We start from the raw sequence: 283,446 nt of genomic DNA, 5'->3' as shown, positions 1-283,446 counted from the left end.
TTTGACCGAATGGTCAAAGCGCCAAGTCAAAGTTGTCCCACTTTGCTTTTATCTCTGGGGACAATCTTGAGCCATTTCTAATCATTTATTTAGCCATTGGCAAGTGTAGCTATTTTCATTGTCTTCGTGAGATTTAATCACTTTTGTCCTGGTTCAGTGAAAATAGTAAAAAGCTTGTTTGAAAATGTTCAACTGAAATTAACCAGAAAGTGTGAAACTTGAAAAAAAAAAAAAAAAAGTTTGCAAATACATAAAGTCCACTTGCTTCAGGAGAGATTCTAGTGAACAATGGAAAAACTGGTTTAACTGCAGCCTCTGAGGTTCCGTTTGAGTGCTGAGCATCAAACTGGGTGTTACTCATCCGATCTGTCAACAAATTACATTACATGTGGAGAGGGGGGTTATGGGTTGTCTCCAGTTCTTCACCTGATCAACAAGGTACCATGGACTTTTTATTAGTTCAAATGAGAATTTCTTCAACCTGCTCTTTGCTTCCTTCTCCCACCTGCAGGGGATTTAATTTGGCCTTTTTAACTTTGATCCGCAAACGATGATTCTTTAAGGTTAAAGAGAAAACAGATCTCATTAAAGTGATCAAAATTATAAACAATAGAAAATACATGTCCTCATAAGTATTCAACCATTTGAACACTGCTAAGTCATGGTGCAGCCGGCTGGTTATAGAAATCCCAATTATCTGAATGGAGACCAGCTGTGTGAAGTCAAGGGGTTTCAGTTGGTTGTAGTGTAAAGGCATATGTATCTCGCAAGTCCAACTATTGAGGAGACATCATCATGGCAAAACCAGTCCCAACAACCAAGACAAAAGGTGACTGAAAAGCACAGTTGAGTGACAGAGCAAGACACCAAGAGCACTACAACGAGTCTGAGGCAGCTTCAAGCTTCAGAGGCTCAGCTTGGAAAGACATACAACGACAGTTGGCCAGATGCATAGCCCTTCACCAGCGTTACGAGGGAGTGGCAAAAAGAAGGAACTATCCGCCATCCTTGGAAGTTTTCACGTTTCATCTTACTGTCACTGTCAACAGTGAATCATGTCCATTTAATGTGGCTTTTTGACAGAACCTTTCATGTCAAAGTGAAAACAAAGTCATCTAAATTAATTAAAGGTATAAAATACAAAATACTTGTTTATAAGTATCTCCCCCTGGAGACCTATTCAGTCTGTGTGGATAGGCCTCTGTCAAGTCTGCGCATCTGGAAATTGCTAATGTTTCCCCATTTTTCTCTGCAAAATTGTTCAAGCCCTGTCAGGTGCAGGGTTGATCATGAGTGACATCTGGACTCTGACCGTGTAGCTTTGGTTTTAGGATTGGGCTAACTGATGGCGGTGTCTGGCAGATTGCAACATATTTCTCTATTTTTAACTGCATTCATTTCACCCTCTAACCTCACAAGCCTCCCAGGGCCTGGTGCACACAAGCATCCCCCACAGCAGCATGCTTTACTAGAGGCGGTATGTTTGTGTAGAGATGCACTAACCGCCAAACATGGAGGTTGGTCTGGTGTTCTCCCACGTGCCTTCTGGCAAACTGCAGCTGAGATGGCAGATTGAGTTTTTGAGAGTAGGCAGTGTGCAGCTGTTTTCCAGTCTTACCTATCTTTTCATACACAATTTTAATCCCTTTTCCTCCACTTTTTTGCTAAAGGGTCTTAGAAAATGGTTAGACTGTAGACCCTTTGACACATTTTCTATAAATTTACAATAATCTATATAATATTATGTGCTGTGCATTATGGCACAGTTTCATGAACTGTTTTGTCTCTTAGGGATAAGCAGAAATGTGTGCTTTTGTCTTCGTCTCCTGTAAAGGGCCACATTACATTACATTACATTCATTTGCATTTGTTCATTTGTGAGCATTTAATCTCCATGGAAACTAGGAACATTCAAAGCCCAGTAACAGCCGGCCCAGCACAGTAACAACCGTTCAAATTTATTGAAGTCATTATCGATTAATATTAGTATTTTCTCAATTAGTGCTTTAAGTTTTCGATTGATTAGAATGTCAAAACAGTGAAGAAGGCTCATCACAAGACATCTTCGGTTTGCTTGTTTGGTCCAACTTTCTGACCAAAATCCGGTGATATTCAGTTTACTGCCCCATATGATTAAGAACAGCAGGAAATCCTCCCAACTGAAAATCTGGGACTGGCAAACGCTTGGCATTTTTTGCTCGAAAAACAACTTAAACGATTAATTAGTTTTGAATGAATACTCTGTTTATTGACGAGTCTATTCAGTTCAGCACTAAAAGAGTTATATTCATATGTTCTGTGCAAAAATACATTTTTAAATTCAGCTGAAGTTAATATGAGGCTTCAGCAGCCTGAGTTAGAAAAATCAAGTGGGTGTGCAGGGACCCACAAACAGGGAGTTTTCTAGTGAAAAGACTGTGAACTCTGCCACTGTATAAATCAGATGCTGAAGCCTCATTTTAGCTTTGGCTGAACTTTGGAACAGAGTGAAGATACTAGATTTACTCCTCCATCGCTTACAAACAGGGATAAATACAAGCAACAACAACTCTTTCAATGCACATATGGGAATGTAAGTACTGTTTTAAGATAAACTTATAAAAATGTGACCCTGTCTTTTAAGAAACAATAGCTGTGGTTTTGCAGATGCATGTTTTTTTGCATTATTACTGACCACTGTATGGTATTCCCACAGAATACGATTCCCACAGAATACCATACATTTTCATATCAATGTCCTGTTATATAGAGCCACTGGTTTAAGTTCATCCCAGTTCAGATGACAGTCAACCTACAGAGACATAAAATGTACTAGAGATACAGTAGGTGATCCATCTGGTAATATTTCTTCTCAAGGATTCTCTCCCCAAATCCAACATCCAATATTTGTGAGTTGTCTGGCTAAACACACTGCATTTGCATCAATATTGTCAAAAAATCAAACCTAAGGCAAACAATGAGTGATCAGGTATGATGTAAAAGGATAATCTGAATCTGATTGTTGCATTTAAAAAGTTGTGGTTCAAATCCAGGGTGTTGGACCATGATTAAAATGCACCAGAACAGGGGCTTTCAAAAGATTCCCTGCTCTTTACTGCGTTTCCACGGTAGGATGATATCACAGTGGAATTTCTGAAAGGATAATAAATAAAGATAAGGATGTTTGCCTCAAGCGTGTTTCAGGTCTACACAAGTTGAATTTCATACCAAATTGACGTGAATGAAACTAATCGCTGCCAAAAAGCTAAGAAATAAAACTCCATGTTATTCTTCAGAACCGGTTTACTTGTTGTTACAGCACTGGTCTTTGCCTGTGTGTGAACCGCATATTGTAGTATAGGCCTAGTGTTGCTATAAGCCTTTGTAATGGTTTATGGTGTCCTATAACAAAGTCATATGGTGTTCTAAATTTATAGATAATACTAAAATAATACTTTAGCAAATCAGGTATTAGAATGGGTCATTATTATTCTGCCCATGTTCAATGACATCTTAAAAAGTCGCATTAATATGACATTCATAATGGCTGGAGAATGTAGTTTGTTTGAACAGCGCACAGCTCATTTTCTGCATCATGGGAAATTATTTTGTTGATATATTGACAGTGTAACCACTACATCCTACTAGAATAAATGCACGTATAAACTGTGGAGCTCCACTGAATACGACTTATATCCAATAAAGTCAGCAGCAAATATAGAGGGAGGAAGGATGGTTTCTTTTTTTAAGTGGTTTGTGCAAAAGCAGGTGCAATAAGAAACATCTACAACTATACACCGTAAAATCCTTGATATTAGGATAAACACAAACATAAGAACTCATTTCCAACATTATTTAGTAAACGTGGGAAATTCAGGATACTAGCCGACCACCGATATGACAGAAAAACTACAAAGCCTTATAGCAATAAGAGGTTATTATACTGTGAGATGTAAAAGGTTGTGACTAGCAGTTGACCTATGAATTTATAAGCCTGTGACTAACAAATGACAGGGATATGATTACTCATTATTTATCAGGAAACGTAACATATCGTAAAACTCCTGAGAAACAAGTGTTTGTTTTACGTGTGTGTTGGGTCAAATCTGTCATTGTAATTCACAGCTGCAGTCATCTGTGTGTGTGTGTGTGTGTGTGTGTGTGTGTGTGTGTGTGTGTGTGTGTGTGTGTGTGTGTGTGTGTATCCCATCGCACAAACCAGTCCAACTTCTTCCCACCAATTTGGCGGCAACTAGCGAGGCGCCACACATCAGCAACAATAGAGCAGCTGCTCTCCAGCATCAATGGGTTCCGGCTGACCTGTGGCTTTCATGCGTTTGCGCGCCTTTTTTTAATTCCCCTTCATATTTCTGAGAGTCCCCTCTTTAAGACGTCCGGGTTTAATACATTTTATACGTTGAGATCCTGGTTCCGGCACAAAATATAAAGATCACGCAACAGAGCCATCTTTGACGAGTGAACGTTTATTCAAAATCTTTTGTCAACTACAAGACATTTGTTTCACAAAACATGTTTTTACTCTTACATGCCAACAATGGATAATATATAATCCTATTTAACACATAGTGTTTACAGACTCTTCTGTTGCACAGACGAAAATACTTTTAAGTCCATCGTGCAAACCTCAAGCAAAATAACCCTTGGGGTTTTACAAAAGTGTTGTCTACAACCCATATCTTTGACACCCCAAAGAGGATTGCGTTTTAAAAGTTCATAGACTTTACAGTTTCTTTGAGATCTGTGCTCGTGTGCCCTCTGGCATTAAACGCAAAATGAGCCAAATGCTGAATTAAATTATTATACAGCAACTCCAACAATTCTCCTTCACAATTTGCCAAGACTACAGTTATAGGAATACAGCTAGCAAAATTAACATCACAAAATAAATAACACACATGAAATAAATGTCCATCTAATCTACCAAGGTCTCCACATGGCAGCGCTGACGGCCTGTGGGCCTGGCTGTGCTCGGATGGGAGCCACTGCGCTGCTGCTGCTGCTGCTGCTGCTGCTGCTGCTGCTGGGACTGGCTCTCCGGTCTGGAGCCGAAGCTGGATTTCAGGCTCAGGAGTCTCTGCTGAATCTGAGGGAAAGTCCTGGAGCTCTGGGCGCAGCAGTTCAGGCAGGTTGGGGTGATGGCGGCGGACATGGACTGCTGCACGAAGTCGTTCACCCGCTGGCACGCGTCTTGATCCAGGCTCGTTTTGGGAAGCAGAGCGGAGACGCGCTGGAGGCAGGCTTTGTAGCCTTCTCTGTAACTGTCCGCGGAATCTGGCCGAAGCAAAGGAGAGAACTGATCAATAACTGGAATTTCTAGGCTGAGCATATCTGAAGTAAGAGATTTTGTGCAATTCATAATGTAGTTCGAGAGATGATGCTCACCTTTGACTGGAGCGGATGGAAGGTCTCTTAGGAACCGGACGGTCATTTCCAGAATATCAGCTTTCTCCAGCTTGGAGTAGCGAGCGTTGTCTTTGCCAACAAGGGGCAGAATCAGGCCCTTCAAATGACTGAGACTGTCATTGATGCGAGCACGTCTTCTCTTCTCCAGCAAGGGTTTCAGAGTCTAGAAGAAATGACGGAAAACCGTTATTCCGCTGCACTTTTAAAGGAGTCAGAATCAGAAAAGATTTCCACTGAAATAAACAGCTGTGTAAGTTCCTCCATTTTCCTTACCTTTCTCAGTTCGTTGGCTTGTTTTCTCTGGGCCACGGTGGACCTGGCAGGGAGAGGCTGGTTGGCCTCAGCAGTGATGCTGGGACTCATTTCGTTTGCTGCTTCTTGTTGTGCTTTGTGATGGGAGATACTTGCTCTTGGAGCGGCTGAGCTGAAGTGTCGGGCAGAGCTGGAGGGCCTCCTATTTATGCGGGTCCGGCGCGTCAGAGCGGAGGGAACGCAAGCCATTGTGCTAGGCCTTTGACATCCAAGGGGGTGGGGTGATGCCTTTGGGAGATGAGTAGAGCTCCTGTCTGGACCATCTGGTCCCGTTGGGCCCCTGCGTCTACCGCTGGTATGCGGAGTTTCGTGACGGTGTTGCTCTTTATTGCTTTTAAATGTTTAAGTTTCACGTTCACCCAAGATCCAATTACGCGTAAAAGCCATTTGACCGTGTTGTTTTTCCTTAACGCAGAGTCTATAGCAAATAGCTGCTCTTTTACTTTTCTACATTAAGGACTCCTTTTTTTCCCCGCCTGACTCTGTTATTAAATTGATTTTCTCTCTTTTTATTCTTCTGTTGATTTGTGCATCGAGAAGTCCCCACAATTCAATGACCAAAGCAAAGATCTTTTTGTGTGATGGCACATCTGAAAGTTCTATTGCTATAAATGAACAATTAAGGTCAAAATAATTCAAAAGAAAAATAGGCCACATAATTCACTTTGTTTATTAATGCTTATAAGCTCGATTTTTGCTTAGCCACCATAACAAAAGAGACACAAAACCAGAGAAGTAACTCTGAGTTGACAGGAGTAATCTATTCCTAAAATTAATAAACCAGATACCCAAGCCACGCTATGCATGGATTAGCGACTGCTTATTAACATGCAGCGGCTTGTTTCCGATATCAACAACACGGTGTTTACCTGTAGCAGTGGGGGGAGGAGATGGAGTGATAGCCTGCAACAGACGCAGAGAGGTGCGTGCATCTGCAGAGTGTGAACGTATACGTGTGTATACACGGAGCCATGCAATGCACATGTCTGCTGGAACACTGCATGGATAACACGGTGAGGAATAGGCCTATGAGTCAGTAAAAGACTGGGCCTTTTTGGGAGTGACACTCTCCTTTGTTTCTATAAACAAATGCAGTATAACACTGTGTATATTTCAAACTTAAATTAAACAGCTTTTATTCCAACGTCTTTGAAGGGTTTCAGTCAACATGCTGTTGACCATTAAACCAAACAGTGCCGTGAGCTGCCAGTAGGATTCACGCGTTCGGCACGCGCCACAGCCGCGCAACAGATTGGACCCTCCCCCACCCATTCTCTTCCCTCCCTCGGCCTTTACGCCCCCACCCCCCATCTCCTAGTGCTGCACCACTCCACCGCTGCTCCCATCAGCACCCCGGCTCCTGCTCCTGTTCTCGCGCCCCCTCAACATCAATGCACTCAACAAGGTTTGTTGTCCTTTTGGGGGGGAAGGAAGGCTGGGTCACGGCGCATAAACACAATGGCACAGTTATAAAGCAATACTATGCTAATTCAAATCCGACCAAGTAAAAACAGCGCAGCACCATAACATACTACATGGAAGTCCCACAACGTTCACAGGGGGAAAAAAAGACATCAAATAAAAACCAAATCAATTTTAAAATTTTGTTTTTATTTAAAATGATGATATACCCAATGTCATATAACAGCTCTTTTAAACCATGTTCAGTTAAAGATCGTTTTGTGCTGAATATCACTGAACAACACATTTCAAATATGCCAAACACCGACTTTACGCACCAAAATTACGCACGGGATTGAAGCATTCCCAACCTTGATGCTGCAGGGAATAATAAAGAGCAGGAACATGTTTATCTCACTGAAATATCAACTTAATTTAAGATAATTTATTTACATTTGGAGACAGATATGAAGCTCAAGAAGCTCGTATCGTTTTTGGTAAAACTGACGCTGCTCTTCGGCTGCAAGCTGTCCTGCTGTAGCTTGAGGGTTTTCAACCCTCTTATTTTTTTCAGGCATTATAGATGCGCGGTGTTGCACGCGTCCTGCCCCAAGGGGCCCCGCATAACTGCCATCAAGTCCAGTCTAGGAACGGGCCCTTCGAAATAAGAGAGAAAAAATAGTTCAAGAGAGGCTTCGGTTAGGACCCTTTTTGTCCTGGTTTCAGCGTGGGTATCCATCTGTGCAAGCTGAGAGCACAGCGATCCTTTGTTGAGGGACGTACAGAAAAATGAAATCAAGTAGGGTTTTCAGCAACTGTAGATATGATTACGTTCTTTTTTTTCAGGTTAAACTGCAGTCAATTGACTTCAGTCTCTGACTATGTAAGATTTACGTCAGATAAAGGAAACATGTAAAGTTCTTCATTACATATTATTATTATTAATATTACTTATTAAGAGCTATTGTTAGTATAACAACATCAACACTATCCGTTCTGGGCAGTTCAGAGTATAATCTGGATCAAAATGTGAAAAGGTAAAATGCATCTTAACACCATAAATTTGTAGAAAATAAGGGAGAATTTGGGCGTATAAACGGCATGAGACTGACACGAGCCAAAATGGCCAGACAGACGGGAGACTGCGCGGGTTTATCGAGGCGTGAAACCAAAAGCGTCGACGGTCCCCGCTAGCTGGAGGTGATCGTCGCCATCACGGCTCCACGGAGGCTTCCAGGCTTCCAGGTTTTTTCCAGCCTCCAAATCGTGACTGCGGCTCAAAGGACGTCTGGCATCCCAAGCCAAAATCTACGCCAACGTCATCGTCATGGTGCTGAAGCATCTGTAGAGGACTGCAGGCTGGTGTTTGTCTCAAAGCCGTGGTTCAGACCGATCATGTCACGGTTGAATGACCTGAATTGAATTTCCTGTTGTTCCCAGTTTGTGATTAAACGGACTTAAAATAAATTTGTTTTAAAAAATGTTCTTTTCTTTGGATCTATCGTGTTAACTTACCATTGAACCAGGTTTTTACATTACAAAACATACAAACAAACAAAAAAATCTACTCTTTGAAATAAATGTAATAATTGAAAGAAATTTGATAAGTGTGCATCACTTACTCTTTGCGGAACTGTTCATTCATTTACTCACTCATCAAATTCATTAATACAGATCTATGAGAAGGGGGACATATTTAAAGATCTGAAATGTATTATAAATGTATATTTCACAGGTTCAAACATTATGATAGGCCTTGCAAGACCATGAATTACACTGAATGCTATTACTGGATCTATGGGTCAATATATCAGACCTTGTACTTTTGTATTAGAGAGTGTCTAATGGGAAATGGTGAGAAAAGTAATTGTAAAGCTTGTGAATGATCTGATTTTTTTTTTTTTTTAGTAGAAAAAAGCTGCAACACACAGTTAAAGTATTTGATTATGACTAAAAGTCAAAATCCTAAATGATTGGTACTAATGAATGATTCAGAAATGAGAGCAAAGTGGTATTTTCTAGAAATATCCATACTGAGATTGCCATTTGAAAGCAAGTTTTACATTATAAGGTAAAAATTATGTTCGGCATTATTACAAACATTTTGTAGAAATGTTGAGCTACTGAATGAATCATGCGGCTTTGACTGCAAGAGGTCTCAAAACCATCAAGTCTCAAGCCTGCAAACACACCACCAGTCTCTCATGGTAAACCCTGGGTTAAAGACATACATAATAGTGATGCGTAGGCCTAGCAGGTAGTGAAAAGGTCAGAGTTTTTAGCTGTAGCCATAAGTCTTAAATTGGTCAGATAATATAAATAGTAATAGAATTATAGTTTGAAATCTTGATAATGGAAAAGAAGACAATCCAGCCAAACTATTGCAACACTGAGAACAAATAGATATCAGTTACCAACATGTTTGGGGTGCTGGTCTTCATCAGAGTTTCTGGATATACTGTACACCAAGTAGAGAAAAGATTCAGTCTTTTCTCGGACTTTTCCATGTACTTGCAGCCTTTATAGCACAAACAGTCTAATGCTTCGATCTTGACACCAATTTAACGTTTCAACACATTTTTTGCTCTTAAGTTAGCTCTGTTTTCAGAGCTTTGTCCTTTGTCCTCTGTGAAGTACCTGATTCAGCTGCACCCCCTCTTCACCTAATAACACTCACTGTCGATGTGATGCTGGGCTGATCTCTGGACTGTTAGCAGGACCTATAGTTTTCTGAAAGGCTATGGCACCAATGAATTCATCACCAATTCACTTGTTAGCTCGTAAATATTTTTCCTAACTGCACCAGTCTACAGAAATATTTAACAGCTAAATTCAGACTGTTGATATAATGTTTTTCTCATGATCATTCCTTTTGATATATGTGGCTTAAAAACCCTACAGTTCTCTTTCTTTATGAATCTCTCTCCACTCTCAGTGTGTTGATCTGACAGCGGGATAAATGGCTACAGTCCTATTCAAGCTGCCTGGACCGTGAATCTTTAAGTAGATGGATTGCTTTCTACCAGAAAACCGAGTTTAACTGACTGTTTCAGCTACAATATCAATAACTTACCCCTTTACAGTAACTCCTCAGCAACGTGGAGCTAGCCAGACTCAACTGTGCAATTGTGACAAAAGCCTTCTCTTGGCCTATTGGGCACATTTCTCTACTTTTGTATACCTGGGCCTTCATGTGCTTCCAGCTCAAAGTCCAGTGTAAAGCTACCTTAAAACCAGTTCCAGTATGGTTGAGTAGCAGTTATGTTGGTTTTTGACCCAAGCAACAGCGGAGACAATGGTGAAAAACAACCATTTCATTCCTTTCCATTTCGAATCTCTACCCAACTTTCACGTTTGACTGATTATTGAAGGGCTTGAACTTTCCGATGAGTCAGTGCGCTACAAGATGTATATCATGTATTCATGACATCCTGGGTTTGGATTCAGCCTAGGAGGTTGGTTTTTTTGCAATACAGCCCCGCCCTGCTTAAATTGTGGTCACTCTCCACTTACGATTTTAAAAAAAGGACTTCTAGCTATGGTTTCTTCTCTCGCTTTGTACAGTATCTTAGTCTTTATCAACAGATTGAGTTTGCTCAGTATTATTAATGCCATTACATTAGGTTTAAAGCTAAAAAAAAAAAGCTAGTACGTGGACCTTTAGTAAAGATTTTTATTTTTTTCTATCAAAAACAACATATAATGCTTGGGTTTTAATTATTCTAACAAACTGGATTGCTGGTCTATATTCAGACCAACAAGTAACGTGACAGGTCAGAAAACAAGACTCACTGTAATGTTATCAAATTATTTTTTAAGGGATGTCATCTTGAAGGTTAAGAGGAGGTCCCAGAACTGAAAAGGCTCCCTCGGAGGGCCATAAGCAAAGGAAGCTTTGATTGAGAGATCTTTGAGATATTAGTGTAAGTGTATGCACTCCTTTCTCTGGCTGGTTCTGCGACTTCCAATAATGAGGTCTCGTATGGCTTTTCATCTCGGATCAAGAGGAGTCAGGTGTGGGTGACTGGTTAACACTTTTGATCGACGTGGTCGTGCTTTGTAAAGTGACCTCTGTCCATAGTGCTGAAGAGTGAGACGGTGTTTCGACAGGTGAAAGCTGTCTGTTGATGCTACTCTACGTTCTGGCTCTGAAGTCACCCATTCAGTCGTGACAGCACATGTTATGTTGGTCTGTGTGTGGCGATTGTTCTCTACCACAGGAAGAAGCTCAGGATTACAAAGACAGCGAGGAACTGGTGCTGGACTTGTCTCTTATTTTGTTTAGATGCCAAATGTTACATCTTACTTAACCAAAACTCTGCATGAGATGCGTATTAATGAAATGGAGAAGGGATTTCTATGATTTGACTTCCGCATAACAGGAACTTACGAATGCCCTGCTAGAAAGAATGAATCCTCCAACACAGAAGCTTTTTTAATCAGTCTCCATTAAGGAGAATTTCATTGGTCCATGTTCCAAACAAAAAGACCCACCTTCATAAAGCCTTACTTTGGTCATATAGCTGATTATCTAATCCCGAGTTACATGCAACAAGCACAACAAAGAAGCTCAAACTCTGGAGGGCTAATAACCATTTTGTTAAAAAGCAAAAGACCCTGGGAAATTGTCTCATATACTCAGTTTATTATTAGGTACACCTAGCTAAAAGTAATGCAGTGTGATCAAACAGTCCTGCAATAAATCCTACCTTCATGAAGGTTATAATGTTCAGTTTTTGGTGAAACTTTAACAAGGTGATGATTCAACTCTATAGTCATTTTCGAGGATAAAGTTTCCAGTGCTGTTGAACTGTTTTGCATCATATTGACAAGTGTTTCTGTTATTCTGTCCACCACAGGCATTTCAATGAGGGTAGGATAATAACCCAAACACCTCTCTGTATAGTGCAAAACAGTTCAGCAGCACCACAAGCTACATCCTCCAAAAATGATCAGCTGAATCAACGCCTCTCTAAAACGGTTTCAATTTAACCGAACATTATAACCTCCGGGAAGGCAGGATTTATTGCACTACTGTTGTATTAGATTGTATTGGTTTTAGCCAGTTTTACCAAATAAAGGGGTGACTGAGTGTATACTCCTGTTTCCCTTTGTTAATCAGTCCACTGTATTGATGTTAACACTGTTATGTAAAGGATGGCTCAGGTTTAACTAAGAATGTTAACCTTTTTTTTAATATATCAAAATATCCTTATCCTCAGCTGTTTTTGTGTCAAAAGTAAAGACGCTATTTGTGCATGTTCACATAGGGATTGAGGGCGAGGGAGGTGTGTATAAAATGTTAAAACTTTACCTTATACACCAAGAAGGAGTCAAATATTCGTTTCTAAACGTTTCTATATTGCGGTTTTTGTACTCTTTGTTCATGTTGCCTAAGCTCTGATGTGACGCTGTATCACGTCCCCCTCTAAGGATGCAAAAAGAAGACCTATCAAACTTTGCCATGCAGCTTCCCACGCCTAAACCAACGCCATTTTCACGAAGCGTCCTGCCGCACCGGTGACGAAAAACCAGACCTTTTTTTTTTTTTTTTTCTCCCGCACGAGGTCCATTTGAGGTCATTGATCCTGTCCCGAAGTCTGCCTCAGCATCCACACAGGTGACGTGCCGAATGGGACGGTAACAACGGGAAACTGATCAATCATAGTGATCTGCGAATAAAACATCACTTATCAAGCAGCTGCAATGACGCAGAGAGTATACCTCCTTATCAATTCGGTACGTGGGCTTTTAAGTTACTTAAAATCTTGAATACAAGCTAAATCCAAGAGCCTGGCAAGATGTTACAGTGATGTCAGATTGTTTCAGCTGCCACATGTCCGCTGAACAATGCGATGCTTTCCTCAAATGTCGGGCTCTCTTCGGCTCATTTGCACCTGGACATACGAAAACACCATCGAAGCCAGAGCTGAAACTGTGCGCTGTGCGTGCCATTACGCACGGTGGAAACTGAGCATCGTGCACTGCTTCACACAGGAAGATATCCCAGAATATGCCGTAAAACACAAACTAAACACACACACACAAATATAAATGTTGAAAGAAAGATCACAGATTATAGTTCGAAAACCGCGTATGACAGTCATACAGACTGGAGAATTTTAGGAAATGTCGTGCAACCACTGTCATAAATTTGTGCTTTAATAAGTTTGCAGACGCTTTACCATTAATCACATCCACTGTCGTTTTTCCACTCTGAAAATGAAGTCTATTACCGTGCAACGCGTCAAGCCTGGCGTCGTTTTCAGAGGCGGAGAAATATCTTTGCGCATACGTACATTTGGCTACACAACTCAGAGGGATGGCTCAGACAGGATTTGAATATCCAAATTAGGCCTAACCAAGCCACAAGCCAAGCTGTAAGGCAGAGCACACATCTGGTGGCGCACATTTGTTTTGCTCGTCGAAGTTGACAAAGGTAAACTTGCTGCGTCGCGCAGGCTTCTCCACCAATAGCCGTCCTTTTCCTGCTCTGACAGACTCCTCATTCATGCACCTCGATGTGCGCTCCACAAAGAGCCAGCAGTCTAACACTCTAATAATGCTCAGACATCTCATACAGACACACACACACACACACACACGCACACACACACACACACAGCCTTAAACTTCAAAATAAACTGCCGTTTATTTCATCGTCTTTTCGAAAATTCTGCAGCATATTAGGGAACGGAGCGGCCCCGGCCACAGGCGATGGCATTGGACACGCCGGACAGGCGGCTTGTTGGCGGGTTTTTTGAATATTGGATTTCTGATCGAGGCGAATCCATTGTGCTGGCATATCAGGGGCACGAGAACAGCACGAGCCAGGCGAACAAAGGCAGCAGATGGCTTCCCTGCTCCGATGAATTATTTTGAAGTTACAGAGACGCAGGGACCATTAAGACCCGTCCGGGGGGAAATTAAGGAGCGAAGGGTTAATCACGAAAATACATTTATATTAAGCTATTCCAAATTTGCCACAATGTCCAATATGTCAGAGTGGTCTAATGACCATGAAGATTTCTTTTATGTTTGAAAAATTAATAACTTAATCGCTGTAACTGTAGAATGTTACTCTAGAATAGAGTAAGAATAAATTTGGCCAAACAAAAAAGCTTGTGCCAGTACTCAAGATGTATTCCTTGTTGCTGACAACATCATGGATGTATCTCTACCATTCTGGATTTCTTTGGAACATTTACCCAAGAAAGGTATGCTTTTTATTACATTTTGAATTGAAAAGGAACCCGGTAACAACGAATAAGAAATTAAACGATTCTTCTTCGGTTTAACTACTTTTGCAGGGGGACTCAAGCTGGCAAATGCAGTCTTTAATCAGCCCTTTTTTTTTTTTTTCTCGCAGAGTCCTTCAAGGGCGCAGCAGAGCCGAGCCATGAGAGGGGCGTGGCACGGACAAGGTGTCCGCCCACAAAGACGACGCGTCTCTGTCGTTGAGGCCCAAACCTCGTGTTGTAAAAGGGCGCTCAATACAACTGCAGCCTTCCACCCGCAACGACCCGCAAGCGCTGCTGCACTGGCTTTAAAGGACGAGCAGAGGAGCAACCGAGTCACGTCCTGGTATGCTTTTTGGCTTTTTTCCTATTATATTTATACCCGTTTGTGTTCTGAACATGTCGCTTATGTGTCGTGTGTAGGACTTCATTTCATCCCAAAACAACCCCACTTACATGAAATCTCAATTTCCTATCGTGATATTATAAATGTTGATGGCTGTAGAATTGAAATATTAGTGTCACTATATTATGTAATTGTTGTATGAGCTTGAATAATGGGATTTGTCCAACAAGTTGAAAATGACATCTATAACCAAATGTGTCTTAACTGTAACATGGGGCTGTAAATGTTTGGATTAGATGTTATAATATTGAGAAGTGCATTTAATGTGGTACTTTATATCTTTAGATTTCTTGTGTGGGGTAGAGGTATTGTGACTCCATTGTTTGATGTACAGTTATTTGGTGTAGCCACAGTGAAACTACTGAACCTGACGTTATTTGTTATAAGAGAAAGAACTTAAAGTCCACTCTACTACATTTCCAAGAAATTATATCACACCATAGTGGTCTCAGGCTTTTTTGACTTCTCACTGTAGACACTGCATTGTTAAATGGCCTGTCTTGTCTAATTAGTTGTCCTGTTTCTGTTTGCTGCTAATGAGTCTTAGCGTGAGAAAGTCTGACCAGAGAAATTCTCACTGCAGCTCACGGATGACTGGGTCGCTGTGGGAGAGACATGGTGCCTGCATGGTGAGTTCAGAGGGACAGAAGATGTCTCACCGACGTCTTAAAGCTGCGAGAAAGACAGAAGAAACAAGACAAACTTTAGGATCAGATGACAGAACTTATGATATTAATCGCCTGTTGTTTCAGAAACCAAGAATGCTTATTCCTGCTGTTGTTATTGTGCCGTTTGAATTTCTTTAAAATTCTGGGTGCACTTAAGTTTCACATATTGTCATATGGGATGATATGGGATAATATAAATTACCGTATTTAGGCTATGTAACTAGAAACTATTAAGAAAATGTGATCTCTCTTAAGCTCTCCATCAGTCTGGAGCCTGTTTAGTTTACTGACAGTATGGCATCTGTATGAAAAAGATCCATGTCCATCTAAAAACTAACACAAACAGTTTTCGTTTTCCACATCTATGCTCAGCTGCAGTTGTTAAAAGGTATTTATTAAATATAACATGTCAGTAGCATGACAGAGACATATTTGAAACCTCACATACTGGACTTGTTTATTGCCAGAAATCTTCTGTCTTAAACATAAAAGTGGAGCTTGTATACTTAAAATGTCAGTTAAGATTAAGCAATCTGTGATCTTTAAGGTTCAGAGTGAAGAAGGGAAATCCAAATCAATCCAAAATTCAACAAATTGAGGAAAAGCATTGTACATCAAAATAAAGAGAGAAATCAATTACACTATAGACAACCAATTTCTATGCAACAGAACCTCCCAAATGTGTTTGTGCTTTATTCAATAACCTAAATGTCAAAGTAGTCTCGTAGTACTAGCTACAGTCCAAAGCCAGATTTTTTGAAGAAATATACCTGCAGCATTTATTTACTAAATGTAACTACCATTCTTGAAAGTTTGACCTAAAATAATCCCCTTTTCATGTGTTCACGTCTAAGGCAACTTTGGCAAAATGTATAAAATTTGAAAGGACCAAACTTAAATAACAGATTTAATCTATTTATAATTACACTGACAAGTATATGGGTATATTATCAATTTGTCAATCCCTCCTGTAGTGAATGCTTCACAAGAGACTGCTTTAAGGTTTTTTTCCTGGCATTTTAAATGTGATTAAAAATGTATTTCTGCTCCAGCAAGAATGCCAATCACAAAGACAAATAGACAGTGAAAGAAAAAAAAGAAAGAACGAAAAAGAAAAGTTGGGGGATAGTAGGCTACCAAAGGATAAATAAAGTCATTTCCTCTCTTTGTGTGTGTTGGTCTTCCTTCAGCTACTTATTAAAGTTTACTTTGCCTGGTGTCTTTTTTTTTATAAACGGTACATATGCTCATTATTGTCAATAATGGTGAACAACAGTGGTGTGTTTTTCATCCTTTGTTATATAACGTAAAAGGGCAGAACCTGCGCCATTAGCAGTATTAGTACTGTAGAGCACACATCCAGGTACAGACACGCTTCTCTCTGTGGTTCAGAGACTGGAGGCCTCTTCCCTGCACGCGCCCAGGTTCACTCAAGCCTGAGCAATTACTCGACGGCACGCGCCAACCAGCTGAGCCGTTGCAGATGGGCGCGAGGAGCTGCTCTATGTAAGATCACCGTTTTAGAGTTGGTTTTAAAATTGGGCCGCCTGACATGGTACTGGAGAATTGAAGAAAAAATATTATTAGTAGTATTAGTATTATACTTTATGGGTCAAATTGGTATAGCAAATGTTAGTCATCATGGAGAGCTGCCTTCTCATAAAGATGGTTCTGGGTCGGCCAGAAGTTTTACATGAACAACGATCTGTGATAAGCAGCCATGGGACTTTTCTCTTGATAGCCCATCGGTGTTTAAGGCGCGTTCGGGCCATTTATCCTTGCAAACCGACAAGCAGCGTGAACTTGAGCAGAAAATGTCCTAATTTGAATGTTCCCGCGCGGCAGCAGATGTGCCCATACAATAGATGGGGCCCACGCGCACAATAATGGGAGTCCAATTTGAATAACTGTCGCACGTCTGACGCGTGCACGAAGTATCCCAGGCCTCGTAGGAAAACCGTTGGCGGCCCCCTTCCAGTTCAATAGGGCTTTAGCTTCTGTGGGGGCCTCTTTAAAGAACCCTGGGAAAAGACTCCAGCTCTCACCAACACATGATTAAACCCTGTGTTAGATCCTTCATTATACAGAGCTGATAGGCTGCAGCTGCACCCAAGGCGTCTTGTGAGCTCTATGTCTGGCCCTCATTTACCAAGCAGGCAAAGAGGCCAAATAAACATCACGTCAGAAGACAGAATGGTCTAGCTGGCCGTTAAGTAATCGATACCCTGTTAGACTATCCAAATGTCCAATTTTGTGCATAGTCAATTTGTGGCATTGCCTTATCTTACTCTGGGCCGGTATTAAACAATGATAAATTTACCATATTAATAATATACTCAGTCGTATCTTTGCTTTGCAGCGAGTTCTGCCATACACTTATTGAGAACATTGGGTACATATAATGAAAACAAAATACTGCCAGCCTATATGAAAACCAATTAATATCCTATCTTCAACCAACCAGAATGCCTAATATTATATTTTGAAATACCTACAGGAGGTAATTTGTAACTGCCTTACGATCTTATTATGCATATATTTTATCTGCAAGTAAACCTATCGCTATCATTTCCTGTAATGCAAGATATGTATGCGAGATATATTCTAGGCTAGAATGGCATCGATGTAGTGTCCCCTTACATCTTGTTAGAGGTTTTATTGTCCATGTCCTTTAGGGAATTGTACCACGGGTCGAAATGCTCGTGGGAATTTCACCTCCCCTCCCCCACGTTGGCGCACAGTGTCTATGACTGTTGGACCCTGTGCAACAGATGGGCCGAGGAGGCACGCGCCGAGCACGAGACTCACCCATAACCCCCATACTCCGCCGCGCACACACCCACTTCCTGCTGAGGCCGCTCGAGCGGAAAAATCTATCAACCTCATCTGACAGTGACAGTGAGGCAGAAAGTGTTGGACCGGGTGTGCGGCTGCAGGGTTTGTTTTTTGTTTTATTGTTTTTATAATGTCAGCTCCCAAATTATCCCATGAAAACATAGAAGCGTCAAAAGGATATTGACCTATAAACAAGACTGAACACGAGCACAGTGGCTCGAATTTAAGCAGTCCTTCTATTGTCAGAGTTTAAATATAAGACTTCAGGGAAAACGGTCCATTGTTTTGACAAAGGGTACATTTCAGTTTGTTTTTTTTCCATCATTAGTCGTTATTGGGATGTGTTTAGTGTCTTGAAGTGTGTGAGAAAGCTTGCAGTGATTCAGAGCAGCCAGTACAAAACGATAACTTGACACCTGGACACCTCCGCAGGTAGAGCTGTACCACACCGAATATGAAGCTTTCCTGCCACCGTTTGGTGGGTTAAACGTATGACAGCTCACCACGACGCCATGTTCATAATATTGGACGTGTGTGCTCCACGCACGTCGCCTCTCTGCTATTTTTAAAACAGATCACGATGCGCGTGGTTAAATTTAACAGCATGCACTGGGGCAACTGCTGCAAGCGAAAGTAAAAGCAGCGAACGGAAATATCTGACTGAGCAGACCTGTGGGCTTCAGTTGGACTGCTCTGAAAGGTGTTATTGAGTTATTTGATTGCTGTGAGTGTTCAGGCGTGGGCCTTCCCCCAACTTACACAGACACGCAGTGGCGGAGGACCCCTGAAGTAAACCAACAATACCGCAGTGCAAATATACCATGCTACAAGTCCGGCATTCAAAACATTACAGAAGTGAAAGTACACAGGTGTTTTCCCTCAAAACGTAACTAAAGTACCAGAAGTACTCCTCTCGCTGATTGGTCCCATTCAGAGTGGGATACTATCACGGGATGGCGCATGGCACGCCACTTTTCAGGGCAGTTCGCGTGGCATTTGACTCCGTATTGTTTAGAGTTAGGAGCCGGGCGATGGATAAAATGACCTGGCGTGAGGTGAGTGGTGCGTAGGGATAACACGCGGACTGACTTAAGCAACTGGCGTCTTATTCGCAGGCCATTCGCTGAGACCAGACTGGCCAGTTACACCAGGATGCTGTTTAACGATCGCAGACGCCTTAACTTTCAGCGGCGTTTTGCTGTGGCCAACTTGAGGTACTTTATATGCTGTTCGGCACCCTAATCACCCTATTTTAAAAGCCAAATGATTGTTGTACATAACATCTTAATCCGTATAGTTACTAATACTATAATTGTCATAAATGCAATGGATTAAATAGTGCTACCATTTTTCCCTCTTAAATATACTGAAGTGTAAATATTGAGTTGCATAAAAATGTGAAATACTCAAGTACTTCAGAAGTGCACTTAATAACAGTACGTGTGCTTAGTTCCACCTTTGCGCGCTGCGCACAACACGATAAAACATTGTACTATTAAGTGTTATCACTACCCCCCAGTGATTAGTCAGAAGTAACTCGTTTAACTCCTGGTAGGCTTTAGCGACGCACCAGGTATGCCGTATAGCCTGTTATCCAGTCTTCACACAGTTATAAAGTAAGGAGGTTCTCCACAGCAACAATCTATTGTGACATACTGGCTCAGTATCATCAGGAAACAGTAATTGTTTTAAACTACTACTGTCACAATGAACATTTGGTGGGAGGTTCGTTATGTTTAGCAAAGCGCCCATTTACCGGCTATAGTTCGAAAAGGGGTCTGCTGTACCCTCCTGTGTTCTCTGATTATTTTTATTTTTTTTGCAATTCCTTACTAAATAGGGAAATAGCACACGCAAGACTTGATATTCTTTAGGGTTACAGTTTTGCAAAAGACCACCAGATGGACCTCTACTGTGTACAAACTGTGGGTATCCAGTGATGCTGATTTCACGGCCACATGCAGACTGAATAGCAGGGAGCCTGTATGCAAATAAGACTGGGCAGCTGTTGAAAAGGGTTCCCCGCTGAATTGGTACTTACCCCGTTGGGGCCTATACTTGACTGACACCCACCGCACCACAGTTGAGCAACTTTCTCTGTCGGGCTTTACTCAGACTTTTAAGTGGCCCGTTCGCACTGCCCCTTTAACTTCTGAGCCGATTTCCAGACGGCAACAACCTGTAACTGGCTCAGCGATCCTCCCTCTGATGGATTATTTATCAGGCACCGAGTCCCATGTCGCCCTCGGCTCCTGGAAGAAAAACACTGCGGGATATTCTCAGGGGCACGTGATGCACGTTAGTTACCCGACGGAAAACGGACCCGACAAACTAATGAAATAAAACATTGGGGACTGGAACTCAAAAATCGCAACTCGTGCAACAGGTGTTCTGCATCCTGCGGGCGTCAGACAGATAAGAGGCGGACTACCGGCCCACGTCGTCGAGCAAAACACAGAAAGCAGGTTAGATTATTGCTCAGATAGAAAATAGTGGACGTAGTTTTATTTCGACATGTAAAACTTGTCTCTCTCTAAAAAAATGTGCAGCTTATGAACGGAAGCGGATCCTGCTTTGACCGTTTGGCTCTGGAAAGATGGGGAGCGACAATTGAGCGTTCCAACAAAATCAACCGACTGAAAATATCTGAAACTCTGGAAGTACAATGCTGAGCCCATCCACACGGTGAACTGATCGGGCTCAACCCAGACAAGCGAAGGAAGGAGCCGTCCGATCTGCAGCGGTCATGGTGGTAGAGGGGGACAGGACGCTGCTCGCCGCAAGGCAAGGGGACGTGCAGAGTCTGAAAATGCAATTAGCGGCAAAAACGCTCACCAGCGACGTCAAGGACGTGCTGGGGGCTTCGCCTGTCCACCACGCAGCCCGGGCCGGAAAACTGGCGTGCCTGCGCTTCCTGGTGGAGGAGGCAGGGCTGCCGGGCAACTGCCTGGCGAACAACGGGGCGAGCCCGGCGCACGACGCAGCAGCCACCGGCAACCTGGCCTGCTTACAGTGGCTGCTGACCCAAGGTGGATGTCGGCCAGAGGTGAGTGACCTGACATCTAGTTGGACTATGTGAAGTGGGGCAGACAGTTGCCTCATGTTCTGTTTCCTCTGATCTGGCCGCCATTTCTCAGCTGTGTAGCCTACCTGCCAAACCCCCGAACCCCAGCCCTTTCTCCAACACCCAGTCCCCTTTTCACCTGAACCCTCCAACTCGGCTCCAGTGGATCTGGGGTATATTCTGACCAATGTCATTGTGTTTTCATGCCGAAAACGTATGCCTTTACCATTTCCTAACAGAGTATGCACTCGGAAGTGAAAAAGCTTCTAAAAACAACATTTAAACCATCACCTAGCACTGAGCTCCTCAAGGCAGATTGACCCATCTGCCTCTTTTCATAGAGGAGACCCAGAGATACGGTACAGTCTCACTCAAATTGAGAGTTACATTAGGTGGCTAAATAACATGTTTCACCACAAGGCCAATAAGTATGGTCTACACCTAATCATGACACTACGAATTCACCTCTAGTCCCCAAGTTCCTGAAACCGCACAACCAGAATCCTTATATCTTTAGTGGTGACCAGTTATCAGTCTGGTGGTAGCAGTTAACGTCATCCAAGATGGCAACTGCCTGCAGAAATGCACCAACAACAGATTTAGCATCAAGATCTTACCACAAATCAGAACACAGTGTGTGTATAGTAGTCTGGCTGAAAAACACACACTGCTCCCTTTCAAAAAGAAGAGATCCTCAGACATTGACGAGAGCCTTCATGCTGTTTTGTTACCATTTTAATAAGACATATTGAAAGGCAGAATATGCTTACGCTCTTATATGAATAAAGAAATCTAATTAAACACATGAGACTGCAATACATGTAAATTACCTTCAACTGTGGGTCATTGGAAATGCACTGAAAATTTTACGGGTCGTCTTTGTTAATTTGTGACTTTTGTGTTGGTTCTAGTTTAAAACCCACTATGCTGCGCTACCTCATGTTCCCATGGTAATGAAGTATGCAAAAGTGGATTTGCAAATATTATATTCTTTATACAGCATATACCGTGACACAGGGCGCGCACAAATAGAAATAAATAATGACAGTGTAGTTTGATACGATAGTGGTGAAAATGTTCGGCCACCAGTAGTATGGTCAAACCTTCACATGATGGATTAAACCTAATGAGCTCTTATGACTCATTTACCTCATTTCCATGTCCCTGCTGGTAGTAAGATTCAAAGCATTCACACCAGGGAAGGAATGCAGCAGGCACTTCGAAGGGGTCTTAGTATAAACTGAAGTACAGTTGTACTTGACTGTACTCCAGAGTATACCCTCATGTACCACTAAGTTTATATGTTTACAAGCACTTACATAGCCGTTATAGTCTGGAGTGGTCTAATTCTAGGATTTTTTTACAATATGTTTTTTCTCTTTAGAAACACAATCCAGCCATCCATTTTCAATATCTGTGTAGACTATGCAGATCATGCTGCTGGATATCCTAGCTTGACTTAGGTTAGAGGCAGTGTACTGTCTGGACAAGTCCCCAGTGTATCACACATAGACAGAACATTCCCATTTAGTGGCAATTTAAGATTTTCCAGTTCACCTTTGTGACTGTAGAAGGACACCCATGCAGACACGTGGATACCATACAAATTCCACAAAGAAAGGACCCAGCCAGCTAGGTCAGATTCATCCCCGAGACCGTCTTGGTCTGAGGCGACAGCGCTAAGCCACTGTGTTGACCCAGATTATGTCTTCTCTTACTCAAAAATGACTTAGGCTAACACAACAGAAACAGAACTACAACACCCGAGTCAATCAGGCACTCGAGCTGACCTGGAGCAATCTGTGATTCTAAATTTGAAACACAGAGTAATAAGGGCTCTATTGTCTACTTACTGTCCCCATTACTTTTGGGGACTGGCTGGCAGAGCGCAGAAGAGCGACAAAGAGCACCCCACGCCAAAGTACTAACTGATGAGATACTCGGCTGACATTTGGTAAAACCTATCAATTACCAGTTTTAGTGCAATTTACTTGATGGGTGGTCAATACTAGCTTTCACTTTTCACTATTGTGTCTTTTCAATACTGTGGCTTCATGTTACTACACTCTGTTTCCGATTTTATCTAATAAGACTTGAGTATTCATACACCTGTATGCAAAGATCGTGCAAATTCAATTTTTTTATGTTTTTTATTTTCTGTGTTGATCCATTTTGTGATATAAAGAAAACTTTAAAAAGGGACATGGAAGCTGTAATCTCATGTCTTTTTTCAGTCAGGGCTGTCAGAGTTGAAAAAGCTGGATCTGTGATTTTTTTGATAAATTACCACTTTATACATGACAGGTATATGGCTCTAATGTCTGAGTTGTTACTGGTTATACTTCAAGTTTGAGTGCAAGTGTTAGGGTATGCTACTTAGAAATGCAGCAAGTTAGAAGCTCAAGGATATACTAAGTTTCTCATGAAGAATGTGGTGTTTGTGTGGACAATTTTCACAAACAAGATATGCTACTAAACACAAGCTAAGCAAGGACTTATGTCACTTTGCTCAAATATGCCTGCTATTCTTAAAAATTGTGAAGGTTTCTTACACATTTCAGAAAAAAAGAACATAATGAGCTTTAAGGATTTAACATATTTAACATCGGAATCATTCAACCTACTGCATAACCTGAACAGTACATGAAACATCAACCTTTATGAAAAAGGTATATGAACCATTCATCTCACACGCTGCAGGGTTCTGTGATTAATTACCTATCCCTTAATTTCAACAGTAAATGCTAAAATATAGCAGACAAAATAATAGACAAAAAAATATTTTAATCATCCCTAAAATGAAAACACAATATCCAACTGCAAAACTGTGGCGCAGTGGAACTAGCCACTGATAGTTTTTTTCCCCAGATACTATGACTTTGCTCTGGTCTCTGAGAGCCAACAATGTGCAAGTTTGAAGGCAGTAAAATTTGCATGATAATGAATAAGTCTTTAATTTGTTGGAATTTGATTGGTAGGTACTGCTTTTTCAAAATCCATTGATTTCATAATGTGAAATCAGACTGTTGGCTTCAACAGGAAAAGCATATTGTATAGCTGATTCACAGTCTAATGCGTTAACTCTTGGTGTTGCTAGCGTACACCCTCAAAGTACTTTGGTTATTAAGTTTTTCATGGGAAAATTAATAGGAACTTTAATCTCAGAACCCCATATTTCTGCTCTGTTCCTCTTTGGTTTGATTTATAGGACAGGGACAGTTCCGGTGCCACCGTTCTCCATCTTGCATGCCGCTTCAGTCACCATGAGATCACTGATTGGCTTCTTAAGAGTGGCGAAGTGGACCCTGGGGCCTCCACTGATACAGGAGCCCTACCTGTTCACTATGCTGCTGCCAAGGGAGACCTGCCATCTCTCCGACTGTTGCTGGGGCACAGCCCAAGGTAAGAGCAACATGGTTTTGTTTCTGTAAGCTTCCTTTCACCATGTTTAGAATCTGAACTAACTGTAATTTATAAGTTGTTGGTTTCTTCTTGTTGTTGACTAATAGTGATTTGATTTTGGTAACTTATGAATTTCAGTCGATGTTTTGTGCAGGGAATGCAAAATACCTTTGTTTGGAACACAATCTCTGAAAGCAGACAGGGTGTCGTTGATTGTGTGCAGGAAAACAAACAGTATTCAGCACAAATTCCTTTATCTAAATATCTTTTTCAAATGATGTGTGAAATTTAGTAAATACACAGGACACAATGGTTTTGTCACTTCATGATGGTGAGCATCTCTATAACTGATCAGTGCAAAAAACTGTCCCTGGAAGTTATTTTTTTATATCACTTTTTTGTTATTCCCATCTCATGTGTTACGGAAATTATGACTTCCAAAATTGAAATGAAAATCTGTACAGCGACAGTCATGTTAACTGTTTAACAGACATGACAGAATTACGACAAATAGCCCAATTAATATGAAAGTACATTATCAGAGTTATTTACTGTATATTACATATACAGTATGACTTAAAGCTTCAACGTTCACACCTAATCCATCACCCTCATCCACTATTGTTTCTCTCTCTTTGACCTAGTGCCCTTCAACTCTGCCTTCAGCCATGAGGCTAGCAGTGCAAATTTTATTTCAAAGCACCTTTAGGCTATGACAGCTTTAATTTTTGTAGTCAACTAGTCATTTTTTTCCTGCTGTTTGCAACTGAAACAGGTTGCAGTGGATCCACAGTTCAGATTCAGATTCCACACTGTTGACACTTAAGAGTTGACTTAGCAGACTGTCAGACTGTTAATTTCATTTGAGATGCTTACCACTGAATACCAGAACACCCCACAAGACCTGCCATTATGGAGATGCTCTGACCCACTCATCTAGCCATCACAATTTAACCCTTGTCTAAGTCACTCAGATCCTTACGCTTGCCCATTTTTCCTGCTTCAAACGCATCAACTTCGAGAACTGACTGTTCACTTGCTGCCTAATATATCCCACCCATTGACAGGTGCCATTGCAGCGGGATAATAAGCGTTATACACTTCACATCAGTGGTTTTAGAGTTGCGGCTGATCGGTGTAAGTGCAGATTTGGCAGCCTAAACGCCACATTAGTAAACGATTGTTAACGCAACTTTGACCACATGCCTGAAAGTTAGTATAACTGTACTGTTGTATTGCATTGTTGAGTAGAGAGAGAAAAGTATCACCGAAAAAGCTCCGTGGTCAGATCTGTTAGACACCAGCCTCACTGAGCCAACAGCTGCATCGCTAAAGTGAACCACAGTTTTGATACATATAGTGTATTATCAGATCACTGTGAATACATTTATTTTTTTAAATACTCAAGGATTTATGTTTGGCATTGCCATGTAGGTCAGTGAACTAACTATTTGTTAATTGGCCAGATATTTTTTGATTTACATCCATCTCAGCACCATATGTATATTCTGTAGTCAGTGTAAAAGTATTTAAACTGCAAGAGTGAAGCTGACAGTTACAGACACCAGAGTAAACACTGTGAGAGAAGGTGTTAGCTGCTGTTCTTTCAAAGAAACTGTTCTTCATATTCCATGAAAAGCTCCATGTCATAACACTTAGTCTTCATGTTATTGTCAGATACTGTTTTGTTTTATATTTTTTATGGCTGCATTGCAGCACTACATACAAATAAATGCGTTTAACTGACAAGTACTGCAAATTAACAGGTAGGGTTCAATGTCTTGCTGAGGGGTATCTGAGTGGCATGGCTGTTGATTGATGCTTTCCTACAGAGAGTAGTTAATGATGCCTTTTTAACTTGCTCTTTCTATTCTAGTAATATTAATCTTGAATTTAGTACATGAACAGATCCCACCGGGTAAAGTTATATAGGCGATACCATTGGCCTTGTTCAGTTTGTTTTTCGGTTTAACATAATTGGTAGGAACACCTGTCTGGTTATAAAAGTATAAAAAAGGAAAATATAATAAGAGATAACTGTTCAAACTGATCGATATTCTCTGTGCCGGTGTCTACTTCAGCCACCAACAGTAATCAATGACAGCTGCCATAAATAGAAATGTAGTTATTTTACGACCTACTCTTTAAGCCAAGCAGCCTTGTCTGTTGAATTGTTTTGACTTTGCTGACCTTTGAAGAATGAGCAGCTCGTCCAGGCACTAACTCAGCGCTCTGCACCTCCAATATTGTCTGGGTGCACCCCAGACAGGTGCATAGCTGCTGAAAATTTAATGAGTCTCAGGGACACGGTAGCTCCCTGATAGCTGGGTCCCATTCACTCTTCACCACCCCTCCCTCTGTTGCTGTTTACCACCATCTCCACGGCGACACACACTAGCGCCAACCGGCGATAAGATAATGAGGAAAACAAATCCATTTGAATAGACGGACTGCTTTCTAGTCACTAGCCTCGGGGCATTGTTTAGAATGGAACTTTGCAGCAGCGAGATAGCATTCTTGTTTCAGGGTTTATTACAAGCCACAAATTTGTATCAGCGAGTTTTAAGAGGTAATTTGTAATTTGAGTTTGTTCTACTCGAGAAATCGGTAGGACAACATGACCCCGTTACATCATCACTTTAGTAACTGGCAGCCTATTGATGGTACAACATAAAGAGTGTTGCTACACAGAGGTAACAGTACATCAATAAGTTAGTAAACAGTAAACAAAAAACACCCACAACATTTCATGTTCTCTGTTGCATTTTCCGTCTCCAGTATTACAGTAAAGTAAGTTCTGTTTCACACTGTTAACCCTAACACAGCCTCAAGGGACTGAAAAACCTCTACACAAGACCTCTGACTCCACCTACGCGTTGACCAATATAGACTTTTGAAGGCTCGTAGGCTGGTTTGAGGGTTAAGGCTAGATACAAATTATAATTGATACCCATTTTTTAAATCAAACGTGAGACACAAAAAATACGTTCTCTTTCAAATGACATGCAGACAAAAGTCCTGTGTGAACTGAAGACAAGCACTCAGGGGAGATGTCTTATCATAAAACTGCTTCAGTATTTAACTGCCTGCAATTTTCTACTCATTATGCAATCCCTGTCTTTTTGTTTTTAGAATGGAGGAACACAGATGCAGCTTTGTTTCCCGATATTTTAGTGTTTGTAAGATTTATAAGCCACATCTGAATCAGTAGGTTGTTCAAACGTTCATCCCAGTCAACCAAAACCAACAGGCTCATGTGCTGTGCCTCTGCTGATAGCCTCAGCACACAAAAGACTGAATGAAAGAGAGAGAAAGAGAAAAACGAGGGGGGGAGAGAGAAAGAGCGCGAGAGAGAGAGAGAGACTACAGACAGGTTATGCAATCAATTAGGGCAGATTAAGATCTTTGGCCAAGCCATAATTCCAACATGCAGTTGAGAATGGTCGACCTCTGCATTAGGATATTCTAGAAAGTTAGCTGTCTAGACATACAAGGTGGATTCACCGGAGAAATCACCCGTTTTCTGACTGCTTATTTTCGTGTACTTCCTCACTTCTCTTGTTTACAGAACAGTTTCTAAAACAGGGATGTGTGTACCTCAAATAGTTCAGTCCAGCATAAAATGATATAAATAAAATATACATCTCCTCACCCTCAAAAAAGATCTTGTTTCAAAATGAGGCAGGAGTTCACCCTGCATCCAAGTATCTGAGGTAGTAGCGATGCAAAGATCCAGTGCTAGCACAGATAAAACAGAAGAGTAATGACGGCATGAATGTTTATAAAGATGACAAATTAAAGTTATTAAGATGGCTGTTAAACACTAGGAGTATTTCCTCAGGATATGAGTCCTCTCTCTACCTCATCTCTGAAGGTCATTCATGTTATTATGATTAGAAGAAAATTTAAAGTGCATCTAAAGTTTATCGTGTGGCAGCTCACAAAGAGGCTCAATCTGAGTTTTTTTTTTGGCTGTGAGTTGCTGAAATTACTTCTTAATTTGAAGGTGTGCAGTGGTGTACATTAAGTTAGATACAGAGAGTAAGGGGTAAATGGGAAAGAAGAGGTTTTTTTTTCAGCCATTGGCTGAGTTGCTGGGTTGTACTTATTTTCTTCATCTTTAATCTGCTTAATACCTACTTGGGTACAAGTTGGACAAAAACTCCTTTCTGTTCTCTTTAAAAAAAAAAAAACAGGAGGTTTAAACTGAGGAAATGCAAAGTAATATGCCATTTTCAGATGCTTTTGGGCAAAGGGCCCTTAGTATTACAACTGAAGACATCATAAGAGCATTGTTATCAAGTTAAATCCTCAGATGTGTAATTCTTAAAGTGAAGGATAATATGCCCCTCTACAGGTTTCAAAACTCACTAGATGAACTGGCAGTATGCATGGGCATCAAGGTGAACACAAGGCTGTTTTATCTAGTTCAGTGTAGCTACAGTGGGAAATCTAACCTAAACCCTTGATTGTTCTTCTCAAGTAGGACCACATAAAATGTCCCTATTTTGTTGTCCTCTTGTTTTGGAGCTCTATTGAGTTGTAAGCATGATGCAATCAATAAATTTTCATGTTGGGATGTGTAAAAACCTCTAAAATGTCATACCCAAGACACTGAGGTCACATAACTAAATAAAGCAAATACATTTTCCAGCAACAGTTTTCATTATTTAGACAGGACCAGCCATTGAAAAGGTAACAAGCCTTTATCAGGCGAGAGGACCATTACTGTGACATCAATTACTTCACTAGTAATGAAGATAACCTTGGTCTTTGTTACCGTGTACATGGGGGAGAAGGGAGGGGACAGTGTACAGACAATTACTGAGTTAAATTACTCATCAGAGCTGAACTGGAAATATATCAAATGTCTGCTACTTCAGAGTGTGTTCTTTTCCTTTAAGTGACAAAGTGGCGGACCAGGTGGCACCCCTTGTGCCACTTGCTAACTGTGTCGTCACACAAGGCTAACCTCTTTCTAAGCTCTTTGAAATCTACACCTGTTCTCCAAAAGCACTTCTTTAGTGGAGAGAGTGTTCAAGCCTCTTCACTTTGGAAAGTTGAGACAAAGGGAGTGTGCATTTTGTTCGAATCGTGTCAGTCTTACCTGGAATAAACTCAACATAGTCAGTCCCACAAAGTTTGTGGTTAGGATAAATGACAAATATAAGCTTCTCTCCTACACAGACCCCAGTGCACAGATGGAATTCTGCCCACTTTGGTTACAGTAATGAATAATTAACCTGTCTGCCCACTTCCTGATGACAGAACCGCACATTACTGCCCCTTATTTTGAAATATTTACGATGTGCTTGTTTTTACTTGGAACTTTTCCCTCGATCACCCAAACATGCCCTTTTTTAATTACTTTTTCTCAAATACAAACCTAAGCCGTATGTTTATCTTACTCAGTTTATTTTTTAGATACATTTCCTATCTATTGTTCGGTTCAGACATAAAACCTCATTGATCACAAGCAGGTGCAGCTTTGTATGTTAGATTTGGCCCAGAACAAATTATTCACATGTAGTTTTAATGTGGGGTCTTTAGTCAGTAGACAGTTGGCCTTGAGCCACTTCCTTCTGAGAGAAAGCTCGGCAGGGTCATGTGTGTCTACAGGAGCCACCCATCCACTTAAGCCCTGCCTCTCATTTCCCTCACCTTATCTTCTACTCCTCTTCACCTACTCAGTCCGTCTTGGCCACTGGCAAAACCTTTGTTAAGCACATGGCAAGTCGGGCAAAGCCAGTGGAGTGGTAATCCTCTTAGGAAACTCATTGCTCATTTGTCAGTGTCCAAATAAAGCACAACCTTATGGGATTTAGTGGGCAAGCGCTCATTCACTCCCTCACCTCCCACTGTGACTGAAAAGATCTGGGACAAGGAGAAAAAAACGCATTGAATGACCTTTTGCATCGGAGGTGGGGCTAAAGGTCTTTGGAAATAAAGGTGAGCAGGATTTGGATTAGCATCACCGCTGTCTGCTCTTAAAATAATCACATGTTGACACTGTTTTCCCGTCACAGTTACCTGTTGCCTTCTGACTACATCTGCACTTTCAGATAAGTTTGAAAACACTGGTTGCGTGTAAAAAAATAAAATAATTAAAATAAAAACACTTGTGTCCACAATATAGTTTAAGTCATTTTCACAAAGTGCTCCATCCAGGGTGAAATGTGCCAACAACAGAAAATGGTATAATTTCTTTATTTAACTACTCTTTTGGATGACAAACGACAAAATGTGCATTGTAGCCATCATCTGGTAAGGAGTGGCACAGAAACAGCCACTGTTTTACTTATGATCTCACTCTCAATTATCACATTCATATTGTGTCAAAACAGTTAGACAGACAGTTTAGCTGTGCAACAGAGTATAGCACAGTAGATTTCTGTTTTTACTGTTAAACAACTGAAAGAGTATAAACTATAATAATTTGATGGCAAATTGTATATTGGCTGATTATGATTATGATATGTTAAGTCTTGCCTCAACCAGTCAGTCTTGCCAAGTTAAAATATTTTTCAGTTAGGGTCTCAACAATGTTTTCCTGTCAAGAACTGAAGCATTAAAATTTTGGATTTTCCATTTAAGAATAAAAGGGTCAGTTTTTATTGCAAGCACAAACTTTAATTATAAAAAACATTGTCATTTTAAAACCCAGGTTCTCCTCAGTTTATTAGGCCTGAAAAAATAAGAATGCTGTGAGCAATCCATGCTGTCACTGTTTTTTTTATATATACATACATACACACACAGATGCACACACAGATACACACACATATACACACACACACACACACACACACACACACACACACACACAGTTAACTATAGACTTTCACTGCTTAATTTGCTTCATTGTTAAAAGCCTTTTTAGACACTCTACAAAAAAGATATTTGAGACAAGGTAATAGGAGGACGAGTTTTATGTTCTACTGCAACTGTAGGCCTGAACATAAAAGTAGTGACACCATCAGCAGTCAGTCCTCTTTTTTGCCAAGATACTGCAAAGCAGAATCCAGCACACAATTTAAAATCCAGCGAGCTGAGTGTAGATCCACAATTGTAACTATCCATTTACAGATGACAGTAGATATCACCAATCTGGTTTGTTTGATGCAGACTTGTATGCACAGGTAACGTTATTTTTGTTTGTGCCCAATCATATACTGCAGGTTTAAGTGACAAAGAGAAGATAGCGACAAACAACCTCCATCATAAAAATCTGTTTTCCATGAGTCTTTTGTTGACCATTTCATTTCCTTACAGCGTTGTCAACTCCCAAACTAAGAATGGTGCCACACCGCTCTATCTGGCCTGCCAGGAAGGTCATCTTGAGACTGTGCAATACCTGGTCAAGGATTGTGGAGCGAATCCGAGCATCAGAGCCAATGACGGCATGACACCACTGCATGCTGCTGCACAGATGGGCCACAACACCGTCATCGTGTGGCTGGTAAATTGGAATGTCGTGACACTACAGATCAAATCTTGTAAATAAATACAGCGGGATTTGATTTAGTCCTAGATCCACACCCAATACTTAATGTGTTATATTTTTAAATGACATTGGAATTGATGTTATGTAATGTTAAGTTATCAATGCTCTGAGTTCTTGTCTTGAGTCTAGTACGTATTCCGTATCCAAAAGGACTCTTCAATATCACTAGAAGAACTTTCATTATGATTTATCTTGATTAACTAAAATCTACCATTTTATTAAGAACTGCATACATGTAAAATTAAACATACTACTTTTACTGCTTCATCATCTGTTTAAAAAATGTGCAGAATCCCTACTGCTGTTGAACATGACTGTAACTTGTGTCATTATTCTCCCTTCTTTAGATGAGTTTCACAGAGATCAGCCTGACAGACAAGGATGGTGACGGGGCCACAGCCATGCACTTTGCAGCCAGTCGTGGGCATGCAAAGGTGCTCAGCTGGCTGCTGCTGCACGGCGGAGAGATCGTCACTGACAGCTGGGGAGGGTCCCCGCTTCACGATGCAGCAGAGAATGGTGAACTGGAGGTGTGTGTTTGCATCTTACTTTTTTACTTATGTAGTGCTCAGTGTAAGACTGGCATTAACAGTGACATAGAATACAGGTAAATAAAACAGTTCCTTTTGGCATTGTATTAGTAGAGAAAGTGAAATAAAGTCACCAGAGAAAGAGGTGCTGCATGATTTTCATATAGTGACTAAATGGTGCCAGATTCTTCATTGGTAATAGTTAATATTAAAACACACAATGTTTTAGTACAACCGGTCTTTAAATCACATACAGAGCTTGTCCCTTCAGTTATGCCATTAGTTTACCAATTATTTCTCAAAACTCAAATCATACAGTAGACATTTAATAAAGCAATGTTTGGTGTCTGAGAGGTAAATTTATAAATTGGGTGGTGGAGTGACTTTGTCTATTTTAAAATTTTAAGAGTACGACATTTATATAAGTGATGTATGATAATTATGATTCTTGGTGCGCACATATCCATACTGGGTTTCACACTTAACCATCTGTTTTGAATGAAAGGCCTCTATTTTATGGTTTTGCTACCACTCCGACCTAATACTTTGACTAATGTTTTGTTGTATGCGAGTTTGGTCAGTAAGCCGTTTCAGAAAAAGCTCAATGTATCAAATGTAGAAGAAACTACATTTTTGTCTTACATATGCATTGCCTAAGAAGCGTTTGAAATTGAACTCAAAGGCAATTCAAGCAAACCTTGACTTACAAGGTGTTTGCCCTAGTTTTGGACTGGAGAGAACGTTTTTGAGAAGCTAATTGAAACAAGTCAATGTGGCAACACAAAGGTTGCTCAATCTGAGAACAACAGGCTTAGTCTGGCTTCCATCTGGCACTGGACAGGGGGGTTTCAAAACCAATGCTTTAAATTATTATTATTATTAAAAGTTTCTTCGAAATACCAAATTGCTATGTTTTGTGTTACAAAAGATGAAATTTCCATCCATCATTTAAATGTAATGGAAGTAAAGTGTAACAATCGTTTGCTTAATCTTCTTGTAGGAAGGATTATGTAGTTACCTGTTACCTACTACAGTCTATGAATTAGATGGTCAGTGAAGAATCAGGTGACAGGGTGTGATGACTAATTCAAATGTAGTAAGGAACATCAGGGTTGCCCAGTTACCTCGTGGTTAATGTGCATACTTAACATCCCTGGTCATGGTTATTTAGCAAGGAATCTCCCTCTCCCTACACACTTTTATACTGTACTAAAGTCATAGTACTGATATTTTTCAGCTGTATTCCTCTACAGTTAATTATCTCAAGTTGGATGCATTGTCTTTACCGTACAAGTCATGATTATTGTGGAATACAGACAATGTGCAGAGTTGATATTTGCTTGAATTTCTGGCAACAAAAAAAATTGGTCTATATTAAGTTATTTAGTTGATGCTTTCAACTTTTTACAAAGTTTCTGCAGAGCTAATTATCTGTTGGCCTTTTGTGTAGATTAAATTTCTTTTTAACCGATTGAAGCTGATTTAAAGCATAGCAGTCACCTTCATGTCAATCTAATTTTTTCCACCTTTTTCCTGTCTTCTATCACTTTCGCTGTCTGTTCCTCTGTCACATCACCTTTCAGTGCTGTCAGATCCTTGTTGTCAATGGTGTGGACCTGGGCATCAGGGACCAGGACGGCTTCACGGGAGCAGACCTGGCTGAATACAACAGCCACTCCCAGTGTGCCAAGTATCTGCGCACTGTGGAGAACATGGTAAGAGAGACAACGATGCTCATCATATGATACTGCACACTGCGTCTTGACCTCCTACCTCTTTGTGGACAGGAACAAGAGGGGGATTTATTAGTGAGGATCACAGCATTTTATCTACACAAATGTCTAAAGTAGAGAAAAAAACAAGTCATTGGTTGAACTGTTCATAATTCACACTAAGGCTATAATCTATGATGTGGGAGGCATAAGTAGTCTTTGCTTAATTTTAAAAGGGATCACAAGCTAAGAAGGCTGGGATCCACTTCTCTAGGTACCACAATTTTTGTCGAGTAATCGGACACCCATGGGAGCTCAACGCTTACACGTCAAAACAAGAGAACATACAATATTTGTTCTACACAGAACATTCATGAAGTACGGCATGTGAAATGTTGCCTTGTTTGTTCTATCGATAGCACACATACCCAGCCTTCACTTCACCCTACTCTGCATGAAATTACGAGTTATCATATCAGCTATAGTGACACTATGTTTCATGTCCAAACTGTAGTCAATATTCTGCATAATTTTAGTCAAAAATTTTATTTAAATATTCTAATTATTCACAATTCTAACTTGGTTTTGTACGCCAGGACAAAAATACAACTTTGAGAAACAAGACTATGCACACGGCAGCAACAAAATAGTTGTCGCTGAGCCAACATGTCCCTTGACTAACATCAGTTTCTCTCAGCTAATTACTAGAGCTATTAACACTTGACATACAGTGGCCTTCGTAGCCTCAACCCACTGAGATCCCCAAGTGGCAAGAGGAATAATAACTCCTCCACATTGAACTCTTTCTGGTGTGCAGGAAACATATATATCCATAAGGGACATTCAGCCAACTGAGTCCTGCACTGTGGGAAAAGCAGAGGGCCCCAGAGCCTTTCTGATCAGCTGTGAGATGTTTCATTAGTGTGCAGTAATTAAACTCATAATACTGTTCTCTTCATGTGACTCTTCAGGGAGTGAGAAGTATTGGGATGGGAAATTATGAATGAAAAGCTACTTCATATTAATAAAAAGTCATTTATCCATCTTTAATAATGACAATGTATCCTTGTGCATCTAAATGAAAAAACAAAACAAACAAAAAAAAACCAAACAGACGTTTTAATAACTAGCAATTGTTGTTCATTATTGTTCTTTACTACTGTGGAAAAAATTTCTACACATTGGGCAGTTAATGGTGCTTGTATTCATGAGCTGCATCCTCTAACAGAGTGTTGAGCACCGTGTTTTGTCCCGGGACCCCTCAACGGACCTAGAGTACAAGCAGCCAGACTCGGGCCTCTCGTCCCCGAACACCACCATGCCCCCTGCCAGCCAGGTGGCACACTTTGACATCAGTTCACCATCCAGCTCCATGTCCAACTACGACTCAGCCAACTCCAGCCAGTCCAGCACTGGGGAGAAGAGGAGCAGCTTAACAATGTCTCGCGGCACATCTGCTCAGCTGAACACAGTTGTGCACACAGGTCTGAATTTTTTTCACACTTTATACTGCAACTTTGTTTTCTAAGGTGAACCACCAAAGAAACTAGAAATTTACTGTGTACGATGGTTTTCATTTCAATTAATTCCAAATGCTGTCCCATTCTGTTTCTAAATTTTAATATCAGAGGCTGACGAGCTCCAGTCAATTAGATTTTTTTTTCAGCTCATAATCAGAATATTAGGTGAAACAAGATTTGCCATCCTCAGTCATTTAGCCCTAAATCCTCAACTGATGTTTCTTCTACATGCCAAATGTAGCATCTCAGCAATGGTGGAAACTTCAGCTATTTACTGTAGTACAGTTAACATGCAGCAGTATACTTCCTGTTGATCCAGGTTACAGGTGCTGGTATACTGGTGCTGCACCCTAGTGGTTTGTGTGCAGAAATTCTGCTATGGATTGAGAGGTGGACCTACAGAGTAACTCATGTTTCCCCATTCATGTTTGAGTGGTGTATTAAGAGAATGGAATGGAGTAAATGTTTAAAGTTTTACTTAATGCTTTGTTTTGTTAATTTAAATCAGCAGTTCACCATGTTTGGATTCTTGTAAGAAACTCAGTAAGTCAGGTCTACATTAATACATGGACCGCGTCTTTGTCACAGGTGCATCCGAGTCTGCCATTTCAGACATGCAGGCATACATGGACATGCTAAACCCAGACATCGGCTCGGACATTCCCAAGAAGAATGACATGCCAGCTGATGCCACCTCCAAGCCCCCGCCACCACCAACCTTTCCACCCCCACCTCCCCCACAGGCTCCTCCAGTGCCCCCTCCGCCCCCAAGCTACCCGGCACCACAGCCCCCTCAGGAGCCGTCATCAGCTGAGTTCCTGAATGTGAAAAGCAACTTGCGGCACGTGGAGAGCAACACTGGCAAGAAAGAGGTAAGGACAGTGGTGGTGAGCTCCTACATGAGCTCAAAAGAGCTGTGCAAAGATTTCTTCAAATTGAGGGAAATCTCTTAAGAATTCCCACAATTTTTTATTGTGATCACTGATGGTGCTTGTTCATTAAACAGTTGCACTGTGCAGAAATAGTAAGTAGGGTCTCACCCTCTGACCTATTTGTGATATAAAGACAGTGTAGTAAATCAAAGTCTTTATATTGGATGATGCATGGCACATGGCTGGTATGTTATATGCAGTATGTTATATGTTATATGCAGTAGGTTTAGGTAACTGTCGCTCAATATGCACACATTAGTTTATTAAAACTAGATATCTGAAGTTTTGACTTGATGAATGATATGGAACACTCCGAAACAAGTAGAAGGACCAGGGTGTTTGGGATAAATTGGCCAATAACTGCCATTTTCCCTTGTGTCTAATCAGCTTGGCTGTTGCTCTTGTGTAACAGCATGCATTGTCTGGGTGCCCACAATGATGTTATTGTGTTAGCATGGCTAACGAGGCAAACGAAGATGCTCATTAAAGTGACAGGTCTCTGGGTTGACACACACAATGGTTGTTGTGATGAGTTTGATCTTAATTCCAGTAATTAATCTGGCCACAGATCACTCAAAATTGAGTTTAAAGAGCTGACAAGGAGGAGCAATTAAAATTGACAACAATAGTCTCAGTGCTGCTTCTGGTGGTTCAGTGCTGCTCTACATTATAAGTGGTTGTGAAGTTGTAATTCTAATTGAATTGTGGAGTTTTTATGGGAGCATTGTAATTATGACAAAGATAACCAATCTGAGGGATCACTTTCACATCATGAAGAATTCATTCCTGCTTGCTATCACGTCTTTCAGTAAGATGATGACAAGACATGCGTGTGTCTAGTTATGTAAATAAAGTTGCTTTAGCTTCAACTAAACAACACAAGAGATACAAATGTAATGAGATAGAGATGTGAGAGATATATTTGTTTTAAATCATTATTGGTTTACTCTTTATTTTATTAATTTCTGCAACTATAACAGAATAAAAAAATGTTTGAAATATTTTTATCTTCCATAGTAATAGTCAAATGGCACACCTCTAAATCAGCCTACTTAAAAGGTTGTCAGTGCTGTATGATTTCATCTAAAAGCAGAATTACAGTATAGAGTTAGGGTGCTGCAGAATCAGCTGATTTGCAGGAAATATCAAATGTTCAGACAGAAAGACCGCGGGTGTATGTATAGATCTGCTATACAAAGTCAATTGCTGTTATAAAGTCCACAAGTAGCAACAGTGTCCTGTCTCCAGGGTGAGCTCTATGCCTTTGTGTGTACATGCATGCGCCATCGGCTGTGTGGGGGTGAGTTTTTAATTAGGGGCTGCCCCCTCTCATCTCTGTACCCAGGTGACCAGCCCGGGGCGCGCACTTATTAACAACAAATGCGTGCACACACAAAGACGCACTATTAAAATCAGTGTGTACCATATACATTGGGAAAAACAATCTACCTTGGGTGTCACAGCAACAAGGAACAGTAACCTCATCCAGGGACACAGCAGATCAGATGGACCAGGCTCACAACCTGTAGACACATTACAGGTTGGCATGGAGAAAATTTACTAATAAACTCTTGTTGACTCACTTAAAAACAATGTAGGAAATCTGTTGAATGCAGTTTAAAAGGAAAAAAGTTTCAGGTGTTTTTTTTTTTTTTTGTTTGTTCATGATTATCTAGGTTCTCTCTGCTGCTGCATCTCTCACCTCATTTGCTTTGAAGTCAAACGTTTCATGTGAAGCAGCCAAACAAATTAGTACTTTGCCGCATATTTTTTTTGCATTCTTTAGATCTACTGGAGTCCCTCCACATCAGTATATTTTCTACCATTTTTTGCTGCCAATTTGGGGCACTGAACGTTAGAATATTCTAATAATCCTAAAGTCTGAGAGATTTGTGTGTAGCCGGCCATGTTTAAGGAAGAACCGGGCACTTTGTGTTTTGCATAAGAGGCACTGGGCAGGGTTGGGGAGTGGTTGGTCTGTGGGCTCGTAGTGACATCATTGATACCGTTGTGGACAGCCCAATAGGTTATTGATGAGGCCTGTGGGTAAAGTGAGAGGGCAGGTAGAGTGACAAGTGTAGCGCTGGGTGGAGAGGTGGTGACGCTCTGGATCTGGTGACAGCTACTCTCTGTGCTTTGCTGAGCTTTGTGGCTAAGGGTCGGTCCGGACCGGAGGAGAGCTGCAGTAGAGGATTTTTCACGCTAAGGTAAGGTGTTAAGAGGAATAAGAATGCCTTGTTTTTACCACTGGCAAAAGTAATGTCATGTAGAAAACTGGGCTGCAGATGCAACATATTACAAAAGTTGCTTTGCATATTTTTGCTAATCTCCTGGTTCTAGAGCAGTTTGAGCCAATATATGGTCAGACAATGAATGTGTAGCATCTGTTGTCATGTTTTAATTGTGTACCTTCCTTTGCCTCTCTATTTTAATTGGTTATTGTAGAGTATGTATCTAACTTTTTACTAATTTTAAAATTACACAAACACACCAGCCCACCTGTGTATGACCTTTTATAATCTGCGGCTTTTGGGGCAACCAGGCTACACAACCTTATATAACAATGACTTTATGGTGACAGACACATTCATATAATAGGAAGAAAGACTGTCTGTGTTTGTGTATGTCTGTGTGGAGGATGGGAGGGGTGCAGCTAAAATGCTTTGTACATTTGCTATTGTTGGCCCACCTCCCTGGAGGATGACAATAAAACCATCTGTAGCACTCCCCTGCTCACATTACCCTCCCACCTGATGAGTGCTCAGGGACCATTCTTTGACAGCAGACATGAGTCAACAAAACTAAACAGGCTTATAAGAACTCAGAACACGACACCACAAAGGGGGAGAGGTCAGGGGTCAGCTGTCAATTATTTCCGCTTATTTTAACATCAGACATCTGTTTGACGTCTGAGGCTCTGGATATTGTGAGAAGTCGTGCCATCCGTAGGCATTAAAATGTAAATGAACTCAAGTCAGATTTGAAGGGCAAAGTAGCTTTACATTTTACTATGAGGACTAAGGCATGTTTGTAGTTTACAGCTTTGAAGTTTAATTTTTGAAAATATACTGTTGAAGGGGGCTTACTTTTTTCACATTTCAAGACCTTTTTGCATTGTTGGAAAAAAGTAATTCCTAGGAAAAGATTTATTATAAGTCTACTTAGCAGAGGACTAAATGCAAATGCAAGGCTTTTTCCTTTAAGAAAATGTATCCACAGATTGACTAGAAGAAGCGTTTAGTCATAATGGCTACTCAAAATGCAAGGTGAGCTTAGTCCATGCTAATGTCTGGTTACTCTGAAATATGTACAGTCTGACCCACATATATTCCAACAGCAGCATACAGTGAAGACTCTCAGATTGACCGGAGTTTGATATTATGCCCTTACAGCTCCAGGTTGAGACAATTGTCTGAGCCGAAAGTGAGAGGGCTCAGCTAAAAGGGTTAAGTTAGTGACCCCAAAGTTGCATGTGAACTCTTACATTCTGTGGCCCTGTAGTCTTTACCTGAAACATTAATGCTAATGTTTACTTGAAATGAATTAAAGCCTTGTTCCGTTATTCAAATAAAGCTGCTTTGGTCACATGACAGAGCTAATCTTGCAACAAAACCTCTTAAGTATATTTTACAGTGTGTTTGTGCCATAAATGACAAGTTCACTCCAAAAGTACAATATGTCCATATAAATCCATTTCCCACTGAGTATTTATAAAACATAATGATTTTTATTTTGTCGGCCAAATATGTGTGATAGCAACTATCATTTTAGAATCCTAATTTATAAATTTCACTTTCTTTGACTCCTTTATCTTTCTTTGGAAATGAATACAAGATGAATTATATTTCACTATACAAAATGTAGCTAATTCATGTTTTGCAGTGAACTCTCCAAATATCCTATTTTACTTCCCATTTCCTGTAATGAAAAGATATTTCTTGATTGTTTTCCTTATAAAATACCAGAAAACAGTGAGAGCTCAAGGTGATGTCTACAAATTGCTTGTCCAACCAACAGTCCAAAACCCAAAAATATTCAGGTTACTATCACATTGGACAAATAATTGCATGAAATCACATTGATTACTTGATTGATTAATAATTTCAGCACTAAACTAAACCATTCAAAGGTGCTAAAAACAGAAATGTATGTTTCTTTCACAAATCTGTTTCCTGTCTGAATGGGTTGAAGTTCAATTTAAAATTTTCAGGGAAACTGATTAAAAAAAATTGAAAAAACTAAAGTTTGAAAAAAACGATTAAAACTAATGAGAAGGTTAAACCAAAGCCTTTTAAAGCTATTTATATTTCTCACTGACTTTAAAAAAAAAAAAAAAATCCTTATTATTATTATTATTATTATTCTCTCTTAAGGAGCTCACTACTGGAGAAAACCAGGAGAAATTGCGGCGTGTGGATTCGAACAGGAAGTCAAGGAGCTTCAGCAAGCAGCCCAGCACTGGGGACTACTATAAAACCCTGGGCAGCGACACGGCCGATCCCCGTGGGAGTAAAGGCATGGCACCCAATGAGGAGGTATAACAGAACTCAGCTGTTTATTGCAACATTAATGTGTTAAATGTTGCGGCACCATCACACATAATCTCAGAACAGCAGTTGATTTCAGACAAGGATTGATATTATAATCCTTTTTTTTGGGAGGGGGGGTTATTTACTAAATTTTAAGATCAATTATAACATCTTGCTATATAGCATAGCATGCAGTGCAAAGTGTCACATTGCGAAATAATAGTATATGGGCTGTAATTCTAATGGATACTGGTATAGGGTTTGTAAAGGGTTTACATACTGTGGCCTTATACTGTTGAGGATTGTGTGGTCTACTCAGCTCCTTACAAGTTCCTTTTCAGGATATGGTTTGGCTGGGTTATGGCATTAGGTTACCGCACTGACTGCACTATTTGCCTGTGCATTATGCCACTCAGCATGTTATATAATCTTGTGTCCTCCTGAGCTTTTGTTCGCACCTGATGCAAACTGCTCCCTCATTTCCATTGCCTTCTGAGTCTCCCCCCTGTTGTGTAAACTATCCAAGAACCTACAGTGGAACAAACGCAGGAACATCCCAGACAACAGAGCACTTAACAGGAAGTCACCAATGACCAGATGTCCTATTAAAAAAAAAAAAAAAAACCCTAAATCTCATTTTTCTATGGCGAAAAAGCAAGTTTATATAAAATGCTAGATTACAAATCAAAATATTTTATGTTTGCTTTTGCATGTTCCCTAAAAATACTCAAGGAAAATTTCTTCCTGTGACTCCATGTATTCCCCAGGATTATTTGTTAAAACACGTTTGCTGCCACATGCCTGCACAGGCAGCTGAATGAAGAGTCTGTTAGATTCTCATCAGTGTCTCAGGAGATTATAATCTCATGGGTATCAGGGGTGGGGATGTTCAGGGTGATACGGGGTATAATCCACATTTAGCCAATTAAGGCCTCAGTGGGGCCCCTACTGGTCTCAGAGGCACCCTAACAGATGGACCGGCTAATCAACAGAAGAAACAGCACGTGCTGCCAAGATCCATCTGGACATGGCTCTCCCCCCAACTCTCTGGGGGGTTTGGAAAGTAAAGGGGGCAACAATGACGAGCACGCGTCTCAAGAATAAAGGATGGGTGGGGTCGGGTTAAATGTCACGGCCCATTAACTTACATCCAGCAGAAATATGGCACACTCTCAGAGCGTGTCAGACGCGTGCCTGGTGGGGGGAGTGCAGGGCATGGGGGTTAAAGCACTATCACTTGCAGTGACAGATGGCTTCTTCCCACTGTTTTCCCTCAGAGGTTCCCCCAAGAGATTAGGTCATATTAGTGCTGTTATTAGCATTAGGGTATTATGTCTTTATGAGTTGATTAAAGATGGCAGGAAGCAGAGGGAAGCCACTTCTATTTTGGCTGCATACATCTGTCACTGTTGACAGCCTGTGTGCAAGAATTTAATGCCTGCTCAGCACAGCAGTTTAAACTGGCATGCCAATGTAAGTAGGGAAAACAAATTCACTGGCATTGTTGATTGATTTATTGTTTTCAATTAATAAATAAAAACTTTTTTATTTTTTTTATTTTACATGTTTTAGGATGCAAAAATTACACTAATTACAGAGGCAAAAAAAAGCCTTGGGATTTTAATTATCAATGTTCAAGTGGCGTGAAGTGGACAAAATCACTACATGGGCCACCTGTCTCATCCCTGTTATCAGTGACCAAATATTGGCTAACAAAGTAATACAACAAAGATAGTTGCTAGGAGAAACCCTACAGGGGTGACTACAACAAGTTAATGGATACAGAATAAGACTGACTAATTCTGCCCTGTCCCTCCCCTTCTTCTCTGACCAGGGCTGCGTGTTATTGGAGGAGCCTTCCGACAGCCCTGACCACAGCTCTGAGAATGGGACCACAGAGGAATCAATCCCGCCCCCACCTCCACCACCACCACCCCCTCTTCCCCCAAGCAACCCAAAGCCAACACCCCCTCCACCTCCTCCATTGCCCCCTGAGACGCCAACCACCCAGAATAATGCCAGTACCACCTCCATCAACCAGCGACGCCTATCTTCCTCATCAGGAAGTGAGTGTTTCTTAAGTTTTCCCCTTCTTTCTCCATCCTTTAATTTTTTTGTCTCTCTTCATTTCCTACTTTTTTCTGGCACTAAAAGTCTGATCAGTTTTTTTTTTTTTTTAAAAAGGAGAGTTAAAACATTTATGCACATTTTTTTTCAGATTAGTTGTTTGCTTATACAACATTATTGTGTAATCATTCCTATAAAGCAGAGTCCCTGGTAATACGGGCACAATGTAATCTCACTGGTTGCAGATTAGTTGAGTTTGACCCTAGCATCCTAAATAATAGATTATAAATTAATGATGATGGGCTACAATTACCCTGAGAACTGGTTTAGTGTTCAGCCATTTCCTTAAGTGCCCCATTGCCCTGGATACTGTTGTCTGACAGTGTACATGTTCTAGTTACAGGGAAATTTTAACCGTGTAAATTTAAGTGGTAAAAATGAACTGTCCAAGGTTCCCATGAATCTTGAAAATGCATCAAGGATTTAGAATTCATGGCAAAAAATTGTAGGGTAAGATGTGGCAGATGCAATGTTGCAATGTCTTTCTAATAAATACACATATTAAGTCCTAGAATTTCACCCAACAAGCTTTAAGAATTGAAAAGTTATTTAAATTTGATTACAACTAATAAAATGTGTGATCTCTGCTCAAGTTCTACAAGTATTATTTAGTTTCACCATTCCTTACAGACATACCTCTAATGACTTTACAGAAAAACAGCCTGCCCCAATCTTACCAATAAGTAATCCACCACAAGACAAAATAAAATAATAAATTATATAACAAATAACACACTTGGAAGCAAATCAAGCACAGCACACTACCATATGAAAAAAAACATAAACCACAACGTTTGAAACTCAGTAGATAAGGAAAACATCCCAAAGTAATCATTATTTGTCAAAAAAACTGGAAGAAACTTTGGGTCGGTCGGGTTAAAGAGTGGTCCAAGACGACTGGGTATGCATCTGGTGCTCAGACATCAAATAACAGTAACATGAAGAGTGACAAGAGCTAAAACATTTGTCTTTAGGAATAATAATTATACTGATGTTCTCCTTTTTTTGTGTTAAACCAACATCACCTGCTAGTATTGTGTAATCATTTATTCCCATTAACCCCTTAATATACATTTCTGTTTACATGTTCCTTCTTTCACCTGCTCCATTTCCACCTGTGTGTCTCTGTTTTGGTTTGTTTTGTTTTTTTAAACTATTCTTTTTGCCTGACATGGTCCGTCCTCACTGCTGCTCCATCAAGGTGGGGATATCTCTGCCTCTCAAGCAGAGGGAGGGGCACTAAGACAGATGAAGAGTAAGTACAGACTGCAAACCAATCTTTCAACTAAGTCAGTTCACTCCGTTACACATCCCATTTAGGGTTCACAATAGGCCTTCACACTTTCCTAATAAGATTTTAAAATCATAACCTAGCGTTTTTCATAGAAATATTTAACCACTCTCTACTTCTGACTTCTATCAAACAACCAGTGTCCAAGAATTTCAAAATCACATCTATTTCACAGTAAGTGGTGTGTTTTCATTTTCAAGAGGAGAAAAAGCCCTTTGTTCAAAATAAATAGAGGTTTGTAGATAACCTGATATCCACCATGGCTAGGCAGACAAAAGAGCTACACCTACAGAAGGCAGCTGTATAACCCTAAGTTGACAAGTGAACTCTAGTAAGTTCCCTGCAAGTTAAAACACCTCCACAATTACCTGTAACAAGGTCAGAGTCAGTAAGATATCAACAACCCATCTGATTCCTCGAAACTTTGAATTCAATTTTTTTTGTAACAAGCCATACAGGCTGTTTATTTTGTTACTTTTTTTTTTTACAGTATTGAAAAAATTACCATCACAATAGATAGTCTTTCCAATGGATCATAGACTACAATAAATACTTAATCTTTTTTATTTTCCCAAAAAACAATTTGTTGGTTGTTGATTATTTGGAATATTTTTTATTGATAATGTCAGTAGGCTGAGGCATTTCATCTCAATACAGTGAACGCCAATCGAGAAAAAAAATACTGTTCTCCTGTATTCTGGTTTAAGAATATACTCTAAAATCCATTTTTAAAAAAAAGAGGTATATTCACTATACCAAACAATTGGTCAAAATTATATAAATCAGTAAAACGGCCACATAGGGTGCAGGTAATAAAAGGGAAATGTTAGTTCAGAGCAGAATTTCTGGTGAGAAGCATATTTCTCAAGGACAAAGCATGTGAGTCAGCTCATTATCTTGAGCAAAAGTTTAATTGAAGGAAGGATTTCAGTATAATATGGCTTCAGGCCTGGGTCATAGCTGAGTCACAAACAGCAACATCAGTTAAGCTAAAACTATTAAATCCTTAATTTTGGTACCTTTTTACTATCTATGTATTTTATCTTTAAGTTTTGTTCACCAAATATCCAATTGTCTCTTTTATTTATGCTCCACCTGCTGCCTAATGGCAGGATAGCAATAAAACATTTAAAGAGTAGTGTATGTTCACTAATGGCATGATTTGTGCCACAGCATTAATCAGGCAACAAACAGTTAGTTGGGTGGTCATAAAATTAAAAGCCACCAACACATCTGAGAGCTGTTTTCTATTGATAAGAGGGAAGAGGATTGTACTTTTTATATTGTACAAGACACATCTTTATCTTAGTGCTAAAGAGCAGTGTGTGCTCTCTAATGATATGATTTGTTCTATAGCATTAACTAGGTAATAAACAGGCAGTTAGGTGGTCATAAAATTAAAACCCACGAACACATCTGAGAGCTCAAGATGAGTTTAAAGCTCAGATAATTATTGAGACGATGGCAACACACCGGGTGGCTGATTTTAAAATGCTGCAGCAACATTGTAAATGTTTAGAAGTTCCCGATTGTTTTGCATTGATTAACAGGATAAAGACGATCCTACTTTTATATTACAAGACATATACAGGACACACCTCTATCTGATGTGCTTTGCGACAGCACAGGTATTAACAGATGCAGCAGCTTTACTGCTCTTAAAGTTCTAACCCAGAGTAGAAAACCATGTGCTGCAATGTCCATCATAAGAGGCTATTTGTCAAATGTTCTCTACCTGTCACAGCTCCACCCTCCTTTTTGTTCACATTGGCAGATTTATTGGTCCACACCCCTAGCCAAAACAGAATTTAACTAACATGATTACATAACCTTTGACTCCAAAAAAAACACACATACAAATGTGTATTCAAACTGATGTAATTGCACCAACTTCAGTCCAATAAAATTTTGCAGCGTTAAACACATCTGACTGTGGCTAATCAACTGTTCAGGGGCTGAGGGGATTTTCAGGGGTAAACAGGTGAGGGCAGGCTGTTTAATTTGCCAAAATTTCAAATTGTACTTTTTTTGTGACTGACCCGTTTTAAGTAAGGATATTTTTTCAAGTATTTGATTTTTAGTAGTGCTCACTGCGTCTGGCAATGAAGATTTACTGAACAATATATTCTGTTAACCAAATATTTAAAGAGCTGTCACATGTAGTCTTTAAAGTGTGTCAGGTTTCAATAGCTCTGTCCTTTCATCCACAAACCCTTTACAGGCAACAGTTAGAGTGCGTACAAGTGCACATTGTATAAGGCTTGTATATGGATGTCAGTCACCTCTCTCGCTCCTCTCTCTGTAATCCAGTAACTGTGAGGTGAGACTGCAGGCTCGTCATGAATGCGTGTATGAATGAATTGAGTGTCAGATTTGTTATTGGTCCGGTAGGGTAGACTAACGAGCTGGGGACTGAAGGGTGAGACTCTGCGTGTGTGCACACACCTGACCGCATCCGTCCATGTGTGCGTGTGCGCATGTGTGTGTTAATTCCTGGCCAGCTTGCCAATGGCTCGCTGTCACTTCCAGTTACTGGTGATTCCTTTAGATTTCCCCCAACTGTGATGATGGGTCTTTAATAGAAAGCTGCTCCCTCCTCCCCAAGAGAGAGAGCCAGAGAAAGGGAGAGCAAGGGAGAGTGAGGAGGGGTGGCAGGCTAGCGAAGCTCTGTTTCCACCTATACCCCGTTGTGGTCACCTCAACAGGGAACATTTTTACAGGAGGACTCTTTTTTTCCGTTCCCCAAGTAGAAAATGAGTGATCAATGAGGGACTGATTCAATTCATTGGAGATTTACATTTACTACAACAGGTGAGATAGCTGTTGGCTCTTGATGTATTTGGGCTGCAATGTGAAATTTAAGTAAAATAAATGTGTTGCTGCTATAATAGTTGTACATTAACATTTCTATGTTTGACTTGAACATTTTACAGTAATCTTAAAAGTTTGTTGTATAGATAATCCTAATAGCTACATTGTTATTGTTCCATATTTTGGTTCTTTCCCATTGACTCTGGAGTTTGCCGTTTGAATATACTTATAAGGTTCATCATTTATTACTGTCACCATTTTGAAATGTTGATGTTTTGAAAAACTATGTATAAATCAGCAAGTGAACTGTATAAAAATGTGGCCTCCCATGTAAGCACCACTTTGCCTGATTGACATTTCAAACTACTTTAATTTTGTCTGTCCTGTGAAAACAAAGTTCCTTTGTAGCAGCATTACCAATAGGAGGTCAGAGTTCAAATCTGTCTGAATTTGCTGCATTGTTCACTATAAGAAGATTAGGGTCCATGGAAGCTGAATGTATACATTTTATTATCGGCCAACTTTTTAAAAAGATTAAAGTTCAGCTGTGGCTTTAGCTGTGTGTTAACACGAGTGACACTCTGAAACAGACACTCTGTGTGCCTCCTCTCTTTGGGTTCACTGTAGTGAAATAATTTTGAATTGTTCCTCCCCATCTAATCCTGGCTCCCTGCAATTTTGGGCTGATGCAACAGTTGCCTAATGTGCCAAATTCTCACTGGATTATTTGCAGTGACTTCGAAATGTATTCAGAGGTGTTTGATAGCCGGGAGACTTGATTTGATTAATCCAAATACAGTCATACCATGTCAGGGAGACATGTCTTAAGCAAACCCTGAACCCCAGGAGGTATAAAGGCAAATCCAATCCAAGTATACAAATCTAAAAAGAAACTTGTTAAGATTATCCATGAGAGACAGTGGCTCAGCACACCATAATGACCTCCCATCACTGTCCAGCCCGCTCCAGGTCAGCACTGTTACCTGCCTGATTGTATGAAATATTTAACACTGAAATGCCACCCAACCCCTCTCTCACTCCCTCTTCATCAGTGAATCTCTCTCACTCTGTTTCTCTTTCCCTCTATTCCGTCTTTCTTTCTACCTGGTTTCACTTTTCTGCTCCATCCTTTTGTCTGCAGGCACAAAATCTTTCAACATGATGTCCCCCACTGGCGACAACTCTGAACTGCTGGCAGAGATCAAAGCAGGAAAGAGCCTCAAGCCCACACCTCACAGTAAAGGCTACACCACTGTCTTTTCCAACAGTGGACCCACGGGCAACAATGTATGTTCACAGCCTTCCTCCGCTACTGATGATACATTTATGTAACAGTCACTGAGAAATACAGAATTGCTCATTTTAGGAATTTAGCCACAGCTTTTGCCATTACTTGTGGATTTGAAGTCACACTGTCGCCATTTTTAAAGCAAGTACCAGTAATTGCAAACAAATGCTGACTTAATGAATTTGCCAAAGAGGTAGAAATGATGGAAAATTATCCCAAACCATCAAAGGAGTATTTTGACAATGACACAATTTCAGTAATTGTCTCTGTACATCACCAAATTGGATTTGAAACGACTCCGTCAAGATGTGATTTAAGTGTAGACTGTCAGCTTTTAATTAAAAGGGGATTTAACAAATATATTGTATTAACTGTATAGGAATTACATGACAATTGTTAATTTCATGACAAATTAAGCAGATTAAAAAGGTCTGTAGTTAATATGTGGTCCAAAAAGGTGTTGATGCAAATGAAGGAGGCCATCATTCGGCTGAAAAAACAAAAACCTATCAGACAGATAGCAGAAACTTTAGGAGTGGCCAAATCAACACTTTGGTTCATATTTAAAAAGGAGGAATGTACTGGCAAGCTCAGCAACACCAAAACGCCTGGAAGACCATGTAAGACAACTAAAGTGGATGATCGCAGAACTCTTTCATTGGTGCAGAGAAACCCTTCACAACATATAGCTTGGTCAAGAACACTCACAGAGTCAGGTGTATCAGTGTCAAGTCTACAATCAATTCATCATGAATGTAAATACAGAGGGTTTACCACAAGGTGCTCAAGAACACTCAAGAACTTAAAATCCAGATTAGACTCTGCCAGGAACATCTACATAAGTCTGCCCATGTCTGGAACAAGATTCTCTGGACAGATGAAACCAATATAAACTTGTACCAAAATAATCGGAAGAGAAAAGTATGGAGGAGGAAAGGAACGGTTCATGATCCAAAGCATAGTACATCATGTCAAACATGATGGAGGCAGTGTCATGGCATGGGCATGTATGGCTGGCAACAGAACTGGGTCATTGGTGTTTATTGATGATGTGACTGCTGGTAGAAGTAACAGGATGAATTCAGAAGTGTATAGGGCTCTACTAGCTGCTCAGACTCAGCCAAAAATTGCAAACACTGATAGGACAGTGCTTTACAGTACAGATGGATAATGACCCAAAACATACTGCAAAAGCAACCCAAGAGCTTCTGAAGGTAAAGAAATGGAATATTCTACAATGGCCAAGTCAGTCACCTGACCTAAACCCTTTTCATTTAATGAAAATAATTATGTCAGTTTGTCCAATTACTTTTGAGCCGCTGAAAATGAGGGACTATGTATAAAAATGGCTGCACTTCCTAAACGATTAATGTGATATTTTTGTTAAACCCCCTTGAGTTAAAGTTGAAAGTCTACACTTCAAATCACATCTTGATCGCATGAAGTCGCTTCTTGCATTGCTCCTATTGCATTGCTCCTTCAAAATGGTGTTTATCCGAATAAGGTTGTCATTAGTCCATTTAGCCAAATAGTAATTGCCAATCCATGAACTCAATAGCTTAAACACACATTAAAATGTCATAATTTATACTGAGTCAGAGTCAACGTGGTCCACTCCATATGAGTTACGCTTAAGCTCAGTAAAAGATGACCAAAAGAAAGATCACATCTAATCAGGAAACTAGTTGATGTGTCATAATTTCGAAGAAACCTCTTAATCATGTGACATTAAATTTCCACAAGAATGCTTAATAATGTCTTCTAGCTATATTCGTCAAAAGATGTAGTTAGGAGAGTGGTTACTGGTTTAAAAAAAAAAAAAATCCACCAGTTATCAGTTTTGTTGTGTCTCATGTTCTCTTGTGCATCTGTCTTTATTTTCCTCCAGGGAAACACCACATCTCCACCAGAGACCCGCACATCTAGCCCACCAGCCAAGCCATCATCCCCTCCACCATCCAATACGTCTGTCACCTCCCCACCAGCCACCCCAAGTCCCAGCCCCAGTCCCACTGGCTCTGGATCTGCCAGGACCATGTCGCCCTCTGCGAGCTACGAGCAACTGCCCTCCAACTCTGTAATCAATGGGAACAGTAGTGGTGGCACGGCGGGAGCAGAGTCGGGACGGAAGACTAGCCTCGCAGATGTGGAGGCGCTAGTGCCCACTCATGATGAACAAGGAAAAGCAATACCTGAATGGAAGAGACAGGTGATGGTGCGAAAGCTTCAGGTCAAGATACAAGAGGAGGAGGAGCACAAGCGCAAGGTAGGCTTGATGTTGCAAGGCTGTACAAAGGTCCAGAAGTTTTGTCGTGTCTTAGCTATCCCCATGTGTGGTTCTGTAAATTCAAAATGCTCTGTAAACCTGATATGGCTTCAGTTTAAAATAATTAACACCACAAAAGGGGATAGCTGTTGCTTGGATTTGAGTGTGGATTTTTGTGATTTTGAACAACCTGGCTGTATGAAAGTGTTTTTAGTATTCGTGCATGACATAATTTTGCTCTCTCTTTTTGACATGTCAGTCAAACAGTTAGTTGAGGATGAAGTCAAGACAAGTTCATTTGGCATCTATGCATGACATAACAGCTGAAGGAGAATGATTCTGTGTTGTCAAATGAGTTGCATTTAGGGACTTAAACACTTTAAGCACTTTTGCAGTTTGCCATCACCTGCCTTACTCTCATGCTCAGAACAAATGCCATGGCCAAAGTTATTCACAAGGGTTTCTGTCAGCATACTGAACTTTCTAAATTTGATTATTCGGCATTTACCGCCATTTTTCTCTTGATGAATAGTCACTGCAGTGTGTGGTAATGCGTATTTAGACATGGTATAAATTAGTAATTCATACCGTAGCAATCTGAACATTTGTTAGTCCTGAGTAATACAAGGACTCTATGCGATTGATTAAATGTGAATAATTAATAATTTATGCTATCAGGGATTCCAATCTTAAGTGATCCAGCAGGTAGAAATCTCTCTTCAGTGTCCTACAAAACACTATATGCCAGTAAGCTAGCATTTAGTGTTTTTGTTTATTTGTTGAGATGCACTATTATTAGTGTCTAATCGGCCATTTGGCCTAAAAGTATCAAGCTAAGCTGAACATAAAGTATTTTAGTGATATATTTCCCCCTGTTAATAACACATCAAAAGTTATTACTAATTGCATGAAATGGCATTGGACCTAGCTAGTTCTAAATGTAGACATACGTGTGCTCACTATTTTTTTTTTTCTTTAGGCGTATCTATGCATGTTTTTAATATTGATAGTCTTTGTTGATAGCAAAAAACTTTTTGGAGTGCAGTGAACTGAATACTTGGCTACAGTGCCCATCACAGCATTAACACACTTGACTAACAGATTCACAGTGTGGGCTGGTGTTTGATGGAGTTTTGCGGCTTCAAGTTGTTACATGCTGATTCAGTGGTGTGATGCTGGGCCAATTCACACTACAGGTCAACCAGTAATAATAACAGAAATACTAAATACTACTAACACTACTAATAATAATAATAGTAATAATAATAATAATACTAATAATAACAACAACTGCTTTTGTATAGTTCTTTACTCTTAAAGTTGAAAAATACAGCAAATAAAATGTTTTTGCAGTGAAAATAAACAGTATGCCATCTCTTTCAATTTTATTTATTTTATATTTTTTTTGGCAAGCAGATCATGACAATCTTAAAGAGTAATTCCACAAGTCCCTTACTCAGAAAAACCTTTGTTACACTGACCTCTCTGGGTTGACAGTTTCAACTCTGTTGCACCTTTAACCACACCCAGTGTGGTTTCCTATCACTGTTGGATGTGGACTGTCTGCTGCACTGGTGCCATTACCAACTGCAAAGTAACACTGTAGTGTTACAATATATTTGTGTTGCAGACAGAACATGCAGCAAGATGCAAAGTTCAACTACTGGATGTCAGTAAAAGCAGAATCTCAGTGTTTGTGTAGTCATTCTTTAAACTAAGAGAAAACATCAAAAACTGCCTAAAAAAGAGAGAAACACTGTAAAGAGGGATTAAGCAAATATGGATATAAAAGGTCTTGTCAGAGTCAATTGCCTAACAGATACAAATTTTGACATGTAAGCTTTTAACACTTTGATCACAATTCTATATATCAATATTGGTACAAATAATATTTGCCAATTATTTGCAAAGGATACAGTTTTCTCTGTTTGACTCAAAATTAAATTAGGAAGTTTTGTGCTTTTAATGAGGCAGTGCCATTGCACCACTAAATCCATGTAAAATCTGTGTGTCAGGATGGAATTGCATTGAAGAGTGTATTCGCACCAGGAACTTCAAGCTGAAGGAATCCTTCCCCCCTTCCCTTTTTTCCTTGTCTTATGGTCGCCTTTGACCTCTGATTTAGTTTGCTGCAAGTGGGCACTACCAGCCTCAGGAATGGCACTACTCCCATGTCCACAATGCTATTTTGGGCCCATTTGGGGAACTGATGACAGAGGATGACCTAAACCGTATTGAGAAGCAAATTGAGAACTTGCAGGTCATGCACAAGGTCTCAGAAGTCGAGAAAGAGCTGGAAGAACTAGAGTGTGAGCTTCACCAGCTCCTACCAGTTTCTGCTGCCATCAATCAAGGGCACTTCTCAGTCAATCCAAAGCAGGTACACGGCCAAGCGGAAGATCTTCCAGCCTGGTGCAGCAAGATTTCTACCCTACTTAAGAGTATGGCCATTCTTCTTGCCACCCTGGGGGGGAAAGAGATAGACATCTTGGATCTTATAATTCCTCTATACTCTGAGGAAGATGCAAGGAACATGAGCACAATTCAGTGTCAAACAGCAGGTTCGGCTGGCACTGGATTTATTGGACGTTCTCAGTCCTTCTCAACAAGAGAGGATGTGGAGAAGGAGATAAAGCAGTGTGGAGTTTCAGTGAAGAACCTCAAGGCCAATTATGAAATTCAGAATCAGTCACAGTCTGCAGTCAACAAAGCAAATAGGATATACAAACGTAAGAGGTCACTCCCTGTGGTAAGTGAGTGTAGTTACTCTCCAGAGACAATTCAGGAAGGTGTCCCTTGTTCCTCTACTACAGTCCTTGAGTCCAGTACCAATGGAGATTTACCTACAGTGGAGGAAACAGTCTTACCGATTGTTGAAGAACCAGTTATCGCATCTCATGCTCCTCAGACATATGCGCCCCCTGAGATAATGGCTCCTACTAATATTGAACAGTTCAATCAGGTTCTTTCGGCAGACCCTATTTTAAATAATGATCAACTAACAAGAAGTTTGGAGGTGCAGACAGATCTAAGCTATGTCCAGGAATGCATTGAAATGAGAAAAGAGAGAATTGTTTTCCTTTTCCTTGAACACTGGCGGAAGTACACTATCTCTGAATCTTATCGGACTAAATATACAGGCAGGAGAGGAAATCATTTAGATGTGGCCTGGGAGGACTACAACCAGTATAGTTCACAAATCGGTGGGGAGATACAAACTGAAGACGACAAACTCCTCCTTTTCATGAAGTCAAAGCAGGTAGTAGGAAATCTGATTGGCCACTGGAGGACAATCATGAGTCAAGTGCCCACACGGCAGATCCGCAGGCTGAGTCGTGCCCAGATGATATACTGGCCGGAGCACTTTTTGCCACACATCAACGGGTCACCAGTGAGCTACGAAAGCCTAACCCTTGACCTTTTCATGCTTGGATACTTCCAGTTGCTAGAAATGAACATGTCTCGCAGTGAGCGCAAATTCCGCCACCTCTTGTGCTATGAGATGTTCGACCGTCTTGGTAGCCATAAATGGGAGGTCATAAGGCAGTTTCACAAGGAAGTCATGGAGGAAATTGAGAGAGGGAAGCGAGACTGGGCGGATGGTTTTGAAGACATAAAGCTTAAGTATTTTGGAGACTCTGATGAGGGGGGTGGTGTAATGACGGCTTCTCTACGCTCCATGTCTCCCGATGTCTCCATTATGCCAATGCAAGAATCACTCCCTCGCCCACCTTCACATCCTCCACCTCCTCCACCACTTACCCATCCTGCACCCTCATCTCCAAATGCACGGTCTACTCTACCTGCACCATCACCACAACCTTCCCCACCAGCCTCACAATCAGTTGTATCTTCATCATCATCAACTTCTGCAACCCAGGATGGTGTATCTGACAATGGCCAGTGTTTGGAGCAGAGAACTCTGAAGAACTCACTGGCAGACAACTCTCCAGGGGATATAAAAGCCAGTGAGCAGATGTCAAATGAGACTGTGGTGTCTAATGGGAATAGTTCAGAGCAGGACCAAATGCAGAGCTTGGCAACTGAAACTGTACAGCACACTGATGCAACAGCAAAAGCTGAGAGTACACAGGGAACAAAAGAAAGCTCAGGACCAGATCCAGTGAAAGATGTTCCACCTGTTACTGTTAAAATCATAGAGGAACCTCATGTTGATAAACCTCCACCGAGAGAAGAACCGGATGAAGACTCAATTAAAGTGATCTATGAACTAAAAGAGTTTAGCAATGAGGAAATCATCAGATACATTGACCGAAGCTTTGCTTTTTGGAAAGAAAAGGAAGCTGAGCTCTTTGAAATCTAGCAACTATGGATTAAAGGTTCACTAAAAGCCCAGTTCACCTGTACAACCAAAGAGGAAACAGCAGGATCAGGGAAACTGACCTGCACAGTGGAGTGTGCTGAGAGACGAAACTAATCTGGTGTGTCAACGTTTAGACCACATAAGGGACTTAACTGGAGCAAAGTAAAGAGCATCCACTTAGATGTACTGACTTTACCATTTGCATTTGCTTAAGTGGATGAAAAGATAACGTGTGATGTAAAAAGACACATGAATTTGCTGAAACCATTTCTTTTTGAATTGTGTTGAACCAAGAGTTTTTTCACTCTAGTATGACTGATTACCATGGTACACTGCTTTGTAGGAAAACAAGTTTTTAGAGGAAAAGATATGCCATAAACGTTGTGATGTATTGTGTTTTAGACCATCTTTTTAACGAAGGACATAACTGGTAAAACTCTGCACACTTGTTTTATATTCAATAATTCAGATTGCATTTCATGTTGAGATGGTCTCTCTGATTTAGTATCTCGGAAAGACAAGGGATTCACTTCACAATGGAACTCAGTACCGGGTTAGACAGTTGCTAGAAATAAAAAGGTGACAGTGTAAGAAAACAACCTTTCATTCTTTCAAAATGGTATTATTTTAAGTGCTCTTTGTTGCTTGACTCAAAGGTAATGAAACTAGGTCTTCAGCCAGTTTGTGAGAGTTTAAGGTTACTTAGTTTTTCACAAATGGTCCTCGTTTTTAAGTCTGTGATTTTGTTTATACAATGTGTGCCTTTCAGTATACATTACAAAGATTAGCAGTGTGGTAAATGCAAGGCCTTTTGTTACTTTTATCAATAGTAATTCAGATTCAAATTTCTGTCAGCAAATGGAAGCATTCACCTGACAAAGCTATTATCTAAGTGATAAATCAAATGAAGAGTTTGTAGTTGTTCCACGAAGTATGTTCCATCCTTTTGTTACTCTATAATTGGAGTGATTGAGAGATTTGCTCTAATTTTGCATAATTCTCTTTGCTTTCCTTTATTTTTGATTTCTACATTGCTGTTGGAAATAAAGTGTGTTGATATTTTTGTGATTATAGGTTTTCAGTAAGCTGTTAGAGACTTACTCTATTGATAAATATTTCAATTTTCTGATTGCCCATAAGTCCAAATTCATCTATTTTACAAGACATTTTTGTGTCTATCACAATGAGAACCTAAATATTCACCTCGATATATATACACCAAAAAAAAAGGCCATTGTCAAACACCAAAGTCTTGAATTTGTAATCCTGCACTGTAGCACATGTAGCTATCAAGAAACACTATTCTCATAGTGCGTCTTCTGCAGCATCAAGATTAGCTTCAAATAACCCTCTTAGCAACACCTGCTGTCATGCTATCTGTGGCTTACAGGAGCCATAATGAGGTTACAGTGAATCTTTATCAACTCACAGCCCAAAAAGGAAGGTAGTCAGCCGGTAAACTTAAAGGCATATATATAGATCTGTATTTATGTACAGTATTTGTGTCAGATTTGATGAATGTAATCAGCACACTATAGTGTGAGGTGACATTGTTAATAGTGACAATGAAGGTGCAGTCAACATATCAAGTCCAAGTAATGAAGAGCATTAGCAAATAACACAAATTGTCAAATTCAAACTTTCCATTAATTAAATAGATATTGTAATTCTCCGCCCACTTCAACAGAAGGTGCCCAGACTCTAAAGAGGAACCGTATATGTACTGCATGTGTTTATGCAGTTAACGATGCATTACAAAATTGTAATAGCCTACTGTTTATAGTTGATTCAACAGGTCTCCTCAGGCATGAAATAGATACCCCAATCTGGCCCGCACCCACATCTTTCAGATTCAACCTGACTGGCAAATTCACATATTTAGGGGCAATATCACTAATTACCACAAACTACCAGCACAGGACAACTTATAAGATCATAGTAATAAAGCATCAGTCCTACCTGTTAGTAGATATCAATGTCAACTTGCCTTTTACTTACGTTGGCCAGATAAATGTGGCTGATAAACATGAATCCAGAACTTCTTACTCAAATGAGCCCAACAATTCATAATCCAGAACAGTGTACAGGCACAATCACAGGTCAACAAGTTTTTCCTGATTTGTTGGAAAATTCCAGAAGCTTCCCTGTTATTTTTTATTGCCTTTATTATTGATTGTAATGGATGCTTGCCAGGCTAATTCAATGTATTGGCTACACTCTCTGACTCACGTGGATGCAGTCAACTGTCACAACAGATGACAAAAACCTGACCCAAAAACCAATAACTTGTAGCAGAATTTCAACAATCAATGTCTCTTAAATTTCCTTTTTCCATTATTCTTAACTGAAACGACCCAGCACCTCTTTAGCAGCTACTTTTATGACCAATTGGATTGACTTTTGCCATTACTCTTTACTAGTTATGGAATTTATTGGGAACAGTTCAATTTTAAGGCAACGGGCTGTTGATATTTCCTAGAGCAGTTATTGATTTCTGAAATAAAGGTTATGTGGTGCTCCAACCTGTTAACTTATCACAAGGTCATCACAGGTTTGATTCACGTGTGGTGTCCATTCTCTAATGTAGTTCCCGGCACTAGACAGTTTTGTGAATTGAGGGTTTTGATACAGAGGTAATTATGTGAGTGATATAATGTGAGTAAAATGAGCAGTGCACAACAGTAACATTGCCAAGGCTAGAAAGTTCAAGACGTCACTGGTTAAACATAATCATGGCTGCATGTAGCTTGTTATCAATCCATGTGGCTTGTGGCTCTAAGTACCCATCTGTTTTACTGCATATTACGCTAGAAAGCTACATTTAGGGGATATGACAGTGCTTAATAAAGCTTTTTCCCAAAATGTGACAAAAGTATGGTAAATCTACCATTACTGAACATCAGTTCCTCACAGGTATCATGCTATTGACCTACATAATTCATTTAAGGTAACACAAGGAATCTGTGACTCTTGACTAGTTTCATGTTACCAAAGGATAAATAGTAAATAGCCTTATCCTAGCGATAATACAATCCATATTTGACCATATAAATTATTTACTAGCAAATCATAATTCTATTAAATTTATCAGCAAATGTTTTAGATTTTTTTTCTTGCACTGAAATTGCCAGGGGAAATCATTAAAAATTCACTGTGTGGATAATCTTACCTGGATTCATGTTTGCCAGGGCAAGTGAAATGCTTTAGTAAGAGGAATGCAAAAGGGTAACGTATCTTGTCAGTTGATGATGAGATATCCAAGATGGCTGCCCTCTGGCTGCTCCACCTCCGATTACAGCCTGAGAGAGAGTAAAGGATCCAGTTGTAGTATGTATGCATAGTGTCCTGTCCATTTAAAAGGCTTTATTTTATTTCAAAGACAGAGAAGAAGAGTATCTATTGTGAGTTCTGTTTGCTGTTCATCACTTTACACAGTAATGCTATATTCAGTATTTTATTTTTTTAAGCCTTCCATAAAGGCTATTTGAAATTTGAGAATGTCTATGTTGGTTGGCCCTGATAGGTGGACTAACATTTCATTACAGTTTTCTCTCTATGCAGGTGCTTACCTGTCCTGTCCAACATTTAGAGAGGCCATGTGTGACACTGCAGGCATGAAACATCTCAATTCCACCTTTGATTGAATGTGATTAATTTAATTGTGGTTTCAAAGCCCATGACACAACCAGACTTGATTTTAAAAAAGTATTACAACCACCTAGAAATTCCAATTAACTCCAGTTAAAGTAAGCAGGTTTACTGAGTTATTCACCCAGACTGTAAAACCCTGGAAATGACTAAAAAGAACTGCAACACAATTTGATGTAAGTATTCCAAAACTAAAATGAGTGGGGTTTCCAGAGTTTCTGATGTACTACATCACCCTGGGACAGTTTAATGCATTGAAAATCAGTTAGGTCATGTTTTATGCCATTTTGCATACACGTTGTTATAATTTCAATTTAAACCGATGGTTGTCTTGTAACTTCACAGGTTCAATCTAACGCTGGTCAGGTATTTAGCATATTTAATCCTTAAATGATAAACAAACCTTGGTTGATTTTTCATTCCTTACCCTCACTAAATATTGATACAGTTTATTACTATATACATTGTAATTCTTTGAAAGACAATTTAAATTTCACTTAAAATTTCTCTTCAAATTTGTTGAAGGCTGATCTCTTCACTAGGGGTTGAGGTAATCCAAAGCAGGACAGCAGGGCTTCTGTTACTATTACAGTCCTCCACCAACTGGTATGGTCCCCTATCTATCTCTCCCCTCTGTCCCTCTACAGGCAGAGGAGGAGGCAGCACGCCTGGCATCGATGCCAGCCTGGAGGAGAGACATGATGAAGAAGAAATTGGATGAAGAGAGGTGAGTAACGAAGCTGTGTTGCTCTGCACGTCCGATTTTAATCTCATCTTGTACCATATTTATTATATACTTAGCCAGTAGGGGAAGACTGTGCTCAATGTGTTTGCCTATGTTAGTGTGTTCATCTCTTTTTTGACAGCAGAAGAAGGATGCCTCACCCAGCTTGGGATATGGAGGTTGAACTGTGCATGAATCTGAAGTAAACCTAATATGTCTGGAACAGTCTAGAGATGCATATGTTGTATGATTGCACACTATCTTGATGGAAGCATACTTTTTCCACTGTTGATTAACAAGTGCATTTCTTTGTGGCCGGTATTTAGATTCTAACAAACTTGGACTAAGTACTAAGAAAACATTACCAGTTTTTGATATTGCACCCCAAGAGGCCATTCTGCACAACACTGTTGCACTGATCTATTTTATTATCAGTATATTTAGGCATTGCCTGTTATCGTGAACAATGGATGCATTCCCCTGACCTCTGCCATCAGTGCTTATATTCGGTTCAAAGAAAGCTTTCTTTGCAGGTCTAATTCACTATAGAACACAAAGTTTTATTTGAGACTGGAACTAGTATATCTGGCAGTTGTATTTGCAGAACAATATGTTCAGAAACTCTTGACCTTTTGTCCGCTTGAAGGTAATGTAACTCAAACAGTGTCCGTTAGCCATGTTCACAATGAAATTGTGAAATGAGATCCATGACTGGCGGAAAGAATGTCTGAGATGCCTAACTTCTTGTTTTTAAAATTTATCTGAAGGGGAAAAAAAAAAAAAAAAAAAAAAAGAAATTTGTTCTGTTACAACCTACAAAATTCTGTGCTGCAGTTTTCATTTGTCTTCAGAGCATTGTATTAAATGTTTTGTGGATCGGTTTGGAAAGATTCTTCTTCATTTTGTATAGCTATATAAATTGTTCAACAACTGTATTTCCACATTGTTTTAACTTGTGAAATACTTCTTTTGCTGTTTAAGATATTTACTCCTTTTTCTCTTGTGTTTACGTTCTGCTGATGTGACAGGGAACAGAAAAGGTAAGAAAACATTTATTCCACATAGCAATGTTACATAACATCGAGCTTCTTGTGTAATGTGTTAAACGATAATAAGATAAGACTCCATAATTTCATAATTTAATTTGTGACTATGAATCTGAGATTAAAGATTCCATCTAGTGGTGAAAAATGGTCACACCATGTCCCATTCCTTACTGCCAAATCTCACAGGATTATGAAGATTAAAAAAAATGATAAGGGGGAAACAACAGGGGAAAAAAAATCATCTTTAGTAACAACCAAAAACTAGATACTAACTAAGCCTGTTTAATGACTAAAATGAAAAAATAAAGAGGCACAGGAAGCTCTCTGGCAGTCAGATGATTTTGTTGTTGTAACAACTAACGCCACTAGTTGGTGCCCCTTCTCTCTCACTGACAAAGCTAACACTGCTGAGAATGAGGTGGACATTTTGTCTTAAACTGAAGTACGCGCAGACAAAGAAAATACGTTAGACTGTTTAAATCCTCCTCCGGGGTTATATCTATTTGCTCTTAAAGCTAAGCTAACTAGCTAGCTATAGCTATGGTAGGGCTCATGCTAGCGCCCTAAGCTAGAAGTCCACCAGACCACCACACACTCACCTGTCTCTTTTGAGGCCTCAAACACTGGAACAGGTCGCATTGTGAAGTAGGTAATGGAACATATGCGTATGAGTGTTGTCTAATATCTGTTGCTACGAAGTGAAACAAAACGTGTCCCAAAACTTCTCCTCGCTAATCCCAAAAGTTCAGTGTAGCAGCCACGAGTTCGTCTGCTGCTGTTTCAACTCAGGTGCGTTCCTCCTTTCCCAAATTATTCCCACGTGGTCAAACAATCCAATGGCCTCATTACACAGCGACGTAATGTGACGCATTTTAATTCATCGTCATTACTGATTGATTGATCGATCGATCCTCCTGGTCTGTACATTAATTGTAAATTTTACATTCAAAGAATGAAAAAAAAAAAGAGGTGAGCTAGCTTCAGAGTCCTGGTGGGCGCATGGCTTACTGGGATACTTGATGGAAGTGAATCATCCTTACAGATGTCTGTTTCACCCGTGTTTTTCATGCCATGAAAAGTCAAAATCTCTGCCGTGAAAAAGGCCTGTTAAGAAAGATCACCAAAGAAACACTATATCCCCCAAAGTATTGATAGTTCACTAGACCAAAGGTACACAAAACTCGTTTACTTTTTCATGGCTTTTAAGATAGGCCCTCTAGTTCCAATGAAGGGAAATCTTATGCAGCAGACAATGATATTCAAGCCAAAAGTGTGCTTCCAGCTTTGTGGCAAATGTACTCTCTCCTCATTCAACATGACAGTGCTCCCCATGCACAAAGAAGTGGTTTTCCCAGCTTGGTTTTGGAGTCCCTGACTGGCCTGCACAAAGCGCTGACCTCAACCCCATCAAACATCATTGGCATAAAGTGGAACATCAACCACAAGCCAGGGCTTGTCACCCAACATAAGTGCCTGATGTTGCGGGAAGAAAGCCTTGACAGAAGAGAGGAGGCTGTTATGCTAGCATATTAACACCCATGATTAGGGAATGAGATCTTGGTGTCCACATACTTATGTGCTTATCCTACACGATAGATTTGAGAGTCAAACTACAGTATTTACTAACTGTATTTATATTGTCACTATCTTTTTGCGTTTGTGTATACTATTTTTTTATTATATAAAGTTATTTAGTGTTAGATTTGCATGATTGTCATATTAGAAGTAAGTTGAACTGATCGTTGAGGCATTTATTCTGAAAGGCTTCCCCTTGATCTACACACTCGTGTGTGTCGCTTTTATCCAAAGCGACAGACACGCGGTACAATCCAGGCCACAAATGAAAACATGTAAATGTAAATGTAAATGTAGAAGATGAGCCAATTTCATGGGAAGAAAAAAGATCATGTACGTTTCCTGTACAATTCTAATTTACTGTTTTGTTTTTGAACCTTTTTTCATGGATGCATCTAGAAAAGCAGAGGAGGAGGCCAAACAGGTCAAGGAGATGGAGGAGAAGACAGAGCTGGAGCGACTGCGGACCCTGGGCTACGATGAGACCAAACTGGCCCCCTGGCAGCGGCAGATCATCCTGAAGAAAGGGGATACAGCCAAAGAGTGAACTGGGCCATCTCCCCCTCCTCTGCCCTGCAGCACCCCCCCCTCGCACACTCACCCCAAGGCCTGCACTGAACGCCGCCCCTTCCCGGATCCTCCACACTGTACACTGGACAGTGGGGTAGAGCTTGTCTCCTCCAAACCCCGTCTCACTCTTCAGCCTCCAGAAACACAGGACCATGCTGTGGCTGCTGCTGTCCACAGGGGCTCTGAGGCTCAGCTTGGGTGAAACACAGCAGCGTGACCCTCCACTTCCCACTGAATGTCTCATGGACACAAACTCTTGGCACTGATTCTCCTGCTTAAGACGTGCTATAAATGCATCTGTCCTGAGCTAAACTAAGATTATCGGTAGTATGTTTCCATTGGTTTTCCTGCAAATCAATAGAGGCTATTTTGCATACAGTAGAGGATTTAAGAGGCTTGTGATAGATTGAGAAGGGCTACTTGTGAGCATTTTTGCCATGGGGAAAAAGCCTCTTATTGCATTCATATTTTCCTTTTATTAGCCCCACTCACCATTACGTAATGAATGGAAAAGTAGCTCCATAACAGTTTTGTCTTCTAAACATGGCATGGATATAGTCAGCAAAGGCTTATTACAACCCGAAGCAGCTAATGCATAATGTATGTAGAGAGTATCATATCTTTATCATGTTATATTACTTAGTCATGAGATTTTTGTATCCAACTCATAGAAGCAGTTTCTAAATTGCTTCGTTTTACTGCCAGAGTTGTAATGCTAACACTGCTCAAACTACTGTAATCTGTTTCTATAGATAAGCTTGTTGTCACTTCTTTGTGGATTTGGAATATTGATATGTATCCTATTTTAAATAATGTAAAGATTATGTAGCTGTGCAAACTGAATTTTATTATTTGTCTCTGGAAAAAAAAGCTGCAATGTTCCAATTTCATTTTTCTATATGTGACCTAAATGTTAAGCTATTGCGATCATGAATGTGAAATGCTGTGTGCATGCGTTGCATAATGTGTATCAGCATGTTGTGATATTTTATTAAGCACATCTGTCCCCAGGGCCTTGGATTTTCAGAGAAAGACACAATGTGAGTACAATCATGCTAGTTTCTATTTGAACATGGCCTTTTTAAAAAAAAAAAAAAAACAACACAAAACAAAACTAAAACATGCACATGTGAAGAGCAGCATTCTTCACCAGACGACTCCCTCTGTGCTGTTCCGGCCTTTGTCCCATTAACCTGTAGGATGAATCTTTGATGAGCAGATCTGCTTACGGAGTGCTGTCTGTCTGCCAGACACAGCCATAACATCATCGGTAAATGACAAATGTACTGTATAATTAACTCATTAACAACCTTTCACATGACAGAACTGACACAAATGCCAAGTTGATTATTATACAGCTAATTTTATTCATAATGTCTCTGGTCTAAAAAGCTCCTTCCAGTTCCAGGTGTTCAAGAATTCCCAGGATTCTCACATATTTGGCCATTGGTTCATCAATTCGGGGTTAAATATGGAAATGTGGATAATCTGAGTCAAATATTTTTGACAGAACTGAGGAGACATGCGGATTTTAAATGTTAGCAAAGCGTGAAGCTGTGCACTGACATTTAAGAGTTACTGAAACTCACAATCATGCCAGATGTCTCTTTCTGATTATGACACACTGGTATTCCCACACAATGGAAAATACTCTATGTTTACTACAATTATGTTGGATCTACATTTCATGAAAGACATGATTCTGGGTGGGGAATCATTTGGAAATAATCGAATTCACTTTAAACGGATGCCATATGATGTTGAAATTGAAAATGATTTAAACGTCATTGCCATTTGATTTTCTCTCTCTCTCTCTCTCTCTATATATATATATCTACATATGTATGTAAACCCTGTATATAGTGACCCTCAGAATTTTGTCATGTCATTGATCCCATACTGCATTATATTACATGTCTCAGCCTTGCTTGAATAGAACGTTGGCTAATACATGTATAATTACATTTTCAGACTGTTAAAAATAAAGAAAATAAATCTTTAATCACCAAAGTTCAGAATGTGCTGGTGTTGCCTCCAACAGAATCACGCGTACAATAAGACCCACTAGAGTGGTACAACAGTAAAAAGCCCATGAATAAACGATACCTGAAGCTGATAATGTTCAGCTTTTTTTTTTTGAGGTTGATTCACCTGTGGTGATTATTAATATACCACCAATGACAAAAGCATACCAATAATAATAATCATAATAATACACTATACAAAGTAACTAATAAAATGAATAAACAAAAAGCGCTACAGACTTTATGTTGATCTTTGGCAATACAATTTCCATATGTTTCAATTTTGCATTTTCTTTATTGGCTGCGTCTTTCAATGAATATTTGTAATAAGAAAGCTCAACCCCAAAAAACCTCTGAAATTTGGCAGAGACTGTCGACATTTCTGACGTGTGTACGTGGAGTTTTCCCGTAACACGCATCTCTACGCGCAGTCTACATCAAAACGGTGACTGGACTGTAGGCTAATGTCTGCCGTCGGTCACCAGAGGGAGCCAGAGAGCTGCCGCCTTCTAGGTGGATAAGACGTCAATAAACATTAGAAAGAAAGACACATGGTAGAAATTGGCTGGAGGATAAACAATCTTCGATATCCTCGTGTATCGATAAGGATTACAACTCTGTGCGCAGGTCAAACTCAAACTCGTATGTTTTAAATACACTTTACGCCAGTTTTCATCCAGTTTGCCGGTTCTCGCTTTATTGAAAAACTGGTCGAGTTTGATGTGAACAAGCTGGACCGGAAAAGTCGTCCCGCGTCACAGGAGCGGCTGCTGGATCCAAGCGTCGAGCTGCTCCCTCCGTGAGACGGGTCTCCCCCCATCGGCCGCTTCGGTCCGCATCGGCGCCGCTCCGTGGCTGATTGACGCTCACCTGTGGTGACGTAGGCGGCGCAGCTTAATGGGCGCCGGCAAACAGAGGAGGAAGTGAGTGGGTGAGGAGAAATATGTGACAAGGGTGGAGGGAGGTACTGCAGCCGCGGCGAAAGCAGCGCTCCCCCACGCACCGCACGGCGGCTTCCCAGAGGCTCCGGACTGACCCGTGGCATCGTTTCACGGGGAGGCCCGCTCGCGCAGGTAAGACGGCCGCAGAACGTCTCCCAGTCCCCGAGCGTTTGCCGAACTGCGAGTCGCCTCGCAGCTGTGAACCGTGGGAATGTGAGGCGGACATTTTCTTTCTCCCCCACCCACCCTAATCCGTCTCTCGGGCGGCGAAGTTATTGGAAGTTCTGAACAGAAGAAAAAACAAGCAAATCATTCATTTTGCTGTAAGTGCTATGGCAGTAGGCTGTATATTTTTCAAAGCGCGTATGAAGCTACGTCTGTTATGAATGTCCTTTTGAGACTGTCACTATTATATGTTTGTAAGGGTTAGGATTGTATAATAACGTGCTAGTGTGTCTGCGCTTCACCATACTCTTTGCACCGGGCAGGTGAGGAGTGTTTATCAGAAAAAGGTGCGAATTTGTCTTGTGTTGTAGCGTCTGTGGTGCAGAGATTTGTTGGAGCAGGTCTCTGTGTCGAGTCATGGGGTTGAGTCCCTTGATATGAGATTGAGGAGTGACACAACTGGCTCCCGTTGGCCAACTGACTTAATGTGTGAGTGGGGAATTGGATCATGGGTTAGGCTCCCAACTTTAATGGGAAGTGATCTGGGAGCCCCACTGTAAGTCACTAGTGGTATTTGAGGGTCATGTGTATTACCCCTGCTGTTTTCCTTTGTCTCCATTTAAGGTCCTAGGTTGTATATTTTCTCTGCTTGTAGTTTGAACTCATGTCTCCTAGTTATTCGAGTAAAAGGCTGTAATTTTTTTTCCCCCTCCTCTTCAGACTCCTCCAATGTTGTAGTTGCTGAAGTGCTCAGTAGACCGGGCCAAGGTCAAGGCAGGAGGACACCATGTCCCACAGCCAGTCAGACAGCTGCATGGGCGACCATGCCCCTCTTATTCTGGAGAGCCACTTCTCCACAGAACTACATATATCTGAGCCAGGTGATGACTGCTGCCAGTCACAGAGTCCCTCCATACCCCAATCTGAAACATCCACAGCCCAGCAAGATGTAGTAGACAAGCTTGTGGTGCCTCAGCAGGTGGTTTTGAGTACCCAGAGTCCTGCAGCACTGAAGGTTGGCACCCACCAGGTCATCCCCAAAAAATTAGCCACGGCTAGCCGGCCTAAAAACCGCCACCACACCACCGTGGTGACGTTCCCAGTGGGACTAGAGCACTCCAGCAGTGGGACCCGGAGCCGACACTCAACCCAGGGGCCAGATGTGTCCTGGGAGGATTATGACAGTGATGGAGATGGTTTTGCTTTGAGGAGGAACCGCAGGAACAAGTCATACAGAGCGGCTGTGACCAGCCTGGATATGGAGGCCTTAGCGGCAGGACGAGGGGCTGTGGCCACGCTGAAACCTGTCAGAGAGGACAGAGCAACCAGTCCTGGTCCAGCTCGCAGCCCTGGATGGAAGGTGAATATGCTGAGGGGTTGGGGCTCAAAAGGCAGCACTGTACTCTGTCAATTTACCATGTACTCCAAGTAAATTCAATGGAATTTGATAGGCAGTTGGCTAATGAGTAAAATTAATAATATTGTAAAAAGGGAATTTTTATCTGTTCATCTGTTGGATATTAGCCATGAATATTTCAAGAGCCATCAGTAGCGGTCATTTTCCAGCAATGAAATAATTACATTTGAATTAAATCCGTTTTTTTAGAAATCTTGGAGGTATTGCAACATTCTTTGATTTTGAACCAAACTGGCTAAATGAAACACTGATGTTGATTTCGCTGCCAACACATTCTTCAAATGAGAACAGAGCCCAGCTGATAGGTTTGTTCTTCTAATAATCTCTAATAGATCACAGCCAGCATAGCCAATAGCCCCGGCGATGAACTCAAATTCTCCGTAAGTCTTCTAGACCAGTACTAGTGTTGACTAAGACCTCATACCAGATATAAATTCAAAACTTCAACGCTTAAGAACTGAAGGAAAGAGGCACTGCTGAAGAGAGAATGAGTTGTTGGGAGAAGGAAAGACTAGAAAAACTGAGTATCATTGATGCACAAGCATTCCACAGTGATAAGCTCAGGCTGCACTGCTGTCTCCCCTCTAGCGAACCCTGGGGAGAAAGAGGAACCAGAACCAACGTGGATCCTTCAAAGATGGTATGTTTGCTAATGTGTCACTCTGTCCATTGCTCTAAATCTGGCTGCATGACTACAAATAGCTGGGGAATTACAATGACGTGTGGTGTTGGTTTTTTTTTTTTTTTTTTTTTTTTTTTTTTTAAGTGTCTTAGAATTTCTCAGTAATGAAAAGTGTTATGGCTAGCTGGATTTGATATGTGGATGCCATAATCTCCATGTCATAGCTCCGAGAGGGTCACTAAAGGCAACAGGAGAGGCCCGAACAGGAAATCATTCACTCTGAACACTGCCAGCATGCTGAATGTCTGTTGAGTCCTTAACGTGGAAGCAATTTTTCAGTTATAATTATGTGGATTTGAGAAGTGTTTATTGAAGAACTGTCTGTCCTTTTTGTAGAGCAGATGTCTCACCAGGTATTGTCATCCTTTTAAACTATGCATTTTTTGAATTTGCTTTTTTTTGGTTTTTTTTCCTGCGCTTTGTGGTCATGAAAAATGTTCTCTGTGTGACGTAGAAAGTCATGTGAATCCAAACTGCAAACCCCATCGCACACTGAGACTGTGAAGTCATAGATAAGTGATATTTGTTGATACGATCCTCAGCTACACCGCGACTCTACCAGGAGATCCGTGAGCGGGGGCTGCACTCCACCAGCCAGGATGAGCTGTTGGATGACTTTGTGGTGGTGGAGCCTCCTGTGGAGGACCAGGGCATCGTGGTGAAGAGCTACCGGCCAGCACAGCTTACCTGGAGCCAGCTACCGCAGGTAGACCTCTGAACTGTACCGATGTACAAAGTATGAGCATTGAGGGAAAGAAAATCATGTGCAGCCTTGGAGTTCTGCGAAGGTGTGTGAATTAATAAGCGTACATATCCAGCCATTGTGTTGCTCTTTTGATTAAAAATATTGTTCTTTGTTGCTCTTTAACTTCCACTTTGTTTAAAGGGGGGGATATCAAAGCTTACAGTCAAACTGTACATCTTTCTGCTGCTGCATAAACTCCCACACTCCATGGCCCTGTTTGGAAATGCTGGCTCCAGAGTTTGCTCCAGATGTTAGAATATTCACTGAGCCTGTCTGATGGCTGGAGACGATTACATTTAAAATAAATAAATAAAACATTTCAAAACATTTCAAAACAAACTTTGTAGTATTATGTGAGAGATTAACATTGGTTTCTTTCTGTATCTCTTACAAAGGTGAAGGACACAGGTATCCTGACACTGATCTCACCTCAGGAGAGAAAGAGACAAGAGGTAAGTATGTGTGTCTGCTGGTGTGTGTGTAAGTTTACATGTCTTTCTATGGTTGTGTGCACAAATCTTGTTTTGAAACCATCATTGTGAGGACATTTTAGTTTTAGCTTTTTTAGGTTTTAGTTGTGATGGTTGGTTGTCTGTCATAGGCTACTTTTGGGGACACATTTCAGACCAGTTAATTGGGGACCGCTTGTCCAATTAGAGACAAAAGCCTTGCCCCAATTTGTGAAAAAGCTGATTTTTGGATCAAATGTTAAGGTCAGGGTTAGGTTAAGTCTCCAGGAAATTAATGCAAGTCTATGTACTGTCCCCAAAAGTGAATTAGATCGACATTTTATTGATTATTTAACTGGTTTTGTTGATTTATTGATTTTTGTTTTATCCCAGATCTGCCAACATTGCCTGGAAACAAGTTCAAACTCATTCTCAGAGGTTTTGTCAAAAGGCTTTCTAGGAAATGAAAGGAAAGTAGATAAAACGGGTTTCATGACAAAATAACTCCTGGAAAGCAATTGTACATCACAGACTGATACCATCTACCTAGTGTAAAACTATTTGAGGGTGGATTTTCCCTTTTGAAATGTGTCTTCACGACCAGTCTGACAGCAGATGCTGTGTCAATAGCAAAGGTCCACCCTGTGTGCACTACAGTCCCTGAATAAAGCCACACCCTACCAGTGTAATCAGACTCAGGCCCTCTCTCTTTTAGCCATCTCATGGGTCTAGTGTAAGTGCTTAAGCAGTGTGCTCCAGATTTGTTGCTCACAATGGCAGCATTAATGCTACGTTTTAGGGATATGAAAGCATTTGGGTGAAGTTCGGGGTTGGAGAACTAAGATCAACAAAGAGATACAGCTCTTCTACTGGGCTATAATATCAGGAAGATCTGAACCTCTTTAGCTCAAACAGAGTGGAGCGCTGCCAGTTTCACCATGTTTAAACAAATTATTTACTGTTCTTTAGTGCAATTCTGAGCTTTTGGCCTGAAACATTAATAGCCGTCTGAGATTTTCAGGAAGTAGTGTTGTTGATACCGTTGAGCTATTGCCCTTTGGTCTTTTCTGAGCCACATCGGCCTTACAGGAGTGTGGGAGGTGTGCCATCACCACCTGATTGCTCACCTAAGATCCTGACCACAAACAACAGAGCTTAACTAACCCTTCATTACAAAATATTTATACGCTCATACAGGAAGAACTACTGTACCTTGGACACTGCAATAAATCAACCACTTCTGATGTGTCATCCATTTCTGGTTCTCTTTTGTCATCTGCTGGTATATTTTAATAATTTGTTTGGATAATTGGCAAACCATTACTCTATTATACATAGAGAATAAGTTTCTGTGGAGTCTAAAATATCAATAGTAAAAATCAGACTTTTGTGTCACTCACAATCGAATCCTAGATTCCCCATTTTGCACCAGTATTTAAAATGAAGGGAGAAATTTGTCAAAGGAGACCAGAGATGCAGTTTTCCTCCACCAACAGCGGCCTCTAAAGACCAGAATGCATTGCAGCCACAGTATTTTGTGTCAGGGACTTGTCCGTTGCACATTGTTGATTTTGAAGAACTCCATTACTGCCTTGCTCTTTCCACCAAGCATAAAACCAAAAGTTGAATGCAAAACGTGGAGGCCATTTTGCTGGATGTTGTTAAAGGGAAATTCTAGGAAATGTAGGAAACCCCGAAGTCACACAGAAGCCAAGTGGAAGGAAAATGGGTTCAAGAAAAAGTAAATTAAAAGCTGACAGAACTTCATGACAAAATAACTTAAGAACACCACAAAGTTGAGTTTTTCCTTTTTTAAAGGGTTAAAGCTGAAATGAAAGTATATGTTGCAAGTGTGAATAGTTCCTCCACATGCACACTCATTTGGTTTTGTGTGGTCATTTGACAGGCCATTTTTGAGATAATCACCTCAGAGCACTCGTACCTGCACAGCCTGGGCATTCTGGTGCGTCACTTCAAGAATAGCGAAGCGCTGAGGAAAACGATGACAACCACAGAGCACCATCACCTCTTCTCCAACATCTCTGTCATCCACCAAGTCAGCCAGCGGTGGGCACAACACTCTTATAGTCTTACTTGTTTGTGTGTGTGTGTGAGAGGGTGATGGAGAAGTTGTTGCAGCGGATGTTAACCGCCTCGTAAATAAGGGTCTGATGATGCTATCAGTTTGTGAAGCAGTGGACTGGGCGGTTGGTTTATCTGAATTACATATCTACTGCACTTTACAGATTTCAAGAGTTCTCTGTGTGAGCTGCGCATTGTCGTTTTTGTTTTTTTTCGTTTTTTTTTTTTTACATATAGTTACGTTATATTCCCACTAAGATGAGGTTTCCAGTGGATAATGGGTTGATTTAAAGTTTCAGGTAGAGTATTTTACTTTAGCATGTCTTTAGTATCCTGCAGGCTCTGTCAACATGTTAAGACATGCTAGCCGAACTGGTTCTCCTGCCTAGCTGCTCTGAGTGGTATTCCTGTCTTTAAGATGATAATTTGCTCGAGAACAGCCTGTGTTGCTCTGTGCATTGCTGGCTACTTTAATTGAATGAAAATAGATTCAATTCTAGCAGCAAGAGAAGAGGTGCCCGTCTGTCTTTAATCCTCTTGTTGTCTGTTTCCAAGTAAAACAGGATCTGTGAAACTAGAAGGCAGAAGATGTAGAGAGAAGCTGCTGTATGACATGTCTGACTTACAGTATCTGTGTATGAATGTGTTTCCTGTAGGTGTTTCCGGGGTTGGGCTGTTGTTTAGGTGTCATTTTACTCCTTTTTGTTAAAAAGGTACTTTTCAAGGGTGGGGCTGAAATTCATTCAAGTCAGTCAAGTCAGACGGGACCACCTGGATCAGTGTGATATAGTAAAAATTTAAATTTTACGTAAGTGTAGTGTTTTAGTATATTGGGAACTTGAAGTGATCAGTCTTTGTGCTTCCAGGTTTGTTCTGAAGCTCACATCTTTCAGTCTCCACTAAATGGAGAAGGATGTCTTTCGTTTCAGAAACTACTGGCTCAAAAAACAATTTCTTCCAGCAATCCAACCGTTACAAACATTACTTAATATAACTTTCAACAGGGACACCTTAATGTAAATGGGCTCCAATACAATATGTAGTGTATATCTGACCAACTTGGATTTGACAAAGCCAAATAGGACCTTGTTTGTTGTTGCATAAAGTTTGTCATAACTGACTTGAAATGTCCCTAACCTCATGACAGTGATAAATTAATCTGTACATTGATGGTGCAAGTGGTCCTGAAATCTAATACCTAAGTTATCACATTCAGTTCAGCCTGATATTACTCCTCACATATCTGTGTGCATCCTGCTAAGGTAAGTGGTCTGTGGGAGGAAAACAAAGTCCTCTTACTTCTTCACTAACCTCCCCCTCTCTCTCCATTTTTAGGTTTTTCGAGGACCTTGAGCGGCGTCACTATGACAACCCAGTGATTCGGGACATTAGCGATATTGTTCAGAACCATGCTGCCCGCCACTTTGAGCCCTACATTGTCTACTGCTCCAACGAGACCTTCCAGCAGAGGACGCTGCAGAAGCTGCTGTGAGTAGCAGAACCAGCTGTAACGTGCTGTTAGGTTTCCACAGTAATGTGGCAGAATTAGCTGAATTTCCCCTTTTCTTTGTGTCTCCAAGGACCAGTAACACTGTGTTCAAAGAGACACTGAAGCAAATTGAAGGGAGCAGTGAATGCGGAGGCCTCCCCATGATCTCGTTCCTCATCCTTCCCATGCAGCGAGTCACCAGACTGCCGCTGCTGCTTGATGTCAGTGTAACCTTTACTTTCCTAGATGCACAGCTCTCAAACCTAAAAATTAAGCAGCGCCTTGTCACAGCATGTGTATGGCTGAAGACTGAGGGACTTTTCCTTTTTTCTCTTGTGGAAATTCCCCTTTTATTCGAATATGCCAAGGCACATACAATCAGTATAATCATTGCATTACTACTTTGTCACCTTGACTTGAATGCGGAGAAATATTTGCATAACCTTATAAAATTAATTATAATGTGTATGTAATAAACCCATATAGAGTTTTGATGGTCTTATGGTTTGAGTTTAACATATGCCTCTATGAAGACTTTCAGCAGAATATTATCTAAGTATTTTTGTTTATTTAACTTTTTAAATTGATCAGCGTAATGATGGGCTTGAAGAAATCTGTAAAAATCATTATTATTCGAGCCACCTTTTTTCAGATTTTGAAAACTCATTTTGGACCCTGCTGGAGTAAAGTACAGTATGTTGTTCAGCCTTTAGAAGCCTACACCCTAAACCTTAATATTAATCTTTTAGGCACAAAATCAGGGTCAGATGCACACCACCTCAAAACTTTGACAGCCTCTTTTAAACGATAATGTGATATAGTATTGTTCAATAAGAAAATCCACGGATTTCCCAAAATATGAAGTTATTCAGCAAAGCCCCATCTCAGCTTGAATTGGAAGCTCCCTTGTTACAGCCTTCTTAATCTCCTTCCATCTGAGGAATTTTCTGACTAAATTATGGTTTTCACTCTGCCATTCAAGGGTGTGTTGTGTTGATTGGAAGACACATAACAGCTGAAAATACATATTTTCTAAAAGATCAATTAAAAACATAATTATAGATACAAATATATGTAATAAATGTTTGTTTGTTATTTGGATTATCATTTATGGAAAAAAAAAATTTGATTGACAAAATAAAATCATCACCCCTCTGTGTTCATGGCTGGCAGGTTGAGAGCCATATTAACTATTACTCCTAAAGTGTATTCCATCAGATGGCTGTCATTCCATAAAGGTGGCTCTTTACATGTCAGTCTAATTGAAGTTTGTACTTGTCACATCATCTCTCTGTTCTTCAACTGTATCCATCTTTATAAAACAATTGTATTTTCAAATGTCAAATTCAATTTTTTTTTTTAGAATCACGTGTATATATACACAACTATAACTTTGCATATACAAATAGTGTATATATAGTATGTGTTTATATATAGAGTACTAGAGTTAATGATCAGTAAGTTATTAATGATTTACGAACTACATATTCAGATTGATGTCATGTAGAGTGGTGCTTAAGGTGGATCTACCTACAGAAGTAAACGACTGGTACTTTTCATACCTTTTGTTTTCACCTCACAGACAATCTGCCAGAAAACTCCAGACAGGACAGCGGAGTACTTTGCTGCTGTGTGGGCGCTGCATGCCATCAGCAAGGTTAGAGATGCTGAGAACAGCTCGGCGGTGTGCTGAATCTCCAAAGTGAAATTGGACTATGACGTTGATGTGTTTTTAAGGTCTTGATAGTCATTATTGTCACTGTTGTGATGAATACCTCAACAGTTGGTCACCAGCTGCAATGATGGAGCGAGGCGGATGGAGAGGACAGAGCAGATGTACACCATCCAGAAACATATGGATTTTGGTAAAATCAAGGTAAGAGCGACCGTAGTATGTTTTTCTGCAAAAACACCCTTAAAGAAGAATACAGTCAATGTAGCGTACACAGGGTTTGACATTTTGGGTAAAATGTTGGTTATGGGTGTGAAAATGAAGGGCAAGGAACATAATGGGACTTCCTTTCCTTGTGTAGTAATAATACAGATCCAGTGCAGAAGAAAACATCTTGGTCCAGTTTTCTAACCTGATAAATCTTGTGTCCTCACAGCCCTTTCCTCTGGTGTCGTCATCGCGGTGGCTGAAAAAGCGTGGCGAGCTTGCCGTCTCCACTGAGGAGCTCAGCATCTGGAGGGCTTTCAGCAACAGGAGCTACTACCTGTTTCTTTTCAATGACGTACTGATCGTTACTAAGAAGAAGAGGTAAGTGGGTCTAAAATACACAGTGTGTTTTGATTATTATTGCCTTAAATTCTAACATAATATTCTACAGAAAAAGGGTTTTACAAAACTGATGCACATAACTGACAGATTTTCATTATAAACAATAAAAATATAAGTAAATATTCTCCAGGTTGTCAAATATAGTGTCGTGTGGAAGAGTTGCAGTGGCATTAGAGATAATGAAACCAGAGCAGGAAGCTTATGGTTTTAATCGTTGGACATCATGTATTGTGAATTTCTAGCCTTAAAGTTTCTTTCACAGAACAAATCACTTTTTAGAATGAAAAAGAACCTAGTTGTGAATCTGCTAAACAGCCAGCTAGAGAAGACAAGCTTCAGAATCGCAACCAGTTTATGGAGCATTTCATGAACTTTGGGGTTCTTTCCTGGTGACTCCCGTGGACACTAAGTAGGGTCAGCTGCTGGCTGACTGGGAACATGAGAAACAGAGGAAGGGGACAGAGAAAGTAGAGAGTATGGATGCGGTGCGTGCATTCTTGAGATTCCTCAATCTTGCATTCAGCATGTCAGCTCAACTGACTACAGCTTTCTGTTTTGAGTTAGGGAGAAAACAAACAATGTCAGCTCAGAGGAAGGACTGACCCACAACACTGGAGTCATTTTGAGGGTTGTAAAGTCGACACTGTGACCTGGTCTTAAGAAATGTGCTTTGCTTTGCCTTTTGTGTGTCTACAATATATACACATACACAGTAAAATTGCAGCGGGGTTTAGTTAAACTATAATATGTGAAAATTGTCATTTAAAGCACCATTATTTCTGGGATTTTTCCCGCATGTTGCTGCCACAGAATAAAATTTGTCTATCTGATTAAAGAGAAAAAGGCTAAAAATTGAAATATAAGTAAAAACTGTTTGTGTATCCAGTGAAGAGAGCTTTGTTGTGATGGACTACGCCACACTGGAGAATGTCGAGGTGGAGGTCGGGGAGGATGCTGAGGGTCGGACGTCTCCGCCTGCCAAGAACAGCTCCAGCTACTACCTTTCCTTCAAACTGCTGATGAGCAGGAACAGCGAGGCCAGAGCAGAGCACATCTCCCTGGTGGCTGAGTCCAGGTACAGCTGCGTTCATCTTCCATCAGCCATGCACTGTACCTAATTAATTCAGTTAGTATCTCCCAAGAGGGAATTTATATTTGAAAACAAAAGATTTAAGTACTATAAGATGACAGTAGGTACAGTTTCATCTTGAATAATAGACACTCCTGACTGCGTTTCTGTCACGTATTGGTTCGTACATAAATTGAAAAACACTCTATTCTGTCTCTGAATGTGTATTGTCATAGTTTCGCATGCCTCCGGGAATCTTTGTCATGTTGTCAAAAACACATTCCTTTGCATGACCTGGAAACCGCATCTAATATTTTGTGTCTGGCTCCCTCTACTGACAGAAGTCTAAACTCCAACCTAAAATCATCCCATATGTTTAGATCAGTCATAAAAAACCTCATTTTTTTTGTCTTATTACATGTACAGTGGACCATACTGGGTCTAGAGTTGTATTTAACAATGCTTTTTTTTTTTTTGTCTCTGTTGCCAAGGGTGGACCGAGCTCGTTGGATAGTGGCTCTTACAGAGCACAAGCAGGCAGGTGTCTTCAATCGTACAGATGGTAGGTTTGCACGTTTTATTTACCAAGGATGTCATTCTTTGAAAGATACTGAACTAACTCTGAGTTTGACCTCAGTTTTCAGTGTGTATGTGTAATCATGAAAAGTGACCTCCTAATGAAAAAAATCTGTTCTTTCCTCTCAAGTGTAAATGATTAATTTGTCATGGAGGCCCTAAACAGTTGGGTAATGCAGTGTGTTGATCAGAAAACACATGTTCATGTTTATTATCCACCAATCTTGTTCACACACACACACATCAGACATGGTTGCTCCCTTCTTTTCCAGATTTTCGACCTATTTCCTAACATTTTCTTGATCTGTGTGAACCCTGACCAAGCCATGATGTCCAAGGAACTCTCTGTAGACCTCCGCCATAAAATTGTGGCGAGGCACAGATCAGGGCAAAGGTATAAAAACATTTCCAAAGCTTTGAGTGTTCCCAAGAACACGGTGGTCCCAATAATTGTGAAATGGAAGAAGTTTGGAACCAGTGTCACTCTTCCTAGAGTTGGCTGTCCAGCCAAACTGAGTAATCTAGTAAGAAGGGCCTTGGTCAGAGAGGTGACCAAGAAAATGGCAGTTCAGACTCTTCCTATCCAATCTGACAGAGCTTGAGAGGATCCACTAGGAAGAATGGGATAAACTGCCCAACTCCAAGTGTGCAAAGCTTCTAAAGCCTCACCCAAGAAGACTCAAAGCTGTAATTGTTGCCAAAGGGGCTTCTAGAAAGTACTGAACTAAGGGTCTGAATTACTTTTGTCAGTAAGACCTCAGTTTTTGATTTTTAATAAATATGCAGAAAGTTCTAAAAACACGTTTTTACTATGTCATTATAGGTTGAATGTAGATTGATGGGAAAAAATGATAATAAAATAAAATAAAATAGAATAAAATGTACAAGACAAAGTGTTCAAAAGATGAAGGGGTCTTAACACTTTTTGAAGCCACTGTGTGTGACAAATGTGCCTTGGACATCCATGGTACAGATTTCAAAACATAGAAGTGGAGCAATCATTCAGATTCCATTAGATCGGGCTTTAGTGTCCAGTATGTGAGAACACACAGTATTTTGGATAGTAAACAAAATCTTTTAGAAATTAAAGCGGTGATCTCGTTCATACAATTACACGCCCTTGTGATACTGCTGGTAGAGGTTTTGTTTTTAATACTCCATAAACGGGGGTCTATGGCATATTAAAAACAAAACCATCACACAGGAAGCACTAACAATGGGTGTTTGTGTAATGACTACAGTTTAGAGTATGTGTATTTCTTGACATTTGATATCCTTATCAAGGGTGTACCTTTTCAGGGAAAATGATACATACCAGGAAGTAATGCGATTGGCCTGTGATATTCAGATATGTGTCACAGGATGTGTTGTTACAGTACAACAGGCTTCCCAAGTTTTCACGGCAGCTCAATATGAAGAACCACACACTAAGTGCTGAAAACAGAAACATGGAATCCAGGAAAATATACTCTACCTTACATAGAAGCTTTGGTTTTATCTACCACATAGCATTATGGGAATGTGTTTCAGGTCTACCACAGTATGAGGCCACCAAAGCCTACATGCCAAAGGAGCCAGACGAGCTGGGGCTGCAACAAGCTGAGCTTGTCATCGTCCTACAGAAAGAGGAAGGTGAGACCCTGGTTGTCACGACCTGTAACACAAACTTCAAATCCAGACCTTCCAGCTAAGTCAGTGTCCTGTCCTCTACAATTCACTTAAAAGCATTCAGGAGTGCTCATATCAGAACTCGAACTGTCTGCTCTTTCTAGCCTGGTGCTATGGGGAGAGAATGCGAGACGGAGAGAGAGGCTGGTTTCCTGCTAGCTGTGCCACAGAGATCACCAACCCTACTGCCATGGAGAACAACGTGCAACGTATGAAGCGCTTGCGCAAAGAGACCAATGTTTGAGTGCCTCTCCACCGCCATACTATCGAATCAGGATGTACAGGGGCATGGACACTAACAGAAATCCCCTCCAGATGATTTGTGATGCTCATTATGTTCAGTTTTTGTTGAGACTGCAGTGCTGATGAATTACATTGGACACAGGAAAACAATTACTGTAACAGTGGTCCAGAAGTCCATTACCAACAGACTTAAAGACATTTCTAGGATGTGTTCAGCATTAAAAGTGGACATTAGTGCCATCTTGGTGCCCCGGTGGTATAAGATGTATACAATTGAACCATGAGGTTCTTGGTTTGATTCCAGCCAGGGCCCATGTTTCATGTTGCTCTCCACTGTCAGACTATCCAAACCAGTTATTTTACAACATGGCCATCAGGTTGAATGAAAAGTTAAATCTCAACAAAACTATTTGTAGCAGAGCCGTTGTATAGTGAGGTGTTTTGTCCACCTTCTATACTGTATGTGTAGCCAATAAATGAGACACTTGGAGCAGCAGGATTTATTGGCCAACAGTAGGTTACTCAACTTGTACAGCACTACCCTGTTATTTCCTTGTGTGAATGTAAATTTTAACTTACTGGATGTACTAAATAATGAACCTCAGATGCAGCCCTAGATTTTATTTCAAATCTAGGAGGTACAAAATATAATTATATTGTCTAAATACACTATGGTGTGAGAAGTTGCATGTAAAAGTCATTTGTGTATTTCCTACATTTGTGTATTTCCTACATTTCGCTTTCATGTTTTGGTAAACATTTGCCATTTTATAATGTAGTCTATGATATAGCCTACTGTGGCATTACTACATCTAATTGATTAAATAACATTTGCTGCACCATACAAGGTAATTTATCTAATATATGAAATGAAAAGACAATCCAACCTAACCATCTATTCTGTAATTGAAAGAAAACAAATTCTGTGGTTTTTTCCATTTTTCAGAGTATACTTGAAAACCCAAATAAAGTCATCACTAGACAGTTTTTTCTGGTTTCTGGACTTTTATTTGAGCTTGCATTTTGTTAAAATGTTTGAATACATAAAAAGTTATTTAAAAATGTCAAACTGACCAGATATCAAATTCCTTTGTTTCTTTAAAAACCATTTGGTGTAAAAACTTAGGACAGATTTAGAAAAACATTTGCTGTTTCCCCAAAACGTTTTGTAGCTGTCACATAAAAATAATGGAAAAAAAACAAGTCTGCATAGATTCTGCAGGCAATCGGTGGTAATCTGGTCAAATGCATGGTGCAAGCTTGTGACGTTCGTCAAGTCGAATCTTTATTGCTCAGATCTTGTTTGATGTTTCTTCTTGTTGACAAAAAAACTGTAAAAAAAGAAAATTGGAAAATTAGTCCATTGTTTCTGTATGCTGGATTTTCATTTGACATTTTCAATCGTGGGCTCAGTCATGTAGCTTGCTACAGAATGAGTTGCCTGAAAATGTGCATCATCACCAGATAGCAGAAAAAGAATCCAAAGCCCAAAGCTACTGCTCATATAGAAGTGAGACAATAGCGAGTGGGCTCTATGGTGCCAGACAGTTTGCTTTATCAAATCCACTGCATTACCTCATGCTTTGGATCATCCATTACAGAGCCAAAAAAGTGAAAATGACAAGCTAAGCAGCCTTGCTTTGGGGAAATCAGGCAACTAATGAATGAACTTTAATGTTTTAAGTTTCCCAGTATTTACTGTCAGTATCTTTTACTGTCATCACCAGATGTTGAATCTGAATCTGATCATTTATGCAGCTACAGCTACTGGAAATGATGAAGACCAACCCAGATCAGCCACGATGAGGCCACAGACTCACCCGGACGATGGTAAAAGATGGTAGGTGCCGGTGGGCAGTTTGCTTCCTACTCAGCCCCACCCTGCTGGGCCTCGGGAGCGGACGTTTTCTCTGCAGATGGGTCACCTCCTGTCTTGGCCTCCTTGGTTTCCGGGCTGGGTTTGCCACCAGTCTGTTGGCGTCTGCGGCGGTAGTTGAAGTTACGGCGATAGCGCCGCTGGCGGGGCTGTTGGTTTTGTCCACCTTCGCCGCCCTGATTCTCCTTGTCCTCCTCACCGTCCCGCACCGGTCTGGGACGGGGTGGACCCCTTAAGTAAACAGGAAAAAAGAAAGAAACTGTAAGCAAACATCAAGTACACAGTGACTAAGAAGCTGAGATATCATGCATAGAACACATCATCTACTGAGACAAGATGCAATTTTATAGTCACAAGACAACTGCTGTCAAAAAGAGTACATAAGCCAAATTTGGATGCACAGCTGCAATTTGAGTTTAGGCTGCAATAAAAGGAGAGCTTCTCTGGCCACAACAGGTGGCATCTATTTACTATTAAAAAGGTTCTTTTTACAAGGCAAATGTCATTGGGTGGACCCAAGGCTAGGATCCAGACAGCCCAATACTGTACTCTCCTATTATTGCAGCCCTGCGTCAATGAAGCCAACATGCAAACCTTGGTCTGAACCTTGGTCGGAAGCCTCTGTAGTAGTTCTGCCTCACTGGTTTGTTGCCCTGGTCTGGACCTCCCTGGCTCTCGTCACCCTCACCTCCCTGAAAGCAAACAGATCAAACACCAACTGACACAGCTCTTTCCAGAGTCAATACGCGGGCAAACACAGTTTAGAACATTTTTTATGTTGTCTACGGTCCTTACTTATACCGAAACTGGCCAGGTTGCCATTTTATGTTGAGAATGATACGAGTGTAACATCAGGTAGCTCTGACGTAGCTGAGGGGCCTATTTGAGTCAGTTTGCAAGATATTGGCGAGACCCCCGATACACCAAGATTAATTGTTCACAACCACGTAAGTGTTAGAAAGGAGAGTGTTTAAAGTCGAGTATGACATAAACATAAAGGGTCCCGACTTATGGGACAGCTGGGTGCCTGCTTCAGGATAGTAGCCCTGTGACAGCGTACCTCAGTCATCTCTCCGCGTGGTGCGTTGGTGTACGGGGGCCGGCGGCCGTAGCGTCTACGTACAAAGTATGGCGGGTAGCGCCGTCTGCCAGGGTAAGCGGGTCTGCGCTGCTGTTGCTGCGAGTCTCCTTCAGGGGCACTCTCTCCCCCTTCTCTGCTGCTTTTGTCACGACCTCCGCTGCCGGGCTCACCCTCTCCGTCACTCTGGTAGTTCTCTGGATAGTCTCCACCACGGGGAGGGCCCCTCCTTCGGGGGTAGCGCCTATAGCGGTTCCGGTCAGCGGCATACTTACTTCCCTGGACTGCAACACCTCCTGGGCCGGTGACATTTGCCGCCTCTGCTCCCTGTGCACACCAAAATTGTTTTTTTGGGTTTTTTTTTTGGGGGGGGGTTAAATTACCTCAAATTAACGATCTACGGCACAACAAATAATAGGATGTATTTTTTAGAAGCTGCGAATTAAAGTCAGAACTTTGGAGCTAGTCACAAAACTGAATAACCAACCAAAGTGTAGTTTACCTTCTCTCCCTCAACTACATCAAACTCCACGGTTTCTCCATCTCCAACACTGCGAAGGTATTTCCTCGGGTTGTTCTTTTTGATGGCTGTCTGAAACCATGAAGATTTCAAATGTGAGATTTTATGTTCATGATTGTTTAAAAAAAATAAAAAGGGAATATAACTACCTACAACTTACCTGGTGTACAAAAACGTCCTCTTTTGTATCATTCCTAAACAAAGGAAGAAAACCGCTCTCAGTTACATCTAGCCGGCAGTATCCTGCTGAGCCACATAATGCAAAAATGTATCTCTCGACAGATTGCAACTAAACTAGCAAGTCTAAGGGATTCATTAAGTACTGCCCGTAACAACAGTATGGAGACCAGCAGACAAATCGTCTGGCCAGCTTTGTAAGCAAGTCAAAGCCATAATAGGATTGGGAATGTTCCTTCACACACTCACACACAGACACACACACACACACACAAATGATATCAGGGTCTTTAGAAAGCAAGGGTGGGGGTGGTGGCCACTTACCTATTGATAAAACCATATCCATTCCTGACGTTGAACCATTTGACTGTACCCAAAACTTTTGTTGCTGCAAATAGATCAGATAAAAAAAAAAAAACTAAATTATTAAGTAAGTTTCAGGTTGACTCATTTCCTTTTTAATGTTACACTGTTACGATACCATACTGTGTATAAATGGAAAGCTTCAAAGAAGCTTCTCAAACGGACTTCTACGAATGAGAAACAGTAAAGGAATCAAATAACGACAGATGATGAAAAACTAACCAAGGCCACAGATAATGTGGAAGTTATATTTAACTCCCAACTGTCACCCTTTTTATAGATCCCGATGTTTAGAGGTGCCCTTTGCCAGCTGGACTTGGTATGAGGCATGACCAAAGAGAACTATAAGCCAGTAATGACCACACCATTTCTCATGTGGATCTAAAGATGTCATATTACCCGCATTACCAATGCTTCTTTCTTACGGAGCTGTTGTAGTAAAGCCTTTCAAGGATGGCTTAAGCAATGATATAGTATGACGTGGTCGCCGACAACATTTCAAAGTTCAACTCCTACAGACCTACTGCCCCATTTTAAGCCGCATTGCTGTGTGCATGAGCGTTCACACGTGGTAGAGTCGCGCCCGGATAGGTTAGCAAGCAGTGAGCCCAGCTGGCTCGTTAGCATAGCTATGTAGCTAACTAGGTCTCAACCATGTGGATGGATCAGAGCCAGCGAGCGGAAATGACCGTGACACATTGGACAGCATTGACTGTGACCAAAGGTTTTGTACGAATAAAAAGAAATACGCTGTTGTTGTAAATTTTTTCGGCGAACAAACGACCAAATTGCGAAACAAATCCGTGGGCTGATACGGCGGACATTTTGGGTGGCCCCTTCAGCCATGTAAATAGCTAACACTAGCGGCTAGGCTAACATGGGTTTGTTAGCCGACGAGCTAACATCGCTGTTAAGTGGTTAGGCCATAATGATAGCCATTAAATTCGAGCAAAATTCGACAACTGTTGACAGATATATTCTACTGTTTCTAGAAACCAGACTTGATGTGATCGTTTCGCCACCTACACTGGACAAAAGTGTGTTTGTGTATGTGTTTCGGGTATTTTGGAGAAAAATACACCATCGTGCAAATAGGCTCTTTCGCGTGAACAAAGGGAAGGCAAGCAGCTAACGTTAGCTTGCGTTCGACGACAGCAGCCGCAGCCTGTTAGGTGGGCAGTATGAAATAACTTCGTGTTCCACCATGATGTGAGATTAACTACTGGAACATTACAGCTAACGTTAACTTTCTCACGTCCCGATGTCAACTACTGTTGCCCGACAACCAAAAATTTTGTAAAGAGTGACGCTAACGTTGGCATACAGACACGGGTCCTGATAACAGCTGGAAACAACTTCAACGGTCGTGCATGAGACGGCCAACCGGCAACATGGGATCCAATGACGGATACTGAATGTTAGGAGGCCGGCGAGCAGAAGAAATTACCGACTAAAATTGAACCGGTTAACCAATCGCATACTCTCATCTGAAAGTGATTTCCCATCTAAGACACACTTTTAGTAACTTACAAGTGATATTAAAATAAATTACCAAGCAGTGATAAAGAGGTAAATCTACAACTGATAATATGATCCATCTTCCAACTGAAATTTTAGGACTAATTTTTTGAATGTTGACAACAAAAATAAATTCATTTTAACTTTGCTTAAAGATAAAACCTAATCGTCGATACCCTAATCAGATCAAACACTACTTTACAGACACCCCACAAATTAACAAAAATCAAAAGAAATGTAAGATGCCCTGTGAGCAAAATTAACGTTTATGTGGCCCTTTGCAAATTTCAAATATGCTGTGAGAGTTGACGACAGTGTCCGAATAACGTAAATATCCAACGGTTAACTGAACCAGCGACCCGTTAAGATTAACAGCCACCGCTTTTGCGAATCGCATCTACTGGGTCCCAAGCCACGTTAGCTAAGTTAGCTAACTAGCTAATTTCCCGTAGTCTTACCGATGACCTTCTTATCCCCCGCGGAAGCTGCGGCTGCCGGGCTGGATGGGCTCTCCGCATCGGCAGCAGGCTGCGGCGGTTGTTGTTGTGTCTCGGCCTCGCTGCTCATGGTTACTACTGGTTGGTAATGGCTTCTGCCGGCGGCGGCTCTCTGCTATGTTTCCCGGTGCTAGATGGTAACCTGGGCCGGCGGTGGTGGGGGCTACTGCCTTCGGGCTCTCTGCTTTCCTCTTTCCGCTCCCGTTGCCGATCGAACTGGGCAGAATGAGAAACTGTGCCGGGGAATGTTCTTGGCCGGGGTCCGCCCAGCGACTCTTCGAATTGGCTGGAATCCTTAACGAAAAAAAAAGTGCCTTCCTATTGGCTAAGACAATTGTCAATTTCGTTTGAGAGACGCGTTTGCAAGAGAAAAAAATGATTGGCTGAAGGGGATGTACCTGTCTATTTTCACCGCCCCACAGTGATATCAAATCCAGACTAGTCATACAGATAACCGTGACACTTTAGGAACGGTGTCTGTTACCTGTTGTTTTTAGTATTATTGACGGATTGTCAACACAGTGTACAAATATTCATATAAAAGAAGGAGTAGAATTATTATTAGTCATACTTACATAAAATGGCGCCACGAAATTGTATCAAAAGATACCGAATGGCTTAGAGAGATTTTCTTTTTTTTTTTAATGCGTGGGCAAAGCAGGTCTTCACTTCAGTTGACTTATTCTGCTGAACACTTGTCACTAAGAGACCCAAAGACATTTTCCCATTGAGAAGTAAAAGAAAGTTGATTTTTTTTTTTTTTCAGATTTGTCTCTCAAGCTTTGCAATATAATTTTCATTTTGTAAACTGGGTGCTTCCCTAAGTTGGAATAAAAAGGGTTGTTTGTACGGCAGCCATTACTAATGAGAAAATATTGAACGCCTGTGGATTTTGCACACGCTATCTGTATCCCCGTGTACACTGAGTGCAGTCCTGTGGAAATATATTTAGGGATAACTGAGCTAAATTAAGGGAAGGGTTAGGAAAGCCTTAATATTTTATATACTGAACATGATGTAAATGTTATATTTTCCCATTTTTAATGCACTGTCACAGTTGCAGTGGTAGTACCTCTCAAACATACATGAAACCATGGAAGATTTACGAAGAGAGGTCATTTTGGTGTGTTGAAATAGAAAGTTCTCTCTAGCCTATACACAGTCTATCAATGTCAGCATACTGTATATACTGTAACACAGAAAGCAACTGTGTTCACTATATTATATCACAGAAAATTTCTGATTCAATTATTGTTAAAATGGGATTTTATTCGCCCCAATCCTTAGACTGTTTTAGATAAAGGTCATGTTAGCACAAGGTCCCCGGGATGAACAATAACCACAATGTTCTGCCACAATTTTAAATACCATGCATGAAATTTGGTCGTATCCTGAAATTTTTCAGGATTCACTGGGAGACTATAATAAGTCTTGTCAGCACTACTGTAAATTGTTTCTGACATGATTATCCCTCTTAAATTTTAATATATACAAAGCCTCAGATAGTGACAGTGAATCTCGATATGAGACTCAAATAGTCCAGCACAATAAACTAGTTAAATGCTGTTGTTATCCTGAGTGAATTCAGAAACTCCACTTCCAGTAGCACAGAGCAGACAGACCCAGACTGAGTGCGAGACAACCCCACCACAGCCCCCCACCCATTGTCATGTTAATGCTCCACTGGCACTGTTTATGAGCACTGGCTGATGTGTGAAGAACTCGGTGTTAATGGCCGAGCCCCATTCTCCCCACACAAAGATGGGCTTTAGCATTGACCCCAGAGAGCCTCCCCACGAAGAGACTCCCCTCCTCTCCAAAAAAAAAAAAAAAAAGGAAAAAAAAAAAAAAACAACCTTCTTCCTGCTTCCATAAGAACAGAGTCTACATCTGAAAGGATTCTTTTGTGCCAAGGGAACAAGGTCCAAGGCAGAAGAGGGAGAGCGTGGATGGGGGAGGGGCTCTGTGGGCTTGGATTTGTATGGATGGCTGGGACAAGAAGAGGTAACCATAAGTTCAGCAGAGGATTGCTTGGCATTGGAGTGTGTGCATTTGAGGACTCTCGTGCCTTTCACTGTAAAGTTTTTTTCCTCTTCTGCACTATGACAGTGAGGCTGAGATTGATTATTGCCCACAATCACTTCAGAATCAATACATCTCTGCACAATTCCTCGATGATAAATTCAATCTCTTTCCAAGCTAAAGACACTGAGGAAAAACATCCCTGTTTTTTTTTTTTTTCAAAGTCAGAAAAACTCAAAGAGGAGAAAATTAGCTAAGAAAATCTACCAGAAATAATGCATTTCACACTGGGTACACAATGTTCTTGAAATACAAAGTTGAATTCAGAGCAGTTTCCACCCATGGTTATGCAAACTTTGAATATAGACATAACAACTCAACAATGTTAAAAAAAAATTTCTTTTAAAAACTGGCATGTATGATGCCATTTACAGATACAAACAGCTCCCAAAGTTTAGAAAAATGTATAACAATTTATTGATAATAAATGACACAGTGTGACTGAATTAGGAATGAGAGTGTTTCACATGCTGACCAAATTCTGAAGCTTTTTAAAAAAGTCAAATTTTTTTATTTGTCTTATTGTGACATGGATAGACAAATTGTCTCCATTTGTACTAGGAAAAACATGAATAACTGCTTTGTGCTGAACCCAAAGTTTCACGAAATGAATTTTCAAACCCGTATATTAATTACATCCTGTCAGTACCAACTCCCACATGAGATCTTATTTGGGTTTGGCTGAAGCTGTGAGCCTGGGATTACTGTAGGTGTACAAAACTCCAAAAATGACCAAAATGATGACCTGCTGAACTTTAAATATGTCCGACAATGTGCATTATGGGAGAAGGCGTTCATACAGGAAAAATACGTGGGTTGATATTTGCTGAGGATTATCAACAAATAATTAGACACTCATTCATGTATGCAGAGGTTGTGCAGTTTTTTACACTGGTGTTGTGAGCAAGCTGATCACATCTCTCCACACTGTGCAATGACGATGGGGAGTTTGGGCTTGTTGTTGGGTCCCGTAGGGACATTCTGTTGGGAGGAAGGGGGCACAAATTTAGAACAAAACTACTCAACTTTAAAACAATCACGTAAACGTTACACCCAACTTCATTTACTGTAAGTGTCAGTGGTTGGCGTTCAGTCATAAGTAGGACGCCTGTTCGGAAATATTTGTGACACAGGTTTTAAATATCACTGTGGCGATAATAATGTCCTGGACAGTGAAGCCTGTCAAAAATGATAAACAAACACATCTGAGAGATGAGTGAAATAATTGAAGGAAAAATCAGTACACTGTTGTATGAAGAAGAGAAGGCCTTCTCAATCTAATGCTTTCAAACTACATTTTTATGCTGTGTTTAATCTCGAGTACATTTCCTTATTTTCACCATTGTTATTGCTCAGTATTTTTTGTCAATTTACAGATCAGTTTAAAACGTCTTTATTGATTTATTCCTGCCAAAGGAGGAGGATAAATTTGAATCAGTCAAACCAATATATATTAATATAAATTTATAAACAAATGGGTTTTTACCTCAATTTTTCGCATGATCAGCAAACCATCGACCACTTTTCCTGAAACAGCAGTGAACAAGACAATTAAACTCTGACACATAAAGAAATTAAAATGCAGCTCTAAATGAATATGAATGCACAATTAATATTGTAAACTTACTCACCAAAAACAACATGCTTCCCATCTAACCAGTCACATTTAGTACAGGTAATGAAAAACTGACAACCATTTGTCCCGGGACCACTGTTTGCCTGAGAAGCATTATTTGGGGAGATAAAAGCAAAACTTACACTGTTGAGAAATAATGGCAGTTTAAACATATTAAATTCTCTTTGAAAGTATCGGTCAAATCCTATTGTGTATAGAGATTGGGGTCAGTCCACTCTGAATGGATTCATCAAATCCTAATTAAGTCTTTATTATATACAGTATTATACAGGATATTTGACATGATTGTAGGAAACCCCAATCTTGATTTGGTTGAAGTCAAAGTAAATAGACCCTTTCCTGATTCAGGAGTGTCCCTAACATCAGTGGATTGATCTACATACTTACCATGGACAGAAGACCAGGCATAGAATGCTTCATTCTGAAGTTTTCATCTGCAAATGGACCTCTGTAGATGCTGCAGATACCAGTTCCATCACCCTTCACAAAGGACAAACGGTGCGTAAGATAGGGCTCACAATGGAGAAAAGCTACAATTTCAAAAAGTTTAGATGTGCTGTAATTCATCACATGTCCCCCAGAGGGTGACAGACCAGAGTATGTTCCTCGTGTTTAGTTCAAAGTGCAACGGCAGAATGTCCGACATCATGGCAAGATTTATTTAACGAAGACAAGAAATGGCAGATAGTTTCATATGGTGCTTTAGAGAAGTGTGCGGAAAGCTGCTGTTAGTCATGATGGCTCAGTTCCTACAGTGACATACAGCACATTCATCCAGTGAAGCAACCTATATAGCTCTGGGTTTTTTTTTTTTTTTTTTTTTTTTAAATCGGCGACTAGTTCCTCCTTTCACACTCTGGTCTATCTAAACATTGCCAGCCCCCCAACAGTAATCCTATCAGAGATTATTGAATTTGTATTTACCTATTTTAACCACTCACGTGAGCTTTAGCACTCACGGCAAGCAGACATGTATTGTTTCTTCTGCTAAAAAAACAGTCTGTCCAAGAAGATTATACTCAATCTACTGTGTATTTATTGGTGTCATGAGAATGAGAACATGTGCTGCTCTCTCGTAGGATGTATGAGTGTCTCATAGTTTAGCGAAGCTTTAATCTAAGCCATACATGCAAACACAGACAGATATAAATCATTAAACCTTGAATGATTCTTTATGGTTTTCCTACAGATGTGACAAGAACACTAATCAGACAGTAGATGAGGTGTGCATGTACTTACATTTACAAAGTCTCCTCCTTGTATCATAAAGTCTTTGATCACCCTGCCAATGAACAATTGAAAACACATCAGTAAATTCAGTTTTGCTGAGGTAAAAGCTCACCTTTGCTTGGAAACTGTTATACGAAAAGAAGATTTAGCCAGGCAGTCTGAGACATGCTGATACAGTGCCTATAAAAAGTATTCACCTTTTTCTGTTGGTCAGTGTCCAGCAAAGGCACTTGAAATCTACTTCTATTACATGTTCTGAGACAATGAAACAAGAAAACTTCCAAGGAGGGTGAATAGATTTTATAAACACTGTGGTTCCCATAAAACACTGCAAGATATAACCACTGTTCAATCTTGGTGACTAATCAGTGTTTTCCACATATATTTTAGTTTAATATGTGTATTCTAGATGGTGCATATGCATTATTAAACAAAAAATATATACCATAATGTCCTTGACAGTGTTATTCAATATGATCGTAGGAACTTTAGGGCCACCACTGGGCTGTGATATTTCTTCTGTTTAATAATTGTAGCGGAGAATTCTCTCTCCAGTTTGCTACCCAAGAGCCAACATTAGGTGCCCAACCTGGATACCAACGGTCAGCACAACTACAATCACTTTCATCGTTAAAAAAGAACAGAAGTGATAAAAGTTTGAAAATCTTTGCTAATGTTATGTTTTAGAAACAAACTTCAAATGAGTCATTTTGCTTCTACAACAATAAAAAATAAGGCAAACTTGGGAGGCTGTTCCAAAAGAAAATCGGTTTAACTAACAACTTTAAAAGCCACAAGAGGCTCCAGGTTCCTTGTTGAATTGAAATCATAAAAAAATCATTTAAAAGGTATTAAAATCCATTAACAATCTTTCCAACATCAGACTACAACGTGAGCTATACAAATCTAGCTGTCATGTTGTGCACCTGTGGAATGTGCAGCCTTTGTAACCAATAGGGACTCCATCCTTCCTGTGGGACAGACGTTTGAGACAGAACAAAATGAAGTTAGCGGTAAAGACAAAACACACTGTATTGTATTACAAGATATTACCTGCCACAAAGCAGGCTTTTCTATGTATATTACGTGAGTTTTGACAATAAATGGGCCATCAGTAAACATTTTTATCAGGAATTAATACATACAACGCTGCAGGCCACGATACATTTTGGGCTGGCAGCTGATCAGCCATCATTTAAAGGATCTTGTTATATTGTAGCCTGCTGAGGTCTTCATGAAAACGCTAGTATTTCAGTGTGTGTGGGACGACTATCATCTCTGCATATTGCAGAGAGTGCTGTTCGCATAAAGAGCACCCAGTCCTGTTAAATAGCATCATATTCCTTCCACGTCTGACAAGCATGCGGAGCATTTATCAGCTTCAGTGCAGATCCACAGCCATTTTTAATGGCTTGCAGCACATATTGCAGGTTAAAAGCTTCCTTTGGCTTTTTCCAAATAAGCCCATTTAGATGTAGGGATAATAGAGAAAGTCAGCTCATTAGACTATTTGTTTTTTTCCTCTGTTCAGGGTTTAGGGTTTGTGCTTCTTAGAGCAGGTTATGGCCTCTAGTGTATACTGGCTCACAAGGTCACAAGGTTTTAATGAGACACATTTCAAGTGTCATGTAAAAACTTGTTTAGCTATATATGACAAATCAGTTAGAAACAATATGCAGAGTATTTGGACTGAAGGCACAGTGAGAGGCCTGAGTAGAGTCCACAGTTTTATTACTGCACATATGCATTTGATTTTGAACTTGAACACAGAAACCCAACTTATCTGCACTTTACTTAGATTTTTTTCTTTCCAAATTTCAATTTTGGATACAATGAGGCACAGCTCTTTCCTTTCATCCTGCCGAACCCCTGGCGCCTACCGTCCCTGATCTGGGGTCTGTACCAAAAAGCGAGATTAGGGGGTTATCCGGCTCTCTTTGGGCTTAACTCAGGTTTTCCAGTATCACACAGCTGGCTGACTTTTAACCAGGGTAGATCACAATGGGAAATTATGCTGCATGGCTAACCTGCTCCAGAGCAGGTCAACTTCCGGGGATCAGATCAGAACCTACTAACAGCCTGACCACTGACCAATCAGATCACTGCAAAAATGAAGTAATTCTTCCTACATCATCTTGACATGGATAAGAGTTTACAATAAAGCGACAAATAATAAAATAGATATTTTTATACATTAATTGAATTGTTTTGCTGTTCCAGGCCTTCCATGTGTCGCCCTGGTTTTAATCAGAGCTTCTAACAAACAGAGGGAGAGTTCAGACTAAATAACATAATGACAAGTATGGCTGCATTGCAACCGCATAGGAATTCTTTTCTCAGCAGGATTCCTGACAGTTGTCAGACTGGCTCAGGTAATTTGAAAAGAATGCAGTCAACATAACAGTTACACTAAAGACAAATAATTGAAGACAACTAAAAAGGTATCACAAATAAACCGAGGGGTGTGGAACTCAGCAAGATGATCCATGAATGAGTGGCATGTGAGCTGTGGGGGTGTTGTATGTGCAGAAGCAAAAGCTGATCATACAAAGTGGATGTCAGCAGTTGGAAGAGAGAGCAAGTGGACACATGGGCCAGCTTTTATAGTGTGGAAGGCCCAGGTGAACTACATCAGCTGACGACCCTCCCATGTCAAACCAGTTGTCATTATAACCGAATTTACATTCAGGTATCGCCTTTTCATCTCATATCATATTAAGTACTTGACTCGTGGCTCTGACAGTCTAGCCCCTCATGAACAACTCCAACTCTTTCACGTGAACACGCTCGTAGCCGGATAGGTAGACCCAGAGTTAACCGAGCCAGTTGACAACCGTGATCCCGGTTATTCAGGATGGGTGATGTTAGGCTGAGTGAAACCAGACAACTCCAGGAGAGCCAGACTAAGCTAAACTCGCTTTATGATACAGGCCCCTGGTTCTTTGACAAGCACAAATGCGTAAATAGCCCTTTAGAGACTTGATTAAGCATATAGAGGACGTGGTCAATAGAAGCCCATAGTGTTAAACAGGTTTCTCCTTATCCCTCGACCTGATAAGGGGAAACAGGTATTTATATTTTAACCTTTCAAATATCAGATTGCTGCCAAATGCTGGGACTAATCAGATTATGCAAGTGTGTGTGAAGAGACTTTATGAATGCATGGCATGTCTACTGTGCAGAAAGGGGAAGCAGTGTTTTTGTACCTTCAAAGAATTCAACCCTTTACTGCCTTACCTGAACTCTCCAGTGCAGAACTGCCTGTAAGAAATGATGAAACTGTAAAATCTTTGAAAACTCAGAAATAATCAATGTTAACATATATACCTGTGAAATCTTTTTTTTCTTTAACAAGAAGGAAAAAAAATAACAATGTATGAAATAAAGGAAAAAAAAAAAAAAACAGCACGTGATCCAATAATCTGAGCAGCCTGTGCTGCAGACTTTCTCCTCACCGGAAATTCTCTGCTGTCTTTGGAACCACATCAGCAAACAGCTCAATCTTCATCCGTCCGACATCCTGACAAACAGTTGGACACACAAAACAAGAGATATCCAATGAAGACAGAAACATATACAACCAAAAAGATGGGACAACAAAATAAAAGAACGCAAACTAATCATTCTTGCTCCTGGAAGCTACTCTATGACACCGACAGCCTCATCCGGACAAACCGGTTATACTCAGACTTGGCAGCAGCATCTAGCTTGATACGTTCTACAGCACCACTCCAAGTGAATAACTGGTAAAGGAATTCTTCTCATCTGCCTTCCTTCTGCGCCTGGCCTTGAATATAATAACATGTCGGTTTATTTGTTTTACATCTTTCAGTCCTGTGTTGACTTTGCTGAGCACTGTAAGTCGACTCTGTTTTATTTTAACAATACAAGCTCCTCTTCCCACTTCTGATACCATTTCCAAGTGGTCAAAGCATACATAATAGAAATATGCAAATGTGAATATGCCACAATCTTAATGCAAAACATTATTGGACATTAAATCCATTATGTGGTTTGTGTTTATGTGTGTGTGTGTGTGTGTGTGTGTGTGTGTGTGTGTGTGTGTGTGTGTGTGTGTGTGTGTGTGTGTGTTTGTGTGCATTCAGCAGCATGGGTGTCTGTCCAACCCAGAGGGACATGCAAGTGGCCGACTTTTACAACAACGTCTGTGTGTCTGTGTGAAAACAAACAATGAGCTGGTGTAAAAAGAGTGGTTTGTCCCCATGACATCACTGCACAAATGTCCCTTCACTCTACGCAGACGACTCACTATAAAGACAAGCAGCTGTTACATCTCCCGTCTTTGCTACATAGCCAGTGCAGTATATAAACACAGAAGCTGAATGTGTTGACATGGAACAAACATCCACCCCAGAACATTTTATCTGCTGAGGGTTTTCTCTGGCTGGATCATCATCAGTCATTTGCCTAACAGCAGGTAAGACAGCATAAAACATGTCATCAAAATCATGTAGTTTCTGATCAGAAATATATACATAGATTTCAGTGTCTACATTTCTGAACTACTTTTATTGTGTTGCTGGAATGAGGTTGACAAATTTCAAAGATCACTTTGAATTCTTTGAAAAAAAAACAAAAAAAAACAAAGGAAGATTAGAAAAAAGTATCACATGCACTTAACTGAGTTAGACAGGAGGCCAAGGCCTCACTTAACAGTCATGTTAAAGAGTACAAAGTCCAGGAACAGCCACATCTACCACACCCACTTTGACTCTCCTGCAACTTCCTGTACCATGAAGTACATGGGCCCTTAATATTCACACCGAGAGCAAATAGTTGCACACGGCATACAAATCAAGCCAAGAACCTGTGACAAACTGTGAAGCAAAATTAATCAGTCATTATCTTTGTCCTTTTATTTGACAGAGAAGGTTCTCTAAACCAGTTGTATGTGCATATTCAGCCAAACACTCTGAAGAATCATCTTAAGACCTGTAGAGGTGCATTTGCAACTGAAAATTTCTGTTTATTAAAATTTCCCATTGTTTAACTATAGAGTCACTATTACAGGTCGTTAGTTCGGTGACAGAATGTAACAATGGGCATTTAAATCAACAAACTGTTACAAACTATTGTTGGAAGGTTGGTTTATACTGTATAAATGCCATATTTCATAAAATTCAGTATGTAAATTACATTCTTTAACACAATCCTTACACATATTTTTCCATTTCTACCCCTAAGCCAGTGCATCAGGAGCATTTTGGCTTACATAATGAACATTAATACTGTAACCAGAGGCCAAGTATAGTTGGTCATAACCTCTGATTGTGTTAAGCTTTCAACAGACTGAGGATTTCATTTAAAGCTTTTTTTATGAAAGCATTAACAGTCAGGTAGCAAGTATTTCTAAAAAGCAACCTTATGGGCATTCAACGTTAACACTTGATGCTGTCTCCTGGGATTCTAGTGTAATTGTATAGGGACATCGTGCAAGCAGACAAAACCAGTCACAGGGTGCGGTTTCAGCTAACAAGCATTGTTATAGGGAACAGAGTTGCTATCTGGGTTACCTGTCGTAGGACATGCAAATTGACATAACAAGAGGCAGTCACCTCTGGGGCATATAGGAGGGAAACAAGCAGGTTTCCTTGAAGACAACGAAGGCGTGTCCCATTAGTTGTTTGCATGCACAATGGAGAGGTGGAGCCATAAAGAGCTGCCTAAAGGACACCTCCACCAGACAGCAGTCGTACACCTGCACCGATGAGTCTTGATGAAAGCATGCAGGGCCTCAAACTTGCATTACTGGACAAGAGTTAAGCATCTGGATTGCCATTGATTCTCACTGGACTAGGATAACCCTGAGCAGAGAGGTACAGGCTTCTTAGGGTCTCACAGTGTTTTATTTATTTTTTTTCACTTGAGAAAATGCTGCATGCTTCAGGTGGCAGAATGTGCTTTACCTGTAATTAATGTTGCAGGTAATGTGGAAATTCAGAATGGTGTGTGTGTGTGCTGCTGGAATGAATACCATTGCTTTAACTATGTAAAATTGACAAGGAACTGACTGCCAAAAATAGGGACGTCTGAATTGACCGATCAGATAAAAGCTATGTTTTCAATTGTCGGCTGAATACAATGTATTCAAGAACCAATGTGTTCCTGTTAAAACTGCAATGATAAAAGTCAATATGATGTGATCAGTGTTTGATTACTTCCTGGCTTTTCCTCTCCAGTGCAGAAAAAATATGGAAACACAATTCAAACTGCTCTACAGTGGCCATACACCTTCTTTAACTAAAAAAAGTGTTATTAGGTGTAATCATAACCTAATAACCATTCAGTCATGATTACACCTAATCTGGTGATATGATAATAATGTATAGCTTGCATTTACCAATCAAATGTGACCGGCACAGCTTTGACCTATACTAAGTTTTATGAAAGTAACACTTAAGTCAACTGTGTTCACTTTAGTTAAATTTTGTTTGTGAATCAAAAACTTTATAGTTGGTTATCCAAAATGTCACAAAATGTTTGAAACATATACCAATAAAAGATGGATGTTTTATAACCTACGGGAGAAAAAAATGAAAATACTTTCACAACCATGCAAAAGCAGTTTTTGGTGTAAAGATTTTAAACACAGTATTTTATTGTTGAGGTGAGCTACCTCACCTGAAGCAAAAACCACTGCTAACATCATAAAAAAATTAATACACTTTCAGATAATATAACATTAAAGCTTTAGGGGAGAAGAGCAGAGGTACTTTTTCACACAACAAAAATCATTTTAATTAGTATCACCGTTGTTAAGGCTGTCATCTACTTACTAAATTGATCATGAGACAAGATGCATCAGGATCTGGTTGGCTTCCAATGAATCGACATGCTTTTTCTTGTTTTTAAAATTACTGACTGCACTCTCGTTTGTATGGAGAAAGTTCCTAACCAATATTATTGTTTCTTTCAGAGCTTTTCCTGGAGCCTCCTCACAGTGAACTGAGCACCGTTGCAATAACTTAAATGCTGACAGAGTTGCCAGCGTCTCTGGAAATTAAACACACCGTCAAAATGCTGGCCATAATAAAGCAATGGGAGGAGGCATCTAGCTGTCATACAGACAATACTGAGAAGTATCTGTTGCTTATGCTTTTCAAGTTGGGAATGGACGCAGTTGTCTTTTACATATGCTGCTGGAAGCTGTGTACCTCCTTTTTGAGCATGTGCAGCCTGTCCATCATCCTGGCTGACATGGCGATGGCATTTTGTATGGCAGCTGTGTGGTTTCTCGGGGCTGAGAGGTCCCTTGTGTCACCCTGCTTCCTTTTGGCTCACACCTCAGCAATATTTGGAGCACTGCCACTGCCCATGATGTGCCTAGGTTCATTTGACTACTGTATAGAAGACACCTGCAGTGGCAACCAGAGCGCCTTGTGCAAAGGCCTCAGGAACGTGGTCTTGACATTGCTGGTATGGATGCTGGCTGTTATTTACTCCTTTGGTTTTGTGAAAGCTGATCTGATGATACTGGATTTTGCAACAGGGATAAAGGTTGGGGTGTGTGAAGTAGAGGAGTCTCCATTGGTTAACTACTTCATTTTCGGGCTTTTCACCACAGTAATTTTTACAATGCTGCCCTTTTGGTCAAGCATTCCCCGGTGGGTGAAAGAGGCTGACAGGTTATGTGAATTGAGGGACGCGCAAGAGAACCAGAGGAGCGACTTGCTCATTTCAACCCCCACCACGGAGCAAAAAAGCAGTAAGGAGGATTATCTGGAGGAGACCATCCAGTCACGACCGCCTCTTTGGTTCAGCCTAATTCTAGGCTTTACTATGTTTTGGATTCCTTATCTCGCATTGTCTGCAGCTTGTCTGGTCTTAGTCAATTCAGTACCTGCCTACATCAGCGTTAACCTTCTGTGGTTGGAGTGCACCAACACTTTACTGGGGGGTGTGGTGTTCTGGGTGAACAGCAAGTCGGTAGGGCCATACAGCCGTCTACCAGGAAATGTGTGTTTATGGAATGTTTACTGGCATTTGAGCAAAGGAACATGGCAGCAGCAGCTCCCCATAGCTGTATTTAACCCATCAAAAGAGAAAAGAAACACTCTTCACTATGTGTAATATAAAAAAGCTCAACAATAATCCCTTTACGTCACAGACATGGGAGCCTAAAGCAAAAGTGAAAACCATGATACGGGGAAGTGAATTAAGACTACATGAGAATGAGCATGCCTGTTCGAATAGTCCACCTATGTTAACACCGCGACAGTCAAAACGCTTGGACACAGAAATGCTGCATCTCTTCATCTCTCCATCAGCACACGCATAAGTTCTCTGGAGCAAAGAATTAAACAGGAAAATGTTGAAGCTGACAAAGAGACTGCAACTAGACTTCTAAATGTAAGTCTTTGAGGAGTTGAGCAGCAAAGTATTGCGAAAATGCTGCGGCCATTATGCTAAGCTTTCGTAAATATTTACCATCAATTTTATTATTTTGTAGATTCATTTGTATATGTTTGTCATAAAGTCCTACCTTAAGATAATTCTACAATTTAGGGAAATGTTATGATGACTAAAGATTTATATTTAACCCCATCTGAGAAGCCCAAACAGGTGTGGCTATCTAAATGCTTCTCAATAAAATACTCTGAAATATATTCCTTCATTTTTGTTTCACTAAACCTTGTTTATTTTTTTACCCTTTGCTTAAACAGGCCCAATCGTATCTTTTCAGCTACATAAATTTAATGTGTATCAACCAATTCAAAGCCGTTCAAAGTTCATTCTTGCTCTTGATGAAGATCATGTGATGAAATCAACAGCTGTTTAATGGACCTTGTGATGAGATTGTTTTCTCAACTGCTGTTTGTGAAGTCAAGAATGAACTTGGAACCTGAGCTTTTAATCCAGTATGGGTGAGGAGGCTTTAAAGTGCTCAGAAATTGGAACAGCTACAGTTTCATGACAACTGGGCAAACTCCGTCTGCTGAGGAAGATCAAGTGATATGATTGAAAGCTCCAGAACAGCTACATGGGCCATGAAGATTGCTTTCTAAACCTATCTGAAGAGACTGATGGAAATACAGATATTGAATTAACAGTGTCTTTCTCAATTAGTCATAATTGAAAATATAGGTCTATTTTACTACATATACTATATACAAGCCTTTAATAGCATTAGAAAACATTATTAACTTGGATATAGTTGCTGTCTGTTGTTAGCCCATATTAAAAGGTCTTATTTTCTCAATCAGCTTCTTACCATGAGCAACAGGGTCTGACATGGACACAGTTTTTTGTCAGGCTACAACAGTGTTGCTTATTTCAAATTATTTCTGTCTGTGCTATTTTCACTGTGCCTGTCTCACAGTTTTTTGTTTTTGTTTTTTTTTTTTTTTTTTTTTGGGGGGGGGGGGGTTGGGGCTTAGTTGGGAAAAAATCAAGACAGATACTTTAACATCATGCCAATCAAAATCTGATGACAGCTGTGAAGTTGTTTGCTTATGTTGCCAGCACTGATCAAACCAGACAGTCCTGAATAGCTACATTCTTTTTTTTTAACCTAAGAATACCGAACAATTATCTAGTCAAAAATATTTAACGGTATAGAGGAGTGCTTTGACTTGAAACCAATACGGGGCTTCTTAATAGAACTGTCAGTATGGAAGTTACAGCAGGTCCCAATCCTCTGCTTCAAGGTTTTGTCCAGGACTGGCTGATTGGACCACAGACTCTACCTTTAAAAAGGACCTTAATCCACAATGGATACACCAGAACCAGGAAATCCCATAAATCATCACACAGTCTGTGTCACTCACAGAAAATGAGTATACGCTAAAAACATTCACTGACATTAAATGTTTCACTGAAGGCTGTTTTTTTTTTTAGGCAGCACTAAATGTATCCTAATTAACACAAGCTATTGGTCAATGCAGTATTTTTCAAAATTAGAAAATATAATGACCATTGGTGCTGACACTCTCACGGCAAAGCAGGTAAGACATTTCCAATGCAGAGGTCTGATTATTATACCTCAATACGTTTCCCCTTTTCCACTGTGAGTGCTACAACACCCAGGAGAAAGACTATGAACAAACAAGAGAAGAAGTCGAAAAATAGTTTTTCGATTAATATCTTTTCGATTAATAGTTAGTTTATAATACATTAGGGAAAAAAAGTGAAAAAATGCCCATTGCAACTTCTCAGCATCAAGGGTGACATCTTCAAATGTTTTGTTTGTTTGACCAATAGTCCAACAAAGTTCAACACAGTTGAAAACCCAGATATAATCAGTTTAAAATGACATATGACAACGACAATTGGTTAGTACTCTCATCGGAGGGCCTGGAACTAAAGAATGTTTGGCATTTTTTACATGATACTCTGGATTGGCTACTTTATTAAGCTCGCTAAATGCAATGAAACATGCGGTAAACCAATAATTTCAGCAACTAGAGTCATTAACTTAACTTATTCTGAAACGAGACTGTTGAAATGATTTCAAGTTGAGGCTGATGCTCACATAGGAACGCATTTGGATAACAAGTTAACGAGGACAGGATATATAAATGGGGGAATATTAAATTTATTTCCCTTAAGCTGAACCAGTGCATTCAGGTAAGATAAAAATTGGCAAGATAAAAAAAAGCCATAAAGTAAGTAAAAATAAATGAGTTGATAATAAACACACTTAAATATTAGGTCAAACAAACTACTATTCAAACTCATATAAATTCAAAGTATTAAATACTGAATCTACATATGTACATACTATTTGTGTTACGATGTATTTGGGAACTACCATGTCAGGGAATTTCTACATTTCTGTTACAGAGATAAACTTTGTATTTATTTCACCTGGTTTACATGGTTCTGATTCTAAGGAGCTCATTTGTGGTTCTGTCCAAAAACACTCCACCAGCACCACCTGCTTTTCCCCTGTATCATTTCCTACTGTCAGTCATATCAAATATGTCTGGGAGTACTGGATCTGGAAAAATATTTTAAGGAATATATATTTATTTTTCATTTTTCCCCAAAGTTAAGCAGCAGGGCCTGTTTTTTCAGCGACCCGTACATTAAGAGCGTAGGTCAATTAACATTTCATGGTGCGTTTCAAAATGTAAAGCTAACACAGATAAAGTGACCTAGTGATGCAAATTTCTGCCATGTATGGAGAATATTATTTTATTACTAGTATATCTAGTAGTATACTAGTATATTACTAGGATATACAATCGTATCTACCATTTCCAGTCACGTTTTTTTTCTGTTTAGCTCCGTTGGGATGTGGTTATGAACTGTCAGGTCGGCTCTAATTTTAATAAAATCTTACTTGCAAGAAACAGATTATCACGGGGCAAAATATAGAACTTATTCAAAACCATAACACCCACACCTCCATCGCCACAAGACGCTCATGTCAATATAAACCGCTGAGAGAAAAGTAAACCCCATATTGTTATATATCAGATAGGTGTTTTTAAAAGGGAGCAGTTTAAATAGGACCAGCGTAGTTTACTGGATCACAACATTTGACCAAAACGAGACATTATGGTGAGACTGGTGAGATGTGGAACCGTTGAAGCAACGTTAGCCTGAAGCTAAAGTCATTGTTGCCTAAATTATTCTTCTACTCACCTGCCCTCCAATGGTAATGTCGAAGAAAACTATGGGGTTGTTGGGATTTGTTGGTTGAACAGACATTGCGACTATTTCCTCGCTTCTTAAGACTAAAGAAAAATACCGCTTTACTGACTACACGCGAATAATTTGAACATCCAGCATATGCGCTGTTTACACCTACGGTGTCTCAGGAGAGACATATTACGGTTCGCAGTTGGGGACAAAATATCTCAGTAGCGAAAACGCGCTACAATGAAAGCTTGGATAGTGTCACCAAGGTGCCGCCCCGTGGTAATGTAACTGTGTAGGTTAACTATAAAACAAGAAACCAAAATTCACCGCCATAATTAGGTAGCTTCGGGAGTAATTGTGCTTTTGCATTAAGCTTGTAAAGCCAGTTATTCCACCTTTATTTGAGTTTCTATGGCAGTAGAATACCTACAGCTCTCCAACCTAAGCCCCAGACGGAAACGTGGACTCCCATTTACAGGACTATCAGCTAAGAATAGTAATCTGTCTTAACATCATGCTCTCTCTGTAGCACTTTCTAATTTTTTAATCTTAAAACTACCTTTCCAATTATCATCTCTAATAAGCAACCAATGTGTACTTTCACTACATTTAAAAGGAGCAGCTTTTTAGTTTTGAAAAATTATTGCACTTCTACCCCTGTTGGACATCAAGTAACTCTTTCCACTACTGCATCCACACACCGTTACTGGCAAACACTTAACCCAGATGTAACAACTTAGACAAACATCAAGGTTTTTGTTAAGGGTTTTATTTTCACAATAAAATGTATTGTTACAATTTAACATAACCCTAAGTGGCTCCACAAAAAAAAAACAAATGGCAAAGTGAGTACAAAGAGTTGTCAAAGCTGTACTGAAGCACTGTGATCAAAAAAACCATTTAACAATAAAGGTGTTAACAGACTAGTCGGTCAGCAGGGAGATAAACCTAGCAAAAGCAAACAGCCTCAAACAAAGACGGTTCTATGTGAAGTAATATGGTTTCTTGACATTGACACCATATTCTGAGAGGGCAGGAGTTAGGTCTTCCATAGTCAGAGTGTACTTCTTGTCCTACATATGGAGAAGACATAAAATGAGACCATTAAGAAGAGAATAAAATTATCATCAGAGCAATTAAATGCAGGTGACAACTTTCCCCATCGTTTGACAACATTCACCTGCTCTCACATATCGCGCTGTCAAAATACTGTATGGAGGTATTACATTTAAAGTGCATGTTAAAAATGAGAGAAACACTGACCTTTGTCTTACTCCTTGAGCTTCCTGAGGCAGTGCCCTTCATTTTACAGTACTGCAGCGCATCATTGGCAATGTCTGAGATAAACTTCTGAGAAGCAAGGGAGATCAGACGGATTCTGTAGAAATGAAAAATAAAAAATTGCTGTGATTTCTCCTGTATGTACAGTCAGACTGTGTCTATCTATTACAGGGGAAAAAAATGAGTCAGATCCAAGAATTCCTCTGATCTTATTCTCACTTCCAAGAAATCATAGCAGCATCTATCAAAAAGATGTCTATAAATGGCCTACTAGGCTAAAAAGTCTGTAATTCCTGCTCATATATGCCAATGATGGTAAGTATACAAAATTAGTATACATTAGTATAAATTAGTATACCAATACTAATGTATACTTTATACAGGTATATAATAGCTCCTGTGTTTTTTAAAAATAAATTAAAATCCCATTTAATTCAAGTCAGACATGCATGACAGTCAATCGAACATCGTAAACAAATGAGTTTACCTTAGCATTATCACTCGGGAATTGTCACTATCATTCAGACAGCAAAGCCGTCATCACGGGCAGTAATTACAATACTATATCCAAGCCACTTCAGCACATGAAGCAGACTGTATTTTCCTAAAAAGGTTTCAGTTTTCAGATTAATATGCCAATGTTCAGATCTGTTTGACAGATTCACTTTATTATCTCACCTTGTCAAACATAATTCCCCATTCTCCTGCCTCAGTTAACAAACTGTGGCTCTATCTTGTCACAGGTTACTGATTAAACACAAAACAAATCCTTTTTAAAACTCCATACCTGTACTACCTTACAAGGAATTTTTTTAAATAAATCATTTAAACATTTAACTCAGATTCTCAGATTTTTAAACTCCAAACGAGTCATTTAAAAAAGCTACAAGGACTGGTGAATGGACTGTTTTTATTCGAGGCTTCTGACCAAAGGGCTTTACAATGTCCCTCTCACTCACCCATTCAAAAGCTCTCCATCTGCAGCTGCTCAGGAACTCCCTTTGTGCCCATTTTATCTCTGTAAGCTGGTAGTTATGATTTTAATTTTTAAATGAGACAACTATGAACCAGAGATGTTACTTGAGAGGCTGAGGCTTCGAAGTATTTGTTGAGTACAGCTGAGCTTTTCCAGTGAAGCGCGTATCGAAACATGTATCTTTTTAGACATTTGATGTAACTGAAGACGTGTTAAGCCTCGCTTCCCGTCTTTACCACGTGACCGCTTTTGGTGGCGGTTCAAATTATGGGCTGACATTTGACTGTGTATATCAGACCTCAGAGAGAAATTATGCATTTTCATAGTTTTTGGTCTATAACACTGATTGACATTTTTCGTGGAAGTGCCTTATCTATGCCCTGTGAAAGATTGTTCTCCAAGGCAGGGGAGACCATTTAAAAAAAAAAAAAAAATTAGTCCCAGCACATTTCACAAGTTGTTATTTCTCTATAAAATGAATGAACTGTTTTTCCAAAATCATTTTTGATTATAGGTTACATGTTCCTTGCCCACATTGCACACCTACTACTCAATTTTCACACTTCAATTAAAACAAAGACATTGACCCTAACTTGACTGATATTAATACATTTGCTGCTTAGAAAATGTTGACTGCCCTTACTGTAATTACCATAAAGGTTTGCTCAGAAAAAAATACAATCATGGTTTCCCTTAAACTGATATTTAATCTGTAATATACAAACGTTTGTATTTGCCTAGTTTACATTCTAGCCAGTAGATGTCATACTGTTAACATGAAGCACCAAGAAATGAACCTTTTCTCGAACTACTTTGCTGGAATGCTTCAGTGCTTCATGAAGCTTCATCTCACCAACACTACTATGACCAGCAGTGGGATTTGTGTTATTTGGTTCCAAGGGTTATCAGGCAGAGCCACTCACACTGAATTTGCAGGTGGCCTTTGTAGGACTTACATTCTTGGATCAGACGCCTCAAAGCCAGCCCGGTTGAGGTAGTACCCTGTAACTGCATCAGGAATCTGAAAAAGAAAAAAAGAGCAGACTTCAGCTTGTGGTAATGGCCCATTTTCAATGATATAGACACTAATTTCTGAAGAACATTATTACTGTGTGTCTACAATCCAGTGATGATCAACCAATTCCCTGTAGCAAGAACACTGGTACAGCCTCTGGGAGGACAGTGGCTGTTAAGTAACAAAATTTTATTTTCATTCCGAGTTGGGGGGTATGAGGTTGTCGTGAATGTTCATTTAATGTTGTTAATTATTTAACCATTTTAATACACTGATCGAACTTAGGCAAATTATTCAACAGTGCTTCGTTGAATTTACAGGATTTTTGCATTAATGTGATTGAGTGCCTTGATTTTCCAGTCACTGGATAAACCAAAAACAGACAAACTGTACCCATCTGCATATTTTATATATAATCAGTTTCTCAACTGAGTTCCATTTAATTTAGAGGTGGTTATCTATTAACATGGCTGGCATGGTAGACAAATTTCCGAGGTGTATAAAGCTGTTTTGAGTTTCTGGGCTTTTGGATAATGTCTTTGTATGTGTGAAAGCATTATATAGTAAGGTGACTGACAACACTTCACTCACTGTGGGAGTGTACTCTTCCAGCTGCATGAGGAAATCTGCCAGGGGCGTGGTAGAAAGGGCAGGTTTTAGATCTCCATTGGTGATGCCACCAGGCACATAGACGCCGTTGGAGACAGATGTGTCTGCTGATGGTGTCACCATGGCGGCTGATGTGGAAGCTGTGATGGAAGTTATTGGGATGAGTTTATATTGAACCAACGAATGAATAAATCAAACAGCTCTATAAAACAATTTCAATAAAAGCTCAACGTTATAACCTTCATGAAGTGAGGATTTATTAAAAGACTGTTGGATTAGACTGCATTACTTTTAGCTAAGTGTACCTAATAAACCGCCAATTGAGTGTATATTGTGACAGGTAAACAAATCATCCATCTTCAGTTGAAAAAAAAAAAAAAAACACTGGCTATCCTACCTTGAACTAAGCTAAGTCTTTAGCACAATAACATTAGCCAAAGTCACATAGCGTTACCATTACTGGTGACCGAAGGGATGCTGCTGACGTTGGTTGTTGCATTATCATTTGCAATACAATTACTTGAAGTTGAAGACGTCGTAGATGGCACTCCAGTTGTGACAGACTGATTTACGTTGTCGATGTTCATGTTGATGTTACTGTTATTGTTAGCTAACGCGCTAACCTTGGCTAGCTAGCAGAGAAAAAATGTCCAAAATATTTCCAAAAGCGCGGCTCTGTGTTGTATAGCTCTTAGACTAGGCTTCTACAAAATACTGCGTCGTGAGGTAAAGCTACTTTTCTAAGTCGGAGGATATCAATATTCAGACGCAAGTGTTAGTTAGCATCAGAAATGTTTTATAGCTACCGGGCAGTAGAAAGCTGAGCTCACGCTGCGGAGCTAGTCGCGTCATGTGACCCTAGCAGTACGTAGGGCTCGGTTCTGACGAAGATAGCCGAAGATCTCCGGAGACCCCTCTACATTTACGCTTGACACCGATGAATATTCATAGTATTTGTTTGGTGGGATTGTGGACTTTTTGATTGATTTTTGTCATCAACTAACTGCGTAGATAACTGTATAGGTAACAGGGATTTAGTAGCGCTGCAGCCCCTTTTAAGCGTTTCAACAGATATTTATCTGCTAAGAGTTAATTTTGATAAGTGAACCAATAGGATTAACACATCTGTCATTATGAAACCCAAGAAACAAAATACATAAAATACAAAAATAATAATACTAAAAGCTAAAAATGTTGCATTCGGGGGCTGTCGGGATATTTTCGGGAAATCTGTTGCGGCATGAGGTGTTAAATCGTGACTCACTGGGCTGACCTTTATAATGCTCGGTAAACCTCATAAAAGACCCTTTTGTTAAACATCTACTATTATCATACTTGGGAAATTCTATTTGTATAAGACTCAGGAAAACGAAACCATCCTTTCTTAGGTTTCATAAAGGATTTTGTAAATCCCTTTCATCCCCAAACTTTCTAAAAACGCCAAAAGACTGCAAAGTCTGACCAATGACTTGACTTGGTCTATCTGAAAACCCCTAGTACATACATCAGTTAACCGTTTTTTGATTCTCTTTTTTAGTTTATTTTGTTCAGATTATTATTTTTACTAAACTTTTTTTTTAGCTCTGTCTGGTGCCCACATTTAATTTTATGATGCCATAATGATTGCAAATGGTTATATTTATGTATTTGATAAAGTTTATTTTTTTAAAAACTTCCAGATATCCTATTACCTGGATGACTGATAATCACCAGGTGTGTGAGGTCTATATCAGGGTGCACTTCCCCTTTAATCCTGAAGCGAACTGGGATTTTCAGACGAAGAAGTGACAGTTAAGGAGGAGCGAGGAATTTAGCGGACGTCCCCCCTGCACACTGTAGGGGGCGCTAGTAAAACCTTCTGACTGCTGTGGGGTTGGCTTTTCATCCTCGAAGAAGTGAACCACCACCACGGTTGTGGTCATTCGCAGTGCGAGGACTCCCGTGTCTGAAACAGAACCGGACCGACGCAGAGGATACACAGAAGGTTTTGACAGCCGCATGGGACAAAGCAGGTACTGAGCCAAACGGCCAAGCCATAAACCGACAGATGTTATTTACCAGAAGCACTGTTTAACACATTCTGGTGGGCTATCTGTACGCTCATATCTGTTAGGGTCTCTAACCAGTGCGTTTGGATGGATAAAGTGGTGTTTAAACTGTAACATTATCTCAACTTCAGTTGATGGCTAATCTGTATCTAGTGAACTGTAGATGTTGTGAATAATAACCCATATGTTTGTTTTTTTTCCTCAAGCAATGTTTGAGGCGTGTTTACAAGCTTTGCGTTAAAGTTCACAGGGTGCCAGAATGACCTCCCCCGTCCGTGTCATCGTGGTGGGAGCCGGCTGTCGGGGGCAGATCTACTCCGAGTTTGCATCCATCCATCCTGGACGCATGAAGGTCAGCAGAGGTTGCCCTGCAGCCCGACGACACTCGGGAAAATGTAGACACACCACCCGGACTCTGTGAGCCACGGAGTGGGCCACTAAGGAGACACCCGTGAAAGAAACACGTCGAGTGTCGTAGAAACGTTTGTGTCACAGTACGAGGAGACACAGAAAGACGGAAATCCAACTTCTCTGTAACAATACAGGCTGAAAAAGGGCAGTAAAGTAAATAGTTCCTTAACTGCCCTGTCGTTGACCTCATCAGCCTTTAAGTTCATTTTGCTGACAATAGTTTAAAAAACAAAAATGTAACGAGGGACTTTTACTTGTAACCGAGTGTTTTTCCCTGATTTATTGCCTAAGTAAATTATCTGAATACTTTTTCCTCCTGCCCAGGCATTAAATTGTAATGTTGGAACAGAGCACTTGTTATGTCCACTTTGTTTACTCTTACTTTACCATGTCAGGTCGTTGGAGTTGTTGACCCAAGGGAATTTGCTCGCACCAAACTTCAACAGCAACACAAAATTGCAGATGAAGACACATTTGATGGTGAGCATCAGAAGAAGAAAACATGCACTTTATTGTTTATTATTATCTGCCTCCTGCTAAATTATTGAATGCCCTTTTTTTCATACTAGACTGGCACGTTGTAGTTGAAAGAGAGAAGTTTGCCGATGCTGTGTTAATCTGTACTCCAGACCGCCTTCATAAGGTAAACATAATATATATATATATGTATGTATATTCTGTATACACTATATGTATAGTGTCAAATTTTAGTCTTTTGAGTAGCACCCTCCTCAGTTTTTTTTTTAACTTAAATTTTTATTGTTTTTAATTTTGAAACTGCAGAAGAAACACCAACATGAAGATAAAACTTAACTTAAGTCTTTATAAGCGGTCCACTTTTCCCATTTTTCAATAAAGTTGAGTTATTGAATTGTCAGAACATACAGTATATGAGTCTTTCCGTATCATCAGCAATCTCCAGCCACTGCCCTAGAGTCTCACCTTATTATTGGCCTGAAAATGATGTATTTGGAAACTTTGTCATTGTTTCTTGGTTAATCATCCTACTAAACTAGTTTGTCTTCTCCAGGATCCTGCTGTGGCCTTTGCAAAGAAGGGCTACCATATTCTGTTGGAGAAACCAATGGCAGTGAGTGTTGTGTAATTGAGATTAAACCTAAACCCTCTTAACATAGAATATAACTTTAACTTTGATATGGGTGTTAATGATCCTACAGATTGATTTTTACAGTAATTTATTGTGTGTTAGTTTGTAATTTTGTATTTTGATAAAAAAAAAATAAAATAAAATAAGGAGTCCTTTTTGGTGGAAAAGATACTATTTCATCCATAATTGTCCATTTCCTAGATACTAAAACTCTCCTCTCTCCTCATTTCTATGGTTGTATTTCTGTGACACTCATGCCTTCCTTGCCCGTGAATGTGTTCACATGACCTTAGACAACTGCCGAAGACTGCACGGCGATTGTGCAGGCTTGCACTCAGAGTGGTGTGATGCTGTCAGTGGGTCATGTTCTCCGGTATGATCCCACCATCCACAAGATAAAGGTAAACGCTTTTCTGTCACACTTGGTTTATCAAGATATCTGACGGTTTTCTTCACCAGGCATGAGTCACAGTTTTTGTATTCAAAGATGTAAATTTAGGTACCTTTAAAAAGATATTAGAATTATTAATCCCTAATTCAAATTAACAACACACCCCTAGCATCTGTAGTATCAAGATCAGTCAGCAAAATGCTAAAATGTCATTACTTGTGATCAATCAAATCAATAATCAGAGGTAATAAAGCGCTCAGTACCTGTTGGTTTTGAAAATCTGACAGCAGCAAACCTGTGACTGAATTTCATGAAGGTTTGGTTTGGTAAGGATGTTTGGTTGAAAATTAAATTAAGCAATCTTTCTCTAGGAGCTGATAGATGCTGGAGTCATAGGTGATGTGATCCATATTCAGCACCTTGAGCCGGTAAGAATGCAAACAGAATGGAAATTCAGAGGAAAAAAAAAATAGTAATAGTATGGTAAATCGTCAAGGCTTTACTTAAATCAAGGCCCAAACTGTTCCAAATACACAAAGATATTCATAAACTTAAGAACCTGATGTTGTTCCAGTTGAAACTTATATGCACTTGAATTTTGTAGAGAATATTTACCCAGGAAATGAATACAGTGTTACATTTCTACAGTATGTTTTAAAGCAGCATCAACCTCTCGTTCTAGGTTGGGTTTTATCACTTTGCTCACTCATTTGTTCGAGGAAGCTGGAGGAACGAAGCCGAGAGCTCTTTTGTTCTTTTGGCAAAATCGTGCCATGACATCGACCTAATACATGACTGGGCTGGATCACGCAGGTAATTCATCAGACAGTAGACAATGATCGACTTGAAGCTTGTCTAAGGTTTAGAAATAATGTGCCGGATAATATGCAGTCAACACTAGAATAAATAATTTGGTTGGTCAACTAGATGATATCAAGTGTTATAATTAGTATCTATCCAAATTATGCTAGTAGCAACCAGACCCATTACCCTGGTGGTTTTGTTGGGCCACAGTGTCTGTTTCCAGGGCGGCGAGGTTGTTTTCCGTGAGTTGAATCTGTTTTTCCTAAGATTAAGCATTAACACAGAAGTTTGTACTTTGCAGGTGTGTCAAAGTGTCATCATTTGGATCTGTTAGCCACTTCCGACAAGACAGCATGGTACGTGGTCTGTTCCCAGCATGGGGCCCAATACAAAGAGTCATTCATTTTACGAAGGAAATTAGTAGCAATTGCGAGCAAATGAAGATCTACGAATGCTTTGTGGAACTTCACACCACGTCACTTAAATCCTTTTCAACAGTGCTGAGTTGCGTTTTTGTTTCATTGAGATGTGTGACATCCATGACAGTTCTCTGCTGTTCTATTGCTAACAGAAATCTCTACACTGAGCGTCAATATTAAATGAGACATTGTTTGGTATTTTTTTTTGTCAGCCAACAGGCGCCGCGGATCGCTGCATGGATTGTTCTGTAGAAAGAGACTGTCCATACTCGGCACGCAAAATCTACCTGGACAGAGTGAAACAGGTTAACATTTCCACACGCTGTTTTCACCAGTTATCTACTATACTCAACCGTCTGTGAACATTATGTTGTACGTATTTTTATATGTACTGTGCCAGGGCCACACTGGCTGGCCTGTATCAGTCATATGTCCGAGCTCGTTGCCAGACATCGAGTCAGTAACCGAGGCGCTGCGGACTGGACCGTATGGCCGCTGTGTGTACAAGTGTGACAACGATGTCTGCAGTAACCAGGTTAGGAAAACTGGCTTTATAACTCATTCAAGACTGGCTCTTAATCTCTGTAGCACAACATACTAGCGCCCCCCTGCTGCCAATATGTGCAGACCTAAGAGTGACCTGACATGTTAGAAATCACAGTAAAACATCATATACTGTAAAGAAGACTATAAAATAATGGGTGGTTTTCAAATAAAACACTATAGTCTGATTTTTGTAACATCATCTCAGATCCTGTCTAGAATAAGCTGAATGCTGTGTGGCATTACTGTATTTATTTTGCATAATGCCACAGGCTGTATTGCCGTTTCACATCTCTTGCTCTGTACTATTGCTCAAGCTGCCTTTTATTATTTGCATCTCTTCCTGATTCCAAAATTTGCATTGTCACTTACTTATGTAATATTTGTCTTTCTTTTAAACTGTGTCCAGTAACTAAAGATTTTCACCATTTTCAAAAAGTTATTTAAACTGAAAATTCATAATTTACTTTCCTCTAAAAATACTGTATTTGTGATGCTTAAGCTAAGATTATGTGAGGTCATTATTCACATTTAGAAGCATATCTCTGTTTCCCCTTGGTCTTGTCTTGTTTATTTGTTCTGTTTGCTCAGGTTGTTAACATGGAGTTTGAAGGGGGTCTGACAGCAGCGTTCTCCATGGTAGCTTTCACTGAGGAGGTGTGCAAGCGAAAAACAACCATCTATGGCAGCAAGGTAGGACTGGAAGGAAAGGAAATGCTAATCTTTAACATACAAGAGGTGCTGCAAGGAAAAGAAGCCAGCAGGAAAAAAATGCATCGACATTTGGCGCCCAGAAAGCAACATGTTTGAGGGCTATAATGAAAACAATCAACTATCACAGTAGGGTAGGAGTACACCCAAACATTACATCCATATCTCATTCAAATCATCGTGAGTATTAAAATGCTGCTATAACATAAAAGCCTCCACTCTCATGGCAAGGCTTTCCACTGGATTTTGGAACCTGGCTGAAAGCATTTGATGCCAGTCAGCCTCAAGAGCGTTAGTGAGGTCGTGAAGAACAAGAAAGTGCCTTCCCTAGGCAGTAAGAGTTCCGTCTCACGGACCTTAGGGGCCTCGCCCATACCACAAAACACAGCACCTCGTCCAAAGTGACCTAAAGTGTGTGTTATCAAATATCGAATTGATATGTTATCAATCTAACAATTGAAACTCTTAGAAATTTAAACACCTGAAAGTTTGTAGAAAGAGAATCGTTAGTGTGTGGATTCAACAACCAGGTAAGTTTGAAAAATCCAAAGCAGCATTGATTTCACTGAGGTCAAACACAGTTAACTATAACTTATAACGCAGCCTTTAAGACCAGAAGAAAACACAGATTTAAGCTCCTCTATCATGAGTTGACCAATTGTTATTTATGTTAACTAATTAGCACTGTACTTCTAAGATGGATGTATCAGCTAAAGTGCCTATATAATGACGTGTATCTTCACAGGGGGAGCTGTCGTATGATGGCCATGAGGTACGCGTGTTTGACTTTCTGACCCAGAGATCCACAAAGCACAAAGCATGCAATAATACCCCCAGGTATTTTGGCATGGGTGGACATGGTGGAGCAGACTACCACCTTATGGATGCCTTTATTTCTGCTGTGGCGGTGAGTGCTTATAAATACTTTTAATTTTTTTATTTTGTCGAGGCATAGTTTTCTGTAGAGCTTTTATTTTTCTCCCTGGCAAAAAAACAAAATCAGCTCCTTTGGTTGTTGCAGTAAATGAACAGCTTTGATTTGAATCTTTTATGGACAGTTGAGTCATACTTGAAGCTGTAGCTGTTTGCGATAAGGACAGATGATATATATTCACTTCATTTCCATTTTTGTACCTGTGGGTTAGGCTCTGACACTGGGTTTAAAGGATGTATAGGATTTGGAAACATTGACTGTGCTGGTAGATCAGCCGAGTATGTGTGTGTGTGTGTTTGTGCATGCAGAACAATGATCCATCCCTGATCCGATCGGGTCCTGAGGAGACGCTGCTGAGCCATTTACTGGTGTTTGAAGCTGAGCGTTCACGACTGGAGGGCAGGGTGGTGTACTGTGGTGAAGTTAAGACAGAGCTAGATGACTGAGAAACACCTCACCTTAGAAATCAAACACTACGATGGCACCTGGATGATTAAAGACACAATTAGACTGATGAATGAAAGGCCAAATCTTGGATTGAATTTAAGCTGATTATTTAGTTCATATGGCTCAGGGATTTTAATACTGTGTATATGTGTCTGTGTGACTGACTGAGTGAATCTGCTTAGTTTTCTAATTTTTCTAAGTACTACGACAAGAACTTGATCATTTGTTGTAATAATTTGTTTGATTTTTTTTGAGTAAGTAATGTTCATGTCAAGTATTCTCATAATTTCTAATAAAAAGTTGGGAATCTGTGTAATTTAAACTGTCTCTGACTCATTGTTTGCTCTTAATGTGCCTCTGAAAGTCTTTTCCCACCTTTGTCACGGTGTAAAATATATCTCAGGAAATTTACAATCACTCAAGAGATTGAGCTGTCACTCTGAACATCTTCATGAAATGCTCAGGGCTTAAATGTAAAAAAAACTACTACTGTGCTAAACTACTGATTAACCTTTATTCAAGAGAAGAGATTAACTAACTGAAAATAAATTTCTTGAATGCACACATACCATTGACTGTGAAAAAATGTAGATAAATATACAGCATACATAAATATAAATTACGTCTCTTAAATCCAAGTTAATTGTTATCTTAAGCAGGTTATTCTCTGTTGAATAACTGGTGCACTTAAGCCTCACTGCATATTATGTCTATATAAACATTCACTAAGAAGCATATTGTATAGTATCAACTCTCAAACTCATGGCTTTGTGTTGCTACGTTATGTATGTTCTTCAAGAAGCAGCACCAACTGTAAACTTCAGGTCAGTCTGTCTTTTTTTCCCTCTGAATCTGAGGGACAAATGAAAGAGAACCTTTTTATCATGTCTAATACACCTTTTGCAATAAGCAAAGCAAGGATTTAAACATAGGAATATTATTGAAAAGCAGGCCGTGTATTCACAACTTTTACTTTTGCCCATACATAGACATAGAAGAGTTACATGTCAACTGACTCATAATAATCTACATGTGGTCTACCCGAGATTGATAACTTCTGCACACAAAAGAATATGATAAAATGTAAGACTGAAGTTAAACAGGTAATTTGCTTTGTACATATCTTTTTATGTATTTATTTAATTTTGATTGTCAATTGTACTCACCCTCTTATTAACCAGTGTCAGTAGATCCTCTCTACTCACTGGCTCCTTTGCTTCCAGCAGCACTGACTCCACTGAGTCTTGGTCATTACTGAGGTATCACAGAAATTGTATTCATGCAAACATCAAATCCAAAAGTTGACAAGAGGATGATTAAGGATTATACTATTGCTAACCATCTGCCTGGGACTGATCATCCTACATCACTGATTGTTGAGCATCATGTCTGATACCTGCACACTTTCCAAGATTAAAAAAAAAAAAAAAACTTACTCAGGTGCAGGGGTTGCACCAGCAGTGGTCTGGTTGAAAGATGGTGAGGTTATTCCCAGGAGCTGGCCAGCAATGGTACTGAGACTGTCAACATCCTGGAGGTGAGAAAGTGCAGCGGTAGTGATGGGGATTTTCATCACTTTCTACGCTCCCCCGATTCATTTTAAATTTCTTTTCACAAATATGAGGTTGCTAAAAGACCCTCATGTGGCCTTTAAAATTTCAGAAAGCTGAGAGCATGGTGGTATGGGGGGTAGAAGAATCAATTGATGAGCAGAACTTGAGGCAGCAGCTGCCTGAAAGCTCTCCAAATGCAAAGGCCAGAAACTCAATTCTGGCTGTACTGGCTGCTCTGAGAGTATATCAACTTTCCATCGACAAGACATTTCATGACCACATACCCACTGGCTTTGGTGTTCCTGGAAGTAAAGATAGGACTGCAGAGTGAGAAGCTCATTGACTCTGTCCTCCACCATTCTCAGGTACCCTGTGACATTTTCATCCTGGAATCCATCAGAGGTGCTCACCAAGCTGTCATAGCTGATCTGGAGCAATGATTTGACACCTAGTAAAAAGAGTTGAGAGATATATAAAAATACCATATTTCTACAACACTGACGTTATTACATTTATTTTATCTCCCACTGTTAGATGAAACTTCATTGTCTGCAAAGTAATAAGCTGATTTCTATACTTGTCTATATTTATTCATGTACAGTATAGCTAGTGACAGCTACTCTATTTTGTTTGATGGTTCTGCCATCGAGACGACACCTGCAGTTGCTACCCAACACGGAGCAAATTTAAATGAATTAAGCATTTACAGCCTACTTTTGCTTCTATACATGTGCTCTAACCCAATAGGTGTAACTCTGCATTGTTGTTTTTTACCCTTTTACGTGGGCAAATCAAATTGAAATGAAGGTGAACTAGTTGGTGACTATTTTTATTTGCTCACACACAAACACACTTGCGTGCTAGAACATAATTTCCCAAACGATGGTTTCTTCCACTTTACAAAGCAAAAATTATTCCACAACTGTCTTATGTTTTTAGACATAGACATTCACAAAGTGTATATCCTATACGTTATTTATGATAATAAATGTATGTTTTCTATTGGGAAGAGACAGATAAAAACTCCATAGTTTGTCATGTTTCTGTTGCCCTCCTTCAAAAGGATAATGTTATGCAGAGGTGCACTATGCTGTACCTTCGTTGAGCTGATCAAGGAGCTTTTCCATGAACTGAACACGCTGTTGATAAACTGGGAGCTGTTGCTCTGTAGCTTCTTGCTTGATGGAAACTCTCATCCGAAGAGCCTGCTGCTCTTCATGCTGCTGCTGCTCCTCAGCTGAAAAAATCTCCCTCTCATTGCGAATCTTTTAATCCAATACATAATGGAAGACAGTTTACAACCACGATAACATTTTGTTTTCTTCTTTGTCTGTCTTCCTATCTCTCCAACACACACACACACACACACACACACACACACACACACACACACACACACACACACACACACACACACACACACACACACAGCCAACACCAACCTGAGCGATCTGCCTTCGAATGGTCTCTGCTACATTGTGCTGGTAGTTGACAAAGTTCAGTAAAGTGTAGTTCTGCCCCTCCACTGACAAAAATATATCACAAAATATTTTGATTGCTGGTAAAATGCCCAACTTCCAGTTCCTCTGTAACCTTTAATGCTCCACAGAATTTTTTCATACTTTGTATGAAGTTCCTGACCAGTTTGTCCAGGTCCCTTTCCCCTGTCTCTCTGAAGATTTTTTTGATAGCATTCTGAAAATCTTCCAGTGTCCAATCCTTAGACTCTGGTTGCTTGCACTTCTGAACTATGGGGACAAATGTGGAAAACTCATACAAGGTTGTTTAATTATCATGCATAATGGATGAATCTTGAACCGGAGTTGCTTTATATAAGGTATAATGTACAGCAAACTTTTTTTTTTCGGGCGGGGGGGGGGGTGCTTTCAGAATAAATAATAAGTAACAATATAAAAACCTTTCCTCCGTCCCCTTTGCAAGGCTTTTGTTAGTGGAGAAGTAACATCTTCTAAACACAAGGTGTCACTAGTTTATTTGATTAGAAGTCAACCTATTTAATTAGAAGTAAACACTGGACTGGGGAGACAGTATCTGTGCTGAACAGTCTGTAATTAGCACTAGCAGACCTCAAAATGCTGTGGAATATCACAGCAATAATGATGAAGCATATAATGAGTGTGTGGAAAAAGGCAACCCAGCACTCTACACAACAGGAGAAAGTATGACACACTGCCAAGCAGCTTTGGCATAGCAGCCAATTAAGTACATAGTGCCATTCTTTATGGGAACAGCAGGGTGATGGAACTTAGCACACTCAGTTCTATCTTTCAGGTTGCTGAAACTAAAATCTATGAAATAATATCCTCAAAAGGATGACCTGGTTTGGTCAAAGGACAGTAAGTGATTGTTCTAATATGCAATCTGGAGTGTATTTTTTCCCATTGTTATCCTATTTTAGGGATCTGAAATAATGTGGTCTAGCCAAAAGGCATTTTGTGTTCATAGCATGAAGTTTATAGTCACCTTCTCTGTGGTCAATGTCCTGGTTGGTGTGCACAATAGCCTTTATGTCTAGGAAAGCCTCAAAGTTGCAGCAATGGGAGATTTCTCGTTCAAGACTGCTCTTTTCTTTGATGTACTGAGCCATATCCTTAGCATTCTGGTCCCTCAGCATCCGCTGTTTTTCCTGGATCTTGACACTAGGTGCAGCCACAATTATACAACACATTAGACAGTTATACATAGTGGATGTGCTTTATCTCATGAATCTAAGCTGTCAGATATGGAAAATAAATATAAGCAGACACATGCGAGTGTGCTTCAAATGTATGACTTTGACAAATGAAGTCCAATCTCATGAATTTCTTTTTTGTTACTGAGGTACTCCATGTCTTCCATTAAATATTAAGACATTTAACTAAGGTTGACTAGAAATCCCTGCCATTTAGTATATAAAAAGCGGAATGGGAGTGCAAATTATTCTTTGTAAGCACTGTTGTCTCTTACCAGATCCATCTTCTTTCATTTAACTAACGAATAAAAATATGAAAGTGCTCTAACCTAACAATTGTGCACAGTGGGTCACAAGAAATGCCACTATATTTAGTGCTGCAGAATAGTTTACCTGGCATTATAGGCTTCAGTGCATTTAGTCATCAGGTTACAAATGTCCTTGCGAATTGCATGCAGCTCCTGGATGAGATAACATAATTAACTGTATACACTCTCAAAATATTACCTCTTCATTACCCCTTCACTGGCCATCCCGCACCAAAACATCTCAGCTATCAACATCCAAGTCTTGTGTGGTACTATTCTCAATACTCTGGTGGATGGTGTTTAATCTGCTGTTGTAAAATAATTTAATTCTAAAATGTTGTGATTTCAAGAAGATTTACAAGTGAGAGGAAATAAAGCATCATTCTGGCATTACCCCAGTTGCTACATCTTGGTAGGATGTAGCAGCAGCAAAATACAAATTTAAGAACTGCCTAATTCTAACTGAATCTACCTTTTCCAGCCAAGACTGAACATGATGGAAATGTTTCTTCTCCACTTGCAGTATCTTCAGGTCCTCCCTCAACTGTCCATTCCTAGTCATCAGCTCATTGAAGCATTTGCGACCCTAGAACAGATATACACCTGAAGTCGGAATAAAAAAATAAAACCCAAACAAACAAACCAACAGAGCCGTTACAAAAATATGAAGTTGGTGGAAATCTAGTTTCAATTAATGGGAAAGTGGATTCTTTTTGTTACACTAACCCTATGCAGTTTGTTTTCTATTAAGCAGTTGGTTTTTAGCAATTTAGTGCTATCAGATTTCCAATCATGGCGTGCAGTGCCCCCGTTATTCCTCTGTCCTGCCAACTTCCTCTCCCATTTCAAAATCTGAAAAGAAAGTGGGGTCAACTCTGGTCAGAAAATCGGGGGGAATTCACTTTACGAAACTCTGTGATCAGTCCACAGGAAAACAGACTTTACCTGATCTTTCAAAAAAGCCACTTGGTCTTTTTCAGCCCTCAGCTCCTCATCTATTCTGTCGCCACAGGCCAACGCAGCAGTAAGGTCCTGAAGAATGCTAGCATCAGTCCAACGGCTGCAACAAGTCTGAGAGACTCCGAGGTTGCATAAAAGTTCTTCACGTTCATCGTGGAGTCTCTGGATCTCCCGTCTGATGACAGAGAGACACAAACACATGAATACAGACAAAGTTTGAATAAAGCATGTAAAACTTACAGAAGATATAACTAGTTTTGCTTCAGCAAACATGAAAAAATAGAACAGATGTCTTTAAGAGCCGCAAAAATCTCATTAGTTTTAGTATTAATTGTTGTTTTAACTTAATATTCTTTCTACTTAGGGTTTACAAGGTATCCTAGACTGGCATAGTTTGCTACAGGGGATTCTTCCATCTTGGGCTTCAATCTGCCCCATAACCTTTGTAACTGCCTTACTCCTCAATCTAATCTCCCCTCTTGTTGTCCTCTGACAACTAGTTTTATGCACAAATGGCTGTAGTTCTGACCAACTGTTTATTCGATGATAAAAATACACAAATTTAACCGAATGATTTTTTTTTTTGCCGTTATATTCATGAATACATAACTGTTTCTATAACTATGGACATGAAGGAGGCCACTTACTTGTCTCTGTAGATGAGGCCTTGGGTTTTCTCTGTATATGCCCGCTTGGCTGCCTCTGCTCTGCAATACTGCAGCTGCAGTATGTTTAGGTCTGTTTCAGCTGCATTAAAAATATGCTGTAGCAATGTCCCATTTCATATCTACTGTTTACTGTTATACTGTTTAAATTTGATTTGGGACACAAAAAAGAGGCATTTTCTATCATTGGTGTTATGTGTGAGATACCTAGGTAAACAGTTGAATCAATCAAGTTGTTACTTTTGAAACATAGCCCTCAAGTAACACATTTGTCACACAAAAATGCTGCTACCTGTGGTAGTGGTTCAGACTGGGAATTAATGCTTTTGTGTTTGGTCTGTCTGATGAAGAAATTCAGGAATAAACATCACACGATGTGTAGCTGTATGCATAGCTGCATAACTTACAAAAATCTCCAAGCAGCTGACTCCTGACAGCAGATGGTCGCTGACTCATGCTGAATTTTGGTCTGTCTTGAGTCCGACGAATAAAATAAAGTTGAAGCTGTACCAGATTGTAACTTTATAAACATACAAAGTGAAACTAATAACTATCTAAGGGTTCAACTGTAACTAACGTTAGCCTAACATTAGTTGTTAGCCACTGATGAGTAAAACTGCATTAGCTAAAATTATAAATTAGCTTTAGTGTATTGACACTTTGGTTTAATACTCTAAAACTACGCTAGTGTTAAAACAGTAAATAATGGCTTACTAACCTTGGTTAACGCTAGGACAGTTAGTTCACGTTAACGTTAACATTAGCCAAACTCGGCTAATTAGCTAACTAAGTGAATAGGCATTAAGATAGTCAACCTGCTTAATCGGTCTCGGTCCTTCGGCGTTAACTTTAAATTCGCCAAAGACACCTAAATCTGAAAGTCAAAACAGGCCAGGGCGATAAAGATAGACACCAGTGTATCAAAACGAGTAATGCTCTGTGTATGTTGGGTAAGGTAGCTAGCTAGATTTCATTTATGTGCAGCTAATTCGGTTAAGGATAACAACAAAGTGGGACCGTTAGGTGTTCTTTTGAAGCTAGCTATGAATATATTTGAAGGCAAAAAATATAACGGTTAATAATCAGTTAGTTACATAATTAGGGACATGAATAAATTAAATAAACTAAAATAAATGAAATGAAATAATCAATAAAATTGTAATTTTGTAGCTATGATAAGCATGTCTCATAAATACAAGGGTGCCAATTTAACAGAAATTAGCGTGGGCCATAAGAGCAGACATAACAAAGCTCAGCAACTCACTTCAAGTCACAGGTTATGGTGCTTGACTATCCTTGTTAATGTTGGCTTCAGAGAGCCAGCGTGGCTATTTTTGTTTACTGAAAGTAATTAAAAAATCTCGTTGAGTATGCTCTGAATTTGTTATAGCAATCAATACTAGAAAAGTTAACCTTTCTTGTTATGGGATTCAGATGTTGGTTGCAGGTCTGAACGTGCTGAGACAGATGATGCCTGCATTTAAGTTTCCAGAAGCAGCTAATGCTCATGGGTTATTGCTTTTCGGTTTTATTGACATTAAATTACAGTAATTAAAGCAAAAGAGGTCACTACAGGGCATACACGGTGTAATAAATACAGTATGACTCACATTGCATCACAGGTAAAACAGCTCTACAATTTTATCAGGTAATCACATTCCATCATGGAGGGAGGTGTCCTTCTTAATTAACCTCTGAACACAATAATGTCAACAACGGCACACTATTCCTGGACCTTGCAACACATCCAGGATGAGTAATTCTGGAGTATGTCCCAGAGTCCATACTCCCAGATGGATCGCGTTGTGTAGATGATTGGACTGACACAGTTATAAGAATACTGTGGCAAAAAGGGTGTGTAGAGAAAAGTGAAGAAATGACGAAATGATTGAATCACAGAAAAACATCCTGGTGTCAGGGTGGGATTACAGCATTGGTGTGAATAGACACTCCTTTGGGCAATGCTTTATTTTCCGTTTGGTGTAATCTTTTTAGTAATTTATAGGCAACCTCTGTCTCATTTTTCTCTTTTTCAGCAAAATAAAGACCTACCTGGAGGAGTTCCCTTAACCTGTCTTCATGAAGACGTTTGGTCCGCACAAGAATGGATCTCACGCACCGACACACACACACACACACACAGATACAAAATGCCACAAAGACTGGCGACGTGTTCCAGGAGAAGTTTGCAAACTGAGTCAGCAGCTGTATTTCTGAATGACTCAACCAGTCCACCGCAGAAACCTTTCATTTCTCAGAGCCCTGCCCTCAACCCTCCCTCACACATAGGCATGCACTGCCTACGTTTATGCGAGGCCTTACTTCACCGCAGCATCACTTCCTTCCACTTAACTAGGATATGTCTAAAACTGCCAATAGCAATACAGAAATATTTTCCAAGGAATTTAACTCAGTGGTCAATATATTTGAAAAGGTTATGTAAAGACTTAATTTGTTTTATTTTGTCACTTGTTTCAGTTCTTTCCTCACTGTGTCTTTCGTTCCCCTTTTTCAATTGAAGCTCTATTTTTTCCAATAATGATATAGATAGACTGGTGACATGCTGTGGCAAGTGGTGTGGTGAATTTTCTGCAGAGCTAATAATCCTGTCATGCCTCCAAGTCATTTACTGCATGAATCAGTCATGTTTCCAGGAAGGGACTCCTACGTCTGCTTCGACTGTTCTCAGACTCTGCTTTCATGCAGTATTATCTGCTGGAGGGCTGTTATAATGTGACACTTAGTTTTTCCTACTTACAAGACAGGCATCTGTGAACAAGGAAGTGGAGGGGGAAAGCAGGGAGGGGAGCAGTAAACTGTAAAACATGGTGCAGTCTGGCTCTATTGTTGACTCAACAGGAAATGATGGAGCCGGAGTAAGTAAGGTGAGAGAAGGAAAGGGAGGAGGGTGGGAGTGAGAGATAGAGTGAAGAAAAACGGAGGATTGACTTTGTCATGCCTCAGGACTCTGAGCTATGTTGTGTGGAGAGACCCTTTAAAACAGCGCGGACCATGATTTGCTGACGAAATCTGTGGGCCGTGAAAAGCTCAGCTCTTCACCCCCCGCCCCCGCCCCCCACCCGCCACTCGTTACAGTAGAATCATGACGTACACACACGCAAGGTCATTAATGAGCAGTCGAAGAAATTTTTACCAGAATTTACTAATTTCTCTTGCCCTCCTCAAAGGTCATTCTGTATGTCGTGTGGTGATTCAAATCGACTTTGTCCCCAGAACAGAAGTTGTGAACACTGTGAAGACAAGCAAATATTGACATCCTGTGACATCCATTTACCCAAAACGAAAAACACACAGTATGTCCGTGTCCTGATGAGCAAACTTGGGTCAGAGCCAACAAATGATGTTTTTTACTCTGACGAAAGGGGTAAAGTCAAGTCCGTTGCCCATATACAATTTGTCTTTAAAGTGCAAAGCCTCCATTCTCCTTCCTTTATCCTCCCTCATTTCAACTGAAACTCTTAATGAACTGGTGATCAAGTTCACAGCACTGCGGAAGACATCCCGCTGGGCCTGCAGGCCCTCTGCCCACACTCTAGCCTGAAATCACGGGTAGAGAAGCTTCCCAGGCCTCCAGTGCCGTATCCTGGGCAAAGAATTGCTCTTTTCATGCTTGGGTCTCTGCCATTCATTGAAGTTGTCACCATGAAATCAGATGTCGTAGAGTTTAAATCACTTTAATCCTTGCCACTTCCTCAATCACTTCTTTGCCTGTTGACCCTGTTTTGTTTTTCTCTGTTGGTACCCTGGGAAAAAAAAAACACTTTTGCTTTCTTGTCTTTTACAGGGATAGCACCACCAGTGTTCCTGAGCCATCCAATAGTCAAAGGCAGTACAAACATCATTTTTCAGCCCATCCTCCCCTCCTTCCCAGTCGTTGTTGCTTCTTTGATAACTGAGCTGTCTCCTCATGGAGTGAGGTCAAAGGCCGTGGTGGCGAAGCCCACTCAGACATTTGAGGAGTCTGATTCCTTCCTGACGCCTCCAAATTGTCAGACCCAACCGCAAATCCATTAAATTAAAAAATATTAAACAATGAGTGTCTTTTTTCAAATCGCACATAACTTATCGGACTGCAGCGATACAGTCTGAAGGAATGGCACTGATTCAGATATTAATCATAAAATTTGTAAACCTATTTATCCGTAATTATAAAATAAATTCGTAGATATATATAAAACATATCCTCTATTTGGTAGTCTACTTTGAAATAAAAACATCAAACATGACTGTTCCATGTCAGGCTGAAGGAAGTGTTGGGTTGTAACAGAGAAGCAAAAAACTAAGGGCAAAAAAGTAGACCTGAGAATTTCCTAATAATTTCTCTGTGGGTTTTTTCGCAATTACTACAACTTCAGTCTACAGTGGTATGACAGTGCACCTTGTTTCAGCTCTCGTGCCCCACTAAAGAGTTTACTCATCTATTCATAAAACTTTTGATTTAATGGATAGGAATTTTAACTTCCTACACATGTAGCCGCTGTAACTGTGGCATTTTTACCAAATTGTTGCATCCTCTAGCATTGATTCACAGGAACACCAGCATTACGATTAAAAGGAATGCGAAACTCAAACATACGATAGGTTGACCGTGACTCTGAAAACAGCCACAGGCTTGTCTGTCTGCAGTCTGTAACGGCGCTCTAATTACTATTACATGTTTGTACACAGCTGGTTCCTCTATAAGAGAATTCCCTGTGTCACCATGTCAGCACATCAACCTACACAAATGTATTTACCATAGAACATGTATGTTAACACCTACTTACTTCACTTCCTATTCCAGCCTGGGACATTGTTAAATGAGTGGTGGGCAGACATTTATCTGCTGAGATATTTCTCATCTCAGGGGTTACCTGCTGTTCACAACACTTTCAACATTTTCTGAAGAGACATGAAACAGATCAGCTCTACCTATCCAGCTTGATATTTCAGGAATTATATTGCTTTTTATTTTCATCTTGTACTCAATATTATTTCCTGTTTTAAACTTGATGTTTCATGTCATTAATCAAATTGAGCTCATAAAAAAAAAATCATTAGAAGAGATCCATCTTTCATTTTGTAGCAGCGTGAGGGAGTTCCTTCAGAGCAATCCATCACATCTTTGAGAAAAGCACTGGGGGGACTCACAGATGTGGGAGGTGGGCTTCTGACTGCACTGACAGCTGTGAGGGACGGAGGTCTCTCAGAGCAGGAAATGACTTGACCTCCCCTGTGGGAGACTGGCCCACCCCGATAACAACCCCCACAGCTCTGTACATCCTGGGTCACCACAAGTACCCACAGAGGGCCACAGACCAACAGCAGAGCGGCAGGGACAAGAAAATCTGCTGTTCCAGGTGGCAAATATTTGAATTTTTTCAGTTTAGTGCGACCTATATACACAACAAAACAGAACAAGTGACCAGACTAAGATCTATAAAGGGATTGTATGTATTAAGTTTCCAAATGAAGATGTGAGCAGCACCATTGCTCTTTAAAGACAAAGCCTTATGTAACAACTGACAGCAATTTCACCTCTTTATGTCACGTTGGAATCACATGGGTTACTAGTCACTTCATTGCACAACAGGAAGTTGATCAAAATTCTTATTTGCTAAAATGTATGAGTATTCCTTTAAGCAAACAAGTTACACACAGTACATGTGCAGTATTTATTTTGTGGGTTTTTGATTTACGGTGGATATATAGGTATAAGGCACTCCTCAATCCATATATGACCCTAAGTGGATTTTATTGGGGTATTACAACAGTGGAACAAGTGAACAGTAAGAAAGAAGGAAGGGAGGTCTTATTTGGCATCTCTCGTACACTTCTATTAGGTGACTATTTGATTCAGCACTTAACAATATTTAATGTGCCTGTTTGTCCGAGGATTTATTTGGATGCCAAAGTAAAAAAAATTATTTGGGAGTCTGGAGGAACACTGTAGGCTCAGTGTGGCCTGGACTCTGTGGTAAAAAACAAGAATGGCCTGCACTCACTTCCCTGTTATTTTCTGGTAAATGGCCTCCTGTATTGTCCTTGTGCCTCTCTCAGCGTGGGCGAAGACAAACACAGACAGTGAACTCCTATGTGACATGCAGGCTTCAAAACAAGACCTCATCCACCATGATTAGGCTGCCAATCTTGTACTTGTTTCTCTCTATCAGCCCTATATTGTACTCACGCCAGAAGCCACCCACACACTCTCTGACTCCCACACAGGTCAGACCAAAATTGTTTACTGTGTTATGAAGGGCATCTTCCCATACACTCATTCATTATGCAACGTAGATAAAATGAATCGAATTCTGATTCTGGGGGTCTCTGCGCTATTTTGCTGATTCACCTATACAATCACTTTGCATACGAGAAACATTGTTTGCAAAAACTGTAAATCTGTCTTCCTTGTTTATGAGCATTAACATAAATAATTTTGGAATAAATGAAATGCTCCGTGGTATTGAGAATAGACATGTTGCTAAACTTAGAGTCTTGAAGTAGCTGCATGTCTATCACTGATTTCCACAAATTGTTTTTTTCCATTGGCAGTGAGGACAGACATTTTGTGAATAGTGACAGCCACACCTGGCCTGATTTTCTGTATGATTGCAGGCTTATTCGACCCATATATTGAACTGAAAATACACCAGGGCTAACAACTTCTTCTCGGGTTTACAGTGGTGGAGGTTCAGATCCTTTAAACATTCCATTACCAGTCAAAATCCTGTAAGTAAAAACACAGAACTGGTAGCAAAATATACTAAAGTATCAAAGGTACAAGTACTAATCATGCTGAATGACTGCTTTAAGGGTGCTATTGGGCTGTAGCTGCTGATACTGTAATGTCGTGGCTGGTCAAAAAAGAGCAGATTTGAACTTTTTTGTACTGTTTGGTAGTGTTTCATATGTAATATTTAAAATCTGCGAAGTAACTAGTGACAATATTTGTCAGATGATTGCAGTGGATTTAGAAACGCAATATTTCCCTCTGAAAATAAGTGGGGTAGGGTCAAAGAGCAAATAGTAACATTTAAGTATAAAAAGAACCCCCCCTCCCCCCAAACAAACAAAAAAAAAAAAAAAAAAAAAACATTTATTTATGGTGTAGGGGCCAAAGGCTACTTTTCCTAATGGTGTTTGATTTTTCCCCCTGGTCTTTATTTTTAGGGGAATTTTTCCTTTTAAGGCGGTCCTGGGCGGAGCCACAGTAACGTGCTCGGCGTGCTGGATGCGTTTATAAGGAGATGTGGAAACGCGCGTCACTCTGACAAAATGAGTTTCACCGCCCAGTGTTGTTGACAGAGGAGGGATGTTGCACATGGTTCAGTTTTGACTGAGACTCCGGCTCGTACTACTACGGGACAGATCTCCTCACATTGGACGGGAGCGGATCGCCTGGCCCAGCAGCTTTACGTGATGGAGAAGTAGTCGGCATCGTCCCCGGTAAGACTTCATTCCCTTTTGGCCACGCAAAGCACAATGTCAATCGGCGGAAAATGGGCTTTACATCTACTTATAATAAAGTGAACGCTCGGGAGCTGTGTTTTATGTAAAAGAGACCGGGAAAGCCCTCTTAGGAGACGTTGCTCGATTTCCTTTCTCTACGGGAGCTTAAAGTTGAATGCGAAAAGAATCGGGAGACGCGGCCGTTGGTCAAAAATACAGTACTTTTTTTTTTGTTTGTTTGTTTCTTTGAAAAGACCCTTTAGTTGAACTGTGTGTCGGTTGATACAGCTCGTTCGTCTGGGTCATTTATCTGTGGGCAGCGGGAGAGGCTGCCCTCCTGAGCCCGCTGCATGGCTCCCTGACGTCCGCCGAGCGAGTCCATCGAGGCGGGCTAGTTCGGCCCATCCCCGGGGAGCCGCTAGCGGGCGCTGAGGAGGGAGTCAGTCAGCGGCAAAAAGTAGTTTTAGTCTGTGTGTGTGTGTGTGTGGCGTTTTGGTCAAAGTTTAAATAAAAGGCGTGAACGTCGTTAACGTGAAGTTAAATTGTTGCTTCACAAGCCTGTGGACTGCCCATTACACGTATGACTTGGATTTACAGGCAGTCACACTCGGGAGCTGCACATGAACTTGCCAGAGGAAATGCGAGTTCGGCTAGCTGTAGGTAGTTCAGCCGATAAACACTGACCTTTCTCTTTTCTACCCTTTATACAAGAAATGTCGGACTACAGGCATTGTGTTATTACCAAATTATGAAATATACAAATGTGGGAATGAGTGAAGTTAGTGATTTAATTTAAAGCGCAACTGAGTCCAACTTGATGTCTAGAGCTGCCATTCACTAGCTCACAGCCTCCGGGGTAACTTCCACACCTGCTGGCTTTCTCAACCAGTAAACACCCACTGAACCAGCCTCAGTAATCAAACATGGCCCCCGCTAATCTGATCAGTGTTTAAATGATTCATATCACGGTGAACTGCATGACCGTCACTGAGTAAACCGCAGTACAGTTCGTGGCTGAAATGAGCCGATCCCAGAGACTTGTGATTCACCAGCATCGGTGCCGCGGTCAGGAGGATTTAAGTCGAGATTGAAAGGCTTCATTTTTCACATGGTAACACCAAACTATGTGTGGTGAAATCTAGCCTGGCATACTGATGAGGCTGTGCTAAACAGGATAGTGTGCAGTAGAGAATAATGATTAGAATATACATAGAGTAAAAATAATAAGTGCAGTATAAAAATTCAAATATAAAAAGATATATAAATGTTATATTATTATTATCAAAATTCTAAAGTGTATATCTGTGCGGTACGTGGCATATACTGGTCAGGGGGGCTGTGCAATTTTTCCAGCATATAAAAATGTGAATGAACAGATTGAATTCCCGCATACTGTCAGCACAGTTTATTAGAGATGCAACGTTTTGGTCACCGATCTAGAGCATAACAATCGAAAATGTGCTAATGTCACAGTTGTGAAGCAAATTGTACAGTAAAATTTTGTACCCACTCAGAGGATTAAGGCTCAGTGTTTTTGCAAATGATGAAAGATATTCACTCCACAAACTGCATTTTGTCTTTTACCCCCATGCCACAAGGTTGGATCATGCCACTTGTATCCCATCATGCTGTATTCCACTGAATTATCATCCTCTGGTGATGTGAATGGCTTGGCCCTGTCACATCTACAGCACCAGCACATCTGACCCCTGAAAAACCAATACATGTACAGTATATTGTATGTCTGCCACAGGCCTGGCTTGTTAGTAAACTGTAAAGCTTTGTGAAAAAGCCGGTCGCACATTTAGAAATCTTTCATTTCGTAAAACCGTTCACAGTTGTCTATGTAGATTATTTTTCTTGAGGAAACTTTCATCTTGGTCACACAATACTGCATTTTTTTAGTACTGCGGCCCACTATTGTGGTGGTGGAAATATTTACATCAAAAGCACTTGGTAAGATGTCTGTGCCGAATGCTGGGCTGTGAGTGTTACTTGGCCAGTAGAGTTTACGGCAAGATGTAATTAGGTGATGTAAAGCACATACTTTATAGCAGCACCGTAATTAAATCATCTGCAAAGGTCCAGTCGGTGAATGGCCTATTGCCTGAAAAAAGTGAGGTGGGGACAGCCAAGGACAACAGATCAAGGCTCCTGCATGTGATAAACAAACAGCCATTTCCAGCCTCTGGGTTGTCCTTCCAACAGTGCCAATTCATGCAGTTCTCCTGCAGGCGATTTGTGGCACAGGCTCATACCTTGGCCATGTCTGCTTGTCTCCATGGCGTATCTTCAGTCCTAACCTCATGGGAGAGTTCGCTTGGATTTTCAGGCTTGTTTCACTGCGCACCAAAGTGACACAAAGGCCCATTCATGCCTGAGAGTGGCTCCATTCATGGACACTGAGTAATTGCCGGTAGAATTCATAATTGTTCAGCGTCTTCCATCTCCGAGGTTCACTGGCGGATATGACGCCACAGTTGGTTGTTTTAAGGATCACATGAATATTCAAATAGCGGCATGGGTCATTGTTTTGTTTGTAGTGGGTTTTTTGTTGCATTATGCATGCTCTGCATTTTTTGCTTCCCACATCAACCCTAGACCCATTAGTGACATGAAACAAAGAAGGACTTTAAAGAATAAGATTGCTGTGTGATAGTTAAGTGGAGACCTCCAGGCGAGTGAGAGTGCGTGTGTGCGTGTGTGCGTGTGTGTGCGTGTGTGTGCGTGTGTGTGTGTGATGGTGGGGATTGCTAATTAGCGGCTTGCAGGTGAATTGCTGCATGGTTCAATTCTACAGACAGGAAAGGGAATATAGAGCGTACAGTATCTTCATTTTACTGCTTTACTGCATTTTATTGTGAAATGTAGCTTTTTACTGTAGTTGATAAGGGCAGTAAATGTCTCCGTTATATCTGCATCATAAATACTGTTTTAAAAGCTAGAGGAGACACGTTTTCATGTCTGCACAATATTGTGGATAATTTTCTGTCAGAATCAAAGTTACCCAGAGGTATTACACTGATTACAGGGATTACAATTGGCATCCCTGCTGGAAACTGGAAGGGAATGAGTACTTTGATCATGGGCACGCCACCAGGGTAGAGTGCTGCTGACACTGGGGATCCACTCAGTTTTAAACCCCTTCAGTTGGTGTGTTTAACCTAAGCTGCCCCTCTGACCCTCCACCCTGTGAGTAAAGCGGAGCAAGACTGATGTCTTCATCTTTCACATAAAACCAGGATGACCTTCACCTGACCCAGAATACGTGTGCCCATCTCCCTGCAAAAGTGATTTCAGCTGGTGCCATATCAGGAGATGGGAAGCAGCCATCATATATGTAGTTAAATATTAAAATGGTGAGCATCTGAATCAAACTACATGGAGGCATGGGGATTTGCTTCTGTGGCTTGACATGTCCTTATTTTACATATTAGCTATTCAAGTAGAATATAGAACTTCATCTGACTGTACAAAATTTTGTTTCGCCAATCTGCATATGGTAACATAATTAATGCAATACCTAAGATTTTTTCTTTTTTTTTTTTTTAATCATGAGCTGGTAATCTGTACAACACCTTTAATACAGACATTTATTATTATTATTTTATTATTATTATTATCATCAGTAAGATATTTCCTTGTTAGTTGCATTGTGATGTCTTTAAATGTCATTTTCTCTCAAGTGATAAAATACTACATGCTATGTATTCAAATAATGCGTATTAGGACCCACAGCCAAATCTGATTTAGACCAACTTTTCCTTTAAGTGTGTGTGCGGTGCTTTGGTGTGCCGTCTCAGTGGTGGAGTTTGTCATTCAGCATCACAGGATTGCTGCACAATTAGTCCCTGTTGTAAGGGGCAGATACTGCGGGGCTTCATGGTCGCAGAGAGGAAGGAGGGTGAGGAGTGCTGCTGCCCTCCCACATCTGACCCAGAGGTTGTGCAACAGCCTGCTCATCAGACAAATGGCTTTAAGATGGAACCACAAAGAGATACACATGGCAGCTGCCAGAGCAGACTGAAGTAATTTACTGAGCTTTTGTTGTGATGGTTGTTTCTTGGAGGCTCACCTAAAACAATGCAGTGTTTCAGGAATATAAGTGGTTATTTACTGTACCTAGCAAATAGTCAAGACAAACTAAAGATGAAAAAAATCTCAGGCCTACTACTCTCCCGAAATGCCTTTTTATATACTCAGTTATGTTTCAGTGCAGGAGAACCTTTTTTCAAAGTGAGAAAAAGTAACAGGACATAGTAGAATATAGGTGTGCAACGGTGCAACGAATGTGGTGCTTTATTAATAATGAATTATTTAATCCATAGGTGAGATATGTGTTTGTGTTTCGAGCCTCTAAGTATTTGTTCTAGTGTGTCTCTCCTGACCTTTGACCTGCCTGTTAGCTGCAGCTGGCTGTGCTTGATGGTGTTGTGCTCCAGATGTGCATGGTTTATGTGCCCTGTTTGAGCTTTTCACATTGATGAAGGTGTGACCAGAACAAATGGAAGGAGTTCTATAATGCAAAAGCCAAATGTGGAGGATTCACGTTTTAGTGCTTAAAGCTTAATTCTGACACACCTGCAGTAACAAGGTGTGAATGTCCAGGTTTTTCGATTGCTGAGGAAAAGATGAATCCCTCACCACTCCGTTTTCTGTTTCCCTCCAGCAGCTTACCACTAGCTACAATGAAGCCGTGATGGGTTTGACAGAGCTATCATGTGCTGGAGCACAACAGACCTTCATGATTTTTAAGAACACACCTGCCTTTCTGCCACAGCATGGCCGGGAGTCGGAATAACTACTGGGGACAGCATGACCTGAACAGGTACGCAAACACCATTTTGGCACTGCTAAGAACAAAATGCAAACAATAATCAGTTATTATTATACAGTGTGACCATATCATCACTACTTTTGCTTTCATCATATAGTATCAGGAGTATGATTCTGATATTGCATTTTTATTATTTTCATACTATTTTGCCAAGTTTGATGTATAAAGAGACCAAAAAATAACTACAACACCAGGTTCAGCTCCTCAGACCTACCCCAAAAACAAATATTTAAGATGTTATAAAAGATGAACACCTGCTTTTGTTTAAAGGCCATCTGACTTTCACTTGCATTCACTTTAAATTACTCCCAGAGGGAATCCTCTATCAGGATTCATCATATTCTTTTATGAAGGCAATTTTATCATTATTATTAAATCACAATTTTGCCTTTACACCATACAACGTCCTCTATCCTTAGACCGTTGACTTCAGATAAGGAGAGACAAAAAAATGTCTAACTGGAAAGAAAGAGAAAAAATCTCGGGAAAAGCGACAGGATGGATCCTTCTTCCAGGATGGAAGTAGACAGTATTAGCAATAGTAATATGAAATATAGCAAAATAATACGAAACAAAATGACAATATTAGGTAAATAAGGAATAAAAATACTTGAATGGTATGGCTCAGAGAAAACATCGAGAAACTTGTAATGGTGTTATATAATGTAAAAACATAAAGATGAACAGAACATATGTTCTGTTAAAGCACATGTTATGCTTGTTATTTCACATATAATGACTAACTCATGACAGGTTATGTGCGGGAATGATTTACACACATGCACAGCTCTGTATGGATTTCTCAACCTCTCTTGCTTTGCAGAATGTGCTTTGGGCTGAGTGCTGATATGGAACACAACCTGACGGAGCTTCAACAAGAGCAGATGGCCAAAGAATGTAACTGTAAGTCCTTTGTGTATTAGTTTTACATATAAGAAAGTATACAATTATCTTTGCCACAGATTAAAGATTGAAAACTGTTTACAACTAGCACAGATGCATACGGCACTTATGACAGTTAAAAATGCTTTGTGAGTTTGAGTTAGTATTTCTTAGGAACATTACAATATTCATTTTAATCTGTAATTATTGATAATTGCAGAACTGGGTTTTGAAAATTAAATGCCGCTACAACATGCTTTTATTGGGGTGAGTTACATTAGAATGAACTGTTAACCACTGAGATAGAAAGGACTGTTTGTTGAAAACACACATAGTACACACAAGTATGAATTATCTGTAAAACTGAAATAAAATAAGCAAATAAACAATAGAAAAAAAAAACGCTGATAACGGCAATTGTTTTTTAACTGTCTATTTTGAATTATTGTGAAACACTTCAAAGATCTGACAAGTCTTTTAATTTTTAATTTTCTTAATGTTGTCATAATTTTAAAATTAAGTTAATTTGTCAGTATAATAGATTTATGTTCTTAAACTCATTTTGGCTTGAAAAACTAGAGTTTAAACCCTGTCTTGACACATAAAACAGCATGTAGAACGGGTTTAGGTGAGCTTGTCATCACTGGGCTGAGCACTGTAGCAGAGAGGAGAGCAGGGTGAAGGAGGAGGGGAAGCTATCACTCCCTGGTCACCAGCTGTTCCTGCAGTCTGGGGCACGTCGGATGTTTCCATAGAGAAGGTTATGGGAAGCTCCGTTAAGATTATGGCCTGACCCGCAGATAATAACGATTCCTGTGTTAATCAGGGTGTTGTGGCTGATGTTTGACGAAGAGGGTGATAGGTTAAGCGTTTGTTTTCCACATGTTTTTACTTTTGTTTCCTGTAAGATACTGTCATCAAAACAGTTTTTTTTTTTTTTTTTTTGTAAAGCAGAGTGGGCAGCCGACTCCCCCTGGTGTTTGTTCCATCCTACACCATCACTATACTCTAGTTAAAGAGATTTTTCTCATTGCAAGTTGTTTTCCATGTTTCTTCCTTTGAGAGTTGTTTCTGCTCTGAAGGAAACACCAGTGATAGCAAAACCTTGTGTAAAAAAGGGACATTGGTTTAATACATGATTCTTTTTCCCCTTCCCAGCCAATATCTCCCTACCCCAGTCTTCTTTCTACTCTGATACTTATCGCCTAACGTCTGATAACATACTGCGGCCCCATGAGGGAGACCAGGTGGTCCCTTCTTCTCAGAGACGGACAGTGTTTGGGGGCCTCCAGAGAGAGGCCAAACCCCTGCCGCCTCTGCCCGACCCTGAGGAGCTCATGTCGGATGAAGCAGCAGATAACGAGGTGGAGTTTTTTACCAGTGACCGACAGCGCCTTTTGCCCAAAAGCTGCCCCAAGGCCATTTCCAGGGGCAGTAACAGAGACTGTGGCCAAGTAAATCATGCCTACCAGGAGAGCTCGTTACGGGCGGGTGGTGCTGGGATTGGCTCAATGGCTTTCTCCTGGCCAGGCAGAGAGGACAGACCAACAGGTAGAGGAGGTGGGTTTGGAGCCAACGACTGGGCACTGTCTCTCCACAGAGAAGACCACCAGCATGTGGTGTCAGCAGTTGGGGATCCTTTGTGTAGCAAACAGCCGGACCAACACCAGTCATCCAGATTTCGTTTTTCCTTCTCAGGCCCTGCTTTCCAGCCACACAGCAGCACCACAACCTGCCCCCCTGACAAGCCACAAATCCCTCCTCGTATCCCCATCCCACAAAAACCTCCTGCCCCTTTGAAAACTGTGAGCACCAACGAGGAAGACAAGCCCCCCAAAATTCCTCCAAGGGTCCCTCTAGTCCCGCCCTGCCCACCACGTACCCCGAGCCCTAAGAGCCTTCCAATTTATATCAATGGTGTGATGCCTGCCACACAGAGTTTTGCTGCTAACCCAAAATATGTGAGCAAGGCATCACAAAGACAGCACAGTGAAAGGTCGCCACCTGCAGCTCAGTTTCCTCCCTGCATTGTTCCTATTTTGAAGGATGGCAGACAGGCCAGTGCCACACACTACATCCTCCTGCCGCCGGGCCAACCAGCATGCACGGACAGGCGAGAGAGACTCCTCAGTGAACCGGCGAGGATGGGAAACACAAGCGTATGGCAGAATAGATAGAAACCCTCACTTATGTCACTGGGTCTGAAACTTGATGAGTACAAAACTGTGACGGACATCATTAATAACCATGTGATACACTATACAGAGTGTGTGAAAACATCTTCATGCTACATTTGCATGTCTAATGTCATATTGGTGTTACTTTCAGTAACTGATGTATTCTGAGATCACTTATACCAGACCGCACTGTGACGTTTAATGTGGTTTTTTTGTAACTGAAGATTTCACCAGTCAGTATTTTATCGAGGCCTCCTCTATTTCAACCCAGAAAACAACATAACATTCCAGTGTTTTCACTAATAGTGAAGACGTATTTACCTCCTGTAAACATTTTTTAATTTTGGGTACTGCAGTTATCTCACAGGGAAAACGTCTCAACACTCATTTATTTTAAGTCTTTAAGTCTGACATCCACATGCTCATATCACTAAAAGAATCTGAGCTAATAGCACATTTTTTTTTGTTAGAAGTGAGCAAATAATTACTGTCTGTACAAGCTGGGCTTGTTCATGTATGTTTTATGAAAATGCTGCTTTTAAATCATAAGTATAATGTATTGATAGATTTATGTTTTGCAGGATCATTCTCACATTAAGATAACGATTTAAGGTAAATTTGACAGTGACCGTTTGGCCAATATTGGAATCACACAAGTTTTGAACTACAGTGATATTTTCACCTGATAAAACTCTCTATAAGGTTTCAGTGGATTCTATTCAATTTCAATGCTCATGCCTCAAGTTCTATGTGCAAGTGCACTTAACTTTTATTAAGCAGCTGTCACAATCAAAAAAAGCTGATCTTTTTATTTCAAAGTTACACCAAGCCAACCAAAATTCAGAACACAACAAACCTGCTGTCACTCTTAAATTGACAGGTCCTTTGATGCACATACTGTCTGAAGAACAACTAAGTCATTAATGTTTTCGGATGCTGTTAAAGGCTTTACATCAGATGTGTTTATATACACATTTGTAAAAGAGGCCTTTATTCTTATGATCAGTTGATGAACACTAAATATAACTCATTAAGACAAACTATTTAATAATGTATGTGAATTTAGCTCAGATACTGCATACGGTCAAAAATGAAAAGATTGGAGCTTTAGTAATTCCTTTTGTGTCTGTGTGAGGGCAGGGAATTCATGTTACATTAACACCATTGAGGTGCAGACCCACATTTACAGCCTTTGTTACACCAGTGGGTTGGAAGTTCTCATGAAGGTTCTGTGTCAAATTTCACCTGAGCAAAGGCAGTTTGTAAGTTCTAAATGTTGCGTCAAAAGTAAATCATTGTAAAATTGTGTTTTTAATCTATTTATAGAAATAAAATAACTTATTCATTCTATAATTGGTTCAGTGTTCAATGTTTTCTGGATGGCGGTCTCTGCTTTGCCAATATTCTCACTGTGACGCAAGACTAATAGATTATTTAATCCTATTCGTTTCTTTGAAAAGAGGAGGCAAACATCAGCTCTTTTTCCCACCACTATTGTGCCATGGATATTTAAAGAAACTACAACTAAGAAGAAGCATCTTCCAAAATTTTTTAATTTACTTATATTAATCAACAGTAAGTCGTGATTCTGCGATGACACAACACATACTATAATGCAGACAAAATTAAATGTGTACCATACAGTATATAACTCATCATTAATAATGTAATTATTGACTTAATGTTTAGGTTGAAGTTTGTTAATGTCTTTTGCTAGTTTATATCTGATAAACACTTTTTTAGAAAAGGTATGGCAACCTACACTAGGTGTGGACACGTTACCAATACTTTTAAAAGTCCTGTACCTATATTGAATAAGATACATCATGATTACTTGAAAAATGTCTAATCTCTAATCACACATTTCAAGGTTTCGACAATTGTCTTTTGCAGCCTCTTAGAAAGTTTGCGAAAACACTCAAACTGGAGTTCTGAGACCAATTTTAATGGAGCATCAACAACAGTGGACGTTGGATCAAAACTGCTCACAAACATATGAGCTGCAGGATGACTGATGTACATAAAATAAAGGCTTGTGCTGGTCGTACCTTGGTCAAGCGCGTGATGGTGGAGACAGTGTGACAGTGCTTTTGGTGGGAGAGTCTTCAGGAAAGCACAAATAACCCTTCCTTGTCCATGCTACACCATCTCCTCACACTGTATATTCACATTTCATTTGCCATTAAACCAAATGGCATTCAGGTCTCACGGTGTTTCAGCAGGCTAAAAGTATAAACCATACAACTACGGTATTGTACCAATTATGCTCACATGTTGTATGTCTTCTGTTTTCTCTGACCTCCACATTTATTATAACTCTCCATTAGAGCAGTCTAATGCAGCAGAAGTGTAACAAAATGTATTCTTGGAAAAAAACTATCATTGCTCCGGTATCTAACTTTTACATGTGTTCATAAGAGGAAAAAGGTGCGCTTCTCCTGCACTTAAGTTCAGCCGGGTGGTCCGCCTTTTAAAAAAAGCAGTGACTATATTCTCCGGAAGCGAGTCAGGAAAAAAGGGCCCCACTCCATAGTTAAAAAAAAAAAAAAAAAAAAAAAACAGCAATCTGATCTGCTCACGCGTTTCGGCATGATGCTTTAGGAAGGCTTAGAACTGCAACGGGTCAGCAGATTTGCCAGCCTACTGATTGTAAATAAATTCTTCTAAATAACAACCTCAAAACCTTTTTTTCCTTACTTGTTTCTGGAGAATGTAAACAGTAACTTTCACGTGTTGGAATTTACAAACTCCACGATTTAATAAATCCAATTCTGTTTCATTAATTTGTAATTAGTTATGTGTTAAACATTTAATCAAAATGACATGGCACAAAAAACAATTACTCTACTGTGAAATAATTCCTTGTGCTTGCAAAATAAGTTAAAAAATAAACACATAAAACCTCTACTAACCCCTCCTGTCACCCCCACCCCGCTGTCCCCTCACCCTTGCAGTTCCTTATGGGCCTTATCGAACTTTGACCTGTGTTCTTCTACAGGCACGTCCTCAGCCATCTTATCTCCTCGGGCTGAGGTCCTTTGTGCAGCCTCAGGGCTGGCCGAGATGGGATTTTGACGATCACTTTACCGCCAGGCCCGGTTGAGCAGTTTGACTTCTGCCAGGCGTTTGCTGATCATGGTGGCAAAGAAAAGAGCGAAGAGTACGCTGCTGATCAGCATGTAGTCATAGTCGTCTTTTAGTACGTCAAACTGCTTCGAGGGATACACGCGTGTCTGGTAGATGTCGAGGCCGTATGCCACCACCTACAAGGAAAAAAGTAACATCGTATTTTTGCTTAATTTAACTGTAAGGGAGGACACCGGGTGTTGACTGTATCAATACCTCTTTTGGATACATTTAAATCTTTATGGCTACAGTACTGAGTCATTTACTGTCCAAATGAATCATTACTTTAGGTGTTCTACACAGATAATAATCATAAAATAACAAATAAATATATTTTCTTCATTAATTTTATCCTAAATGCCAGTGACCATTCGTCTCATGACCTTTAATGGAAAGCAAATATCACAATATAATGGCACTAGTGATCAAGATAAGTTAACCATGATTTTAGAAGATAACACAACAAATGAATGTATTCATGTTGCTATAGAAAACGTGGAAATTAAATTCTAATACGCAGTGGCAGCTCAACAAAAGACAGCACAAAAATAAAAGCTTTCTGAGCCACTTTTCTGTCAAAACATTTTACAATAAGGTAGACAACTGTAACACTTGAAGACACTAATATCTTGGTAATCATCATATAATAGTTTGTCAGTATTGTGAAGGCACACTCACCAGACAGGTTGACTCAAGTCCGGAGGGTGCAGTGTAAATTCCTCGCACTCTTGATACAGTTTGATTGTAGTTGATGAACCATTCTGTACGGATCAGCAACTCTGGTGCGTATGGTATCAAGTTCTCTTCACTGGAGAATTAAGTGAACAGGTTAAACAGATTGAGTGAGTGAGTGAGTGAGTGAGTGAGTGAGTGAGTAAATAAATAAATAAAAATAAAAAATAAAAATCAGTGAAATGTTTTAAACCAAATTTGACTGAAGGGCTTACCGGCTTTGCTCAGACACTATTTCTGGCCTCCGAGGGTCAAGGAACATCTTAGGTAATGACAAAATCCCTCCAGATGGCAAGCCAACTGTGACAAAGCAAACCCAGAACAACATTTAAAAAGGGGAATGGGCCAAACAATTTTTAAAAGACCTTTTCGTTTAAGAGGAAAAAGTGAGTTATTCTCACAACTGTATGTAACTGGAAAATATGTGGCAGACAGCAATATATGCCACTGAAACTTACTGAGCAGGTGGCGGCTGGTGATGCCCTTCTCCGTCAGAGTGGCCTCCATGGTAGAAATGGAGGAGGGGAAAATGTAAGACTGCTGAAGCACTTGAGGAGCATGTGGCCGATCCAGCGAGCTGAACACAGTGCTGTTGTAGAGCTCCATTCCTTCATACAGTTCAATTACAGAGAACTCGTTCCTGCGAGACTTGGTGCTCCAGTATTCGTACTGAGGAATCAAACAGGCAGAGGATGCATTCACTTGTCAGATCACATGACCCTCTAGGCCTTGCCTGTTGTCCGTGTCAAAGTCTGTCTATTAATGTGATCAATGTTTAATTAGAGTGTGGGTGCTTGGTCATTTTTATACATCTGCCATGAGCTAACTCCATATTCTTAGTGCAACAAAAGAACAGAAGATCATCATTATTTCTGCCCTTAAGAGTGACTGTAGCTGTCACTAATACTCACCACCACCCAGTTTTCAGAGTGCACAACATGCACCGGTCCTCTGGCCTTTCTCTGAACGGCCTCGTGGAAGATGCGACCAGTCACGCCATCAATCAACAGGATCCCGACAAAGCTGCGCTCCTGATGCAAGTCTGTGCTCTCCGTCACCAACGCCAGTAGATTAGGGTTCAAGTACTATTAAAAAATTGGATAAATTCAGCATCTTAAAACAAAACTGAAAAATACATAATTTGATAATGGACACAAATTTTTAGTTAAATTCAAGAAAATAAAATATTCATAAAATTCAAAACAGAAGTGTCTTTCAGTTACACATTTCTCAGACATGTTATATATAAGCAACTTCATTGATAAGGTGTAATGTTTAGATGTAAAATGATATCTGTCTTTATTTATTTAGAAAAAAAGGTTTTTATGAACAATTAATTTAAAATACACAGGACCTATTGAATCACGAAATAATATAAGGGGCTTCTTGGCTGTGTCTGATATGGAGGTATGATTTTTGTGATTGCACATTTGCTGTCTCTGTGATCAAATGGGACACAAGAAATGACAAGATCATGGTTAAAAATATAACAGCAAATATTTGCACCACTAGCAGCAAGGTCTAAAATGTGGTGGTGTTGGCTTTCCGATCACTCTGTCTAACACATTGATCAACACTTACTGGACAGATGACTGGATATTTCTGATCCCCACGGGATGATTCCTAATGATTTTGGTGACTCCCTTTTCCTCCAGAGCCACCCTAAGTACAAATGTTTTTTTTTTCCCACACCACTGATAAAGCTCTAAGAGTAAGTGGGACATCAGTATGTTATTTGGTCTGTCCCACACTTTTGTATTGTAAGTTGTAATGAACACTGCAGCCTCCAGAATGCCCTGCCAGAGCTTTGGAGTTTTGTATTGTTACTGTACATTTTAGGCATTTTGCAAAAGTGCGCCTAATAAAAATCTGTGTGCAGAAATAGAATAATTAATTTCATATGTCACAAAAATTACAGGCAAGGACTACTATAAAGAGTGTAAGAGTCCTAGCAGAAAAAAAACAGCAACGATACTTCAGAGTCAGTGCGAGGGAGTGAATATGATTCACTGGGGAAACACTGACATGACATACAGTGTTTTCTTGGAAAGATGAGTTCTCGGTTTACATCAGAAGACAGGGAGTGACTGTCTTTATGACTGAAGTGGGAAAGACGGAGCAAAACATTGACCTAATCCAGCACATATAAGAGCAATAGTATAATTTTTAAACTTTCACAATTCTTTCCAAACCATAGCGTTAGTAAGGTTTTAGGGGAAGTCACTCTACCTTATATAGGACACTACGGTCTCCCATTACTCTGCCCTGGGAGTGCACATGCTCATTGGGCCTTTTCCCTTTGACCGAGACAATCCTCTGTACCTCCGTTGGGATGATGACCTCCCAGATCAGCTCAGTGGACAAGTCCTGAGAACACAAAAATATCGAAATTCATTCTTTTTCCAATCAGTCACCTGTGATTTAAGTATCATTTTGTGGTAGCAAACTGTGAGAACAGGAACAATGAACAGACCTCAGACTATAATGTTCATTCTTAGAATTTTTTACGCATTATTGTGCATGTCCACTTGGTATTCACACTAAAAAGTATACTACTCCATTGATTTCCTTCAAACTAAGAGACTCTGGAGAAACTCTAAGTCTCAATCAAATATATTATATGAATCATTTGTTATGTAAAATATATTTGAATGTTCTCGATCACTTTTTCCCCAGTACTGAAATATGTAGGAAAATTGTCACTGCAATTATGAACGTTAAAAATAGTGAAACCATTGTTGCAATATTTGGCAACAAACAAGCCGAAGCCTGGTTGTGGCTAGGATTTCAAAAATGTTTCCAAAAATCTTGAGACCTGATGTGCAAAGAACCTTGAAATAATGCAGGAAAAAATGGTTCACTTGCCGTTCGTAGCCTGTAGCCAGAAAGTCTTCCCTGGCTTGAGTCAACAAGGTAAAAGAATATGGATGAGGCCATCTCCTGGAGCTGCTGCAGTACATACTTGGTAGAAGGAAAGGCAGACACCTGAGGGGGGGGGGGGAATCAGTAAGATGGATACAATTTTTAAAAGCCGCTTCTGGGAGCCAGACCAATCTATGGACAGAATGAATGAATCAATGAACAAAAAGAGGAAAGATCTAAGTCGCTGAGTGTTGGTCTAATGGGTGTGGATACAAATGGCACAACCTACAGTACGGGTAATAGTTTATTCAGAATGTTGATCTGGTTTACAGCTTGGCACTGACCTTGTACTGGTCATCAACGAGAAGTAAGACCTTGGCATAATCCTGGTCCATGAGTGGCATCATGAGTGACTGAAGTATTGGCTGAGGCAGAGTGGGTGGATTGATGTGGCTCTTCCTTCCAAAAATGGGGTTAAATACATGGAGTGTGGCCAGACCTGTGTCCTGATGAAAAACAACAACAAAAAAAAGACCAGAATGAAAATGATAGGAAACGGCAAAAATGAATACACACCGCCTCTAAAGTTACCCAGGTTAAACCGACGTTTTTCTTTCAAGTGCTGGTAACTGCAGGAGGATAAAAGTATTCAGCTTTTACCATGCTAACAAAGGCACGCTCGGTAAAAACTTAGTTATCTTTCTTGAAGCCCCTCACTCTATGTGAGGTACAAATCAGCTGATTTCACTGTAAAGTAATTTCCTTTGTTTGTGTTAACGCGGCCCAAGAGAAAACAAAATTGAATCCCAACCTAAAGTTCTTTAACCACAGAGTTTAGAACCCTTGTTGTTAACTACCTTGTCTTTGATGAGCAGTGTGCACTGTGGGGGATGAGGGAAGTGTGCAGTGGTCCGTTGCACCATTAGTTTGAAGGCCGCATTAGACGGGATGTTGTCCAGGTAGTGCTTCCATAAAATACTGCCGGTCTTGCTGTCAATCCCAAAGAGCTGAACAGAAAAGAAGAAAAGGATGAACCGTACCAGGAAAAAGTGAGTTTCAGAGAGGTCTGATGGAGTCTGTTTATTAGTGTTTCATTTTACTTTAGGCCTGCCTGAGCTTAGACAAAATAAACACAATCTAGTTTTACCACAACTGTGCAGCACAGCTTGTCCCCCCTGCACAACTGCTGAACAACAACTAAAAGAGAGGGTAAGCTTTAGTTTCGTACTTTCCCAGATGCAGTAACCATAACCATCATCTTCTGCAAGTTGAACTCATCTCTGGACAGGTTCTCAATGGTCACGTCATTTTTAACTTGATTGCGAGGCTTCCGTGCGTCGTAGAACAGCTTCCAGAGGTGGGCGATCCAGGCCTGCAGCAAGATGAACTGAGAGGAGAGCCTCTTCAGCACCATGGACATCAGGCCGTCTAGACACATTACAGCAAGACCACAGAAGCTGCTTAATGACTTTCAGTAGATTCAATTCACATTTAGGGATGTAATTATATACAAAAACTAGACCTTTGTCGCAGTGGACGTGTTGTCATGGCAAGGAAAGCACAGGTGTACCTCACAACATGAAAAGGCTCTATAGAGCACTGATCACTGTGTAAAAACTAAAATACAGTCAAATAATACTTATTAGGCAGCAGCATATTGCTTGCATCATTAATAAAAACAGTGCAGGAAAGGATTTTCAGGCAACAAGACCCTAACCTTAAGACAGGCAATCAAGTGTTGTTGAGAAAGAGCAGAAGAAGTCTGTTACCTTGAATGGCTGAATCCAAACGCGGCAATAAAAACAAGGCAAAACAGAAGGAAGTGAAGCTAATAGCAACCAAGTGATTCATGACCTAACATACCCAATAATTTTTTTCTTAACTGGCTGGCTATCTACCTGTAGCAACCACAAAAATAATTAAAACAAGTAATGATTAAATGCAGGTGCTGGGCAGCTGAAGCAAACATAAAAAGCAAATTAGAAATTGGACAACTGTCCTATGTTTCTAGAACGTGCAGGAGAGTCTGACAACTACTGAAACTGATAGATAAAATACTGAATACTAATCCACAGCAGAGATTAGTACATAAATCTGAAAAATTTGGGATAAAAAAAACTAAAGAAGGGATTTTGGTTTGACATTTACCGGCCTTTTTGCCAAACTCTCCCTCCAGCTCTGCCTGCGTTCCTGTGAGGGGCAGATCCACCATTTCCATTGTCACCACATCTGACAGGGCCTCTTCTCTTGTCCACATTACACGCCCTGGAAAACAAGACGCATTATTGTTCTGTAATCATTCATTCCACTTTCCACACCCTATGACAGTATGCACTTAGTGCTGACGCTTTTTGTGAATTATGACATGCCACATTTTTTTCCTCCTCACACTTGTGGAAAGGACAAGATTATGTGTATATTATGAAAACGGAGAGTCTGTTTGTGCTCCACACAGTGGTCAGATGTTGGCAGTATCTGTGATGATTAAGAGGTGGAAATATTCAAAAATGTTATCATAAGGCAAAGCATGGCCCACCAGACTGTTTTGCACTCTGGAAAGATGTACTGGATCTTTAAAGTAAACACCATGAGGGTAAGACTCACGACTCACATAAATCTAAGTTTCACCTATTGACCGTCAGCTGGCTTTGATTTCTCTACAACACACCACATGTAGACAACTACAAGGGCCAGACATTCACGTAGTTGTGGGATTTGGCCAAATTACATCCCTGGGGAAAAATAGGTCTGTTATTTTGTCTGTTATCTAGTTACTATGAGCAAGATTTAAAAATTTTTGACTTTGGCGCCCCTCAGTGGTAGAATAAAAACTGGCACTGTTGCGGGCAGCAGTGCACACCATTACTTGAGACAACATTTACATTACTGCAGACAGACAGAGCTAGACAGATAAAGCTCCCTGTTTTTGCCATCCATACCTGGCTGTTGTATGAAAGTGAGTGTGTGGTCCTCTGCCTGCACCATGACCCTGTAGCCAACAGAGTCATCTTTCTTGAGGAATGCCTGTACATACAGCTGAAAGACAGAATAAAAATGACATAGATTGGAACCCTATTGTTGACACCCTAAAGCTTGTATGTACAGAAAGTCCGCTCCCAAGCTCAGCCCATCTACTCTTAAATTAATCACGTTCGACTCTGTGTAAAGGCCACGGCTGCGTGACCAATCACAGTATCGTTGGGGAAAGACAAAACAAACAAACAAAAAAAAAACAAACAAAAAAACCAGACATACCTTCTCTGGTTTCCCACCATTAGGATCCATATTAAAGATCAGAGTTGTGTCTAGAAGTCTGCGTCCAGTTTCTGCACTAAAGAGGTTAAGACTGCAAGCCTATGGGGAAGACACAGATTGTCATATCTTTCATCTTCATTTGACTGTTAAAGTAATGTTGAATTAAGCTAAAAAGATTTCCCAGCTGCAGTGTAAAACATTGGATTTGTTGATCAAAATCAATGTGCCCATCACATATCAAGCACACAAGGGGACAAATAAGACTGCACTAAACCTGCTGATATATACTGTAATGTGCCCAGAGAGCACAACGACAAACGTAAATGTATGATTTCTCATTAACTCACAGTTTTATTCTTGGGTGACATGACAGCAGCAACAGTCTTCTCTCCAGTGGTAGCAAATGAAACCAGCATTGCCTGTGAATCGAGACAAATTAACTGCATCATCAATCATTATCACTTACTAACAATTGCAGTATCTCAGCACGACACACCGAAATTTACATTTTTTTTTAAAATATAAAAAATATTACATTTTGGAAAAATTTCAGAGCCCAAAAATACAAATTTATTTTAAATTTTTTAGAACCTAAGAAGATAGTTAGAATTTTGCTTTAAAGATAGCCTGGGTATTGGTAATAACTACTACTGTAGAGTTTATCCACCCATTTAGTTCTGACAGTTAAATACTTGATCAAGAAAGCCAGATGACATTTAGATTTTAGGCATGTAATTGAAGATGGTATCTAGAGTGACGTACAGTAGAATAATTGCAATACCATACTAAGATAACACTCTTGAGAAGAAAACATTAGAAACAACAGTTAATCTGGATTTTAATTGTAAGCATCTCAATTGTGTGTGAGAGGAACAGTTACGTACTGGCTTGATATCCCTCAGTGTAACTATTTGACCATTGTTGAGCTGGAGAAGCAGGTAGTGTTCAGGCCCGAGCTGAAGGAAGAACTCTGACAGCGGTGGGCGAGCTGGGTTAGGCTGGGTGGACACCAGTGCTGGATGGAAGCCGGGGGCTGCTTCAAGTCCAAGGGACTAGTAGGAGACAAATGAAAGCAGACTGTAAAAGATGGTAAAAAGCATTCACACAGAGCGATAAAGGAATGTATAAAGAGAGACGGTTCTATTGTGCTGGTAGCGAAATGCAGAGAAGAGAGAGAATTAGGAAACCTGCCCAAACCAGAGAAGAGGACACACATGGTAATTTCATAAAGTGGAAAAAGTTTGACTGATTTTGTTTTATTTTGGTGGGTACCTGCAGGGGGATTTGGGTCATCTGTGTATGCACATCCAAGTCAAGCATGTACAAGGACAAAGTTGCAGAGTCCACACATGTCAACGTCCCCTGGCCGACCACTGCACAGCTGGCCTGAATGTTCGACAGCCACGGAGCTTCGACTGATAGCTGAAGACAATACAAACAAAGACGTCAGAAACGTGGAGTTTTAGTATTAAAGTGCTAAATTAGTTTGGTTTGCTTAATGTATTCAGAATGTATGTGTTTTATTTAAGCATCTGAGTATGATTAGTATTACATTTCATATATTCTACAAAGCATTTATATACTTTATACAGCTACAATAAATCAGGATTACCTGCTTGATTATCTCTCCGTCCTCCACACTGTAAGCAACAATAGCAATGTGGGAATGGGGAACGACTCCCAGGGCATAAACTTCACCATTTCCCCCAGAATACACAGCCTGGTAATCCACGGTTTCACTGTAGAGATTACACAATTGTTAGAATGCCAACCTTGTTTATGGTTAAATAATTAAAATTTTATGTACGTATCGAGTCATTAATTTATTTTTGACTTGATTTTTCTCTATTTATTTCTGTAAAAGTACAAAATACTTAAATTTGGTGTAGACATTTTGTTGATGAAGACAAACTAATATTATAAGTGTATAGACAAATATGTTGACACGACAACTTAAAAATATGGACATTTACCTTTCTGGAAGATTCTCTATCCATTTCTGATGACCATTAGAAAGGTAATGGAGAGAGAGTGCAGTTTTCTTCAAGACAGCCACGTGCTTCACTGTGTCTTGCTGTCCAACCAAACATGCCGACTGAAAACTAAAATATATAAGAAAAGCCATTAACAACTGCTCAAAATAAGGGCAATGATAACCATAATCGCTGCCAGTCAATCACCTGCCAGAGTCAAGCACAATCTCCCAGTTCAAACCACCGACATTTATCTCCCAGGAACGCAGCAGACGGCCATTACCAATCACAAGCACTGCATCTAAGAGACAAGAACAGTTTAATGAGTTATCTGCTTTCAGCGGTGGAACTAAAAGTTCTATAAGCTCAACCGAATTACAAAAATCACCTTGTCCATTTTGCAGAAGAGCATCAATGTTTCCCTCTGGCCCAGTCTTATCCACATGTCGCCAGACTGTAGCAGACATTGAAATGATGTAATTTAACATCATTAACATCACTGTTATGTACTTGGCCCAATAGGACTGTATTACGACAGACTAACAAAATACTCACATAGTTCTCCAGTCCTGGTATTGAGTGCAGCAAAAACGTTCTTCTCTGTTGCCAGAAGCACCTTTTTGGATGACTGCATGTGTGCGTCGAAATGAGAAAAACGAACCTTGCCTACATATTGTTGCTTCCTGTGGATCACAAGACAGAGGCTGAAGGTCAACAAGCAAGTTTATAATTATGGCTAAACCAATGCTTGTATCACTACAGGGATCAAACCAGTGTTATGACACACAGATTAAAATTTTTATTTAAATCATTAAAAAGAGAAAATATTGGTGGGCGGTATCCTGGTTATAATCAGTTTGGTTACAATGCTTTCCAAATGCTTAGATCCCAGTTTCATTCCCATTTATTTACTCATTGACTTTACTGGACCATTAGTTTCCTAATGAAAAATTTACAACTGTGGAAAAGGCTATCAGCACCTGAGGTAAGCTAGTAAATAGAATTTCTTCGATTAATTTAATATCATTTCATTTAGTTATTATCTTTTTTTTTGCCTGTGTTCTTACACAAAGTCCAGCAAGAAACACACCGGGTCGCAGCTAGTGGCTGTGACAGGTGTTAGCATTAGCACCTCCACATTAAATCATGACTCTTAATAGCACACATAGTTGGTTCGCTCTCTAGATTCCTCTTACCAGTCAAATTTTCCTACTTGATCCTCAAACACAGCCTCGATCGAGCTGCATAAAAGAAAACATTTCAGGCACAGCAAAATTAGCTTTGCCATTGCAGCAGTAGCTTTGGCTAGCTCTTCAAAGGAAGGAGGAAGTCTGGAGTTGACTGGCTTTCTTTTTTTCTGGTGACTGAGAGGTGCTGCCCCCCACAGTCGAGAAAGACACATAGCCCCAATAAATGTAATGCAGTGATCATGAATGTGCAGTCAGTTGACAGTTTATTAGGAACACCTAGCTAAAACGAATTCAGTCTAATACATCAGTCTTGCAATAAAGCTTACCTTCGTGAAGGTTACAGCGTTTTTGCTGAAACGTTGTTAAAGAGGTGATGATTCAACTGTATTATTTGGAGGCTGTAGTTTGTGGTGTTGTTGAACTGTATTGCATTATACAGAGAGGTGTATCTGTTATTTAGCCTACGATCGATGATTTGAATGGAGTGGACAAAATAATAGGAACACCTGTCAACCTGATGCAAGGCAGCCTCCAAAATGATCATACAGTTGAATCAACACCTTTTTAACACTGCTCAAACAAAACCTGAACATTATAACCTTCATGAAGGTAGGACTTACTCCAGGATTGTTGTATTAGACTGCATTAGATTTAGCTAGGTGTATCTAATAAACTGGCAACTGATTGTACTTTAAAATGTTTAACTTTCACCTGTCTGCAGAAGCGCGGATAACATAATGTAGCAATAATGCTGTTCCATGTAATAAATTGAATAGCTTTCATCCAAGATAAATTGGTCCTCTTTCATCTCTCTTTTTTTTAATTCAGACCTTATTTTGGCTTTAACATTTTAATTGGACTTAATTAATTAATTGGACTTATGGTCATTTGTGAACATTTTTAAAAATTAAAATTAATTCCAGAAATTGTTGTGTACCATACACAATAGATACATTGGGATACATTTAAAAAAAACATTTTTAAAAGCTAAGCCAGCAAATAAGTGAATAAATAAATACTTTGGACATAATAACGTAATGAAATCATAGCCTACAGGGCAAACATGCATACTAAAAGTATTTTTTAGGTAGTAGTGACATTTTTATTTTTCACTGGAAACAGATTAAACTTTTTTCTACTTGATTTGGAAAGCATAAAAAAGGCTCCGTCATTTGTGTATAAAAATCATTAAGTGAGATTTCAGTAAAAAACAAACAAAGAAACAAGCAAACAAAAAACCCCCGCAAGATTCAACACAAAAAAACTATGTCTTTAGCCAAATGTAATCTCCTCACAGGTAGAAAATCAAATTCTGAGCCTCGAGTTAGATTATACACTTTCTTCCAGGCTTTCGAAATACTGTTTGTTTACTGCAGTCAGAAATTAAATAAATAATGGAGGCTGAACGTTTTTTTTCTCCTTATTCTTATTATATTGCACCATTATTGGTTCAGGAGACAATCAATCCAGACGGCAAGGTCAAGGTGCCATCACTAAGGTATTATAATACTCTGCAATCTTCTAAACGCACATACACTATAAATTTGTAAGAATGTTAAAATGTTTCTTGAATCAAACAATGACATAAAGCAAATTCTGCCCAACTGTGTAGTACAATGGGAACAATGGCAAGGAATAAAGATAAATAAGTAACCTGTGTGAAGTGTTTGTGTTATTTGTATGTGGAAAAGGGGCACTGTCTCATTCTTATGTGCAAACTTGCAATTAGATTGAAATACTGTTCCTTAGAGGCAATCAGATTCGCCCGATTTGTCAGATAGTGAGCGCCCCCTATGATTTACCTTCACAGTTTCGTCTTCCAGTACCTAGTTTTTTCTAAGGGATTTCAAGATGGCGTCGAGCGGAGGAGATGGGGAACACGAATGGACAGCGGCAGTGCGGCCGCTTTTATCGGCTTCGTACACCGCTTTTGAAACGAAAGAGCTACCTCAGCTTATTGGGTCTATAATCAACAGGTAACCGGTTACATGTCAATGTATTGCGGGTCTTTGTTTGCTCAGATACTGGCCGTGTCCACCCAGGAGTTAGCTGGCTGGCTAACTTGCTAAGTTAGCTCAGTAAGTTAAGTTCGATGGGAAACGTTACCCACTTAGCTAACGTTAGCGGCTAGCAAGCTACCTGAGCTTAACTTGCACTGGCACCGAGTCAGTTGCTGACGTTAGCTAATATGCTAACGTCAGCTAACTTAGTCAAAATTATGTGCAGCTTGCCCAGGCTGGTAACTCAAACGATTTCAAACAATGCACGACGAATTACTGATGCACGTTGATCTTTAATGTAACACTAGCGCTGTACAAACGTTAATCGATGTCTCAGTGGAACTTGAAGGAAATTTGCTTCATCATTAGCTAGCTAACACAAACATTAGCCAGCAAGAGAACTAATAGGCCTTCCAAACGGAGTGGATAACGTAGCGTTGAAATGGCCACAGTAATAGTTGACTACGTCAGCTAACTCAACTTATCTAAATGTGATTCAGCTTGTGTGCTGAGCTTGCTATATCCCGTCTACCTAGGGTATGCCCACGGACTGTTTATGTATTGTCTGGTTAACAGCCCGTCAGTTAATCGTTATCTGCTGTCTGTCTGTGGTTGGGTTCAAAGTAGGCGGAGATCCTCGACTGTCCACTCAGTTTTGGCTAGGTGGTGATGGTTCGCCGTTAATGTATTGTCAATCGAGTGATAACCTAGCAAAGTTGCTGCGTAATTAAATGTAAGACCAAACGTGCCGTGGGAAATCCAACATTGTGCTAAATCATTTGGAAAAAAAGCTGATGCATTACCTGTCACGCAGGAGAAGCTTGTCTTTGTAGATGAGTGTCACAGCCAGGAATAATTATTGTCGGGGACCTTTCAAAGTTTCTTAAAATGTTTTCGTTAAACTAGGTAGTTAGTGCACATTTCTCCCAGGCATACATCACCAGGAAACGTTTTTAGGTCAGTAGTAACTGTACTGCCCGTTAGTCAAGTCGTCACTTAACACTCCTGGTCAATGGTGACCTACTGTGTTTATTGGTTTCATTTCTCGAAGCAACAACCAACCTGCAAATATGAGAACTACTGCTACCAGGCCTGTTAAGTTTCGATTTCAGATATAACAAACTACTAGCGATCATCAGAAGTAAAACGGTCGTTCGGTCCCGTGAGACCTTTTCTACTATCCAAACAGTCCATTTGTAGTAGTAATGTTGCAAATGTAGGTGCCTTCCTTTTTACTTGAGTGCCCTTAACAAGCCTGGGTATTACTAGGCCCCAGGTGTTTATGGAGCATACATGAAAAATTCAAATCACACCAAAAGAAAATGCCAAAAGGCAAGTTCTGCTAATATCAGCCTGAATTTGTCAAGTTTTATCTTTAATTAAATATTTCCTCAGCACAGTAGGCTTTTCTGGACATTAAAGAAGAAGACTTATATTGCTAAAGCTTTAAATGACAAACATCAAAGTTTGAAAACACTGAGTGTAGTAAAGTTGAGTTCTTGAAGAGCACACATGCACTTGTTGTATATTGTACATATTATAGATTTAGTGGACATGGTTTAGCCACACACATTTTGGTAGACTCTCGTTACCATGCCGTGCTGCCAAAAGCCTGCCTACGCCCAGAGATTTCACATAACAGAATGTCCATGTTACTGCAACTTTGTTGTTAGTAGCTGCATTGATTTTATTTTACATACCCTGTTCATTAATCGTTATTTATAAAGTCACTGTTGATAATATAGGGTATGTGTTCCATTTATAGATTGCACTTGTCTGTTATTTTGACAAAGAAAATTTAAATGTTTTCCGTCAGATACTTTGAAGGAATAAAGTCCAATCTGACATCACAAAGGCTTTTTGCTTCTTGCATTAAAAATGAGTTCTTAGTGAATTTCAATTTTTTTATTTTTTGAAAGGAAGAAAAAATAATTTTCAGAGATAACAGAAATACTAATTTATTCTCTAAGCTTCTGATGGGGAAGGCATGGTTATACATATATACATGTTTGATATGGCAATGAATTTTCTGATGTCCACTCATTAGCTACACAATCAAATTTAAAGCTTTTTTCAGCAATATTTTATTGATCGTTCAAGGGCTTCCAGTTGGATTAAGCTGACTGTCAGCTGTAAGACTAGTTTGTCTTAAGCAGTACATTTCAGTGATGTATGATTGGGTGGGAATTGTGTACTGTGCATTGCGAAAAATATTTTATTTTATGTTTTATTCAACCTTTATTTAATCAGGATGTCTTTTGTGAAACATTATCTCTTTTACACGAGAGAACTGGCCAAAATGGCAATGTAAGATAGGTATCCTATAGTTACATAAAAACACATCATTAATGAACACCAATCACATATAGCACACAAGTAAAAATTAAGGTCTTTCCACTACCTACCAGAGCCATATTTTTTAATTTTAAAACAGCAGAAACAGGAGACTGCAAACAATTGTGTAATTTTAAAAAATAAAATAAAATAAGGGCTGTTACTAAACACTATCATTGAACCAGACCACTCAGTGCTTTTTAGACCAGGAGGAAAACCTTAAAGTCAAATCTGCAACGAACAGGAAGCCATAGGTTTTATTAGGGTCACTGGACTTAAGAGTTTCTCTTATAAACACCATGACATTGTCTGTCTGTTTTGTCTCTCCCAGCTCTCATCTCCAGACAGAAAAATGCTATGAAAATGTTTTATCAAAATTCCTATTTGACAGTATTTTATGAGATATTTCACTTGTCATTTGCAGTGAATCAGACATTCTTCACCATGATAAACAGTATGAGCCTTTCTATTCATCATTCGTGGCACTCTCTGCACATTACATCACCACAGTATGTGGACAAAGTATGTATTTTTTCATTTTTCTTTGGTTTAAGATAAGAAATTACTACTGCCATTCAGCTAGAATATTTGAAGTAGTGTTTCCTCCAGCCAGTAAATAATTTTTGCTCTGTCTCCCTAGTACCAAGAAATCAGTTGTTGTCGGTTGCTGCTGCGTGCAAAGTATTGATTGAATTCTCATTGTTGCGCTTGGAAAATCCAGATGAGGCATGTGCAGTATCACAGGTAAGAGAAACAAACTGCAGGGCACAGTGTAATGTTGTGGGACTGTATTCAATGGACAATTTTTGGTCAGTTTTTTAAGGAGTTAGAAAATTGACACCAGTCAAAGACAAAATGCTGCTAAAATTGTCTCTGTTAGCCAATTTAGCTCGATTCAGGTATTTTGAATTTTGCATGTTTTTGTACTTTACATTTGCATTAACTTGCTTTTCCTGCTCATGTGTGTCCATTTTCTGTATGAAAAGAATATTATTAGTTAAATAATAGTTCAATCAAATAACACTGTTCATTTTTTCCTCAGAAACACCTGATTCTTCTAATAAAAGGACTTTGCACTGGCTGCAGCAGACTAGATCGCACAGAAATCATTACTTTCACTGCTATGATGAAGTCTGCCAAGTTGCCTCAAACCATCAAGACTCTTTCAGACGGTAAGTGTCCCTTCAGAGATGAACCAAAGTTAAAGATACTTAATTGATTACGACACAGCATTGCTAATTGTAAAATGATTCATTCATTATAAAAAAGAACAAGTTGTTAAAAAACTGTTCAATAGTTTCATATATTGACTGGTGTAGTGATTGTTCAGTGATATTGTTGGGCTTGGCTGAAAAATGGACAGATATGATATACTCATAGGCCTTTGTGCAGAACAACAAATATTCAAAGGTTTAGAATGTAACTGAGAAAATTGTGTCCATTTAATAGTGGAAGATCAGAAGGAGGTGCCCAGTGCTGTGAACCCAGAGCTTCGACAAAAAGAAGTACAAATGAACTTCTTTAATCAACTGACTTCAGTTTTTAACCCTGACCTTACCACCATCTTGGCCTCCCCATCAGCAACACAAATGCAGGCAAGTGTTACAGAACTTACAGAAGTTCAGAGCTTAAGCTTCACAGCTGTTAACCAAACAGCTGAACAGCTCGTCAGGTTTCTTCTCATGAGTATTTTTACTGAAAATAAACTCAATCTTAACCTGTAATTTAATTTGCCACATACAAAACAGCTGCTCTTTGACTGCAATGATGGTTATAGTAAATTATCATCATTGTTATGTTTTTCAACTCCAATTATAGGCTGAGAGTGATTGCGATGACCAAACCACAGATCAAGCTGTTCAGGCCAAAATGAAAAATGCCTTTGTCTCTCAGAATGTGTCAAGCTTACAGGAACTTGGTGAGTAGTAACTTGTTGATTTATTGCCGGACAGTGTTGGTTTATTAAAACCAAGTTTAGAGTTATACCGTAAACACACATTTTAGAAAGCGACCATTAATATATATATGCGAATGATTGCTGAATACATTTCATTAGGTAATTTTCTTTTTCATTTTTTTCTTTTTTTGGTTATATAACCACTTGAAGTGTTCACCTCCATGATATGATATTTTAGAATTTTTAGGCCCTCTCGGTGTAATCCATGTTCCGACGCCACTAATGATATAAAACACAGACACAGCATTTTAAGTGTGAAGAAACCATCACCTTACAACAGTATCCTGCTGGTAATTTACCAGAATCCTGGTTCAGTGAATTTTACTTTGAACTTTTCAGGCCGTATGAAAGTCACGTGTTCATTTTTTTTACTGTCGTAAGTGGGAAAATTGTACTATGGAGCTCTAAATCTTTTAAGACCCTGCAACCAACCAAAGTACTGTTTGCTCTCTATATTTTAATGTAACATAGCAAAATTGTTTCTTTCTTTCTTTTCTCATTAGGGCTAATAGTTTTTTTTCCATAACTTGTATTTCCAGGTGGGTCTGAGAAATTGCTACGAGTGTGCCTCAACCTGCCCTACTTTCTACGCTACATCAACCGTTTTCAAGATGCTGTATCAGCCAACTCTTTCTTTATCATGCCCGCGACAGTGGCTGATGCCACTGCTGTCCGCAATGGGTATTTTTTATTTATTTATTTATTTATAAGGATAAAATGTTCTAAAGTAAAGTAATATACTGTATATATGTATATTAATATATTTTGATTTATTTTGAATATACAATATAATCTGTTTGCGTTTCTACATGTATATTGGATGAGTAGTGTTTGTGAAAGTTTTTTATTTTATTTTTTTATTTCCTCCCAATTATTTAATTAACTTTCTACACTTAAACCCATACACAGATTCCATTCACTGGTGATAGACGTGACCATGGCTCTGGACACACTTTCCCTGCCTGTACTGGAGCCCTTGACACCAGGGAGATTACTTGATATGACTGTGCTGGCTTTGAGCTGTCTCTATGCTGGTAGGTGGCAACTCTCTATGGGTAAAATAAAATTCTACTGTCCACTATTCAACAAACGAGGAGGAATTTTAGACAGGACAGCAATACCAGCTTTCCTCTACAAACAGCAAGAGACCATAAAGCAGTGCAGCAATATGACGCGTTTGAATGTTAAACCACCAGCTGGAATAACTGACTATTACTCTCTCCCCTATTTAATCAACAACTGAATGTAAAAACTATTTTTACATATTTAGGTGTGAGTGTGGCCACTTGCATGGCCATTCTGCAGGTAGGAAGCGGCTTGCAGCTTCGATCTGCCTCCACTGGGACTAAAGAGGAGGACTATGAAAATGATGCAGCAACAATTGTCCAGAAATGTGTGAGTATTATGAGTACAACATACTTTGTCAATGTATGGTCATATGTTACTTGCCTTTTGCTAAAGTTTTTACATAGGCCTTATTCACTGACTTCAAATAATGAAAGAATTGTGGGCAAATATATTTGTCTATGACTGTTTAAATAGTGGTGATATTATCATATTTTGACATTGCATCACATCTCTCCCTATGGTCTTTTATAATCGCCAATGACTGCCTTGCTAGCATGTGTCCATAATCAGATACAGCAAATTTAAAATGGTAACAAGTACAAAATTTGTGTTGGCAACAGCTGGAGATCTATGAAATGATTGGACAAGCCATCAGCAACTCCCGCAGAGCTGGAGGAGAAGTGAGTACCTGGTTTTGAGTACTAACTAGAATATTCAAAGAATAACACTACTTCAGTACCTTTTGATTTCCTGTGCCACGTAAGTAGTTTATCGTTTGTGAAGCTAAACTAAGTTAAGAATTGTGTAAGCGGTGTCTATGAAATAAAATCTTGGAAATTGATTTTTTTTAAACACACTTATTTGTGTATACAGCATTATCAGAACTTCCAGCTGCTGGGAGCCTGGTGCCTTCTAAACAGCCTGTACCTGATTCTTAACCTGAGCCCGACTGCCCTGGCGGATAAAGGGAAAGAGAAGGATCCCCTGGCTGCCCTGCGTGTCCGGGATATTGCTGCTCGCACCAAGGATGGCGCAGGATCGCCTAAACTTGGTCCTGGCAAAGGGTAATTTCCAATGAATATGAAATAAATTAATATATTCTTTCTAGTGTCATTCTGGCTCTGTCTTTTCTTTGGATCCTCATCAGGTATTTTGTTTTTTTTATTTGTATAAATGAATGTGTTGGCAGTCGTTACTGCAATGAAATCTTATCTTTGAAATGAAACTTTTCTGGGTATAAAGTGAGCTTATTGGCTCACTTATAAAAGCACTATCTGCATATTTCTGATATGTAATGCTTATTTACTGTTTTTTTTTTTTTTTTTTAAGTCACACCTGAAAATTGATTTGTGTGCATTAATTATTTTTGTCATTTCTTCTCATTGTTTTTCTTAAGACACCAAGGGTTTGGAGTTTTGTCCGTCATCCTGGCCAATCACGCCATCAAACTTTTGACTTCACTTTTCCAGGATCTCCAAGTTGAGGCTCTCCACAGGGTAAGTGAAGCACTTTCTTACTTGATCAACTTACTTTCTGTTGTATTTTTAGAAAAATTCCATTAGTTTACAACATTTGTCTTAATGTTGTACTTGTGGCCAGTATCACTATAAGCACAAGACTTGAATTGTCACCATCATTGTAGAGATTGTGGACATAAACCCTCTGCTTGAAACAATACATTTTGTTGTGCCAGTGTGGCTAATGAAATGTGAGCTGTCATCCTGTTGTTTGAAGAACCAAAAAAAAAACAACTGTTCTTCAGTTAGGCTGCCAACATGACGTCTCTTTCTGTATGACTTCTTTGTTGTTTTGTCCAAATCATGTCTAATTTTTCTTTGATAACAAATAGCAGATACACAGGTTTGCAAACATACTTACTCAAATGGTGTAGCTATATACAAAGCAATTCTAGTTCGTTAATTCTTAAAGTCTAGAAATGCTCTTAAATCATGTTTAAAAAAAAAAAAAAAAAGTGTCAAACAAAACAAATCTTTTATCCCTTGAAACCCATCTTCCCTTCTTTCAATCCCTCTACCCACAGGGTTGGGCGAGTGATGGGCCACCAGCCGAGCTCAACATCATGGCACAGAGCACTTCCATCCAGAGGGTCCAAAGGCTCATCGACTCTGTGCCCCTGACCAATCTACTCTTCACCCTTCTCTCCACTTCCTACAAAAAGGTGCAATCATTTATATTCAAATATCTTTAATTTGCATAATTGTTATTACATTGCTGATTGAAATAAGTGTGAGAAGTGTGATAATCTCTGAAGACTGCTGTTGTTTTTGCTGCTATCAGGCTTGTGTTCTCCAACGGCAGAGGAAGGGCTCAGTCAGCAGTGATGCCAGTGCTTCTACAGATTCAAACACCTACTATGAGGATGATTTCAGCAGTACAGAGGAGGACAGCAGTCAAGGTACTTTATCTTTCTGGATTTAAACAATTACATCAGGACTTCAGAAAGCTTCCTTAAAATTGAACGTTCAAGCTAGCATATGCACCCGTATACCAGTTTTAGGTTTGCAAAACAAAAAGAAAAATCATACCCCTGGCCATTTTTTGGACATCATTTTAACTTAAATCCTGGCTGGAGGAGCACAGATGATACAAGAAACAATGCATATATCTTTCTGTACAGCATTCATAGCATAGGAACAATAAATCAAAAGGCCTAGAGAATTAGACATTTTAATCAGCTTGAAAGGAGTACAGGACTTGGATTGACACAGTAGGGGGGGACAAGTAGCTGGTCTATTAACTACACAATTCTTACTAAATAATATGAATTTGTATTTGCATATTATAAAAATGCAATGTAGCAAAATGGGTTTACAAAAGAGAGAAGACAGTTGGCAATTGATGTGTCGAGTGAAATGCAAACTTCACTGCTAATAATAAAATAATGACTTAGCAAAAAGTGGTACATTTTAGGTAGCATTTGATAGTGCAAGGACTTTATACATTATCTTCATACAAAGATGTCTCATGATTCGATTCAATTCCAATTTATTTATATAGCGCCAAATCATAACAGAGGTTGTCTCCGGGCACTTTTCATATGTAGCAGGTCTAGAATGTATTCTGTATAGTTATATTTACAGAGACCCAACATGATCACAAATGATCCGTTATAACAATATTATATATTACATCTAGAAAACGTATAGTATGGCCCATAAAAGATGTGATGGAGACCCACCTGTGTTCTCATCACTTAATGAGTAAATTGACCAACGATCCAGCATCCCAAAAGCTTTGTGTAATGCCGTCAAGGAATGCCCCAGATTTCTCTCTATCACAGTGTGAATGCAGGTGCTGAAAGCAGAGTCATGTTTGTCTTTGATCTCTGAGTTAGTGTCAATGCTGAGCTGTATCAGGGAAGCGTTGAAACAGGTGTGCTGTCAGTGGATCAGTGAGACAGGTTATGACAACAGTGAAAAGGGTAAAAATATACACACACAAGTAAGTAATTTATTTATTTATTTTTTTGTCCCTTCATCACACAATGACAGTTTAGTTGACAGTGTCTACTATTTCAGCAGAGAGAAGACAGGAGAAGACAAGTGCAGCTTGTGTTTCAGGTCAGCAGTTTTCTGTCCTCAGGTCAAAGACTTGGTGTCCACTTCACTGTCCTAGATTCATTTTGTTATTGTATGTCTCACAATTTAGGCTCTGAGCTGTGGCCCCAATAGCTTAGAAAATGACAGAGCCACAGATGAAGAGGCATTGGCAAAATTGCCCCTATTCTCAAAGGTGCTTTGTGTTGTAATTGACATGAAATAAATTTAGATTTTTTGTCAAAGAGGTTCATCTGTGGCTCAGTGTGATTCAAAGGATAGTACCAGTGGTGTTGTCATGTGGGTGCTCATTATCGCCTTTAAAGGCATTAAAACCTCACAAGAGAGCTGGGTGAAGAATAGAAATGTCACTGATACCAACATTTGCAGTAACCGACCAACTAAATTTCCTCCGCTTGGTATGTTGAGTAAAAGATTTTCCCAGGGGATTTCTAGAGCTGTCTCCTAAAAGCACTATGTCACCATATTGTCATCCAGTCTTTGCCTCTTCCTTGTCTCATAGTTGTTCTGTACAGTCATTGCGAATAAAGCTGCTTTTGACATGAGGACCACTAATGGTAATGCTTTAATAGGTCAACATCATCTCTCTGCAGATATTTTAATGCAGACCTAGATTGTAGTTAAATTTAAACTCAAACCTTTTTTTAACATTTATTTATCTGTCAATACTAAGGATATATTTAAAATGATTTATATTGATATTGATTTTGTGGTTATATTACTTAGCCCTACCTCAGATCATACTCGTTTTTTCTTCAGTCATTATATTATATTTACGTGTCATTGTAGTACTCATCAGACATGTCTGAAAATGTCCTAAATACAAAAATACTGTAGCACCCACATCAACAATGAAAGTGGTATTATTCTTGATTGACGACAAATTCAATTTGTGCTTGTAAATTATGGGCTTAATCACACTATGCTACGTCTTGCTGTCACCTGAAAAAATATGATTTTTGTATGTTGCATGCAAATCTGAATATCAACTTAAAGTGATATTCTTTTAAAAATTAAAAGTTGTTTCTTGTTCTTGTATTGGAGTTAATCTGTACATACTTCAACTGGCTACACCTGCGGTCAGATGATTTTCAAGTGTAATCATAATGTTTCTGAAAATATATTTCATTGCTACATATCAACTGAATTGGGTAGCCTGTGTGGCCACAAGGATCGATGTGAGGGTCCAGTGTACTGCCAGTTGGTTGGTGAGTGAAGGCAGGGGCCTTGGTGGACAAACCCCTGGTTATAACTACTAGTTTTAAAATGCAACCTCTCTGATGGGGAAGGAGCCAGGGCTAGTGAGCAGGTCAAGTGATAAACTAGATGTAGTTGGACTCAACCTGTACACAGGACCTGTTCTGAAACCAAAACTCTGGATAGGAGCAGTACTCATTCCTTTTCTGGAATTGTTCAAAATGAGAGACGTTGAGTAGGTGTTGGAAAACTCACAAGCAAGCAGCTGCGTGCTGCTGTGTTGGAGTTGTTCTTTGAGAACAAGAGGGTCAACTCTATGCAGCTGCCTGTCACGGGGAGGAAGGCTCTCACTGATTTCTGTGCCTGTTTGACATACAGCATCTTACAGCATCTCATCTGGCAATCCTGGATTTGCTGGGTTGGGTCCTAGAGAGAACACCGTCTAATGATACTATAGTTCTTTTGGGGCACTTCAATGTGTATTTGCAAAATAATGGAAGACCTAGAGGGGGTTGATTGGAAGGAATGGCCTGCCTTATATGAACCCAAGTTGTGCCTCGTGACATCTCTGGTTGTCATGGACTGTTCATGACAAACATTGTTTGTGCATAGCGTAGGTGTAGTGTACTTGGTAGCAGAACACGTAAGGCCAGAATTGATGATTGACTATATTCATATAATCAGATCTGATGACACATGTCTTACATTCAGGTGAAGACAGTAGCAGAGCTGTCATCTGAGTTGGATCAGGTGGTGGAGGATGTCAGACAAACTCTGTAAACCCAAATGTATGTGAGGGTGAACTGAGAAGTTTTGGCAGAGCCCCCTGTCTGCCAAGTTCTTAAATCCCACCTCCAAAGGAATTTTTCCTGCGTCCCATGGGTGGCTGGGGACATAGAATCAATGGGGCGCCTTGATAGAAATATTCCACAGCTGAGGGGCAGCTCCAAGTTTTGGTCAAAAGGTAGTTGAAACCTGTTCTTTTGGCAAACCAAAGAAACCTGTTTTTGGACACCAGGAGAGGAAAGCAGTAAAGCTGAAGGAGGAGACCTTTTTGGTCTCCAAGATTTAGATGCTTTCTTTCCGCATATTGTTAGATGAGAAAATGATATTTGAATTCCAGTTTTCATTACATAGCTGCTGTTTTTCTAACTTCTGACTTCATTAAGTCTTTAGTAGTGAATGTAACAGAGTGATTATTAATTTGGCAGACAAGGTTTTATGTGCATCAGTTCTGAGCAAACGAAGTGATTAATGTTCAAGAATAGTTGGTTGGCCATGTGACAGAATGGATCTTATATTATTACGCCAAGATGTTATTTAATCTGGTTCTTAAAATGTTGAGAGCTCACAAAACTGAAACTATCTACTATATTTTAACCTAATTTAAAATGGCTATTTGTTCTAGCTGATGCATGATGGTAGTGCATAGTAAAATCCAGTGGCTGTGACATGTTGATTGTAACACAATGCTCTCTGTTACGGAATAATGCAGCGGTGATGTCTTCCAAGTGTTGTGTGTCTCATTGTTGCCAGTATCACAATAGCACGTATGTCAACACACAGACACACAGTAAAATCCATGTATGAGCTCAACATTGCATGTTATTTAAAGTCTCAGAATGTTTAATGGAGTTTTTTAAAAAGGACCCAACTTTAATTTACTCTTATAACAATCAGAAAACATCAAGTACCCAAAATAATGGCTTATAATGTCGAGGCAGGATAGTGGCTATAAGAATGTGAAACACTGTAAAGCAGCTTTTTTTTCCCCCAGCAAATACAGTGACTGAGAGACACTACAGCATAAGCTCTGTCATTATTATTCCAACGCCTGTTTTGATGGCAAATGTATTGGCAAAAAAAGAGGAAAATTAAATACACCCAGAGTGCTTTATTTCATTCGCAGTGACGGCAATTAAAAGTGGGTGTCTACTGAGAAATTTTCTCAGAAGATAAATTCTGTTGTATTCTTCTTTAAGTGGATATTCATCAACAGAGCATCAGTATATGTTCACTTTTACTGCAGTGTTTGCCTCTTATCCACCGCCTACACAGTGTTGTAGGTGTCATGAACTAGTTTGAAGTTATTTTTACATTTTCCCTTTTGATGACACCACTGCCAATCCACACACATCTTTTAAGTCTTGGAACAGTTCTCAACTCCACTTCAATTCATATAAATAATTTTGTCTTTCTCTTTATAGATGATGACAGTGAACCCATCTTGGGGCTTTGGTTTGAAGAGACAATTTCACCCACCAAAGACAAAGTAGCTCCCCCACCACCTCCTCCACCCCCACCCCTGGAGACTTCTCCCAGACTGAAAAGCCCCAGCAAGCAGAATCCAAGCGAGAATGGCAACATTTTAGCTGGCCGTAAAGACCCAGAGCTGGTGAGGACTCATTAATGTGTACCTGACAACCAACAGAATAAGGCTGCTGCAAATCTATAGTAAACAACACCTGTATTGTTTTATAAATGCTAGCATACCTGTCATTATGTCACTAGTAACAGCTTAGTAAAGTTTTTAAGTTTTAAAATGTGATAAAACAAACAAATCAAATTTGTTTGTTCCCATAGTTCCTCAGTTTAGCCTCCAGCATTCTGAACTTCATCACCACCTCAATGCTGAAGTCCAGGAACAACTTCATCCGCAACTACCTGAGCGTGTCTCTTACAGAGCAGCACATGGCTACACTAGCCAGTATCATCAAAGATGTGGACAAAGATGTCAAAGGTATGGCTGAAAAAAACTGCTTAACATGCAAATTATCTCAAATAAATACCCTGATTTCCTTTCGCTGGCCTAGAAGCTAATGTAGCCCATAATTGGTAGACAGAAATGCACTCTGCTAGGTTTAATGTTTTTTTTTTTTTTCTGTTCAGGCTCCTCAGATGAAGTGTTTTCTTTAGCTCTGTATCACTTCAACCACACTCTGGTGACATCAGATCTTCCATCCCCAGCCTTGCAGGTAAGAAGAATAAGTTTGTTATACCATTAACTTGTTCACACAGAAAAAAAAGAGACCTTTGACCAAAAATTGCTATGATTAATTTGTAATAATGAGAATTGGTTATTCATTGTCTTATTATTGTCCTCTTGACCTCTTTATCATTCACAGAGCACCCTTCTTCAGCAGCTGGGTGTGGCGCCCTTTTCAGAGGGTCCCTGGCCTCTGTACATTCATCCACAGTCATTATCAGTCCTCTCCAGACTTCTCCTCATATGGCAGCACAAAGCCAGTGTGCAAGGAGAACCAGATGTGCCTGAATGTATGAAAGTCTGGGAGAGGTATGGCAACCATGGCATTCTCATCAGGCTATGTGCAGTGGAGTCGCTTACATATTTTTGATGCTGTCACCATAATACCTTGGAGATCAGTTTGTATTGTTGTAAACTACTCAGGCTCTTGTACTTTTGACCAGTGATTTCAAAAAACAACTGGAGCTCATAGAACAATGTCCTGCTTCACTTTGGCATTAAGTTACAAGAGTGTAAAATGCCATTTTAAGCTTATCAGTATTCCAATACAGTGGACTCCTTATACTTGTACACATTGTATTTCATCATTGTTGCATCCCCCCTCATTTCTCCTTACTGCTACCTTTTACTCTCCTGCTCTCAGGTTTTTGGGAACGTTGAAGCAACACACTATCCAGGGTTCTGTTCATGGAGAAGACGACCTTAATGTGGAGCACCTCCAGCTCCTGCTACTCCTTTTCCACAATCTGTCAGAGCGCGGGCGACGGTCAGTCCTCACCCTGGTCACCCAGGCCATCACTGAAGTGGCACAGAGCAGAGACTCCCAGCTGAAGGCTGTACCCCTCAACTTGGCCCGTCTGTTGCTGGTTTTTGACTACCTGCTGCGCCACTACTCCAAGGCTCCCTTGTACCTTTTCGAACAGGTTAATGCATATTTTCTAAAGGTTGTTGTCTTGTCCTTTATGGTAAATTCCTCAGATAAAGATTGGTTGTATATATTTGATAGGTATATTTGTTACTTGAATTTTATCCTTGTCAAGTAAAATACCATCCAGCAAATACCTTGATTTAATAATTTACTAATCCAGATCAAACTAATAGATCCCCTCTTGTTTATAACATAAGGCTCAGAAATATCCACACAGTAACTTTCCCAGTAATTTCTTTGGAGCAACTACTGGTTTCACCTCATGATAATAACACAGAAGCAGATATATCTGTGATTTCCAGATTTAGTAAGTTGATCTTTTGAATTATTTTGATTTGATTACACTTTAGGAATCACATGACAGCCAAATTAAGTTGTATTCCAAATTATCATTTTTCTAATGCTGAACTTTTGATTTAATGTTGCTGTGGGGAACTGTGTTGATAGAAACTTTAGCTAATCTCCAACCATGAATTTTATTTATAGGTGCAGTACAACCTCCTCACCCCACCATCCACTGGGCCAAGTTCTGTTCAGGAAGGAGGCAAACGCAGCAGTCTTCCACTTTACTATGGATTCAAAGAGGTGGAGGAGAACTGGGCTAAACATTGTTCAGCAGGTAAGACCAATGAAGGACATGTACCTTTTTTAGCCACTGGCCAGAGCAAGGCAGTAGCTACAAAAACGTACCAGCTGCGTGGACCATTTTTGCAAACCGATTTTTTTTTTTTTTTTGGATAAAGATTATCTGAACACTGGTTGTCCTACCACCAGAGTCACTGGTAGAACAGAAAACCTGAAATGGCATTCACATTGCTGGCAGTGATTTCCGACCTCAGGAACGTGCACTAACATACAGTATTTCATATTGTCTGTGTTCTTACTTCTTATCTGTGAAGAAGATGTTGCTGTTTTCATTGGTAGTAGATGAGACAATAACATTCTGTTTTCATGTATTTCAACCTCTTTTAGATTCAAATGTTCAGCCCAAATTCTACTGTGTTCTGTCCCCTGAGGCATCTGAAGATGATATCAGCAGACTAGACAACAAGGTGAGGGCTTATTTATCAAACGGTTTTCATTCATACAGTTGTGTGTGTGTTCTTGAAGTATTGTATTTTTATTTATTTTTTTTACACAAATGTATATATGTACAGTATACAGCTCCATATCCCTGTGTCACTGTATTCAAACATAACTTTTTTCTGATAGGTCTTTCCAAAACTGTTCAATGGAGCAGTTAAATACGATGAACTGTATGCATGGCTCATCTCACTCGTGGCAGCAGGTTCTCAGTTTGACACAACAAGAAGACAGGAGAACAAGCCCATCACTCCTATGGTGAGATCACATCACATGAACGCACCATGAACTGTACTAACAGGGTAAATGAGCCCATGATGCAGAAGGCATCACAGGTTTGCCCAAACCGCAATAAGCACCTGTTGCCTGTAGTGCTTTGTTACTAGCTCACATGAAGCATTTACTCTCAATATTTGAAATTGATCTGCAAACACACGGATAAAATGTTTATCTTGATGTAATCCACTTTTTATTGAATTAGTCAATTAGTTACTTGTGCTTCAAATGAAGCTTAATGTGATGACAACTGGAAAGCATTTAATTTTGGGTAAACTGTGTATGTTTATTACCCTGCACAGGAGGCCTGCTCCCTTCAGTACTACTTCCTGGTACTGTGGAGGATTCTCGGCGTTTTACCTCCCTCAAAAGCCTACATGGAACAACTGAAGACTGGCTGCAGCGATCCCAGTGAGAGCGACATCCTGCACACATTGCGATGGTCCTCACGTCTCCGGGTATCTACCTACGTGAATTGGATCAAGGTCTGTTGACAACTGAAAGCACTACATTAATGCCTTATTGATATGATGGGTGCCAAAGCAAATAAATCACTTTTCTTTCTTTGTTTTTTTTTTAATTAAAAAAATATTACACTTGACTTTGTTTAATGGCAACTTTTATGATAATTTGGTTATTCTACACATGATTATTTTGTTCTTTAAAATAAATTAGTCTGAAACTGGACGTTTCAGATTGCTTCTCTTTTTTTTTCTGACTTAAAATGTACACTATATCCTGTACCCTGTCCTTAATCCTGTAATGTAATATCTTTAATCCTCTTCAGTGTAGTTTATGTTGATGCATGACTATGCCTATACTATCAATGACAGGAACACTTGGTGAAGCAGGGAATGAAAGCAGACCAGGCAGCCTCACTAGTTGAGATGACATCTGCCAAGTGCAGTACCGTTAAATATGATGTGGAGCTAGCAGAGGAGTACATTGCCAGACAGGTAATGATTACAATGTAGTCACTGATGACCTGTGTATCTATTATTGTTCAAAGTTTTGAACTTCGTTGTCTGCCTTTGACGACTTGATTCTTTTGCAGATTTCCACCTTCTCCAGTGTAGACCCAAACGCCATTCTTCCACTTCATCAGTTACCCTCTCTACAAGCCATCTATACACTGGATGCAGTCATCTCTAAAGTGCAGGTTTCCTTAGATGAGCATTTGTCTAAGGTTGCCATTGAGGCAGACACCCACAAGTCCTCTGAGATCACAAAGAACCTGCTGCCAGCCACACTACAGCTCACTGATGTTTACACGGCTTTCACAAGGTGAGAAAGGATCACTTTAACTACTGCATTATGCTCACCTCTTGATATGTGACAAGCTGATTCAGGCCATGTCTTAACTAGCAGGCCCAAGGATGACTGACTGACTGAATTAATTAATTAATTAGATTATTTAAGCATACCGATTTTAAAAGTAGTTAAAAGCGTCGAGGATTAAAACGCACAAAAGCCCAAAGGTTTATTCCCACTGTGGTCCTCCACATTTAACAAACAGCATGACAAGAAATACATACCAACAAATACAACCACAATTTACAGTGGCAAATGGGCATGGCCTACATGGTCTGAGATTCCTTCATTTAGGTTATAAATTGCTGAGAAACATTCCTTTCAAAGCCAGTTTGAATATGTGCTCAGATGTGATCGGGTTTAGGCTTAAAGGAAGATTGGTCCATAATACAGCAGAAGAGTAAAAGAATGTATTTTTACCCATCAAAGTCTTAAAATTAAATTAAATTAAATTAAATTAAATTAAACTACCTCTTGTTAGATAACTTGTTTTTATAAAATACTGTGTTGTCTTTTACTTATAAAATTAACAAAACTGACCCTTTTCTCAACTGTTAGCCATTTTAATTTTTAAAAAAGTGATCGGACTCAATGTGTAAAGGGGTGACATTTTTAAATTATCCATATGCCAGTTTGATTTGTGCCCTCTTGAGTTTATTTTTAAAAGTTGTGATAGTCCATCAAACCAATAGGTTGCAGCATAATCAAAGTGACCGTGAAACAGTGCTCCTGCCAGGATATGTAGAGTTGATTTATTTAACAGTGTAGCTTTTTTAGTTTAAAATGTAATCCTTTGCTTGACCTTAAAAAGAACTTTTAAAACCACTGATCAACCTCATAGATACTGATCTAATTCACAATCTAAATACGCAACACAATCTTTACTGGTAATCGGGGTTTCCCCCACTTTAACTTTAAACTCTTGGGTCTGGTTGAGTGTTCTTTCAGATCTAAACAAAATGGCTACGGTCTTTCCAAGATGGAGGGATAACCTGTTATCAGATAGCCAAATGCTCACATTCTGAAGAGCTGTACTGAGACACTGTTCAATCACTGTTTTATATACATATTAAAAAAAAAGAAAACTCACTAGAACAGGCTGACTTTAAATCATTAATGTAAAATAAAAAGGAAAGTGGACCGAAAAAACTGCCCCTTGGAACTTCACATTTAACACCTCTAAAATCAGTTGATTTCCCATGATTTGTTTACCACCCTATAGCCTGATATGACTGATAAATATGTGGTAGTAGTTGTCCTGTCTCTCTAGTAGTTGGCCATCTCTAATCATCCCTGATTTAAGGGTCAGTTAAAACATTAATAACGAACTACAGAGGACATGATTCAGTGGACCTATGTTTAATTTAAACCTGGACTATTTTCTACTTTTTGCTGTCATTTTTTTCTACCACTTAGAGCTCTAGTACCTCCATTATGCAAAAAACAAAACTTTCTAATACAACCACTAGGCCAAACCATATTTTTCAAATGTTAAATCAAATAACTGAACAAGAGTGTGTTAACCTTTTTTTCTTTTTTTCATAGTTACCTGTTAGAGTCTACCATTAAACCTTATCTGTTTCCATGTGTTTTTAGCCTTTTATCCTAATCAAATTCTTAAACTTAACTTGCCATGACCAGGTCTTACCTTCTAATGAACATCCCAGAGGAAGGAGAGAACAAGCTGACAGATGCCAAGCTCCAAGGTTATGCTGCAGTTCTGTCTATTGGCTCCACCCGCTGCAAGGCCAACATGCTGGGTATGTGGAAGAATTATTCAAGAACAAAATTGTTTAACAGAACATTCACTTTCACATCTTTTCTGTACACTCATCGTTTTAATTTGAATTTTTTTTAACTTTACAGGTCATAGTATTATGCAGAACTTACCATCGGCTGTACAGACAATATGTGAGACTTGGAACAGCATCCACACCAATGAATTCCCCAACATTGGCTCATGGGTACGTGAGTGAATTTATCACTTATAGCTAAGTTTAACTCTGTCCCTCTTTGTAAGCATGTTATGAAGGAACATAGGCAATTTATTCACCATTTAGTTTTTTTTTTGTTTTTTTTCTTTCCTTTATTTTAACATTGAGCTGGTACTAACCCTTTGAGTCTGTCCTGAAGGATGATGTATAAATGTAATATTTTTTGTACCACCCACTCCTACTTTAATTCTCGATAAGATGACCACAAAATGGTACGCCTGCATTATGCTGTTGGCTCTGGCAAAGCTGCGTTCAGAGCAAAGTCATTGTTTTTTGGCTGTGCTTTTGGCGGCCTGTACAAAGCCTTAAGATTTTGTAGTGTGTTTAATGTGTTATTTTATTTATTTATTTCCAAGTAAAGGTTATTTCATGTTTTTTAAAACATTTGTTAAAACTTCCATTTTTAGAAATTAGTTACAGTGCATTCTCCTATCCATATCTGATTGAATTTATTATAGGCTGTTCCTTTTTTAAATTTTAGATCGTATGGAGGTATTAAATACCTTAAAGCATTTAATAAATTAGATGGTTATTCAAAGATATTCAGTGTAATTAAAAAAAAAACATTATAATATCAATATGTAATTTTACCCATATTACCCGGCCTTACTCAATGATTGTATCAGCAATAATGATACAATATATCTGCTTTCTTTTCTTTCTCAGCGAAATGCGTTTGCCAATGATACCATTCCATCAGAGAGCTACATCAGTGCCATCCAAGCAGCACACCTGGGCACACTGAGTTGTCAGTCCTTGCCTCTTGCCTCTTCTCTCAAACACATCTTACTCTCACTGGTTCGCCTCACTGGCGACCTCATTGTGTAAGTGCTTGTCCAGTCCTGTTTAAAATCTGAATCATTTAACATATAACCAATAGCATGTGATAAATAGAGTTTATTAATGAAAAACTTGTAATCGCCAGTTGTTATTGCTGCATTTTTGTCTCTTCAGCACAGAGGAGCTGAATCCTTCACAGGTTGTGCGCACTCTGCTGCCCCTCCTCCTGGAGAGCAGCACAGAGAGTGTGGCTGAGATTAGCAGCACCTCCCTCGAGCGCATCCTCGGCCCATCAGAGTCAGACGCCTTTCTAGCTCGCATCTATGAGCGTTTAGTGACTGGGTGTTACAACATCATTGCCAATCACTCAGACCCCAACAGGTATACCTTGTTAAACCTGCATTAAACAATATATTTGACATAATTAACATTGAATCATAACTGTTTGCAATGTGAAACTGGTTTTGGTAGTGCTGAACCCACTGAGAATAATACCCCATAGTGCAGATATGTGTACTTTTTAGCCTATTTTAGCACATGGTTTTTATTTACCTGCCTGCATTTTTTTGTTCCGTTGCGTCTCATTGCTCTTACAACCTTTGCTCTCTCATTTTTCTAGTGGTTTGGATGAGTCTGTCCTTGAGGAATGCCTTCAGTACCTTGAAAAACAGCTTGAGAGCAGTCAAGTCCGAAAGGCCATGGAAGAGTTCTTTTCATTCCGGTATCTGCTCAACTGATAATCCAGGTGGCATTATTACACATTTATACATCTGCCTCACTTATTTCATGCTTTTATTTTTCCAGTGGTGAGCTTGTCCAGATCATGATGGCAACAGCAAATGAAAACCTGTCAGCGAAGTTCTGCAACAGGGTGCTGAAGTTCTTCACCAAGCTTTTTCAGCTCAGTAAGTCTACTTTTGTCAGAGTTTATTTAAATCAAGAAAAGCTCTTTAAAGGGTTTGGCTATACTTCAAATGGACTAGTTCATATGAAGTGTTGTCGAACCATATGTAAAGGCAAAAGTCTTAAGCGCCGCTCCAATTGGCCACATTTTAAAGTGGAGTGAAAAGCCTGACGTCAGAGTGAGGGATGAGAGGCCAAAATCATACACACAATTTCAGACAATCTCTCCTCAAAGGTTTGCATGGTGTTGTACTCGGTTGCTTATAAGAGAAGTGGTGGGTTTGCTTGTTTGGAGAATTGAAACATTTGACAACTTGAGAGATAAGTTCAAAACCTGCATACTTTGTCACATCTACACACCTGGTCAAGAGATGTGTAAAGTGAGTGCACTCGTTTGTTTACTTGCTTTGGAAAGTTACAAAAACTGACAGACACTGCTCCCTGTGTTCTGATATCAGAAATGCAGGGCTGGGGTTCCAACAAACACTTCTTTTAAAGTGTCCAAAATCAGAAATCTTGAAAGCTGCAACCTGTAGATGCATCAGATGTCTCTATAAGCTTAAATGTCATGATCATGCTCTCATCCCCAGCGGAGAAGAGCCCAAACCCCAGCCTGTTGTGTCTGTGCGGCTCTCTGGCCCAGCTGGCCTGTGTGGAGCCCTCTCGTCTGCAGTCTTGGCTGACGCGAATGACAGCCACCCCACCAAAGGACTCAGAGCAGCTGGAAATAGTGCAGGAAAACCGACAGCTTCTGCAGCTGCTCACCACTCATATTGTGCGTGACAACAGCCAGGTGGGCGAAGGAGTGTGCACCGTCCTCCTCAGCACACTCATTCCTATGGCAACAGACATGCTGGCCAATGGTGATGGAACAGGCTTCCCTGAGCTCATGGTCATCATGGCCACACTTGCCAGCGCCGGACAGGGGGCCGGCCACCTGCAACTGCACAGGGCAGCTATTGACTGGCTGACCAGATGGTAAGAAATCAGTGTCACAGACATGCTGTTCCCTGATTTATTTTACATCAGGGGACTGCATTTTTATTTTATTTTTTTTGTTTTGTTTTTTTTACATCAGCATTAGGTCTAAAGTCACCAGAAAAATTGCTTGATTAAAAGACACACACATTAATTGATAGTCCTTTGCATTGGGTGACCCAACCCCTTAACCATCATCATGCAGCAGTGGGATCTTAAATTTCTGAATATTTATTTAAAATTTGCTCAAATTTTCCTCTACAGCAAAAAGTATTTAACACAGAAGAATGTCGTGGAAAAAGTGAGCACAAACGTATCCCAAGGAAAGGTATTTTTTTTAAATATTTATCAGTATATTGCACCGCATTCATATCGCATTTATAGAAGTGCCTCATACCTTTGACTCCCTCAAGGTGTAATTGCATTTTAAACACTGGCCCTAAGCCATTTTAAACATTGTCAAGTAACTGATGTGCACCTGTTCCTTGTTTTCAGCATGCAAGCATGCTGGAATGTTCATGCCACATCATCTCCTATCTGGCTGATGTGATGAATGCCTTGCGGCAAAGCAGTGGACAAGGCACCTCAGCGCTGCTGATGGAGGGAGAAGAGAAGGCCATGGAAGTGGACTCCGACTGGGTGGAGGAACTTGCTGTAGAGGAGGATGATTCCCAGGCAGAGGACTCTGTAAGATCTCACCCGTTTAAGTCCGTTCCCCTGAAACAGGGCCATGTTTTGTAAATTTGCAGTATACAGAACTCAATGTAAAATGCTGTGAAATTTTTGTGAAAACTACCAAGAAAAAATGATCTATGCAAAGTTGTCCAAGTTTACATAACCCATGATGTCACCTCTTAAATTTCTTAACGAAATACAAAAGCCAAATTGTTATACAATGAAACCCCCTGACTAACATCAGGCAATAGAAAAAAACAGTTACTTTAAACCCGTTGTAGACTACTTGCCTCAGAAAGATTTTTTATTAGTTATTTTCCTGCTGCAGGCTGACTGTAAAATCCCTCTGGTTGTGGTGCATAGTATGTCATAGCTCTTAGTCTATCTCATTGCACTGTACAGTAGTTACATGTGTTCCAATTTTGACTATATTTTTTATTTCTTCATTGTCAAAGGAAGAGTCTTGCAGGATCTTAGACACCCAATCAGCTGTGATCATATAGATAGACTGAAGTGCAGGGCATTTCTGTTGCTTTACTTGGTTTTTGCTCCATCAGTTGTTAAATGGAACAATTCATCTTAACTTGTTTGTTTGTCATTGATTGACAGGATGAAGACTCCCTTTGCAACAAACTCTGCACCTTCACCATTACTCAGAAGGAATTCATGAACCAGCACTGGTAAAGAACAGTTTATTGTGATTTCAGTTTTAATGAGATTAGAGGTTGTTTCTGTCTTTTAATCATGATCAACTTATGGGAATTTTAGCAGGCCACAGGGCTGTTACACCTGAAAATAGATTTGTCACACAAGAAAGATTTCATAACTCAGAATAAAGAAGAAAATCTTGGGCCATAGAAATCACAGTAGGTTTTACATGAATCAGAAAAGTTGTAGGCATTTGTTAAATCAATAGAAACAGGATAACTCCACACTGTTGACATAGTGAAGAAACAATCTAAAAAAAAACTGTTAATTTATATTATAGTTAAGCATTAGGTAGATGAAAGGAAAGGTAACAATATGTATTAGTGACACATTGTCTTTAAGCCGTGTGTTTTTTCCTGTTGTAGTAATGAGTTAGTTTGCTGACACTGAAACCAAATAGTGAAGTTTACTCAGTGCCTATGAAACTGCTTAGTTTTTTATTTCCCTCGCCTGAATGCCTTGATGTATCTGCAGTCTCTACTAAAACCTAACCTGTGAGCAGTGTCTTAACTCATTATCCGAACTCAAGTTTCAGAACACAATCTGTTTGCTTAGCTTTAGAATGTGGTTATCTTTGTTCTATATCTGTCATGTACATACACAAATTAGCTTTAGATGTTAGCATGATAAAATGCCATTTGTTGTGTCCTGTGATGTGTGCCTCCAGACTTGATATAGAAATAGAAATTCCAGGTGATGCATTCTGTCCTTACTAAACTGATTTACTATACACAGTCTTGCCCTGTTCCTTTTCATTCTGCAGGTACCACTGTCACACCTGTAAGATGGTGGATGGGGTAGGTGTGTGCACAGTGTGCGCCAAGGTCTGTCACAAAGACCATGAGATCTCCTATGCCAAATATGGCTCTTTCTTCTGTGACTGCGGTGCCAAAGAGGATGGCAGCTGCCAGGTGAGACCGAATACCTCAGGTCATCATGGGAAGAGAACAACAGCGGTAACTTTGGCTTGCAAGTCATTCCCCCATTGACTTCCATCCAGTCATTTCATTTGGTCAGGGTTATAGCTAGCCCAAACATGTGGCCAGAAAATGAGAGAAATCATGTTACAAATGTCTGTTGTCAACATTTCGTGTACTGAAAAGGCCAGCTTTCCTAGTTAGTCTTAAATGATGGATTTCTGAATGTGCATGTGATGATGAACAAACCATCAACTACATTTTACCTTCAGTTTACTATGAGTCTGATAACATGTATGATAGGCCTTTTGCATTATTTCTTTGTTTGTGATTGCAGTATTTTCTTCTTCTATGTCAGTCTTGTGATTATAGTGTTTCATAATAGTTTGGTTCACCTTTTGTAAATCTACTTTTTTCACTTTTGTGATTATGCACATTATGAGTTCAACTATCCTGCAAGGGCATAATAAAATGAACGTATATGCTATTAGTATTCAAAATATTCAATTTATGAATCGAGTTGATAATTGTTCCAGTGCTATCCTTTTTCAATCTGTGATTTTTGTTTGTCTGCGGGACAGTTCAGATAAAATGCACGTCCATCCAACACAATCAGTCTGACCATTCTTTTGACTATATATTCCACATTGTGGAGAAGCTAGCAAAGTGAAAACAAAATCAAGTTATTCTAATTGTAAAGAAGTTTAACAAAGATTATGCTCTTATGTGAAAAGCTTATATTAAAGTATAAAACAAAGTGTGTTTTTTTTTTTTTTTTTCTACCGTGTGCAGTTCTCATTGCTCTACTTTGTGTTATATCATCTACAGGCCTTGGTCAAACGCAGCCCAAGCAGTGGCATGGGCTCCACTCTCAAAGAGTCTTCTGCGTTCCAGAGTGAACTGCGTATGCCTGAGAGTGCTATCCGCCACCAGAATGCCTCACCCTCCGACAAGGGCAAGGTCACAATCTGTGATGGGAAACCTGGTGATGAGGACAGACCTAAGAAGAGCAGTGTGTGCAAGAGCATTGAGGGCTGCCAGGAGGAGTTGCTAGCACAAGTGGTGAGAGAAACTATGTTTATCTTTTCTCGATTTTTTACTGTCACTGTCTGCGTCTGGTGTCTTTTAAAGCAGTGGCCTTAAAGATTTATTTTACATGCTCAGCACTGTACATTGTGTGACTCACATTTTTGGCTCTCTTTTTCTACGACAGATGGGATCATCCACTGCAGCAGTCATACTGGAGATGCTCATGTTTCTCATGGAAGCAATCCAGACCAACTTCCAGCAGGCATCAGCAGTGGGAAGCAGCAGCCGGGCTCAGCAAGCCCTCAATGAACTGCATACTCAGGAAAAAAGTGTGGAGATGACAGACCAGTTAATGGTATGATGAAGTATAGTTTGGAGGGGTTAGGAAAATCACTCAATTCCTTGATCATTTATTTAATCCTTATCAGAAACTAGAAATTCTTTACTCTCTGTGGTTTACTGTTCTTATCCGTTGCTCATTTCCTCAGGTGCCCACACTCGGCTCTCAGGAAGGGGCTTTTGAGAATGTGAGGATGAACTACAGTGGCGACCAGGGACAAACTATACGCCAGCTCATCAGTGCACATGTCCTGCGCCGTGTTGCCATGTGTGTTTTGTCCTCACCCCATGGCCGCCGCCAGCACCTTGCAGTCAGCCATGAAAAAGGAAAGGTAAGGCTCACAGACTAGTTAGCCGAATCCCATAATTGTCTTTGGTTCCATTAAAGGAGCTTGAGATGAGAATTCTTTGTAGATCTTTGTAGATACACTAACAAGGAAAAGCTGCACTTCTGTTAATGGATAATAGCAAATGATAATGCATCGTTCTACCCCCTTTAATGTGCAAATTTGTTTTGGTTTCTTTCAAGTTATATTTATTACCTCTGTTATAATTGTATATATAATCATTCAAGTACTTTGTTTTTTCTTAAGGTTCATTGCCAGTTTGCAGTGTACACCCCATACCCTATTTTCTCTATATCTCCACTTAACAGATTACAGTTCTGCAGCTGTCCACTCTTCTGAAGCAGGCCGACTCAAGCAAGAGGAAGCTAACACTGACCCGTCTGGCCTCTGCCCCAGTCCCTTTCACTGTCCTCAGTCTCACAGGCAACCCTTGTAATGAAGATTACCTGGCTGTTTGTGGCCTCAAGGTTAGAAAATCAACTTTTTATCAGTTTTAGATTGTTGTCTGAAGTGTTTCTATTTTATTTTATTTTTTTCACACATAGAAATAGAAAATGTACAAAAAAATGGAACAGCATAGATGTTTCGCAGTCGTTAAGAAGATACAACAACTAATTTTGCCTTAATCGTAGTCATTGTAGAATCCATAGTATATGGTCCTACAAGTTACACAAGAATATTTAACAGAATTTTTTATATATAAATGACTGCTATAGAGATTTGTTATTTGACTGTCTTTTTTGTTCTTTATTTTCTTCCCAGGATTGCCACGTACTAACTTTCAGCAGCACAGGATCTGTGTCAGACCATCTGGTGTTGCACCCACAACTGGCTACAGGCAACTTTATCATCAAAGCTATCTGGTTACCAGGCTCACAGACTGAACTTGCCATCATCACTGCTGACTTTGTCAAGGTATGTTTTAAGAGAATATGCATATTTATGTACTTTAAAGTTAGAGTATTGACCTATTATTGGTGATTTAATTTAATTTTTCTATTGGTTTGGTAAGACAGTCACAGGTGCTAAACATGATCGCTAGTATTATGCTGCTTTGCATGTTGAAAAAGCAGTTGTTTCTGTTTTTCTTATATACTTGTATTATTTACTACTATTTGTCTCCCTTGCTTAACAGATATATGACTTGTCAGTGGATGCCCTGAGTCCCATGTACTACTTCCTGCTCCCAAGTTCCAAGATCCGTGATGCTACATTCCTTTTCAATGAAGAAGGGAAGAACATTATCGTCATCATGTCTTCAGCAGGTTACATGTACACCCAGATCATGGACGAATCTAGCAGTGCCCAACATGGCCCTTTCTATGTCACAAATGTTTTGGAGATAAACCACGAAGACTTAAAGGTAAGTGGGATGTATACTCAAGCCATGAAATTATGCCTTCAAATTCATGTGATGTTGTGCAGAATGTTATCAGATCAGCAGCAAAGAATATGATTGATTGCTAAACACTACACTGTTGCCACCCTGCAGTGCATTTCTGCTGTAATTTTTTGGTTCGGTTGATTTCATGTTTACACATAATCTCAAATCAGTGTTTGACGTTTATCGTAATTGCTGAATGGCAGAAAGCAATATTGAGTAAATTCTCTCTGTGTGACTCCAGGATAGCAACGGGCAGGTAGCTGGGGGTGGTGTATCGGTCTATTACTCCCATGTGCTTCAGATGCTTTTCTTCAGCTACAGCCAGGGAAAGTCATTCGCTGCCACAGTGAGCCGCAGCACCACCGACGTGCAGAGACTCTTCCCCATCAACATCAAAGGGTAACACTGCCTCCACACCGTGTACAGTCTTTTCAATTCCCTGCCACTGCACTTGATATGGGAAATGTAATAGGTAACTTGAAGAGATAACTATCTCCTCTTGACCTTCTGCCTTCTTTAGCTCTAATGGCGGCAGCAGTAAGATGTCACCTGCTCTGTGCCAGTGGTCTGAGGTCATGAATCACCCAGGTCTGGTGTGCTGTGTGCAGCAGACAACAGGCATACCGCTGGTCATCATGGTCAAACCTGACACTTTCCTCATCCAAGAGATTAAAACTCTGCCGGCCAAAGCTAAGGTGATGGACATTTACTGTACTGACATGTAACAATCACTAGCAGGTTGAAACATAGTAAATAGAACTTCTGTAATCAGAAGCTGAAATGTATAAAATAGAAAAAGGAGGAAGCCCCATGTGAAAAGGAAAGATTGTCTCAGAATACCGAAGTCCAATTCTGTACTTTATACATATAAAGCTTTTGCTCTTTGAGAGGTGAAGCCTCTTTATATTGTATATGCTACATACTATCAAATACTTACATTTGGGGAAACTGGTAACACTTGTTTTTGGATGTTGATAAAACACAGTAACAAAAGATAATACATGTGAAATTGCAGAAGTAATTTTGATACCATATAAATGTTTTCCTAAGAAAAGGGTCACCCACTGGGTTGACTTCATGGCCATTTCCTAGGTTAACATTCATTCATGGTCTCTTTTCCCCAGATTCAAGATATGGTAGCTATCCGACACACTGCCAGTAATGAGCAACAGCGCACTACCATGATTCTTCTCTGTGAAGATGGAAGCCTGCGAATCTACATGGCCAACGTGGACAACACATCTTACTGGCTTCAGCCCTCACTGCAGCCCAGCTGTGGCATCAGTATCATGAAGCCGGTCCGGAAGCGCAAAGCAGCTGCTACCAGTGAGTTTTAGGCCAATAAAGTAAAACTATTATTAATCACCATGACCATAAGCAATTGGATCCCAATATAGAGGAATAACACGCACAATGTTTAGCAGAAAAATGTGATCATCACATCCAGACAAAGTCTGATTATTTACCAAAATGCCTGGTTAACCACTGTTGACATTTTAGTGGTTACTCTAACCCCCAACTCAGCTCAACATTATTTTAGTCTGTTGTCATGGCTTCAATTCTTATTTTTAAAAGGTGACATATATCCAAGGTGCAATCTTCAAGGTGCAGCTTTCATCAAAATTCCTATAAATACATTTAGTGCTTTCTGAGGATCATTCTCAGCTGCATTAGAATTAATCCTCATTTATCAGTTGGTATAATGAGTACACTGTCAGAAAAGTGAGAGCTTGTGTTTGCAAGAAAATGCTTACTTCCATACCAAATGCTCTGTCCCTGCAAAACGTCAAAATTTTAATGTAATGATTTTGCTGCCAGCCACCCGGACCTCCAGTCAGGTGACATTTCCAGTGGACTTCTTTGAACACAACCAGCAGCTGACAGAGGTGGAGTTTGGGGGCAATGACTTGCTGCAGGTCTACAATGGTCAGCAGATCAAACACAGGCTCAACTCAACTGGGATGTATGTGGCCAACACAAAGGTAAGGACATTTTGGCAAAATGATTCTGTGTTAGAAAAGGTGTAAGAGACGGCTATGCTTTTTTCTTATGTTGTGAATTTCTACTGTCAGTCATCTGTGTAATAATTTTATGCTATTTTACATTAAAAGCACAAAGTATATGCCATGAGTGAGTAATTTTAACAACTAAAACTAAGTAAACAAAATAAATAATGGGATTGATGTGAACCTCCATTTCACAGTGGAGCTTGTTGGCTTAAAAAAGCCTGAGGCCATACATGCTAAATATGTTTATACGGTAGTTGAACTATTGTGCTATTAGGTAAATTATGTAAAACATTTAAACAGAGGTTGTCAGGATTCTGGTTGTTTCCTCCTAGCCCGGTGGATTTACGGTGGAAGCAGTCAACAACAACAGTTCGATGGTGATGACGGGTATGCGGGTGCAGGTGGGCACTCAGGCCATTGAGAGAGCTCCTTCGTACGTGGAGGTCTTTGGCCGCACCATGCAGATAAACCTGACGAGAGCCCGCTGGTTTGACTTCCCCTTCACTAGAGAGGAGGCCCTGCAGGCTGACAAGAAGCTGTCCATCTTCAGTAAGAGCAAGAGTGTGCTATGATGATGATGATATCTGGTTACTTCTTGTTGTTAAGTGGATATTTTTGCCACCTGTATAGATATGCCCGTTTATGTGGATTACCTGTTACTTGAGAAATCATTTGTCATTTTTGTAGCTTCTTGTTGTAATTTACAGAATTTAACAAAAAAACAAGTGACACTAAAAGCTGGCCTTACTTTGAATGTTGGTATTTTGCATCACATGTCTGTGTTCTTTGCATTTCCATCCAATCTTTTCATTTGAAACACCTCTGAGCTTTCTCCAAAACAACAGAATTATAATGGTATTGTTTATTGGTCCAAAAAGACCATATACTGACTGCGTGTCTGAGGTAGTTGTGCAGCAAAATGAAATTATTCATCAGTGTATAAGATAATGATATTTATTTTTCGCTAAGCCGTTCCCTTTATCATAGTCACCTTGGATTTTCTGCAGTTTTTTTAGAAACCCTCTTTTGATGCAGATTTATCTTCCTATTCATTTTAAAGTTGGAGCATCTGTTGACCCGGCTGGAGTCACCATGCTTGATTCAGTCAAGATCTATGGTAAAACCAAGGAGCAGTTTGGCTGGCCTGAGGATCCGCCAGAGGACTTCTCCTCTGCTTCGGTTAACAATGTCTGCAGTCCCAACCTCAACCAGAGCAATGGCGCCTCTGATGGAGACATAACCACCACTACTACCACTAGCGGCAGTGTGTTGGAGAGGTATAGGCTTTCCAAGTTATGGTTCATAAGGTCAAAACAAATTGTTGGAATTTACAGTTCTCAATCCCCTGTCGTTCAGTTAACCACATTCCTGATCCAATGAAATAGTGTGACAATTTGTTTTACTTTATAATCGCCCAGTTTGTCACTTCTAAACTGCCTTTTATCTACGCTGTCAGTCTTTGGCATACTGGTTATACGTCTCTCCTTTTAGTACCTGTGGGTGTATAACATGCATTTTTTTTATTATTGACAGTTTCCTAATTGGTTATCCTGAACATTTACTATGTTATGATATATATGAATGTTGCGATTAAAAAAGATACACATACTGTGTTAGATGTTGTAGATTTTATTCATATCACCCACTGCTAGTATATCTTTACACCTCATGAGTCCAGTTATTTTGCAGGAGTTGTTGGGGACAAGCCTGAAGTTTTAACAACGGGGTTGGGTTATGTTTAGAGTATTTAGTGCATGGCTATCGTGATGTCATCTTTTCTTGCATGCTTCTCTTTTGTTCAACTGAATCATTTAATTTCACTTGTTTCTTTCTGTGATCCTCACACTTTTTTTGTTCTTTTTCTTTTGCTCCCAAAAATACGTTAAAAAGTTGTGAAACTGAGTCCTTATCAACCTTGGACCGGTTAGTAACTGCCCTTTCTCTGCTTGTTTGTATGGTTTTGTGCATGTGTGCCAGTTTGTGTGTCCACCATCTCCACGCTTGTACAAAAAAAACAAAAAAACAAAACATTTTTTTTCCTTACAACATTTATTCTTGCATTCAGTGTTTTGGCATTTAGAATAGCACAGATGCAACAAGTTGAGATTTCCTTTTTGTTTTTGTTTGTTTGGTCGATTTAAGGCAAAACCTGCGGTAGCGGCAGTATTGATGATGTTTCTTTATTTCAGGTTGGTGGTCAGCTCCCTTGAGGCTTTGGAAAGCTGCTTTGCAGTAGGTTCCTCCAGTGAAAAGGTAAAGAGATAAAGATTTTATTCTATGATGCTTTACAACTAATAATATGTTTGAATTAAAAATTCTGTTAAACTTGTACTGCACTGTTGACTGCATATCTTTAACTCTCTGTAGGAGAAGAATAAGGCTGCAGCATTGGAGTTGGCCACTCTACTCCTGTCCATGCCAACCCCTGCAGGTGTGCAGCAGCAGACCAAGGGACTTCTTGCCAGCCTGCACACCAGTCGAACTGCCTACCACAACCACAAGGTTAAAATAAATAAATAAATAAATAAATCCCAGGTCTCAGGCTTGACCAAAATCATTCCATTTTCCACATACATGATGTTGTAATAGGTCCTGCAAAATCATTTGTATACTTTATAAATAACACTTTTATCATCATTAGCCCCCAAAATTTAGTAAAATCATTTAATCAGTTCAGATAACTTTGAGTGAAAGATTAAATGTGAAATACAGTACTTGAGCGACGAAGGAACAATTGGGGAGCCAGGGAAAATGGAAAACCACAGTACACATTTTTGTAACTTACATTGATGAACCCTGAATTCTTTCTTGACCCTGTAGGATGGAAGTAAGCCAATATGATTGTTTGGAAATTTGATGAATAGTGTGTAGCCAGCACTGCAGAAATCAGTCAGTGCTTGTTTATCATTTATCTACAGTTTATCCTTTAAACTTATAAATGACACATCCGTTTGTTCAGAAACCACACCTTCAGAAGTGTATAATGATGCACTTAAGTACTTCTAGGTGTTACATTTGCTCATTCTCTACATCACTTATGAAGAACTAATGCAACACTTGCATGCCTCTTTTCATCAGGACCAGTCTTTGTTGAGTAATGCAGTGCAGTGCCTAAATAGCTGCAGTCGTGAGGGGAGGGAGCTCGACCCTGATGTCTTCCAGAGGCTCGTGATCACTGCCCGCTCCATTGCAATCATGAGACCCAACAACTTGGTGCATTTCACAGAGACAAAGTCACTACACCATGATTCTGGTAAGCGGATGTTCGGCTGATGACGACTGGTGCCCAAGACTAGGGAATACCAATTAATGGTTAAATTATTTATATGATTACACTGTCTGTAATCACAATGTCATGATTTAAAGAATCAAATATTGGTTAAAATTACTTTGCATGTGGCTAAATCATCTAAAAGCACCAGACAGGAGTCATTAATGTTCCTCTTGTCTTAATCCAGAAACCACAGAAGTTGGGCAAAAATATGTCGAAGGCGAAAGCTGTAATTTCATCACGCAGTTGATGAATAACTTCTGGAAGCTTCATGCCCTCAAACCAAAGAACGCCTTTCTTGCTCCTGCTTGCCTGCCTGGTAAGTGTAAACATTCAGACCCCAAAGTTTTCAGAGTTTATATTTACCAAGAGTCAAAAATGTGTAGAAATTTACCTGATCATGAGTGAAAATGTTTTCTTCTCTTCCCCCTCAGGCCTAACTCATGTGGAAGCAACAGTAAATGCCTTGGTGGACATCATCCATGCATACTGCACATGTGAACTGGATTATATCAATGTAGCCTCTAAAATCTACATGCAGATGTTACTATGCCCTGTAAGTTCCAAACTTGTGTCACTAGAATCATAGTTCACTTGGAATTCTTGATAGTTTGCGAATGAGTATTGAGATATAAAATCTATCACTGACAAATAATTCTGTGATTTTACAAACTTGGGGAAAAAGCATTTTTGCCATTGCTGTTGAGCATTGCCATTGTAACTTTCTAATTACTATCTTATTAATACTTTTGTTTATGCAGACAGGGCTACAATATTTACAATTTGGATAGGAACGGTTACATGGATTACTCTACTTAAACGCAGTATAGACAGACTATCATCAGGTAACCATTGTGTATTTAAATCTATTTCAGGACACAGCTGTGAGCTTTGCTTGTAAGCAGGCTCTGATCAGAGTGCTTAGACCAAGAAACAAACGGCGACATGTGACCCTTCCCTCTCCTCCACGCTCCAACACACCCATGGGTAAGTTTGTGCAGGCTTTATACAAAGCATGTATATACTGTATATTACTAGATGTGCTTGAATCTTTGATATTAGGAGGTGATTTTGTGGAGTTAAGTTCTTATGGTTTGGTATTACAAGGTTTTAGGACATTTACATTTTGTGAAAAAAATTTCAGCATACACATTCTATGTTTGCTCTGTGTAATAAAACAAACTGAATGTCAAAACAAAGAATTAAAACCTGTGTTGAAGCTCCTATAATCCAAAATGTATTTAGTTCTGTAAAACGTTTTGGATCATTCCTTTACCAGGAGACAAGGATGATGATGACGATGACGATGCAGATGACAAAATGCAATCTTCAGTGCTGACGGGAGGAGAAGAGGGTAGACAGGAAAGTCAGGAGCAGAGTGAAGTGGACCATGGCGACTTTGAGATGGTGGTGAGCAAAGAGGGGCGATCTGTCTGTCTGTGGCTTGTATCTGATGTTACTCCTGCATTGTTTACATTGTGAGAGGAAAATGGCATGTGTTGACTCGTCACATAAAAATAATAAGTCATTTGAAGTATAAAATAATAGACCTTTTTCAGAATGGTCCTGCATTTAGTCAGTAATGAAGCAACAGATAATGGAAGTGGTTTAGTTTAGTTAATTTGATTTAACTGATCAAAGTAGCACAACTGTAATTGCAGTAATTATTCAGTCGTGACTGTTTCATAAATAAACCACATGCATCGCTGTTGTCTGTCAAAGATATTTTCTATGATTAAATTGTTAACATTTTTCATGTATCACATGCATCATACAGACCATGAATAAACTCACCCAACAAAGAGGAATGGAACAGCTACTGATAATGAACCTTGTTCTTCTTTCCCTGGCATACGACTTTGTCTTCAGATATAATTCCTAGTTACAGTTTTTTTCTGTTAAGATACATATTGTGGAAATAAATAGCACTTTTTTTTTTCTGTCTCCTTAGTCTGAGTCCATGGTCCTAGAGACAGCAGAGAATGTCAACAATGGAAATCCATCTCCCCTGGAGGCTCTGCTGGCTGGAGCCGAGGGTTTCCCCCCCATGCTGGATATCCCTCCTGATGCAGATGATGAAACTATGGTCGAGTTAGCTATCGCTCTCAGCCTTCAGCAGGATCAACAAGGTATGTAGCCAGAAATTACAAAAAAAAGAAATAATTCTGTGGTAAACCAGCCAGCCTGGGAATCCCACTTCACATTTCAACACTCTCCCCATCTGTGATGAAACAGTTTTCAGCTATTACAGAGTTGACAGAGTTGTTTGAACCTAACAAATTAACTTAAGGACGGCAGGGAAGTGCTGAGCAGTTGATGGTAATTCTAGGAGACAGTTAACACATTTTAGTTAAAAAGTAATAGTTTTGAGTTTCCTATAGCTGTAACACTTGCCACACAACTGAAAATTACAACTGAATAAAAAACATTAGCTAACTTTAATTGTCATTAATTTAAACTACTTGAATTTTCTACTCTGCGAAGTTTAATATTTCTCCCTTCATATCAACCCTTTTGGTATTTGGTTGTCTTGAACCTCAAATGGCTGCCCAAGTCTTCATCAGGTGAAGCATCACTTTGGAGATCAATATGTTGGGTTAGCGTTTGTACTTTTTGAAATTTTTAGGCAGTAGCAGCAGTGCCCTTGGCCTTCAGAGCCTTGGCCTGTCTGGCCAGGCCCCAAGCTCCTCTTCACTGGATGCTGGCACCCTTTCAGACACCACTGCATCAGGTAATAAGACCACCTCAATGATAACATGCAATCATATGTGATTTTATACCTGTAAGATCACAGTGGCCAGTAAATCCTTAAAGCACTTTTTTTTTTTTTTTTTTCTTGTCTTAGATACAATTTTATGTTGAAATTGCTAAAATCTAGCAGTATGTGCATGACTATTAATCACATCCCACCTTAAAAACCTCACAACCTAATCTATTGCACAGCTTGTGGTCTTTTAAAGCAGTCATTTTTCCTCCTCATTCCGTCACAGTCTCTAAGGTAGCTACTCACTCTCAACTTCACCTTTATAATTTTATATGACAATGTCCACAATAGATTGAACAGATGAAAGAACAACCAATAATGGCAGGTTGAAGTGATTTGAATGTACTGCATGTTTTTGTTTTTGTTTTTTTTTGTATTGTTACTGCACAAATGTAAACTAAGATCATGTATCCTGGCCAGATGACCGTGGTGTATTTGCTGTTACAGCTATTGCTATGATTTCAGCCCCGGCGTCAGATGATGAGGGCAGCACAGCTGCTACTGATGGCTCCACGCTGCGGACCTCCCCAGCTGAGCATGGAGGCAGTGTGGGCTCAGAGAGTGGAGGTTCTGCAATCGACTCTGTAGCAGGGGAGCACAGTGGTGGGTGATTTCAGAAAAACAGCGGTCATCCCGAACACAACCGAATGCCAGACTTGTTTGAATTGAGGTTATATAATATCTATAAAATATAGAGTTGTCAACTTGTATATGTCTGAAGAATGATTTTCAGACAGTTTTAGGGGTATTGAACCTTTACACTTTTTTTTCTTTTTTTTTTAACTGTTGATCAATTTTGCAGAAACTAATCTCTAACAACCTTCTTAATAGATTCATATTTAGTTGACCACCCCCACCCCTCCCTTTCCCCATACCTCAGTTTGAGGTTATGATATCCACAATCTGTCATGTCACTAATTCACCCCAAGAAATGAGATGCTAGTGTTTTGAATAAGTACACATCAATTTTTCATTTTGAAATAGAACCTTAATACTCTCTTATTATATGCGACCATCTTTCCAGTTTGCTCAGTTGCATTTGTGCATGCATGTGTACAGTGTCAGGACGCAGCAGTGCATATGGGGACACCGCAGTGGAGGGCCACCCTGCGGGTCCAGGCAGTGTGAGTTCCAGCACCGGGGCCATCAGTACCACCACAGCCCAGCAGGAAGGCGAAGGCTCAGAGGGAGAAGGAGAGACCGAAGGAGACATCCACACAAGCAACAGGTCAGACATCCCGAATGTGAATGAGGATTTTAGATTAAGAAAGAAAGTTCAAGTTTAAGCTTAGGTGACAACAAAAATCTGCCCCCTTAAGTATTAAGAGACTTTCTCTCTACCATCCATGGGTGTCAGAATGAAAGAGGTTTTGGAAAATGTATTTGCTTTTGAGGATCAGTAGATGCTGTAATGAAAAAATACCACATTAAGCTAAATATGAACAACTCAGTAGTAGAAGTTAAAATGTTTACTTTTTTTTTATTGTGTTTGTTGTTAGGCTGCACATGGTTCGTCTTATGCTACTGGAGCGCTTGCTTCAGCACCTTTCTCAGCTCCATAATGTAGGTGGAGTCCAAGCAATCCCTTACATGCAGGTTATCCTAATGTTGACCTCTGACCTGGATGGCGAGGATGAAAAGGATAAGGGCGCCTTGGATGACCTGCTTGGACAGCTCATTGCCGAGCTTGGAATGCACAAGAAGGTAACCATGGTCTCTCTGTGATTAATCAGGCTTAATGTGCCATGGTTTTACTGAATCCATGTCATTCCTCTGCAGGACGTGTCCAAGAAGAATGAGCGAAGCTCCATCAATGAAGTTCACCTGGTCATCATGAGACTGCTCAGTGTCTTTATGTCTCGAACCAAGTCTGGCTCTAAATCTTCCTCTGAGGTACATCCTCTTTTTTTTCTTAATGCTGTTCTCGCAGGTTTTCATTAAAGTCTATCAAAAATTTCTAATGAAATATGTTATTTTAAGCCATTACCAGCTCAATACCAAAATAAACATGTCTGGATACAGATGTGAATTCCTACAAGAGTTTCAAGACAAAATTCTGTGTAACAATTTTGTAGATGAAAAATACTGGACTCGACACTGTGCATAGGCGTGATGGGCACACCAGTCAGATGTCTTTGACACCAGCCAAGATATTCACATATTAAGATATTCACATGTGTGTTTTTAAGTCATCTGGTTTTTCTTCAAAGCCAAATTAAAGTACCTACATTTTGTAATTGCAGATTACATTACTCAAACTTAATATTCTGTGTGACAGAATTTGTGCAGCCTAGCGCGCACATTTTCATGGGTATTTAAAATTAAGTTAATGGTTCTTTGTACTGAATGAATATTGACAGCTGCTGGTTGCCCCTTTCTCTCTTCCAGTCGTCCTCCCTGATTTCCAACGCTACAGCGACTGCCTTGCTTAGCCTGGGTGCCATTGACTACTGTCTCCATGTGCTCAAGTCGCTCCTGGAGTTCTGGAAGAGCCAGCAGGGTGAAGAGGAGCCTGTGACCACCAGCCAGCTTCTCCGCCCACACACGGCCTCCTCTCCTCCAGACATGAGCCCTTTCTTCCTACGCCAATATGTCAAGGTATCAGATAACAGGAAAACTCTTTATCACTATAACTTGAAATTTTGATGTTCTGTAAGTAATGTTGATGTGAACTCACTGCATTGTTCCTGGCATCAGGGGCATGCTGCTGATGTGTTTGAAGCCTACTCTCAGCTGTTGACTGAAATGGTGCTGCGGCTGCCATATCAGATCAAGAAGATTGCTGACACCAACCCCCGAATCCCACCTCCTGTCTTTGACCATTCCTGGTTCTACTATCTATCTGAAGTAAGCTATTAAATGTATTCTCTGTGTGATTTTACTTTTCAATGTCTGTCTTCAGATAAGCAGTAAACACAACCCTTAATTCTCTGTCCCTTTCCTCCTCAGTATCTAATGATCCAGCAGACTCCGTTTGTCAGGAGGCAAGTCAGAAAGCTGTTGCTCTTTATCTGTGGCTCCAAAGAAAAATATCGTCAACTGCGGGATCTGCACACTCTTGACTCCCATGTGCGCAGCATCAAGAAGCTTCTGGAAGAACAGGGTATCTTCCTCCGGGCCGGCGTGGTCACAGCCACATCTGGCTCAGCTCTACAGTACGACACACTCATCAGTCTGGTGAGTGTCCTCTGAGCAGTTGTTAAGACTACTTACACAGAGCTGCTTTTGTATGCTGTGCACTGGCTATAAAATATGTTCATTTCATACTCCTTAATTGTTTTTTGTCTTAATAAGATATAAGACAAAAAACAAAATATAAGCATATTCTTTGCATATATTCCATAACACCCATCTGCTAAATTGTTGTTAATATTGATAATAATGTTATACTCCTTTTTCCAATTTCTGATAAATTTCTTTGATACTCCTGACCACTGCTGTAAGGATTGAGATTTTTGTAATGTCCTGTCCTTAAGTGTAACTTGTTTCTCTTGGTTCAGATGGAACATCTAAAAGCTTGTGCTGAAATTGCCACTCAGAGGACAATCAACTGGCAGAAGTTCTGCATGAAAGATGACTGTAAGTTGTTTCAGATCAGTTTTTGTGACTGGAAAAAAACAAACTTTTAAGGCCAGCACTGTTAACATTTTTTGTTTCTCTTTTCTCTCCTTATATCTGTGATTCTCTTCTCTGTCCAGCTGTGTTGTACTTCCTGCTCCAGGTCAGCTTCCTTGTGGATGAAGGCGTTTCCCCAGTACTGCTTCAACTGCTATCGTGTGCCCTGTGCGGCAGTAAGGTGCTGGCCAGCTCCTCCTCTTCCTCCTCATCATTCTCAGGAGGCTCAAGTAGTACTGGACAGACGGGGGCTTCTCAGTCCTCTCAGAGCAAGTCCTCCAGTAAAAAGAGCAAAAAAGAGGACAAGGAGAAAGAAAAAGAGGGTGAGGCGGTGCCACAGACATTCTCATAGTTCATACTAGTGATGCTTGTGTAGATGACAAAAACTGAATGCTGGAATAGGCTCATGCAGCCAAGTGAACCTTAACAGAACATTTAGATATTAAAAATGGATTAGTAGTTGCTAGTGTCCTGACTGTGTTGTATCTTTGTGGACTGACCGAAGGTGATGGAGTTGGCAGCCAAGAGGATCAGCTGTGTATGGGTCTGGTCAGTCAGCTCAACAAGTTTGCAGACAAGGAGACACTCATCCAGTTTTTGCGCTGCTTCCTGCTGGAGTCAAACTCATCTGCTGTGCGCTGGCAAGCCCACTGCTTGGCACTTCATATTTACAGGTACTGTTTAAACGCATTTCACAGACAGTTTAGTTTAAGCTCACTCTGTCATAGTGTCATTTTGTCTCACAAACACATACACTCAGAACCTGGTTTACACAAGACAGTCTAATTCAATGATTTGTCTTACATGTAGACTAGTTGAACCATAATACAAAAAGCTGTAGCACCCATGAACACACAGTGGAATTCATTTGGGAACATAAGCATAATTAAATGGTGAAATGGGCTATTGGCTGACATCTGAATCTTCTGCAGGAACTCTAATAAATCTCAGCAGGAGCTGCTGCTGGAACTGACTTGGGCCATCTGGCCTGAGCTCCCTGCATATGGCCGCAAAGCTGCCCAGTTTGTCGACCTGCTTGGATACTTCTCACTCAAAACCCCTCAGACAGAGAAAAAGGTTTGTTTGAAGCTACGGTTGTACTGATTTTAGCATAGTAGTTGTTCTGAAATCAGATCAGAAACATCTTACTCGTGAACTGTATTTCTTATTGTTTGTACTTTGCTTGACAGTGTAATTTGCAAGACTTGTGTGGGATTTTAAGTCCTTGTATAGCTGTTAAATCTCTTGTTTGGCTGCTCTTAAATATAGTTTTGGTCCTCTTGCCTAAAATACAAGAATACTTTAACACAAGAATGCCCAGACTTTTCAACCAATAAATTATTAAAAGGCACATTACAGACGTTTGTTTGCATAATGTTTCTGGACGTCTTTTCAGCATTCAGTAAAGCATAGTGTTATAATGATAAAGCTCATAAGTCTCTGAAATTGTTTTAATTTTCCTTTTGCTATTACAGCTAAAGGAGTATTCCCAGAAAGCTGTGGAAATTCTGAGGGCACAGAACCATATCCTGACAAATCACCCCAACTCCAACATCTACAAGTATGTCTACAAAACATGCTATCTTGTGGCATGGAGAATGCAATTTCAAGTAGTGGACATCATCTACATAAAACTGTAACCTTTTGTGTTCTCTCCTGCAGCACTCTGTCGGGTTTAGTGGAGTTTGATGGCTTCTACCTGGAGAGTGACCCCTGCTTGGTGTGCAACAATCCAGAAGTTCCCTTCTCAGTATGTGCAACACAAACTCACTTAATGGACACAATCTGTGGCCAGAAATTACACAAGAAGTCTAGCTAATATAATCCCGATGCAAGTTTTTACACACTTGTAAGTTTGCATGGCTTTTGGATCGGTTTCTGTTTCATCTTGAGTTAATACAAACTAATACAAGGTGTGCCAGGCTCAGGATGCTCATCTCTGTGTCTATACTACAGTTATTTATAATGTAAATCACGGCAAAATGGTGAATATTTGGACAGAACAAATACAAGTCAAAAGAATACTCGCAAGACATATCTATGGTAAGACACTACTGGCATAAACACAGTCTTTTATTGTATTCAAAGTTGTCTTGTGTGTCTTGTTTTTGTCCTCCAGAATATAAAACTGTCATCTATCAAAGTGGACACCCGCTACACCACCACGCAGCAGGTTGTCAAGCTCATTGGCAGCCACACAATCAGTAAAGTCACAGTGAAGATAGGTGACCTCAAACGCACCAAAATGGTCCGCACCATCAATCTCTACTACAATAATCGGACTGTACAGGCTATCGTGGAGCTGAAGAACAAGTATGTTTCAACAAAGAGATGCTTGTCTTTCTCTTTTGCCACTAGTTATGTATTCATGGTGGTTATTTACCAATGACAGTTTAAGTTACAAAGATTACATAGTGGCTACCTGCCACTATTCACTTGACAGTATAAAGTTAAAGCTCTTTGCTGTGTATTTGTAGGCCTGCTCGCTGGCACAAAGCCAAAAAAGTTCAGCTGACTCCCGGACAAACAGAGGTGAAGATCGACCTTCCCTTACCCATTGTTGCATCCAACCTGATGATTGAGTTCTCTGACTTTTATGAGAACTACCAAGCCTCCACTGAGACCCTGCAGTGTCCCCGCTGCAGTGCCTCTGTGCCCGCCAACCCTGGGGTGTGTGGCAACTGTGGTGAGAATGTGTATCAGTGCCACAAGTGCAGGTGAGCAACAGGTTTCCTTTGCAGTTCTGAATAGATAATTAGAGACGTTGAAGTTGATTGTATTTTAACTTGGTGGTTGTCTCCTATCAGGTCTATCAACTACGATGAAAAAGACCCCTTCCTGTGCAATGCCTGTGGTTTCTGCAAATATGCCCGATTTGACTTCATGCTTTATGCTAAACCATGCTGTGCTGTGGATCCCATTGAGAATGAGGAAGACAGGAAGAAGGTAAAAAGTCATTTGTTGGGAAAGACGTGAAAGTGAAAAAGAAATGAGTCTAAAGGGGCTTTACCATTCCAAAGCATCAGCTTGCTTGCATGCATGCCAGTGTCCCAAATCTTTGCTAAGGAAAGCAGATGAGTGAAGTAGTTTTCCCTGAATGAATTTCACAGTCTATCTCTCAAACTCCGTCTTCACTCTTCCTCCATTTAATCTGTATCTTTGTTGTTTTCTGCAGGCTGTGACCAACATCAACACCCTGCTGGACAAAGCTGACAGGGTCTACCACCAGCTGATGGGACACCGACCGCAGTTAGAAAGCCTCCTGTCTAAAGTCAATGAGGCAGCACCAGAAAAGCCACAGGTCAGTCACACGAAGGGCATGAACAGTACGTGAAATTGTAGATGTTGGATAAGAAACTGGGGCATGAGTACTGTTTAGGAAGCCACTTTATCCACATTTGTTAGTATGGACTTAAATGTAAAGTACTGTATCTACAGATATATCACTTAAATACCATGGCTATTTATGTGATTAAAATTTTCAAAAACCTTTTTCAGCAAAAGGCAAATATCTGAAAGGCTATAATATCAGTTGACTAATAGTATTGGCATATCGGTAATATATAGTAGTACAGTAGTAATTTGTTTCTCTGTGGATTGTTGTTTTAAGACACTGCAGTAGAAAGTGAAAGTGAAATCTTGTCTACAAATGTCTACAATTTTATCCCATGATATTATTTTCTCTTTTTTCTTGTGTTTCCTCCAGGATGACACCGGAGCAGGTGCAGGACTTGGCACATCTTCTGCTAATGTGAACAGGTACATTCAGCAGCTGGCTCAAGAATACAGCGGAGACTGCAAGACATCATTTGACGAACTCTCCAAAATAATACAGGTTAGAGAGGGAAAAGAGTTGAATGGTTACATTTTCCTAGTAATTGGTAGCTTTTTGTTTTGTTTTGCTTTTTTCCTTCTCCTAATCACATTTAACTCTGGTATTTTCCCTTTGTTTACAGAAAGTGCTTGCATCTCGTAAAGAGCTCTTGGAGTATGATTTGCAGCAGAGAGAGGCTGCCACCAAGTCATCCCGAAGCAGTAGCAGCCACCAGCCCACCTTCACTGCCAGTCAGTACCGTGCCCTCTCTGTGCTGGGCTGTGGCCACACATCCTCCACCAAGTGCTATGGCTGTGCCTCAGCTGTCACAGGTCACTGTATCACACTGCTCCGTGCACTGGCCACTAACCCGGCCCTCCGGCAGATTCTTGTCCTCCAGGGGCTCATCCGGGAGCTGTTTGAGTATAACTTGCGACGTGGTACAGCAGCCATGAGGGAGGAGGTGCGCCAGCTGGTCTGTCTCCTCACTAGGTATGTCCCTCCCTTACATGTCCAATTGTAGTTAAGTTTGAGCTGAAGAAGAGTGTCTACTTTTTGCTTTTTACCCAATGTGTGCTTATACAGGGAATTGACGTGATGATGATATATTGTTCTGTCTGTTGTTTGCTTCCATGTTTCCTGCTTCAGAGATCATCCAGAAGCCACTCAGCAGATGAATGACCTCATCATTGCTAAGGTGTCAGCTGCCCTCAAAGGTCACTGGGCCAATCCTGACCTGGTATGTCATCTTCCATGTCTTACTATGAGCTGAAGAAATTAAATGTCGGAAATTAACATATTTGTCTAAACAGCAGAGCGTCTGGGTTGAGCATTTTAACTTGGTTGAAGAATTTTCAATTTTGATGTGAACATGATGTCTTGTTCTCCCAACAGGTTAGCAATCTGCAGTATGAGATGCTGCTGCTGACAGACTCAATTTCAAAAGAGGGAGGATGCTGGGAGTTACGGTTGCGTTGTGGTGAGCCTGATTTCCTAACCTCATCTGTTGAAAAGAGGGTGTACTCCTTTTTAACAGAGTTTGAATTGGTAATTTTTAGGTCTCTGCCCTGAATCCCTGACTCGAAAAATTATCTGGAACCACTGGTTCTTCAGATTTTTTTTTTTTGGCCATGTTTTCACTCAGCCATCCTACATGTGTTTGGGATGCCATTGTTACTGGTCACAACTGAGGTCTGTTTCTAAAAGCATTGTATGTTTTTTGTTCACATAGCTCTCAGTCTGTTCCTCATGTCAGTGAATATAAAGACGCCTGTAGTGGTGGAGAACATCACTCTCATGTGTTTGAGGATCCTGCAAAAGCTGATCAAGCCCCCTGCTCCAACTAGCAAGAAAAACAAGGTAAATATACTGTAACTCTGTAATTCCAGCATTGCTCTGTCATGGTTTAATCTATTTTAGATGGATTTAGGTGGCAGCAGTGTAGGTAGAAAGTAATGTGTTGAAGAAATTTTGATTATCTAACAGTCATTACGGCCAAACGGAAAAATACCAGAGCCAATTTTGTAAGTTGAAATCTAATAATAGTAAATAATTAGAAATTTTCATTTAAAATATGCCAGCTCAGGAAAAGTTACATACGCATGTTCCCTTACACAGCAGTGTGTGTGTTCGCTTTTGTTCAAAGGATGCTGCTACTGAATCTTTGACCACAGTCAGGCCCTACAGTAATGAAATCCATGCCCAGGCCCAACTCTGGCTCAAGAAGGACCCAAAAGCATCTTATGAGGCCTGGAAAAAGTGTCTCCCAGCAAGATGTAAGTACTGTGTCACGACAAATATACAGTGCATCGGTGTTGCAAAATGGTCTTCCTATTTATACATTTTTTTGCATTGAAATAATAAAAACTCTTTTCTGGTTGAATTTATCTTGACTACAGGCCAGGAGACTGTGTCAAAGCCTCAGGGAAAGGCTGAGTTGCGGAAGCAGTATCTGCTGGAGAAGTATGTGTGGAAGTGGAAGCAGTTCATGAGGTCCAGAAAAGGTGAAGGCCTTTTCCCTCGCTTGCTCAAACTGAGTCACAACAACTGGCTGCGGCAGGTAAAAAAAAAAAAAGTTTCAAATGCAGTGTTGTTTTTGTTGTTATATTACTGATACTCTGCTTGTTGTCCTTGTTAGTCTTGAAAGGTTACATGTCCATACTTTTTGGTTATAAATGAGATGAGGACCCAGTAACTATTTTAAAACTGAGAAATTACAATTACAAATAACAAAGTAATTAATGCATCCTCTGAAAATAACTGTTTCGCAGGTCCTGTTCACACCTGCCACTCAGGCAGCCAGACAGGCAGCTTGCACTATTGTGGAGGCCCTTACCACAATCCCCAGTCGCAAACAACAGGTCCTGGATCTGCTCACCAGGTATCAGCCTCAAATATTAAAATTAAAGGGTGTTTGTGTGAGTGTGTGTGTGTGTGTGATAGATAGATAGATAGATAGATAGATAGATAGATAGATAGATAGATAGATAGATAGATGATATGAAAGTAAATATACTACTGTGTGTTACACATACATGTAAGTATGTCAGCAATAACAGAAAAATGCTACAAAAATTGTCATGCAGCTGATGGTCCGCTGCAAATATCTCGAGCAGAAGTATGAAAACTGTTAAAATGATCTTGACAAAAAAATTGAACTAATACCAAGAAGTGGGAGATGTGTTAAAAACTAAAACTTAGTATTTTCCTGTATGTCTCTCAGTTATCTGGATGAGCTGAGTGTGGCTGGAGAGTGTGCGGTGGAGTATCTGGGTCTGTACCAGAAGCTAATCAAGCCAACTCACTGGAAGGTATACTTGGCTGCCCGTGGAGTCCTGCCCTACATCGGTAACCTGATCACCAAGGTAATGCCCTTAAGTTCAAAAGAAATGTAGAGAATACATACAGAATATCTTGATGTGCCATTAGTTCCCTTAAATTAATATCAACTGAGGTTTTATTAGATGCAGGGGAATACATGAAAATTTGATCTTCTAGAAAAACAATATTGTGTTTTTTTTTTTTTGTTTTTTTAAATGTTTTTATTGCACTTAAAATGATATGTCTGAAGTATTAGTATGTCAATAAAACTACATCTTTTACTTCTCTATTTAGGAAATAGCCAATCTGCTGGCTCTGGAGGAGGCTACACTGAGCACAGACTTGCAGCAAGGCTACGCCCTCAAGAGCTTGACTGGTATGTTAGTTTTCGTGCTGTCTGACAAAGTAGTGTAGGCTTTAGGTGAGATGCTAAACACTGTTATAGAACAAATGATACAGATGATTTTTTTTTTTTCACAAGTGGGCTGGGTTTGTTGTTGTTGTTTGTTTGATTTTAAATCCTTTTTTGAATATTTAAATGATTTGTGTGTTTTTGGTACCACTACAGGCTTGCTCTCTTCTTTCGTGGAAGTTGAGTCCATTAAGCGGCATTTCAAGAGTAGGTTGGTCGGGACAGTGCTCAACGGTTATCTGTGTCTAAGGAAGCTGGTGGTGCAGCGCACCAAACTCATCGATGAGACTCAGGACATGCTGCTTGAGATGCTGGAGGACATGACGACAGGTCTGCACTGATTCACGTTCAACAGACATGAAATTTAACCCTTTCACAAATTTTATTGGTCATAGCTTTTTTTTTTTTTTTTTTCACATTTGTTAACATAAAAGAAAATTTTTGGTCCAGTCACTATTAAGAAGAGCTTCAATTTCTTTGATGTATTATTCAAGTCTTTCTTTAATACTTCCATTACTCAATATACTCAATAACATGTAAAGCATAAATTATAAATCTACTTCCGCTTTCTACAGAAGGAATAATCCACAAAAAATCTTGTGAAATGAGTGTAATTCAGCAGAGGTTATTGTATATTGTATATTTGTTGAAAACATCAAGTTTGTAAATCTTGTTGTATTGTTCATAGGTACTGAGTCTGAAACCAAAGCCTTCATGGCAGTGTGCATAGAGACTGCAAAACGGTACAACCTGGATGATTACAGGACCCCTGTGTTCATTTTTGAGAGACTGTGCAGCATCATCTATCCTGTGAGTTACCTTTACCCTGATGTATTTCATTTAAAAAGTCCTACATGCTCCAATGCTCTAAAATTCAGTGTGTAGCTTTCAATTTGTCTTCATCTAAACCTTTTGTTTTATCCTCTGTTTCTAGGAGGAGAATGAGGTGACAGAGTTCTTTGTGACCCTGGAAAAGGATCCTCAGCAGGAGGACTTCCTGCAGGGCCGAATGCCAGGAAACCCCTACAGCAGCAACGAGCCTGGCATTGGCCCTCTAATGAGGGACATCAAGAACAAGATCTGCCAAGACTGTGACCTGGTGGCACTGCTTGAAGATGACAGCGGCATGGAGGTAAAGTGACCCTATCCTTTAGTTTTTTGTTGTTTTATGTTATTTTTCTTTTCATCCACTTTGAACAATTTCTTTTCCTTTATTTGATGCAAGCTTTTATCAAATTCTCTTCTGTTTCTTATGGAATTCTAAAAGCTATCATGACACTCTGATCCCCTTAGCTTCTGGTAAACAACAAAATAATTAGCTTGGATCTGTCAGTGGCTGAGGTCTACAAGAAGGTGTGGTGCCCTACAAATGAGGTGAGAGTCCTAGTTAGTTTTTCAGTAAATGCATGATGCATTTAAGAACATTTGGAATTATGTAGATTGCCTTTAAATACTTACAGTACTGTAAATAGCAGAGTAAGAAGGCGATTAATGTTAGTCATGGAGCCTGCTGGCTTTCTTTTTCAAGGGTGAGCCAATGAGAATCATCTATCGAATGAGAGGTCTGCTCGGAGATGCCACTGAGGAGTTCATAGAGTCATTGGACTCAACCACAGGTTTGATTTACTATTAATATACTGTGTGTTCATATTTCTGAGTCATGCATAGTTTGTTAATGTGTTTTAATCCAATTGTGTTTGTCCTAAGAGTCTCATATTAATTCCTTTCATGAATTTTAAAGCCATTGAACTTGTTCTGGACATTTTCTTTGCCATCACATTGACCCATAATCAGTACATTCTCTGAAGAGTGGAAAAGATGAATAGGCAATATGTCATTTCTATTGAGAAAAAAATATTTTACCTTGCCATTGTACAGATGAGGAGGAGGATGATGAGGAGGTGTACAAGATGGCAGGAGTCATGGCACAGTGTGGAGGGCTGGAGTGTATGCTCAACCGGCTGTCTGGAATCAAAGATTTCAAACAAGGAAGACATCTGCTCACTGTAAGCCAAATTTCTTTGTGCCAAAAACCCGTTTACAGTAACACGGTAATCTTTATTCTTTGAACCTCAAAGCATACTAAAACTAGAATTTTGCAAATAAAAGCTGGTCAAAGTCTGAATCATTTTCAACTTTAACTCAACATTTCTCTCCTTTAAGTTACTTAGACTTAACAAGGTCTGCAACTAACTATTATTTTCATTGTTGATTAATCTTGTGATTATTTTCTCGATTAATTGTTTGGAATATAAAACGTCGGGTTTTGTTAAAAATGCAGATCACAATTTCTAATTTCCTAGAGCACAAGATTATGTCTTCAAATGTCTTGTTTTGTCTGACCAACAGTACAAACTCCAAAAATTTTCAGTTTACTGTAATTTAAGACGAAGAAAAGCACCAATTTCCCACATTTGAGAATGTGGAACCATCAAATTTATGGCAGTTTTTGCATGGGCTATGATATTAAATGATTCATTGATTATCAAAATAGGTTGTGAATAATTTTCTTTGGACTGATAAATCGACTAATCGTTGCAGCTCCAATCTTAACACTTCACTCTGTACTGTCTAAGAAGAGCATGGCTATTAATAATGACAATAACACTGTAGAAGAAATTCCAAACCACCCATCCAGAATAAACTAATTTCCTTCTCATCTAATATGTATTTAAGCCTTAAAGAAAACATTCACAGTGTTGTACATTTTTTAAAATTACAAGACTTTACTTTGGAAAGTCTTGGATTTCTGATAACTGCATACGTGGTTGCTTTGTTTTCCTGTTTTCATAAATAATAAAATAAGAGCTGCAGAGTTGACCAGGGTGTATCTCTCTCACACACAGGTTTTACTGAAGTTGTTCAGTTATTGTGTGAAGGTGAAGATCAACAGGCAGCAGCTGGTCAAACCAGAAATGAACACGCTCAACGTCATGCTGGGAACTCTCAACCTGGTGAGTGTTAAAGTGACTGTGTGACATTGTGGGAAAATTCTAACAATTTAATTCAAATTTCAGTGCCGTCGTAAACCAGGCTTTATAACGCAATTTACCAGTTATTTTGTTAAGTGTTTCAGAAAACTTTTAATCTTCTTTTACTTCAGGCTTTAGTGGCAGAACAAGAGAGTAAGGACAGTGGTGGAGCCTCCATAGCGGAGCAAGTTCTGAGCATCATGGAGATCATTCTGGATGAAGCCAATGCAGAGATTTCAGAGGACAAGGTAAGAATGTAAAGCACATTCAACACTCTGGATAAAGAAATAGTATAGGAACCTTTTGACACCATAATATTACCAAAGCCCGAAAAAAATCTATTCTTGTCATTGTTTGAATTAAATGGAAACTGGTTTGACTTTCGCAGGGTAACCTGCTGCTGACGGGAGACAAAGATCAGCTGGTCATGTTGTTAGATCAGATCAACACCCCATTTGTGCGTTCCAACCCCAGCGTGCTGCAGGGTCTGCTGCGCATCATCCCATACCTGTCCTTCGGTGAACTGGAGAAGATGAGGATCTTGGTGGAACGCTTCAAACCCTGTTGCAGCTTTGACAAGTGGGCATCACTTAGCTTTTGCGTACAAATAAGCACGAACTTGCATCAAGCAAATCGGGCTGATCATTTTGCAGTGCCACATGTTTTTAGAGAGTGTTTGGGTATTGACGTTTGTGAAAACTTATTCCTTTCTTTGTTTTCTAAGGTACGACGAGGAGCATAGTGCAGATGACAAAGTGTTTCTGGATTGCTTCTGTAAAATCGCTGCTGGTATTAAAAATAACAGCAACGGCCATCAGCTGAAAGATCTTATTCTCCAAAAGGGAATCACACAGAGTGCACTGGACTACATGAAGAAACATATCCCAAATGCCAAAAAGTAGGTTTCTCAGAGCTTCAGGTGCCTTAAGATAGTCCATTCAAACCTGTGATATAATAAAATACTTGTTCTCGATTGCTTAAACCAATTTCTTTGTGTTCTGAACTCTCATTAGTCTGGATGCAGATGTCTGGAAGAAATTCCTCTCCAGACCAGCTCTACCCTTCATTCTCAGATTGCTTCGTGGTTTGGCTACCCAGCATCCCCCCACACAGGTACTAAATACTTGTAATAATAAATCTCTACTGGAACCGCCTAATACCAAACAGTGGAAGACTGATTACTCAGGACAGTTCCCATGCCTGGCGCAATAGTTATATGATGAACCATCAAAATATTTGGCCCACCTTGCAAACTGAGCATCAGCAATTCTTTTGCGAACATACTTGCCTACATAACATGACTGGATGTCTTCTTATCTTCTGTCCAGGTGCTGATAGGCACAGATTCAATAACCAACTTGCACAAGCTGGAACAGGTATCCAGTGACGAAGGTATCGGCACTCTGGCAGAAAACCTCCTGGAGGCCCTGAGGGAGCACAGTGATGTCAACCTGAAAATTGAAGCAGCCCGCAGGGAGACCAGAGCAGAGAAGAAGCGAATGGCTATGGCCATGAGGCAGAAAGCCCTGGGAACACTGGGCATGACGGTACTGTTTTCAAGTTTTATCTAACTTTTTTCTCCTTAGTTTGTTTAAATACTGTTTATTCTTATCTCTGCCATTGTTGCTTAGTTTCACCATGTCATTAACAAAGCCCAGTGTTACATTGTTGATTTTTGCTTATGTGTTTGCCTCTCAGACCAACGAGAAGGGTCAGGTGGTGACTAAGACCTCACTGTTGAAGCAAATGGAGGAGTTGATAGAGGAGCCTGGCTTGACCTGCTGTATCTGTAGAGAAGGTTACAAATTCCAGGTACAACAACACATCAAGGATTATGACTGGATCACATCACGTGGTGTTTAAGAGGTTGTATTTAAAAAAAAAAATGTATAAATATATATAGGAATTTTTGTTTCAAACCGGTGATCTTATTGTAGACGTTATTGAAACACTTAGGTTTTAGATGATGAAAAAAGCTGCACAATTTAGTTGGGACTAAATTATCAGTATCAGTTGTCACTGTTAGTAATTTTATGCAGATAAAGTGATATAACAGGTTAGGTTTTTAACCCTGAGTACAGATGGTAGTCTTCTTGTATGTTGAGCCGACTTGTGGTATTTTTGAATCAACATTGCGGTCCTTGTCTCTCGTCCTAGCCAACCAAAGTCCTGGGTATTTACACTTTCACGAAGCGTGTGGCCTTGGAGGACTTCGAAAACAAGCCTCGCAAGCAGCAGGGTTACAGCACTGTGTCGCACTTTAACATAGTCCACTATGACTGCCATCTGGCAGCTGTCAGGTAGCAATAAACACCATCATGTACCTACTGATGTTTAGAGTACTTCATAAATTTTCTACTCTAAGCTCACCTTTAATTTAGTGCAATCTGAGCTTTTTGATTTTCCTTTTCCCCGGGGTAGGCTGGCCCGTGGGCGAGAGGAGTGGGAGAGTGCTGCTCTCCAGAACGCCAATACCAAGTGCAATGGGCTGCTTCCTGTGTGGGGGCCACATGTGCCGGAATCAGCCTTCGCTACATGCTTAGCAAGGTAAAATCGTGCAACGGCACGCACACAGACAGCAAAAATTTCACTTCATAAGGCACGCATTGAATCATTCTCCACTGGATATCTCTCTGCTGCACAGGCACAACACATATCTGCAGGAGTGCACCGGCCAGCGAGAGCCCACGTACCAGCTCAACATCCACGACACCAAACTGCTGTTCCTCCGCTTTGCTACCGAGCAATCGTTCAGCGTGGACACAGGAGGGGGCGGCCGAGAGAGCAACATCCACCTCATACCGTACATCATCCACACTGTGCTCTACGTCCTCAACACGTATGTGTCTTTTTGATGTAAAATTGTATCTGACCACAGAAAGTACTCATCAGACATTGGATCAGTACCAGTGCCCAGCTGCTAGATATGGGGGTCAGTGATGAGGTGTAAGGATGACACGCAAACGATAAGTCACACGATTTGACCAGTATTCAGGTGGTATGTTTCATATATTTCCTACCCTCATCTCACTTTACTGTGCAAACTGTGTCACTGCAGTACAAGGGCTACATCTCGGGAGGAGAAGAACCTGCAGAGTTTCCAAGAGCAGCCATGTGAGAAATGGGTGGAGAGCTCATACGAGGTTGAAGGACCGCACTATTTCACCATCTTGGCCATGCACATCATGCCGCCTGAACGCTGGAGGAGTTCACGTATATTCTTCCTACGAAGACTCCTGGTCACCGCACACGCCCGCAAGGTCTCAGCCGTCTGCACCAACAAGTACGACCCATAACCTCTATTTCACTTTTCTGTCCCTCTCTGTTTTACAGCTGATGCAGGGGTAAAGAAGCAACTTTGTCTACCATATTAAATCCCTTCAGGTTGGATCAAATGGGAAACGGGGCAACTTCAAATGATAATTTTGTTCCATGGGTGGGGTTTAAGGGTGGCCACCAAAGACAATAGGTGTTTCACCACTGTTATTTCAAATGCATCTTGTACCTACATGGAAGAATTTCTAACATACCAATGTTTGCGTAAAGCAGATATGAGTTAAGAAAATCATACTAAATTCTGTGTACTGTTTTATTATCAGACTCACAGACAAAGTACCAAAGGAATATGCAGTCTATCGCTCGCCTCTTCTCTTCTGGGGCCTGGTGGATCTTGTCTACGACATGTTCATGGTAAATCTGTTACAGATCAAAACTACTGTGCATATTGATGCCACAGACCAATGATATTCTGTTGTGTGTGTTATGTATTGAATTCAATTCAAGTCTGACCTGTGCAATCATGGTTCAGTTGTAGAGACATGTTTAACTAACTTAATGTGTTTAAAAATCAGTGAAGGCTTGTTTGTCGAATGTTTAGGCTAACAACAAGAACCTCTGAATATATTAAAGTAAAGTTTTGAAGCCTCTTTTCTTTGACATCAGCAGTACAGTGTTGTTACATACTTAGACTACAACTACAGTAACTGACCTCACTGCCTTTTTCTTCTCTGTTTTTTGGCCATACAGAAAGTACCCACCAGCAACACCGAGGGGGGCTGGTCCTTCTCACTGGCAGAATATGTCCGTCACAACGACATGCCCATCTATGAGGCCTCAGAGCGTGTGCTAAGGGCCTTCCAGGATGAACTCATGCCCGCCGAGTCCTTGTCAGAGTTCTTTGATGTTGTAGGTCAGTATACATAGACACCTGATTAACTTTATGACAACCCAGTTAAAAAAAATTCAATATAAAAATATTCTGAAACACTTCAAAGAATATGCTCACAATCTGAAGTAATTTGGGAAAACGATCCAACTGGCAGAACTGGGATGGTCTCCTCTGTTGCAGCTCTATGACTGGTCGACCCTTGGCTTTACATTCTTGCCTTGGGAAACATCTAAACTGCAATGTGACGTGAATGTTAACGCAAAACTTGATGTCATGTTTGTTTTCTAGGTCTCCTCTCTGAAATCGTAGACCCAGACCTCTTCCTGCAGGACTTGTTGAACTCTTTGCCCTGATGGCCAACGTCAGCCCACATCCCTCCAACACACAACAGCCCTGCAAATAACATTGGGACACCTACCAACTGAAAAAAATAATTTTCTCTTTTTACACACTGACACACACATACACAGAGTATACACCATGCTTCCTGCTCACCTCCCTCTCCCATATGACATCTTCAAATTAACTTAAAGCTGAATCTATGTGTAGTCTAAAAAAAATCATCCACTTTTGGCAACATCTCTATAACTTTTAACACAAAAACACAATGCTGTTAAAGGGTGGGGGGAACACACTAAAACAGAATTTTACGTGTTGCCCCTCTGGTTCAGACTGCTTCAGTGTAGAGTTGAGGACATAACTCAGTTTCTCGCCAAGCTTGAGACAAGAGATCTGGGACTCTGCTGAGCATTAAACCAGAAAAAGTTTGTGTATTTTCTGGTTCACGACTGTTACCGCAAACAAACCTGAAGCTTTACCATTGTTCAGTCTTAAGGATATCAAAGGTTGTCATAGAATGGTGGGCTGAGAAAATGTGGTTATTGATATTTAAAAAAGAAAAGAGTTGTCAAGTTGATGGGAATAACTCGTGAATTCTGTTTTAGGGTGGACATCGTTTTTTTGATCCCCCCCTCCCCAATATTGGGGGGCAATGTTACGATAACTAAAACATTTTGGGGATTTGACCCACCACGTATTACGAGTGGCATTTGATTTTATCTTGATTTCATTTTTTGTTTGTTTGGTTTAAGTTTGTTTTGGTCAGGGCTTTTTAAAATGGCAGAAGGTTTCAGTGTCACATGGTTACAAGCTAACCTGTCCTTTCTTCCAGGCTTTTGCTGTTCGGTCTTCATGTAGGTTCTAACTGGAATTTGAGTGATGGACAGAAAAAAGTTTTTTGATTTAGTGTGTATGTGTAAGGTTTCTTTTATCAACCTCTGAAGCAAAGTGAGGAGAAGAACAATGAATAAGAGTTTGTTTTATTTTTTCCATAAAGCTATGCCTTGGTGACAAAGTGAACTTTGGACTTGTGAAAGATTCCATCTGTTGCAATGAAATATCAGACTTGTCTAAATTAATAATAAAACAGACATACATTACATATTTAAACACTTTTTTCTTTGACTAATTGTTTTGTCGTTCAGTTTGTTTTCTTCCCCAGCAGTTTCTTTATTTCTCAGGCCTCTGAACTCTCGGATTTAGATTTTGGTTTTCCCCAGAATCACTGGCAACAGTCTGGACAAAAGATTTCTGGAAAGCAAAGTGCCACTGACTTTTATTCTTCAGTGACGGATCAACTTTTAAACTTAGACAGTTATAAAAGGTGTCCTTATAACTCCAGAACTGAATGCATGGTTTGGAGTTCACCCAGTTTATTGTTAATTCTCCTATTCCCGCTGCTACAATGTTAAACTGTTGCTGAATGTCTGCTTTTTGAACTTAGCTAATGATTAATAAAGCAGTAATAATTCCAAATCTGATCCAGGGTAACCTCTTCTGTTCCCGCTGCAGTATACGTTCTTAAAAAAGATGTATCGTCTGCTGTGTCCCCATTTAAAAAAAAAAAAAAAAAAAAAAAGCTACTCGTCAAGTGACGGTGCAAGTCATTGCTGTTAAAATGTCCTGTGAAGAGGCACAGAATATAAATACATTTTTTTTAAAATCTAATGGGTTTTTGATTTCCAATCAGATCAGGTAACTAATGAAGTCATGTTTGTTTAGTCTTGTAGGTTTTCTTTAAAACATATTTATTTTAGAAGCATCAAGGGGCAAAGTATGCAGTGTATAGCACTTGTGCAAACAGAGCCGTTACATTTTGAAAGCTGTTAAACACCTCAGCTGATTGTTTGGTCCAAAACAGCAACCTCCCTGCTTTGCTTCTTGAATCTCCAGGCCAAACTGCCATAATTTAAAGGATAGGTTTGCAATTTTTCAAGTCTGTCTTAAAACAACACAGACCAGTTGGGACCATGAGAGTCCAGGGAGACAAAGCTGTTAGTGTGTGGATAATATCTTAAGGTATTGCTGAATAAAGGCCACTAGAGGGCGATATTCATTAAGACTCTGAGATGTGAACTTGTTCCCTGTTTTCAGTGTTAACTGTGAATAAAATACAAAGCCTAAATATAAACAATCACACTGAACACATTAAAGTTTGCATTTTAAACTGACTGGCCAAAATAAACCGGAAATAACCACTTCTAACACAATCAGTAAAGAAAACATTGACATAAACTGTTTATTTTCAACTCGTATATGAAAGCACATATTGCACATTTTATGGCTCTCAGCAAGACATTTTATACTTAACAATTAAAACGAACATCATTCACAATGTCATAAAAACATTTATAAAACAAAGTATGCATTGGCATAAACACTTCCCCTTTATACAAAGGAATATGGCTTTAAGTTAACAAAACCTCAACAACGTGGTCTTTAAGTGACCAGTGATAAGGAGTACTAAGGCTTAAGGTATAAAATGCACATTTTAAGGCCTGTTTGTGGACATATAAATTCACAGTGTATATGGTCATAGATGAGGGGTATAAAACTCCCATCTTTTCTACCTTTTACACTTAGTGTTGAGTGAAAAAAAGTTTTCCTTTTTTTTTATTTTTATTTACTGTCCTTTTTTCCATTTGAAAAATGTTTTCCATGGAGAACTTCTTGACATGGTGCCAGTATGCTTAGTGCTTCAGAGCTTGTAGATATTCAAACACACACCCACATGTTATATCTCATTTCTCGTTGTCTTCATGTGTGTGTCCACTTCTCACTGGCAGCAAAGTGGTACCACGTCCTCTGCGGGTGAGGGGAACAGCCTCATGGCCTCTCTGGAGGATTTGGTGTAGCCATTATGGAAAATCAAGGCCTTCTTCACTGTGAAGAATGAGACTGTCTTGTCCCACATATCAGAGCTGGACACCCCATTGTTGAGTTGGCTCTCAAGGGCTGAGCGGAGCCTCACCGCTCTGTCTGTGCACTTCCTCTCCAAAATCATCATTTTACATTTGCTGAGGAGAAAGGACGGGAAACATCAGATGAATGTTGGATATGCAAAACAGACAGCACTTTTAAGTTATCAGAAATCCTTAATTTATTTAAAGGGTTCGTTCACCCAAATTAAAAAAAAGCAACATTTTCTTCCTTAGCAATACTGGTATCAAGCCATGCAGACAGATTTTTATTTGTTCAGATGTTCAGAGATCAATGTGTGGGATTTCTCCGGCTGCCCCCAATGCAAATGAGATGAATGGAATTTCATTTGTGATGCTCATAACACTGAATCAGTATTCACGATACTCTGAATAGTCCACAGACCTCTCTGTGAAGAGTTTTCTTTGGAAATACAGAAAAACTATTCAGCAGGTTCTTTGAATTGGAAATGTGGAAATTCACCTCCACTGAATCAGGAGAGACCGGTAATCTCAAACCTTGGGCAAACATAACCAAAACATAAATCCCACCATGCCCAAGCGATAAAATGTTTTTTGTTCACTTGGGTGACCTGACCCTTGTAACAGATCATTTTGAACATCTGCCCCAAAACCAGAACTTTCAATCAGCATTGATAAGTGTTACTTGGGAGTCAAGTTTCTGTATCACCAACAAGGCAAAAATCAGGGCCCTGATAACCTTATAAAACCAAAACACCAAAATGTTCCTGACCCTGGGATGACCTTAAATGAAAAAACAATTTAAGGAAGGGAGATGAGCTGAAGATCAATAATATTAACTACTTCTATGGATGAGTTTTCTCCATTTGAACTTACGTTGTGTGCTGATCCCTCATGGTGAATGTGAAGTCAGATGGTGTACAGTCAGTCCAGGTCTGTGTGGGATACAAGAGGCGTTCAGGGTACTGATTTTACTCACCAAGACCTCCATCCTTTATATACTTATACCAACTTTCCCATCGATTTCATGTGATGCTAGTTCTCACAGTGGTTGGCCAATCACAAAGCAGTGTTATGACAATAGGATGTGAATGAATTAGTTGAATTCATGGGGCACAATGGCCCCAATCCAAACAAACAGGTGGGAGGGGCCCTTCGCTGGCCCCTTGTCGCTCAGCTGATGCACCACAAAAAGGGAAATATCTGCGTTATTGTATGGACCGGTAGTGATATGTGGTGGGAACATGATGGAAAAACATCTGCCTGAGGACGGCATACACGGAATGGAAGGACGTCCATTTACAAGGAGTCTCTCTGTCCATTTAACAAGGTGGTGGACAGAGATGTTAAGTCTAAAGCTGAATGGCACGTAACATGAGCTTCCACTATTTTACTCTAAAAATTTACAGTAGTAGATTAATTTTAAAAGAAGTAGTGCCTATAAGACAAGACTTAATCACAACTGCCAATCCTTAAGTGTCTTATGTTGTTATTACTTGTTACATTTGTGTGTTTGTTGTTTATTTTGTCCCAAATCCTCTTTCTGTTCGAACAATCTTATGACGTGAAACAATATTCACTTTTTCTCAACTTAGAAAACTGTTTGTCTCACACGCTATATGATTTTTAGAAACGTTGAAAACAAACCATCAAACTGTCCTCAACGTTTCCCACCCTCCACACACACACACTCCCTATTCTTCTTATTTAACTTTCTGTCTCTATTTCAGCCTTTCCAATTCTCACGGTGAATGTCTCCTATGCTTGATTGGCTGACAATAGCGTACAATCCGTCCAGATGGTGTGCCTGGAAGCCCTGTTGACAGCCCTGTTTTCCCGAGTGTGTGTGTGTGTGTGTGTGTGTGTGTGTGTGTGTGTGTGTGTGTTGGAGGGGGTGGGAGGGGGTGGGGTGGGGTTGGTCACTCAATCTTTGTTCGATGGGGCACACTTCCTTTGTGCAGCCGGCCTCAGTGTCATTAACACTGAAGTGTGGGAAGCCTGGGACCACAGCGGCTCCCACGTTCCACACAGGCAGGAAGAGAGCGTGTGACTGAGACGTGGCCAGCGGTGGGCAGGTCAGCCAGCTGTGTGTGTGTGTGTGTGTGTGTGTGTGTGCGTGCGTGCGTGTGTGGGAGGGAAAGTGAGCGAGGAGAGTGTGGCTGTCTGTGTGGGTATTTGGGGGTTTGTCTGATGTGTGAACATGTGCTTGGAGTGTGGTGAGTGTTGGGAGGTTTACAGTTGAAGAACTTTTCTTCTCTTACAGTTCAAATCATGTTCATCTACCATCAAATTAAAGTGGACAGGCTGAACTTCAAAAGGATGGCCACCAAGTAATTTTCAAAATAAAATATCCAGTGTTGGCATTGATTTTTCATTGACACTTATTTGGACTTTACATGTAATAGGTGGAGTACTGTTTGTCTATATGGCTAAAGACTATTTAAACTAGAGTCATTTTAACCCTTTATTATTAAATGGTATAGTGATGATTTTAAAGCACCTGAAAATGTATCTTGTATTTTTCTCAATAAAACTAGATGGTAACTGAATAATCAACAATTAAGTAATAAAACTAAGGAAAACATCAGCATTTTGGAGAATTATTATCCATGATAATACCAGACATCACCTTGCCCGCTCCAAACCAGTGAGAAGAGCACAGACAAAAGAGAAATATAGAAATACATCATGTGAAAGATCCAAGATTGCTCTAATTTTGACAGTTAATAGTGTTTCTCCAGCACTTTTATTACGTAACTTAATAAGAAAACAGGTTTTCATGACCGTAAATTTACAGAATATTTTGGTGTGTGTGCTAAAACCTCATTGAAAGGTTAAATTCACAGTTTAAGAAATTTATTTATTTTTTTCAACCTCGAAACTTGCAGAGAAACTTTTTTTTAAATTCATCTCTGAGACATGTCAACTGTTGCACTGCTCCATGAGGGAAGTCTGCCGTGTCAAACTGGTGGAAATGGCTGCGTGTAGATCTTTTCTAATGGCTGGCCCTCTGTAACACCCACGTGTGCCTGGTGGCGGAGGCACTTTGTGCTCAATTACGTGGCGGCGGAGATGACATGAGACAGCAGCGTGCTTCCCTCTGGGGTCACCACTTTCCCATATCAACACAAGCACTGGGTCAGTCTCCCAACTATACCGCCCCTCCTCCCTCTCCACCCCCTCCACCCTGGGCTCTTTCTCTCGCAGTCTATTCCTCCACCTGCTCCCCGGAGACACACTCATTGTCCCAACGGCTATAAACACTTCATTGAGCATGTGGCAGCCCTGCGTTCCTCAAAGCCCTTCCCAGCGCTCTCATTGGCCCGGGGACTGTGAGAAACTCCAACAAGCCCAAGACCCACACATTCATATGGAGATTTGGGTGTATAAATACAGGGCAGAGGCAGAGGAGAAGGCAGCTCAGATTCAACTGGCTCTTCAAACCAAGCAGGAACGCGCTGACTCTACAGCTATGGCACCCACTGTTTTCTCTAAGGAACACCTGACTCCTGCTCATAAGGTAAACACCTTTTCTATAAAGTCACTTAGCTCACTTGTTGAGATGCGTTCAAATAATATAAAAAAAGTTTCCAGTTTTCAAGTGGACTCAATGTTTTCTCTTTTTCTTTTCTTCAGCTGAGAAAGCCAATGGTGGAGAAACTGCGCAGAGACCGCATCAACACCAGCATCGAGCAGCTGAAATCCCTGCTGGGTCCAGAGTTCCTCAGGCAGCAGCCCGATTCCAAGCAAGAGAAGGCGGACATCTTGGAGATGGCTGTGTCTTTTCTGAGAAGCTGGCAGCAGAAGCAGCAGCAGCAGCAGCAGCAGCAGCAGCAGCAGCAGCAGCAGCAGCACGTCAGCGTGACCTCTGGCCTGACGACGGCCAGCGACGGCTACTCCCGCTGCGTGCAGGAGGCCGTCAGCTTCCTGTCCCACTGCGAGGTCCAGACTCAGGCCCACAGACGGCTCCTCAGCCACTTCCAGGGCCTGCAGGCGTCCAGCAGGACCGGCCAAGCTCCCTGCGCCCTGTCACCTCCTGGCTCTCCTCTCCGTCAGGTCAGCTCCAGCAAGGGTGTGAGCCAGGCCAGCTGTGGTCTGTGGAGGCCTTGGTAGGATGGAGGCAGCATCACCTCCACAAAGACAGAAAGAGATCTACGTCTGTGAATGTCATGGACAGAAAGTTAAAGACTCACTGAAGTCTGTTTCATTTTGCTTTGGCAGGAGATTCAATATTGTTAAGTGTTATACTAGTGTGGCGAAATGGGCTCAATGTCCCAGTATTCCTTTGGAAGGACTGAAAGGATTCAGGTTTTACTGAATATGTACACCATGTGTATTATACTCTATATAATTTAGAGTGTTCACTCTGTGATTGTGTCAATTGTTCCTTTGGAAAAGCAGATCCTGGATTTTATTTGTGAGTCCACATTATTTAAGTGTCTGAGACACTGATTGACTGACGTGTTTAAACCACTGTCTATCTTTGATACTGAGTATCACTGACTGATACCTTGATCATCTTGGCGCTGATGAAGCAACAACATCCCATTAATGGATCCCATGGATCCACTTTTACTGTAAATCTTGTTATGATTATACTTTATAATGACTATTTGTAACCATTATTTGGCCTATGTGTGAAGTGAGTGTTACTGCTGAAATTGTACCTGCTAACTGTTCAGTTGTGATGTTCATAATAGATGTTTTTTCATCTTCAAATGAATACCTTTTATAAAGGCATTTTATGTTGACATCAATCTTTACTAAAAGAATCTGTTGAATTGCTTCCTTGAGAAGTTTGCGTTTGAACATTTAAAAAAAAAATAAACAGAAAACTTCACATGAAGTTTTGCAAACATGAACAACAGTGGTGTTTTTACTTTATTCAGAAATCTTGAGCGCTGAGTGACAGAGGTCAAAGTACGTAGAAAATCTTACATAAAGACTGTTCATTTGATCTTGAACATTGAGTGACTGAATGAATTAATGAGACAACATAATAATATCTATATGCACAGGTCGAGTGCAGCTGAGTATCGGTTCAGTACATCAAAAGTATTTGGATTTAACATCATACTTCTTACTACCGGTAATGGATGCAAATCTGTGTTTTGACATGCACTGATTCTATCAGTGCATTCATTTTTACTGCATCAATCTTAAAAGCCTGATTTTATTTCAACAGAAGAGTTCAAAACACATGCATGTTAAAAAAAATATAACTAACATTACTCAGGGAATTCATTCTTCAGATAATTTAACGACAGGTGGTGGTGCTTTTTTTTCATACTTTTAACTCCGTATTTTTTTTCTTGATACAGTGTTTCCCACAGGGATCATTAACGTTTCATCTTATCTGACCTTCCTGGTGCACAGGTGTTTAAAAGAAATTGAAAATCTGGAGTATGGAGACACGCCTGCTCCATTTATGTCACACGGCCCACTTCTGTTGTTGTAGTTGTGGCATGCTGTCTAGTGCCTGAATTATGTCTCAAGTGCCACAAAAGTCTTTCACAACTATTTGTGTGTGCAGAAGTTGTGGAGAATGTGGCATGCCCGGGACTTTCTCAGGGTCTAGTTGGACAGGCCAGATGGTCTGGCTGAAGCTGCCTCCCCTCCCCCTGCGATGGGAGATCAAACACCGTAGCTAATGTGATGTGTAACAAGACACACTTCTATTGTTCCCGTCTTGGGGCCAGTGAATAGGCACAGAGTGTGGGAAACGGGAGATACCACACTCACAGAGAGATGGCTGATGGGAAGCCGCTCTGTGCCGCTGCAGGTCTGAGCGATGGCCGAGACTTTATGGCAGGAATTCAGAGCTCTCAGGCTGTTGGTGGGAGGGGAACTCGTCTTCACACACACTTGTAGACAAAGACCCCCAGGAGCCGTGTAGTGCACACTAACTTTCAGAGGAGGCACAAATTCACACAAACACGTCGAGAGTGAAATCAATGGAGAGGACAGATAATAAAGCCAAACATAAACGTGACTTGACAGATTGGCAGTTACTGTGTTTTCAAACGCTACACTGAAGAGAAGTAGAAGAGATGTTTACCAACATACCTCAATATGCAAACGTAAAGCACGAAAAGAGATAGTATTGTTTTTAATGCTAAATACAGTATCTGATCTGGGTTAAATGGATGTGATGCAGGTGCCTTGTTAGAAATTTAAAGCACCATTGTGACACCACAAATACCAACAGGTCACAAACCTGCTCAGATGCAAACAGGAAGGAAGCAACATAGCACATTTACTCAAGTGCTGTTCTGCTGTATGACTGAACAGTGCTGGGTCCTTACTTAAATATTTCCATTTTGCAAGACTTTATACTTGTATTATTTAATCAAATTCATTGTAGTTTATTTTTAATCACATTGTCTGTAAAATGATGTCCCTATAACACTTTGAATTACCTTTACCTAAACCTACTTTTCCGTTTATCACAAGTACTGCGACAGCCTTGTTTTGATGATAAAATGCATCTTTGACCCTATTTAAAAGATTTTAGAGAATTATGTCGACATGTAAAAGATCATGTGACCCTTTAACTGATCAGAAAGTCTGAAAATTAATGGAAAACTGGTCAACTGTAATAGTGTATTTTCAATTTAGTGGATTTCCATTATTTCATTACCTCCAACTTTGGAGAGTTTCACTTTTCATGCATTAACCTGCCAGTTATCAGATATCTATTGTGCATTAATAATCAAACATTCTTATGAGGTCCATTTCTCTCAATTAGCACCTTTGTGTACATTCTACTGCTAATACTTATTTACTTTTACTTTTTCTGGGATGGAAATGTTGCCAGTGTGTGGATCCTCTGCCTTTTCCTTTAGCTTTGCTTTTTTTTTTTTTTTAATTTAATGAAGTAGTATTTCTATTGTGGCATTACTTCTTTGACTTAATTAAAACTTAAAGTACTTCTTTCAGCATTGTAGATCGGTGGCTGAACCCTTAAATTAAAAAAGTCAACGGAGACCAAAGGCAGACAGACTGCTCTGTGCCAAGCAGTAAAGTCAGTTGACTTGTTTTTCCCCAGATGGACCGGGACAGAGAGTTTCTGTTTGTCCTGCAACAAAAGATCAATTAACATTCTCAGTGGAGCACTGAGGAGCGACATGGCTTTTGTAGGTCATTTACCCTGGTGTTGGGGATTGGTGGGAAACTAGGGAGACGGGACTACTCACACTGCGCCCACAAGGCCGGCTTCACATCTGGGGCCAGCTAGGGATGGAGGCCCTCGGAGGCACACTGCCAGCCCTCTCATAATGCCATTAACTTGACACTAATTTGACACAGTTCACTTACAACAGGGCCTGCGGTCCCTCGGGAGAAGTAAGACAAGAGCTTATAATTAAAGTCTGCCTACAGTTTTCAGCAGGACTCAGTCGCTAAAAACTCACTGACTAAAGACAACAATAATCCAGGTCCGCGTACCAAAAAATACAAACGGCTCTTTTAAAAATCAATTATACATTTTGGTGAAATAGTTTGCAAACATAATCTCTATGAGGGATGCTCTCATAACCGTACAGGTGTCTTCATATCATCTCCTGTCATCAACACTGACTCCTTTGTTAGGCCACAGGGAGTGAAGTTTGGAAACTATAGAGTTTGATGAACTGACTGCCGTGGCCTGTTCCTGGCCTGTTTCCAGGCCCATGTAAATACTGTACAATAGCTGTCGGTTCTACTCATGCAGGGCTTCGATGGTTAGAATTTAAATATTTTCTGATATCATGTGACTTCCTTTCTTTCCGAGCTCGCTGTGTTCCCTATGAATTGACCAACGGGGCACGTTTTGCGCCCCTTTTTTTTTCTTTTTCTTCTTTCTGCATGAGCCCAGCGAGGGGAGGGGGGGGGGGGGCAACCTGAATCAAAAAGCCATGCTGCGCGTCATGACATGCACACGAGACCCCACCTCTGGCACTGACTGCGCCACCGCACCGCACGCGGCCTGCGCCTCGCGCCACCGAGAACGTGCTCCGCGTGATGGCTTTCGCACCTGGGAGACGTGAGTCAGCAGCAGCCTTTTGATCAGTGTCTCCCCCTCGGACTGCTACAGCGTTCCTTCGCACACCCGTCCTGTGGGAAACCCTCACGTTCAGGAGCAGCAACGTTAAGCAACAGGTGGAAGATGAAATGTTTCACCTGCAGCCAGTCACTCTGGTCCCTCTTTGACTGCCCTCCCTGCTCTGTCCTCTCTCCCGCTCTCCTCCTGATTTTACACGTTATTGTGGTGGTTTATTTTTAACCAAACTGTGACGACCCAGTGGCCAAGACAGGAAAGAGACACCTGTTCCACTGAAAACAACATTTTTCATGTGTTCAAATGCTCCTGTCTGTGCACCAAAATGTTTCTCTCTTTTTTTTTTTTTTTTTTTAGGAAGGGCAGCTGTCTTTGAAGAGAAAATGAAAGCCTTCAGTTTATATTGTTTTACTGCAGTGAAGCATTTGGTCCTTAATTGCAGTGCCCCCCAACCCCCCCTTTGAAGATTGTGTATCACTTCTTCTTCTTATACATCTAAAAAGTCCAATTCTGACCATCAGTCCATGATAAATTCTCAAATGACGTGTTAATTACCTGTTGCTTATCTTGGGAAATATGCCACACACAGATACACGCCCTATGAGTTATTGACATGTCGTCCATTGTTGTGCTGGGAGTCCCCCCGGTCAGAGTGTGGGAACCCCAGCCCTGCCTGAGCCACATGGCTTTGTTATGCTAATCTCCCAGTATAAATTGAGGAGTGGCTCCTCCAGAGACATCAGAGCTTACAGTGCCGTCCAGAAGTAGCTGCTCACTTCACCTGCACAGACATGGCTCCCTGCTCCACCAACTACTCCTCTATTCACCACATCAGGATCTCTGAGAGAGACAACATCAAAGTGAGTACTGGATGGGATTTAAATGGTTTTGCATCAGCTTGTGCAGCACAAATGTCTGATTGTTTAGTACTGAATTGAATCACGAACTTACCAGGCTGTCTCCTCTTCCCCAGTTGAGAAAACCTATTGTGGAGAAAATGCGCAGAGACCGCATCAACAGCTGCATCGAGCAGCTCAAGATCATCCTGGAGAAAGAGTTCCACAAGCAGGAGCCCAACTCCAAGCTGGAGAAAGCCGACATCCTGGAGATGACCGTGAGCTTCCTGAGGCAGCAGTTGCAGCCGGGCCTCTGTCGGAGCGACTATAGCCAAGGCTACTCTCACTGCTGGAGGGACTCTCTGCACTTCCTCTCTGCCGGCTCCAGCAAAGAGGCCTCTTTCACCTCTCCGCAGGGCCTCCAGCAGAAGGAGCGGCACGAGCAGCCGCTCCATCAGGCCCAGAGAGGCAGCAGCTTCTCGCCAGTCTGCTCCACCCTCAGGCCCACCACGCTGCAGGACAGCAGCAGCAGCAGCAGCAGAGGCCCCGTGTGGAGGCCTTGGTAGAGACTCTGTCCCACAGACACTGAGACCTGAGGGGAATCTGTTCTCTCCCTCACTAAGTAGGAAATATATTTCCAGCCTGCTCATTCATGATGGGTTTCCTTATTGTCTCATCACATTGATGGACAAGTAGTAAAAGCGAAGGCTCTCACTCATTTGAAGATTGTCCTGCTCTGACTTTGATTTACACCTGATGTTAGCTTTTTCCTTGTGTTTAAAAAAAGCAGGAGGTTGATTTTGAGTGATGATGGTTTTGTCAAATCTTTGTGAAATGATTGTTTACTCCAGTGGAGTTTATCTTTGGACTGCTTGATGTAACGATATATACAGTATATATATCTGCCGTACTGTGTTATACTGACAGCTGCTGTTGAGAATATTTCTCTTCTCTTTTGAATTATCTATGCCAAATTTTATGGATGAGAATGATGATGTGTGTGTTTGTGCATGTGTGTGCAAGTGGATGTACATATTAACATTTTGTTGATATGGCTGTTCTGCTATTACATTCTGGCTCTTAAAACTTATTTTCTAACATTTGTATGACAATTTACAATAAAAAGATACAATCATTAAAAAAAAAGCTAATTCCAGATTTTTTATTGGAATGTAAATATTTATATTTTTTGTACAGAGCACTCAAGAAACTTCTTGATAATGTTGACCCTCCTTTTAAATGAAGGAAATGTTCACATCAGTGCCTTTTGGCCTATGTCCATAATGAACCTCGGATTAAAACTGTCCTGAGCTTGTCTTTATTTTATTTTTTGTACATACATAATACTCAAGTAAAAAGTCGCATTAAGGCTTAAAATACTAATACAGACATGTCCTTTTATTTGAATTCTATTGATCCAGAGATTCTAATTAATAATTAAACCATTAAAAAACTGTACACACTGTATTTACAATTAATAGATCCACACAAAATATAAAGAAAAGAGAAATGGATAAATATGTCTTATTGTTATCCAATTTTCCAAATTTAAGTTATGGTAAACAGTTTGTAGCACTATTAAATGCTATCTCTAATACGTAGCATTTATCTACACTGTAATGCATTACAATAGAAAACACAACATACACAAATGACCAACACTGTTAGCTACTGTCTCTTGGCATTTTGCCAAATACTTTCTTCATTTATTAAAGGCAAATAAGTCACAACAGATACTGTATGTTTGGTAAAGCACTCTGGTTTCAAGTATAACGTGACACAAACTTTTAACTTCAGAGCAGGTTTAACTACACACAATGAATACACTTTCAGTTACAAAAAGGAACAAAAACATTTATAATAACCTCATTTTGAGGCATGAAGATACTGGTGGTGCACATGTGTAGTGAATATCTCCAGTGTGAACTTGTTATTAAGAGGGTAGAATACCTATTACATATATTTTCATCAATATGATGAACCACTAAAAGCGCTCAATATCACCATGAATGAGCAGGCTGGAAATATATTTCCTACTTAGTGAGGGAGAGAACAGATTCCCCTCAGGTCTCAGTGTCTGTGGGACAGAGTCTCTACCAAGGCCTCCACACGGGGCCTCTGCTGCTGCTGCTGCTGCTGCTGTCCTGCAGCGTGGTGGGCCTGAGGGTGGAGCAGACTGGCGAGAAGCTGCTGCCTCTCTGGGCCTGATGGAGCGGCTGCTCGTGCCGCTCCTTCTGCTGGAGGCCCTGCGGAGAGGTGAAAGTGGCCTCTTTGCTGGAGCCGGCAGAGAGGAAGTGCAGAGAGTCCCTCCAGCAGTGAGAGTAGCCTTGGCTATAGTCGCTCCGACAGAGGCCCGGCTGCAACTGCTGCCTCAGGAAGCTCACGGTCATCTCCAGGATGTCGGCTTTCTCCAGCTTGGAGTTGGGCTCCTGCTTGTGGAACTCTTTCTCCAGGATGATCTTGAGCTGCTCGATGCAGCTGTTGATGCGGTCTCTGCGCATTTTCTCCACAATAGGTTTTCTCAACTGGGGAAGAGGAGACAGCCTGGTAAGTTCGTGATTCAATTCAGTAATAAACAATCAGACATTTGTGCTTCACAAAACCATTTAAATCCCATCCAGTACTCACTTTGATGTTGTCTCTCTCAGAGATCCTGATGTGGTGAATAGAGGAGTAGCTGGTGGAGCAGGGAGCCATGTCTGTGCAGGTGAAGTGAGCGGCTACTTCAGGATGACACTGTAAGCTCTGATGTCTCTGGAAGAGCTGTTCCTCATTTTATAGGGAGATATTAGCATAACAAAGCCATGTGACTCAGGCAGGGCTGAGGCTTGTAACAATAGGACACACATCAATAACTCAGAGGTGAAGCAATCACAGGCTGACCATTGGAGATAAAACCGTTCCCGAGATATATATCAGACTAGGAATGATATCCTGTCAGTCTCTTATCAGGGGCTGCTGCTTATCTCACACTCCAGTTACACAGGGTAACATGGGCATCTCCTGATGTGCAACCAGGGAACAATTAAAGACAGGATTTAATGCATTGGCGGCATTCAGGGAAAAGGCATTGAAAGTGTAAATTCATTATTCATCAAATACTGCTGTAAAACAATCCACATTTGTGAAAAGAAGACCGTCACTTGACTTTCCATTACATTAATTTGGATATTTCAGATTTTTGCAGGTTTTGTTCCTTTACTTTCTCTGCCCAAACATCTTCATACATCTTCTAATATCAGTAACAAATGAAGTTTCATTTCAAATGAAATGACACCATTTAGAAAAAATTACATGAACTAACAATGATGTAGGGACTGAAAAACCAACAAACTCAATTCTGCTGGACCTGCAGATTTAATGAGCATCTAGAGTTTGATTTGTTGAATCCTGGAGCAGGAAAGGAGAATCAAATGAGACCATTAGAAATTGTTGACCTCTGCTGGTACCAGGCTGCAGATAAAGGGGTAAAAATTGATTCTGCATGTATTTTAAATTTCTGGTTTGTATCGCAGGACATCTTGGGTGTCTCGCTGTAGTATTTTGGAGCACATTTTGAACACTGCTCTGTCCTCCTGTATCTGTAACTTAACTCCCAACAGAACTAATCGAGGGAAGCATGAGAAAGATGGTTCTGGCTTCAGACGACACACACATGGTTTAAACACTGCATGATGATAAATATTAATTTTCCAAAATGCACTTGATCAAAAAGCTTGTGAGGTAAAAATCCTAAAACCTCCTCAGTAGCTTGGAGTGCTGACAATAAAACTCCTGCTTGTTCACCCATGGCACACTTCGATTGTTGACCCAGGGTATTTAGCCGTGAGTGGACAGAGAGACTGTGGGAAAGCCAAGCTTGGACTCTACTCACACATCTACTGGTCAATAGCGTTGACCTCTCAGCCACAAAAGGCCTTTTCATCTCTCCTCTCAAACAACAGCCAACAGCAGCCCGTGTGTGTGTGTGTGTGTGTGTGTGTGTGCATGTGTGTGTGTGTGTGTGTATGTGGGTATGTGCTTGTATATGTGTGTGTGTGTGTGTGTGTGTGTGTGTGTGTGTGTGTGTGTGTGTGTGTCACGCATACACACAAACCCAAGCACGCACTCACACACACAGACACACAAGACAGGCCAATTGTGTATTTATTTGATATGCAAAGAGATGTTACGTCATGGTGCTTTTCTGAAACCTTTTTTTTCTAAGACCAGCTGCCACTTGTTGAATCCCTGGAAATATGATCATGTCAATTGTTTTGTTGACCCAAGCTGACATTTATAAACCATAAAAGCTTTACAGGTACTGTTATCAAATATCAAAATCTCAAAACCAACAGCATAAGATAAGAAAAGATTTTTCTTTTCTCCAACACATCAACACTTTTAATCAGATAATTTCCTTGATTTTTGTAGGCACCGGTTCTGTTTGGGTAATGTTCCAAAATCTTCTGGAAACAAGTGAAATGGTCTCCCATCACTGACAACATTCTTGACTTGTATTCACAAAAACAACATTTCAACCATCAGTGTTAGTGTTTCAGTTCCTACTACAACTACCAGGGCGCGCTATGATGGAAAAAGACCACTCTGTGTTACCCTTGGATTCTCTTCAGCAGCATTGGATTCCACAAACGAATGCACACTAGTCAGAGATAACGTTTATTTATTTATCCTATTTAAGGATACTTGAAAAGTCTGGATCTTCAGTGATTAAAACTTTAGCCACAGTTGCTGATCTGTAGGTGAGCATGGCCACTGACCTTCCTAGTCGAGGTCCGGCGAAAAGGGAATTACCCTACTGACACCAATTTAATGCAACTTCATTTGTGTACATACAATTAACATTTCAACTCAGCTGTGAGATAGATTTAAAAGTGAAACTCAGCCTGGGCTGATAACAGTAGTTGACCAGCATCATTTGTAGCTACTCTTCATTACATGCTTCACTGTTTGCTCATGGTGTACATTTGAATGCAGTTCTGGAAATGGGCAGTCGTGTTCATTTGCGGCTTCAGGACAATAATGTAAATTTTGGGCAGGAAGTAGCCGCAGAGGAAGGCCAGGACGCTGAGAAGTATGGCAAACACGTGTGTGGCCATGGTGAACGGGCTTCTGCTGATGAGGTATAAAGTGAAGAAGCTAATCCAGCAGATCATGCACACCATGAGGCTGAAGGTGACACACTTAGCTTCATTGTAGTTTGCTGGCAGGTCTTTTCCCATGTAGCTGAAAGAGAAGCAGAGGATGCTGACCAGGAAGAAATAAGTTAGCTCGACGCCTGTGCCGACTGAGAGGGTGTTACTGCACTCCAAGACAATGCTGTCCTTGTAGAAGTCAAGATCCTCGGACGGCTGGGAAGGGTTGAGGGCCTCACGGAGTACAGAAATGAGCAAGATGGTGACAGACACCAGGAAAATGGTAAACTCTGGCCCGCGTTTTTTGGCCCACTTGTCATAAGCCGCCGGCAGCTTGGATGCAAATTTAAAAATGCAGACAACCTGGAGGGAGCGCACAGTGATGCAGGCCAGGCACACAGTGAAGCTAAAGATGAATAGAGGCTGCTTGAGGATACAGGCCAGAGGAGAGGGCTGGCCAAAATGGCACAAAGAGCTCATGGCAGCAGCAGTCAGGGCTGCCAGCATCAGGAGGCAGGTGCGGCCTCCGGCAGACTTGGCCACAGGCGTGTTCAGGTTGAGCAGGAGGATTACTGCAGAGCCAGAGGTCATGAGAAGACAGGTGGCCAGAAAGAGGAGCAGGGCAATGGAGAGGGGGGCGTCCCAGGCGAGCATCAGGACGGTCCTATTCAGACACTGATCGCTGCTCCGTGGAGCCCACTGCTCCGGCAGGCACGACTGGCATGTAGTTGGTTCTGAGGAAGAGAAAGGGCATAGATTTAAAGAGAAATCCAGGGATGTAAAACCTGAGCTGGGTTTTGTCCAGTGCGATGGGTTTCATATTTAATGTTAGTGAGTCATCCCTAGATTAAAAATTACGGTCTAGAAGAGAAAACACTTGGCAGCGTTTGTTAGGAGTCTTAAATCACAGGTTGTTAGATCCAGTGAATCCTTTCGAAAGGGCTCTTGAGTCAGTTTGGCTCCTGCATCAGCACATAGTGTGAGTATTATGCTCCACCTGCTGGTCAATCTCACAGACAACAGCTAAAAAATACTTCTGTGTTGGGGTATTGATCATTTTGTTCAACACTTTGTTCAAACTGGCAAGAAATTTCTTCCGGAGTTTTGAGTAGAATTCAATACGAAAAAGATCGTAAGTTACAGAACTGCAAGACTTCAAAGACCACTAGAGGAACTGTAACCTGCTCTCTCTGTGTGTGTCTTTAGTTTACCGCTTATATTGAGGAATGTGGCAGCAGGACAAGCCTGGCAGTCGAAGCAGCAGGTGTGTTGCCCTGTCAGAACCTTCTTGTGGCCCCTCGGGCATGGGGCTGAGCAGACGGACAACGGCACCTGCATGCAAGCAACAGGGTTTGAGAAAGAATAGAAATAACCTTTATTTAATCAGGTCACCTTACTGGGATCAAAATCTCCAGATATAAGGACAGAGATAAGACACACAACAAAACACAGGCAATCACACAAAAGCACATATAGACGGCTTTGGAAACAATCAGATACACCTTTAAAAAGGTTAGAATTTGTTCAGGCCTCTCTAAAATCAGAACAATATTTTTTACATTTTACAATTTTATATTTTCATAAACACTTTTGCAAATTTCTCACTAATAGTATACATACATATTTGAACCAAATGAGATCTTGAAGGAAGAAAAAAAAAAGCGTGTGAAAAGAAACATGTTGAAAAGTAAAGTTTTTAAGCTTTACAAAAGTTTTACAAACAGTGTAATGAAAACTATTCCACATTGTTCTTACTGGTTGTGAATGTTCTGTTTGGTGCCACTCAATTTGATCATCGTCAATTGTGAGCTTAAGGGGATCTGGGGTGAAGGAGCCCACCACTCTGAGAGACCAGTCTGTCCCCCTCCAAACCCAGGAGACGATGTCATATCCTGTCGGCGGGTCACCATTCATATCAAAGTACACAGAGGTGTTGAACAGAGAGAATCGAACCTTCTTAAGCCACGAGAGAAGCTGTAGATGGAGAGGAGAGAGGAAACACCAATGCTTAACAAGTTGTGGTTCTGAAAGATTCTCTGCTTTGGCAAAAATGCAAGTTTACATTTGCTCACCTCCCATGGATGCACCCTCCTCCTTTGGCACTCTCCAGAATCACAGCCAAGAGCTTGGTGCAGAGCATGAGCCACGGCGTACACCGCCTTATACACATTGAAGGAAGAGGTAATGTCATATTTCTCCAGTGAGAAATTCTTCCTGGCGAGGCTGAACAGGTCTGTGCTCTGTAGACAAGCATTGTCTGGGCTTATGGTGCCATTCTGGGTGTCATTCTCTTGCACTGAAGCCTGAACTACCTTTCTCTCAAAGTCCTCAAAACCAGGAATATGTGCATCTTTGATGGACACACCGAGCACAGTGCCGATGGTCTGGATCCCAGGTATCCCTGATATAAGAGTAGCTGATGACCAGTCCTCCGTCCCAATCCACACTTTATCTGTCACGTTGCGCTCAATGACAAACGGGAAGAAGCCACTGAGTTTGGACTTGCTGGAGAAGACTACGATGGTGTTGACCTTGGTCTTCAGTATTTTCCCCACCATGTTCCTCATGGTCTGGATCGTGTCAGCTCTGAGTGAGGGGATGATTCCTTGGTAGGCAATGCAGATGCCGTGGTGCGGCGCATGGTTGGAAAGACTCTGCATGCCCGCCAGGCCGTAGGCGTTGTCACTACCTAAGAGAGCGATCCATGTCCAGTTGAAACGAATTAAAAGCTGGATCATAGCTGCAACCTGGTTCTTGTCGCTGGGAATTGTGCGGAAAAAGGCTGGATAGAGGAACTTGTTGCTGAGCATTTCATTTGATGCCTCATAAGAGATCTACGATGAAACAAAGAGGATGCGAGGAATGATTCTGTGTTGCATGCAGGCCTTTTCAGGTCATATTTCAAGGGCAATGATTAAAACTTACTTGTGGTATTAAAAAGGCCCCCAGTAAAGCAGCGGGGGTGAAGGTTTTGCTGCTGCTGTCCGGCCCAATCACAGCCACTGCTCTTTGACTGTTCTCATAGTCTGGGTCTGTGTCTCCCTCTGTCCCAGGCGTAGAGGGGCTCTGGCTCTGCTGCTCCAGCAGGTCCAGTGTGGCCAGGACACTGGCTGGCACTGAACAGATGTCGTACATCTGGTAGCCCAGCTTCACTCCTGGTAAAAGAGGCTGTGGTCCACTGCTGTTGTTGATTTCTTCCACAGCAAATCTCATGGCTTGCATCAGGTGAAAGCCGTGTTTGTTAGTTGAACCTCTAGAAAAGGTAACATGTTAAAAGAAAAATTAATTAAAATGTGAAGTAATAATCATTAGATGATAAAAAAAAAACAAAAAAAAACAACAACAATATTTGGGATGATGTTAAAGCCACACCACCAACGAGATGCATTTGATCAGTGGAATTGGAAGTTTACTGTCCAGGAAAGCAGTAAAACTCACTCATCACATGGAACCAGAGCAGGCATACTAGCCCTTGGTCTATCCGTGTAGTGGAGAGGAAACAGTCCAGCGATGGAGAAGTCGCCCAGCAGTTGCATCCCCTGTCCCTGAGAGATGTAATCCAGTTCCCCATCAGTTACCTGCCCCATCAGCCAAGCCAAGCAAAGAAACACAGCACCAAACATATCAAAACTTTACCTCCACCTCACATATGCTGCTGTGAGAGCTCTGTGTGGTTTGCAAAACGGACCAGGGACTGTTTTTGAAAGTGTGGGCTGACAGAGGGAGGGATGAGAGGATCACTTTTGCATCTTTCCAGGGAGTATTGGTTGACTGAAGCATATTTGCATGTGTAATTTGTTTGTGTGGCTGAAGAGTTTTATGAAAAGGGAGACCGTGTTTTTTCCATCAATCTTTGACAAGTGACATAAACCGGTACACCAGTACAAACACAGACAGTTTGTGGCTCAGATCTATTAGTCATATAGCTGTTTTCCACTTTATTAAGGATGTTTAAAAAAATCAGTTTTGAGCAGAGACTCTTTTTTAATTTGAGTCAGTTTCAATTTTTTTTTAGATCACTCTTGGTCAATAGTTTTGTTTATCTCACTTGAGAATTCAACTATTTTTACGTCCTGCTAAACTGGATAGTCTCATAATGCTGTTTTGACGCTGTCTTTTTTTGCTACTTGTGGCACTCATGACACAATGTGAAGGTTCCAGATGGCCAAAAATTTCAAATCTTGAGAATGAAAAGCTCTGCACATTTAGGTCTGATGCAAGGATTTAATTTAAAAAAAAAGAAAAGAAAGATTTTGAAATGGGACTTTTACCTGGTTAAATAAATTTTAAAAGAGAGATTTTTCTGCCTTAAGATAGTTAACATACCAAAAACAAAGGCGATTCTGTGGACAAACTAGATGATTTATAAGCAAACAACATTAGAGGAATAATAACTTTAATAGTAATGTTCATGATAGCAATCAGGTCTATCTTTTATGTAGTTAAATTCACATTTTGAGTAAAAATAATGAAAGGACTTGTTTTTAAGAAACAGCAGTTGGCAAACTAGTATTTCTAATCAGATTTCACACTTAAACATGGAGCCACTGTGTCTTTTTTTTTTTTTTTTAATCAATGTCTAAGGTTCAGCTTGGGAACTATTTAGAAATTATGTCCCTCCAATTACATTAGTCAATTACTCCATAAGAAAAAGGTTTACTTAAACAAAATGTTGTCTGGTAAGGATACTATGGTTTTTATTCTTGCCAGTCACCTTTAAGAGAACTCAGACAGTGTGAGAAAAAGTCAGACACCATAATAATTAAACCTCACACACAGAAGCTTAAAGCTTTCCAGGACATTTGATTGAGTTGGACCTTTTATTGTCCAATTTCGTACGCTGATGAATCACAAACAGAGGAAGCAGTGGTAAAATCAAAGCTGACCCCAGATTTCTCGACCTATTATTTCTTTTTTGCAGCAGACATTTCCATTTTCACTTGTCACAGCAGGAGAATCACAGTTGCAATTATCAACAATAATGATGACTGTATCTCATTTAAGTGAAGCAGTTCCAGGGCCTTGGTATAGACCTGCTATGACAAGTCAATATCTCTGGTGTGAAAAAGGTCCGTCGTCCAAACTGTCTCACGCGCGAGACTTACTGGCAGATAAAAAGGAACAGAACGTTCATTGATTAGTGTTAGTAGTTATACCTGTGTTTGTCTTGCTTAGTTAAAATGTCTCTCATGACGGCTTGTGCCAGTGTGGCTAAATTTGCATTTTGGTTGATATTTGAGGCTCATTTTGTTAAACACAAACAACATATAATTTGCTTGACGCTCACCTGTGCCCAGAACCCAAACCCATTGTTTTGACAGAAATATTGTGCATTTTGTCAGCCTCAGTATTATGTAGGCAAATAGACATGTAAATTCTCGTGTCAGTACAAACACAAAGATTTGAGTGAGAAATATTTGCATTGAGCAAGCGTTCCCATTTTCAACAGAAAAAGTATTTGGTAAAAGCTTCAGTCGTAATTTCTATTCAAAACAATAACAACAACATGTTGTCTTTAAGAAATTTTTCACATCAGATGAATTAACTAAAATTTTTATTATTAACAGAGTAATAGTTGAAACAATAAATCAGTAACATATAGTAGCGGACAGTTTAATAGTAAATTTAAGACTTACTGTATAAAAATTACTGTTAGAAAATCATGGGGCACACCATTGAAGTCTATATACAGACTCAACATACTAAGGAATATATCAAGATCCATTAAAACAAAATATGTCTCAGTAGGAAAACCACAGGTGTAAATAATAAAATGGATGATGTCTGAATCCAGTTTAGCTGCTTCGTGGTCCAGGTATTGTTCTTGCCGGCTCGCTGTCACACTATCATGTCTTACTGGGACACTTGAACAGAACAGAGCCCTTCTTAATGTTGTTAGTAACCCCTGTGCTTTTCCCACATTGACAAGTCAAACCGTATGCAGTGAAAAAGACCTATACCAGGGCCCTGGGACATCGAAATGGAATTCAGTCATGGGCAGTGTTAGTGTGCTGCTGACAGTTTTAACTCAATATAAATGTGACAAGACGAGCTAAAGAATAAACAAATCGCAACTTTAGGTTCATCCGTCAAAGATATTTCATTTTATTGTACCTATTCATGGGTTTTCACAAATTATAAATAATTATTTCAACTAAATAATCAATCAGTTACTCTGTTTATTTTATATAACATTACAGCAAGTGCTGTATGATGAAAAAAAAATCAAAATAAACCCTTCCATTATTAAGAAGAGGAAACCCCAAAAAAGTTATCAAAGAAATGGACCTAAAATAAATAAGTTCTAGCTTGTTAAATCTAGCTGCTGTGTTGATACATCCCTGGATTATATCCAGGGATGTATCAATGTATGTATGTATGAATCAATATGTATGTATAATATATTTTTTACTTTATTAACCAAATAGGTTGCATCAATTTTCAGCATTTTTTATTAAACAGTATCAAGAAACATAGACATTTTTCCGGTAGCTAGATATGTGATACATTATTGTGCAAATAAATAATAAATGGTAATAATAATAAATATAAAATAAACAATTATTTAATAATACAAAATATTAATTGAATAAAAAAATAAGTGCAAGGAAAATAAATAAAAGTTACAACTGTTCAGGTGACTCACCAAACAACTTTTCACAACACAATAATGAACATGTGATTTTTTTTGTGGTTAGTCTTAATGAGCCTATGTATAAATTCTATTCTAATCTAAGATCAAAAATAGATTTATATTAAGGTAAGATTTATAATAATATAATACAATATTATAAGATATTGCTCTGTGTATTGGAAGTTTGCCCACCAAGAGTATGAGATTTACAATAAAATAGAAGGATTTCATGTTACGTTCAGTTTAGTTGGAATGTATTTTCCCACACTTGTAACAGAATTCACAGTTATACTGAAAATACTCCTGTATATCTGTCCCAAATTTACTGGATTGAGGATCGATCATAAAAGAAGCTGATTCTGACTCAGCATTACAGGATGCACTTTTACTGTCAACATCAAAAAAAAGCCTTTTAAGCTGGGGTGGGTTTTATATTTTCATCCCTGGATATTTTCCCCCCAAAAGACTTCATTAGTCAACTTAAATCTCCATTTCATTGCAGTCCCAACACAGTAAATGGAAATTACAATCAAGTCCTATGAAAGGAAGAACTAAATAAAATTGACAATGACACTAAAAAGAAAAAATAAAGTACAGTAAATAAATAAATAATTCAAAAAAATGCAGAATAAGTGTTTTCAAAAATTTAGTTATAATAATTAATTGTGCATTGTTTTTATGAATTTATATATTTAGCGAGTTTATAAAATATAAATAACTATGATGGAAAAGAGAAAATCATCTTTCAATCTTTTAGAAAAACAACATTTGTGAATTAAAAAAAGTAATAAAATAAATCATCACATTTAAAATAGAATCAATGTTGGGAAGTCCTGATTTCCCTCCTGTTATAACGGCTTGTTTAAAATGCTAATGTTTGTTTTTCCAAAATAAAAATAAGAAATATATTATTTCCTTTTTTTCATCTCTGGATAAACGGGGTGGCGTCCGGCTCTGTTTGCGTCACTGCTGTGCGACGCACATGTCGAGGTGAAAGTGCAAGGCTGCCATTTTTTCGAAAAGATCTTCCTGAGTAGTTGGACGAGCAGAGACGTACTGTGAGTTTCACCGTCACTATTTATCGGCTCTGTCGCACCTGTCGGCGCACTGAAGACATACTGTAGAGGGATATTACAGAAGCTCGGTGTTTTTGAACTCAGGTTGAGTCGCGGGCGTTGCTCGGGAGTTGCACTGGTCTGCAGATGGCTGCTTAGCTCGGCGGGCTAACATTAGCCGTGGCTGTAAACAAACACTACACACAGTCGAGAAACAGCTGCAGGTAAACCACCGCACACTCTGCAGGTTTGTTCAGCAGATTTGGTCAAAGCTTCAGCCGGGTAAAGAGCTAACGCCAGGGAAGAGGAGCGGGCAGCAGGAGGCGCTTCGACGCTGCATGTCTGGAAGTTTGCAACACAACTCGAGTTTTGATGACAGTGCGAGTTTCTCCAAACCAGCTCGGAGCTCAGTCGCTTTAGACCGGGTCGGGGTTCGGTCGGGTCACAGGGTAAAACACGCACACACAAACACAAACACACGCCCAGCGTCATGTCGTCCTTCTCGGAGGCGGCCTTGGAGAAGAAGCTGTCGGAGCTGAGCAGCTCGCAGCAGAGCGTCCAGACTCTGTCTCTGTGGATCATCCACCACCGCAAACACTCGGCCCTCATCGTCAAAGTGTGGCACAAGGAGCTGAAGAAAGGTGAGAGCTGCCACTGCTGACTGTTGCTGCAAAGTATATATATAAAAAAAAGATATTGATGCATGAGTAAAATAGCCATTAATAACAAATTATACACACACACACAGTATACCAATTACTTACTTACTCTCCCAAGTTTCCCTTAAGACACAGTTTAACTTTCTTTTTAAAACTGTGGTGGTCACTTACGTTTTTAATATACAACAGTAACTTGTTCCAGTTTTTTGCATCACATAATCTAAAGGAACAACTGCCTGTATTGGTGTTGACCCCTCGGGAAGCACAAGTCTGCAACATTGGCTGTAGTCTGATGAGCATGAGTTCCTCTAACCCTATGGAAGAGGTCTTTGAGATACTCAGAGGCTCAGTGATAATGTCTTTAAGTGTTAAAATTGCTAATTTTGTTTTTTTCTTATTTTTGGATAGTGTACTTTCCTTAATTCTGCAGATAACAAACCGTATCTAGACATGGTGTTGTAGTGGGATTCTTTCACGCACTGCAGTTTCATAGATGTATAAAACTTTAGTAGTAAATGCCAGTTTTTACAGCAGAACACTCAGAAAACCTGTTGCTTTTTAAGTAAAGGGGCATGATTTCATCCCCAAGAAAAACGGGTACAATGACAGAGTAAATCAACCTTTATTGCAAAATAATTTTAATGTCTTGACCAACCCAGATTGATGATACAGTGTAAGAATGAGTTTTCACCATGTAACCTTCAAATATATCGATATAAATAAGCTATTTTTTCATGTATTGTCCAGCTAAAAGCAACAGGAAGCTGACGTTCCTGTATCTGGCCAACGACGTCATCCAAAACAGCAAGAAGAAAGGACCAGAGTTCACCAAAGACTTTGAGTCCGTCCTCGTCGATGCCTGCTCCCATGTTGCCAGGTAGATAATCATGTGGCCACTGTATGCTATTAGACAGCTACAAATAACCGTCTGCGTAATAAGTGTGTGTGTGTGTGTGTGTGTGTGTAGGTAGGTGGCACACTTGCTGCCCCAAAGCTTTTTGAGAAATAGTTGAGTACCTAAAGTCCTTTGTAGAAACCCACTTCTACAGCTGAAATTAGTTTTTCTTTTTTAATTAATTAATTTTTGTTTCCTGTTTTCGACAAAGAAATTCGTTAATTGGGGATAATATTTTAAAGGGTAAATTCGCTCACATAAAATGATCTTTTCCTTTAATCCTCTCTGTTACTTTGAACTGTGCTGTTCCCCTGCTTCCCTGCAGTGAAGCAGATGAGAGCTGTAAAAAGCACATGGAGAGACTGCTGAACATCTGGAAGGAGAGGAACCTTTACAGAAGTGACTTCATTCAGCAGCTCAAACTGGCCATAGAAGACTCTAACAGCCCCAGGCCTTCAGGTTAGACGGCTGTCTATTAATTGCATTGTTATGCCTATACATGTTTTGTATAGGCTATTTGTTAGGGGTGGGTGATACCACAAAATTTGGTTTTGATCCAATACCAGGTAAAACCGGGTCCAGGATCACTGATGTTGAAACCAATACTTCTCATTATTAAAAGCAGCTAATGTGATAAGTAGGGGAGAGAAGTGTCATAATATATGAGGTGATTGCATCATTAACAGGCTGCTTCTGCTTTTATCTTTTAATTACCATCAAATAATTTAACTTTTAAACTCTAAGTTAACTTTAGTGTAATTTTCATTTTAGATTAAAAAAAAAAAAAAGTTTCATAAAATGATTGGTACTGTGAAGAATTTAGTTTTATTATATAATCTGGAGGATTAACTACATAAATTGGTGACATTTGACTTGGGTGTTTTTCTGTTCTGTGGTCTCTAAACTTGACACTGTAGAAGAGAAGAAGCCGGTGAAACGTAGCTATCAGAAGATCCAGGAAGATGAAGATGATGAGGACGACGACTATAGAAGCCACAACTCCCCTCGCAACACAGATGCCTCTGCTACTCAGCTGGTAAGGAAGCCCAAATTTTACTTGAATGACACAAAATGCAGAGGGAAAAAAAACCTTCGCAGTTAATGTTAAAATGTTTGTGTTCTGGTTTACTAATTTCTCCTTCATCCTCCTGCTCTCACTCCTCACACTTCTCTCCTACCTCTCTCATTTTCTCCACCTCATCTTGTTTTCTTTCCCCTCCTCCTTGACTCCTATTAAATTTCTCCCTCTGTTCCCATTAAACACACTCTGACACACTCTTTCAGACAGAGGAGCTGGTGAAGGCCCTGCAGGACTTGGAAAACGCTGCATCAGGCGATGCAGCTGTTCGTCAGAAGATCGCCTCGCTGCCGCAGGAAGTCCAAGACGTTTCCCTACTGGAGAAGATCACTGGTAAGACCTGAAAGCTCAGTTTGATCAGAAATTGCTTTTCTTGGAATAATTTTTATAGATGTTTTGTTCTGAATCAATAGAAAAAATGTGAAAGGTCTAAAATGAATTGCCTTGTACATAAGTGTCAAAATTTCTGGCTTTAACAACCCACTTTGGCCCCATTCTAGACAAGGAGGCAGCAGACAGGCTGTCGAAAACGGTGGATGAAGCCTGTTTGCTGCTGGCGGAGTACAATGGCCGACTGGCTGCAGAGCTGGAGGACCGGAGGCAGCTGGCTCGCATGCTGACTGAATACATCAGCAGCCAGAAGGAGGCGCTCATGGAGAGAGAGAAGAAACTAGAGGCAAGGCACTGCATACACAAACATAACAGCCAAAAGCATACAGAGAACTGAGACATAGATCTATGTATGAATATATTTGTGTTAAAGTTTCTTCTTCACTAATTCATTTTGAGTGTTATTTAATAAAAACTCACTCTAAGTTTTCCCAGTTTACCTTTAGTGGTGGGATAGAGCAACCTCCTGGTTCAACCTTGTACTGTACGTAATGTAGTTTGCACATAGTTTTCATCTGAAAATATGGATTATAATTGACCTTTCGTCTTCATAAGCTTTCAGTTTCACCTTTTTAAATCAAGTGGTTAAATTATTCCTGCTTATATATGAACAAAAGTTCCTGACTGCCCATACGTGTCTCCAGATTTAAGAAATGACTGATGGCTCAAACATGTAAAAAGCAAGTTGTAATACACCTTTATTATCCTTTAAAGCCCCATATTGTGACCCAGATGTGTTTCACAGTGTCAGAGCTGTATTTACAAAACATTTTGGGAGAATTTTGTTCTGTTCTTTGCAGTTAAGTAATAATTAATAAGCTAGTAATAAATAATTGCTTTATATGTACCTTTGCTATGTCTTCTTGATTGTCCTGTGCAGGAATATAAGCAGAAACTTGCGAGAGTGACCCAGGTGAGGAAAGAGCTCAAGTCCCACATCCAGAGTCTCCCTGACCTCTCCCTCCTGCCCAATGTGACCGGGGGTCTGGCCCCGCTCCCCTCGGCCGGAGACCTCTTCTCTACTGACTGAGGGGGTCTTTGCCCAGACAAACTACCCCGATGCTCCTCCCCACCCAAACCCAGCCTCACGTTTGATTCACAAAAATACTCCCAGCTGTGTCTCCAGCCAGAGGACACGTGCTCAAACCTCTCTCAGAAGAGTAGCCAGCCCACCTGCTAACTCCAAACCTGCAGGATAAAAGGGAGGAAGGGACGTTAGAAGGAAGGTTTGGTGAAATCGAGAAGCCCTGCAGAGGAGAACAGAGACTCTGTCAGCCTGGATTTTTCCCGTGCTTGCTTAATTAACAAGGATTCCACTTCACCAGCTTGGAACGAGTTTGTTTCCTGTCTGTTTTTATTATTTTTTTTTTTAAATGCTGGACATGTCACTGACTTAGGAGGAGGGGAAGGGTGAAGAAGTAAAGCTTCGATGGACATTATTGGTGGTTGTCAGGGCGTGTCAATCTAAGTGTCTTTCTGTATGGTATATTTTGGATTCAGTGAGCAAAGGTGGGCCGTTTGCTCTCAAAGTTCTCAGAGGTTGTGACTACACTGTGAAGAGGATGTACCATTCACTAGTCTTATTTTTTGGCTTTTAGTTTGTGGATTTTTATTCAGTCATAATCTGATAGGTGGTTTTGATGAGTGTGTACAATTAGAGAAAATATCAGATCAGGTTCAGTGTACGTTGGGTTTTGGATGTTTAATGAATGCTCGTGGTTGACAACTGTTACACAGCACACTCATTTCAGTAACACTTCATAGAGTCAGTGACTGAATAGGATTGGTGGGACAGTATCATCCTGACAGTTTAAAGTCAATAGACAAGCTTTGGTTTTCTGGCCCCAATTTGCACTGTGCAATTCAAAGTACCCGTTTGTTTTCACACTTTAATTTTGACAGATGCCTCAAATATTATGAGGCTAATTATGTTCAGAAGTGTGTACTAGGCAAGGTTTGAATTTTACAAAACAAATCCTGAAATTTTGCAGAAACAATTCAAAGTTTGCTTTCTAAAAAACTGCCTGGTCTCTATTTGTATGAAAACATTCATGAAATGCTAAAATTCAAAAATACAGTATCTTCTGAAAGGGAAAGTAGTGAGAGAAACTAAAGCGTAAGAGATCATTTAGTTTTAGTGTGTGTGTAGGTTTGGGAAATATGGAAAGAGAGAAATATCAAGATAACGAGGTCTGAACAGGACCTTTTTTTTGATATTGTTTATCACAAAATCTGTTTTGCAATGGAAAAAAAAATCAGGACAGGTTGTCTAGTTACATTTACATTAGATTTTACATTACATTTACATTACATCATTACATTAGATATGATCTTCAGCATAATTTTCAAGTGTTAACTTGAAAAAAACTTAAAAAATGATTCACAATATTAAATTCCCACAAAATGATTAAAATGGCATAATTTACACATATGCTTGGCCCTACTTTTTGTGTAGATAAAATATTTTACTAAAAAGTAGCAGCATCAGATTCACCTCTGTAGTCTTTTATTAAAATTGACAAACCACATCGCAAATCCCTTAATTTAGATATTAAGGCCAGGGAGGGTGACTTATTCCCTTTGTAATATTTGGTACAGCTGTTTGTGAGGATTTTGTAATCATTTCTCTGTCAAGGCCAGAACTATAGGTATCATTTGTTTAGCTCATGTTTGATTTTCTGTCGTCTGGATGAAGAAAGGAAAAAAAAAAAAACATGTATGGAGAAGTTTTATGATAAAATGTGAGGATGTTTACCAAGACAAACTATTCATTTTGTTAAAGATTCCTAAAGCCATGTCTTCTGCTGCTGGTGAGATAAGTGTTTTCCAAAGCTAAAGAAGATTACAGTCGCTGTAACTTACCTGCTGATGCAGCAGGCCTGGGTGAGAAGTGCTGCTACAAATCCTTTTCTGTGAACTCTGATTGATTGGTGTCTCCTGGCAGTCTGGAGCCACAGAATACTTCAAGCAGCAGGTAAAAGTGTGACTCAGCAGCTTTACAGGATTTGTTAAACCAAATGAGTAGATGTCATCATTAGAGTCATTGGTAGGGACCCAAAACACATATTTAGTCTTTAAAATGACCGTAATGTTAGACAAACTTTGGCTGTTAATGTTGAAGTGGATTAAATTTGACGCATTGTTTGTTCACTGGTTATTTAAAAGATAATTACAAAAAGTTTTCGATACAACTATACGCCAGGAAGGATTTCAGCAACATTTTGACCCAGGCGCGCTTTACTGTCAATATTAGTTGGATCTTTTCTTACTTACTTGCTGTGTGGTATGTGTCGCTCTCTGCAGTTTCATACTGTTCTATCAGGACTCCAACAGTAAGGGTAGTGTTTTTCTGTAATGAAAGTGATTCAGAGGATGCCAATAAACTGGAACCATTTGAACAATTACTACATGTGTATTGTACATGAAGTTAATATAAGGTAAATATACAGAATTCAGATACAAAAACAGCACACAGTTAGATGTGTTGCTCACAGTTTTTTTGTCTGTCAAAAAAAAAAAAAATTCTCAATTATATAGTATGAAATTGTACTTTTCATGTATATAACAACTGTAGAAGTGAAAGTCCGGTCATTATGTCACCAGTTACAATTTTTGGCAAGCGATCACTATTAGATTATAATAGTTTCAGAACCATGGAGTGGGAATGCCTACTGTTCTATAATTCTACAATGTTATGAATTATGTATGAAAATGGAAAAAAAAAAAAAAAAAAACCTTGCGAAATCTTGATATTCTCAAATTTCGACATTAAATTTACTTCAAAGTAAAGACAGTTTTCCACATTGGATGACAGTCACGTACTTTTTCTGCTTGTACCAACAGTTACTGTTTAATACAAAGATGTCATCTATTTATACTTACACTGAAAATAAATTCCAGATATCCTCTACATCACTTTATATACATTTAATTGTAACTTCTCTTACAATACAGGCATGCATACTCAAATGTACAACCTGACATTTCTCCAATAGTTCATGAGACCCAGCTGACAAACCCGAGATCACCTTTCATTTTCTCACTGTGTGGGCCTGAGCCTTTTTGGGTCTCTACAAGTGACTTTTCCACAGCCTCCTCTTCACTAAAATCATTTTTGCACTCTCTGATATCACAAGTACAAAATGAATGTAGCTTTAAAGCACAGTCTCTTTTTAGCCTCTACTTTACTTAAACTGGGCACAAGCACAGTGGCAAGTAAAAGCGCACGATGGTGTGACCAATACATTTTAGTAATTTTGGTGGATATGTGGTGTGGTGAATGTATATTATTCATAATGTCAGCTCCTCTTATCCCCTTCAGAAGTAGTGTGGGTGGGAGAAGAGTCCAGATTGCAGAAAATTGGAGGAGGATCACGATGAAATATTCTAAAAAATAGGAAAACTGTGTATACTGTAGAAAAGATGAACAACGGTCACACTTGACCCTCAAAGTATCAACACTGACTGAAAGACAGCTCAGGGGATGTTTGCTCAACAAAAAGGTACAGTGGGGCCTCCAAAATGATAATCGAGTTGAATCACCACCTCCGATAGACTCTATTTTTAGACTTTATTTCTGTTACTTAATTACTGCTGTAAGTGTGCCACTGAGTGGGAAAAATAAAAAAAACGGATGGTGTGGTGCTAGATATTACCACAGTCAGTTCATTCGACATCAAAAAGCATCATGTTCTTGCTCCCTTTAGGACAGGGGACTGAGTCGAATCTGAACCAGACAAAGCAGATGGATTCTCAAGAGCTGAGCTTCAGTTTAGACTTGGACTTGAATTTTAAGTTCTTGTTTGCCCTTTTGATTTACTTTCTTCTTGTTTTCATTATCATTGCTGCCATATGTTATCACACTGGGATTTTTCTGACCTTTGCTGAATTATGATACTTTCTGGTGTTTGAAAATGTATTTGTGTTCATGTATTTTACTCAGAGTGTTGTAGTTTGTTTATTTTAGACATCGTATATGGTTTAGCATGCTTGTAAGACCTTAGATAGATGTGAAGTATCTCAACCATCAAGGTCTGTGCACACAAGGAGCTTTATATTATGTGTGATCGGCAGAAGACTTTCTGGCAATCAGAGTCCCTGGTAAGATTATGTTTCCTTGATGACTGGGGAACTTCTGTTTAAGTGTCCCCTAGATAAGCCTTTGGAGAAAAAGTGGCTAACCCTCCTCTCCTGTATTTTATGTTTCTTTTCTTGATTATTTTTACTTTCCTTTAAAAGAGTTTCTATTCTTTTAATTTCCATTTTAATGTTTTAACGCTGTTTTTCCTTCTTTTTTGTGTATTTAATGCATTTTGTAAAGCACTCTGAATTGCCTTTGTGAAAGAAATGTGCTATACAAATATACTTGCCTTGCAGAACTGAGGTGTATGCAGGGAACTGTGAGAAGAGTGTGAGTTGATTGCTATAACATTCTGTCAGATCTTTTTTTCAGACTCTTCTGCAACTCAACATTTCTCAGTTCCTTAGTTTATTGGTGAAAATCTGCATCAACCTTGACTTAACATGAAACGAGCAGAAATCGGCAAAGAGGCCACACCTTTCTGTGAAATGGCTTCTCGCAAACTTATACAGTTAAAGCAAAAGTTTGCCCCCCCAGGCAAATTTTTTGTTGATTTTTGAAGTGAAAAGAAGTAAATACAACTCCTGCAGCAGCCATGAGCTAATAATGTTCTTTTCTTCAAATGTTAATGCACTGTTACTTTTTATTTTATGAACTTAAAAAATAGAAGGAAAAAAAACCCAACAAAAAACAAACAAACAAAAAACAGTAACTGCGGCATATACAAAAGTTTTGCCACTCTTCTACTTATAAAGTCTCCGAACTTCATTAATTAATTAGACCTTAATTTACCAAGAATTGTCAGTTTATGACAACTACAAGCTCTCTGACTCTTCCAACCTTGTGGCAACACAACAACCATGGGACATCTGACTGAGGATCTGGAAATGACGCTAACTGATGTGAACAAAGCAGAGAAAGGTTATAAACAGGTATCTAAGGGATTTGACCATTCAACTTTCACCGTCTGAATTGTCATTATGAAATGGCAGTTAAAAGGAACTGTGGAAAACTCAGATAACGCTGCAAGTCTGCTGGGCAGAATGGAAAAGCAAAACTCCAAAATGACTGCAGAGGATCTGCAGGAAGGCTCAGCTGACACAGGAGTGGTGGTGTACTGGTCCACTGTGCAGTGTTGAGTCATCAGAGGGAAATCGTATCTAGAACATCATCACAAACGTCAATGTCTGAAGTATGCAAAGGAACATCTGGATAAGCCAGAGTTGTTTTGAAAACAACTGCTGTGGACTGGTGAAGTTAGAACTGAGCTCTCTGGCCACAATCAACAAAGGTGTGTTTGGAGGAAAAAAATAAAGGAGCAGCATGTGATGAAAAGAACACCATGCCAACAGTTAAGCATTGGGGTGGAAATATTCTGCTTCGAGTTTGTGTGGCAGCAAGTGGCACGGGAAACACTGCATGGATAGAGGGAAGAATGGATATCAGCAAATTCTGGACGCAAATGTCCTGCAGTCAGTCAAGAAAGTGAAACCGAAACGAGACTGGCTTCTGCAACAGGACAGCGATTCAAAGCAGATCTCAGAATCCACCATGAGCTAATACAAGAAACACAAGCTGAAGCTTTTGGAACAGGCCCCACAGTCCCCTGACCTAAACATCACTGAAAATCTGTTGGTAGATCTTAAACAAGCTGTACATTCAAGGCAGCCTAAAAATATCTCAGATATTTTAGGTGATGTGCAGGAAGAGTGGGCGAAAAAAATCCAAAACATAGGCACATCTATAATTCCTCCATTGTGAAGCACCATGGTAAAACTATCAATCCTCTACCCAGACTGCTCTACATTGCACGACTTATAGCAGGGGAATTACACAGATTAACTCGTTTCAAGAACGTGTCATCTAGAATGCTGGCTTTCGCTTATGACAAGACATTGATGTCACTGCGATCCACTCTAGAATCTCATCATGACCTGAGTGGACACGGTTCTCTCACACAACTACAGACACTTGTCGAGAGTCTGGAGGGAAACCTGCACCTGAAGATACCGACACAAAGAACGAAAGTTCTCACAGTGAAGAGAAGAGATGAGTGAGAATAGCTCAGTGTATAATGAGCTCCGTCTGGAGAAACAGCTTTGTGACGCGGTGATCAGAGTGGATGGCGTTGAATTCCACACGCACAAGGTCATCCTGTGTAGCTGCAGCCCGTACTTCAGGTGAGCGGGTTACTGGGTGTCAACAGGGGGACGCTGCTCGATACTTTACAAACAAGCAGAAGACGGCAGCATGCTTAGTGGCAAAGGCGAGTTAATAAACTAGAAAAACAACCCAGTATCAATAAGTGAAACTGATTCATGGAGAAACAAGCTGTGTCAACATGTGAAATCCTAACAGGTTACACATTTTAAAGTGCACCAGTGCGTTCTCCAAGTTCGTACTAAAGGCGATTGTTCACTGTCTGCAAAAATTCAGCAATTTTTTTCTGTCTTTTCCTGTACAGTATACTGGAATACAACAATTCAATTTGACATGACATTTATACACTGATTTACAATTGTTTTAATTATATCAGTATTAAAATTTGAGTTGAATTTGGGATTGTAAATACTGTTTTCAAATATTCATGTCAAAGTACAACTTGACTATGTGTTATTAGAAAACACAACAGTTGGTATTAAAACTGATAAATATTTGGAGGTCCAATTTGTGCGTTTCTCAACAGATTTCTAACATCATCTTTTATCATTTTGGTTGAAACGAAGTTGATTTAAAATTAGCCAGTGTCTGCAGTGGCTGGGTGGAGCTTTTATCCACTTGCACTTGTTTTTCTGTTTGGCATTTCATTTGAACTTGGTCACAGCGGCTGTGAAAAGGGCAACAGGAGCTTTATATTTATACTGTTATTTTGTTAAGTGGGAATATGAAGGGAACATGCGAAACACTTTACTTTTCACTCCCTTGTTTTGTCTCCATCCTGGCCCACAGAGCTCTCTTTACCCACTGGTCAACCCAAGACAGTCGGGTCTTTGACATTCCCAATGTGTCATCGGACATGATGAGGCTCATCATTGAGTTTGCCTACACCGGCTTTGTTCCTGTGACACAACAAAATATACAAGATCTTTTTGTAGTGGCCGACAGGTTCAATGTAATGGGCATCATTAAAGTCTGCAGTAACCTCCTGGATGAGCAACTGGCCCCAAAAAACTGCATTGGCATCTGGTGGTTCACAGACGCCTATTACTACCCCGAACTGAAACACAAGGCCTTCCTCTTCACGTTGAATCACTTTGAGGAGGTTTCTGCCACCTCAGAGGAGTTCCTGCGGCTCTCTGCGCAGGAACTTGCTAACATCATTGAGAATGACAAACTCAGTGTGAAGAAGGAGAAGACAGTGTTTGAGGCTATCGTCCGCTGGATTGCCTATGCACCTGAGGAACGCAGAAAATACATCTCTCGGCTTTTGTCCAAGGTAAGTGAGGGGCAAACAACTGCTGAGCTGCCTCTACATTCACCTCTGCATCTTTTACATCTGACTAACGTTGTTATAATGAATACAAAACCCCCTTGGTCACTTAACAAAAGTTAATTAAGGGGAAGACATATATTGTATTGTATTAATGTATTAAAGCTTGCCATCATCCAGCTATTCTAGGATTTTGATGAATCTATGAATAGAAGTTTGAGAAATCTTACAATCTGGTGTAGTTCCTTGAAAAATATATTTTTTGAACATTTTGAAAGAATTTGGTAAACAGGAAATATTATGTGGTTGAAACCCACACAGGTCTAATTCTGAGTTAAAACTAGAAACGATGGTGACAAATAAGACACATAAGTAAAGCGATGTGGTTAATATATTAAAGCCTTAAATTATGTGGAGGTTTATCCCTAAAACTTTTACACTGAAGGCCTGACAATCATTAGGTTAAATCCATGAATTACAGAAAATAGGGTGTAAAGGTCAAACAATGTAAAGATTTAAGAATTTTAGAATATAATGTATTTCCAAAAATAACCTACCTACCACAGACGTGGGATCTTTTAAGTCAAAAAGGATATTTGAGAGTTAAAAAAAATCTTATAATGATATACTGGCCAATATTTGTTTTAAAACAAGGTAAACAAATATTTTTAATAAGGATCATTAAAATTTGGTTTCTAAACTTTTTCTAGATTTCCTTAAAAATATGTTTGGCATTTCTGTACTGTAATTTCTTGTTATTTAAAGGCCGGTACATATGCTTACACAATATACAGTATGTATGATAACCTAAATTGGCTTATAATACCAGCCATGCCAAAGTGGAGCATTGGTCATGCTCCGTTTCCGTCTTCATGTATCCGTGCAGGTGAGGCTGGCTTTGATTAGTCCAGAATACATAATGGAGAGCGTGAATCCAAACGAAGTGGTGAAGGCGAGTGAAGAGTGTCGACCAATTCTCCTCAAGACCATGGAGGCCATGCTCGATGCCAGAACAAGGAGGTTCTCCAACTGTATTTTCTATAATCCTTTGGCCCGTCCACGCCTGCCCCCTGCCATCCTGTTGGCCATTGGAGGCTGGAGTGACGGCAATCCCATAAATGGCATCGAGGCATACGACGTGCGTGCAGACCGCTGGGTCAGTGTAACTGACGATGAGGTGGTTCCCCGGGCCTACCACGGCATTGCCTTCCTCAATGGATCAGTTTATCGTGTCGGTGGCTTTGACAGTGTCGAACAGTTCGGCACTGTGCACAGGTTTGATCTGGGCACGCACACCTGGCAGGAGGTGGCGCCAATGCATTCCAGCCGCTGCTATGTCAGCATAACTGTGATGGATGGGTACATATACGCCATGGGAGGTTATGATGGACATGATCGACTTGAAACTGCTGAGCGCTATCAGCCTACAACCAATCAGTGGACTTTAATAGCCTCCATGCACGAGCAGAGGAGTGACGCCAGCTGCACAACCCTCCGTGGCAAGGTGGGTGGGGCTGAAGATCAGCTGAGAATAACTAAGATGGCTCTATATTTTTCTTTGCCTAAAGACTTGCAGTGAACAAACCTAACTAAACTATTTAACTAGATTGTGTAGAAGGTGCTACCAATAAGTGATCATTGTTGCACCAACCTTCAACTTTGAGGGAAAAAAAAAATTTGTTAAGCTGCAATTGGCTAGATTGCTCCCCAAAGATGCCCTCTTTAATTCTCTCCAGGTCTACATCTGTGGTGGCTTCAATGGGAACGAGTGCCTGCCAACGGCCGAATGTTATAAACCAGAGACAGACCAGTGGACACTGATTGCCTCCATGGGCGACAGGCGCAGTGGAATTGGGGTCATTGCCTATGCAGACCGTGTCTTTGCAGTAAGCACAGGGGACACTGTTGACACTCACCTAACGCAGAAACACTCAGAGACACAGAAGCATTAAAAGATGCTGTTAGCAGGGTTTCCATGTGGGGCTACGGCTGATATTAGTCTTAAATCAAGTCAGCATTGTGCACCTAACCTTAAACAGTTATAGCTGAAATGATTAGCCGATTACAGTAATTGATTAGTTGAAAATGTCCACAATCAGCAATTTTTACTCAGTCTTCTACTCTTTTTTACCTTAAATACAACATAACTTTCTTTAAACTAACACAATCAGGTCAGGGGCTCTTCATAAAAGTAGAAAATGAGACACAAAAGGCAGAACAACAGTAGTAGCATTCCAGACTTCATATTTCACCTTTCCTCGTGGTAGGTCGGCGGTTTCAATGGAACCAGTCGTCTGCACTCTGCTGAGGCCTACAACCCTGACACCGACTCCTGGCACAATGTGCCCTCCATGCTGATCCCCCGCAGCAACTTTGGCATCGCCGTGATCGACGACCGCCTCTTTGTGGTCGGGGGCTTCAACGGCTTCTCCACCACCCAGGAAGTCGAGTGCTATGATATCGAAGCGGATCAGTGGTCTGATGTACATGACATGGAGATCTCCCGCAGTGCTCTGAGCTGCTGCGTGGTGTACGGACTCAACAACTTGGCCGAGTATGCTGCTACTTGTTACTGCCCGCAACTCTCCGATGAGGAGGATAAAGTGGAGTGAGGAGATCTGACTATGACGTGTATTGTCCTGTAAATAAATGTCTCTGTGCATCAAACTACCGCATTACTATTTTCAGTTTGTGTGATAAATTGTCAACTTGCTTCCAACCACTTACAAACCCCCATGACCTCTGACCTCATTGTTGAATGGCGAAAGGAAAAAAAAAAGCTGTTCTCCTTTATGAAGAATCCATATATCACTAAAACCAGTCAGTAGATATAAGCAGACAAAGGGACTTGACATTATTTGACAACTGCAGTTATAAAGTTAAGTGTTTCATATGCAACACACACAATAGATGACTCCAGGCAGTGACAAGCCCACTGATCCACAAAACTCTATTAAACAGAGTAACAAACGAATACTGTACTTAATAAATACAGTCGGCCACCACTTGTGGTCTCAGTCTTTATACATTTCATCAGTCTTACGGACAAACTAATGATGGCACTGTTTCTAAACTACCTGCAACATACAGTATCTCTAGCACTTCTGCACTGCAAACTCTTGTTTTTTTATTCACCACCAAATGCACAGACATCAATGCATCTGCAATAAGCAAATATCAGCTGCTACATCGGCCAGGCCAATTTATCAGGCATTACGCACAAGAACTGCTCAACCTAGCGACATGCATTTATGGACTACACCATAAATGCACCGGGGAACATGCACCTCATGTAGGCCAGTCAACTGAACTTGGTGGCCTATTCGCAGCCGCTTCGCCACTTGATGAGTCTACCTCATCTAGTCCAAAAACAGATCCACACAAATAACACACGCACTTGGCAGCAGAACAATAACTCCCCTCACAGGAACACATCAAACAAATCACATACTCCCTTTTGAGTCTCGACCGATTCGCCTACTATGCTGAGGGGGGGTTAAAATCTGTTCCTCCTTCTCGGTCTGCAGCACACAAGCGCAAAGAGCCACCTACACCAAAAATGTTTTCCGGACAGACACGCCGTTGTGCAGGTTGAGGGGCCCGCTGGCCAGCGGTCCGCTCGGGTTCACGTCCCGAAGTGACATAATCGGTTTGCACAATGTGGAGAATGTACTTTAGGGCTGCGGTTTAACGGAGACAGAGGGAGAGAAAGGAAGAGAGGAGCCAACAAAAACAGAAAACTGCGGGAGCATTGAAAACAAATCAAATCCGGCGCACGCTCCTGCGCCAGCTGTCACCGCACCAGCGCAGTGAGGACAGCGACTCCTGGGTCTTGGTGGAGACGGCGGCGGGAGTTGGATGTGACGGTTCTCCTCGGTTCTCCGTCGCTGAACGTAGAAAATGAGAGTGAATTGAATTGTTGGGACTTGGGAATGGTTCTTCTTTGAACAGCCGGCTGAGCCCGGGGATTGGGGTGACTTGCGTCATCGAACAATATCCCAGTGCAGACTGCTTTACTGACATGCTGGCGTTACAATATTCACTTCATCTGTACATGATAAAACATTTGCCGAGTAAACTATGCCAGCATCATTACCTTGGTGGTGTAATACTGACACAATACAATAGCCTATACTGTTTTTTGTTTTTGTTTTTGTTTTGTTTTGTTTTTTCTTGAAAAGGATGCATTTCTACACTCTCTGTAACTCCGGCCATCATGGAGACCAATAGCATCCTAAAATGAAAAAAATGTCAGTAATTTCTGCCACTCATCATTCAGGGCTGTAAATGACCGGCCACGATGGGTCTAATAGTCCAGGAGGTGGCGACCCCCCACCTCAGCAAATAAGACAGAGCCTTAAACATTTCATTTTTCAAACTTTTGTTTTAATACGTGGATTTAAAAAAAAAAAAAAAAAAAAACGTTATCAAAAAGAGTTGTGGAATTGCTGGTCACATTGAGTTTAAATGTAATCAAATCAAAAATAAATCCAACTTTATTTATCATTCATGTAAAGTAAATGTGTGAGTTATTAATTCTGTTGTAGCGGACTTCAGAGGCAATGCACATAATGGTTAGAGGATGTGGGTCACTGTGTTTCTAAGTAAAATTACTCAGAAAAATAATGTATAATAGCAGAGTATATTCTAGTATAACTATGTAAATAATAAGTGGATTAAAAATATAAAGCCTCAGGCCCCTATGCCAAGGGAAACCTTGTAATCTATAGCCACTGTAGCTCAATTAAACAACAATATAAAAAAGCTGTTACTGTTGGCCGACTCTGTACTGGCTCAGCCCTTCACAACAACATTGATAAAACTCTTGACGTTCCTCAGTTTGTCGCTATCAAAGTTCACCACCAGCATGCTGGAGCCAGCACTGGTAGGAATGAACTCAACACTGGCTCTGGCTTTCTGCTTGGGCTCCACAGATCCAATCCTGCAAGAATCACATGCAACAGTGAGCATAATCTCTCAAAGCAATCAGAGATGGGGTTTCTGTTTTATGCTTATATCTATTCTTATGCACACAGCTCGGACAAAATGCTGCAGTAGGTATGGCATTGGCATCTATTGTATGAATATGAATTCATATGAATATATTAGTTTTTAAGATATTCTTTCTGCAACTGTGATTATGGTATATTACCATATCACAACAAATCACAGAGCAGCATCTTTTACAGAGAGCTGTAAATAACATATTTTTTAGTTAAAAAAAATAGGAATTAATGTTTGACAGTTCCAGGGAAACGTTCACTGTGACTTCGGGTGCATTGGACTTTTTGTAGGCCTTGGCTTGAAGCTTCATCACAATCAATTACGGTTAAACACCGTCGTATACATTAAACTGTAATGGGAATTGGCTGACACAAGTAAAACATAAAGTAGAAAGGAGTAGGAAAGCATAGAAATAAGTGAAGCATGAATCTGCTCATGACACTTGGGATGGAGTTTACATACTTCATTGTTATGAGTTTGCCGCCAGTGAGGCCGACCCCCTCTGTGGTGAAGCTGCAGTCCTGCAGCGGCTCTGGTAAAGGGTTCAACAAGGTCAGCTCCGCAGTCACAGGCTGGTTCACTGTGGCTTCTCCCTTCAGCTGCAGAGATGGGTTCAGGTTAACAGGTTTCATTATGTAAGAGGTGGTATAATATTGTAAAAGATTAACATTATGTCAAAGTAAACCTGCACAATTTTGTGGAAAATTACAGTTATCAAATAATGCAAACATTTCAAATATTTAACATTGTTTGAGTTAGCCTATTTAATGTATATGCCTGAGTGGGCTATCAAAAATGACAGGAAAATATAGCAAATTCAAGTTAAACCCCACCTTTCCTCTACTCAGAGTTCAAGGTTTAATATATCCATCCATGAATAAAAGAAATTACAAGCTCTATATGAGATGGCAAGCCCATTGATCTGGTTCAAACAAATGGAAATATTCTTTAAGAACTAAGGAATAGGCTTAAAAAATGCCACCAGATACATGGGAAAACAAAAAAGTAACAAAAAAGGGTAAATCTGATGCTTTAGTCAACTCTGAGAGATTTAAGGCTTTAAGAATTAGAAACTCCATCTTTGGAACAGAAGTTTAGAGTGATCCTTACTCCCAATATGCCTGTAAATCAGCAAAAGCTCAAAAAGTGTTTTGGGCCACCGGGTAGTTTACATTAAGTGAGTTTATAGCATACTGACTACTTAAACCTCCACCTGGCAAATTTCAAATCTTCACATAGACTCTTTATTTAAGCCGATTTACCACACGTTTCAGTTCTGTTAAATTCCTGTATAACTTTTAAAAAATGCAAATTTACAAGGCTGACTGATCCAAAAGTAATTAAGAAAGAGAGGGACAGAGCAGACTCTACAGAAGCAGCTAAACAGATGGGGGAGTAATAATCTAAAATTGTCCTATATTAGTATCTATGACACAGAAAAGCAACTATTTGTCTTTAAAAGTATTTGTAATATGCTGAATAAATTAAAATATTTTGCTCTGCTTTGAGCTGATTTAGGTGATTTCTTGTTATTCAAGTCCAGCGATGGCATAAATAATTCATGAGCACAATTTATTGATTAATTCATACTAGGTTTTTCTAAAGGATAACACTAGAGAGCCGTTTTATTGCTCATGAATAAGTTTCTTAATTTCTTCCCCCTGTCCACCCATCCTTCCATACCTTGATCTGTATATCTGGCTCGTCTAGCACAATAGTCTTCTCAGCCTTGTGGTAGTCATTGAACTGCTTGTCGACGGTGATGGCTGACAGCTGGATCAGACTGTCCGAGGTGATCACTGATCCATAACTGTCATACTCCAGTCTGAGGGACAGGCGCCTTTCTGAGAAAACACATATATCTTATACACAGTAAATAGGTTGCAGTGCAATTTCAGCAGAGAATAAGTTTTTTTTGACAGTCTATGAACCAGGTTTGATCCAACAGACATTGTAAGGAAGGTGTATATCCTGCAAGGCAGTGGTAAAGTTCTGTGGTATCTTGGAATGAGATTGAATTGTTCAATTAAAAATATTTTCAGGCATAGATGGCCTTGTTTCATAGTGGTACCTTAAAGTCTATCTGCACTTGGTAAGAATGGGGCTTTAATTTTTGTGAGATCATTAAATTCACAGTTCAGATAATACAGTGTAAAGTGTTTGTACTAAGATCACAGCAAACCTTCTCCAGAGGGCACCTCCACTTTGTCTGAAGCAAATGCACAGGTCTGTCCTAGTTTTCCGTTGTAGCCGACGGCTTTGGCAAGGAACAGGAAAGTGCAGGCTCTTGCCTCCATGTGGTTGTTAGTGAGGACGGCGTACACCTCAAAGTCCGAGCCCACGATCATGTTGTCAGAAAGCTTGATCTTGAAGGTGATTCATTTGATTTAATTGATGCAATATACAATAAGAAAAATACATTTTAACTTGTTTATATTTTTATACTAATTAGCAGGTAGTTCTTAAACATCTTGTAAAGTTAATTGTTTTCCAGAATCTAAAACAGACGTATCTGTGATCTTTGGAACAATATATATCAATTCTGTTATAGATTCAGATTTCAGCAAAAAATGTATGAAATCAAAACTATGTAATCAGATCATCCTAATGGAAATGGTTATGATTAAAATTTCCAAGCTAATGCAGCATATAAAGAAATGAAAGATTAATTAGGTTTCTATCTAACGCCCCACCTCTCCACATATTTAAGAAAAGTGCACATTTAAGGAAACTTTTATCTTTGACGTAAACAAATCTCGAATGTACAGCGGTTCATATAAGGATAGATGCCACTTAGCAGTATTTGACAATCACATGTGTGCTGTATGTCTGTCAAACCCATGTCGGTTATTTTCAACTTGTGATCGTGGTTCTTCTTTCTTGTGCCACAGTTTGTCTGTTTTGCGAGTACTGGCATTACTGACTGCCGAGACTGTTTCCTTTGACAAAGTGTTTTTTTTGTAAAAAACCACTTAAACTACAATTAGGCCCAGATGATGTGGCCTCTTTGTAACTTTGGTATTGTCTGCAGTAAATATCTCTATCCTCAGTATGTCTATGTATAAACTGTAAAAAAAAAAAAACTAAAAAAAAAACCTTGAGATGGAGCCCCGGCTCTTCTCCTCGCTGCTGTAGCTTGTTGTGGTGCTGGGCCTTCTCATATACCTGCCTTTCCTCCTTTGATCCTGAATACAATCAGGATTACAGATAAGTTAATACTTATTTCAGCTCCCAAAAGGTGTCAAACACAAAGCGGCTTTAAAACTACGATCATTTAGATTTTACAGAGACGGATCTTATGTGATTAGATGTTTTAATATGTATTACCTGAGGTCATCTGTGTAGTGTGAGAATGTTTGCATGTACAGTATATAATGCGTGTGTCTTTGCATATGTAACTCTGCAGTACCTTCTGGATACTTGTACTGGTGTGTGATGTCTTGTCTCTTATCTGAGCCCACAGCTTTTGTGCTGATGAAGCGTCCAACAGACTTAGTTGACCCACTGAACCTGACAAACTGTCCATTTGAAAGTTGCACTTTGTCCACAACATCTGCGTTAACCTGTCTCCATGCATGACATGAAAGAACATGAGCTAGCACTACATACAGAGATATCTTTATACACATACATATATCCATATAGCATCTCTTAAATCTTAAGTCTCTGCTTGTTGGGTTAGCTGGGATCAGGTGTTGGCAAAATTTAAACCTCTAACTCTGACCCTGACAATAAAACTATGACAATCTGTAGAGTCCATACCTAAATACCAACTATGTATATGTTTGTGTATGTTTTTCTTTAAAATGTTACAGTAAAAGGTTTGAACAAAAACTCACCTCAGCAAAAATAAAGGGAGTGTCATACTTCTTGGTCAGCTCTCCTTCCTTGATGGCCCTCAGTGAGGCCGGTCCACAACAGAAAACACCTGAAAAGGAGTTAATTTCAGAAGGCTTCTGACATACAACACCTGGATCCCGGGCATACAAATCACTCAAGTAATAAGAAATAAATAAAATAAGCTACAAATGCTTAATATTTTAGATGATGTGTGCTGTGCCGGTTCCAGAGAGAATGGACAAGTCTAAGCATGTTAAGGACCCTAACTGTTGGTTTGCAGTCAGTATCATAATACAAATGTGGGGATTAGCCAAAATAATGCAAACACCTTATGGTAAAAGGTTACATAATCACAATTATAAACACTAGTTCAAAGTAATATTACTTGCATGCCAATCAGCAACATTAGCAGCAACATGCTGCTAACCTATGTGTGACAAGTAACAGAGCTTCAAAGAGGACACATTATCTGTGTGCATCACTAAAAATCAAACTGCACAACTTTTTTTTACTGTGTCAAAGAGAACAGTCTCGAGATGAGTCATATGAACATACAAAACATAAGCTGTCACAAGTTTGCCATAGGCCACAACCATACACTAAACCTGTGACTACTGTCAGAAATTAAAATTAACCAGCATGGTTAAATACTGTATGGTGAGGGCATGCAGCCCATTATGATGCATCTTTGCAGTCGTTTTTATACAGTTACAGTTAGAGTTATCTGTCATCACCATCACTTTTCTCCTGTGGGGTTGGGTCGCTGGTTTGCCACCCATCAAACTCAGACCCCAAGTCTGGACGAGTCATCCAGCTATCCACCCAAACATGGAAATTCCTGGGAAAACATGTAAAATGAAAGACAATAATGTGTCCATTTTGCTTTAATCTGTATAATAATGTCAGAAAAGTAAAAGTTTCATTCTATCACAAAGGAATAATGGAAAATAACTAGAGAGAGAGAATGTAAAAATCATGCATTGGAAGAGACAGTTGTGTTTATGCATGTGCAATAGCAGAATCCCTACCATAGACTCACCATATCGAATCACCTGCAGAAATTCTTTTGCCATCTTCATCATACAGGTTTTCTATCACCAGGTTAGCATTAGTATCGTGAGCTGATCCAAAGTTGGTAACCACTCGACATGGAATGCCCAGGGCTCGAGATACTGAAGGAGGGAGATCAACACTTCATCACACCACCTTACTAAAGCACATGCTTGAGATAAAATCGGTCATCAAAGGTTAACTATTAGATTCTAAACTTAGCGTTTTGATAAAAAGACTCCCATGCACTACATTGTGCTCAAACCTGTGCACGCAACAGCAGCAAAAACCCAACACTGGCCGTAGCGGACAGGGCCACTTTCTGCCCACTTGCGCAGAATGTCCCCGCTGCCGATCCACAGTCCTGGATGAACCCCACCTGAAAACTCTCCCCACTCCCCCACCAGCACACCCTTGTCATCAAAACTGTTGATCTGTGGGCACAGAGAGAGGGGAGACACGAGAGAGCGAGTGTGAACAGATAAGAGGAGGACCATAAGAGAATAAGAGTCACAGAAGTGAATGCAAAGGAATGAGTGGGAATCAAAGGTAGAATCCATTTGTCATTTGTTCATTTTGTCATATTCCATTGGTAAGTGGTACATACCGTACATTTTAAATCTACATGTACAAGGTTTGCTGTAATAGACTCCAAGTGTCCAGAGGTCTTTTGCTGTACAAGTCTCCTACATGATTCTCACACTTTTGACAGCAACATTGGCTTATTTGAGAAAAACAAAGCTTGTAAAGTCAGACCTCAGTTTCACCAGGTAGTGACAGCTACTGAATCTTGACACCCAATAGAAACAGCTTTGGATTTTTCATTTAGCTATTTTGACTTGCAGCAGGAATAAACGCTGAGAGATTTTACCGTATTTGCTTGTTATTAAACCGCTCTTTGCCACCTGCTTGGAATCGGGGCCGCAGGGGTCGTTAAAAAACTCCCTTTCTTTGCTGCTGTTTTGTATCACAAAGGTTGCCAGGGGAAAGTCTCAAAAGAAGGAGAGAAGTTGCCCTGCAGGACGATAACACACTCTGAATATAAAGGAGCAGACGAGCTAAAATAACGGCCATTCACAGGCTGGTCAAACGACATCCACAGGGTCTCAACTCTTAATAAAAGCCTGGACACCTACCATGGCACTCAGCACCCTGGTCACATAGATGGGATTTCTCCTTGCAGAGCAGTCCTTGTCAGCATCAGACAGAAATTTGGGGTTTTGATCCAGGATCTTCAGACAGACATCCAGTATTCCTGCTTCAAACTGCAGAAGATGGATAATATTGAGCAGCATGACAGTATTATTAACTGAGTAAACTCCATGGAATGAAATCATATCATTGATTGAGGTAACTTGATATTAAAATAGCAAGCCATGTTTATTGCTCTTTTCCGTCATAGTGAAGAAGCTTTTAGAGATTATACATTTTTCTGTGTACATTTGACTGGACTTTATTAAATAGAAAGTAACGTTTAACATTTTGTGTACCTGTCCGAAGTTCCAGGGTGCCGCTTTGATGCGTTTATATGTTCCCCTGTAGATCTGCCCATGTTGTGCTAAAACATACTCCTGCCTCTTTGTCTCACTGTGCATGTAAACAGCATCTCCTGTGAATCAGTATAGACAAAACACCAGCACGTTCAGACCAGCATGGTAGTATTCTATGTTAACATCTCAAATCTAACAGTTAAGATGTTTTACCACTGTTTTTGCTAAGTGTTTGAAACGGATCAATTTTATTTCTAAGTTTAGTTATGTAACCAATGTAAACACAAGAATCATTAAAAGAGAAAGCAAGTCGAGCTGCAGGAGGAACACAACAAAACATAAATCCCAAATCAATACTTTACGTACTCACTGGGGCACCAAGCATTAAAAAGCAGGGTGAACTGTCCTAAACTAGTCTTCTGGCCTTCCTGGTCCAGAGTCAGAGAATAAACTCCTATGGGACTATAGTAGTAGGAGTTGATAGACACAGACACTGTGTTTCCAGAAGGATCTTTAATAGCAGATGCACTCCATTCCGTGTCCACTGTGGAGTCACGAAGACTGAAGGAAACCTTGGTGTCTGATCTTTTCCTGGGTAATGGACCTGGAGCGACAAAAACACTAAATTTAAATTCAGATAAGAGACCCACAACTCTTGTGCACACACTGCTGCTGCTCTCCTGCATGCATACACATTCCTTCCAAATATTTCTTTCTCAAACACGAATAAACTTCATCACTTGGAGCGAAGAGGCATACCAGTTTCAACGATGAGTGTGAAGCTTGTTTCACCCGGTTTGAACTCTTTGCTGCCAGGTTTCAGATGCAAAATGATGATGAAGGGCTGTCCCCTCCTGACAATCAAACGCTCCTCTCTATACAGTTCTGTATGATGGCTGCTGTTATTACTCCTAATGTTCAGATCACAGCGCTCAATGTCCAAGACTGTGTGTAGAGGCAGAAAGAAAAAACACTTGTCCCTTTAATTAAAAACATTATCATCTGTAACAATGTGGACAGACAAAAGCCATAAGAAGTTTGACTTGATAACCTGATAACTTTATCAGAATTTGATCACCCTGTCAAAATTTCGTCACAAATGATAAATCACAAGAAATCATCAAGACGTTCCCAACACAGATACGGTGTTACTCTATGTTCTTGATCTGAGATGTCTAATGTCATCCACCATTCTGGCTCAACACATCTCACACTTCAAAATAGTCTGACTCTGTGAAGGAACCCTGAGAGAAACCTGCATCTTCAGTTGTAGATTATACAGTCCACTAATAACATGCAAACACATGTATTACAATGTGAGACAGAAAAATGCCCCCCCCCTGCCTTACCTTGACTCATGTCTGCAATAAAGTTGTTGTCTCTTGACTTCTGTGTGGAAAGTGACACTTCAGCTGCAGCCTGTGCTTATCACCCTGCAGTGTAATTGCCTCTGAGGGATATTTGTAGCAAATGAAACCGGATCAGGACAGCCCCCTCTTTCTATTTGCTGCATCAGTAATTCTGGTTTTACTCAGGAAGGGCAAGGAGAATTACTACATTTCTTAGTCCTTGATTCTTCAATTCGACTGCAGACTTTAAGGCTATTGTGATATATTCTGCGACTCATGAAATCGTGTGTTACCAAAATTGGTCATTAGTCAGAAAATCACCAGTAATTTATATCTCTGTTATGGTTTGTGTCAAATAATATAAAAATATTACATACCTCGAAACTAATGCGCCAGATGCTTTGCAGCAACATTTTTTTTTTATCTCAATAAAAAAATGAAACCACCACTAAGGAAGTTTGGAAATTATTTATGCCATATATTATGATATGATTTAAAATAAACAAAATGATTTACTTCAGAATGAATCAAAAAATGATAAATTACATTTTATAATGCAAAACAGGAGCACATCCTACTGATAAAGTTTTTATGCAACAGTTTCTTTCCTTTGCAAAGCAGAAAACTACTTCAGGCATTTTCTTTTCAGTTTCTCACTTTTACTTTTTTTCTAAGCTACTGGAGGATGTTGTGAAAAAGGTCATGAAACTGTAACCTGACTATGCAGTTTTCAATCCCTTGGTTTTCAGATCAAAGAACAAAATAGTTTAGTATAAACTGAACAGAACAGATTCTACATTTAGTAAAATTTTACCACAAAATCTTTTCAGTAAAAATCCCAGCCAGAGGTCACAAAAAGCAGAACTATTTTGGGCAGTGGTACCAAACTGCAACTTGCAAACATTGGCCAATAAGTGTCTACAGCTGTCATTCTGAGGAATTACTCTGTCTACTTGGAATAAGGAAGTGAGGCATCATCTCATTGGGGCACATCCTCATGTTACTACAGTCTGTCTTGTCACCTCTAAAAGGTAACACAGTGTTCAGAGGAAGAAACCATGCAACATTAAACTTTCTAACAATTTTCTAATAATTAGAAATAAAGAAAAAAACAGCTGAACCCGCTTTTGAATGACAAAATACTTAACACAATAATTTAAGAAAAATCAGAAGTCAGTAATAAAGAAAGTTGCAGAGCAAAGAAAAATCATGGATCTGCCGCATCATAAAAAGTCAGTGGTTTCAAAGAAAATAAATAGAAGTCGACATCATGCCCTCCATTTTTTTTTTTTTAGATCCTGTCATCATTTGTATACTGTACATTTTACGTGGATAATAACAATAATGACACTTTTCATCAGTAAATTTTTAAGAAACAAAAAAATACATCACAAAGCACAACTTTTTTGTAATGGTCATTTCCATGTGGTTGAAGCTGGACCATTGATGAGAATGGAACCACTAATGGACCCTAAACAACAGGGAGTGATTTTTTCCCTGAAAGCATGCTGTCTTATTTTGTCTTTTAGTATGCAGGAGATGTGTTGCTTCTTTGATTTAGATTATACTGTAATAACGTAAACAGCCCAGTCTCTCAAGATCCTTTTTCTCTGCATTAAATGAAGCAGTTACAGAGTACTTCAAATCCAGATGTGAAAACACATTAGCAAGTGGTCTGTCCCTCCTGATAGTAGATTAAATACAGAACTACTGTAAGAATCTCAGAGTCAGACAGATAAAAACAAATATTCAGAAAGACAGCAGTGATATAAAAATGGCCCAAAAGTAGAAATATCTTTATATATTAATTCATGATCATACTGTATATTAATCAATCAAATTGTTTTTACCATTCCATTTCTGTGTGTGTATCCATGCTTCTCCATTTATAGTCATCAACTTGAAGTCTGGGTCTGCAGCTAGTCCTGGGCTCATGGCCAGTGGATAGCTCTGGGAATGAGCTGTATCTTGGACACCATTAAGTTTGCCTTATAATCTCGTAATCAAAAACAATGTAGTCCAGCTGCCAAGAGAATACTGATACAATCGCTTCTTAAGAGACGCCTTGCCTGCTAGCAAATGAAAAGGAGCATGTAACACAAAGAGAGACTTAACTTTTCTCTCATGTCTGAAGTGGTCCCCGACATGTGTGGTTTTCTCTCAAATACAGATGCTGGTTCCTGTGTCTGTCCCACACAAGCTATTGATTTCCATTACAATAGTAAATACAACCATCTCTTCTTTGATCCCTGCATATCAATAATTGTACAGGCTGTACAGCACAGAAGATCCAATAACATACATTAAAAATGTATCCCCTGACCACATAAAATATCATCCTGTTTTACTGTAGCATGAGACAGATACCTGCTACTTATTACTGAATGTATACGAAAGAGCATGTCTCACTCCCATTAACAGTATAGTCAGCAAACATGTGGCATGAGCATGTGGGCAAATCTGACAAGAGAGACAGCTAAACACATAAAAACACATAGTTAGTTCACTGAAAACAATCAGAAAAAAAATAAAAAACAGCTTCTTTTTTATGAGGTTGAACCATTTTTTTGTTGGTGATTTTATGTGTAGCGGCTAATAAATTAATATCGATTCCCAGGTTGAGCTACTTATGCTCAGGACATCGAAAAACTATGTTCTTCATAACATGTTTAATGCATTGTCACGGTAGCAGCTGATGCTTGGGTCTATATTATAATAAAAACATCGTTGGGGATGAAGACGATTCTGCTGGAGCAAAGAATCAAATAGCACATTGTGAACAAAGGCACTTATTCTGTATTTGTGGGTTAATACTGCATATTATTGCAATAACCAGGCCTTGTCACCAGACAAAGCTGAGTGCCTCGTGACTGTGTTGCCACACAAGTTTTCCACTCAGATAAACCGTCTGTCTGCAGGGCAACCAGAAGATCTCCAATCGGACTGGACAGCTTCAGTTGACCGATAATCTGTAACAATATTTAAAGTACAAATGACTCACACCTAATAAAAATCATAATCATAATCATTTGGCTGTATTTTCTTCTAAAATGTTTCTCATCCATAAATTGATGTCAGCGACACAGGTAATGAAAGCACTTAAAGAACTGACAGATACAGCATCGTTCCCGATTCAGTGCTTGCTTTACTCTGCTGCTCTGAATTCACAGTGTTTGGATCAAAGCTGCTCGAGGCGTTGACAGGTGGCAGCAAAAAGACTAATCACCATTAACTCCCATCCTTCCTTCAACGTGATTATTTGAGATAGCTGCCACAATACAAATAGAAGGGATTAATTTAGGAACTTCTGTGTCATATATTTTAAAGTATTTTGTTGATTTCTTGATTGTAATAACTATGAATAATAATGTTTAACATGCCTGACTACAATTTGATATAATCAATTATATAATTTAACTGTTACTGTATTTTTTGTTTTTCCTGTTTAATTTTTTCTCAACTTTTCTGAGGAAGAACTCAGAATAAAGATGAGAAAATAATTCCTTTTTCTTCTTCAGTTATTTGGATTATTATATCTTCACCATAACTGCGTGTTTATTTGAGAACATTACATGCTTACCTTCTGAAGGGATCCAGGGTTAAACTTCTGTTGATTTTGCAATCATAATTTCATCACTCTGAAATGCAAGACACCTAATATTAATTTATACTTCAATAAAATGGACAAATACAACGTATCAATGTATTAGAAAACATTTTTTCAGGAGCAGAATTCAGAATTTAGGCTTAGTTAAAGGACCAATGTATAATATTTAAGGGGATCTATAGGCAGAAATGGAATATAGTATTCATAATAATGTTTTCATTAGTGTATGATCACCTGGAACTAAGAATCGTTGTGTTTTTGTTAGCTTAGAATGAGCCCTTCATATCTACATAGGGAGTCGGTCCTCTTCCGCCTTGTTTTCAAAACTTTAGGACTGCTTAGAGAAAAAACATGCGACTGAGACCATTGCTTTCGGTTTATACGTACAATAATTCACCAGATTACATTGTCATAGCTTCACCTGTACCGGAGTGTTAGCCAGATGTTGAGGTCTGGGTTCGACACCCGGTTTCTTCCTGAAAATCACTGGTGAGCTGTTTCTCCTCAAGGTGGGGGTCCGACACGGCGGTGGGCGGAGCTTTGAACTCTGGGATACAAACGAGGAGGAGTCGTCCACTACCTCTCCACTAATGGCAGACAGACAGCTGTGGTCTGAGCTGCTGAGGACGTTGATGGATTCCCCAGATGATTCAGCGCTGTCCGCTGAAACAGAAACACATCAAACACTTTGAGAAACAGTCAAAGCAGAAGTTTTCGGCATCACTTGGCACACGGTAAACTGATATAAGTTCAAATTCTGTAATGACATCCAAAAAATGAGCAGATCCTTGAGGAAAAAATGTACATGTTGCCCAGATAGTGGTACATACAGTCGCAATGCAAGCATTGCTGTTTGCCACAGTGTCATTCTTGATGCTACCACCAAACAGCATCAAAGACTTTTCAAATCTACAGTGGCTTTAAAAATACCTTCTCATATTCTCATTTCCGACTACTTTAGGTTAATAATTAGATTTGATCTGATTTGAGATCAGTTGTCAGAGTGTGAGGGGCTATTGAGCTAAAAAGTCAACAGCAAACAAATCCTTCTGTCTTCTGACAAAAAACAAAAATATTTAATAAAGATCTAAAAACAAACTCACTCAGAGGATGATGAGTTTTCCACTGTTCACGATGAAGATGGTGCTGATGAAGATGATGATTGTTGAGTTCATTTTCAGTCACAGCCTCAGGGGAGGGGCAGACGGCAGGACTGGTCTCCACTCCCTGCGACTGGTTACCGGCATATCCAGCAGGGGGCAGCGAGCCACGGCCAGACGAGGAAGATGACTGGCTGAGGGTGGTGGAGGCTGTGCTGCCAGAGCCAATAGACTGTGGTCGTGGATAGTCTAAGACCCTGTGTGAACAGCAGGCCACAGGGGCTGACGACACACATAGATGTCATCAATGAGAAAATGATGCGCTGGGTCAGTGAGCAATGAGGACAAAAGTATTTAGTTTTGTTAAATTTATTTACTTTGTTAGCTAGTTTTGTGTAGGTAAAACTAACAACAAAATGTAAAGGACTTTAAAAAAAAAAACATTTCAAAGCTTTTACTTTGGTTTCACTTTTTAAATTAAAAACTATGTAGAAATGTCAATAAAATTAAAAAAAAAAACTGAGAGTCTAGAGCCTCACTAGTGGCTCTGTTAGGCTAAGTGTTAATGCCAGCATGCTAACATGTTCGCAGTGACGTTAACATGCTGATGTTTAGGAGATGTGACGTTGACCATGTTGACCATTTTAATTTAGCGTGTTAGCATGCTAACATTTGCTAATTTTTACTAAACTGCTGATGGGAAATTTAATTAATTTTACAGAAATTTTGTGATAAACCGATGTTTTGGACAAACATGATGATGATGACACAAGACGAAAAGGTCAGAGAATCAACAAAGCTGCTGTAATTCATCCTGAGAGGATGGGTTGTTGAGACACTTCAGTCTGGACCAGGGTGACAGAACTTAGCTGAACTTGATCTGAGGTGTCAAATGTTGTGTGTGCTGCTCCTTACTTCTCCCAGGCAGGACACAGCTGACGGCTCGGTCACTGATTGCAGCATCACTGGGTTGAATGTCCATGAAAGGTTTGCGGCCCATTCCCATGAACACCCTCTCCTGCATACGTAGCTCTGGAACATAAACATATTGTGAACATTATATTCACAATATGTTTTTCAGACCTATAAAGCTCTTCATAAATTTTAATCTAGGTAAGTGCTAGATACAAATGGTATGTTGTTGTTTCAACCTCTACTGTGAGTGGCCTGATCCCAAAGGATCCTCTCTAGGTCGGTGGTCCAGGCTTTCTTCACCTCCATGTTCGAGGCCTTCAGGGTGTAGGTGTCCTCGCTCTTCCTCCTGCGGAACCAGATCTCAAAACACAGTCCACTCACACCAGAGTTATGGGTCATCCCAATGTCGCTTGTCTGTTAGAGAAAAAAAAACAAAGAAACACACAGAAATTACACTGATGGAAATATCGTATACGGTTAGGTGTTTTGGCCTCACTAGATACGTAACTTTTGCATGCTGGTGGTATCCACATGGCTGTGAGGTGTAACTCAAAACTACTGGGAAAATGCCTGTGAAGTAGAACAAACTGTATATCATGACAGCTAAAAGTAAGGTTGAATATGAAGGCTCCAACAATCTTGTGTACTGACCTTGAATGACTGCTTGTAGACATAGACATCATTGCCAACGTCAGTCCTCTTGGTCTTGCTCAAGAGGATTAGATCTTCGAAGAGAAAGATGCGCCGGACACACTTCTTCTTTCTAAAGAAAACTGTGAACTCATCCTGGCGAATCAGCTGGCCCTGCTCTTTTAAATTCACCTGATAGAACAGACGAAAGAGCGGCAGAGCAGAAAGGAAAAGACAGTTAACTTCATTTAACTGCTGTGTTTCACGTATGTCTGATATACCATTTTAATATCTTACATCACAGTCCTGGATGGCGTCCATGGTGAGCAAATCGTTGCCGTGACGCATCTGAAAACGAACCAGGTCTGCAGCCGCCTGGATGTCAGCTCTCTCCCGTTCCCTCTCACTGCTCGTCAGATCAGGCACATACACACCCGGGCCACACACACTTTGTGAGCCCACATTAGATGCGAGTATTGTATCCTGGATCGTGTTTTTTGGCCTGAATGAGCCAGCCAGAGCCAAAATGTCCTGCAACAGGAGGCTGTACTTGCTGATCCTCTGGATGGGCCTCAGCAGGTAGGATGAAAGGTCCATCATGTCTCCCAGCTCCTGTTGCTTCTTCTGTGAGGGGGAAACAAAGTGGACGGTAAAGCCCAAAAGGTAAAGCATGGCACTAGTACTCCCAGGGTAAGGGGTGTTATGACTACTGTAGCCATCAGAGCTGAAACTGTATCCACCAAACAGGCTAATTTCAGATGAATGAAAGGGAAGATATGAAGATGTAGGGAGCTGTTCAAACTTTTTCACATTGGCGTGTACATCATGTGTGTAAAACTATTTAAAGAGCTTCTTTTTCAGTTCTACTCAAGAAGTTTTGAAGGAACCAAATACAGTATGTCAGGCAGAATTAAAGACAAAAATGACATCTAAAATGACTGTATTTCAGACATGTGAACAGATACAATGTGCTGAAATGAGTTTGGTAGGAAAGATTGAGCTTGTGTGCTGTAAGTACAGAATGAAATGTGTGTAAAACATCTGCTGAAGAACATTTACAGTGGGAAAACTCAACCTCCTGTATTCTTAAATTAAGAGAAAGGCAGGACATAAAACCTGACCTTGAAGATGTCATGGCGACGGTGCAGGATGAGGGCGTCCGACTGAGGTTTGTTCTTGCTGTACAGAGCGTACAGGCCAAAACTCTCACTCTGTGGAGAATGAGAAAATGTATTTTGTTAACGACACCAGTATTAACTCTTAGTAGCAACTTTCTTCTCCACAATAAAAACAGATTAATATAATCTACCTTTAAAGGTTATATGAGTATAATGCTGCAACGATACTTGTTTATTTCTGGTTTCATTTCATCACATCTCAAGAAGTAGAGTGAAACCATATAGATATTTTGACATTAGTTTATTACATGACTTTTAAAATTATTTAAATTATACAATAATGACAAAAATAAAAAATAACACAATTAGATAAAAACTACTGTCAAAAAATTTTAACAATGTTTGCTTCATAAATCAATGAGAATTTAAAGTATACAAAAAAGGTCAACTATATATACATTTATATGGATTACAGTTATGCAGTTACCACTCACATGTCTGAGAAAGCAACGGGCCACCATGGCAGGCTCCCTCTGGCAGGCCTCCAGCTCTGGGAGGAAGTAGTGGCTGTGGAAGTCATCAAGCTTCTCCAGGTTGCCGAAGATGACGCCTCGCTTGCCCCTCAGGTCCTGGGGGATGTCTGGTCTGTCCAGCAGGGGTAGGTAGTGGGTCAGGATGTAGCCCAGCGAGCGGACGTACTCCCTCTCTGTGAACACCAGCTCCTCCAGGACACGTTGCAGTCTCCTGATGACACAAAGACAACAAGTATCTATTAAACTTCAAACACAGACTGTTACCTAGTGCAGCTAACTATCTACAGCTTACTACATTCATCTCTTCATCCTTCACATACCTGATAATGGGTGTTTTTTCTTCATTAGTTAAATCCAGATAATACTAGGAAAGTGTCTTGGGTTGTTTTTAAGTCACAGCTTGGCAGTGGATAGTTGGTAGTGCTGGCTAGACTAGGGATGGTTACAAAAGCTTTGTAATGTACACTATTTCGTCAACACGTAACAATGTTTTTTTGCCCCCTCCTTGTTGAATGATACATTACTTCATTTTCTACATACTGTAATTGATCATTGATTAGTTAGAACTGCATAAGCTCTTTGTTTTGTGAAAGATGCTTGTGATGAAAGGATTATTGATAAATTAATTTAGGACTAATTTTTAAAAAAACTCCTGATTTCACTGTGTTCTCCAGCCCCCTGGTCCCTGGTTGAGCAAAATGAAAACATACTGTACATATATCATATATCATATATCATATATACAATCTAGTCATGATAATATTTACTTAAGGTTTGCATCATCATCTACAAATTTCTTTTACATTTCTTTAGATGACACAGTCACATGCTGTCATTTTACTCTCTACATGCACTCTGATAGAAAAAAAACAACATCTTAAGCATGGATGGATTATGAGACAACAGGTCCCTGGGCACAATGATAAAATGCCTCTATCCTACACTATGTTACAGCTCTTCTGCTGTCAAACATATTTAAATTGCATTCCTAAGTTTACTGTAGCCAAAGTTGCCTAGGTAGCTGCATTAAAGGACAGGAGGACAAAAAGGGAACTAGGATATCCCCACTTTTGCCTGTTGAATTTCCACTGAGACGGATCTCATTGTTAGTAATCACTTCAAGCTGGGGGTGTGTGCCCGGTAGGCCTGTTCGGTAATCCATCCACGTTGCCAACTTAAAAAAGAGAAGCAAAAAAAGTCTGAAGAAACAATACCTGCAGCACTTCATTGTCAGCTTAGAGACAGAAAGGAGTGCATGAAATCTCATTAAGACTCACAAGATTAGTACAAGGCTTATCATCGAATTATCTCACTCATCTCACAGAATATTATCTTGTAAAGCAAATGTCTGATAATTCAGATCTTTTTTTAAAATCTGCAATGCAAGTTACATACATCCACTGATACTGTAATAAACTTACAGGGCATTGCTGGCACTCTCCTGTGGATTTGCCAAACAAAACGCCCCCTCATATCTCCCAATGGGCAGACTGGAGTGTTTGCAGCAAGTCCTATTAACCCCTGCAGCACCCCGGTCGCTCGTACAGGAATCCTCTGAGCAGAAGCTCCCGTGGCGGGAGATCTGGAACTTCTGAGCCTCCTTGAGAATCCGACAAGACGGCTGACCATGGTGAGAGCAGGATGACGGCGGTCGAACCCGCTGCTCTGGAGGAGTGGATGACCCTGCAGTCGCTACTCCTGTGGTGCACGAGTCTTGGCTCACCGACCTCGCTCTGAGACCTCGTCCCCATGGAAACCACTGGCAGCCAACAGTGTTGGATTGAGACAGAGCAGCGGCATCTCGCTCACTCCTCGCTCTGCTCGCCTGTCTCCTCCTCGCCTCTCTTTCTGTTCTCCTTGCTGATCTATTCGAAAATACATTGAGTCAGGAACCAAGTGCAGGAGCAGGGCACCAAGAACTAGACTTAAGATAAAGGAGATCCAGGCCCTGTAACTCCTCAACCCCACAGACTCACTGTCGGGTCAGTCAGTACAAACTCATGCTGGACCTCCAACTCAGAACTTTATTTCAAATTCTAGTGGAGATCCCAAAGTCTCCCAAGATACCAGATATGCCAGGCTTTATATCAGGAAAATATGTGTAAATGATACACGAGATATCCAGACTATTTCCATTTAATGGAATGGTGCAGCCATAAAAAAAAGAGCTGGAATAATTTCATACAGAATGAATATGTGTTACTGTCAGGCAGTTTGGAATAAGAAGATTTTTCCAGCCTTAAAGCTACTTAAGGGGAAATAAAAGGGGAAAACTGGGTGTTAAGGGGTAATATATTATTGTAGTGTTAAGTATCATTCTGATTTTTATTTAGTTTAGGAATAATTTCAATTGTTGCATTTGTTTTTCATTTATAATGTAATGTTAGGTTTTCTGTGACTGGGAACAGACACAGTGGGTTACAATCAATATTAGATAAAAAGGCAGAAAAGAAAACTGTATAATATGTTTTTTCTTATTACAAATAACAGCACCATCATCAAAAGTTCAAGTAGACTCAAACAAGTGCTACTTTCAAACAGGAATGTTTCAAGATTGTTTGGGAATGACAGTCAATGAACCACTCTTGGTAAACCGTAATCAAGTGAGATGAAGGCACTAACTAAGAAGTTTAATTACCTGTGAGGTGACTGTGGAGTGACCTCTGACCCCTGGCTGGTTCCTGCACCACTGTGATCCTCAGGTTTGATGACGATGTCACAGCAGGCTATGTTTGTTGAATTAGTGATGTTGCTGCCCAGAATCGGCTTTCTCTTCCCCAAATCCACCGCTCCTGAAACGATGCCCTCCCACTGCGGGTGCCGAGGCCCGGGGGTCGATTGTACCACCAGAGTCTGGCCACCGGGTGACGCTGTCTGAATATTAGTGCTCACCACATCCACATAATGACATTCACACCAGCTGCTGGAATCTGGTTTTTGGCGGTAAACTTCGTGCACATCCTGTATCCTCTCCTGAAGCTGCTGCCGTGCCTCCTGACATCTCAGCCAGGCTGCATTCCAGACCCGCATCCCTCTGGAGCCCCGCAGGGCGCTGGCCTGGGCCTTCACCTCCTGAAATCTCTCTGGGCTAAACTGGAAGAACCTGTCTTGGAAAGTCTGCAGGATGGAGCTGTCATTACCTGACAGTGAAACACTGGTGGAGGTTGGGCCAGAGCCATGTGCTGTGGGGAATTCAGACTGGCGAAGGGAGGTGGTCTTCGGTCCGGAGTCTTGGTTTTGGTGTTGTGTTGGCTGAGTGTGTGTTTGACTCTGGTCCAGGTAATCAGTGCATTCACTGGCCAGAGCCACAGCCTGTTTGTAAAAGAGGTTTTCCTTTACTATGCGAAAAAAACTGCATGTTCTTATTTTCTTTGTTTATACCGCTACCGTACTCAAACACTGCTTTAGTGCTGTAAGTTGACTCAAGTGTTATTCAAGTGGCAGCATAAGATTGCACTTATGCTGAAAACTACTCAAGAAATGGTGTAAAAGTATAAGAGTAAAAGAGGTGTAATTGTTTGTTGTTGATTGTTGTTTGCATGATGTCTCGTTTAAAACAGAGAACTAAATGCCACATGCTGTATGCTCTGATGAAGGGTTCACACAGACAAGCGTCAGCACATCTGTCAGCTCTTTAGCTGTACACTAAAAAAATAACTAACAAATCTTTGAGACATGAGGTGACTTTTTTTTCATTACCACTGGAGTGCTGCCTTTTGTCTTTGGGTAAAACAAAAAGCACACATATACAAAAGTAACCCCTTTGAACATAGATAGATAGTTTTCTAAATTCATTTGGTTCGAGTATAAGTGGCATCACAATGGTGTTAATTTCAATTTTAACATGTGATGACCTGTAAAAATTATTTTGAGATTGCTCTACAAATGAACGGTGCACCAAAGCAATATTTATTGCAAATTCTTCCTGACTGTGGAACTACTACAATAACCTACTTAATCTAAAGCAGAATTACTGATTTTAGAATGTACTCAAGTATAGTATAAACATAAAGTACAAAGATTTGAAAAAGCTGCTTATTTACATTATTTTGTGACTGGTTAATTTGATCCTGTATTATTCTACATTTAAATGTATAGCTGAATATAAACATATATAATGTAGCCATATAATAGTATTCTTTCCAAAAAGGCTACTTGCAAAAGCAACACATAAATTAAAAACAGCAATTGAGTGAACAACCAAATAACAATGTCTATTTCTACAGGGTAAGAGCTGATCTTGTGTACTTGACACCGATCTTCTACAAACCTGCTCACAAAAATCACACACGGTGACCATGATCTGCAGTTCTCTGCCGCAGGCCTCTGCCCTGCACAGGAAGTCCTCCAGGCCTGACTTGAAGGTGCAGACAAGACTCCTGAATGTCTCTGTCTCTGGGTAGGAGAGCCCGCTCCGCTGGACCCGCTCTGCCTCTGACACAAGCGACATGGCATGGTGTCTTCGGTCCTGGGGAAGTAGATGGACAGACAGAGAAACACCAATCATACAAATTCAGACAGAAGGACAGACCCAAGCAAACTTATACTCACATTAGCTTCAATAAGGAAACCAGTGAAGCTGTTAAGGATCTGCTCCATTCTGTCTCCAGAGTCCTCAACTGATTCGGCCTCCACCAGGTGGTGCTCTCCTTCTACATTAAACCATTGCTGCATCTGCAGGGAAAGAAGGTGCAAAACAATATGGTTTGATAAGTAAGCATGTACCAACTCAAGGAAAAGGGATGTGTGTTCAGACTCACTTCTTTTTAAAGTTATTTATCTAATGTGTCTTGTTTTGTTCTTGTTCTATATACAATCTCCTACTTTGTAGAAAATCACTAACCATGATAATTTATAAAGGGTATGTACAAGTGCACATGTACAGGTGTGGATGCACCCGTTTTATTGTGTTTTTATATGTATCTCTCTGATTGGTTAGTATGTTCACCTTAAAACAGAAAAAGGGAATGGCTAATGTCAGAGCAAATGTAAGCATTCAAATTTGCTTTTATTCTCTCAGTAAAAGTATAATTAATAGAGTCCTTTACCTTTTTACCACTCCTCGAGTGGTAGTACAGTAACAAAAAGCCTACCAAAATCTAAGTGATCATGAGTCCCAGAAAAAAAAAGTTGAGAAACAGTAAAGAATGCAATGACATAAAATACAGGTAAGCAAAAGAAAGCCATAGTGACACTATTTCTTCACATCACTGAGCTGTATCACGTTTTGCTCCCAGATTTGTGTGAGAAAAGTAAAAGATTATTCTATTTTTATTTTATTGAATTTTTTTTTATAAATTATTGTCATTGGATCATTCAATAAGTGGGCTTCCACGCACTCAGGGACATTATGATTCCATAACGGCAATATTGAAACCTAATTTCATTTGAAAGAAAATTTGACTCATGTAAAGATCCGTAGGCACATTTGATGGTCAGTTAATATAACGTACAGTACCTGGGTGAAGTGTCCCTCCATCTCTCTGAGTTGCACCAGGTACTCCAAATGTTCTAGTGACACGTTGGATCTCTGCACGAGGACGTGAGCCTGCTCCTCCACATGGTTGTAGAGGCTGGTCACCGAGTCCACTGCATCACTGCATGTAGGAAAAAGACAGATCAGAGCCTTAAGAAAAATAGATATCCTTTAAAATGAAAAACTGTGGATGGAAGATTAGACAGCATTTTATGTCCTATAACTCATTAATTTATTAATTGACTTTTTCTTTTTATATATCTTGCTGTTTTCTACTGTGTCCTAACATACATTATTGTTTTTCAGTACGTTGGCTTTAAATTTTCTATGTACTGGCATCTCCTTTGAAAATGAGATCTCCGTGTCAGAGTGACTTAACTGAAAAAATAATAGTTTCATGGAAAAATAACCCAGCTGTGCCAGTACGTATTCTAACTAAAGATCCTCTGCTTTCTTACATGTAAAGAAACTTACCGTGCCATTAAAACATCTAATTCCTTTTACTTTTGGTTTTGATATTGATCTAAAAAAACAACAACATGGAAATATGCTTTTGTAACTTATGCCATAATTCTTTTCATCTTCAGCTTATCTAGCGTATCTAAGGCTCCTGCTACAGCTAAATCAAATAATCGGGACACAGTGTCACAACTGGACAATTATATTAGTTTTTTTGCTGACAGCCCTGTTTTTTACAATGTTCTGCTGGTGTAGTGTCCTGCGTTGGCAGAAATACTTTGTTTAGTTTAGTGTTTTATTTTAAAGCAGAAAGAATACTGAATCACAAGGTACAACAGGCCATGTGAACAGATAAACCCAGATCAGGTTTTCTGTACATGCAAATATAGCAGGTGAGAGCAGGTGTTTTTCCCCAGTGTTTACCTTAGGTCCTCGCAGTGGGGGTATTTCAGGTCACTCTCCTTCCTCAGCCTCGCCAGGATGGCCCCACCCTCCCTCTGCAGGCTGACCAATCTGCTGTCCTCCAGGACATCCCTCATCAGAGTCCTCTGGTCCATCATGCACTGCTGCACAGTCTGTTGTACAAAAAGACATTTTCAAATAATAATATCAGCAAATGATACAGTGACTCCTTCATATCAAGGATTCGAAAAACTACCTGTGGTGCTATTTTGTGAAGACGATCTTTAAAGCTTTTCTATGTACCTTCACCAATATTTTTAATAGCTACAGAAACTGTTATCTCCATAACAACATACTGCACATACTGCGTTATCAATGAAGACAGAGCTACATATCTCAGGGTAAACCCAGCTTCCAAGGTCCAAATAACATCATGAAAAAGCAGTCAAAGAACAGCCATCAGGTACCTGTACAGTGTCCGTTCTCTGGGGCTCCTCTAACTTACTGATGGCTCTCAGCAGCAGGCTGGATGCCTCATGAAGATCAGATACAAATGGGAAGAGTTTCTAGAGGATGGAGGATGTGGACAGTGAAGAGAAATAAATAGTGCACTACCCGATTAGAGAGGAACGGGGCAGAGAAAAAGAGAAACTGTCTCACCTGGTGCAGCTCCTTCCAATCACAGTGGCTGTGAGACAGTGTGCCTTCCAGGCGGGAGCTCAGCTGACTGCCCTCCACCAGCTTCAGCAAGGCTTTCATCGACGTCACCACGTCAGTCTGCTCAAGGTAAATGTCAAAGTAATACCAACACCAACTTTTCAAAGCTACAGTGCTAAATGAACAAAAGGAGGACCCTTATGTCTGACTTGGTTGCTCACCAATACCAGTGTCTAAATCATTTTTTGCTGATTTTTTGAATCTTTGTAATTGAAATCATACTTCCCAGTCTAACTCAGTCTAATCTCTATGTATTTTCTATATTCGACTTTTTTTCTTTCCTCTTACCAAAACTGCCTCATCAAGAACAATTAGAATTGAATATTCACCTTGGTCAATATTTTAGCTTATTAAAGCTAAAAAGCTCAAATGTATCAAGACAAAAACACAGAATAGTGGCTCCAGAGGTGACATTCAGGTGATGATAAGATATTTTACTGGATTAGTGAAAACTGTGACCTGCTGGTTGCACTAGAAAGGTTTTCGTGGCAAAATTTCAGCCAGTATTTGTCATGATATTTAACTCAAAATGTCATTAGCATTCATCCTCTGGGGAGTAAATGCCTGTACAAAATTTGATGGCTTTCCACATATTCTCAAGATATTCTAGCCTGGATCAAAGTGGTGGGCCGAAAAAACCAACTGACCTTCGGACACTGCTGTCTCTAAAGCCATGCAAACAAGCATGACTAGAACACTTTGATCAAAGAGGTTAATGACTGATTACACTTTGTAGGAAACAAAAAAGAAGTCTTTCTCCATATGCGGTGTCTTATAATAAAGATTATGTAGGGCGAAAAAGCTGACCTGGACGCTGGGACATCTCTCTGGACGGAGGCTGCTGTCCTTGTCCACCAGCAGCACCAAACTGTTTACTGTCTGGGGACTCTGCTCCTACAACAGTTTAGCACTCAATAAATCCCACTTAACTACAATCATGCATGTTTAATTTTATGTATCTTGAGAAATAAATTAGAATACAAAAGTCAAAAACGTGGGCTTCAATACAAGCTAATTTCTTTTTTTACTTTTTATGAAGTAAATTACATTAATGCTAGAAAACTGTATCAGTCTTGCAAAAATGAACAGTATTATGCAGTCATTTGATTAAAACCAGTTTGTATATCATTAGACAATATGATGTAAAACTGGTCTTTACAAATAAGTGAAGGAAAAACAACTTTTGTCACATTACACATAACTATTTCATAAACTGGAGAACGTCTAGACATGCTGTTCATGCTCAGGAGTACTCCAGACTCCACACTCCAGTCTGGCATTAACACCCAACAACAGCTAACTCTGATCTGCTGTAGTCTGCTGTGATGCAGAAGCTTGTGTACTTCTAACCTGAAGCGTCATCAAGGCCTTGTAGAGCTGCGGTTGAGGATTTGTCTTCCTTGCATCAAAAATGAGTGTCATCCCAGATTCTCTGATTTCTTTCCTACATACAGAGATAAAACGGCAAATTCGTGCAAAAACAGTGACCACAACAAAACAGACAAGACCACACAGAACTTCCAGTATGTCTGTAAATGTACAGCTGGTTTGTTTTAATCTTATGATGGATCACTTGGTTTATTGATTTATTTCTTGAGTCATTCATTGATTTACTGGGATATGGATTTTACAGCTTACCTGGTGATCGAGTGAAAGTAGAGCAGCATCTGGAAGAGCTCCTGGCTTGTTACAGCTGATCTCCATCCTTGGTGGTCTCCATAGAGCTCAACTATTGCCCTGCCTGTCCTGTCTCTGCCGCCTGGAGGGGTTAGAGAGAGAAAAGATCAGGGAACATCTAATATGCTGTTATCTTTTCTTTCACCCTCCATCCGCACTGCTCCCTCCAAATAGACCATCCACCATTTCCATAGTCATACAAATACTTGGTGTAGACAGACTTCCTTCCATTCAAATAGAAAAGGTAATTTTGTGTGTAAAGATGTCTGTGGCACCCTCTAGCCTCACATGGAAGTACAGAGAGGATTCAGTCAAACTGTTAAGTACAATTTTCATTAAAATAGTTATCCTGCATGTTGAGAACTAGATAGCCAAACACACAGAAAAACTAGTTTTTATGGTTTTCATAGCACTGTGATTTTTTTTCAAGAGCAAAGACTTGACAGACACGGATAGTGCAGGTATGCTAACTGATACTAGCATAAGAAAGGAAATAATAAAGGACCAAAAAGCTAAAAGAAAGAAGAGAGCAAACAATAAAGGTGAAGAGAGACAGGGAGGGTCAGAACTACCATAGGTAAAGTAGGTGAGTTTGACATTTCATTCGTCATTTCAGTGAAAAAAACTATTGATGTTATGACAAAAGGCAATTAAATAGACACAATTCCCTATAATAAATTAAAAACAATCATTCATTACTCTCACAGACTGATGTGTAAACATCAATTAAATTCAAAATAAACCTTGTCCGGCATTTTTTTATTTCTATTTCTGCTCTCACATATGCCGTTATTGACTTACTGTATCTAACGCTGACTTTTTTTAATGCGATCTTATTTTTCTATGTTGTCATTTAATGCACTGTGAAGAACTATGCAACTATTGTAGAGATGCCAAACTATGTAAGTGGATTATATAAGGACTGTGGTTATTGAAGTAATACCTGCGAGAGATGCTACTCCCAGATAGAGGGGGTGGGCTCTTGGGTCTGGGGATCCCAAGGGGAGATGGTCAGGTCTGGGACGAGCAGAGGTAGGGTGGGAGATCTTCTGCATTTCTGCTGCTAGCGGTGGATCTGTCTGCAACGGGTTCTCCGTCTGGCCAAATCTAATGGTTATGGATGTACTGCCAGGCTGAGCACCATCTGAAGAAGGTGGAAACGTTTTGTTGTAGGGAAGCTGCTGAAGACTAACTTTCATCTGCAACTAAAACTAAATGAAATGAAATGAATAAACTCTCCATGCTAGAGATGTGCCAAAAACAACATAACTCTGTACCTGGAATGACCATCTTCTTCCTGCTGACCTTGGGTGACACCAGTCCAAAGGCTGTGCTGTTCTTACATTTTACCACATGTAGCTGGGGAATTTCTGTACAGGACACAGTATTTTCTCTTCTCCTGACATTTTGACCTTCAACAATGACCAGTTCACACTTCTCTGAGGTGTCCACCACTGCTGTTGAGAGGGACGAACATCTTCCATCCAACATGGATTCTCGTCTGTTTTGTGGTGCTGTAAGAGACTTGGAAAAGTATGGACTCATCCCAGTGGAATTGGTTCTCTTTCTTTCATGAGGCCTGAGGGTCATGCTCATCCCTGAAATTTCACTTGAACTAAATGGTAATCCATGGTGTTTGGCAGACATCGCATTCGACTGTTTAGGATCACTTGAGCTTGACAAATCTCTGTTAGTGTTTATCCTCATTCCTGCTGCTGAATTTTTCCCGTTCACACTGTGTAAATTTCCATAAGGTTTGGCAGAGTGTGCATCCCCTGGTTCCCTGAATGGCATAGTGGTCTTTTCGGTTGCCTGCTCTGGTAGCCCACCATTTTTTAAAGGATTTGTACCCCTGTACTCCATACAGGGGGCAGTGCTTGAATCTCCTGGGTTCCAACATGGAACAGTGTTTTTTTCTCCTGACTCCTTACAGACGGCTCCGCTGACAAAGAAAGGAGACTGCTTTTGGATCTCAGGATCACACCACATTTCTTGAACATCACACCATGGATCCCTTGCTTCGGTCCCTAGTGGCCTCTGTCTGTCATCACTTTGTGAGAAATCACCATCCTCGTCCACCACAGGTAACATATTCCCCCTCTCTTTCTCCTGTCCAAAGTTGACAGGGTTTTTTATGGCAGCCTGGTAGGAGTCCCTGTATCGACACCTCAGCTCCTGAGCTCTGGAAACCTTTCCGCCTTGCCTCCTTCTCATGCATGGGGTACAGGGTTTCTCTGAGAACCGGACAGTGCGGACACACTGAGAAAGTTCAAGGGAGTCAGGTTGAGTGTGTTGTGTTTGGGAATGGCGGAGAGCAGAAGGAGGTCCTGTTTCTGCGGACATGTTGGGCGTTGATGATACAGGAGCCTCTGATCTCGAATGACTGTGTGTTTGTGGTTTTGTAGGTAACTGTACATGTGCTTGTGATTGTGCTTGAGGTGGTGTATGTGTGTTTGGCTGCCTTTGTGTTTCCATGAATGACTTGATTTGTGCACGTGGTTGCATTTGTGCTTGTCTCTGTGGATATCTTTGCATTTGTGCTTTGATTTGTGAGTGTGGTTGCATTTGCTCTTCTAATTTCTGTTGCTTTTCGGTTTTTGACTGAGCTTTAGCAAAAAGCGCAGTTGCCTGCAGAATATCAATATATTCACCTTCTGCAGCAACTTGGCCTTCCGGCCCACTTCTGCTTGTATCTCGCAGATTTGTGACTTTATGTTTATCTTGTCCTATATTTTCAGAAACAATCAGAATTTTATCTGAACCTTTGGATGTATTTGTACTTGTAGGAGTGCATGTACCTGAAACAGCACTTGTTTTTGTAGCTATGTCAGAATCTGTCCCAGTATAGCGGCTGTCCCATGTATTTGGGGACACCCAGCCTATAGGCTTAGGCTCTCTGTCAGTTTCTTTCACTTTGACCAGCCTAGATGAAGAAGCAGCACTAGTATCCACCAGGCAGAGTGACACAGCAATGCCGTGCTTCGCTGGGCATATTCTGGTCTCCACAGAGAAGGCAGATGGATGTGAAGAAGTTACATTACACTGTTTTGGTGCAGATTCCTTTGCAGCAGAAAGAGGAAATGAATGATTTGATGAAGAATTCTCAGAAGAATTAGGAAGAGGTGGAGGAAGAGGAAGCGGAGGTAGTAAAGGAGGATATGAGGAGGGAACAGAGGCCATAATAATCCCAGCAAATTGTGGCACGTCCACAAAATCAGGCACGGCCACCCGTTCCCACGGTAACCTCACCACGCCCTGCTCGGTGGCAAGCAGGCATTGGCTGAGAGGCGTCCCATGTCGGCCGTGGTTGATCTCCTTTAACCACTCACAGCTGAATATACAAGGATAGGAAGTTTCAGGGATTGGGGTCTCCTCGACTACTTCCACTCTAAGCCCCTCCTCTTCCAGGAGGCTGCAGACCACGATGCGAGCTGATTGGTCACAAAATGGTGCCACCTGGAGGTAAAAGTCGCCAGGCTGAAGTAGCAGGGGGTTGATGGGAGCAAGGTGAACAACAACTTGGTCACGCAAACACAGAGGCCAGCCCTCACAGAGGAAGAGTACATCGGAGTACTGAGCCTAAAAAGGGACAAGGACAATGACAGTATAGGGTTTCAGAAATTAGAAGTAAATCAACATGGTATGTCTGCTTTTATTATGTAATTAAGTCCAGCAAGAAGTTCTTAGGGCAGCTTTGTAGTGTATGTACGTATGTGTCTTTAGACTCTCACTCAAGCTTAGCACACTGTATACTGCAGTGTACAAGACAATGACTTACACATGCAGCCTGCTGCACAGTGTCTAAGATGTGCTTGGCTGGGACCAGAAAGTTCAGCAGGCACCGCAGGGCGTCCCCCTGATAACGACTATCAATGATTTGGAAGAGCTGGCTGAGAATAGTGGGGGCGGTGGCCTCGAAGGGCGGGTACAGCACCGACAGCAGGTTCTGGATCGAGCCCTCCAGAGAATCAAGGTTCTGAAAACACGGAAGAGAGAAAGCAGAGGCTTAAGAAAATCATTGTTCATCAGTTTCAAGGTAGACAGGCCATGTTCTGTGGGTGACACAGGGTGTGGATGTGCACTACTTTGACGACAACTTAGTCCAAATGGAAATAATCACTAATTTCTAAATTTGTGATTTCAATTGACTCCTCCTCGACTGAAATTTTGAATTGATCCTTTATATTAACTACAGAAGTCAACAAAAAACCATTTACTTAAATCACATGTAATGTACAGCAGTGCTACACAACAGGAAACCTGGAATCAGTCACTTTCATCTGACAGTTTTATAGTAGATTACAGAGGCCTCGTCCTCAACCCTGTGACCTGCTTGGAGAAGAGATACACAAACACAAACACTCTGTGCTCATCATTAAACGTATAGGCAGCCAGCCCGACAGCAAACATCCAAGTAAACATAGTGTGTGATGGCTCGTCTCAGGTCTTGCTAGCCCCCTGGTTTATGGTTTCACATTCCCTTTGACCTGAACTCATGGCCCGCTACCCACTTTTAGGCCCTGCTTTATTTAGCCTGGCAAAGGCCACGGCAGCAAACCTCAGGGGTTAATGTATATACATGCACGGAGTCTCTGTGGGGAGATATATGGTATCAGACAGTGTCATGTGTGAATGTTTAGGCTTAGTGTGAACGTTGGTGCCCCATTTTCCCAGGAATTTGTTCAGGGGTTTTACTGCATGAGATTACGCCAATGTCAGTGTAGGGGAAAGGAGCAGTGACGCCAGATGGAAAAGCTTTGTGGTTCAACATTTACGCTTCTTCGCTTTCTGGCGTAGCTTGACATTTAAGAGACAGATATGACAGCGGCATTGATCTTCTCTTCTTATTCTCTGTCAGAAAGCAAGTAAGAGTATTTCCCAAAATGTCCAACTATTTATTTTAGATAAAATTTTAGATAAAAACAAAAGCCAGGAGAGCAGGACAAATATTCAGTCTGTGTCATTACAACATAACATCCACCAGTCCAACATTTGCAACTCAGTTCATATTAAATGATGTTCAAGTCTTTTGTTGTTATCTTCTCATTGAGATTTTTTTTGGACAAATCCTACCACACAACTCTAGAGTTCCCAGCTGTACTGATGAAGATAGAAAAACATGGATACGGGAGATGGAAACAGAGAGGGGTGTATCAGGACTTGATGAATTGTGCCCCCTCAGACCAACATTGGCTCACTGCCTCTCCAGCCCTGTTATCTGTTGTGCATCTTCTTTCCTGCACCTTTGAAAGGAAAAACGTATCACTCTTCGAAAGGCGTTAAGACTTGCAGGATCTGCACTGTATAATAAGTGGTATTTCTAACTGAATTCCTTTTCATATTTTGTGTATTATGTCCCTATAGGAATGTTTTTTTTTTTTTTCTCTCAAGCAACAATGCTCATCACCACCCTCTCTGTCTTATCAAGTTACACTGACAGCTATAAACTCTGGACTCTCAGCCAGTCCGCAGCCCCCACAGCTCCAGAAACAACACTGTGACTCAGAGCTTTCCGGTCAGTCCTGCCACACCCTGCTGGGACAAAAAAAAAAAAAATAGTGATAGTCATCATGATGACATGAAAGAGAAGCATTAGGAAGATAGTAACAGAGGCAGTGGTGGTTTGCTGTCAAATAGGAGGGGGAAAAGGATGGTTGCAGGCTCAGAAGCACATTATGTACTGTGAGCAATGTGTTCCCATCCTGAAGACAACGAACACCTGCTTCATCAACTCTTAAATAATTTCTCTGTTTTTAATCACTTAGGGACTCTTGGTTTGGACAGATGATTTTTGGCGAAGCACAGCTTGAAAATGGCAGAATTGTAAATGATTGTGATATTAAGAAGGAAAATAAACAGTGATGTTGGGTTGGGTCTGCTGGCAGCAGTGATACACGCTGCCGGCAGAATAAATATGCAACGGTTAAAAAGCCTTTGTAGAGCTTACAAAATGAGAGTGACATTTAGGATACATTTAAATAACTGACTTGAAAATGTAAAGCTGTAAAACCATGAATGATTGGTCGTGTATGTGTTTTTGTAATATATTTATTTGAGAGTCTCTCTTCAGTATGTGGTGTATGAGTGGGCTGTATGGACCTGTCTCTCTGCTTGGGCCAGCATACTGTTGCTTCAGATTCACAAGGCTCTATATAAACACCCACATCTCTCTCACTGAGCCATTGAAATGAATGACGGCGCTCACATTACTGTGGATAAGATGTCCCAGTGCGGTAGCTGAAGACAGTTTGAATATCTCTGTCGAGTATCATTATGAAACAGAAATAGTCTTTGCACATTCCCGATGTCAAGCAGCTTCCTGCCCGGACAAGAACAAAATATTTAAGAAGGAAAAAATAAAAGCCTTCATGGTGACTTAATACATTCCTATGGGGCATTAATCCCCTTATACAATATGCCTTGAACTGTAACATTTCCTTTTTTTTAGGATGGTATTTTGCGCTTTTCATTGGATTGTATCTCGTAGAGAATGACAGGAAAGGAGGGAAGAGGGAGAGGGGATGACAGGCAGCAAAAGTCCCCAGCCTGATTTGAACCAGGATGTTGCGATTACATGGTGTGCATTCCCTAAACTAGGCCACCAGCATATTATAATATTAGTACGCTATACATAATAGTTTCCATAACCATTTATTGATTTCAATCCTGGTAATAGAGAAGGGAAAACTACTTGGGAAGAAAAAAAAAATCTAAACATTAACAGAAAATTAATCCTAAATTCAGGATTAGGAGTTTATAAGAGAAAGAAATAGCAAAATTAAACTGGAAAAATAATGAAAGTATTTGATTCCAAAAATGACAGCTTTCATGACTGCTACTGTACACTAACTTCAATAGCAAATTTATTTAGTTTTTACTTCTTATCATTTACATAACTATTATACATCCCATCAGTTTATGAGTCCGATGAAGTATCCTCACAAATATTCAGTTTGTGTGATATTACCTAAAGAAAATGCTTGAGAAATATGTGAAGTACAATAAGCACAACTGGTTTGATTTGGCCAAACTTCAAAGCCTCTACAGACACTGACACATCTCTAAATAAGCATGAAAAGAATCAATTTCCTGTGTTTACGTCGTGGTTTTTCATCTGGGCTGATATGCACAAATTCTTTGCTCGATTACACAAACTATTTAAAGTGGTTTTACTGCTGCCCACCCAGAGAAAAGCTGACGGACAGAAATGGAGGAAGGAGTTTTTTCATCCCAGTTCATCATTGAAACTTCAGTAAGTGTTATGGAATTATGCATTCCGTCAATACAAACACACACACACACACACACACACACACACACACACATCGCCAACTGGATCGAACAGCCCTGAAACGCTCATCTGTTCAGCTCCCCCTGCTCTGCCAGCCAAACTGCAACCCTCTTACCCAAAGGAACTGTTTGCAATAAATCCTAGTGAAAGCTGCTCCTGCCCCAGAGTCTGTGTTCTGCATCTTTGGGTCCGAAGTCAAGTCATTAACACACAGAACTCCAGATCCATCAGATCAGCCTCCAGCGGTCCGGTTTTGGTGAGCCTGTGCCCATGGTAGCCTCAGATCTCTGTTCTTGGCTCCTGATCTGTATCTGCATGTTTTTAGGCAAGGCATGACTGCCACGTGATTGGCTGAGTGCCTGGTCAGTGTATATACAGTATATATTTTGTCCATTAGAAGTTGTGATTTTTTCCCGGTGGCATACTTAATTGTTTTGAATTCCTCTTGTTTTGCAGTGGGGGCTATTTTAACACTCCATGCACAACCTGAACAACAAACTGAAGCAGATTGATCATAGGGAGATTTGGTCTCATCAGCAGAAAGGACTTCCCTTACTAACATCTGCGTCACAGCACTCTGAAAACAAACTGAAAACAAACTGAAAATGACAACTTTCTGAATGACAACAGCTCTCCAGACATGTGACCTGACCAAGAAATACTGATGTGACGGACAATCTTAACTATTTTGTAATTTGGAGGAAAATTCAATTGTGCAGTAAATGGATTAGCTCTGACGCAGAAGTCGTGCAAGTGACAAACCATAGAACAATCAATAAAGCCCAGCAGAGCCTCACACCAGGAACATTACACAATACCTGTGGCGATGAAGAGTCTTCTTGTTGAAACAGATGCCTGTAAACTTTGAGATTCTTTTATAGCCAAGAAGTGACTTGTTAAAACTATTCTTCACATTTTTTAAAGAACTGTCTTCAGCTGTATTGAACCCTCCAAAGTTTTTTTTTAGCAATTACAAATTTACATAAATAACTAATTAGCATCATTAAGGCACTATCTTTACTATTTCTTCATGTTTGTCTTTTTTGTCTTTTGGACCCTTTTTTAAATTTCATTGAATGAAAATTTCCTTCTATTGTCACAGTAGAAATGAGCGATGAGATGAAAACACACCATAGATCTTTCCTCTTTTGAGCATTATTGTGTAAATAATTTACCATTATCTGCTATTTCAGACTTGGAAAAAAGAAAAAAGGTACCAAATTCCATCTTATGTATGGGGGGGGGGCTTTACTTTTTTGGAGTAAATGGATGAACCTAATAGATATGGCGTTGTATCTTTTAGCCTAAAAGCTGCACATTTTAGACTAAAAGGTACTTAGAATGTCACAAAATTTTTTTCCTTTTATCTGTTTCTTGTGCAACGTCTTGTGGCTTTCTACGTCAACACACCTGTTGTCAAATGAACACAGGCACATGGGGTTGGACATAAACACAGGCTGAGTAGAGTTACTGTATATGACAACTGAGGCACCGAGAAGGCCAGACGGTATATTTAGTAGCTTCACAGGGATCAGCAAATCGGAGCTTGTGGAAGGCAAACACTAATCATGATAGTCTTTATCAGCAGGACGGTTTGAAGGTGGCTCTAAAGTAGTAGTCAGGAGGCAGCGAGGCCTGTGTTTAAGTCATTAAAAACACGTCAGGGATTTATGAATGAGCCGAGACTTTAAGCACATCTTTAGACAGATCATGAGTGAGTTGACATGTCTGCGCTGTGTGTGTGTGTGTGTGTGTGTGTGGGGTGTGTTATTATATCAAAGTGTGGCCTAGCTTTCACTGATACACACATCTCATCTGTAATTAGCCCACAGCGGTGCTTAACGTAACTCACACCAGCAGGTTTTGTAACAAACAAACAGAAATGATCAAATAGATATAGGAAAAACAGGTGAAAACACAGAAGAACTAAACTCAGTCATTCTAATCAGACCCAACACTGAAATACCTGACGTCAAATCTTTCAAAACTATCACAATGAATCCTAAAATTGTGTGGGCACATACCGATCAAATAATTATCACACTAATTGCGAGTCATATAGAGCTTTATGTGATGTTTGAGTATAGTCCTATTATGTGCAGCTCTTCAAACATCTTAGCTGAAAAAGAGTATTAGAAAACCTTTTGATGCTCTGAATCTAAACAGGGAAATTATCAGTGCATGTTTTGCTCAGAGAGTAAAAATGAACCCTTTATGCTTGTCCACACCCATGAGAGTTAAACACTTTGACTGCCTCAAAGCCATATCGGCACATTCAACACGTTGACTCAAAGTAACTGTAACTGAAAAAGTCTTATCATCAGAAATGTTGCTGTGTACTCTAAATGCAGGTATCGCCTAGTTCCTAGCCAAAGCAACATAAACTAATGGGCTCCAGGTAAAGATGAGATGATGATTTGTAGCTTTGCAAACCGAGCTGCTGAGCTGACTGTTGTGTATTTTCCATTGAATCACCAGGAGGGGACAAGACGTCTTTCTGCTGAGAGAAAAAAGATGCTCTGTGTAACCTGGTCAACACAGGAACAAATACCCAAACATTGAGGTCACTCCCAAAGCAGGAATAGTCGGGTTAATGGACTCTGGTTTCACCGACAGGGCAGATTTGTAGGAAACAGGGTGGGAAAAATACACACAAACACACTCAGCGTCCTGCCAAATCAAACCTACAGGAGAACTGCGCGGGCATTTTAAAATGCGCTCCCTCTATGTGCCAAACAAAATCAACTTTATGTACAAGCGGGGCACACCCTCTCTGCAGCTGACGTAGGTGTAACAACACATAGTAAATACACTCATTCAGGCATTTCCTCATCAGGATAAGCGGGCGGAGATTTCTTGACAGGCAAAAGTAAAAGAAAAAGTTGACCTACTCAAAGCAGATCTTTATATCTGACAGCACTGATCTCCAACATCACACGCCTGACGCTGCAGGATGGTTTCTTTACACCGGATCCGTTCTAGCTCTAGAATGACTCACATGCCAGTAAGTGAGGATCCAGGAAGGAGGCAGATACAGTGGCTGGTTTGTGAAATCTGCCTTAATGCTCGGTAACCTGAGACCTTCACCTTGAGTCAAAACACTCCGGCAGAGAGCAGCAGCCAATGTAAACTATGGTAGCTATGCTGTATGTTGTAGACAGTCAGAGTACATGCATGTTTCAACATAAAAGGCTACTTGTCAGGACATAATATAGAAAAGACTCTGCAGGACTATTTAAAAAGGAGACAGTGCTGCAACTGTCACATCTTCAACGTAGTACAAGGAAATTGTGTGTGAATGAATCTTTTCAGATGGGTCAAGGTGTGTATTATAAGATGTTTAGGGCTGCTAGTAACAACTTTCATGATTTTTTTCCCAATTCATTTAGTTATTAAAATGTCAGAAATTTGCAGAAAATGAAAGGTGACATCTATAATTTAAGTGTCCGACCAGTAGATAAAAACCCAAAGTAAATAGGGAAATCCTAACATCTAAGAATCTTAGAATCTTGAATCAACTGATGTTCAGCAATTTTGCTTCATCAATAACAACAAAATTAATCAGTTATGAAAATTAATCCACTGATCCAGTAGTCAACTCATAGATGTTATTCAAAACTTTCAAGCCAACTTCTAAAGTAGGAGTAGCATAAAGCACCTATCCATCCTCATTCATCTCGCAAAGAGGCTTATGACAGGAAAATGATATATTATGAGCTTAATGCCATGAAATAGAAACTCCACAGGACATCCAACACCCTCTGAAAGGTTTGCTTCATATAAATACAAGCCAGGGATTTGACAGAAGTATGCCAAACCTATGTATCACAGTATAGTATAAGCAAATGAAATCAATACCTAGCGTGTAAAAGGTCTTACCCTGTTAGTAACAGCTACTGTGTAGCAGCCAGAGTGGAGAAAAGATAAAGTAATCTAAGGTTCAATTCAACAAAGTTTGGAGTTGAAATATGGCTCAAGAATGACAGCTCTCTCTTATAACCACAGAGAGAAAAAGGACAAAATCCTGTGTTCACTCTGAACAAGGACAGAACATGGTGGAAGGAAAAGCATCTCACAGCAGAGCAGACTGCCACATTACCATCTTCCTTTCTGCGTGCTGTCATTCCCATTCATCACACCAGCAGCGGCATCTGAAATAATCCAAAAGGAGCGATATGCATCTACAGAACTGCTGCTCCTGCTCGGTGGCTGTTGGAACAAAATGAAATCCAGTCTGCCCAGACGCTCGTCCACAGCTGAGTGAGCGCAGACAACCTTAAGCCAGCTGGATGAGCATTCGTCAAGCCCTCAGCTGCACTGCACTTAGTCTGTGATTTCGCTTGTTTCCCCCTTCTCTCTCTCTCTCTCTGATGTCTCTTATTTACTGTGCTCTTTCTGCTTTCTGTCTCTGCTTCTCTGGTGCTATGTTTGTCTGAGGGAGACAGTGTGACCAAACATGAGGAGAGGTGAGAGAGGAAGGGAGGCACGGAAGGAGAGAGAGGGAGACGGAAAGGCTGATAGAAAGACAGAGAGAAAGAGAGAAACAAGCCTTATAGTAAATCCAAGTACATGCGAGCACAAATTTGTAGGTTTTTCCCTGTGGCATCTTGTTACACTATGCACACATTCACATACTCTGAACCGATGTATCTTTTTTTTTTTTTTTTTTTGGCTGGCATTGGCTTGTCGGTATCAAGGATTATGTTCCCTGTTGACATTATAGGTTAATTATGACCATGTTATTGAGCCGCTGTGTGTGTGTGGCCTTCTATTTCTCATGTTGTGAGGACATAAATCTCTTTACACACTTATATTGTGAGGAGTTGACTTTCTTTTGGGGATAAAAAGCAATTCAACATAATATAAATCATTACATTTTAGAGTGACAACTTTGTTTAAGGTTAGGATAAGGTTAGGTTTATGTTAACGTTAGGGTAAGGGTGTCTGGGTGGGTGTGTATATATTTGTGTTACTATTGTGGGGGTGTACTGTAGATCTGGTCAAACAGATACTTTTATAACTGTACAGTTACTCACCTAGAGACTAACAGCTGGTCCACACAAGGTAAACTATTACATTTTCGGGTTAAGACTTGGTTTTTGGTTAAGAGTCGGGTAAGGGCTGAGGTTAGGCTTGTAGTGCCTATGGTTAAGATTACTTTGGGCTAAGTCTCCAGGGAAATCATGGTGTCAGTATAATGCTGTGTTGTGTGCTGTGTCAGACTGAAAGGTATTCAGAGATGAAGGGGATGATGGAGTAATTACTGTGGACAGCTAATTCAAGTTTTCATTCCTTCTGACTTGCGAAAAAGTGCACGGATGTCAAGAACATATGTATATTTGTGTTAGTTGAAAACACAAAAAACCTATGAATTAAACATTTATAGACATCTACAAGATTGCTTTCTCTGGAAGTGTTTTTTTAAACCCCCAATTATTTTATCTTGTTCCTTTTAAAACAGATTTATTATCTTATTTTATTATTATTATTATTATTATTATTATTATTATTATAGCTTATTTTACTACTTTAATCCTTATTTTACTTTAGATGTCACGATTATTTGCTTTTCATTTACTGTATCATTCACTTTTATGTAAAGTGCTTTGTGCTGCATTTATAAATGAATTGTGCTAGAAAAAAAAGTTGATGGAGTATTATCATAATCATCATTATTACCATTATTATCAAACAGGTTTTTGAACACCTTCACTGATTCACTTCCTCTGTTTGAGTTTTCAAGAAGAGTTGAAATGTCTACACTCCTGCTGTGTACTGTTAAGAGTAAACGTAAAGTGGAGGCATGGATCCAAAAATATGTGCATGCACTAGATGCAAGCCCCCCAATAAATATGCACTGCTAAGGATACAGTATTTGTTTATGATATTGGACTGACTGAATCGATAAAGATGCTGCAGAAAGTTCAAGAATGGGACATTGACACTGAAGGGGCTTCAAAGATGTAATTTGGGAAATCACAATGGTTTTACAATTATGCAGACTGGAGATAAATAAACAGAAATACATTTTAAAATATGTACATTACAGATAATATACTGATTAATTATACTTATCTTTACTTGCTCTGTCGTACGCTAAATTTGTATTTCTTAATCAATACTATCACAGTCCATACGGGCGGCTTTTAGGTCTCAACTAAGAATTAAAAAGAAAAAAGACAAAACACAATTAGCTTTTTTTCCCATGTCATTAATCTGCGCAAACTCTAAAATCAGGAGGGAATCAGTCAGCTTCTCAGAGGCTTAACACAATGGCTAACACAATAAAACCTACAGCAGCACAGTTACAAAGTCTTTGATTTACTCAATGCTTTCACTGTAGCAGCAAAACCATCATCTACCACTGCCTCTCTCTACCTGCCACAAGATCATGGTGAGGACAAACTGAAAGATGGCATCTGACAATGTGAACAATCAAAAAGGTGGAAGACAGAAGAAATATTTGCTCTGAAGAAAAGGATAAATTTCAAGATTCATGAATCCTAAAAAAACATCATATTATTCACATTTACACCACCATACAATACAAACTGAATAAAAACATTAGGATAAGCACCTCAGCTGAAAATGTTTAAAATATTTTGGCATCTTGGAATTGAAACAAGAGAAGAAAAAGAGCAGGACAGGAATCAAGGAGGAGAAGTGAAGACGTTTGAAGGGAAGACAAAGTGTTCAAATGGAAGAGGCGATGCTATCAGGTGAAACAACATACGGACGGCAGCTGTTGTGAAACAGTGGCAAGAATATCTCATCTCTGTATGTTTGACCTGGTCATGTCAAGAGTGACAGAGAGAGACAGATTGACAGTTAGGTCTCTCACTCTCTCTGTCTCTCTCTCTCTGATCCAGACTGTGAGACAGAATCCATACAGCAGATTCCTCCAGGGCTTTGCCAGCACTTCGCTCAATTCATCAAAAATCCACAAACTGTGTATGAGTGTGACATGTGCACATGCAGGTTTATGACTGTGACCTGGGTTTTGAGCTTCAACACTCTCTAAGTATCAACTAATATGCGTGTGACACACTGATTATTGTAAACTGTCCCATATGAGTGAAGGAATGAATATTTTTGAAGTGTCATACACCAAAAGGTGCCCAGCCCACATGGGCTTATGAGATACTACTTAAATTACCTTCAGAGGCAATGGAAAACACATGGTACTGTATATATTTGTCAAACACTTTATATTAGCTATAAACTGAAGAAATTAGACACACAACACTCCCATACATTGATGATACAGATTTAACAAAAGCAGAGCTCTGTCAGGTGACTTGTGTGTTAAACATGTCCTTGGGTCTACATTCATCCGCAATCAAGCAGTACTGGATGCCCAGCAGACATTTTCAAGAAAAGCTTAACTCAAAGATCGTGATAGAAAGAACTGTAAAATATAAAATGTCACCTCAATCCATTGTCAGCTCATCCCAATCACACGGGAGACACTTTCTGTCCTCCTCTGGGACTGAACGGAAGTGTCCAGTTTCCAAAGCCAAACGCAAGATGCCAGTTCTTAACTGAGCACAAACATAGCTATGAGCTCAGCTCTGGTTAAGGGCGACAAACTGCGCGAGATGGTAAGTGTGATTAATAACACAATATGTTCTCAGTTTTGGTTTGCTTAATATTTATTCTGACCATTTTTCTTGATCATTTTCAAATAGCAGAGACTTAAAATAACACTACAAAGCAACTTCTTTCCGAACAGAGCACTCAACTATTAAATCATTCATATAAAGTGCAAATGGCGTCTGGAGATCACATCCCCTTGTTTCA

The 283,446-nt window shown here is 40.1% G+C and overlaps 20 protein-coding genes across 42 annotated transcripts; 10 read left to right on the top strand and 10 right to left on the bottom strand.

Annotated features, from left to right (window-relative positions):
- Positions 1-4,917: 4,917 nt before the first annotated feature.
- hes2.1 (hes family bHLH transcription factor 2, tandem duplicate 1) lies at positions 4,918-5,766 on the bottom strand. The gene is made up of 4 exons (XM_040153619.1): positions 5,677-5,766; positions 5,383-5,566; positions 5,028-5,271; positions 4,918-4,996 (listed from the first exon to the last, which is right to left on the bottom strand). The coding sequence occupies exons 1-4, from the start codon at positions 5,764-5,766 to the stop codon at positions 4,918-4,920; spliced, it is 597 nt and encodes a 198-aa protein (XP_040009553.1).
- A 14,359-nt stretch (positions 5,767-20,125) lies between these two features.
- espn (espin) lies at positions 20,126-65,091 on the top strand. Of its 6 annotated transcripts, none has more exons than XM_040153608.1 (16): positions 20,126-20,728; positions 20,813-21,309; positions 24,536-24,729; positions 32,002-32,188; positions 32,581-32,763; positions 34,347-34,478; positions 35,704-35,959; positions 36,584-36,867; positions 41,301-41,462; positions 43,291-43,522; positions 44,785-44,838; positions 48,827-48,972; positions 50,862-51,239; positions 59,859-59,938; positions 60,964-60,975; positions 62,956-65,091. In XM_040153608.1, exons 2-16 carry the CDS (start codon positions 21,010-21,012, stop codon positions 63,101-63,103), a joined length of 2,748 nt encoding a protein of 915 aa, XP_040009542.1. In that variant the 5' UTR covers positions 20,126-20,728; positions 20,813-21,009; the 3' UTR covers positions 63,104-65,091. The 6 variants fall into 6 exon arrangements, with proteins under 6 accessions (XP_040009542.1, XP_040009540.1, XP_040009545.1 ...); XM_040153606.1 differs by having other exon boundaries at positions 60,955-60,975; XM_040153611.1 differs by lacking the exon at positions 44,785-44,838.
- A 628-nt stretch (positions 65,092-65,719) lies between these two features.
- arhgef16 (Rho guanine nucleotide exchange factor (GEF) 16) lies at positions 65,720-79,944 on the top strand. Of its 2 annotated transcripts, none has more exons than XM_040152187.1 (15): positions 65,720-66,223; positions 66,977-67,616; positions 68,262-68,313; positions 68,898-69,061; positions 69,496-69,552; positions 71,456-71,616; positions 72,967-73,119; positions 73,212-73,341; positions 74,703-74,777; positions 74,904-74,996; positions 75,229-75,380; positions 76,288-76,476; positions 76,962-77,032; positions 78,577-78,678; positions 78,819-79,944. In XM_040152187.1, exons 2-15 carry the CDS (start codon positions 67,044-67,046, stop codon positions 78,956-78,958), a joined length of 2,112 nt encoding a protein of 703 aa, XP_040008121.1. In that variant the 5' UTR covers positions 65,720-66,223; positions 66,977-67,043; the 3' UTR covers positions 78,959-79,944. The 2 variants fall into 2 exon arrangements, with proteins under 2 accessions (XP_040008121.1, XP_040008120.1); XM_040152186.1 differs by lacking the exon at positions 65,720-66,223 and adding an exon at positions 66,231-66,414.
- A 188-nt stretch (positions 79,945-80,132) lies between these two features.
- ybx1 (Y box binding protein 1) lies at positions 80,133-85,233 on the bottom strand. Of its 4 annotated transcripts, none has more exons than XM_040152188.1 (8): positions 84,948-85,233; positions 82,933-82,996; positions 82,592-82,625; positions 82,414-82,503; positions 81,894-82,238; positions 81,428-81,525; positions 80,778-81,064; positions 80,133-80,288 (listed from the first exon to the last, which is right to left on the bottom strand). In XM_040152188.1, exons 1-7 carry the CDS (start codon positions 85,054-85,056, stop codon positions 80,824-80,826), a joined length of 981 nt encoding a protein of 326 aa, XP_040008122.1. In that variant the 5' UTR covers positions 85,057-85,233; the 3' UTR covers positions 80,133-80,288; positions 80,778-80,823. The 4 variants fall into 4 exon arrangements, with proteins under 4 accessions (XP_040008122.1, XP_040008123.1, XP_040008124.1 ...); XM_040152189.1 differs by having other exon boundaries at positions 81,440-81,525; XM_040152190.1 differs by having other exon boundaries at positions 81,957-82,238.
- Positions 85,234-87,461: 2,228 nt separating this feature from the next.
- Positions 87,462-101,751, bottom strand: ppih (peptidylprolyl isomerase H (cyclophilin H)). Its single transcript, XM_040153969.1, has 9 exons — positions 101,545-101,751; positions 93,390-93,454; positions 93,172-93,195; positions 90,861-90,905; positions 89,944-89,986; positions 89,092-89,184; positions 88,700-88,787; positions 88,555-88,595; positions 87,462-88,049 (listed from the first exon to the last, which is right to left on the bottom strand). Exons 1-9 carry the CDS (start codon positions 101,608-101,610, stop codon positions 87,981-87,983), a joined length of 534 nt encoding a protein of 177 aa, XP_040009903.1. The 5' UTR covers positions 101,611-101,751; the 3' UTR covers positions 87,462-87,980.
- On the top strand, positions 95,660-98,532 carry si:dkeyp-100a1.6 (probable G-protein coupled receptor 160). The gene is made up of 2 exons (XM_040153968.1): positions 95,660-95,771; positions 96,872-98,532. Exon 2 carries the CDS (start codon positions 96,925-96,927, stop codon positions 98,023-98,025), a length of 1,101 nt encoding a protein of 366 aa, XP_040009902.1. The 5' UTR covers positions 95,660-95,771; positions 96,872-96,924; the 3' UTR covers positions 98,026-98,532.
- Positions 101,752-102,331: 580 nt separating the features above from the next.
- On the bottom strand, positions 102,332-106,360 carry taf10 (TAF10 RNA polymerase II, TATA box binding protein (TBP)-associated factor). 3 transcript variants are annotated; one of them, XM_040152996.1, is made up of 5 exons: positions 106,229-106,360; positions 105,405-105,562; positions 104,755-104,819; positions 102,805-102,919; positions 102,332-102,614 (listed from the first exon to the last, which is right to left on the bottom strand). In XM_040152996.1, the coding sequence occupies exons 1-5, from the start codon at positions 106,272-106,274 to the stop codon at positions 102,525-102,527; spliced, it is 474 nt and encodes a 157-aa protein (XP_040008930.1). In that variant the 5' UTR covers positions 106,275-106,360; the 3' UTR covers positions 102,332-102,524. The 3 variants fall into 3 exon arrangements, with proteins under 3 accessions (XP_040008930.1, XP_040008929.1, XP_040008928.1); XM_040152995.1 differs by having other exon boundaries at positions 105,943-106,335; XM_040152994.1 differs by having other exon boundaries at positions 102,333-102,614; positions 105,877-106,335.
- zgc:154075 (uncharacterized protein LOC556929 homolog) lies at positions 106,288-113,537 on the top strand. 2 transcript variants are annotated; one of them, XM_040152992.1, is made up of 15 exons: positions 106,288-106,383; positions 107,102-107,434; positions 107,714-107,822; positions 108,277-108,361; positions 108,451-108,524; positions 108,912-108,971; positions 109,283-109,390; positions 109,752-109,808; positions 110,063-110,193; positions 110,486-110,540; positions 110,816-110,908; positions 111,004-111,138; positions 111,738-111,839; positions 112,603-112,764; positions 113,100-113,537. In XM_040152992.1, the coding sequence occupies exons 2-15, from the start codon at positions 107,421-107,423 to the stop codon at positions 113,235-113,237; spliced, it is 1,323 nt and encodes a 440-aa protein (XP_040008926.1). In that variant the 5' UTR covers positions 106,288-106,383; positions 107,102-107,420; the 3' UTR covers positions 113,238-113,537. The 2 variants fall into 2 exon arrangements, with proteins under 2 accessions (XP_040008926.1, XP_040008927.1); XM_040152993.1 differs by lacking the exon at positions 106,288-106,383 and having other exon boundaries at positions 107,090-107,434.
- Positions 113,538-113,889: 352 nt separating this feature from the next.
- Positions 113,890-120,042, bottom strand: LOC120803946 (outer dynein arm protein 1-like). Its single transcript, XM_040152997.1, has 14 exons — positions 119,824-120,042; positions 119,399-119,498; positions 118,737-118,926; positions 118,518-118,643; positions 118,264-118,377; positions 117,877-117,944; positions 117,276-117,451; positions 116,414-116,539; positions 116,234-116,316; positions 115,888-116,056; positions 115,076-115,239; positions 114,675-114,769; positions 114,405-114,492; positions 113,890-114,090 (listed from the first exon to the last, which is right to left on the bottom strand). Exons 1-14 carry the CDS (start codon positions 119,870-119,872, stop codon positions 114,064-114,066), a joined length of 1,575 nt encoding a protein of 524 aa, XP_040008931.1. The 5' UTR covers positions 119,873-120,042; the 3' UTR covers positions 113,890-114,063.
- A 6,632-nt stretch (positions 120,043-126,674) lies between these two features.
- Positions 126,675-136,627, top strand: LOC120803598 (ERBB receptor feedback inhibitor 1). 5 transcript variants are annotated; one of them, XM_040152207.1, is made up of 4 exons: positions 126,675-126,865; positions 131,541-131,696; positions 132,529-132,608; positions 133,746-136,627. In XM_040152207.1, exons 2-4 carry the CDS (start codon positions 131,650-131,652, stop codon positions 134,762-134,764), a joined length of 1,146 nt encoding a protein of 381 aa, XP_040008141.1. In that variant the 5' UTR covers positions 126,675-126,865; positions 131,541-131,649; the 3' UTR covers positions 134,765-136,627. The 5 variants fall into 5 exon arrangements, with proteins under 5 accessions (XP_040008141.1, XP_040008140.1, XP_040008144.1 ...); XM_040152206.1 differs by having other exon boundaries at positions 131,538-131,696; XM_040152210.1 differs by lacking the exon at positions 126,675-126,865 and adding an exon at positions 127,344-127,524.
- A 61-nt stretch (positions 136,628-136,688) lies between these two features.
- On the bottom strand, positions 136,689-148,083 carry emc1 (ER membrane protein complex subunit 1). Its single transcript, XM_040152205.1, has 22 exons — positions 147,909-148,083; positions 147,268-147,395; positions 147,101-147,166; positions 146,920-147,013; positions 146,713-146,841; positions 146,352-146,478; positions 146,012-146,161; positions 145,624-145,791; positions 145,087-145,158; positions 144,740-144,838; positions 144,424-144,520; positions 143,633-143,749; positions 142,713-142,912; positions 142,342-142,491; positions 141,829-141,990; positions 141,488-141,607; positions 140,852-140,989; positions 139,534-139,707; positions 139,081-139,291; positions 138,838-138,922; positions 138,569-138,698; positions 136,689-138,027 (listed from the first exon to the last, which is right to left on the bottom strand). Exons 1-22 carry the CDS (start codon positions 147,998-148,000, stop codon positions 137,848-137,850), a joined length of 2,889 nt encoding a protein of 962 aa, XP_040008139.1. The 5' UTR covers positions 148,001-148,083; the 3' UTR covers positions 136,689-137,847.
- A 1,626-nt stretch (positions 148,084-149,709) lies between these two features.
- On the top strand, positions 149,710-203,973 carry ubr4 (ubiquitin protein ligase E3 component n-recognin 4). Of its 6 annotated transcripts, none has more exons than XM_040153445.1 (106): positions 149,710-149,878; positions 152,661-152,758; positions 152,877-152,980; positions 153,279-153,408; positions 153,686-153,831; positions 154,055-154,154; positions 154,733-154,874; positions 155,103-155,227; positions 155,464-155,588; positions 155,882-155,941; positions 156,135-156,325; positions 156,658-156,757; positions 157,303-157,440; positions 157,560-157,677; positions 158,801-158,842; positions 162,244-162,431; positions 162,620-162,776; positions 162,926-163,011; positions 163,162-163,331; positions 163,666-163,945; positions 164,437-164,569; positions 164,923-165,002; positions 165,163-165,291; positions 165,612-165,794; positions 166,143-166,265; positions 166,364-166,593; positions 168,262-168,380; positions 168,487-168,584; positions 169,281-169,438; positions 169,569-169,775; positions 170,014-170,115; positions 170,199-170,299; positions 170,888-171,275; positions 171,540-171,603; positions 171,771-171,962; positions 172,560-172,630; positions 173,422-173,569; positions 174,404-174,637; positions 174,789-174,959; positions 175,093-175,275; positions 175,599-175,757; positions 176,053-176,205; positions 176,426-176,653; positions 176,916-177,073; positions 177,195-177,369; positions 177,799-178,000; positions 178,493-178,656; positions 179,016-179,232; positions 179,744-179,960; positions 180,574-180,606; positions 180,873-180,936; positions 181,051-181,185; positions 181,762-181,936; positions 182,142-182,273; positions 182,389-182,510; positions 182,830-182,941; positions 183,234-183,364; positions 183,906-184,083; positions 184,581-184,685; positions 185,184-185,321; positions 185,778-185,946; positions 186,218-186,422; positions 186,498-186,611; positions 187,107-187,316; positions 187,416-187,565; positions 187,668-187,895; positions 188,219-188,297; positions 188,417-188,656; positions 188,839-189,007; positions 189,266-189,410; positions 189,809-189,894; positions 189,996-190,083; positions 190,453-190,646; positions 190,811-191,050; positions 191,141-191,279; positions 191,509-191,634; positions 192,040-192,168; positions 192,290-192,639; positions 192,796-192,886; positions 193,042-193,126; positions 193,379-193,506; positions 193,793-193,922; positions 194,046-194,206; positions 194,418-194,527; positions 194,870-195,011; positions 195,262-195,343; positions 195,536-195,709; positions 196,068-196,189; positions 196,314-196,511; positions 196,673-196,753; positions 196,908-196,995; positions 197,258-197,385; positions 198,226-198,333; positions 198,483-198,599; positions 198,740-198,930; positions 199,076-199,249; positions 199,365-199,464; positions 199,680-199,898; positions 200,050-200,163; positions 200,509-200,651; positions 200,773-200,898; positions 200,996-201,190; positions 201,410-201,634; positions 201,951-202,041; positions 202,378-202,540; positions 202,808-203,973. In XM_040153445.1, the coding sequence occupies exons 1-106, from the start codon at positions 149,754-149,756 to the stop codon at positions 202,870-202,872; spliced, it is 15,549 nt and encodes a 5,182-aa protein (XP_040009379.1). In that variant the 5' UTR covers positions 149,710-149,753; the 3' UTR covers positions 202,873-203,973. The 6 variants fall into 6 exon arrangements, with proteins under 6 accessions (XP_040009379.1, XP_040009376.1, XP_040009380.1 ...); XM_040153442.1 differs by having other exon boundaries at positions 173,422-173,614; XM_040153446.1 differs by lacking the exon at positions 158,801-158,842.
- A 5,059-nt stretch (positions 203,974-209,032) lies between these two features.
- LOC120804036 (transcription factor HES-5-like) lies at positions 209,033-210,512 on the top strand. Its single transcript, XM_040153179.1, has 2 exons — positions 209,033-209,278; positions 209,395-210,512. Exons 1-2 carry the CDS (start codon positions 209,033-209,035, stop codon positions 209,869-209,871), a joined length of 723 nt encoding a protein of 240 aa, XP_040009113.1. The 3' UTR covers positions 209,872-210,512.
- A 3,171-nt stretch (positions 210,513-213,683) lies between these two features.
- On the top strand, positions 213,684-215,198 carry LOC120804037 (transcription factor HES-5-like). Of its 2 annotated transcripts, none has more exons than XM_040153182.1 (3): positions 213,684-213,781; positions 214,154-214,656; positions 214,770-215,198. In XM_040153182.1, exons 2-3 carry the CDS (start codon positions 214,588-214,590, stop codon positions 215,196-215,198), a joined length of 498 nt encoding a protein of 165 aa, XP_040009116.1. In that variant the 5' UTR covers positions 213,684-213,781; positions 214,154-214,587. The 2 variants fall into 2 exon arrangements, with proteins under 2 accessions (XP_040009116.1, XP_040009115.1); XM_040153181.1 differs by having other exon boundaries at positions 213,702-213,897.
- A 1,527-nt stretch (positions 215,199-216,725) lies between these two features.
- Positions 216,726-217,329, bottom strand: LOC120804240 (transcription factor HES-5-like). The gene is made up of 2 exons (XM_040153567.1): positions 217,261-217,329; positions 216,726-217,157 (listed from the first exon to the last, which is right to left on the bottom strand). Exons 1-2 carry the CDS (start codon positions 217,327-217,329, stop codon positions 216,726-216,728), a joined length of 501 nt encoding a protein of 166 aa, XP_040009501.1.
- A 2,246-nt stretch (positions 217,330-219,575) lies between these two features.
- Positions 219,576-223,390, bottom strand: LOC120804255 (taste receptor type 1 member 1). Its single transcript, XM_040153590.1, has 6 exons — positions 223,206-223,390; positions 222,693-223,020; positions 221,840-222,601; positions 221,523-221,741; positions 220,979-221,099; positions 219,576-220,501 (listed from the first exon to the last, which is right to left on the bottom strand). Exons 1-6 carry the CDS (start codon positions 223,388-223,390, stop codon positions 219,576-219,578), a joined length of 2,541 nt encoding a protein of 846 aa, XP_040009524.1.
- Positions 223,391-227,357: 3,967 nt separating this feature from the next.
- Positions 227,358-233,883, top strand: rprd1b (regulation of nuclear pre-mRNA domain containing 1B). The gene is made up of 7 exons (XM_040153395.1): positions 227,358-228,097; positions 228,863-228,992; positions 229,336-229,469; positions 229,928-230,046; positions 230,295-230,421; positions 230,589-230,764; positions 231,359-233,883. Exons 1-7 carry the CDS (start codon positions 227,947-227,949, stop codon positions 231,506-231,508), a joined length of 987 nt encoding a protein of 328 aa, XP_040009329.1. The 5' UTR covers positions 227,358-227,946; the 3' UTR covers positions 231,509-233,883.
- A 4,676-nt stretch (positions 233,884-238,559) lies between these two features.
- On the top strand, positions 238,560-241,600 carry LOC120804547 (kelch-like protein 10). Its single transcript, XM_040154056.1, has 4 exons — positions 238,560-238,994; positions 239,875-240,492; positions 240,725-240,874; positions 241,256-241,600. The coding sequence occupies exons 1-4, from the start codon at positions 238,575-238,577 to the stop codon at positions 241,598-241,600; spliced, it is 1,533 nt and encodes a 510-aa protein (XP_040009990.1). The 5' UTR covers positions 238,560-238,574.
- Positions 241,601-243,416: 1,816 nt separating this feature from the next.
- LOC120804458 (protein-glutamine gamma-glutamyltransferase 2-like) lies at positions 243,417-251,844 on the bottom strand. The gene is made up of 15 exons (XM_040153930.1): positions 251,722-251,844; positions 251,132-251,317; positions 250,743-250,976; positions 250,373-250,491; positions 250,019-250,147; positions 249,148-249,316; positions 248,872-249,004; positions 248,567-248,670; positions 247,832-247,920; positions 247,402-247,555; positions 247,089-247,177; positions 246,175-246,358; positions 245,676-245,836; positions 244,455-244,591; positions 243,417-243,930 (listed from the first exon to the last, which is right to left on the bottom strand). Exons 1-15 carry the CDS (start codon positions 251,729-251,731, stop codon positions 243,783-243,785), a joined length of 2,046 nt encoding a protein of 681 aa, XP_040009864.1. The 5' UTR covers positions 251,732-251,844; the 3' UTR covers positions 243,417-243,782.
- Positions 251,845-253,125: 1,281 nt separating this feature from the next.
- Positions 253,126-279,775, bottom strand: si:dkey-65j6.2. Its single transcript, XM_040154054.1, has 28 exons — positions 279,746-279,775; positions 272,134-272,331; positions 271,560-271,934; positions 271,205-271,457; positions 269,633-271,024; positions 269,299-269,499; positions 268,317-268,437; positions 268,029-268,122; positions 267,486-267,572; positions 266,622-266,738; positions 266,429-266,527; positions 265,983-266,134; positions 265,083-265,221; positions 264,176-264,298; positions 263,895-264,092; positions 262,263-262,936; positions 261,046-261,489; positions 259,586-259,835; positions 259,095-259,184; positions 258,476-258,597; positions 258,271-258,379; positions 257,995-258,165; positions 257,580-257,757; positions 257,344-257,460; positions 256,432-256,710; positions 255,750-255,991; positions 255,302-255,359; positions 253,126-254,690 (listed from the first exon to the last, which is right to left on the bottom strand). Exons 1-27 carry the CDS (start codon positions 279,746-279,748, stop codon positions 255,321-255,323), a joined length of 6,267 nt encoding a protein of 2,088 aa, XP_040009988.1. The 5' UTR covers positions 279,749-279,775; the 3' UTR covers positions 253,126-254,690; positions 255,302-255,320.
- Between the last annotated feature and the right edge of the window lie 3,671 nt (positions 279,776-283,446).

Source organism: Xiphias gladius, chromosome 18, assembly GCF_016859285.1.
Source record: "Xiphias gladius isolate SHS-SW01 ecotype Sanya breed wild chromosome 18, ASM1685928v1, whole genome shotgun sequence".
Taxonomy (NCBI): Eukaryota; Metazoa; Chordata; class Actinopteri; order Istiophoriformes; family Xiphiidae; genus Xiphias; species Xiphias gladius.
This window is presented reverse-complemented; position numbering and strand designations above follow the sequence as displayed.

Bases quoted from the DNA above. Each gene is read 5' to 3' on its own strand.
- hes2.1 (XM_040153619.1), bottom strand. From the start codon at position 5,766: ATGAGTCCCAGCATCACTGCTGAGGCCAACCAGCCTCTCCCTGCCAGG. The intron at 5,567-5,676 runs GTAAGGAAAATG...CATTTCTTCTAG, and splicing joins AAGCCAACGAACTGAGAAAG to ACTCTGAAACCCTTGCTGGA. The intron at 5,272-5,382 runs GTGAGCATCATC...TGCTTCGGCCAG, and splicing joins TCCATCCGCTCCAGTCAAAG to ATTCCGCGGACAGTTACAGA.
- espn (XM_040153606.1), top strand. From the start codon at position 21,010: ATGGTGGTAGAGGGGGACAGGACGCTGCTCGCCGCAAGGCAAGGGGAC. The intron at 35,960-36,583 runs GTCTGAATTTTT...TCTTTGTCACAG, and splicing joins GAACACAGTTGTGCACACAG to GTGCATCCGAGTCTGCCATT. The intron at 48,973-50,861 runs GTATGTTCACAG...ATTTTCCTCCAG, and splicing joins GTGGACCCACGGGCAACAAT to GGAAACACCACATCTCCACC.
- arhgef16 (XM_040152187.1), top strand. From the start codon at position 67,044: ATGTCCCACAGCCAGTCAGACAGCTGCATGGGCGACCATGCCCCTCTT. The intron at 71,617-72,966 runs GTGGGCACAACA...CTCCATTTTTAG, and splicing joins ATCCACCAAGTCAGCCAGCG to GTTTTTCGAGGACCTTGAGC. The intron at 73,120-73,211 runs GTGAGTAGCAGA...TGTGTCTCCAAG, and splicing joins AGGACGCTGCAGAAGCTGCT to GACCAGTAACACTGTGTTCA.
- ybx1 (XM_040152188.1), bottom strand. From the start codon at position 85,056: ATGAGCAGCGAGGCCGAGACACAACAACAACCGCCGCAGCCTGCTGCC. The intron at 82,997-84,947 runs GTAAGACTACGG...ATCTATTTGCAG, and splicing joins GGGGGATAAGAAGGTCATCG to CAACAAAAGTTTTGGGTACA. The intron at 81,065-81,427 runs GTTTGCATGTTG...TGTTTACTTAAG, and splicing joins CGACCAAGGTTCAGACCAAG to GGGTCCACCCCGTCCCAGAC.
- si:dkeyp-100a1.6 (XM_040153968.1), top strand. From the start codon at position 96,925: ATGCTGACAGAGTTGCCAGCGTCTCTGGAAATTAAACACACCGTCAAA.
- ppih (XM_040153969.1), bottom strand. From the start codon at position 101,610: ATGTCTGTTCAACCAACAAATCCCAACAACCCCATAGTTTTCTTCGAC. The intron at 93,455-101,544 runs GTGAGTAGAAGA...ACTGTTTGTCAG, and splicing joins ACATTACCATTGGAGGGCAG to GATGTCGGACGGATGAAGAT. The intron at 89,185-89,943 runs GTAAGTACATGC...TCCTTTGTGAAG, and splicing joins AAGGAGGAGACTTTGTAAAT to GGTGATGGAACTGGTATCTG.
- taf10 (XM_040152994.1), bottom strand. From the start codon at position 106,009: ATGAACATCGACAACGTAAATCAGTCTGTCACAACTGGAGTGCCATCT. The intron at 102,920-104,754 runs GTAAGTCCTACA...TCATTTCTACAG, and splicing joins GAGGCGTCTGATCCAAGAAT to AATCCGTCTGATCTCCCTTG. The intron at 102,615-102,804 runs GTCAGTGTTTCT...CTCCATATGTAG, and splicing joins GCTCAAGGAGTAAGACAAAG to GACAAGAAGTACACTCTGAC.
- zgc:154075 (XM_040152992.1), top strand. The intron at 108,972-109,282 runs GTGAGTGTTGTG...ACATGACCTTAG, and splicing joins TGTTGGAGAAACCAATGGCA to ACAACTGCCGAAGACTGCAC. The intron at 109,809-110,062 runs GTAAGAATGCAA...CTCTCGTTCTAG, and splicing joins ATATTCAGCACCTTGAGCCG to GTTGGGTTTTATCACTTTGC.
- LOC120803946 (XM_040152997.1), bottom strand. From the start codon at position 119,872: ATGAGTCAGCGACCATCTGCTGTCAGGAGTCAGCTGCTTGGAGATTTT. The intron at 118,927-119,398 runs GTAAGTGGCCTC...CTCTGTCATCAG, and splicing joins GGCCTCATCTACAGAGACAA to ACGGGAGATCCAGAGACTCC. The intron at 117,452-117,876 runs GTAAACTATTCT...GGCTGCACCTAG, and splicing joins ACTGAAGCCTATAATGCCAG to TGTCAAGATCCAGGAAAAAC.
- LOC120803598 (XM_040152207.1), top strand. From the start codon at position 131,650: ATGGCCGGGAGTCGGAATAACTACTGGGGACAGCATGACCTGAACAG. The intron at 131,697-132,528 runs GTACGCAAACAC...CTTGCTTTGCAG, and splicing joins GGACAGCATGACCTGAACAG to AATGTGCTTTGGGCTGAGTG. The intron at 132,609-133,745 runs GTAAGTCCTTTG...TCCCCTTCCCAG, and splicing joins GATGGCCAAAGAATGTAACT to CCAATATCTCCCTACCCCAG.
- emc1 (XM_040152205.1), bottom strand. From the start codon at position 148,000: ATGGCAAAGCTAATTTTGCTGTGCCTGAAATGTTTTCTTTTATGCAGC. The intron at 144,521-144,739 runs GTATGTCTGGTT...TCTGTCTTTCAG, and splicing joins ATGGTGGGAAACCAGAGAAG to CTGTATGTACAGGCATTCCT. The intron at 138,923-139,080 runs GTAAGTTTCAGT...GCTTTGTCACAG, and splicing joins CACCAGCCGCCACCTGCTCA to TTGGCTTGCCATCTGGAGGG.
- ubr4 (XM_040153442.1), top strand. From the start codon at position 149,754: ATGGCGTCGAGCGGAGGAGATGGGGAACACGAATGGACAGCGGCAGTG. The intron at 169,439-169,568 runs GTAAGTGCTTGT...TTGTCTCTTCAG, and splicing joins CTCACTGGCGACCTCATTGT to CACAGAGGAGCTGAATCCTT. The intron at 181,186-181,761 runs GTTAAAATAAAT...TCTTTTCATCAG, and splicing joins CTGCCTACCACAACCACAAG to GACCAGTCTTTGTTGAGTAA.
- LOC120804036 (XM_040153179.1), top strand. From the start codon at position 209,033: ATGTGGCAGCCCTGCGTTCCTCAAAGCCCTTCCCAGCGCTCTCATTGG. The intron at 209,279-209,394 runs GTAAACACCTTT...TCTTTTCTTCAG, and splicing joins ACCTGACTCCTGCTCATAAG to CTGAGAAAGCCAATGGTGGA.
- LOC120804037 (XM_040153182.1), top strand. From the start codon at position 214,588: ATGGCTCCCTGCTCCACCAACTACTCCTCTATTCACCACATCAGGATC. The intron at 214,657-214,769 runs GTGAGTACTGGA...CCTCTTCCCCAG, and splicing joins CTGAGAGAGACAACATCAAA to TTGAGAAAACCTATTGTGGA.
- LOC120804240 (XM_040153567.1), bottom strand. From the start codon at position 217,329: ATGGCTCCCTGCTCCACCAGCTACTCCTCTATTCACCACATCAGGATC. The intron at 217,158-217,260 runs GTGAGTACTGGA...CCTCTTCCCCAG, and splicing joins CTGAGAGAGACAACATCAAA to TTGAGAAAACCTATTGTGGA.
- LOC120804255 (XM_040153590.1), bottom strand. From the start codon at position 223,390: ATGTTTGGTGCTGTGTTTCTTTGCTTGGCTTGGCTGATGGGGCAGGTA. The intron at 222,602-222,692 runs GTAAGTTTTAAT...GTTTCATCGTAG, and splicing joins GGGCCTTTTTAATACCACAA to ATCTCTTATGAGGCATCAAA. The intron at 221,100-221,522 runs GTAAGAACAATG...GCTTGCATGCAG, and splicing joins AAACAGAACATTCACAACCA to GTGCCGTTGTCCGTCTGCTC.
- rprd1b (XM_040153395.1), top strand. From the start codon at position 227,947: ATGTCGTCCTTCTCGGAGGCGGCCTTGGAGAAGAAGCTGTCGGAGCTG. The intron at 230,047-230,294 runs GTAAGGAAGCCC...ACACTCTTTCAG, and splicing joins ATGCCTCTGCTACTCAGCTG to ACAGAGGAGCTGGTGAAGGC. The intron at 230,765-231,358 runs GCAAGGCACTGC...TGTCCTGTGCAG, and splicing joins AGAGAGAGAAGAAACTAGAG to GAATATAAGCAGAAACTTGC.
- LOC120804547 (XM_040154056.1), top strand. From the start codon at position 238,575: ATGATGAGGCTCATCATTGAGTTTGCCTACACCGGCTTTGTTCCTGTG. The intron at 238,995-239,874 runs GTAAGTGAGGGG...GTATCCGTGCAG, and splicing joins TCTCTCGGCTTTTGTCCAAG to GTGAGGCTGGCTTTGATTAG. The intron at 240,875-241,255 runs GTAAGCACAGGG...TCCTCGTGGTAG, and splicing joins ATGCAGACCGTGTCTTTGCA to GTCGGCGGTTTCAATGGAAC.
- LOC120804458 (XM_040153930.1), bottom strand. The intron at 249,005-249,147 runs GTTTGAGCACAA...TCCCTCCTTCAG, and splicing joins TGCTGCTGTTGCGTGCACAG to TATCTCGAGCCCTGGGCATT. The intron at 247,921-248,566 runs GTGATGACAGAT...ACTCCTTTTCAG, and splicing joins CCCACAGGAGAAAAGTGATG to GTGTTTTCTGTTGTGGACCG.
- si:dkey-65j6.2 (XM_040154054.1), bottom strand. The intron at 261,490-262,262 runs GTAATTAAACTT...ATTTTCGAATAG, and splicing joins ACTCCACAGTCACCTCACAG to ATCAGCAAGGAGAACAGAAA. The intron at 258,598-259,094 runs GTCAGGTTTTAT...TCCCCCTCACAG, and splicing joins GTCGCCATGACATCTTCAAG to AAGAAGCAACAGGAGCTGGG.